Consider the following 221,155-nt stretch of genomic DNA (forward strand, 5'->3'; position numbering starts at 1 on the left):
GTTGACACAAAAACATATGGAGATATTTGGAGCTCTTTGTTCAGCTGGTCAGAAATAATGCGGGGAGGAATAGTACAAGCAGAAACAGCCACAGTGATGATGATGTTTGTTGAAGAATTGCAGACGACCAGCACACCTCCAACAGGTAAGGGACTTAATTTACTTTGCCGTGCCGTGTAATGGAAAGACATTCACAGCATGCCAGCTTGACTCCAATCATGACTCGGCATGACTACCCCCAAAACAATGGGAAAATGCCATAATGTTAGCAGAGGGGAGCAATGAACTTGCACGCTGTGCGTGGAGCAGATGACTATATAAAGAAATTGTCATGAGCCGATGTTGGCTCGGGCTTAAAGTGGAAAAAAATGTTGGAAATTGAGCATTCAGAGCAGTCCGAAGCCGGTGCTTTTTGCTCACAGGGATTACTTCTACATACGTTTAGTCATTATCTGACATTTTGGCCACATTTAATATGAACATCTGACATAGTAACATTATATATATGACTGAAAATAAGGAAACACATAATAGGTCCCTTTTAAAGATGAGCTCAATTGAGACTGAACTGTGGTTGGGATAAAAGACAAGAGGTTGTCAGAACAGCTACAAATGGATTCAAAATTAACCCTTGCAAAGGCAATACAAAAAGTGATACAAAGTGAGACTGTTGTCATGACCCCAGTTGTCATCTGGAAGTTTGTATTTGTCTCTAATCTGCATTTCTCATTGTTCTACAGGTGGTCATTAGTATAACCTGGAACACCTGAGGGCCCACAGTGTTTCCAGGTTATTTAAGTCCGGCTGCAGCAGGCAGCAGTTTCTTTCTCACGTTCTCTGCCATGCTGCTGTGCAGGGAGCTCTCTCTGCTCTCCCCTCCACTTACCAGTTTTGGTTTGGTTTGGTTTAGTTATGTTGCTTTAGTTTTGTTATGTTTTACTTTCTTGGACCTTACAACACTTAAACCCATGCACACCATACACCACTGACACTGCTGATATCCACACCCCATGCTTTAATTATATTTAGTTACTTCCTCAATTTGGCTTAATTCGGTTTAATAAAGCTTCTTTTGTCAAACGTTGCCATGGTGTGTCTCCTTTTTGTTGTGGCCACTTGAGCCAGGTCATAACAAATGAAGGCTTGTCCGTTAAGGTTATTTTGTTAAAAAGTTTGTTTTGTGCCTCAGGTAGCAGTTGGGCGCATGGTGTGATTGCGCAGCTGGTGAGGTGATTTGGTCCAGCTGTGTGCTGGCTTATGGGCTGCTTGTTTTGTGGCCAGGTCTGTTTTGGTTTTTGGTTTTGCTTTGGTTTTGCTCTGGTTTGTTGGTTTTTGGGAGATACACCAAAAACACAAAGATGCTTTCTCTCTGGAAGCATTGGTTTCTGACTTGGGTCGGATTGTTGTGCTGTTCAGAAGGTAAGTGTTACTGTCCTGATATGCTTTATACAGAGTTTTCCCTGTTAGGCTGTAGTGGCATTTCCCCTTTGGGTTACGTGCATTTTTTTTTTTTTTTTGTTCTTGTTTTTTGTGTTTCACTTGTGTGTTGTGGCGGCATGGTACATCCATGTAACTTTTTGTCAGATTGCCTGCTTGCAGGGCACTTTACAAGTCTGCTGGTTTTCAGTGTGTAAATACCTGCCATAAGCCACATGAAGACTAGGGGTGAGTTTTTAGTAAGTTTTGGTTAGGCAGTTATGGGGAAATTCTCTGTTGGGGGTTGTCATTTGCCAAAGTGTGTGTCTGGCAGTGAACACATTACTGTCTGTATCGGTAATTTGTAATTATGGTTTCCTTGTCAGGGTTTTTTGATGCGCCTACAGTGGCGTTTGTAAATGGCTGTAAAAAGGATTAGTCAGTGCAAATAGCTGACCATTAAGGCGTTGTTGTTGCACAGAAAAGTTGTAAAGATGCGAAAGAAAGAAGAGAGGTTTGTTGTCTGTGTTTGAACAAGGTGTGTTACAGAAGAGTGAGTTTTGTCCAGAGCAAGCACCCATGCCGGGCTTAATTTGTGTTAATTTGGTTTAATAAAGCTTTCGTTAAATGTTGCCATGGTGTGTCTCACTTTTGTTGTGGCCACTTGAGCCAGGTCATAACACTGTTAAGACACAACAGACAATACTGCACAGCAACGCAGTGGGAGAAGACCCTGAAACAAACATGGAAGCTATTAAGACTGACATGCAATAAAGGGGGAAAAGTTCTAGCACACAGGACAAAAGACAAATAAAGGCCAAAAGTCAGACACTCAAGGTGAAAAGGAGTGCAGCCAATGTGGAAAAGGATGCAAACATGCATGGAAAGACTGTCCAGCTAAAGACATTGAATGTCCAAAAGAGGATGTTTGGCTGTAGCCTGTGACAGTGGTCAAGCAATACATGCAGTCACACAAGACCTGTCAGACAGTGACGGTCAAGAGTATGTGTTCTTAGGCGAAGTGGATTCACAAACTACAAGGCCATGAATGGAAAAAGTTAATCTGAATGGGGAAGCCATTAATTTCAAGGTTGACACGGGAACAGATGTCACTTCTATACTAGAAAGTGTCTTCAAACCAGAGCGATGTAACTTGGGAAGACCACTTAAAAGACTGTTTGGACAAGGTTGTAAACTACTGAACATAAAACAGTGCTTCAGAGCAAAATGATGGCTAAAGGTCACTCTACAGATCAACATGTGTGTGCTGTGGCGGGACTGACACAACCACTATTGGGCCCACCAGCTATAGAGGCCAGGGGACTGGTACATGAAGTGATTGGTTGATGAAGTGATAGTGACACACACTGAGCCAACTTCAAGGCAACACATCCAGCAGTCTTCCAAAGGCTTGGTAAGCTGAAAGAGCCATACCACATAGAGCCGAAACAGGGGGCTACACCTTATGCCCTCTCAACACCTTAACAGGTTCCCCTACCTCTGAGAGAGAAAGTAGGTGAGAAACTGGATAGAATGGAAAACATGGGAGTCATATCAAAAGTGACTAAACCCATAGATATAAAACACTAGATGTGATGCATCATAATGACTTGCCATTCTGGGATGGAACCATATGGCAGCCATCTTACCTGGGTCCAGTTTTAAACTTGCTGTAATTGGAACCTATGGTGACGAGGCTTATGTTGTATTCATAATCCTTGTATTTTTCTACCAATACTGTTTTTGTTTTTTTAATTCAAAGTAATGAGCATAAGACAACTATGCCTGTCTAGAATAAACAAAAAAAAACAAAGATTCTAGTAGAATTTTGATTATTATAGCTCCAAAAGAACAAATCATGCTTTCAATCATAAAGATAATCTCATAATTGTGCATTTATATTGCAGACAATGATTTTATTTTTCGATTTTGCCTGAACTTAATATGTAAGAACTGTTTTTGGTATTCTGAATGGCTAATACCATATTAAGCAATATGTTTTATGTAGAAATCCTAAATAGATTCAGTATTATGGCCTATATTGGCAGGCAATTACAATCAGAAACACAAGACAGAAACATTCCCACTGTAGTATGTATCCATCCATCCATCCAATTTCTTTATAACTTATCCTCTAGAGGATCACGGGGGAGCTGGAGCCAGTCTAAGCTGACATTGGGCGAGAGGCAGGGTACACCCTGGACAGATTGCCAGTCAATCACAGGGCTAACATATATTATAGAGACAGACAGTCATTCACACTCATTCACACCTTCTGGCAATATAGAGTCACCAATTAACCTGACTGTAATATATTATCATATTATCATAAATTGTACATGAGGCAAGATACTGTATGTTGGTCTCTCTCGCAGTCTCTCTCTCTCTCTCACAGACACACACATTAACATTACTAATTTCCTAAAGTACATGGCAAAAAAAGCTTAAAATGTTTCAAATTCATAGATAAATTCAGGATTTTTTGTGCACAGAGCAATGGAGCGAGAGAAGCTTATTGTCTGCTGACCTTTTAAGGCAATAATTGATGAGGCAATAGGTGAGAATGGTGAGGGGAAGCAAATTAAAATATCATGTTTGGTGATCCTTCACAAACTGGCAGTATCAAAACTCCTGCTTTGCACTAACATGTGACTTTGCCACACCTGAGCTTTTGTTGAAGTCACAACCCTGATAAAGAACTCTTAGGGTTAGGGTTATGGTTATGAGTCTACCAGTGAATGTGCCCGTTGGACTGTGTCCTACTGGCCCTTAAACAGGATGGTCTAGTTGAGTTTGTTCCTCAGACTCAGACCATGCTCTCTGAGGTTGGACACGCTTACGATGTGGTGTTGCTGCAGTGTAAAGTATTTCTCTACAAGCACCTCCATTAGAGTGAGGACATGATTGTCACTGCTATGTTGGGTTTCCAGCAGGTGCTCTCCAAGGTCAAAGATGTCTTGGGAACCCAGCTCTTCCTTTACAGCAAGGAGGACCCTGGATGGATGGCACATTTTTCTCACAAAGTGAGTGTTCATCATCCACCTGATGGCCTTCTCCATTGCCATGATGACTGCCACACACCCAGAGGATGGGACCACCAGCCCTCCTTCGTTCTTCTGTATGAGGCAGTAAGACTCATCATACTGTGGGGCCTCCGTCGTTATTAAGGCCTCTCAACAGGTGTCATTTGACTGGAGAGGGCTCACCTTCCTCACAACCCAGCCAGCAATGTATGTTGCACAACTTTTGATGACAGCTGAAAACTCAGTGGGTAGGTCAGAGTGCTCAGTGTTCACAAAGCTGCTGTCTGACTGTCACGGTCATTGACAGCTGCTACACTGAATGGTTCCCCAGTCTCCAGTGGGATGGCATTACCAGTCCGACCTCAGTCAACCTCGCAGCGATCCAGGAGCTTTTTGAAAGTGTTCTGAAACTGGTTCGCTTTGAGGTTGTTGTTCCAGCCTCCTAGATGCAGTACAGATGTTTGTTTTTGTTTTGTTTTGCTTTGTCATTTTGTAAATAATATTTCATTATTTGAACATTATATTTTCGGGATGTTACTTCTGTACATTTTAGAAAACCTGCCCTACATATGGCATTGAAAAAAAGCTCAAGAGGGTCCTGGCAGAACTTGTATGTCAAGACATACTTCTGTTGTTGAAGGAGTTCAGGGATCAGGCATCAAGGGCATTGTGTCGATGTTCACAACAAAGACACAGATACACAAATCAGAGCAGGTTGGATTGGACATACTAACATCTACATAAAACTACTATAAAACTTCAATTAATGGGCAATGCTGATGGCAGCTGCATATAGTATAAATCTGAATCTTAAGAAATTGATTTATTCTTTATGAGCAGCTGCTAAAGTATAAATCATGGTTGAGATCAGTAATTTGTTAATGACAATAATTTAATTGCATCTTATAGCCTATTTATTATTAGTTACCCTGAGGATAAATGTAGTGGTTGACCTGCTGAGGTTTTCAGAGACAGCAGGTTGGCTCTTGTTAGCCATATTTCAGGCCAGATGGCGGCCTTTGTACCCTTTGCCTGGGGGTTGCGACTGTTCAGGATGTTGAATAAGGTGTCTATGACCTAGACACAGTCAAATTAGTTGAAATGTAATGACTTGTCACACAAGGCTTTCAAACCATATAGTGGATCATTTGTCATTACTCTTTGCTTACCCACCCCAAATAACAATATCAATTGAAAGGCTACAATACAACATGTTAGGCATCTCGTTATGTATTTGTTACATATAGTTACACAATAAGAAAAACATATGTTATTGCCAGATGGAAACTCTAAGACTATCATGTGGACTATCATGCAATTATGTTACTATGGACTGTGTATCACTGCATCACTTTGTGGTTGGTCTGTCTTCAAAAAGGTCCTTATGACCAAAACATCAACTTCACTTCAATAAATCAATGCAGAGGTAATATTGTGTGTGCAGGAATTGACATTTTTCTTTGGATTCAGATTGAAATTCTAACCTTCATGAATTCCACTGTTGCTTTGCTCTCAATAAACTTTGGATGATTACTTTCAGAGTGTGTCTAAGGCAATAGCAACACTGGAAGTCAATGTCCGGGCAGCCAAGTTTAACTTCATCTTTTGATTTCGAAATTGATGTGTTGCCGTGTCAACCTGTTTCCCATCTGGAAGCCAGAATCTTCCTGGACATTCTGCAGGTCCTCCAGAAACTGCCAGCATATGGTACCAATGGAGGACTTCAACTCCCCATATGCCTGAAGCAGGTTTCACATCAGCTTCAACATGTGAGGTGGATCAAAAATCTGGGGATCCAGCTGTCGGATGCAGGAAGTATGGTTTTGGGACTCCAGTGACTTGCACATTACACCCTTGCTGAGTGCACATTCCAACATTCAAGGCATGGCCATCTATGGTTATGTCCCACACATGGATGTTACAGTGTCACACATCGGGCCTGCACTTCTGCTGTGTGTGAGGTCGTAGGACACAGGAGACTTCCAGTACCCCTTCAAGCCAACCACCATCATGACCAGTGCTTCTGTGGCTTCTGTCTCATCATCACTATGGTTGCCTAAATGGACAATCCCTGTCATTTTCTTTAATGATAGATTATATACTATCTGCATTCGGATTCCCATGGCATAAGGCAAACATCCCTATATTTATCAGGCTCAGAGACGGCCTTCTCTTTCAACACTTGTAGCATCCTTTCATTGATGCCTAGGTAACCACAAACAGGTTTCATCCAACTAAAATGAGTTAAGAGAATCATATTTTGCAAATGTTGACTGAAGAAGTAGTGTTCATAGGCATGAAAGCTATTCAATCCCCATGATAACATTCCATCAATTAGTGTACCAAATTGTAAAGGAGTGAATTCTGTGTCTACTTTATCAATATTGTCACTGAAGGTAAAGGGAGTTCTACTGTGTCCTTCAAATGCATGTATCTCTTTGGACCATGAAGGTGTAAAGTGAGCAAATACTTCTTTTGCTCACTTGTTTGCTGCTCCTCTTGAAGAGGTGCACTGGAATGTCTACACACAAAGTTATATTTATTTTCTTGTCCATCTCATCATTTTATAACAACACAGTCTACTCAGCTGGATTTCCCTTATGAAAACCATGAATGACTTAGTAATCTTATCTTATAGTTTTTGTAATACTTGCCTATGCATGGAGCATGTCTTCCAACGGTGTGGTCAGTAAGTGTTGGGCCTTCATGGCTTGCTGAATTTGTCCTGAGATATTATGAAATGGGATTTAAGAGTGAAGACGAGCACTTCTCCTTTGCATTAACATGTTGTATGTTTACACTTGATTGGCATGGAATCAGCTGCTTAGCAGTCAAATGTTATGGTAATATTAATAACTTTGTTATAACATTATTAAACATTACCTTTGAGCTCTAAGTTGGTGTAGCTAGAACTAAAGCAAGCAGTTAGCCTGTTATAACTTATCTGTTTAGCTAACAGATCGATGCTGTTGAGAGCTAGCAATCAGCAATAACTTTGACTTAGAACTCAGCTGGTCCATTGGTAGCTAACGGTAAAGTTACCTAGTTCACTAACTTTTTGTAGTTTTAGTTGGCCCATATGTAAAAAATAAATCTCTCATCTACTCTGCAAAAGTTATCACAAAACTGGATGCTTGATCTGGATTTTGGCAAATCCCAATGACGCCAGAGTCACAACCCCTCGCTACCGTCTTCACTCCATTCGGGAGATACCTCTTCAACCGCCTACCCTTTGGCATGCAAAAGACTAACCTCTTAGCTGCAGGGTCTGCACTTCACACAACTGACAGACCATAAAGAGACTCTTAAGATTCGACTATGACATTGTCCATGTCTCAGGTAAAAATCTCTTCACTGCAGACACATTGTCAAGAGCTCCACTGAGTGACACTCCCTCCTCCGATGACCTACAATTAGGAAAGGATGTCCAGGTGTTTGTGGATGCTATTGTGTCTTCACTCCCTGCTACAGACACACGGTTGGAAGAAATAAAAAAGGGCACAAAAAACAGATGAAATATGCAACACAGTGGAACACTACTGTCTTATGGAATTGCCAGAGAAACATGGACATGGAGACTAGATGTTGCACCCTACTGGCAGGTCAGAGCGGAGCTGTATCCTGTAATGCAACATCCATGTAACCTCATGACCCTTCTTAGAGAATCGTTATACTTCAGGTACTCAGAGGGGAGATAATGAATAAACTCCATGAAGTTCATCAAGGGATCTCCAAATGCCATGCCAGAGCCCAGGAATCAGTATAGTGGCCAGGTATCTCTGCCTAGATCAGAGAAACAGTAGACCAATGTGAAATATGCCATAAACACCGAACATAGTACAAAGAGCCACTGATCCAGACCACAGTCCCAGACCACCTGTGGCAAAAGGGGATGGACTTGTTTGAGAGGTCAAAGAAGACATACCTGCTTATTGTGGACTATTTTTTGAGTTACTTTGAGGTAGCAGAGCTCAGGGTCACATCAGCTGAGGCTACCATTCAAGCTGTGAAAGAAGCTTTCGCTCATCATGGATATCCAGAGACTGCAGATATCCAGAGACTGCAGTATCTGACAAAGGGCCACAGTTCTCACTAGAGACATTCAGAACATTCACACCAGAGAGCTGCTTTACACACATCACATGGAGTCCTCGTTACCCACAAGCAAATGGCGAGGCTGAACATGCTGTTCAGACTGTCAAGAGACTACAGAAAAAAGCCACTGACCAATATCAGAGCACTACTGGCATACAGAGCTACACCATTAGAGCATGGGTTCTCACCAGCGCAGATGGGGAGAAGCCTGTGCACATCACTACCCCAGCCTTCAAGTAAGCTGGATCCTAAATGGCCGGAGTTGCAGGCTTTTCGCAGGAAGGATGAGGAAGGGAGGGGTAAGCAAGTTGCATGCTGCAACCTCCACCACCGTTCCAGAGTACTCCCAGAGCTCACCTCTGGACAGAAAGTGTGAATCACCACAGAGGAAACTCCAGGGACTGTATTAAGAACTGCCAACACGCCAAGGTCATACTTGGTAGAGACTGATAGGGGCATTCTGAAGAGAAACAGAATCCACCGTAGAGCCACAGGGAATAATCCTGAACAACCACCAGTCACTAGATCAGGGAGAGTTTCAAGGGCTCCTGAGAGACTTGATTTATAAGGAAAAGTGAATGTAATCTAATGTAGGAACAAAACAAAAGGACTTTATAAAGTGAGTAAACTGTGTTAAAGAAAAAAAGCCTATACAGAGTTGTATTAAAAAAAGGCTTGTTTTGAAAAGTCTGTTGCTGAGCTAAAAAGAGAAGGTGTAGAGGCTACCCATAATGCAATGTAAGTGACTTCCGGTTAACTCAATAAATTGTTTTCATTCACCAAATCCATGGCATCTCCTTCATTATGCAGAAATGAGTGAAAATGTAGTGCAATTATTTTCATACTCCCCTTTTCATAGTTGCAATATCTAATGCAAATCCTCACACAGGGTCTTTTCAAATTTGATGGTATGATAGTAATTCTAGCTGCTTGTTAAACATGACTGACACACTGATTTTTTAAATTTATCAGTAATTTGAGAGAATATATTAAAACTGTCTTGGTAGATTGATGCAGCATGAAAATTATTTTGTATATTTTGCATTTAAAAGAAACATTTTAAAATTCATATCTTGGTTTCCTGAAATGTCATCATCTGCTTTGATACAGAGGGCAGCTTGCATGCTGTTGTGCATAAACCAGCTCTAAATTCTAAGAATAGACCTTAAAACCCTCCTCTGCTAAATCGGAAGCCTCTATATTTAACTCATCTAAGTCTGGTTACCATGACAAATGACGGACATGCATCCCATATTGCATTACCAGGGCACTGTTATAGACTCCTATCTGGCCTGAAATTGGTTTGAAGATCAGATCAATAGATTGTAGACCTAGGAAGGTCATCAATATCATTACAATCAAACAATGATGATGCTATAAAGCTGTAGTGCATTAGTCATTCCTGGATGTTAGCTGTAGCTTCAGTGATAGGATTTATCCGCCTCATGACTGCTGACGCAATTTCTGTTCTTCTTATAGGCTACTGAAATTCAGTTCATTACACGGGAAGGGAATCACACCTACAGAACATGAAGCAAAAATATAAATTGCTTGAAAATGTTTAAGACATTCTTTGATGTCATATTTAGGTCAGCTTATTCACAGTCACTGCTAAAAGATCTGCCTCTGGTGACAAGACAGTCGCAGTCGACGTTGCAATCACAGTATGTGTATGTGTTAATGTGTGTGCCATATTATTTCTAGTGTTGGAAAGGCTATAAATATTCTGCTAATGTTCCTCCCCCCTTAATGAAGGTGTTTTGTATGCTGACATTTTTGTTCCTGATGTCTGCTTTGGACTTAAGAGGATTTCTGCAAGACAATCTAAATATGTAATGATCCTGAACATGTATTGTATATGTTGTAGTATATACTGCATACAAAATGCTGGTGATTAGAGTTAGACTAAAGCAGAGTACTGGCCAATATAGTAGCTGACATGAACACATTGTATATGCTTGTTTGATAGGTAACCAGAAATTGTAGTACAAAAATGCCAAAGATATGTTTGTCTTTTTGATCATTTACATACCAGAGCACACTAAAAACATAACTTTTTAACTGCAAAATGTTCCTCTCTCAATATCTTGGTCACAAGATTATTGTCATAAAATTTTGTTCATGGTAAAGAAATGAAAAATCAGGTGATATATAGCTATCAAATTTTTTAAACTCTCAAATATCAGCCCTGACAATCCAGTATACCTGTTACACTTATATGACTTATTACTTATTCTTAGAGCTGCAATGATTAGTCGGGAAATTAATCAGCAAATTTTTGTTTTAGATATTTTTTAAGCAAAAACAGAAAAAACTTGCTGGTTGCAGCTTCTCAGATTTGACACTTTGCTGTGTCATATGTGGTAGTAAATCGAATATCTTAAGATTTTGCACTGTTGATATGATGAAACAAGACATTTGAAGACGTCACCAAGGGCTCTAAGAAATGAGAACAGGCATTTTTCACAAAATTAGTTGCAGCCCTACTTATACTCATGTCAATTATAATTATTTTAACTGGACTGGTAAAAAATAACAATGATAACATCAATAATAAAAAAAAATCTGAGTGATAATTGTATTTTAAAAACTCATTTGTACTGATCGGTGCCTCCCGCTAGCAGGACATATACATTTTGGATTTGTGGGGACAAACAAATTGAGTAAAAATGAATTTAAAATAATTTGCTTCTTCTAGAAAAAGTGTAGTATTTTCCACATAAGCATACTTTTCTTTGAGTGTAATAGGTAGTGAGTGAACAAATAGATGACTTCTCTCAAGGCTGTGGAAATAGAAGACCATTAGGTGTCTGCATCTGTCTGTCAATCTGAAACTGTCCTTATGTGCTTTGACCCTTATTTGTGTCACCATCAGTTTGCTTCACAGCAGCATCTGCATCACATTTTGAAGTCAAAACTCAAGAATCCACCATAAAATAGCCTTGTATTACTTATTTATGCCAATATTTAACCAAAAGGATCATGGTTTGTAAAACAATTCCAGTTAATAGTAAGGGGTGGTCTCTGTGATGGTTGCACAGCTGTCATAATAAATTTTCCTTTGAGGAAGGACACACAATCAGTAAAAACACTGGCTGTGTTACCCCCAGGCATCAGATAATAAAAAACAGGCTTGATGTTTTACTGCAGTAACATCTGCATGAGTCTGTTGATGTGGAATGACTTGACATATGAAAACTGAAATCTCTCTGTAAACTTGTTGCTGGGGATACGAGAACTTGTTTTTTATATGTTACACATATTGCATATGGAACCACCTGCTGTCATGTGATGACTTCTCAGATAAGACCAAATGACATTTACTCCCTTGAATCTGTCTGGAAAAAATCTTAAACGTCCTTGAGTTTTATACAGGTCTCCAGTGTGATTGTGATAAGATTAGAAGTGCTCTGTCTTCCTCTGATTCAACTCAAGCCCAGGGAGATAAAGAGCAGCGATTCAGATCATCAGGCTGTCAGATAGGAGCCATAGTGGAGAACGAATCCAAGACAACTCCTGGTGTGCTGGAGGGATGATAAAAACATCACTGCAGGGGAGAGACAGTGGGTGGTTGTGGTGTGAGCGTGTGTCTGTGTGTTTGTGTGTGTGTGTGAGAAGGTAAGATGAATAACACAGAACATGTACTAGGATTACAGTAATCTGAGTATATTAAATTGGTCACTTTAATACGTTAGTGTTTGTACAAAAATGTAAAAAAAAAAAAAAAAAAAATTGGATCAAGGAGTCATATTTGACTGAGATATTATAATCGTGCTCTATCTTATGATTGTGCGTCATTGCACACAGTTTGCAATAATTTTAGATGTAGACGATGATAACTATGCTATTCAAATGAGTCTATAACTGGAGTACATTGTTCATTTAGCGTCATATTCCATGTATTTTGGAGACAAAGTAATTGAGAGAAATCAGATTATGTTAGATCAACACAAAGGATTATATTGCTGGGTCAAATCTCGAGCGGGTGCTCAGTAATCCGTAACAGATTACATTTTTAAAAGGAGCCTGTACCATGCGCGGGTGGATGTGTGGTGGAGATTGGAAACAGTTTGGAAATGAGAGCCATGTCAGTGTGGCTGCGGGAGAAGATGATAAAAATTGGTTCTGACTGTGCTCAGTTCTCACATCCACCTCCTGCAGAGCCTCTGCCTGTACTTGACCATTATGAGTGTACAGGTAGGACACAGCAAGAGCAGAGCAGAGTGAGCGATGGGGAAGCAAACAAGGTGTGAGAAAGAGAGAAATCAGTCAGGAGGAGAGAGGGAAAGGATAGACACAACAACAGACATAATAAATGCTTTCCTGTTTAGTTTTATATTAATCGAAGCTACATTCACATTGTCTGAGAATATTTTGGTAAATGTTAAACCGAAATATTCTCTCTTACAAGGCCAAACCACAGTCTCATCAGTGTTTGTATTTGTCTAGAGTGGTGCTGCAACTAATGATTACTTTCATGATCCAGTGATCTTTCAATTTTTTTTTCAATTAGTCAATTGATTGAAAGTTCCCAAAGCCCAAGGGGATGTCCTCACATTGCTTTTATTATTCAATCAACAGTCCAAAACTCAAATATACTCTATTTTCGATTGCAACTTGCATGATAAATGTTGATTAATCAAAATAACATCAGCACTACTCTTCATACAGTAAAGGGCTCACTAATGTAATCCTGGAAATCATTCTCTTTTATAGATTTGCTTTACCATCTACTTAAATCCATTTGGCCTAGTGTCATAAAACTGAATTTTTAATGACTTGTATTGCCTTATCATGGCAACTATGCACTCAACCACAGTGTGCTCTGAGTGGTTTGGGTACAATGTTTGATGCTGGGTATCTGATGCATACCATTACATCAAAGAGAAGGAAAAAATTTCACGGAAAGAGTTGCATAAGAATGACTGAAGTTGCATTCAGTATTTTTCAACTGAAGTGGTTGTCAGATTATTGAACAGAAACCTCCTCCCCCCACATGGCTTTCCAATGTCAGAAGTGGGGGAACCTGCATCCAACAATTTTCTAACCTTCTGACAAGCACGCCCACTTTGTGCAGCAATTGGCCAGTTGTGCAGGGGTAAGAAAGTATGCAGGCTTGAACTCAAGCTCTCTTTTTTTTTGTTTCATACAACTACTTCCATCACTTTTTGTATAAACAAACTAGTGCAACACCATGAAGCTGTATCACCTTTATCACCATTTGAACAATTAATGCAGCATTTACAAACATTTTTGCCTTCAGATGTGTTTGTTTTCAGCATACCCTGGCATTAAAGATGTCATTGTGCTACTGTCTGGTTTGAGGTCATCGTCTGCAAACTATAACACCAGCAGTGGTTCAGTAACAGGACTGCATTATGCAGTGTCACCAAAAAAACTCAGAAAAACTCATCTTTTCCTCTGTGACACATGGAAAAATGAGGCCACATCGCCTTCCAGTCTCAGTTTTATTGTGACTGCACATTGATGGCAGCAAATTAAGGGGAAGAAGCAATATGTGTACCCTCAGGCTAAAGTAAAGGCATCAGTGACCATGTAGGGAAAACGTATTTCATGTTGTTATTCTGCAGACAGAATTCTATCATTTTGTCAGTGACATTCACTTCAATGAGCGCACACAGTGCATAAGAGTTTCTTGCTACCTATGAAATATAGCAGGAGAAGGCAGAGTGGGCTGCATGTCTGAATGCATTTGTAAGTTTGTGCATGCATGTATGCATGTGTGTTTGCATGGTCTTCTCTCGTGATGCTAATGCAAGTTTGCAAAGATTGTGGGTGGGTTGTGACTTAATGTGGTTTTCACATTTCATTACAATCACATCACACTGCCCCTTCAAGGATAACACTTGCTCTATCTCTCTCACACACTCATGCACACACAAGCACACGCAGATGTAAATACATTAGCATCTGACTAATTCACCTAATGATTAGGTGAATTAGTCAATATTGTAAGTATCCAGTAAGCTAATATGTAATAAAAAATTTGATAATAGAAAATAAACTTCAGAAACAATACACATTACAGAATACTTGTAAATCACAGTAGTAAAAGAAATCTGTTATTCATCTCAATTTTTTGACATCTGGTAACAAACTGTCCCATTAAGTCTGAATTACTGTTTTGATTTTTGAAGTCTTAAATTTTTCAGTCTATGATGGCAAAGGAAATCTGGTATGTTAGCAGTGGTTTTTGGCAAGATAGAAATCTCTAATCTGTTTGTATTTTGAATAAAAGTGAACAAAGTGACTCACATTTTCCACGTCTCCTATTGGAGGTTAATGTCTAATGTGGTTCTCTTTTTGTTATTGTCCTGTTTTAGTGGCCACTTAGTTCAATGGTTGCCCAAGTTGGACTTTGTCATTGTTTGCTGTCCCCAATGTTGATAAGATGTCAACATTTCATACTTTTTTTTTTATTCCTGGCATTTTATAATTTTAGTTTCCCAGTCATAGTTTTTTATTGATTTCTCATTATTTTGTTAAAGTGTTTTATCTTGGCTAACTAATTCAGTGGATCTCTTCAGTTTTTCTTGTTGCTCAGGAACGCTTTGTAACGGTGGATTCCTCTTTCTCTCATTCTCTGTCTCTGTCTCTCTCTCTCTCTCTCTCTGTCTCTCTATGGCTAATGCTCATACAGCCAGCTAAATGCAACTGTCATTTCTCATTTGTGTGCTAAATAAAATATTAATGTTTGGACAGTTCCAACAGAGCTGAGTTGCTCCCACTCACATAAGTGAATACAGCATTAGTTATATACAATTAGTGCTTTGCTTAAAAGCAAAAAACTTCAGCAATAAAAGGATTCACATTCAGTGTTGGTGTTGAATTAGCCCCTACTGATGGATAAATCAATGCTTTTGTTTTGTACATTGCAATCAAAACACATCTGGCTGTTAGTCACCATCGTTGGTGTGTACTGATTGTGTAAATAGCTGTCAATCCCAAACACCAGCTCTTTCTCTTCTTCTCTTTCTCTGTGTGTCCATACCTATGCCTTAGTTGAGATCGTTCTGTAGTTAAAGTCATACAGTAGCTCTTCTCTTGAAATCTCACTAACACTATGATTTAATTCGTACTCAGTCATATGTGTGTTTTTGTGTGATAATGTGTGTGCATGTTTTGCCAAGAGCAGTGAGGGCTTAGTTGAGTTCACACTTCACAGAGCATCAAATGGATAAATCAATTTGAAGGCTTGCGGGAAACATAAATGTATGTTTTTGTGCGCGTGTGCATGTGTGTGTGTGGGGGGGGGTTATGCAAACAAAGCTGCACAAGCATATTCACATGCCCCAGTTGCTGTGTGGTATTTTGTGCATGTTGCTATGCACATACCACACTGCACACATAATTGATAAATTTATTTATTTTTTTATTTGATGGGGACAGATACAATGTAAATAGACAAACTGAAGACAGCAATGTAAGTATCATAGTGTTTATAGCAGATGCTAATTTTCATCTGTCCCTAGAAGGGCTTTTGTGAAAATAAGAGATTAAAACAGTGACAAATAAGATATTAAAACAGTGAGGTTAAAAAAGGTGAATTGAGTATATCAGGTTACAGTAAAACACACATTCGGTAGCAACATAGTTACAGAAAACTAGACATGAGTACAGGTTTGTTGCTGAATTAACCAGAATTTGGTAGCTCTGTTAAAAGTGGTGAAGTTTGCAGCAAATTTCAAGGGATCAAAAGCTGTCTGAGCAAAAGATGTTTTGCAGAATGACACTTTACAGTTGCCATTTGAAGCTGCTCTGGTGGATCTGTGACAGCTGTGTAGTCTCTTGATGTATTTGCAGAAAGGTCCGTTTAAGCATTTAAACACATGTTTCACATAATGAAAATCAATAAGGTTTGCAAAACTTAAAATCTTCTGTTTACTTAAAATGTGGCAATGATGCATGGCATAGCATGTGTGCACATGTGACTTTGTATGCACATGTAGAGTCATTTATGACACTTGTGATATTGCATATCAGAGCTGCAGCATCCAATACGTTACATCAAATGCAAGGTTGGATGAGCAAGAAGAGTCAACCTTGCTACCATAAAGGACACCTGTCACACGGACTCTCCTGCAGAGCTGTCATTACATTGAGTGTGCACACATGTGTGTCCTCCTCACTGCAGAACCTGACAGTCTGCTCCGCTATAATTTCATTTAATCTTTATCATCACCCTGTAGAACGCCAAGAATCTTGGCGAATGGTGAAACAGAACCATCCATCATGGTGAGTTAAATGCTGCTCAGGCAGCAGAGCTGCACAAGTGAAGGCGACATAAGACTTAAGATCAGCAAGCCTTTTGTTGTCTAAATCCACAAGTGGGTTGTGATTTTCAACACTGGCATTGCCAAAACCTGCTGTTGAAGCAACTATAGACCGTTGACAGTTCAAAAGAGAAGGAGGCTGGTGGAGAAAGCAGAGGGTCAGTACATGATTATCTACTTTATGGCTGCAGTTTACAGCGCACTTATGATGCTTATGATGGCAAGAATGTGCTTTTTTTCACTACTCCATGTACGGTTTATGAGTGATCATTTAACATCATCACTTTACCTAAAGAAGATGATGAAATTAAATCTATTTAAGCCACTAAAATAATTTACAATGCTGCAGAGATCATATTAGTGAGCACTTTAGGCACTTAATGCCTTGCGTGTATGTTGCATGAGATGACTCAGTGACATAAAATTGATTTTAAAGGATGTCAGATTATTTTAGCCACGCGAGCAGCGAGGCTGTAGGGATGGCAATGTCTGTCTGTCAGCCAGTCTGCTCAGACTGACCATGAAAAGTGGTAAAGATACACACTGTGACTGTAGGCTCATCTTGTTGATTGGTAACTAGTGATTAAATAAATTAAGAAACTGCTTGTCTTCATGATTTATTACAATCAGTGTTTGTGTAGTGCTCATAAACAGTGTGTCTTCTTGGCAGTATCCAAGCCACCAAAAGTCCAAATTCAAGGTGTATACAGTGGACCTGTCGTCTATCCCTTGTCCAATACCAGTCAGTGTAAGATGACGCCAGCGTTAACACCACAATCTTACTCCCTCAGACTGGCTCCTTCTCCTCCTCTGTAACATACAAAGTAATTACATCTCTTTCCACTACAGACCCCTCCCTTACACACACCACACCCTCCTCTCTAGGCTCCAAATGTCAGCCTCATCAGCTCAATTATCCACTGACTTTAACAGCATCCTTACATAACCCATTTAGCTCCTTGCTGTCTGAGAGCGCGGAGATGACAAACTTCCTCTGCCATCCTCACGCCCAAATGATTGTTTCCACCCTTTTCTCACCTGCAAGCAAGGGCCATTTAAACATACATTTTAGCCATGTGCGTATTTAGTGCCAAGTTATTCGAGTTGTGCGTCATAACATCTTCTCAAAGATACTGCAGAGTGTATATTTTTATGCCTGTTCACACTGTTGAGTATTTGTTTTTCTCCTTGTGTGTATGCATTGTCATTCCAAAGGTCATTGAATAAGTAAATCATTCCTGTGAATACATAATTGGCTTATTCAAGAATTTCCCCAAATAGATCCTTCAGCTTCCTGTCACTCAACCATTTTCATTCACTTCATTCATTCATATCCCCCCGCTCTCTTTATTTCCAGCTCTCCACTGAGCATTGCATTTTATTTATGGATCAGCATTTACGGAGAATAGCTTCACTTTGATGAGGCAAAGCTCCACTGGAGAAGACTTATGATCTATTTTTGTGCAGCAGCACATGGGACTCACGTGCCTGGTAATAAAACGCCCTTGATGTGTGCCCTTTGTCTCACAGAGGGAGAAAAAGCCGCACATGCATACATAATGGGGGGAAAACTATTTTGAGATGACTTTATTTTTTCTCTTTTGACTGTGCAATTTGTTTGCCTGCTGGTGGAAAATAGATGTGAATCACTCACCATGGCTGCTCTCCAACATCCATTCACTCTACTACACTATCCATTTTTCTGTCCTGATTTACTCTGTCACTGTCATTCAGTCATGCTGCGACTCCTCCTTTACTCCCTGTTTTTCTGCCGATTTATTTCTTTCAAATGTTGTCCTATCTTCTCACTACTCTACCCAGAAAAACAAACATACCTGTATCATCATATTGCCTGCAAGTTGTAGCTCTAGGTAATATTCTACATAATTTCCCATGCTTTCAGATACCCTACCTCCTGCCCTCGAGGGCACCCTGAGTAGCCTCTGTGATGTAATTGTGTATGAGAGTCGTGTCACCGGGGCTGAGCAGGAGATTATAGATGGAAAAGGAGTGGAGTGTTGACAGGAAAGCAAGGGGCAGGGAAAGGGTTCTCAACATTGCTCATAATGTTTTTAGAAGTTCACGTCATCCTCTTTCTGTCACCTTTCGAATCTGTCCGCATTATTAATGTTGTGAGGATTTGTGAAACCTGTACAAGCATAGTCCAGACTACTGCAGGACTGTAAAAAAAAAAGCCCCGCGATAAAGGGTTACAGAATTCCAAAAGGCAGCGTTTGATCCAGAGCCTGTTGCTGTGAAAATGACCCTCTTAAAACATAAAACGTCCCTTCACTGCAACCCTCCTGTGCCAAGATGTCCCCCATAAATTCAAGGGCTGTCAGCAGGTTTCAAAATTATCTTAGATTTCATTAGTGAGCTAGAGTACATAATGTACTAGTCCGTTGTTGGCTGTACATTTTTTACTTTTTTCCATTTACATAATTTCGTAAAAAGTAATTTCTTTACTGTGGAGCTTAAATGATTAATCAGTCCATATACAGACAGAAAAATGACAAGAGATTAAAACATAAAATCTAAAAAACATAAATAAAAACTATTTTGAATCTTTCCAGTCATTTTTCAAGTAAAAATGCCAAACTTTCCCTAATTCTAACATTTTATAGACTGATTAATTGAGAAGATCAGCAGATTAATCAATTGTCATATTGTTTTGATATAATTATATTGTGCTCAACAAGTGTACATTTTTCACTGAACTGTTCATGTGCCCCTTGGAATGATGCCCTAGAAAAGTACTGATGGGCCCATTTAACCTTTTCCCAGACCATCCTGAAACCTAGACCTAAAAGATACTGTTTGTAGCTGCCATTAAAACACACACCCACACACACACACACACACACAAGCTCTAAGCTCACATTAGTGGCATGTTTTTTGCTGCCTTCACGTAGCCTAGAGTCGGTGTGTACCTTTTTGCATTACTAAAGGCACATAATTAATAAAATATAGACTCAGTGACTGGAACAAAATGTGTTCAGTGAAGTACAATAGAGGAACAAAAGCCCTGCAAGAAATACTAGCTTTGTGAAACTTCTGTGTGTGGTAGATTAAAAAGTTCTATGACTAACTATTAAATCCCCCGTTTATGTAAATTCGAAGTGGACAAAACATTAAAAGCACCCTGAATATATTGCAATTGAAGCAATTATCACCACAGAATCATCAACACCTCAGACAGTCTCAAGAAAAAGTCACATCAGACGTTAAAAAAAAAGGCAGTATTTATGACTTGGCTAAATTTTGTAATACAGAAAACCATATGAGAAGGCAGAAAATGTGATTGATATGGGCTCCACATGTGTCTTCCTTCTCTTTTTACAGCCACAGCTTCCCCTAAACTGTTGCCTCTTGTCTGGTAGCTACTGTAGCATCTCCTTTAGCCTGAGCGTCTTCAGCTGTGACACTTCTCATGCTCTGTAGCGTCTTGCTAATGAAACCAGTTAGGTTAAGGAGCTTTAGCTAATCGCTGCATTTTTTAGGTTTTATTTCTCTCTCCGTCCTCCAGAAGCTCTCTCTCTCTCCTATTCCCTCGCTCAGTTTATTGCCCATTGCAGCTAAATCCACACAACCCTCTGTGCCATTGTAGATAACACAGCCTTGGCTCAGAGTCTCAGGGATCTGTCACTGTTGCATTATAGAATGCATAACGTGCAGGCATGACATGAGCCTTGACACCTACTGTAGGCCTATTAGACGTGGAGTGTGAGTTACACACAGTCATTTCACGCAAGGCAAATATTAAATGGTTTGTTAGCTGAATCTGGCTAAAGGGAGCTAATGGCTTTAGTTCATTGCTGTAGTCAGTTTTGTAGTGTTTGAAGCCTGAGTAGACTCATGTGTGTATCAACACTGTCCGCTCCCATCATCGCTATTTACTCTGCAGGGAGAAGTGTGCGTGTTTTAGCTTTTTGAGAATAGGGAATAGAAGCAGCAGCAAGCATCATGACTCAGGTTTCTGTATTTCAGCATTTTCAATGACTTGACACCCAGGGGAAATTTGCTTCCAGCATAATTTCATATTAATTATGTGCTGTTGTCGCAATCTGTTGTGGCTTTCATTTTTATTGTCATTCTGAAATGGTACATCAGAAATAATCAATCCCCCTGAATGAAAAGTATATTCTAAAAACTTTGATACTACACAAGCAGAAGTTGAGTGTAGATCTTGTTGTTTCCTCATGGATACCATTTATATTTCTCAGAATCCACTCTCCATAGTGAAGCGATGAGGCAAGGGATTATCACTGTGCAGGCTGCGAGATGCCGACCCAAGCTGTAGACTGAAGGTGCTGCCAGCTAGAAGCCTCTTTAACCTTTATCAGGCTGCAGATAGCATCTCAGATAACCTTAAAAGACAGGGGGAGGGAAGGAGCAGGAGTGAGTGGGAGGGATGAAAAGAGGACTTAGAGGGAGTAGTAGGAGGGAAAGAAAGTAGGAAGGAAGGAATTTGTCATACAATTCTTCCTGAGGAAAGTATGTATTAATCGGGGAAGTTAAGGTCAATGTATGGTATATACTGTGTAAGAGCCAAACAATGTCCTATACAGCCTGTCCTCTATGTTGAAATGTTATGTGTGTATCCCTTTCTAAATCCTCACACTACTATCTTTATTTTCTCTTACTCTTGCCCTTTCAGTCTGGCTGTCGATCTGTCTGTCTACCTACCTTTCTGTCTGTCTGTCTGTCTGTCTCTCGTCTCTCTCTCTCTCTCTCACTCCCTCGCCGCCTCATCTGTCTCTGTGCTGCACTGATAAGAAAGTGCCCGCCCTGTCTCGGAGGAGAAACCATGGAAACGCACCAGCCACGTGTTGACATCACAGCATGTTAAATATAACCGCCTCCCGTGCCACACAACTAGTTGTTCTGCCGTTGATCCTCGCCTGGCTATAAATACATGGTTTCCTTCCCATAATTGCAGCTCCGACAGGCTTGTTTGGATGGAGGGAGGAATAGGAAATGCCAGAGAGAAGAAAGAGTGTGCCTTCTTCTTTCTATCTGTGTCTCACCACTGTGTGTGTGCGTATGTGTGTGTGTGCGTGTTTGTGCCCTCATTTAACTCTTTCTCATTACAGCCCAATCAAGGAGATCAGTAGAGATTGTAAAACTCTCATAGTCTAATTTGCACACTCCAGCCTGACCTTATATAAAAACTGGATATTCCAACAGTACTTATATATTTTGGTGAGGTCATGAAAAGCATATATAAGCTGTTTATCATAAGTTACATGTGTTTGATGAGTGCCAACACAGTTTGATGTTTTGGCTCTGTGATCTATTTACTTGTAACATGACCATGTGGTTGTAATTTAGACGGTTAAGTGTAAGTACCATGCTCTACCTATCAAGACACATACATAGAGACTGTTATAATTTAAAGGAATAGTTTGACATTTGCCTATCAGATTTATTTGGAGTCAGTGTGGCGTGTTGCCTTTGAAGCTCTGGAAAAACATCCTGCTACCTTGGACCGAAGCAAATGCTAGCTTACTGGGAACACCGAGCGCTGCGCACTTGCTAACATTAGCTACTTTAGCTAACAGGGCAGGTATCACAATCAACGCCCACACAGCAGACATCAGAACCCACTAAAAGTCTTCAAATCTTTTTAACGGAAAAATAATTTCCAAAATGACCACCAGCACACTCATAAGAGTGCCTGAATTTAGCAATTGAGACTCAGTAATGACTCAGTAAAAAAATGCAGCCTCAAGCCATGGTAATTACCCAAAACTCTCTAATTAACGCAGTAAGACTGTTTCCGGTCTAAGCTAGCAAAAGAAAGAATAAGTGTATGTCCAACTATTCCTTTAAGGAATTATCAGGCGTATTGGTCAGAGAGGTTGAGAGCACCGTCTGTTCCATCTGTTGTGAAAGCAAACATTATTAGAGCAGTTGGAGATTATGTTTATTAAAGCCATGATTTATCTGGATGTTGTCGAAACTGATGACCGATTACAAAGCAACTATCCCTTTATCTATTCCACCAAATTGGATGAACATTCCCTCTTAACTGAAGTTGACAGTCTGTATTTGAAAGTGGTCGTTGTCACTTCACATCCACATGAATAAAAAGCACTGAACCAAGAAATTAAAATATCTGTCACTACTGTTTTAAATGGTCTTTGTACAGTAGTTTTGTGACTATATGGTTCAAATAACAGCCCGAGAGAGCCACACATGTCAAGTCATATATGTGTGATGTACCGCTTATATAACCCATATTGATCACAGTATGTGTACATGAAAAGCGAGCAGGGACAAGAAGTCCTTCAAGTGTTCAGAAAAATAGAAATTTGAATGTGTACATTTCCATGACAACTGAACAAACTTCACCTGCTGATTGTGTGATACAGTTGAAAGCTCCACAGTAGCTAAGAAAGGGACCTTGTGGTGAGATTGTTTTGTTGACGAACATATCCGAGGTCAAGAATGAATTTTCAGTCTCAACAGTTGAATACAGCTTACAACTGCAGTATTTGTCAATGTCAGAGATGATTTATGTAGCGCTATTGATCCAGGGTGGAGCTGTTACTGGACATCTCGTGCTTTAACATTATCTTCAAGGCAAAGCAGTTCATGTGCAAAAGCAGTACATTTTTAAGCAGAGCGCTGTAAGGGCTTTCTTAAATCATCTTTAAATCCATGCAGTTAGACAAAAAGACACTGACATACTAAAACTAGAGTGGAAATGAGAGTAATCTGTTTGTCTTGAGTCTGTCCGCCTGTCTTTATGTAACTGTCACCAGCGTGCATAGAAGATGTTGTGAGCAGAGAGCATTGCATGTTGTGACTCAGTCTCTTAGCAGCCACCTCATCTTCACAACCCCGCGGGTCCCCAGAGGCCGGTGCTGGGCCGACCAATCAGAGGGAGATGCCACAAAGACCAAAAGGCCGATGCTGGGCTGTCGCCAGCCGAGAAATGGTTTCAGTCTAGGAAATGGACATGTGTGTTAATCTGTGTGTGTGTGTGTGTGTGTGTGTGTGTGTGTGGACTGTATGTGAATTTAATAGTCTCTGAGTGTGAAGTGAGAGAATAGCTACCTCAGTAGGTTGTGTGTGTGTGTGTCTATGTACATGTGTCCTCATCTATCCCATTGTTTCCTAATACAGTTTAATCTCCCTTAAACCCACATGATTGGTTATTTCCCCTGCTATGACACACAATCACGTGCATGCACACACACATGTTTACAGATCAGTACAGTGTTTTGTGTGAGTCATAGTTATATTTTAGAAAGATTTAGTGATGCACTTGTGACCTCAGCTGTTCTCTAGGAATCGTTTTAAACGCTTAATTGCAGGAGATGATCTGTTTCATTACTATAACCAGCTGTAATGTCGGATGTCAGGATTGCTTATGACTCAACATGCCAAATGTACTTGATTGTCCATGGTCTGGATATTCACATCAAATACAAGAATATCTGAGCTACTTCTTAAGTTACTTTTAACACTTTTAACACTTTAAGTCCCCCTATCTATCATTTATCAGCAGTATATAAACATTTATTAAATAGTTTATGACACATCATAAAGTAGTTGTAAGCAGATATAAGAAAATTTTAATTGTTTATTAATGTACAGTATTTGTAAACAATTATAACTTCTCCTATGAAGACATTATAAATATATGATTACAACTTTGTTTTACTATATTGTCATTCATTATTTGTTTACATACCCGCATCTAGTTGTGGGTGCCCACAGGAGGAGTTATAGTTGTGGACAAATAATAATATATATATTATATGTTATAAAGCACTTAACTGTTAAATTATTGCTTATACATTCCAGTACATCAATCAACAATCTAATATTACAGTATCCGGTATATTACAATAAATATAATAGGATTTCCAAGTCAGTGTCATATGATACTATTGTTGAAGTGCTTGTGCTGTATACAGAACATCATCAGTGATGGGAAAAGTAAAGGCGGATGCATTAACAAACAAAAGTGTCATCATATCATGTTCACTATATAGAATTTCCCTTTGCAGGATGTTAATCAATTTTCATTATTTATTCATGGACACTTGTTTTTACATGATGATTGCTTCTCTCTTCAGTTAATGTGTTCTTGAGGGTTTTTTTTCTTTTGCCTAACAGCTTGGTACCAAAACACTTCAAAAGCAGCTCTAATAACTTTCTGCTGACTTTTCTTTTAAGTATGAAATGATTGAAAATAGGCCCCTTCATATCCAGGATAATTTCAATATCAAAGCAGAATGTGTTCTACTAATTATTATTATGACAACCAGTTACCCGATTCAGGTAACTGAGGTAGGGAGATAAAATGAATCAGTGTTTGTTCAAGTGCTGAATAAATGTAGTTCAAGACAAGAAAGTTTTTTTCTGTGCCATACATGCTGGCCTCATTCATAAGCAGATGATGAGTTAAAATGAGACTGACCATTATACTAATAACAGCAAGAATAACATGTTCTTTGCAAAAGTAATTGATACCCTAAATGAAAAATCTGACATGTCATTATCATTCATCACTTCCCAAACACCACAGTACCTCCCTTAATTTACTGAATTTAACCTTTTCATATAGAGCTTGTGGACATGACATCACACCATGCTGAAAGGTCACAATGCTGATTCCCGGAAACAGCGCTTTACTGAGTCCATGTGAGCAGGCAGTGACTAAGCTTCGTCTTTTTGTCCCATGTGCTTCTTTGTTTTCTTTCTTTTATTCACAGTGTCCTGTGAAAAGATGACTAATACACAGGTGGGATCTGGGTCACGGGTTGTGCTTAATAGAAAATTTTGCCTCCCAACTTACAATACAATAGACTGGCTGCCAAACTTACACTGTATTCTGCACATAATAAAACCATAAATAGGGCTATTGTGCTTCTGATGTTTGCCTGCTGACCTCTTTTATTATTTCCTAAACACTTCAGATCTTAATGTAGGTCAGAGGAGGGTGAAAGGATTGTGAGGGTCAAAGGTGAGGAGCAGGTTTATCTCCTGTGTAAGTTCCTAGAATTCCTGTCCCCCCCCCCCCCCCCTCTCCTTGAGCTAGCGGACTAAGAGCTCGAGCCAGAAGAAGTCAGGAGGTGCTTTATTTAGCAACCTTGACCTGCTTGAGTGATGGCGAAGGATTGGGGTGATGGGAGAGTGAGGAATTAGGCTAAGAGAGATACGGAGATGTTAACCCCTCAGTTGTAGGCACGCACACACCCCATTAGTTTTATTAAACACGAGCCATTAGGTTTGGCAATCACAACTCATAAAGCAAACACACACACACACATGCACACTGTGCCAGAGTCTAGCCAAGCAGACCCTTCTACAGACACATGGAGCATCCTGTGCACATCTCTTATCCTGCAGGCCTACACAATCATTCCTTATAACCCAGAGGATAATTGCATGGAGCAAGAACACCAGCAAGACATTAACCCACCCAGCTTTCACTGGAGCTATTGCAGGCTGTAAAATGGATGACGAAATTGTCTTTTGGGGAATGTCCTATACTGTCTAACCAGGCTAAGTTCTTATTCATTCCATTCCGATTATATACGAGTGGCACCCAGTTTAGCCTCCCCTGTGATCACATGAATAAATATAAGGCGTTCTTATGGGTGTGTGCATTCTGCTTATTAATTCTCCATGCTTTTCCTGTGATCCAGTGTGTAAATATTTATAGCGTCTCAGATTTGCATATGTATAGAGACTGTATTTGTCAAGTTTCTTTCCAGCAGCGCTGCACAGCTATCTATTTTTGTGCGCACAATACTGGCAAGGCAAAAGTGAGTGTGTCTGTATGGTTGTGTGTAGAAACAGATCTAGGGTGTTAAAGGACCTGTGACCTCTCCAGTTATTCACACCTCCGACCACTCACTCCCCCCCCCCCCCCCCCCCCCCCCAAGATCTCTGCTCTCTGTTCACAGCCATCTTCTTTGAAGTATTAACATGAGAACTCCTGCCACCTAAACCTTTGCCAGTTTTTTCAATGAGGAGTAATTTTGCACCCAGTTTGACCCAGTTTGAGCTTCCCTCCACCTCCTGCATGACTTCTAAAATGCAAGACAGTGGTTAGTAAGAGTTTTAGAGTACGGAAGAGGGCGGAGGTTTGAGCTTGTGCCGGATTTGTGAGATGAGGATGAAGAGGAGTATATTTAACCCAAATAACATATCTGAAGACAGTAGTGTTAATCAACATGGCTCTCTCTTTTAACCACTAGTGGCAGTACCATACTTTTGTGTTTGAACTGAAGAAGAACCAGACAAGTTTCTGGTCTATTTCTAATGGATCCTTCATATATTAAGAAGCTTGGATGTCAGGGCACAATGTCAGACGTCATCTGTCATTGATCTCCTTCTGATTTTAAAACACATTTAAACACAATTTTACTACGCATTAAGACTCTAGATTGTTTTTTATTAAATTTAGAAGCACCTATGCTAACAAAATAGTTTCTATCCAGTGAAAATACGACCGCAATGACCTGTCTTCTACTCTACATCTGCCTGCAGGTTGCTATATTTGTGTCCATGCAAGAATGTGTGTTTGTGTGTGCATGAAAGAAGGACGGAGATGACAAAGTATGTGACTGCTGCAGGGCCCAGACCAAGTCTATCAAAATGGGAGCTAATAAAAGCCTTTCAAGTGCTCTCTTTTTCTTCCACTCTCCTCTGACTCTTAGTACACACAGCTCAAAAACGAGCACACGAAATCCCACCACAAATAACCGCAGTCCTCCAGACTTCCAGAAATCCATAGAAATTCATCTTGTTTTTTGGTGACACGAAAGGAAAGTGGGGAGAAATATGGAAGCAGTCAACAGCACAGCCAACCAAGTATTATAATTGATAGTTTGACAGTTTTGTTGTTTGCCATACTGTCAGATGTATTTATCAACATCCTTCTAGTGAAGAATGGACCATGTCTGGATGTGTATCTGGCTAAAACCGTGTGAAGAAAGACTCTGGGTTTCAGCCCTGCACCCAAAAGGTGAAAGACTTATACAACTCAGACATGTGATTCCTTTCTTTTTACAACAGTGGCGGGGTCACCCACGCAAGCTCAAAATATCCATCGGCTGGAGGATGAAGGTATGGGAGGCTGGGGGTGGGAGTGTGTAAAGGGTGTGGGGGCAGCAGTGACACATTTGTACCCATGGGTTTCCCCTCAGCTCACCCTTCCAACCGACCTTTCATGTACTGCAAGTCCCTGCCCTCCTTCACCTTGTTCCCCCCTTCCTCTCACTTCCTCTTTTAGGTTTTTCCACCACAGGAGGAGTGGGGGGACTACAATGGATTCACCTCTTCTACAGCAGGTTTTCCCCAACTAATAAAGTAAGTGAAACCAGATTTTCCGGGTTGTGTTGCAGAAGTAGGACAAGCACATCTGAAATCACATGACATTTGTAAAAATCCAAATCTAGCCCTGCAACATAACTTTGCTAACATAACCCTATGTTGTGCACTTTATTTCAGATTCAATGTTACTTAGTTGTTTATTACTTCTATCTTTAGCAGATTTTAACAAACACCATTTCCCACAAGCTCAGTACCAGCCAAGCAGCAAGCTATTACAATGGACTTGGTCAATGTCACTTGTCCAAACTTGGCTGGAACAGAAACACATCTTCTTACCTCAAGGGATGACAAAGTCGGTTAGTCATTAGTTCCGCCACTGTGGTCCAGACTGAAATACTTCAACAGTATTTATATGGATTACCATGAAAATTGGTACAGATATTAATGAAAGCCAGAGAATAAATCTTCATCACTTTGGTTCCCCTGAGATTTCCTCAGTTGTTGTTTTTAACCGGTGGGTGGCAGCATTGCACTTCCTGTGCCTCGTTTGCCGGAAATTAAAAGAAGAACAAGAAGTTTGCAAAGACCTTGGCGTGTGAGCAAAGTCAAAACTCTTCAGCCCAAACAGAAATCAGACAGCATCTTTCATTTGTACTACATCCACGAGAAACTTCTTGTTGTTTCTCACTTTAATATGACGCTGTTGACGCACACATGAGTACGTACTTCTGCTTACACAGGGGACATCAGTTGAGTAAGCAGTCCTTCAATGTGGCCCATGACACGTACACACTGCTAAAAGAATTTGGTCATATGCGACCCAGACCACCTGCGAATGTGGTCTGAGCAATCGGATCTCAATGCGTCCTCAATGTATCTTGGGTGCATTTACACCTGTACTTAGCGCTGTCCACTTGTGATCAGATCACCCAAGCCGCATGTGAATGCCAGGTGTGAACAATGCCTTATAATACAGGGGTTGCTGCACTAGAAATACTTTGTGGGAGCCATAGGATTTGGAAAGCTAACCAATTAAACGTTTGAGAAAATAATCTTAACAAATGGTCCACTTAGTAGCTTTTTTAGAAATTTTGAAGCACACCTCATCCTCAATCATTAAAGTTAATTGTTGTTTGACATAAATGAAGGATTCAAGTTCTAATAACAAGTAGATTTTCATTTATCTTTAATAATAGTTAACCACAGGAACACATGTCAGATTTTCAGAAAGGCAGATGAACGAAACAATGACTTATAGAAGCTAGTGGAACAGCGGCTAGCCCAGAGGTAACATCGGGACTTCTGCTTTCTAAATTGATACAACAAAGTGATTGTGGGCTTCATATCCCCTCAGGGATATTTCACACATTTTCAACTGCCAAAAAAAAGAATAAGGAACCTGTTGTATATAGCGAGAGAAGGAGAGAATGGCCTCTATTACACAACTGAAAATGTCCAGCTGAAAACCCCTGCTGGCTTAATGACATAATGACTTTAGCGCAATCGCAAAGGGCATGTTTATATTTCCGAATGAGTGATAGTGGAGGGCAGAGACGGAAAGAGGGAAGGCATGCCCTCTCTCATTCTCTCCCTCTCTCTCTCACACTAGGGGGATTTTCCTTGTAGTGCAGCTGCCTTCCTAACTGAGTGGCACACTCTCCTCTTTTCCTGGGGACTGCTCCCCCCTTCCCTTCCTCAATTCCTCCACCCCTCCATATCCCCAAGGTCACATGATTCTCTTAAGATCCAACCTCTGACCCCTGACAACCTGTCATCTCAGGTTGCCTTGGAGACACATGTCATCAGGCCCAATGTGGCGTCTTGGCGGGTTATTTTTAACTGCCCGGCCACAGCCAGTGCCAGCCTAGTAAGTTGGAATGGGGGCTAGAGTCAAGCTCCTCGGGGAAGTTCTGGGGACATTTAGGGGGTTCCAGAGTGGGGCTTCCCAGCTGTAGTGATATCACGCCAAGGGTGTCCTAGAAGGAATGTGAATCATCCATCCACATGATCTGTTAACGTAACATTACGTCAGCCAATGTCGGATACATGCTGTAACCTGGAAAGTCCTTCAACAAGTAGTCCTTACTGGAGATGGGGGATTTATATTATATATTTATATACCGCCTGTGTGCACTTGGTTTAGCTTGTGGATGTGTTTCCATTTCCGTTGATAAAGCAGGTGTTAATGTTTGGGCTACAGTGTCAAAGGTTCTGTCAGCCGCAGGTCTACAGGGGTAAAAAATGAATTTGTGTTTCAGAGTCCATGTGTATATATTTGTCTGCTTGTGTGTGAGTGCCTGTTTGTGGAAGTTTATGTGTTGCTTTCATTTAGTTCTCTTCAGTTCTTTGTAACTGAAATAGTTTCCATGTGTTGTGAGTTTCCAGAACACACACTTTTTTGGCAACCCACGTGAAGACATTAGCCCAAATAATACTCTCTAGTGTGTTAGTGAATTCACTCGGATATTTATGATATGCTTGATCGTTAGTGTGAGAATGTGCCTGTCGACTGGAAATTTAGAGCCTTGTGTTTATCGCTTCCTATCTCTTGTGGTCAGATTGAAATAGGGAGTCAAACATCGCTATCTTGTCGGTGGTGTGTTTGTGTGGGTCTCGGCAGCTGTTGTGTACAAAGTCATGAAAATCTGTGAACACCTGCATTCATGGCCCTTATTTTACGTCATGTTTGTCTCACTACAAAATGTACAAGTAGTATTTGCAAACATTTTCTAACAGTTTGGTTTATCTAACTAAGATCCGAATAAGAACATTTCTCCAGTGCATCACGCTTCATTCACCAAACATTTTTATACATCTTGGTATCATCATCGCCGTGATGTAGGCAAAATTGTTTCTGGAGAAAGAGTTGTTTTAATGTGTTTTAATTCTGATCACTCTAATTGGTCAGATGGTCAGAAAGTGGGGTTTTCCATGCAACAAAGTACAGCAATTTACAAAACAGGAAAGCATTTGATGGTGACTCAATAAACATGTCTGTGATTCACAACTTCCTTACCTGTTTCTTAGCGCTGAAACAATTAGTAATTTAATCAGTTGGTTGATGAGCATAAAATTCAACAAAGAATTGATTAATAGTGATTTATCAAGCAAAAATGCCAAACATTCTGTGGCTTTGAAGATGTGAGGATTCGCTGCCTTCCTAAGATGTTTTTATAGTATTATATTATGTGTCGTCCTTGGCTCTGGGAATTTGTGGTTGGCATTTTCCTTTTTCCTTTTTTTGTAAGATGAATCAGATGTGAGATTAAATTTTTGGCACTTTTTTCAAAAGAAATGCAGCTGTCTACACAAGGCCATGTCATGGCTTGCATTTCAATCACACTGTAGGCACATAACCAACAAACCAAATGGTCTTTTTTAGGCTTCAAAGTCTTTTTTTTTTTTCATTTGAGCCTGTGTAGGCACTGTGTTAGATAAATTTCAGTTAGTACAAATGCTTGACAATAATATTTGCAATGTACGCTTCAGTCTATTGTGCAGTTTGCTCTTTAAATATCACAGTTGGCTTAAGAAGCCTGGGGGAGCCAGTTGTGAAATTGTAGCCCTATTAATGGAGTCAAGTGATGCCTGTGTTATATCACATCACTGAACTTCAAACAGCAGTCCGGGGTGTCACTGTGAAACCTCAGTCATATAAGGATGGGTTTTCAGAGCAGCTGGAAACTTCCACTGTCCATCTTTGGCCCCTGTGCCAAAGTGTCATGGTGTCGTGGAGTCACAGCCGGGACTGGCTCAGAGCTGAAAGGCCGACACATCAACACACTTTCACGCAGACACACACAATTACATCTTCATACTTTGTCTCTTTTAATTCTTGGCTCTCTGTGTGTCTTTTTATCTCCTGTTTTCTGAGTCTGACTCTAATACATGTCAGCACAGATCCGCAGGTCATGACCTCCCACTTACAACGACTCAGAACAAAAAGATGGAGAGTGAGCCAGAGGGAGAATGACAGTTTCATTCTGCTGATGCAGAGATTTTTGGAGCATTCCTTCTGTGCCCAGGGGATGTTAGTGTACTTTTTGTTTATGAAAGCATCAGCTGTTTATAAAAGGAGCTTGAAACAAAGATCCCTAAGCTGCAAATTACCATTTTTCTATCCTCAGGTTGGTTTCCAGAGTCTCTCTTGTGCCAAGGCTAGACTAAAGTGCTCTGATTTGCATGTAATCTCCCCCCTGTTACTCACCTAATGGTCTGTCCCATGCCTACTGATGATGGCTATGGTGATGTCAGAGCAAAGAGCTCAAAGCGGCTTTGGCGGGGTACAGAGTGGAGGGGGGGCTAAAGGTTAAAGAGGTGACATAGAAAACAATCCACAATAAGGGAGAAAATTAACACACTCATACCTACACACATACATCAACGCTTATGTTGACAGGCAAAAAAGCATGTAAACACTTGCATTTATCCGTCACACTCTGTAGTCACTTGCTCCACCACACAACCGACAGTACAGAGGGATTAAGACACACACAGCGGGATGTCAGCGGGAAATCGTCTCACTGCAAAAGTCATCATCAGATCAGCATGGCGGTGCTGTGAGATGTCAAAGGGAGGTCACGTGATTGTGTGTGGTGCAGACTGGTCAGGGACTAGCCATGATGTAATGGTCACACGCATGCCATGGCACAGCCTTATGCTGTACAATAACACCATAGACCCACAGGCAGACATTTATCCTTGTGCACCACAGCAGCTGCCCTCGCATTGGCTGAATAAACATTCGCGGGGGGATTTCAGAGATTTGGGTAAACAACTGAGGTACTCGGCTATTGGATGGAATGGAGTTTTACTCCCGTCATATTAACTATTTTCCTATTGGTCAAAAATTCATGTTTGGAGGGATTTAAAGAAGCTTTAGTTACTGGATGAAACGATTTGTGTGCTCTACTCCCCTGCAGTATTAGCAGAAGTCTTCTTCAGGGACATGTTGAATATTGACATTAAATTAAGTCTTTACTTTCATGGAAAGAGCTGAAATTTCCTGCTACAGATGTCAAAATAAGTGGTTTAGCTGAGAGGGCAGCACTTTGTAGCTCTACATTCCCTGATCACCAACACAAACAAGTTCTGAGAAAGGCATAAAATTATCTCTTTACAAGTTCAACAAGTTGACGTGGCAAGATGGCGCCAGTGTGTCTGTCAGCCTGCCAGCTTATACCTGTTCGACCAGTGTTCTGTTTGCTTGTGCTTGTTTCTCATGTTGTCTCTCATCCGCTGTGTAAATGCCTTTATACTGAGCTATGACTGTCAATTACTGCATATTAGAAGCTTGCTGGATGTTCAATATAGAGCGTGTCCGGTCTTTCATGCACAACACAGGGCGCTGAGATCTTCACTTTGCTCATGGGACCTGAGATACTCTTGCCTTCTGTCTATCATCCCTGACCATAACATGGTGGCGGATTGCTCTGCTTGAGCGAGACTGTGCATCCGAAGCAGAGGGGTGAATTTCCAAAACATTCGCTCACTGGAATATGCTCAACAGTCACGGCAACCGGTCATTCACTTTAAGGCGAAAATTGCCCTGGTTAACACTAGGTCTGTGTCTAATTAAATGGTCGTTTTAAAGGATTTTTTTCACCTCCCGTGATTTGGATTTTCTATTTAAACAGGGACATGGGCTGGTGATGGATAATCAACCATTTTTGGTGAACTATGGCAGTAAATAGTTTCTTCATTAGCACCCCTTGGTGTGTTGGTGGAGGGGGCGGAGTGGCTATGGTTTTCAACAATCGGTTTAAATTACAGACACTTTCTTTCGGGAGCTATTTACATTTGAATCACAGACTGTAAAAATAGAACCTGTGACTAACCCTTTACTCTTGTCTTGGTCTACAGGCCTCCCAAGCCAGATAAAGACTTTATAACAAAATTCTCTAACTTCCTCCGTCTCATATTGTTCCGTTGCACGACAGACTGTTGATCTTGGATGATTTTAATATTCACGTATGTTGTCCAGGTAAACCCATGGCAAACGATCTTATACATGTCCTGAATTCTTTTGGCCTCCTTCAGCATATAAGTAAGGCTACCAATGTACTAGGGCATATTCTTGACTTTATTATGTCTTATGGGTTTACTTTTGATAACAATATTGAGGATCACATGCCTATTGTATTCAATGCCACCTTATCTAGTCTTCTGTTTACTGCCAAAACCCCTGGTTACTATTTCCGTCACGTAAATTCCCTCACTGCAGATCAGTTTTTCTGAAGCCTATCAAAGAAAAACCACCACAATTTCTATTTCTTCTGCTGCTGAGCTTCTTTTGAGCCCATATAAATAATGTTTCCTATTCCAGTCCTCCTGTTGAGCTATCCTAGACTCTGTAGCCCCCCTCAAATGTAGACATCCCAAACTTAAATCTCATCAGTGGTTGGATGATTCAACCCATTTTCTTAGGCAGGCCTGTCAAAAAAGCTGAGCAGATTTGGAAAAAAGATCACCTCTCAGTTTCATTTGAAATATTTAAAAACTGTCTGGTTAGTTTCCAAACAGCAGACGAAAATGCAATGACTAAATATTTCTCTGAGATAATCAGTAAACACTCTCACAGACCTAAAATTCTTCCTCAATCCCTATATCACTCATGTTGTTGAAGCATACAAGGACATCTGTGAGAAGTTTTTGAACTTTTTTACTGAAAAAACATTAGATCACTGTTCTCTCCCTCTGACACTCCACTGCTTAGGAGGACCGACTACCTTTAATCAATTTCAACTGGTGTCTTTGTCTGGGTTGGGGAACGAAGTCATGCACATGAAATCCACTACCTCCCCACATGATATTGCACCCTCCCATATCATAAAGTATACTTTTGATATAATTGGCCCCAGCATTCAAGTTATTATTAATTCTTGTCTAGCCTCTGGCACTGTCCCCACATGTTTTAAACATGCAGTTGTCATAACCTTGCTGTTAAATGTTTAAATATCTACTGGCCCATCTCTAAATTTCCTTTTGTTTCAGAAATAATGGAGAAAATTGTCCTGTCACAACTGCAACCATTCCTGAATACCAATGAGATCCTTGATCCGTTTCAATCAGGGTTCAAAGCCCTCCACAGCACTGAAATAGCTCTGTTAAAGGTGAAAAATGATCTATTACACTCTGTTGACTCTGGGGAAAATGCAATCCTGGTTTTACTAAATCTTAGCTGCCTTCGAAACTTTGATCATGACATCCTTTTAACATGTCTCGAACAGTGAGCTATAGGTGAGTTTTCTGCCATATTCTGCCTGCTATTCTGCCTGTACATGCACCCTCTTGGAAACACTATTAGGAAATATAATATCTCCTGTCACTTCTATGCTGATGATTCACAACTGTGCCTCCCACTAAAATCTAGGGATTCCCTACAGCCTCTCCTGGACTGTTTCAAGGACATTAAAGACTGAATGGCAAATCATCTCCTTCAGCTTAACAGTAAGAAAACTGAAGTAATTCCTCTAAATCCAGAAGCCATCTCGCTATTAAGCTAAACCACTTCACCCCATATATGAAGTCACATACAAAAAACTTGGGTGTTATCTTTGATTCTGAGCTCTGTCTTGACAAACAAACCAGTTATATTGTTAAAAATAGTTACTGTCAGTTAAGAACCATTTCCAAACTCAAGCCAAGACTCTTTCCATGACATGGAAAAAGTAATTCATGCCTTCATTACATCACCTCTGGACTATTGCTATTCCCTATATTTAGGCCTTTCCCAGTCTTCATTAACTCGCCTACAGATGGTCCAAAATGCAGCTGCAAGGATGTTGACTGGAACTAACAAGTTCGAGCACATCACCCCAGTCCTAGCCTCCCTTCATTGGCTCCCTGTACATTTTAGAATTCAATTTAAGACCTTGCTGATTGTTTTCGAGGCTCTTAATGGTCAGGCCCCATCTTACATCACAGACCTTATTCACTGGCGTTCAGCTCCTAGGTCTCAACAAATTTCAACAACAAATCTCTCTTGTATGTCCCATGGTCACGACTAAAACTACAAGATGACAGAGTCTTTGCAGTTTCTGCTCCATGATTGTGGAACTAGTTGCCAGTTAGATATTAGATGTGCTCCCTCCATCTCTGTTTTTAAATCTAGGCTAAGGACACAGTTTTATTCACTGGCCTTTTTGGCCCACTAATCTTTTAATCTGTTGTCATGTCTGTAATTCTGTATTTGTCCTTTGTTGTTGTCATTGGTATGTTTCTCTTTATGTTTTTACTTTATATTTTAAAGTCTTTTCATACAGCACTTTGGTCAGTTTAAGTTGTGTTTAAATGCACTCTAGAAATAAACTTTACTCACTTACTTATTTACTTACTTACTTATTTACTAACAATGGGAATCAAGGAACTCAAAAGACCCTTGTGTGTCTGGTTATTATTAGTATATATTAAGTGGGCATGTAAGTATCCACAGAAATTGTTCACTGAGAAGCACTGGTATTGTTCTCATGTATATTCATATCCCCCGTGATTTCCAGCTTTGGAGCAGCGTCAATAGGCAAATGCCCTCTCTGCAATTGGCTGGAGTGGAGTTCGAGTTGTGTTCATTAGGGTAAACAAGCTGTGCTCCAGAGATAGCACAGGCCATTCACCCCACACTGGCACTGAGGTGATAGTAATACCAGCCTGCACGCACACACTGACACACAAGCATCAATTCAACTCCTCAGTTCCCTGTTTACTTCAGTGCATCGCCGCACCACCAGCGAGGTAACACGACTCAAAACAGAAACAAATGCCGTACAACCTCCCCGGACAGGATCACCAGAGCGCTATGGTTGCCCCTAGCTGTCATTCTCATTCACACTCAGTGGGTTTTTACCGATGTGTCCAACATTATGCCCTGTCTGTGCTTGTGGCCCGCTCCAAGTAATGACCTCATCTGACAGCACAGCTGCCAGTAGGCAGCAGACTGCTTATGAAACCAGGCCATTCTATCCCTAAAATTCAGGGGTTGTGCAACTGGAGCGGGAGCACAGTGTGCTTGTGTGTGAGCGTGAGTTTGTCTGTGGTAGAAATGGTGTGATTATGCAATAGGGTTGATATTATAGCTGCAAATAAAATTCAGAGGGATTTTGAGCCATGTTGTGCCGTTGAAGGACAGTTTGTCGTGCACGCGCAAATGGACACACATGTTCTTTTGCTTTCACACAGACACATGCACATGAAAGTCTCTGGCCACTTGTGAATAATAGATACAGAAGCAATGTGTCAAAGTCCTTGGAGTGGCCTGGAAACAGAAAGCGGATTATATGCGCACTAACCCTGACCTCAGCCAGACCGTGTTACCCACCCACACACGCACAGAGACACATGCTGTGTCTGTGTGCGTGCGTGTGAATATGCCTTTACTACCTGTCACAATCATAACCCATGCCACACTGGGCTACACCTGAAGACTATTCTTAGTTAATTTTTCCAGCCTGTTGCTCAAAGAGGAGGAGCTCGTGTTCATGTTTCTGCGGCTTCTCAGCTTTTCATACGAGAACAAACATGACCTACTTGTTGATAATTGGACTCTTGAACATCCTCTGCTTTCCACTCCCTTCAAACTTCTCCTCCTCCTTTAAAGAGGCCATGAATAATGAAGCGGGCTATGCGTCATCATTTGTACAGGTAACAATGTTAGCATGTCAAGCCAAGGCATCTGATCCTCTCTTCCAATGACATGATGGAATATGTTAGCCGGTGTTAGCTTTCACCAGGTAAGGCTGCAATATTGATGAAGAGGGTGAGGCGGTTTTTCCACTGCCCCAACTCCCAGCTCCTCCTCTCGCTGGCTCGTCCCGATCATTTGATACAACACTGCGCCGGGGCAGCGACTAGGCCGACGGGTAGATGGTCGGACTAGCTGGACGAAGGAGTGGAGAAGGGAAGGGAGGAGCAGAGTGCGGCGTGCTGCACATTTTCCATCTGTCATGAAAGTGGAGCAGCTCATTATCGCAGAGTGCTCTCTACTGAGCTGACCTGAAAAGACAAGGAGACAGAGTGTGTGTGTGTGTGTGTGTATGTGTGTAGGTGTAGGTTTGAGAGAACGTACATATAGTATTAATGTGTCCTAGTCGTACCTTTCTAGCGCAATATGTCACACTTGTACATTTTTGTGACTATCAGCCAGTAGGTTTGAGCACACTCGTTTATTTTTAGGATGAAGAGTCATCATTGCAGCATTTTCATCCCAGTGCATTCCTGCATCCATCATCCACCACAAAACTGAGGCATCAAACTGACACTTTTTTTCTTACAATTGAGTCATTGTTTTCTTCCATGTCCCAGCTGTCCTTCTCCACTTGGATAAATCATCACCCTCAAAAGCATATAAATAATGTAGTGGATGCAGCAGTAATAAAGTGGCAGGCAGGTGAGGGGTAGTGATGAGAGGGAGAGTGGGATAATGTTAATGAAACTGATGGTTAAAGATAAAATGAGGACGTGGATGTACCCTCATAAATTGATAATCTCTACTCAGATTGTAGGTGATCTTTAGGCCACTAGGTTTTATGTTTTCTGTTGCAATACTGGTACATCAGGTGAGGAATAAATGTGTGGGAGTAGTGCTTTTATTTGGGCTTCTTCTGGATATAATTATAATCCGAAATCCCAGTTGTCCTCATCTGTCTTGTCTCAGGAGGAAAAGATTTTTTTCCCTGCAGCGTGGTACCAGATTTGAGAAGAGGGACATAGGTCTTTTGTGTGGAAATCCACCTAGTGCACCTTATGATGAACATAAACAATTTCCAAAGGGAGAGGATATAAAAGAGCTTTCTCTGTATCCTTGATCCCTGTGGTTTAATGTCCCAGTTGAGAATTCAGCATGTCAATTTGTGACTGTGCTTGAGGGCACAATAGAAGCAGTGGCTCTGATATAGGAGGGCAGACAGACTAAAGAATACAGAGAGAGAGAGGATAGAGGCACAGCAGGGAGAGCAGGAGAGAGAGTAGCAAAATAAATCTGGAGGGACCTTGCAGATTGGTAATAAAGCCTCTGAGCCCAGATGTCCATCTGAATAAAATGCTATTTCCAGTTGTTGTTTTGGATTTTCTTTCCTTCCACAGCCACACTAACAGACAAGTAGAGCTTTGTCAGAAAAGATCTACACTCTGAGCATAACCAGAAAAAAAAACAATCCCCTGCTGAGCATTTGGGACTGAATCTGAAAAATTGTCCTTATTGGAGAAGCATCCAAGGTAGGCTCCAAGCATGACCAGAAAAAATTGCTGCTCAGCATTTGGGACTCAATCTGAAACACTAAATCCAAGGTCTGAGGCCAAAAACCTCAGCAAATAATTTGTAGCTCACTTTGAATCCTTCAGCGGGCTTTACCACTTGTGCCTCGACTGGAATTAACTTCCCTCCCTCGTTCATCCGTGATGATTGATTTCAAGGTCTGACTGCAAACCTGTCCAAACTGTAGTTGGCAAAAGAATCTGTTCTCAATGGCCATTTCATAATTTGTATTCCCTCAGTTTGACAGAAAGGGTACCATAGAGGGCGTAATTGATTACCTGCAGAGTCCTTGTTATGTCTACAGCCTTGGAGCTGCAGGGTGCTGGATGTTGTGTCACACTTCTAGCTATAGTGTATGGCTGCCTCGGTTAATCAGAAAACAGGTCATAACCTGTTTGATGTTTCAAGCTTGATCCTGAAATAGAAACAGTGGAGGACACAAAGTACAAGAGCTTCTTTGTGAAATAATTTATCTCACAGCAACAGCTTAAACATTAATCAGCTCATCAGCAGACATTCTGATGTTGTGCTGAGTATTAACGCTGTGTTGACCGTCATTGATTGATTTTCTGCATGCTCACGGTCTGCATGCAAGTTAGACAAATCTGTGCACTTGCAAACAGGAAGTGAACTACAACCCAGCGAGCGGCACATCCTGTTTCGGTTCCTCAACCCTGAGAGCTTTTGACAGGAGTCGTAAATGGACTATAAAAACAGCAACAGAATTTCCTGGCTTCTCCATCCATTTCCTAATCAATACAGCCTCTTTTTTTATTGCTTTACAATGACAAAGTAATTAATTCTTGGACTCTGGCCAAGAGAGATACAGGCCTCCACTATCTCTGATCCCTTTCACTCATCATGTATTCCACTTATTAAATTGTTTCCTTCCCTTGCAATAAACGGGAATTACCTTTCCAAATTACACCATCAACCCTTCATCAAGGGACATGGAAATTGTCAACTAAGCATGACACTGTTCCAACCTGCTTAGCCCATCTTGTGGTTATAACGACTCAAAGACCAAAGGTGGTGGAGCAGCGGCCTGGCTTAGGGCAAAGTATGTTCTCTTTTAGATAGGGCACAGGGTTCAGTTTTTGCTCACACTGTCATGTGGTTTTCCAGCAGTTACAATTAGACTATCTTATATGAAATACAATTGTATTACTGCTTGCTTTGTCTTCACGTTTGTTGTAGTGTGTAGAGGGAAAAGATATTTATTTAATGGCAAAAATCTATGCTGAAAAGGTGAGGACTAGACTAAAATGAGTCTAACTGAACGCGCCTGCACACTAAATTTACTGCAGATACTTGACCTTGTCCACTACCTCTCAAACCTCTGGTTATGGGTGAGGCATCAGTGCATCTATCTGGAGTTGGTTTATTGAAAAGACTCGCTATATGAGCCCCTTTGATCTTTGATGAATGTTGTGGGGGATGGGATGTGGATTCAGCCTAAGCCAAAGAGCTAAATAACCTTGTTGTGCTAATACAGTATGTCGATAAGCCTTTGAAAGCTCAAGCTCTAATCTTCATAACTTATGAAGCATTAAAAATCTACAATAAGCAAAGATTTCTCTGCTGTGGAAAGTTGATGCTGGTTAAGTTTTAATCTCGGAGTGTTTGAGTTGAGTTCGAGTCTGCAAAAGGTTAACGCCAATCAGTATGGAAATAATTCTACAGCAAATTGACCAGACAGCTACAGTATGTCCTCGGCTGACCTAGTTAACCATGTGCATAATATCCCTCTGCTCCAATTGCTGTTGACTCAGAGCAGAATGACGATGCCTCCTGTATGTGAGGAGAAGGAGAGGCTGAGTCTTAATATGTGACCAAACACTATGAACTCATTTAACTTTCCGAACCTCATTTTACTTTGCAGGAGATCTAAGTTTGGTCAAAGTGCCCTCTTTGACTGTATAATAAGAGACATCATTTTTTTGACCATCATCTTGGAATGTACCATTTTAAAGTTCTGAAATCAAGCAGCTGCATGGTGGTAAGAGGGCTCTGAGTTTGAACCCAGCAGCTAGCTGGGGCCCTCTGTGTGGAGTTTGCATTTTCTCCCCGTGCCACCACAAAAACATGCAGGTTAGGTTACTCTTAATTGCCTGTAGGTGTAAATGTGATACTATACTTTATGTTAGCCCTGTGATTGACTGGCAACCTGTCAAGGGTGTACCCTGCCTCTCACTTAATGTCAGCTGAGATTGGCTCCAGGTCCCCTGCAAACCTCTAGAGGATAAGAGGTAAAGAAAATGGGTGGATGGATGGATGAAATCAAGCATCAATAATCTGCGGAAAACATATCTAACATAGCTGCTGGTCATGCTAAATGAAAAGTTTAGGATCACTAAAGTCACTGGGATTCATCCTCTGGAAACTCACATTAAGATTTTAACCATGTATTGTAACAAGTGGCATTTTAGTTTGTCAGTTGCTGATGTGACTTTACTTATGTGATGCTGTAGAACAAATCTGAGCAAGCTTGATGCAGACTGTCCTTGAGCTCCCCCCTCCCCACAACCCCTCGACAACATTTGATGAACAAGACAACACATGAAAAATAATTGTTTGACATCACAAACAACGGAAGGCTAATACAAGAGGAGGCTGGGGAGGTGGAGGGAGTTAAATTGTAGCAGCGAGGGCAGAACTCTGTGCTGTTGTAGGCAGACTGAATGAGTGCCAAATGCTTATATAGACCGCCTATTGAGAGTAGGCCGTGGACATACATGATTGGAGGGTGTATGTAACATGTGACTGAACTGAGCAACTGCCAGGCTCCATCCCATCCAACAGTTCTCAAGATATTTCACTAAAAGCCAGAAAAGTCAAGCTCATACTGTATGGTGGCTTTTTGGGGTAAAGTCAGGCAATCACTAAAGTCAGCCGGCCTCATTCTTTAAGGACCATGAATCTGTGTACAAAATTTCATGGCAATCTAATAGTTGGTGAGATATTTCAGTCTGAACCAAAGCTGTGGACCGACTGATCGTCGGACATTGCCACACTGCTCGTGCAGCTAAAAGGTTTTAAAAAGCTGCTCTCAGTTAGGATGATTCAGATAGTCTGGAATAATTGGTACAACCGGTTTTGTCCCAGTGGAGTTAGTGTGCATGTGTGGCGGCTGGTGGGGTAGTCAGTGGGTGAACCTACATGTATGTGTCGATGCAGTGGTGTTTGTGTGGGAAGTGCTGTATTATTGTGTTGTGTAGGCAGATTGAACTTTGCTTCTTATTTGTTTTGACTGTATATGAACCCTTTTGCTCACTGGCCTCTCTGGCTGAAAATGAGCTCTTAGAACCCTACTGACTCTCCCAACTCGCTTTCTCTCACACAGACAAGAACACACTCTTGGTCCCTGGTCGAATCTCCACTTCCTTCCCTAATTGCCCCAAGGGCTTACTGGACCTTGGCATTCCACTCACTCAGCACTTAGAGTTTAGCTGCTCGCCTGTGTCAGGGCATGACAGGCTCGCCGCCCCGTATGTCCCGACAGTGATACAGCTTCGTGGCAACACGTTAACACTTGTGCCGCCCCTACAAGCACAGCATGATGAGCCATGGCACTGAGACAGGTAATGATGTAAGCTTCTCTGCAGTCACTCCGGCCACAGCTCGTTGTTGTGATATCATTTTCCCTCTCAGTATTTATGGATAGGTGGTGAGTATGTGTAAGGCAATGTTAGCAGCTAGACCCAGGGGAGGATTTATGCAGTAGGAGAGGAGAAGAGAAAAATAACTTCTTGTTTGTGCGTTTAAATTTACTTTGTCAGTTTTAAAATTCAAGAGAAAATGTATGTATAATAGAAGCAGCAATGTAGCTACAGTTCACTGGGTTTGTTATATCTGTACAAAATGTGCGACTGTGCTCAAGTACAGAGCTTTTTGTACTAGGCTTTTTGTTCCTTGTTGTATTGAAGTAATGGAGAGGAAACCTATTCACAGATTTTGCAGTTGACCCTGAAAATGCTTTCTAATACATGTGAGTGTGTGCAGTTGACAGCATAATGATAAATTCAATGTGTGTTTCTATACAGTATGTTCCCTGTATATACAAGAATGTATTCACATCTATTGTATGTGCAGTACAATCATTTTAGACCACAACCCCCAACACACTGTACATGTAAATGTGCAAGCAGCAGAAGTACACTGTAATCAGGAAGTCAAATCATCCAACCATCATTGAGTTTCACTTCAGTTTTAAAAACAATGTGTAGTTTTGGCTGGGCTGCGATCTGCTATATTTGTTTAAAAAAAAAAAAAAAGAAGGTATTTTGCAGTCACAAGCAGAAACACAACTCAAAGCAACTGCTCACTAAGTTACACTTTTAACGAAAGTGAGTGGGAGTTGATGCTTTGACTTAGGATTGGCAGTGTTTTATAGTAAAAAATGTCGACACTGTTTCAACATCCTAGTCGTTCCAGTGGAGCTGCTCAGTAGCCAACAGTAGACAGTGGTTGTACTTGGCAGCACTCAAGTGTGAATGTGTGGAAATGTGTGAAAGTGAAGTGCAGTGTAGCTGCAACAGAGCATGCATGTTTCTGCGACAGTCTCCCCCCAAAATCAATCCAACATTTCTTTCAGTGGCATCACCATGGTGTTTGTTTGAGTGGTCACCTGTGTTGACTCATGGTACTTAACCGGGACCTCTTCGTACATGATGCTGTTTAAGTAGCATGTATGCCAAACATGAGGCCTCTCTTCAGATAAGATTATGTGTATACAGGATGTAGCTCACAAGTGGGATCGGCTGGGAAAAGGAGCTCAGTTTACATCAGGAAATATGCAGAAACATATTTTAGATTATCAGTAATAAGATGTGATTTAGCATTAGAGTTTTGCTAGTTGCGTATCTTAACATCTGGTTGCTATTCCTGGTTATGGTAAATACAAGTAAAAAGTCACGACCCTTATCGGTTCACACAACCTTTGCCTGTTGTTTCAGACAAAGACAAAATTAGAGTTGGAGCACTTCCTTGTTGCTGAAATGCACAAGGTCAATAGGCCAGCTGATAAAGCACACATGTACATGGACACAAGCACACATGTACACTAGTAGGATAAATTAAGTGTTACAGTGTCAGGTCATAGAGAGTTAAGGGCGTGCGCTTTTTAGTCCTGTTGAATTGGACTCTGGTTCGTTTTCCCCCCTTGGTGCGAATTGTTTCGGCAGGTCTGAACACAGCAGTCGTACATTTAACGGACAAAATGATTAATAGAGAAAATAATCTGCAGATTAATCAATGATGAAAATAAGCTTTAAATTGCAGCCCTACAATGAATTCAGATCATGATTTATTGTAATTTGTGTGCAGACAGTAGCTTACATAAGACTGCAGTATTTAGAAGAGAAAGTTCTCACTCACAGGTGTTTTCATTTTGCAGTTCATGTCAAAATGTTTATACATTATGTGTTCAAGCTGATGGTTTTGGTCGATGATTCTATGACAACCTCAGAATAAAATCCAATGTATAAACAAGTATGTCAGTGTTTACTTGTGTCTGTGTGTGTCTGCAAATGTGTTCATGTGTGTGCGTGTTTGTTGCATGTACCGTTGTGCTAAAGAGATGACATCATGGTTTGATACTCATGATTCTCATGATGCCTCGAAAACCATTAGAAGCTATAGTAGAGATGTGGCAGCAGTGTAATCTCTGCTCTGTGTCTGTGTGTGAAAGAGAGAGGGGGCGGGGGGGATAGGAGTCTAATCCTGGTGTGTCTGATGGTGTAGGATTTATCTCTGTGTGTTTGTGTGTTTGTGTGTGTGTGTGTGTGTCTGCCTGTCTTGTATGTGTGCACTGGAGTGTTTCGTATCCAAGCGTGTGTATACAGTCATATGATCTATGTGTGTGTGTTCTATGTCCTAGCATGATTGAGTGCAATACTCACTGACAAATGTGCTCTGTCTCTGTCTCTTGCTTGCTAGCACACGCACACACACACACATACACACACACTCTCACACACACACACACACACACACACACAGGGATCAGACCAGCCAAATGCCTCTATCAAACCCCCTGCAGTCCACTATCATCCCATTCCCTGGCATGGCGCACAGCTTAGCCAACAAGTCCACTTGTGTGTGCGTGTTTGTGTCTGTTTCTTTCTGTACTCTGCATGTTTCTCACATGTTCCTCCCTGCCATCTTTCTCTAATTCATCACCCCTCTCTCTTTCTGTTTTTCCACTTTTCTCTCACCTCCCTGCAAATTCTATCCTTTTTTCTCTCCCCCAACCTCCTTTCTTTCTCCTCCAGTGTACGTGTTCTTTAACAACAGGGTACATGCAGTAGACAATGACCTTGGCAGCAAACTGAAGGCTTGTCAAGCTAAGAGCAAGAGAGACAGCATGATAGCTGACTTAAATTGATACAATCCTCTAGAAAATTGGCCTAATCTCGTAGAAAATGGATGTGGCCAGCAGGATGCTCTCTCTCAGCTGCATGGACATCACAGTGAGAGAGGAAAAAGAACGACAGAGAAAGCATGAAAGAAAAAAGGCGCATGTAATTGTGTGGTGTTATTTCTGTGATTCAGTGGGAATAAAATACATTACTTTCCATTTAAAGAGAGGAAAACATGCTTCTATACAAATCCCTACAGATTCAGAGAGGGAGATTGTGTTTTTCCTCGTCGGCAATATAGTAGATTTTGTGCTGTTATTTAGGGTGAGGATTCATACAGAGGTCAGAAGTTCAGATGTTGAAAAATGATGCATTAACCCACCAGAAGCAGGGATCATCTGACAAGCAGCATCATTCATCAGCTACATTATCAAATCTACATGTTACAGGGATGAGTGGGTGCGTGTGAGCGGGTTAATGTGGCAAAAAGACTACAGAATTTTTGTATATATCAAAGTCGAAGGCTTGCAACCTGCACAAATGTGCTATTTTTAGACAAACTACAGAAACTATTGTACAAATGCTCTGTGCAAATGCTATAACAAACAAAATCTAACAAACCAACATTACAGTGCGGTTTCCCTGTTAACTAGAGTTGCAAAAGACACAAACATCGTGCCTGACCTACAGTATGCCACGGTACATAACTCACACTAAAATATTATAAATCCCTGCGACTCTACAAGAATAAATCTTATGCATCTCTGAAAGGTCAACTTTCATTCATTTAGAGAAAAAAAGAGGCATTACACACAGTTCCCCCTTCACTTACACACACACAGAAACATCAGTACACCTTAGAATGAATAATGAATACAACCCTCAGTGTTGACGGAAAAAAACAAGCTTTGTCATTGTTTTATTTTGGAAAATTCCCGATAGCAAATGTGTTGCAGACGTAGGATACCTAAATGAAGAAAAGCTTTAGTTTTACACACATACTGAAAATCTGAGACTTTTTTTTCATGCTTTACTTTTTCCTAAAACAAAGAATTTAGCTGAATTTTAAGGCTTTTTCCTTTCTCAGAATGTGTTTTGGTACAAATAACTCACACAAAGGCTTGACATCTGGCCAGTGGTTTGCTATGATTTGGCAAAACCTGATGCAAGCTGTGTGGGTTAGCAAGACAGAGACAGAAAGAGGGACAGTGAAAGGAGGAACATCTAAAAAAAAAAAAAAAAAAAAAAATCTGAGATGAGATAAAAAGAGATGAGGGGAGATGGGGTGAATATGCAGAGCCTAACTGACAGGAGCAAGGGTAAACAAATTTGTATGCATGATAGAGAGACTGAGATAGGGAAGCAGATGGAGAGAGGGAAAGAAAGAAGCAAATTCAATGACATCACTGGAGTTGGTTTGTGTCAGCATGCATGTGTTGAAAGTAGAAGTGAGTGTACTGGAGCGTGTGCTGGGCAGAAGGGAGGGCTGAGAGCGAAGTGGTGACGTATTGTAATCTGGAATACTGAGAAGCCCAGCTGTGCAGAATCTGGGCATAGCGAGGGCTTATGTTACGTCACACAAAACGCACAAACACATTCACACAAATGCACACATAGCCTGTCATGAGTCCTGAAGGAACACAACTGTCACTATAGGGAGAAAGGTCAGGAAGGTTAACACACGTGTATGTAATATCTTTCCCCTGTTTTGATGTAGAACCGTGCATCCTCTTCACTACCAAATACCAGTAAATATTTAAGCTTGCCTCCACCCACCATCTCCTACCGGCCCTCCTCTTCTTATGTGCTGCCGTGCACCCTGGGAAGGAAGCAGTGATGCCAGATGGAGACGTGGTCAACCTCATGTTGGGAGCCACAGTGCAGGATGGGCGATTTGGACCCCACTTTCTGGCAGCAATTTGCCGAGGGCGAAAATAACTCTCTCTTGGACTGGAATTACAGTATGTTTTAATGCACCTCTACCCAAACGACTGAGTGCACAATCTCTGCGTAGAGCTGGAAAATAACTATTTCTAGCATCATGACCATATTTGGCAATGACCTCAGGAAAAGGAAATAACTCTACCCCTGTCACCCTCCCTTCTTCGCTAGTTATTTTTGACCTTCCCCTTACAGCTCCCTTAACCTCAAGCTCTTTTGTACTTCTTTTGATAAACATCAAATAGTTTTTTTTTAACTCTTAACAAAATGACTTTTATGGTCTGAAGAGTCTAAGCATCCCTGCTTCTGTGATGAGTCCTAAGATGCAGTCATGTAAATGCATCCCCAGTGGTTAACCCATTCGGCAAGTTGAGGCTATGAAAATGAATGTTTATTCACAACTTGGTTGAGGGCATGTTTACCCTTGGGGTCGCCATGGAATAAGGTCATCACGCCACACATTCAGCACATGGGTCTATTAATAGAACACATATATATCCTCCGTTGCATCATGTGTCAATCTGATTTATTCATCCCATCCCAATACACCTGGGGGTCATTTATAAGAGCTGACAAAAAGGTTGGGAAAGAGCTCGATCATTTGAAACCTTGTGATGGATGTCTCGGAGAATATTGAGGCCACCAACAGTCTCCCGCTCATTTTCTTTTCCTTTGCGTAAAATGACAGGAACATTGTTTTGTGACAGATCATTTACATGTATCAGGTAATAATAGCTGTTATGTTTTCTAGCCACAGTAGCAGTGGGGTATCATTTGTTTGGTCAATTTGTCAGTCTGTCTTGAGTGAAATATCTCAACAACTATTGGATGGATTGTCATGAAATTCGCTACACCCTTTCATGATCCCCAGAGAATGAATCCTAATCAGTTTGGTGATGACCTGACTTTTTGTCTAGCTCCACCAACAGGTCAAAATTTCCACATATCCAACACTTCCATTCATGACAAGATGTGTCTAAAACTAATGACCACATCTGACATTGTAAGGCTGAACTTGACAAACATTATCTAAATGATCCTAAAATGATAGCTCAAAAGATAAACCTTCCTTTGACTGTCATGCTAGCTTTATAATTTGTTTTCCCCCACTAATGGTGAGGATCGAAGAACAGCAAATGTGTTTTTTTTCCTTTTTATGTGGAAAATGTGCATTACCAACATATTATGCATGCTATATGGTTACATTGCTTGATAATGTGCATTTAATACCCTACTTTAGAAGTGGAATTATGGTCACAGTGGAGTTTGATGGTACAGCAGCATTGTTTATCCTGTTAGAGAAGCACTAAGTTTATAATTTGCAACATTAAGGTCTAATTGGCCTGTTGGCATAATTAAAGACTTTTATTTGTCTTTTTAAAATAAATGCTTTACAATTTCCTGGAATAGGCATGTATAATGAGCAGAGCTTGAAATCATTGGAGAAGTTGATCTCTATTTGTATCAACTTAAATGGAAAGTTTTAGGCTAGAACTGTATAAAATGTTTGTGTCAAGTTTATATGTGTGTGTTAACTGCTGACCACCCGTTTAAACAGTTTCAACCCACTTCAGAGGACCTAAGTGGGCACTGAGTGGTTGGCATAGTGCCGGCCTCATGTCATTGCTTCCCTGGCATTGCATCCTGCCTGTTTCCGCTGCCACCTCCTCCCCCGTGAGTGGGCATGCTGCTTGGAGAGGCCAGACAAGTTAGTTGGTGTTGTAGATAACGGCTGCTGTGCTGTCTTCACTTCACACCTGACTGACACTCCTTTGTATTGTGCTGTAGCAAGTAATTTCACAGACTGGATTACCTTAGGAAAGAATGTTTCTTCCGTGGTACAATGTACCTCTTTAGCTGATGTATTTATGCATACTGAGTTTCAGTGAGCGTAACTGCAGAATCAGCTGAAATCCCCAGGTCATAAACATTATGAGTAAACTATAGTAAGGAGTGCACATCCAGGGTTTCAATAGCTTTAAATATTCCTGACAACTGAAGGAGCATGTAAGGACAAAGTACTACAGAAAAAGAAAAACAGAACCGGAGCAACAGAAATAGAAACGCACTTCAAGTAGACAGAAAGGTGATATTATTGAATGTGGAGAAAGATTCTTAAAAAGTATAAATTTGATCTATCCACTGTACATACAGTTGAGCACAGAGACATTTCAAACAAATTTTAGTTCATTCATTTTATTCTAAGCACCTTTTCCACATTTCCTTCCCTTTTTACTTTTTTTCTCTCTCACATAGTATATTTTAGGTGGAATTATTCATGTTCCTATGTTTTGTTTTTGGCGGCTACAGACTGGGACAAGGACAACTGATATTGCACAGAAATAAATGAAGATTTTGTTGAGACATTTCACTTAAAACCAAAAATGACAACCTCATGGTGGCACTATAGGAGAGGTCAGGGGATCACCAAAGTCAGTACTTTCATTCTCTGGAGACTATGAATATCTGAATAGAATGACTTAGCAATCCATGCCAATACATTTCAGTCTGTACCAAAGTGGTGGGCTGACAGACAGACCAACTGACATTGCCATGCAGAGAGCCAAACTGCTAACTTGGCTAAAAAACATTTTTAAAAACTAAACTAATTATTGTACTGTTAACTCAGTCAGTGACAAAAATTGCCCGAAAGAGTGTTGATGGTGGGCTGGGTCTCCACTTTGACATTATCTACTCTGTTTCCTCAGTGAATTCATTGGTGTTTCATAGCCCAATGCAAAGCGCTAACCTGTCCCATGAGACCATTAAATAACACAGTACACTGTGTTCCTGAGCCTCTCTTGAAGAGTCAAGAGCTTCTGCCTCAAGATCCTTAAATTACCCTTTTTTGTACTATTTATGTGTTTGTAAGTGAACAGGAAGAGAGCAGGATGAATAACGGAGAGTGGACGAACCTGTCATTCTGTGGGAAAAGACTGCATTAGCAGTAGCAGATTATTATAGAGGGTCCTCAAACACTCAATCTCTCTCCAGGAAGACCACTTTGCCCCCAGGAACTAACTGTACTAAAAGGTTGTGTGAGCTTGTATGTGTACTGCCTTTGATGTGATCGCTTACCATCCATAACCAACCCCTCAAATGGGGTTGTTGACGTCAGTGTGTTTTGTGCTGCACCTCTCCTCGAGTCTTCTCTAAGCAATAAACATCTGAAGTTGGTAGTGTTTTCCAAAATGCAGTCTTCACAGTGCCATGTGTAACTCTTTCGTGTGCATTATCAGCACTTCCTGTCATTAGCAGGAAGTCTGGATGTGATTGAAATAGATGGACACTGGAGTGCAATTGACATAGACAGAGACAGTAAGGTCATTATTGCTTTGCCCAGAGGTGAGAGACCTCTCCTAGGTCTCTTAAGTGCTTCTCCTTCTACTTTACCATTATCTGAATTCTCTTGTCACCGCTGGCCATCTGGAAGACAGGTTCCATCAAAATGAGAGTAGTACTGAGATGTGTCAAAGTCACAGCAGGAGATGCCTGTCATGGTTAGAGAGTTCTGATAAGCCGGTGTCATAAAGAATCACATTCACTGTCCTTGTCAAGCATAAGGGGATCTGAGCAGTTTATCTTTAGTAAACATAATCTGCCAGGATTCCTTCATCCAAGACCACGAGGAAGGCGGACATTTAGTTTCAAAAAGTTTTCAGGCACAAGTGAAAACAATTCCTCTCACTCCCTCATCTTAGCAGCAGGACTGCGTCAACTAGCAGCAGCGTCTGCTGATGATGGAGGTTCATAACTTGAACACTGCCATACGGACACCGTGTTTGAACCCACAGTAGTCATGCTTGACTTTGTTTGCGCTCGCAGGCTAGCTGTGTGCTCACATACCATAATTAGCGTAATGAGTTATTTATAGCCAGCTGTGGAATTAGCTGCGGAATTGCCAGGCAGCCTCAGGGCTGATTAAGCCACTTGCCAATCAATTATTTATGGCTTCCTGGAGAAGAGCTTGTCCTCTTTTGTGTGCAGCACCATGGCAACACAACAGGAAGCAGAAAGCCTGTGGAGAGGAAGTAGACCCTGTGATAGAATCAGCTGTGCCATCCCTGTCTGCACCATCTCTCTCTCTCTCTCTCTCACTCACATTCACACACAGTGCTCTAATCTAAACCATGCTTTTATTAGGAGCCCTCTATGAACTCCCAAGACCCAATAAAAGGTGTTTATGTCCTGTATTTGAGAGAAAATAAATAAAACTGGATGGATGAAATTAGATTATTCCCAGTTGGTGAGATGGAGGAACTGCCTGAACATGGCAAAGTGAATGTGCTTTTCATCCAGTGTGATCAGGTAAACTATCTCGAGATGATAATAAACACAGTTAATGAGGTTCTCAGGGTCACAGGAACTACTGTTTCGCACTTCCTAATTGTTTTGGGAGTCGGATGTCCCAAGTGGTACTGTACTGCAGGTCTTTGTTAGGATACAACAGTGTGTCATGACAGGAGAGTTTTTTGTTTTATTGTGAATAAATTTATGGCTTCAACAGGATAAGATCTGTGGCAAAACTTTCGTGTGAAACTATTCCCTCCCATATAAAGGTTGCCACAGCCTTCATATGAGTAAGAGTGAATCACGAGCTTGTCAATGAGGCAGCCAAAAGCAGCTCAGTATTATTTTAGGTTAGAGTGCAGAACAGCCAGTAAAATCAGTCGGTTCTGAAATGACTAAGAGTACCCAGCAAGTCTTTGAAAAACCTGTAGTTACGATTAGTGGTATCCTCACTCTTCTCTCTGTGTGTCTCTTTTTGTATCTTGATCTACATGACTTCACTTCCTACCACACAAGCATATACTGAGTCCCACAGATGAAGGTGTATGCATCAACCAGTCAGTAAAATAACAGTACATAACAGCCCAATGACAGTGAGCGCAGCCCGTTCTTTTCACCTCATAAAGTAATCGGACGAAGTCTACCCTCTGCATGTCAGCGAGGGCAGAGCTGCACTTTGAGGAGAATTGTAATCAGTCTGTCTCACTCCTACACAGCTAGTTGGCTTCTGGCTGTGTGGGAGGCCCACAGGACATTGCCATGGGTTGTATCTTCACAGATCTGCCACCCAAATTGAATCTCAAATCTCAAATCCTCTGCAGTTTTTCGCAGTCACTTTTTTCTACCTAAATAGACCTTTTCCCTGCAGAAATTGCTGAGCTCAGAGTTTGCAAACTAAATTTTTAAGATGTTCTCCAGACAGGAAACAGCAAAAACTACACAAAAGCACAAAATCTGACACAGGAGACTTTTATTAGGAGAGTATTTCTTAACCTGCTGTACAAAGACAATAGAGCAATAGGGTGTGGGGGGTGGTATTAATTCCTTATTTTTGTATTAATTTGTATTAATTCTTCTATCTAACTCTTGGAAACAAAGCATATAAGTGTATTTGAACTATTCTTTTAAGTATAAAACACTGAATTAAGTTAACATCTATTTTACATAATATGGATTAAACAAAGATGACCTAAAGGTCTCACCTCTGCTGACATACAACAGAAATACACTTGAACTTTCAATGTGAAACACGTTGTCATCACAAACTCCCATGTGTATTTTTTATCACTTCCTCTTTCCTTTTCTCACTTTCTTTCTCACATTTTTCTTTGCTAAGCAGTATATTCATCGCCACAGTTGCTCTGGAAGGACATCTGTTTGCCCAGAGACTCATCAATCCCAGCATGCCTGGCTGTTGCCCAACCCTGGGTGTGTGTCTTTTTCCTACCTGCTGTCTACTTGTTTGCCGACCAATCATCGCTTTCTCATTTACAGCGCTTAGAGAGGATGTACACAGACACAGAGTTGACATAAAGTATATTGTTTTTTATCTCCAAACACTCACATTGCATCTCTGTTCAACAACACACCTCTTACAACACACAAATACACACAAATCTGAATGCAAGTCCAGAATAACATAAATGTACAATAATGAACAGTCAACATGAACAGTTCATTGTGTTAGCTTTAAAAGACCTCTGTGTCTATATATACATACTGTACATGCGCACGAAAGGGAAGAGCTTATCTCCAAGGACAAATGAATGAGTAATGTTCACCATCATAAGAAGCTAAAGTTACTACTGCTGTTTGCATCAAAAGGTTTGAAATTGTGGTTTGTGCACCAGCTTTGTGCAGTTACAGTGTTCATGATGAGCAAAGGCAATAGAAACGTCCTTCAGATCTCTATTTTTCTGTCTATAAGTTCTTCTTTTTTAGTTCTCATTTTATAGTACTTTTTTCTGGTTTGTGTTAAAGTCACTAATCGGTGTCAACTTTTTTCTATGGATTATTATTAATGTAGTCCTCTCGTGTGTACTCTTAAGAGCCAACTGGTGCTCAGGCACCTGTCCCATTGCTCCCCTTGTGCCTACATAACCAATATAGGCCCTGCACCTGTTAGTCTTGTCGATATCTGTCATGCTGCTTTGCAGACGCTCCGCCTTGTTCTTGTCAAACACAACCAGTTCTATGTTGACTTTGCAAGTCTTGTCTGCTCCAAACATAACATCCAAGCTCCTTCATCTGGTGTTGACGCTGTTAAACAGACCTGGAGTTGCAGAGGTGTTGGTGTTTGGTTGTAACACAGCGTGCAACCACAGACTGAGAATGTTCCAAATTCAATTTTCATTTGAACTCTACTCCCGGCCATCAGTCTCACTGGCTTTTCCGAGCTCTTCTTCCTATGATGATTAATCACATAGTGTGTCTCTCCTGTCCTGCCTCCCATTCACCGCCATCACCATTCATCTATCTTTATTTTACATCCTCAAACATTTAGATTTGTGCGCCTTGTTGTCTGTCCACATTGCCCTCTACACACACACACACACACACACACGCCAACACGCACTGTTTGGCCTTCGCCCCTTACATCATGTTTCCATTGCTCAATGAAAACTGATCTGTATCATGTGCAGCCGTTGGGTTTATTTGTCACGGAAAGACAAATTAACAAACTCTCCATCTTGTCTTTTTCTGTTTTTTTTCTCATGTTGCTTCAGTCTGTTTTACTTTTCTCCTTGCACATCGTCTCATCATTCACCAAAGGTGCATTTTGATTCAGCGTATTTGACAGATATTGATATTTTCTTACAGTTAAGTTACAGAATGGTTTCACATTTGAAGATTTGGAGCATGCAAAAAGCTCCCTGTTGTGTATACCCATATAAACACATACTCTCACACACAGCTGTGTGACAACACTGTGAATAAAGACATCAAACACAAGCCCTCCCCTCTCCTACACTCTTATTTCTATTCTGAATTCATGTTCATATTTGCATAATCTCATTTCTATGATTCAGCAGTCACAAAACCGCATTAACTTCTATTTAACTTGATTAACTTTGTTATGTTTTCGATGTTTAATATATTTGCAGGCATTTAATTTGTATCATATTTGCTTTTTTCCCTAGTTGAACATCGCTTCGCAGAGCTCTATAGGCCATTTCAAGCAATTAAGCCTCAGTTAAATACTGATCAATAACCACCCAAACAGCTGTAAAAGAAGCCTGCAAGCACACAAACACAACCACACACACACAAATTCCTCCTGCTTGTTCTATCCAATTAAATCCATCATAAAGATTCCAAGGCAAGTGTATAATAGGAACACAATACTGTATCTCAGCAGTCATTACCCAAGCCAAGTTGGCCTGGTTCTCATTACCTGGAGACCTTGTTGGAGCTACAAGCCCCCCCGACACACACACACACACACTCACACACTCACACACACACACGCAGTATACTTATGGCTGGCTTCTCACTAATTTGAGACCTGGTTAAAAATGTTTTTGAGTGGAAAATGTTCAGTGTCAGCACAGCGGCTTGTAAAATGTCCTCTGAATTCCTGTATCAGCAGCTGACAGGCATGCACAGAGGGAGGAAAGGGGGGGGTAGTTACAGAAATGTATTACACACTATCTGCACTGTGTATTTCGGCAGCCACAATGCGATTGCATTTGTGTGTGTGTGTGACTGTGCTGTGTGTTGTTTTTTTTTTTTTACCTCTCCAGCCCTGAGGCTCTGTTAATCTATTGGCTTCTGTTGATACAGATTTCTTTTCAGCCCTCCATTAGACGCACGCACACACACACACACACAAATATATACATTTACCCTCCCTACATTAGAGAGAAAATGTAAAGCTTTAAAAAAAAAGGTTGACTTATTGACCATCTGGGTTTAAGCATTGTTAAACATGAACAAAACTCTCTGTGCAGACACGTGCTCATACATACTGAGGCACACCGTCACACAAACTACTGTAGACAGATGCCACCGTTCACATGTACTGTATGTAAATGTGCAGCGGCCAAGAGAACACACAGTACACACAAACACATACACACATCTTGTAATGCATTTGAGGTGGAATGTGAGTGGCTCTGTTCATTGCCTTGGAAACGGCAGGCTGGCCGGTGGAGGTAGCAGCTCTGCAGAGTAATGATGTTATCACTGAATCGGGGTCAGTTCAGGACAGACCCCCACATACCTACTGTACAAACACACTCCAACGCACATTCATGTTGGACAGTAATCTGTGCTGTTCTTTGGATGGATTTAAGTCAGATAATGTACATTGTCCTAGAAAGTATGTGTGACACAATATCCTGAATTCCTCCTGCAGTATTTGCACTCAATAATCTTATAAAGGCACGATCATTGTGCTTTTTCGTGTCACCAGATCTTTATATACAGAGAGCATAGATATGTCAATCAAGCAACAATACTCTGTACAGTTTGTGCACTTTGTTTTTATTCATTGCCAGGGGAAATGTGCTTCAATTACAAAATACTGCCTTGCAAAATATGCATGTGTCCTACTCGATACCAAACATTTGGATCTCTATCAGTTTTTGAAATTAGAGAACGGAAACATCACCAGCTTTCAGTAAATCAAATAATTAGTTGTAAGTAGTATGGAGATAAGATATTTCACATTTTACATTAAAAAGTTAGTATGTGATTTGCATTCAAGCACAATGTACATCCTTAACTTATATATTAGTTTGCATTCAATTTTATATCAGATTGTCAATCATCCAGTCAAGTCAGTCAGTGGGCATATGAGCATATTGCACTGTAGAGAGTTGAGTCAGTGGGGTGAGTCGTATATTATATATGTGTGTATGTGTGAGCTTGTGTGTGTGCTGTAGTGGATGTGTGGGTAAGGGCGGGGGGTGGGCATCAGGCCATGTTCAACAATTTGACAGCCTTGGGGAAGAAGCTGTTTTTCAGTCTTGTGATGCGTGAATGTATTGTCCTGTATCACCTTCCAGAGGGGAGTAGTTTCTAGAGGTGATGGGCAGGGTGAGTTGGGTCACAGGTGATGTTGGATGCCCTGCCCCGACATGGCCTGGGGCCTGGTAGATGTTCTCGACTGCCGGCAGCTTTGTCCCAATGATGTTTTGGGCCGTCGTGATGACTCTCTGCAGAGTGCTTTGGTCCTTCCTGGTGCAGCTGGCGTAGCACACTGTGATGCAGTACTTCAGGATACTCTCCACTGTGTACTAGTAAAAGTTCGCCAGAAGGTTCTGCAGCAGTCTGGCTTTCCTCAGCTTTCTCAGGAAGTAGAGACACTGTTGTACCTTCCTGATAACGGTGGAGGTGTGTATAGTCCAGGAGAAGTCCTCAGTGATGTGCACCCCCAGGAATTTAAAACTGTCAATGACGTCAATGAACAATGCACTGCGAACACTGCTCCTTGTCATTGTCCACCACAATCTCTTTAGTCTTCTTATTGTTAAGAATGAGATTGTTGGTAGAACATCAGGCTGTCAGGTTTCGCACCTCGTCCCTCTACCTGACTCATCGTTGTTAGAGATCAGGCCCATGACTATTGTGTCATCTGTGAACATGATGATGGTGTTTATTGCGTGGACAGGTAGACAGTCATGGGTGAAGAGGGCATACAGGAGAGTGCTCAGCACACATCCCTGCGGAACACCAGTGTTCAGGGTGAGGGTGTACATGTGCATCAGGAAAGTAATGTCATAATAGAAAATAGAATAGAGAAATAATATTTTAAAAATAGATAATAATAAAATGCCATAATGGGCAAGTATATGAGCAGAGCATAACAATACAACTATACAATCTGAATTTCAGTGCATGTGGCGTTGAAAGCTGATGAACCAATGGAATACTATTGAATTGAAAGGAAACTTAAACCTGAATAAAACTGCAAAACCTCAAACCTTGAACCTAAAGAAAAAAAAATTAAGTGTTTAAGCAACTGTCCAAAAATGCAAAAAAATGCACTAGTTACAACTTCTGAAATGTGAAGATTTGTTGGCTTTCTTAGTCTTCAACAAGAGTAAACTGAGTATCTTTGAGTTTTGGACTACTGATTGGACAAATCAAGTAATCTGATTGGCCTCTGGGAAACTGAGATGAACATTTGTCATTATTCTCTGCCTTTTAATAGATCAAATTATTAATTAGATAATTAGAAAATAAGCATAACTGATAATGAAAATAATCATTAGTTGCCACCTCAGTTTGAGATTTGTCATTTTTTTCTGATTTACAAAAACTGACACACACACACACACACACACACAGATAGACATCATCCTACACATTCATTCCCTAACTAAAGTTGTTATTTTAAAAAAAGCATTTCTGCCACATCTCTGGATGGCTTTTCTCAGTCTGACAACCTGCGTCTGTTGAAGTGGAATGACTGTGTCTATTTTCTGTCACCTTCATTACTACCTGTGGTGCACGTCCACCTCCACACTGTCTGCCGTTTGTCTCTCCCTCACCCATCACCCATTACCCCCCACCACCCACCCATCCCCCACCTGCACCCCTGTCCTTGCCAGTTCTCATATCTCATTTCACCACAGGGGAGACTCACACATTGGTGCTTGTTGTGGTTGTGGTCAATTCACATTCGATTCACTCAATTCAGAATGTAAACTGAAACTGGTGTTTATTTGTTATTCACAGGGGCATTCATTTTTGATTATATTGCAACAAACTGATTCCCATTCCAGCCTTCATCCCTCCAATTTCACATTCCTCTCCAGCCTTTTCAGCATTCTTTCAGTCACAGTGGTTGAGTTACACTAAGCAAGCTCTGCTTCAACCAGCCACTTCTCTCACCCTCTTTATTTCTTGTTCTCTCCCTCCCCTGGTATTATGTAGTGGCCTTGCCCTCATTGTTGAACAATGTGTGGAAGACATCCTTGTGCATCCTTGTAGAAGGCAAGTGGATGTTTAATGTTCAGCCTCCATATCTTGTGCAGTGCTGACTTTTAGTCACGCTAGCGGCATGGCTCTTATGGATGGCAATGTCGCTCTGTTGAAATATCTGATCAACTATTTGATGGATTTCCATAAAATTTTGGACTGACATTCATGTTCCTCAGAGGACAAATCCTACTGACTTTGGTGATCCCCTGACTTTTTTAGCACCAACATGAGGTTCACATTTTTGGATTTTAGTGGGATGTACTGACAACTATTGGATAGTTTGCCATGGAATTTTGGACATTCATAGTTCCCAGAGGATGAAGCCTGATCATTTTTGTGATTTCCTGACTTTTTCTCAAGCGCCACCATGAGGTCTAACTTTGTGGTTTTGAGAAAATTGTTTTGATGTATCCAATACTGCAAAACTAATGACATTCTCCCTCAGTTGTAAACATAGTTGTGATTATTGCTGATAAGCAAATGTTAGCATACTAACATGCTAACCTAAGATTGCGAACATGGACATTATGTAGTAAATATCAGCATGCAAACATGGTTATTGTGAGCATGTTAGCATGCTGCCTATTAGCATTTACCTCTAAGCATTGCTGTGCCTAGGTACAGCCTCACAAAGCCGCCGGCATGGCAGTAGGCTCTTGTTTTAAATGATGTTAGTGTTCATATATGAGAACATACAGGCACTTTTTACTTTCATGACGACATGAATCAAGCATGTGTGACTACCAAAAGTTATAAGTAGGAGGGCCTTGATCAAGTTTCTTCCATCCAAGTTGCTAAATATTTAGTATCAAATTTCAAGTCCCGATCCAATATTTATATTTTTTGAATTTATCTTTTAGTTGGCCTACATTAAAATCATCAAACCCAGTCTATTTTAGGTAATGTAGTTTTTATAGTTTAGAGAGTTGATTTTTACTGTGGAACTTGTACAAACAAACACAAGTTTGTGCCTAAAGTATTGTGAGTCCACCAAGTTTTGCTCACATTAACTGTTCCTGCTAATTCCGCTTGTTGACAGTTATTAATATCTTGAACGTCCTCTCTGTGTGTGTGTGTGTGTGTGTGTGTGTGTGCATACTTGTGTGTTGGAATGATAATGCTAATGAGCCGCGGGCATCTCCTAGTTATTTATAAAGTGTTTTGTGCTCAAGGGTACGTACAATTTCCCCCCTATCCTGTTACGTTCATGTCCCAGTGAGGACACAGCAAACACTCCTGTTGCTTTCCAGGGTTGTTCTGTGTCTCTAAAAAGACTTGTATTTAGATATACTATATAAACATGTGTGCCTCAGTAACTGGCTGTTTCATCAGTTGTGTGTTTAATTACATGTGTACGTGTATTCCTGTTTGTGTGCACGTGGTTGCATGCGTGAACTAGACTGGCAGAGTTGTGGAGTTGTGAGTGATGCTACCTTTGATTTTATCACAGGGGTCACATCCTCTCTACAGGCGCGTTGCTTCCTGTTGTGTTGCCATGGCGATGCTGCATACAATAAAAGGACAAGCTACTCTCCTCCTTGAAGCCATGAGCTGTGTTTGTCTTACACGTCACCACATGGAAACAAACACACATCTCCACACACACTCTGTTCAGTTATAAATACTTATGTGCACCAAAACATTATTGCAACAGAAGAGACCATCCAGTTATGGGTTTATATGATCAGTTAAGCCATGCTGGCATGCCAGCCGTGTTAACTTAAGAAAATAGGTCACTATATTGAGATATTCACCAATCACATCACTGTGGATTACCAGATACAGCCACAGCCCATCAGGACATTAGATATTGAAAATTAACCAGAGGATTTGGTAACAATAAAAATGTTTCTCGTGATGTGTCTAATGTAACCAGATCAGAAACTGCAGTGCTTCAAGCCTCAGCATAAAATTGTATCAAACACCAAAGCACTGCTGGGGTTTTTTGGTCTTTTTGAAGATGGAAAACTTGTGACATTTGAGAGCTAGAATTCACAGGCAATCTGCTTCACTCATTTGTCGAAACTTTCAGTCTTGTGGTGAACGTGAAAGATTGCACAGACTACATAAAGCATTTCACACAGAATAATGAATTAATTGTAGTGCTGCAAATTGTTAGTCATCCCAGCAAGGGATACAAACAATCAATTCAAACCCCATATATTCTTCAAATATTTTTTTTACACTCAAAGATTTGCTCCAGTAGAGTTTATCAGTGTTTGGTAGCGCAAGGCTTTGGCTGTAAAAGATGATGCATAATGATACCAGACATTTATCATTAAGCAAACATGAACTCATCATTTCAAATCATTCTGTTGTCAACCTTGACTCATACTTTTGCATGCTTTAAGTATTTGTATTGTACTCTATTGCTGTTGTGTAAATCTATGTGAATGGGGGAGGGACTGGTTGTGCAGGGAGCAGTTAAGCTCAGCGATGTTAAGCTGCCTGTTACTACTGAAATGAAATGACCTATAGGGGTAAGCAGCAGTGTCTGTGTCCGCTGTCATTTTTTTCATGAATACATTTGAATAAAGATTTAGATTTAAACAAAATTGACCCATTCCAATTTATTCTCACCCTTGATGTCTCATCTACCTATCTGTCTACTGTCAATTCAGCCAGCGTTTCATCTATGGAGGAATCGACCCAAGGGTGCCGCCAGTGGGTGATCCTGCCTATGATGACTCATCAATCACTGTCAGTAGTTAAACATCTAATCAGAGGGATCTTGCCAATGTCACATCCACTCCGACAGATGGGAGAATTTTTCATTTTCCTGTTTAATCAGACTGAAGATGTCAAATACCTCCCCTTTCCAACTATTTCATCTCTTCAGGATCAAATAAGGACGCCACCTCCAGTGGAACAGTTAAATAATTTCATTAAAATTTTGTTATATTTTCAGTGACACATGACTTTGTCTTTAAATAAATAAGTTAATTTAGAACAACTGATGGATATTTTTAAACAAGTTGATGACTGATGAGTCACTTGCACACAAACTAAAGATCCACACTATCCACAGTCAGTAGAGGGTCTGGAAACAGTAGTAGTAGTAGTAGTAGTAATAAGAAAACACAGTAAAGTATGCAACAAATCAGATGCTCAAATGATAATTAAATTAGGTATCTGTCTTTACTGTTGAAATTTGTCTTTGGCTTCACACATCACATGGCAAAAATCTATTTAATATTGTATGTATTTTGTCTTAATTAAGGCAATTACTCAGATCTGTCATGTGAATAAATGGCGTCATGTAAAATTGTGGTTTGCAGTTTGACAATGTATCATACGATGATGCACACAGTGCCTGCTCCACCTCTTTTCATGCCTTGTCAGTGAGTTTTAGGGCTGTAGTCTGCTGGTCGACTGGTTGATTAGTTGGTCGATATGCTCTCATCCGACTAAATTCTCATTGGTCAAATAATCTCCGTGTTATTTTCATAAGGAGAAAAGTGCTTCATCAACAGCTTTCCAGGATTAATCCATTATTTCCTGCGACGAGAGGTACAGACTAACAAATTACCTGTGAAAACGAGGGTGTATTCAAAACACCCCCATTGTTTTCACAATCGATTAGTTGAAGATTATGTACGATTTAAGTCGACCAAGATTTTCTTTGGTTGACTACAGCCCTAGTGAGTTTAGGATCTTAAAGTGTGTCAAGTGACCAGCAAATATGAATATAACCTAATGTCTAACTGTAAAATTACCAGTTGGATTACATGTTTATTAATTGGTGATCTGAAAAGTAACATACATGTTACAGGATCACTAAAGACATAAAAAATGACAAATTCACTAAAAGTGATTAGTCAGCTAAAGAAGTCAAAGCAAGCAAAGACTAGACCATACTGTGCGTAGGTGTCCCAATACAAATTCAAATAAGCTTTCAGAATGGCAAAATGATGTCAATGCACGGTGTATCTGATGCATTTGTGTATCTGCGTGGCTAAACTCTTCAACAGTATTCTGCTGTGATTTTGTGATTCAGTTGAACAGCACTAATAAAGTGCCTCCAAAGAGAGAGAAGTATCCGTTGGGATGCAGCCACACAATGTGTCATTCCAAACTTGGGAAATGGATTTTACGGAAATCATTTTCCTGACAATACACTGAATGTGCAATCTGAGGGTGTCAAATGGAAGTGAGATATCATGGCCTTGCATTATCAGTGCCACGGCAGAAATTGAACTGCTTTTTTTTATTTATTTATTTTTGCAGGGAAGATGAAATCGTCGATAGTCACACAAATATACACACAAACATGGAGGTGGCTTTACATGCTGCTAGATTCCAAGTACAGTATTGCTGCTGGTGCTGTTTCATATTTGTATTATTTTTTGACCTTTCAGAGCATCCCGTGTGTACTGGAACCACACGGCCATTAAGCACTCATGCATGTTTGAAAAGCAGAAAGCAAGGAGCACTTATAAAGCGTGCAGGTTTATCAGGTGCTATAACAACTACCATCTGAAGACTGCTGTAAACTGTGGTTACATGGGATGATTTCCGTTTTGATTGCGATTATATAGAAAAGTAAAGCTGTGGGTGTTGAAAATCAGAGTCAATCATTTCTTGCTGTAGATATTCCTACTCTGGCTGCCAACTCACTGCCCCATATGTTTGTCAAGATTTCAACCTTTGAATCATACTGTGTTTGACTTGACTATGGTGCATTGAGGCCTAGGTTACATGCAGATACTTTCATATAGCTAAACAATACATTTAAGTAGGGAATCTTTTGGTTAGATGAGAGTGCCAGCAACATGCCTAAGATGTCACAGTCCTCCTCCACAGCTTCCTCTGCTGGACATCACAGGCTTTTTGTGAATGCTTGTCCCATTGTTACAATTTGCTTTTTATCCACTGAGCCGTGAATGTATCTACTTGTTCTCCCTGTCTCTCTCTCTCTCTCTCTCCCTCTCTCATTTTCTCTGATAGTGACACTCACTCTGTACCAACACCTATTTCTCTCAGACCGACTCATGATTCATATGCTCACATGGTATAATGCCGCCAGTACATGATCAATTTTCTGGCAGATTTGTGCCTACAAACCTACAGCCACAAAAGCTTTGCTATGTAATCACACAAAGTATGTTGGAAATCCTTTTTACTTTAACACCTAAAGGTTCATCAGCTCTTGGCCCACTCACCAGAGCAATGACATGGCCTCCGCTTGTGAGTTCCTGTAGAAATCAATCGGCAGCCACTTAGAAGTGAGGGGGCTCTAATTAAATAAATGGAGCGCATCATTGCCGGAGGTGGGGAAGGGAAGAAGCTGACAAGAGAACAGTGAAAGGGGGTAGAAGTGAGGAGGGCAGTGCAGTCTGTCATTTCGGAATCCCACCCTCAGAGTGGCCATGAGTCAGTCGCCCTCTGTGGCACCTGAACTCTTGCCTGCATGAAAATACACGCATGCACACACACTCTCTTACTCACAGTCCATCAGGTGTGTGACTAAGCATGCCATTGTCAGTGTGACTGAGGATGAGCCTCACTAGTTCACTGGTCCCCCCCCCCCCCCCCCCCCCCCCCTCCCCACCCTTCCTCCTACACACACACACTCACCCACACATACACACACACACAGCCATCCTTGTTTCCCATCTGTCACCCTCTACTCAGCAGACAGCAGTGTCGCCTGTCAAAAGTGCTGGTCATTGATTGCTACTGTAAGGTGGGATGGGCCCCGCAGTATTGAATTTCGAATGACTGCAGTAAACTATGGGGCTGGTGTGGGTAGTGGCAGCTGTTTGGGTACAGTGCTCCTTTTGTAGGGGCCAGCTGACTCAAAGATCTCATCATGGACAGTTCATACTTTCTTGCTGTCGGATAATGGGCAGATTCATGCCGCCCAATTCAGATTATGAACAGTAAAATGGCTAAATTGAATGCTGCTTTTTATATACAGACATTTTTTGCTTCACGGATTGAATGACAGAAGCTTTTACAGTATGTAACAATATGAGATTTAAAATAAAAGTTGTCTAATCTTTATTTAAATGTACAAATAGTAAATACATGAAAAAATATGAATGAATAAAGTGGCACTAGCCCTTACATTTTGAATTGAGTCCAATTAGAACAACAGAGAACATGGGGCCTCCCCTTTTTTCTGTTCCTTCGTAAATGTATCCCTAGCCAGCTTGTTTGTTAGTGCGCTAATATGGATTTATTTGAGTGCTCCCATGTTTGTTTTCAATGTAGCCGTGTCTGGATGAGCATCATGTTCTGTGTCTTCTGAGAAAGGCTTGTTGGCTGACAACAGGAGGAGGAGGAGAAGGAGGAGGAGGAGGAGGATGAGGAGGAGGAGGCGGAGGAGGAGGCTATGGCCGCAGCAAGTCTCCATGTCCCACCGCATCCTCAGGTTACTCACCAGCCTCATCCATTATTGCTTTCCCTCATCCATTATGGATGAGCAGGTACAATGCCACATAGCTCCGGAACCGACGCTCCCAATGCTCTCCCCTTCCATCACTAAAACCACCGCCACCGCGGCCGCCCTGCCAGAAACCTCCTCCACCCTGGAGTTTCTTTATCTTCTCTGTGGGCTGTGACCTACATAAATGAGGAGCAGGGACAACGTCTTGGGGAGATAGAGAAAATATGAGACGGTGAGAAAGAAAACTAGTGAGAAGAAAAGTAGTGAATCCTCCTGTTGAATCAGAAGCAGTGATTCAACAGGACGGTGATAAGTGATATAAAAGGAGGAGAGGTGTGATAATAAAGATAATGATGATGACAGAAAACTCCAAAAACAAAAAGTGACATTTGTTTTACCTCATTTGGTGTTCCATCACATAATCCTTTGCAGTGTACCATAGTTTATACCTTGAGCAAACAGTCTATCCATAATCATAGCAATTAGCATCTACTAAAACTGGCACTGTGTCTGCTTGCAGCACATTCAACATTAGATCCCAGATAACAACACTAATGATGACTTGCAGCCTCAAACCAGAGTCTTCACTAAGACTCATCGCTGTCCTTTTTTTTCCCTTTTATAGCAAGGAGTTCCTCGATGCTATTGCTCTGGGGAATGTATTTAGTCAGAGCTCCCCTGCATTTGACAGTCAAGAGGCACTTGTTTGACACTGGGAAGTAAACTGGAAAGAACCCATGTTACGTTCCAGTCTGGAGCACATCAACAGTCTTGGCTAATATTTGCCAACCAGACTTTGAAAACAGTTAGATCTGCTGTTATTAAAGGATAACAGGAAATCATATAATAAATTCAGCAAACTATTTTACACATAGTATGATGTTTTAGTTATACCATTAAAAGTAGATAATAATATTTGTGGTAATAAGTATTAGTTAAGTCATTAAACTCACTAGTGAGTCTCTCAGACAGACAACAACAGCTTTGTGAATGTTTTAGTGGATTTTTAGGTTGTTGAGTAATATAAGTGACAATAAATTGGTGAGCTCTTATTATTCAGTGGCATCCCATAACTTCTTGTTCACAGGTTTTATCTCTGTAACTGCAGTCAGTGCTCATTAACAGCCATGTCTCCTGCCAAGGTGTCCTTGAGCAAGATCCTGTAAGTCACTGAGGATAATCTTGTCATATAGATGCCTGAAATATTAATATTGTAATATATGTAATATATCCCCATCCCAGCTCTGGCTCCTTGTGACAACTCTGCCTAATCTTTCCTCTTTATTTTAGGGCAACGGCTCCAGCGTTAGCTCAGAGTTGCCATTACTTATTTGGACTCTGTTCTCACGGAGAGACTGACTCTTGGGCCTGGGTGTTTTTGTAACTGGGCTATTGGAGCTGAAAGTAGGGTAACCCTTAACTAGGCTATATGTACACTACTCCAACCAGGCCTCATGTAGTCTGGTCACTCTAATGAGGCTAAGGTTTGTTTCCAAAAAAGTGCATCTAACTCTCAACTTGTCTAACTTGGTGACATGTAGACAGTTAAGAAAATGGTTCTGAGAAAAACATTTGTATAAGAGTTGAAATGGAAGATTTCTCAAAATGTCAAACAAGCTCTATAAGCAGTGACAGAACTGGCTATGCATTTTGGTGACAGATGATAAAGCAGTGCAGAACAGACTCCACACCAACAGAAAGTGGTTTTCACAAACTTCATCTTCACAATTTTTGATTCTGACTGGTACAACGGGTTTTTGCCTGAAGAGGGAGATCATCAGAAAGAGGAGTTGATGGAAAATCATCTCCAGCCCTTCAAAATGTCTCACCTTTTATTAATGTAATTTTTCACCCATTTTTTTTTCTGCAACACTGAATGTGTGTGAGTGGGCCAGTCATCTGCCACAGCAGTATTACTCAGTTCAGCTCACAGGACACTTTCCCGAGCACAAGAAACAAAGGCCAGTCTGTTTCTATGGTTTCTCACATACTGGAGATCTGAGTGGAATTTTACATAGACAAGGCTAATGGATAGACTGCACCAGCCGACATTTAACAAATACCAAGGAGAGCAGTGATGATGGAGAGTGCAACTTCAGTGCTCCGTGACTGAATGTGAGCCATTCCACAGATAACATTTTTAGTTATTACTTGAGTCATTGTGTCGCTCATTAGTGAAATGAGGCGTAGTCATTACATCACAGGTGGCTCAGGTGGGGGGTTGGGGCCTTCCGAGAACACGCTGCGATGCCAGGCAGAACCGAAACACACACAGACATACACATGTATCCGTACACACACACAAACCCCTTGCCCTCCTGCAGGTCAAAACAGGAAGCTCGTCAAAAGAGCTTTGACAAACATGCCGTCCTTTCTCCATGCTCCCGATGCATCACACTAGGGTTGGGTGTTTTTCTAAAGACAGAGCATTGGAAAACTCCTGCCTTGCCCTTCACATGACACACTAACAGGGAGGAAAGTTTCCATTAACTGTTGGACAGCAGCTGAAGGTTGTGAGTTTAGAAAGGAAGGGGGGAGGGGGGGTGGGGGTGGGCTGGGGGACAAGAGAGAAGATTCATGGAGTTTGTAGTATTTTGGAGAAAATTAAACAAAGTGAATATGACAAATATCTAAAAGTAACCAAAGGTAAATATTTCTGGAAAGGCTGGATAAAAGAAAACCTTCACCTCAAATAGATCACCACTCAGTCTATCCAAAAGGTCATCTGTGGCTAAATAAATCCTAGAAAGATGGTAACCAACAAACAGCAAATGGACATTCGTAAAGGACTTTTCAAGCAACTGGTCGGCAGTCTGTGTGTTATGAGTCAGAGAAATTTAACCACAGCCTTGTTGAACCTTGTCAGTGTGTTCTGTAATTTAATTGCTGTGCACATTGTGTTCCTTTTAAACTTAGGTAGACCAAACTGACTTCCTAAATTGCGGTGAACCAGGTCAGCACTAGTATGTCCAATTCATAAAACAACTGATGCGTTTGAATGGGCAGAGATTTTTTCTATTAAAGAGGAGTAATCCTCACTCAAACCATGAATGCTGAAGCCAACAAATTTTACATGTTTCCATTTTTTTCATGCAACCGATGCTGCTTCACAGGCAGAGGTGATGGACACAAGTTGGTTGTAACCTTTTTCTGTTAGAGAACAGTTTAAAGCAATTTCTGTCAGCTTGGCAGTCACAGTTGTAGGTAATTTGCCAATTTAAGAGCAAACAACATTGTTTCTTTCTTTCTGTCTCACACTGACAGTACTTTCCTGTCTCTCTGGTCCCTCGATCTAGGAATGAAGAATCTTAAGTTATAACTGGGACTGGCTGTGTCCTGCCTTTCAGTGGCAGCAAAGTGACTGAGTTTTCCCTGGACAGACCCAGGGTAATTGGAACAGTGGATTGAGGGGCACACACACAGACACACACACACATACAGGTCATTACATTTACCACTAAGCATCTCCATAAGCCCAAGCAGGCATATCTGACATATCCATCTGCTATGGTAGGATCATGCTGGATCTGCCTCTCTCTCTCTCTATCTCTCTCTCTCTCTAAATCGGGGTAAGGGGTGTGCCAGTGGTAATGATGATGGGGACATGACATGTAATCACGGGGTTGGTCACAGCTTGGTAACTAAGCAGGGCTATGATTTTACCCACATTTACATCTCCTCTTGAGCAACATGTCATATTGGCCTGGTTTTGTGCAACAAAATGAAAAAGACAGTTGAAAGTCTTCAAATCCTTTAATCCTGTAAGGATGATTGGTTCTTTATGGATTGTGTCTGTTGTTGCCCACATATTCCCAATCCTCCCTATTTTGTCTGCCTCCCTGTCTTTGTGTTCAGCAGTCAAATCAAAAAGCATCATAATACTTTGTATTTGCATTATTTATGTACTCATAGTACTGTACATACTTAAAATATTGGGTATCCTTTGAAATTCCTCTAAACTAGTGCCAATGTGATGCCTTAATTGCAGTACCATTAATTTTTTGATACTTTACTTTGAGAACAATGATTTAAATTTGGAACTGTTTGTTAAAGAATGCCAGCTTTCAGTAGCCTGCTTGAAATTGTTGATACTCGCTGCTACAGAAAAGTTTTGAGATTTGATACTCAGCCATGATTAGGAGTGGATATTTATAACTGTAATTTGCTATGCAGAGCATATACAGTGTATTGTTTATTTTGTAGCTAACTATCAGTCGTGACTTGTTCTACTGAAGACACAGTTGGCTTGTTTCACTCTCTGTCACATTGCGAACTGCCTCTCTTTGAAACCTTTCACCTCCCTCTCCCTCAGATACACATATGTCCACTTGTTCTCTCCTCTATGGTAGGAAGGTCAAGGCCGTTACCTACTGGAGGGCAAGGTGTATGTTTGTGTGTGTGTATGTGCATCTCGAGTGTGTGCACACATATGCTCTAGGGGGTTTTTTTTGCACCAAGAAACATAGGTCCTGCCTCTCTTCCTCCTCGTGCCTTCTTTCCCTCCCAGGGGAAAAGCCCCCATGCGAAAGGGAAGAAATGGGGTGTAAAGGGCACGGAGTTCCCATTGGATCCACTCGTCTATGCCCCATCTGTGCCCAGTCTTTGCCACATTGCTTTGGACATTGCAAAAGCTCCTGAAAGCAAGCACTTTTACTGTGCCCCTTCTCTTGCTCTCTGCACATTCTGTGGGTTAAGCAAAAATCTGATGTGGCACTGTAATTAAGTTGCCATTAATTGTTTTGCCTGGTCCCCGGTGGCACTCCTCAGACTTTGGGGGAGTAGTGTAAGAGAACAGCAGATTTATAGGGCTGATGGGCTCCACGCCTAACTGAACAATTAAACACAGTGAAAACGATTCTTAATTACTGCCTGTTACCACTAATTTACCCAAAGTCACCTCTGCCAGAAGCTAACTAGCCCTCACTGTCTAGCTGCACTCAAGCAGACAAGCTTCCTCTCTTTGAAAATTTGTCCTTTCTATCAATACATCATGTGCTAACACCTTAAGCTGTTGCCTTTTATTATCATGCACTGTATACATCATTTCCTGTAAACTTGTTTTGGAGACTGAAATGCACACAGCTTGTGTTTAACTCTGTAATATTTTTGTCTTGTATGTTTTGTTTTCCACTTTCAGTCCCGTCGGATTCTAATCGCAGCGTTTTCCGTGAGCGTTGCACAGAGTCTAAATGTGGAATCTCAGGTGGTTTCTCTGCCTCGGTGGTAATTGAATCAAGACTATTTATATGCCCCACATTTTATGACATGTAAATGTTCACTGGCCTGAATGAAATACACTTTCCAGCTTCACTGCTGGCCAAGCCAAATGTAAATACAGAAGATATCGACGGAAAACAGACCATGGAAAACATGTCCTAGAGGGCAGTGGCACAACCCCCAACCCCGCCAACACCCTTCTATGGTACTTCTACGTCTTCGCACTCACACACAGGTTTAGATGGTTTATGAATACTATAACCATACACAGTCTCTCCCTCTCACACACCCACTTATTGGGCTGGGTGGGTCGCTGTCGCTGACAAAGTCTAGCTTCAATGGGCACTTGAGGTGAATTATTGTTTGTGAGTGGAAACTTGGCCAGATAATCTCAGTGCTGCTGGCTCAGGGCTGAGTAAGACCACTGTCTCCTTCCCTGTGCGTGTGCACACACACACACACACACTTTTGTTTTACCATCTCTATTTCCAGTTCACACTTATTTGCTGACTCTTTGCCTTTTTACAATAACTCCTTGTCTGTCTTCCTTTTCTACAACCCCTGTTTCTCCTCTCCCTGTTTTTCCCCACTACTCTTTTTCCCAACAACTCTGGCCTTTCTCCTGTAGGCCATTCACCTCTCTGCGGCTGCCCTCGCCAGTGCCTGCAGTAAATTCCAGGGGTAGCTGGAAACACAAACATGTGCAAGCCTAGGGCGAGCAGCTCAGTCATGATACACCCCTCCTTACCACCTCCACCACCTCTCTCTCTCTCTCTCTCTCTCTCTCTCAGCTTTCTCCTTCACACAAGGGGGTCTTTGTGTGACTGCTTCACAAGGTCTCTCTTCAGATCTTCTCTTGTGAGACACATACCTGCATCATAGGTGTAATTCATGTGTCTGTGTCTCCGGTTGTTTTGCCACTCAGCAGAGTGTGAATGTTAATCATATAATTGAGGACTCCTCCGGCAGACATAAATCGATGTTTGGACTCTTGTGGATTTCAGGAAAAATGTGATTACAGTAATTGTGGCAGACTAATGACGTGTTAGATAGGGAAGGTTTGTTATTACAATGTGTGAGAGCCATCCCTAATATAAACTTTGTCTGATTGATATAGCTACTGTCCAGCATGAATAATAGATCCAAACAGCTTAATGTTAATACAGTCTTGTCACACTAAGGCCAGCAAGATGACATATTCTCTAAACTGAAGAACAGAAGCAAATGCCATATTCGGGATTTGGTAACAAATGGACCTTTGATTAATTTGCAGTTGGAAAATTCTCACACATCATAAGCACAAACCTGATCAGCACTCTTTCTCTAAAGTATGCGACACAATTTTTCCTCTTCCTCTTCAAAGGAGGAAGCCCACCCCTCCCTCCATGTCTAACTCTTTGCCAATGTGCTGAGCCAGTGGAAAATCCGACGTCCGTTCAAGAAACAAAGTGGTGTAGAAAGATCGGTTGACCAAAGGAAGCAATATTCATACAGCATGTCCTCACTGATAGGGACCTGCTTGTGTAAGTCAACTAATGAGACATCTTCATGTTTGCATTTTCCACTTGCCTTAGCTAAAGAGGCACATGATCTCCAAGTACACCATAGGCATTTCCATCGCAGTCACATGTTTATTTCAAATTTGTTTAGGAAATAACTGATAATCTCTCTGTGGCTTGTGATTTGTTTTTTCCATCCCCTTGGGTTTTTCTGTTGTGCATTGTTTCTTGTGTAAATGGCTTAATCAGTTCACAGCAGCGTGCTATCTAAAAATGTGATAAGATGCAGAGTCTGCATCTAAGTTCCTCCTATGTTAGAATAGCAGACACATTCACACAGTGCCGGTTGCTAGACGCTCTTCGACTGAACCTGCAATTATTTGTCAAGCTATCTTGTCTCATGGTGTGTAGAGCTCTACCCCAGTAATTAAAGTCCTATGTTAGGATGAACACAGCATGAACACACAGCTTTCTTGTTTATTCTCAAAAGTGACAACACTTTGCTGAACTTTTTTACTCTCTTTTGTTCCTCTCTCTTTCAGCTTAAATTAATAAAATGGCTCTGATTTGAGTGTTTGTTTTTTTTAAATGCAAAAGTTACCCTGAAGAGAACATCCCCTTTTAGGAGAGTTTTGGCACGCCTCAGCACTAATGCTTACTCAGACAGCAAGAACAACACATTAGCATGCACAAGGGCTAATGACACTTGACATTTACTGTAGTTCACAAGATGCTCCAGAGCATATGGCAAATTTCCACTGAGAAACTGAGTCAACAGCAAGACAACAGCTGTGGGGAAAATGATTGGTCTCCCCAATTTAAAAACTCAACAAAACTACTGACATGGCGCTCTGAATGATCAAGTTTATGCAAAGATATAATATCATTTAGCTTCTTTTCATTAAGGAACAGGATTCACTGAAATAAATTCTTCTGAATTAGTTCATTTTTCTGAGATTACTGCTCCACACTCTGTTACTGATACATGTGGTTTTCACTGTCTCCCGTAACAAGTCAAAAGACCAGACAGCTCCCAGATTGCTGTGTGGATACAGCTAAAAGGCCCATCATGTGGGGGTTTACCATCTTGCAAACTTCTGCGGTACCAAAGTGTTTAAACGGATTGAAGCAGAGATTAAGTGGTTTCAACTGAGAAAACAATCAGTGATGACAGAAGGTGAAATTCAAATTTATTGTCTGTCATATTTAAATAAAGAATAGACAACATCAACTGACTAAGAGGAAAATGTCATGGAAAGTTGGTGGATCCTGCATGAAGAATTCTGTTCTTACTTGATATACACATACCGCCCATTTTGAGCATCAAAATCATTCTTCAGAAACCAGTGGGTGACGTCACGGTGGCTATGTCCATATTTTTTACAGTCTATGAGTTCAACATTTGGGAAATACGCTTAGTAGCTTTTCTGGTGGAGAGTTAGAAGATTGAGTATGAAACTGACAATTTGTCATTTTATGAGGGGTTATGTGACTATTTCTTGCCTTGGAGCAATTGCAAGGAAGTTACTGCTCCAAGCCAAGAAATATTTCGGTGCATAATCCCCTGTAAACAGCAAATTGTCACTATTACACTTCAGTTTTTGTACAAAGAATTAAACAAATGAGATAATACTGTATGTGTCAATTGGTGATTATGACAGAGCCAGGCTTGCTGTTTCCCTCTGTTCCCAGTCTTTAAGCTAAGATAGGCTAACAGGCTGCTGGCTATAGCTTAATATTTACCATACAGACATGAGAGTGGTATCAATCTTCTCATCTCACTCTGTTAGAAAAGGTTATTTCCCAAAATGTCAAACTACTCATTAATAGTATGACTACTGCGGTACATTTGTAAATCTGCAACTTTCCTGCTGTACGAGCCATCTAATCTACTGTCCTGCTTGGGTAAATAATATTGATCTAGGTTCTGTAAATCCATGACCTTGTAAATAGTTTCTGAGAGGACATTTTGAGTGTATATTAGCATTTCTACCTTCAGATTCAGATCCAGTGTGTCCCCTGGCTTCTGCAGTATTTGAACAAGTAAGAGATAAAGGGGGAGGAAGATACACAGACTTATGGACAGACAAAGATAAACAGAGTGAGACAGAAATGGGCGGCATCAGTGTCATGTTAGGGAGACATCTGCTCAGGGTTGGCCAAACACAAAGCACTGCAGGCTGCCAATCAGGAAACCACCAAAACCACTGACAGTCAACTGGAAAAATGGCACAAATAAAAATAGGTCTTGTCTCTACTTTGGCACTACAGGGTTTGAAAGCCTGCAGAGCAACACTTGTTTTCAAGTGCCAGCTCAGCTGAGGCCTATGTTAGTGTTGGATCCACAAGAAAAAACATCAGCGTCGAAGCATCACTGTGCAGGAGCTCCAGTTTTAAGCTTGAGAGGAGAAGATTGATTGACAGCTGTAAATGTGTGAAGGGTGGGGGGGGGGGGACATATGTGACACTCAGACCCAACTGACTGCATCATCTCAGCGATGGCTGCTTCATCTCAGCGATGGCTGCGATGCAAACATGCCCATGTTCCCTTTCAAAATATGGACTTTGCAAAGGACAGTTCAACCACAACTGAATGCTACATAATCCAGGGTTAAACATTGAATGTATTACACTGTCTGTGTAAATGTTTATAGTACAGTATGCACTAATCTTATGAGTCAAAGAAATACATAATTCGATCTATCTATGCATCTATCTATGCATTTGACAGATGATTCCTTTCTCTGCTTTTGACTGAACCAGCTCAGTCAAATCATACAGACAGAAGACACAATGATTGCACAAGTCAACTTATATAAATCAATTTTTTTCCCCTCATGCTTCTTCTCTTCCTCTTTCTTTCCAAATCTCTTGCTCCACTTGACGTAGCTCTGACTCAGAAATTCTGAAATGACATTTTGCAACTTTTAAATTCCACACAGGCATAAACATGTTGAACTTTCCCCCTGTTTACCAATCCAAAGTGGTAAATGCTTCTGTGCACTCAGGGCTGTTGTGTTAATGATAAATCCCATTATGTCAAGACAGCAAGTATATTACACTGAGGTTTGACCTCAACTGGGGTTGTTTTCTGTGTATCATCTACCATCACTTGTGTGTTTTTCAACCCATGCTCAATCACGTAGTTACATCTTAGCCTACTTGGTTTGTGCAGGGTAAAAATACATGATGATTTATTCACCTTGACTGGAAATGCATTAACTGCCATCATGCATATATGACACATTCTGTATCATGCACTTTATATTTATAAGTCAGCACCTTGTTCAGTTCTCAGGTCTGTTCAAACCACCAGCTGAGACATAATGTGCAAAATGTGACCATAGGGGTGCAGCATGATTCTGAAGCATATTCTGTGTTTTCTCTTTCCAGTATCAGTGTGTTGTTTCAAGTGTCTGTTGTATAAACATAAGTCCAAGAGAAGAAGGAAAGGAGGGAAGGACCACTGCTTACATTTGTAAAGGAATTTAATTGATTGGATGTCACTGACAGTTGGCCCTAGTAATAGAGACGCTGATTGTCCAGAGTCAGACTCCTTCTCATCGGGACTAAAGAATTGCAAAGAATACAGGCATTGAATCCGGAGAAGAGAAAAAAAAGCGCTACGTCATGGAAAGAATGACGTCAGGTTTGATTAGGCGCCGAGGGAAGAGCCTTGTGTAGCCTAGGTGGAGTTAAGACAGCCGAAACGATGCGGCAGTGAGGTTTCGTTAGGTACTTTTTGCATGCTGCATCATATGATGGGGGGCGGGGGGGGGGTGAATAATCCTGTTATTATAAAGCGACACGGGAGCAAAGAGGGAGTACGAGGGGATCATGACGTAACCGTTTCCATAGGCGACTGATATGCTGGCTAAGCCAATGAGAATCCACACCAGCGGTCCATACCCATCCTCCTTTTGACGTGCATCACATGTCCCCGGCGGTGTTGTGACAGAAAGGAACCGAGAGAAGCGAAATGGTTCATGTCCTCACACTTCCGCTTTCGGCCAAGTCTATCTAAAAGAAACTAGACCCTTTTATTTATTTATTTATTTATTCATTCATTTCGACTGGATGCGTCCCACTCAGTGTCGTGTATCTTTTCACAAAGAATTGAACACGACAAGTTTAAGAAAACTAGTTGTAGCGTTATGAGACATTTCATTGTACAACTAAAATAAATAGCAGGTGTTCTTGGTGTGCACCTGTACTACACAAAAGTAGTCTTTCATTAATGAGCAAAGAGTCCATCTGTGTTCATTAAAGAAATTAATAACTAGATGTTTTCGTTGCCAGTTCAGTGTTAATGCAGCACTTTAATCAGCTGTACGTATGAGTCATAAAGATTTCCAATCTAGTGGTCATGGATTTTCCGTGGTCTTGGATGGGAGGGGAATTATCTTGACCATTCGGCTGGAGACTGCTTGTGGTTGTGACAGCGCAGTGGGCGGGATTTTACCTCAGATCAGGGGAGAGAGTCTAGTCTTTGGTGAGACTGAGGGGGAGTTAAAGTGAGAAAGGGACCCAGTGTGCTCTTCGGAGAACGGAGTAAGTATTTTTGGTTGCATTTTCTGTGCCAGCGCGATAAAAACGCCCGAAGTTAAGGGCTGCTTTAAATTATTTTTTAGACGTTGCATTAAAAAGAAAACCTTGACCGGTGAAGTCTTCCTTTTTTTGTATGTGTGTGCAATGAACAACGAGGGCCAGCCACTGGTGGGTAGCTGCCTTGGGTAGTTAGCTTTATACCCAGCTAACATCGTTAGCTTACGTTATATCTGGGATAGATAACTGACATTGGGCGTCTCGTTTTCCAACCCAGGTAGCTAATCTACCGGGATGCTGCAAGATTTTCTCTGCATGTGGTTAAGTTCGTTTACTTTGACATCTCTATTTCCTGTGGTTAAGTTTTTTTGACTTGTCAATCTGTTAGAAGCAGCTTTTGTGTCTTTCACTTCTTTACAATCAGCAAGCATGAGCTAACGCCTTGGAGCTAGTTGGCTAACATTGTACGCTAGCCTGCAACGTTGTTTTTTTGTTTTTTTAAACGTTGGACCTCTCACGCTACAGTTCGTCTCGTGGGCAGCAGTTGAGGTTCGAGGCATTGAGGCTCATTAATTTACACGCTGCCTCTGAAATAACGTCGGTAACGTTACGAGAAAGTTAACAGTTACCGGTATTTCATTCTAACTTTCAAATCCTTGTCATTTTAACTGTTTAATGTTATTTAGACGCACTTATAAGCGGAGGGATAGTGCCGGTGTTACACCGTATTTGGTGACCCATCAGATTCTGTGACCTGCCTTGATATTCTTACTCCAACGTTAACCATCTCACTCCTCATGCCTGAACCTAACCAGCACTGCAGGTCATAGAATAAGGTAAGCTACCGGGCTAATATTGTAACCCGGCCTGGCACGGTGTTTCTCCGAGTGTAGGATAACTTTGGGATCTCGGAGCGGGCACCCGCTGTTACTGTCAGATTCAGGAGTTGACGCTATGTGTAATATAATGCGACTTTGGTTATCAGTAACAGCGTTTATCAACCAGCAACAGCGTTTATCAACCAGCAACGCCTCACCAGGCTGTCAAAATTGGATACCCATCGGGGCGATATCATTTTTACCCTTCTGTTTTCTCGTCGACTCGTGTTCTTCACCTCAACCCCAGTAACCCCAACCATTACCATGAGGGGAAACACTATTCTGCACCGTGCCTCCTTTTTTAAGTCAAGTTAACTTGCAAGCTTAAATGTCATCACTACAAGCTATTTAGATGATTTTATGATCTGCAGCTGAAAAATCCAAAGCGGTAAAGCTAAATCTTGAATGTGGCATATCGCTTTAAATGACCATGCCGGCTACCTTTTATAATGTTAATGTGCCTCGTATCTCTTGATTACACATGTTAACATTAGATTCATGACCTTGATGGATAATAATAGTAATATACTTTCGCACGCCTTAACTTCACCTGCAAGTTTCCAGGTCGATGTGGATTGCAGCCACCGAGCACCTTTTGGTGTCTAGTTGAAGGGATCACTCTTTATCCAATTAAAAAGCACCCAGCTTGCTGCAGTGCCGGTAGTGTCTTCCTGTGTAATTACCTGTAATCTTGCAGTGATTTGCACATTGTAGTGTTACTTTAACCAAACGCATTTTCACTTTGATTTTGGCTTTTGCTTAAAGCAAATGAGTTGATTCTCTGATGTAAGGTGTGACAGTCACTGTAGTAATGTATAGTTATCTGTAGATATTACATAATATAATGACAGCTAAGCAATTCCATGGCCAAGCATTATAGTCAAGAGGACCATATTGCAGGGTAAATGTCAGATGTGACAGTTGTTGGAATTAATTTTCAGTTTTGAATAGTAATGTGTGTCTGGATTTTCTAGATTTTACTAAATTGAAAAAGATACATTTGAGGTTTTGCAATAATGAATGATATTTAATTATATCTGTCAAGCTCAGCATCTAGATATTCAGAGTTTGTTTAATGATTCACTTAAACGATCAGTAACACAATCTGTTGCTGTGTCTGAGGCCTTTGAACTCAGACTGTTGCTGTCACTCAAGAATGACAAAAATATCCTTTCTTATTGCTTGCTATACCATTGCTTTTTCATATCGGCCTACTACTTACAGTAATGCCAGCCCTGACTTAGAAAGGATATGAGTCAGTAGACGTTACTTGTTTTGAAAATTGTTTTGGAAAATGGTTATATCTCAGAGACGAGATCATCTGACCTCCTTGGCTGTGTGGTTAAGTTGGATAGTATTTTCCCTGCTTACATTCGCAGACCAACAACCTCTCAGGTCTGCAACTAAAGGTCCTCCTGTCGGCGGTGCATATGAAGTTAATTAGCCATGCTGGAGATTATGTGATTTCTACTTCTATCTCTATCTTACATCACAGCTTGCTGTTAAAATAAGTTCTGTTTGCTTCTCATGGCATGGGATTTTTTAGTTGTCACAGAGATCAAGGTACTGTGAAGTAATGCAGTATACTGAGTACACTTTCTCCCAGGCAGTTATCGCCTGTCAAGTCTGCCCCTAACCCATCGTGGATGAGTCCCCTGTACAGCTGCTTCATATGTCCACTCAATTTATTGTCATGCTTTAGTTTTGAGTCAATTACAAGCACATTTAGGACTGTGACAGTATGGGTTTTTTCGTACCCCGGTGAAAAAGCAGCGTATTCCCACGGTTTGGCGGTTTACTGCCAATGTGGGGAAAAAAAAAACAAAAAAAAACTGATCACATATTATTAAAGAAATAATAATTAGTCTTTTTTTAATTGGACTTTACAGTCCAAAAATAATTTCTTTGTTAATATAAATACATAAGCCACCACCTCGGGTCACAATAAAGCAATCCTGTTTGACTGGAGAGTGGTTAGCCCGGCTAGCTGGATAGCGGAGTCAGAGATACTCTCGTCCAGCCACGTCTTGGCGAAGATGAAGGCACAACTGTTTGTCATTTCTCTCCAGGAGGTCAGCAGCAGTCTTAGGTAGTCTAGTTTATTGTGGTGGTTGGCAAGGAAGATTGACGGGAGAGCTGGTCATCTGGGGTTAGCCTTTAGCCTAGCTTGGATGCAAGCTTGCTTGCCGCGCTTCTGCTTTCTCGGGCACCACTTTCGGCGTCCCCATTCGACGCCGTTCGGCCATTCTCATGGGGCAGTGCCGAGGTCTTGCGGTCCAGTGTCCGGAGTAAGCCAACGCAATGCATATTCTCCAACGTATCTCTATCCGGTTTTATTTCGCATTTTAAAAAAAGAAATTGCGGTGATGACTGTAATGAGCTCAGTCCCGCAGAAGGCATCACATGACTGCCATATTGCGGTAATGTACAGTCTTAAAAAATTTACATAAATGTTGTTAATAACTACAATTTTCAACGCTCGTCCTTAGTTCAGTCTGTATTCAGTCGAAATGTCCAAAGCTTTATTATGGAGAGCTAGCCACTGTGGGTTATAATCTAAGGTGACATTGAGCCCCATGTAAACTGACATGGAAAGCTAAATATAGACTGGTTTTGAACTATCAAGTACAACGTATTTATGGTACTATTTACTTATGATGGGGGTTTTGCTTATCTTTCTTTCTCTGTGTGTATTGTAAGGCCAAGGTTATTCCAACCAGAGGTTTTCGGTTACATGGAGATTATTACTACGCATTCATTCAAATCTGGCCTCTCAGAGCAAAAGGGACAACTAACCACACATGTGTGACTAGTTAATTTGCTGGTGTTACCATTGTAGGTGCTGGGAGATCAATGGGGCAATCAATATGAAATATTGGCTCAGCTACTTGGATAAACTCTGATTCTGTCCACTAAAACAATTCAAGGCACATATCGGACAATATCATGAATTAGTCATCAAAACAGCTAGAAGTTCTAACTATTCTACAGTCAGTCTACCAGGCATCTATGATGGCTTTGAAATGCCACTGAAAATAGTGTAAATATATGTATTTTTAAGTAGGATAGACGATTTAGCTTTCTCATTAGATTTTGCTCAGTAGTTTAGCTTATTAGACTAAACTATTTAGATTATTAGACTTCATAGTATCATCATTGATTATATAAAACGTAACCAATACTGCTCAATTCCAAATGTGTTTAACTGTAAAGAATGTCTTGTCACAGATGGTGTACGGTGCTCCATCTTTTGCTGGTCTAATCTTTTACACAGATCCCTACTGTCATTTTAGCTATTTTCTGAAAAATCCAAAACCTTGCCAGTGGACAAACGCCAATGGCCCACTCATGGCTTTACATACTGGTATCAGGGTAACAAATAAGTGAGAAATTATTACCCATGCAGGTCTTCTTGAAAAAGTAACTGTCCAAAATTTTATCTTACAATTTTATTGTAATAATCATAATATTTAGCTGTCAGGTTTCTTGTCTCTTGAACATATTTCTCACCTTCTATAGACTAATCCACCAGCAGCTTTGTGTTTTGCTATCTGGTGATGCCTTCATTAGAGTGGTGGTATAGTTACACTGAATGCAGTTTCAGTAGCAAGGAAAGTGCGAATTGTTTGATAAAACCCCTCTGAGGGATGAAGGCAGCCAATGTGATTATTAATGTCATTTAGTCTTAAATACTAATTTGAGATTTGTTGTGATATAGGCTTTGGGAGATAAAATGATGTCAACCTTGCCAATTTTGGCAGGCTTCCACAGGATGGATGTGAAAGTGCTGTGCAGCAAACTAGTCTGAGTCAGTATTACCTTTCAGACTTAATTTACTTCCGCCTGCTTCGCTGTATTAGTCTATAATGACATTGTGTACATATGTTTGGCTAGTACAAATTGCATCCACACCATAGGTCTTGGTAAAATGAGTTTAATGCTGAACAGTCGTGCGTCTGAAATTGGAGTGGTTGGGACAGCAAGGTCAGACTGTGGTAGTAAATGGCAGGGCGGCAGGACCTCAGGCCACTGAGCTGCTATGTAGAATCACATATAACAAAGAACACAGAGAGCTTCTCATCTTCAAAGTGGCTTGATGAAAGATGCTTCATTTTGGAATATTTTCCATCCTATGGACATCAAGGACTCTGCAATGGCTAAATAAAACCATCCCTCCTTGTATATCTAAAGGACAATTATAGTATTTTCACAGTTACTACTTAGACCTGTCCTTATGTTGTTTAGACACTGTGGGGTTTTAATGGTACCGTTAGACTCTCATGAAAAAAATCCCTCTCATAGTTGAAAGATGACTATACAGTTATTTATATTGATAGTACAAAGGATTGGCACATTTAACTGTGTATTAATAACTGCCGTATTTGGTAGTTAAAATGTGTTGTTGTACATTCAGTCCAGTAAATAACAAATCTTTATTTTAATGATGTGAAAAAGTGTCAGTCAGATTTAATTATAACTTAGCAACAGGATAGTCTTTCAGGACTCAGCAATACGAGAAAATGAGAAGTAAACGATTGCACTGCATGACCTCTCGCTATTTACACAGACATCTGCTCACTGATTAGAAGATGTATTGATGTGAAGTAACACTGGAATAGTATAACCTTTGGGTTACTTATTACACGGTGTGTTGATGAGGTTTTTAAAACACAAAAGTAATTGATGCATTATGGATTCTCCCCTCGCTTTGACTTTGCTCATATAAAAAGTCCAACTGTTACATTAGCTGGATTTTGTTGATTTATATTGGAAAATTTCATATTCAGCAAAAAAGAATTGAATGAGACCTTGACTTGATTTTTGTTAATTTTTTTGACAGGCATTTACCATGCACATGTTTTGAAAATGCAATTATAAGCCCTCTTCTCCTTCAGGTGATTAGATGCCCCCAGATTGCACATCTTAGGGTATTTTTGGTCGATCAAAAGCTAGAAAGGTTATCTCCTCTGTGTTTACGTAAGGAGCCCAAAATCTGCCCCACTTTCTGCCTCTGCTCCACCAGTGTGCATGGATTTTCTGTGTTTCCCATTCTTTGTCTCTATATTTGAAAAACTAACATTTTGGGATGCTACTGTACTAATTTCTAATGAATACGTCATTGTACACAAAGGTACAACAACAAAAGTACAATATTTTATTTAGTAGCATGAAACAACTGCAGTGTTGCTTGTCAGAAAACGTAAAAAATTCATTTTAGTCTGCAGAATGTTTATTTTAAAAAATAATGCATCCAAACTAAATTAAATAAAGCAGTTTTTATCTTATCCATTAAAAAAGCAAACAGTTATGATATCCACAGTCACTACCTGTTTACTGTTGTACACAGTCTCATCCCTATTTGATTACCACACCTTAAATGCTGGTCAAAAAGATTATGGTTTATTTCTGTTATATGTCCCTCAATAAATGAAATAAGATGAATTGCAGACCAAAAGTGTGTGTTGACAGTGACACCTATGACTGTGTGTTCTTATGATTTGGCAGCCTGAAAGTGTTGGAGAGCCGTGTAAAGGTTCCAGTCTATGGGCTGAAGTAGCACTATCAGCTGCGAGCCATGCAGTACAAGGAGAGCTGGGTGTCTCTGCTTTGTACCCTCCACATGTACATGGCCTGACCCAGTTCAGCAACGGCTAGCAGTGGGGGGAGGGGGCAGTCTGGGGGAAGCTAAAAATACCACCCCTCGCATTAGGCAGCTCCATTGCAGAGGGATCCCTAGAATTGCTACCTTGCATCGAGTTGTTGGCACATAGAGATGTACAAACTGCCAGAGGGTTTCCTTAGTGTCAAGACAAAGACATGAGTATATCACTAAGATGCCCACCACTGTCCTCGCTACTTGTTTCCACTTGCCACAGCCTTCTGGGTGGAGGATTTAGTGCACATCTAATGTGTGATAGCAGCCTTAAATAGCTTCGAGTAAGGGAGAGACTTGTGACTTACAAGTCTCCGGTCCATGGGTGGAACCACCATAGACTCATGTTCCTGCTGAGCTACATATTAGCTGCTGTTGTGTGCAAAGGGTTAACCTTAGCCTCTGTCATTCAACCATACCATGCCAGCTGTTGGGTTGGAGATCCAATCACAATGATTTTCCACTGTTGTGACATGTGACCTGCTCCGCAACCCGAAACTGTCGCAGCATAGCAAATGTTGGCACTTCCTTTATCTTGGCGTTGTTGCTGCTCGTGGGGTTAGGGGGTGTGAATGTTAGAGAGGGCTCATAGAGTAAGACATGAAGTCAGGGAAATGGAGAAGGCAGAGAATTGCGTTCATTACTGCATATGTGTTCTGCTCATGTGATGCCTAAGGCAAAATAAATATTCCTGCCAGTTTAAGATGGGCCATTTAGAAGCCATTTACACATTTACAAAGCTAGATGTTATTGTAAGAATGAGTCCTGAAAATAACTCCTGACTCCTGAAATTCATATTTCCATTTACTGCCATTTGTCAAAAAACTGTTAGTGACATGCACAAGGAATGCAAAAACATAACTCTCCCAACTTATGCCACCAAAAAATGTAGTGAATTGGCAATAGGCGAATCTGTTGTCACTATTTGAGTAAATATTCTCTTTAATTGTTTTTGTTTATTTCTCTATAGTTTTATTTTAATTCTGTGGCAAATAGTTAACCTCTCAGACATCTATCAACCTCTATCAAACATCTCAAAAATCTGTATGTGTAATAAAATCCCATCCGTTTGATTTAAAAGCTCTGAAAGGTTAAGAATTATTGCAATTTATATTAAATTGATATAAATCATAAACATGATGTTGTTGGTTTTGGTGTATTATTTTCCTGATAGTCCGTTGCTATTGAATTCTTCCACCAGAGGAAAGTCACAACTTGCCAGTTAGTGCAAAACACTTTCTTACTTTGCTCAGTCCTAAAGTAAGTCAGAAATTATAACACCCTATGACTCCCTGTTCAAAGATATCAGAGATTTGTCAGTCCCTGGTTTTTCCCGAGATGATGCACAACAGAACAGACTAGGATTCTGATTCAACTGCAGTTAAACATCTTGTTCATCTAGACCAAAGGGCAAGTTCACCAATATGTCAAAATGTATTTGTTACTTGGATGCACTGCGAGAGGTGTAACTTGCCTAGCAGTTCATGGGGTCTAACTTAGCCTACAAAGAGATGAACCTCAAACAGATTTTTATTAAAAGTTGGCTTGGCATTTCTACTCAAGAAAATGCTGAAATCAGGACAGCATTGTGCTTAATAATTGGTGACAGGATGTTAATAGACAAGGCAGTATTGCACATGTGATGAAAACTCGATCGAATGATGAAATGCATTGAAGATATCTCGGTAAACCTGCAGTTAGTACAAGAGGTGCAAGAGTATTTCCTCGTCAAAATAGGGATTTCTGCAATCTCTCCCACCTCAGTAATACACCCGGCCCTGCAATTATGCTGTGTAATAAATAATAAATTCTGTCCCGTTTTCCATGGCAGATGGCTCCAAAAAGAATCTCAACATGTGACAGAATAGTTTCCAAGAATCTCAATGGAATAAGCTGCAAGCATTCATTTGTGCAGTGAGCAATAATAAAGGCTACATTTTCTATCATTCTGCATCTGTGTCCCAGTTTAAAGTTCTGACATATTTTGGGTTTGGGATGTTAGTTTAGAGTTGCATGTTTGAAGTCTTGCTTGCTGTAAAGGAAGATGAATAGTGTTCTCTCAGCCATGTTGATCTTTATGTTATCTCCAGAAATGCATAAAGTGAGCAAAATTTGCTCCAGCTGGAACAACGTCCCTGTCTGTCTGCATTGGTGTATTTTTATAGATCTGATAGCCAGGTTGTGTTTTTTTCCTATAGTGCAGTGTGGATTATAGTGTGACATGGCTTTACAACTGAAAGCACAATATATGTTTACTGTTTAACAAAACTATTTCAGACTTGAAATCAAGCCCATCTCGTTGAATCTTTCCCATTTATCCTGTTCTGTCCCCTGTGACTCCAAGAAATTAATCAGATCAAGTCCTCCTTAAAACATGTTGGCACATGCTGTGCTTCAAGCCCCTGTAATTGTATTGTGTTGTTGTATGCTTGTTGTCTTGTGCCTCTGTTTCTATCTGAGACAAATTCCTATCAACTTGGTCGACATGAATGAATCAGCCTCATTGTGTTAGACTGATTAAAGCTGAATGGACAGCAGCCTCTCATTAGAATGGACTCTCCCATGTAGAGCACCATGGAGCTCCCTGATGCCACAGATAGTCTTAATTAGATTTAACAGAAGGCTTTTCCTGAGGTAATCAGTCAGTTGGTCCCAGCTCACTACGTTACCCCACCAGTGCAACTGCTGAGAAGCTGTTGGCTTTTTTTTCTAATCCTCATTCTGATTATTTAAGTGACAGACCTACGTTGTTTGACATGACAGGATACTGTGATACGGTTATAAATTGAGATTTCTAGATGAAAGGATTTGACTGTAAAGCTGTACGTAAGCACCTGGTCCCAGGGTCCGACATAACCGATGGCCAGGGGCCAGTAAAAGTTTACGCAAGGCAAGTTGATTGGCCAGTTGACTGACCAATCAGAGTTATGGCAGACAAATAAATTGGGGTCACAGGCCAGGCGGCTAATGAATAATTTGGAATCACAAGATAGGACCGGATTTACGTCACTGTGTGGTGCAGCATCGCTGCCAAATGATGAACGCCACTGCTGAAATTTCACATTGTACATAATAGTTAGGGCTGTAGTCAACCAAAGAAAATCTTTTCTCGACTAAAATCGTGCATAATCTTCAACTAATCGATTAGTTGCGCACACGGGGGGGAGGGGGGGCTAATCCATTGTTGCTAACTCTAGAGCTAACCCCCTTCACTTTTCCAGCATTTGGGGAAACAACAGACGTGACTTTTTAGCATTTATTAACTGACACACTGTAGTCTGTACTGTACATTTACTGCCAGACTGACAACTTACAACTAGTCTTTTCCTCTGCCCCACTCGCATCCACCGTCACTTATCTGCCCCTTGCTCTTTCCCATTTGCTACGCAAACATACTCCTTAACAGAGCCACGCTACCAGTGGTTTCCCAGGCAATGACAGAGGTTGACTCACATACTGGAACAGCGCTGCTCAGAGACTCCCAAATGCTATCGATTTCCGAATTAATGGATATTCATTCAGATATCAAATATTCAAAAATATATTTTTTGGCCCGGCAGAGGTTCTCATTGTGTCATTATGGAGAAACACAGATTCAGTAAACGTTCAGTACGTTCAGTAAACGTTCAGTAAATGTTCAGCGCAGTTAGACCCAGCAGTCTCCATCAGGTTGGGGAGTTCAAAGTTGTGAAAACAACGGGGGTGTTTTGAATACACCCCTGTTTTCACAAGTAATTTGTTAGTCTGTCCCTCCCACCGCAGGAAATAATGGATTACTCCTGGAAAACTATTGATGTAGCACTTTTCTCTTTATGAAAATAACACGGAGATTATTCGACCAATGACAATTTAGTCGGACGATAGCATATCGACCAACTAATCGACCAGTCAACCAGCAGACTACAGCCCTAATAATAGTCACAACAAACTCTCCACTTTCTCCAGTTCAAGCAGCTGACTGAAGCTAGTGGGGAGAGAATGAGATGTTTGCGTCCCCGTCTCTCTCCTCTGCTCTCTGTATGGCGTTTAATTAGTCTCAAAATATAATATAATCAAATCAGAAAAGAAAAAGAAATGGCAGGAAGAATGGGATAGAGGAAATAAGGGCAGACACTACTACAACATTCACAGAAAAGTAGGAGAAATGAGAGGAAGCAATAGAAATAGAAATAGGAGGAGGACATTATATCAAGGATGAGGTTTGAACACACCGGTCTGAACAATGCGTTAAACATAATGAATAAGCATGCTACGGGTAGATGTGAACATTGTGGACTACAGGAAATGGTGGAGCATGTATTTTTATAGGCTACTGTCCTAGATATCAACGAGAGACAGACACTTAAAGATACACTCCATAAGGAATCACTAGGTATTAGAGAAATGTTATAGAGGAGTTCAGGTGATTTGGGATACAGGGCTATTTCCAGATTTTTAGAAAACAGAGAGAAACAGAATTAATAGCAGAATTGAATGTAATAGTATAATAACCGCTCTGATCCGCCTTCCAATACAGAAAGTGGCAGAAATTTACCTAAAACCTGTCTGCAAACAGCCGTTTAACAACTAAAGACATCAGCCACTGTCTATTCAGTCCCTGCCTTTTAAAGTCTCAAAAGTCAACTTGATGAGCGAGCGAGTGTTGTGCAGTTGGGAGCGTGTAGGGAGCATCGAGCTTGCACTTGTCAGCCCGTTGCTTGTGGGACGTCTGTGTATGCGGAGCCAAAAGGCTCCCTTGTGAGGATACTTTTCGGCTTGTGGATACTGTTCTGTGCACTCGTATCATATGCATGCGCCTGGTTTTTATGTGCGTGGGTTTTGAGACTAATTAAACGCCATATCTCTGTCAGTCCCTGCATGCACGAGGGCGGGGCTGAGGTCCACACACACACACACACACACACACACACACACACACACACACACACACACACACACACACAGAGTGGACAGCAGAGCTTTGGGTTACATTTTACTCAAGTCGACTCTGACTGCTCGCTGCCGAAAGTGCAACAAAATCCGGCAGTAAGGGAGACAGTACGAGCAATTTATCAAACAACTGTTGAACAAGTAGAACATAAATATGATGTGTTTGACATCCAGCAGTCAACTCCCCTTTCATCCACAGCCGCTATATTTTACTGCTATAGGGAGCTTGTTATGCTAATAGCAAACTATTATGAATGAGCTCAAAACAGACATTCATTATATGTAATGATTGAGTCTATTTAGCTAAGTATCTTAAAATTAGATGGATTCTTGTTGACTTTAGGCTGACACCAGCCTGCCCCTCCTCTCTACCAGCAGTACCAGCAGCAGTGAGTCTCTGACCAGCAGCAACACAGGGAGAAAGACAAAATATGGAGAAACATCCATTTACTGATCCAATATGTGCTTAATTTTATATTTTATATCAACATTAAATATCCATAACTAAAGGAAAACAACCAAATCTAAAGGGAACTTCACTGTTGTACATATTATGTATACGATGAGTAAATCACCAAACTTGGAAAAAAGAGTTATTTTCATTTTTTGGCTGCCAAGCCAGTGAAAATATACAAGGGGCCTGTAAAACTCAGATCTACTGGCCAAGTGGGCCAATGGGGAGAAAATGCTGTTTGTGATCATGTGCTGTGTAAAGTAATTGTAATGTTTTACATCATTAAACTTCCCATAGGACTGATGGTAATCTGTGGGTGTGAAGAGGGGAAAGAGGCATTATTGATACATTTTATAATATAGGCTATAATTTTTAACAGCATATAAACAGTAATTCTACAAAATCATGATGTGAGTAATGATAAAATGGGCTACATGATAAAAGAGGGAAAAAATGACAAATTAAACTAGGGCTGCAATAATTATTTTCATTATCCATTAATCTGTTGATCTATGTTCCTAAATTAATCTCTTAGTTGTTAAGTACATAAAATGTCAGAAAATGGTTAAAAAAAAAAAAAAAAAAAAAAAAAAAAAGTTGATGACTGTTGTTGTGTTTTATCCACAACCCAAAGATATTCAGTTTACTGACATAGAAGAATAAAGAAAACAGAAAATATTCACATTTGAGAAGCAGGAATCAGAGAATTTGGCCTTTTAGTTTCTTAAAAAATGACTAAAAATAATGAATTATTATTATTATTATTATTATTATTATTATTATTATTATTATTATTATTAAAATAGTTGGTGGTTAATTAAATAGTTGGCAACTAATCCATTAACTGACTAATTGTTGCAGCTTGAAATCAAATATTTTATAATATTAATAGTTAAAGAATTTAATTAATTTTCTACAGAAGCTGATTTTTAAAGTTGCACCCACTATTAAGTAACTTAACATTAACAGTAAAATTGTCTCTGACTACCTCGACATTCTGCAGCCACATAAGATAGAAACAAAAATTTTGTGAAACTTTTAAATGAGAGTAAAGTTTTTAAGTGAGAGTACACCTATTTTCCTTGAGACGTTTATCTGGTGTTTAACTTGCCAACTACGCATGATTAATGCACATTTTCTGTCCAATCAAAATTATCCTCATAGACCAAAGTATAAAATAACATATTTATAGTTATTATCAGTTTGTCTTGTGGTTTATTTCTGCTTATTTCTGTTTATTTCTTACTACAATATTAATACCATTTTGGTTGCTTCATTTCTACTGTGTATAAATCTTATGCCAATTATTGTTCTTATTTTGTCATACATCAAAATTAAAACTAAACCAAACACAGTGAGTTATCTTAAATCAAATAAAGTCAAAAAACAGGGAGATGCTGCTGGAAGCTGTTTACTGTGAAACAGCTCCAAGAAGATTTACTGTATGTTTGTATTTACTTACAGTAGATAAACTTTGCAGAGGGAAAAGGACTATCTTTACTTTCACATACTCTGACCAGGAAGCAGAGAGCACATTACTACACAAGAGTTTTGTCCAGATAACAAAATAATAATTATTTCATTACAGTTCAAGTACAGCCAATGAAAATTTTGTCGACAGATAGCTGTAGGCAGTTTCGCTAATTACTTTGCTACTTGTCTCGGCAACTGAGTGGTTTTGTCCAGACATTTCCTTCTTTCCTCTCCTGCAGCAGTGAAATGTCTCAACAGAAATGTCTCTGTTAGTGTGGTTGTATGATAACAGAAATGGAGAGAGAGAGAGAGAAACGGTGACATCAACATATTTCAAAAATGTCCAATTGCAGACTGTTACACAAGGCTCCACCTGACGGAAAGAAAAATACAAGAGCATTGATACTAATTAATAAGTATTTCAAGATGTCAGAGTGTGCTGCAGGCATCATAGTTAACATTCACAGTATTAGGTCAAGCATACTAAAGGAAACCACATGTCGGTAATGCAATGAATTTGAAAAAAAAAAAGTATTTATCTATATTAGCATCCAGACTGAAACTGAGGAACTGAAAATTTGGTTCTTATCGTTCCTTGCTTGTTGAGACAAAGATGTATTGAAGACATAAGACAGAGACAGAGAAATGTCTCTGGTGTTTGTCAAAAAAACTCTGTTCAACTTTTCTTACAAAATATGATACATCATCCAGCCCCAGTGTGAACACTAGCATAGTGTGTCACAGCATGTGAAATAAAGCCATAGATAGATTATATATAGAACAGTTTGCCCAAAAATCTGTCATATTTTTGTCCGTGTGATATCAATAAATGCATGGCAAACCCTGTTGTACATGAAATAATACTTGCTGGTGTCACTATTGACGTTTTTTTGTGTGTGTGTGTTTGCTCTTCTCTTTCAGAACTGCATGCATGGTGATCTCCGGCTCTGGGTGATCCTCAGTCACCATGAAAGAGTAGGAACTCAGCTCTCCAAGGGAAATGGCTTGTTTTGTAATATCCTTGCCCTGCTACCTGCCGTATGACTCCAGCTGCCTCTGAAGGGCCTGTCAGCTGTTTATGGGAACTACTACAGTGTTCGCACTTTTGAGGATTTAAGCTTTTCCAGGGCATCACTTTTTTTTTTTTTTTAACCCCACTGTTAAGTCGAAGCAGCAACGCTTTGCGTTAGAGTGGGGAGGCGTCGAGACAATGGCGAACAACTCGTACAGTGGGGTGAAGAACTCCATGGTGGAGGCCAACCACGATGGAGACTTTGGCTGCACGCTCAAAGAACTGCGCTCCTTAATGGAACTGAGGGGCACGGAGGCGATAAACAAAATTGGGGAAACTTACGGGGATATTCAAGGACTCTGCAACCGGTTAAAAACAGCACCTATAGATGGTACAGTAACACTTCCACTACACTCAACATGATGACTGTTGTTTAATTGGATCAAATACAGGATGTTTTCCCAACAGTGCTAGTAGCAAATACTGTTGGAATGCTAATGTGGTACACACATAGTTTAAGAGGCGTGTCATTAGCAATGCCATCCACATTGTGGATACCTTGACATCACTTCCTTGGAAAACTCATATGCCAGACAGGTGGCCAGGCAGGCTGGCTCTGACCTGGGCCAGTCCTGCTCTATTTCAAGGCCTGTGGATATGTCCCTCACACCCTCCCTCTCTCCCATTTCACCTCTGTGTCTCTTGTGTGTGCGCGTCTGTGTGTGTGTCTGTGTGCGAGCTTCAGACAGACCAGCTGTCTGCCTGGGCACAGCACCAGGCTGCAGGCAGGTCAGTGTCCCACATGTGGCGGACAAAACAGGAGGGTTTAAGGCTGGGAAGTAATGACTTGAACATGTTAGGGAAGGAGTGAGTTCATCTTTTGAATAGCTCTTCTCTGTTCCTCTTTAGTCACCAAAAATCTTCACCATATATGAGAAAACCATGCCAAGAGTTTTGGAAAAATTACATGTTAGGTTACAGTAGAGCACTATGGGACAGTGACAGCACCTCTTTTTTTTTTTTTTTCCTTTTTCTACCACTCTTGCACTCTGTCTCAGTTTGTCTCTCTATAGACAGTCTGCCTAATCGCCAGTATGACCTTGACTGAACTCTTATGGGAGGGGATTTTCAGTTTGATCCCAGATTAAAACAGCACCGCATATTCACTGTAGCAGCAACAGTCCTCTGTATGCCGTGTCCCAAAGCAAGGAAAAAATTCCCTGGGCTTCGTCTAACCAAAAGGAATGCTGTAAATGCCAGGCTATATGACAGAACAAATCATCTCTTAATCTAGCAGGAATCATTACCTTACTATTTAACTCTTGACTTTTAATTTATTGAAATGACACAAGTTTACAAGATACACCATGCTGTTGTTTTCTGCTTTCCATGTCTATTATACAGCCCGATAAAACCATTGTCTCAACTTTGAGGAGAAATTGCTGAATAGGAATTTGGCTGTTGAGAGAACGTGAGTTGTCCAAACATGCATGTGGCTGTGTCAAGTTGGTGAACCTAAGAGTCCTGTCATATTTGTAGTGTGAGTGACAGTCGTTGTTTCATAAGTGCAAGTGTACTTGTCCTCCCCTGCTCATTCTACCAAGATTATGCTACAAAAAAAGAATGTGGCTGGTTGGGGCCCATTAGATTTTCGATACTTTTTGCTATCAAGCACCAGTGTATGAGTGGGTAAGGTAATATTCAACCTCTCTTGTAGCTGTGTTGTCAGCAGACTGTATGATTTAAAACTGAGAGAATATTATATTGTTTTTAGTTTTCTACTGAAAATAGATATTTAGAAAAGTTTACTCTCCACCCTGCAAATTCAAGGCAGCTTTTATTCAATATTTAGAAATGTTTGTTTTTACTTCTGCAGCCCACGGCACTGATGAGCTTGAATAGGTTCACATTTTGTTTCCCCTCGCAGCAGGTGCTGTTCCACTTGGTACACAGCCACTAAGTTTTGATACTTGCAGTTTCAATCAGCTCATTCGTCATGGGCTTGGGAAATTAAGCCATCATTTAAGATTACAGGAGCTTGACAATTGAAAAGGGATTTCTAATTAGTTGGATGGTCATTTCTCGAACCTCTTAAGCCAATCCTTTGCTAATCCTCCACATTTCCAAGCTTTTTTTTTTTTTTTTTTTTCTTCACCCAAATAAGTTTGACTGAACTTTCCTGTTGCAGCTTTGGATAAGTTTACCAATCTACTTTAACCTGTTTTCAGAATGTAAGACTTTAAAGCATGACCTGTTTGGAGTAGGCTAAATGTAATTAAGCATTGCACTGCCACAGCTATTTATGCTACCACATAAATCTGGGTAACACCAAAGATCTCCCAAATTCAGCTAGATTTCAATTCACTGGGCTGTGATTTGATTTAATGTGGGCAAGTAACATATCAATACATTGAGTTTGAAAAGAATGAACTATGCTTACTGTATAATGTGCTTTCTAAATGCAGTGCTGCATTGTAGTGAAATAACGGTAAAGCATGAAGGGCATTTGTCACCGATTTTTAAAAAAAAAAAAAAAAAAAAAAAAAATCAGCAAAACTAGGATTTTCTCTTTTTTTCCAAGTTAGTCATTTAAACATACGTCCTTCAAGATATGCTGTGCCTCTCAAAAAGGCCCTGTTTCAATAGTGGTGAAGATCCCCTTGTGTGGTGGAAAGAGACAGCTCACTAATACCTGTAGCTTTGGCAGTTGGCCTGGTGTTATTTGTATGAGCTCAATTCCTTTGTGCATGCCGACTGTTTTTTTTTTTTTCTTTTTGGAGCCTTCTCTGTGTTAGTAAGTAACCACGATGATAAAAGTACTAGTTTCGCCTCAGTTCTGCTCTTCTCTATCTCTCTCCTTTTTTTTCTAGTAGCATAGTCCCTTATGTAAATTTCAATAACATTTAAAGGGGAACTGTTTTTACACATCAAAACCGTCATGGGGTAATACTACTCTCCGCTTGTGAAAACAGTTGTATAATGTGCTCTGTGGCAAGCCTCGGAAAATAATGCCAGTGATGTCACCAGGGTTACTTTGGCTTGGTCTCGGAGATTACACATTTCTAACTGGAAGCCTGCATGACATACTCGGGCATGGAGTTTGAAAGACATGGGTATTGATTTGGCTTGTAGGGTATAATGAAAAGGGAAGTGTAGGAGGCATGTTTTTTGCAAAATGACTCATACATTGGACATTTACAACTGAGTTAATGGGTGTTCTCACTGTATCAATTCTGCCGGCATTATGATCGCAAAAAATTAGTTTGGCAGAGCTGGTGTACTTACTGTATGGGCTCTTCTTATTTTTCATGGTCTTGCTTGAGGAGTTAGGATGTCTGAGCCTCTGCCACATCAGTTGTGACCATTATTTATTTATTTATTTATTCATTTTATCCGCCTCTTGTGAGTCCCCCATCTGTGTGTAAGAGCAATACTAAACCACTGGAGTACTGTTTTAACAAAATTCCCACCCTTTTACCACATTTTCTCAGCATTGAATATCACAGCTCAGGGTCATAGTATTGTAATCCTAAGTGTACCCAGATGTCTGCATTAAGCTGGAAGTTGCTGACATCTTGGCACTCACAGCTGTTTTTGCTCTAATGCAGTACAAAGTTTGGTCAAGCGGAGCGGCCATAGACGCCCGGAAGGGACTCTTGTGAAGTTGAAGGGGGAAAAAAAACAGAGGTGTCGAACGTCTGTCATTTTTAGCTGTAATATTGGACAAAATGAAATTACACTACAGTATAAATATTTTCAGAACGCCCTACTAGCACAGCAGAATTTATTTTCTCCCAATCAGACCCTCCTGTTTCCTCTAAATAATGAGTCTCATCCAATGGGCAAGGCCACTTCACATCAATATTATTGACAGTGTTCCCTTATTTTTCCCTTTCGCAGTTATTCCCTGTTGATTGCTATTTTAATGTAGTCAAATATTTGGGTTCCAGCCTATTGATCCAATTGACTGTGAGCTGAGAGGCTTCCACATTTGGACTGTAATTCATAAAAGCTGACAGGCTCCCAGTATCTGTCATACCAGACACCACACCCCCTCATTCAACGGGAAGGTTCAGACTGTTAAATGATAGTTTACTCTTTATAATTTAGGGGGCTGGCGTAGCTTGTCTTCATGTCTGAATTCAAATGATGTGCTTTGATAGGCTTTGCCAGTAAGTGGATATAGCATATAGCCAGCCCTTCTTCCCTGTACTGTGGAACTGTGGAGGTATGGTGATCCACTCGTATTAATTCCTTGCTTGAAACCTTTGAAAGTACAATTGGTTTCTTGTGTATCCTTGTAGTAAGTTATCTAAGGTGGGAAATGGTGGCCTAGATTGTGGCTTTTCATATTGTTTTTAGTGGTTTTAGAACATTCATCTGTGAAGTAAACAAGAGTTAAAATCTGATTTATGTTATTTATGCCACTTTGAGCAGTGATAAATCACAGACTCAGATCACAGTACATCTGAGTACAGATAGTACAGTACAGACATTTAGTGTTTGTGCAGACACATGGCCTTAATGTAATTTGCAGTCTAGCCTGCTTCTCCTGCACAACAATGATGATAATAATAACAATAATAATAATAAACTTAATTTGGGCTTTATATGGTTAAAACATTTAAGTACTATGATTAAGCAGTAAAATCAGAAAAAATAAAACAGAATAAAATTCCCCTAGTATAAGATTAAAAATAAAAATAAAAATAAAACAATAGGCAGAAGGATAGGAAGAATAACCATCTGAGTTTGCTCTCGGGGTTGTAGGGAAATAATTATTCTGCAATGTAGCTGGGTGCTAAGCCATGAAGTGCTTAAAAGGTAAGCAGTAAAATCTTAAAACCAATTCTAAAATTGATTTGTTACCAGTGGGTGATATGATCTTGTCTTCTAGTATTTGTTAAAGGCCGTGCAGCTGCGTTTTGTACCAGCTTTGTACAGCGAATTACCGTAATCACACCAAGATGATATGAAAGCATGTATGACCTTCTCAAGATCAGGTCGAGAGAGAAATGACTTTTTTGAGATGCTCCTCAGTTGAAAACATGAGTGAAGGACTTTTGCTGCTTTTCAAATGTGAGGTCACTGTCAAATATTACACTCAGGCTTCTTGCTGCAGGTTTGGCATTTGTAGACAGAGAGCCAAGGTGTTCATTTAGCTGGAGAACATTTTGGGATATCCAGCACTTTATTTCTGACAGACAAGATGATAAATGATGAAAGTTGCCTTCTTTGCTGGTCTTAAATGGGACATAAATTTGTGTGTCATCTGCATAACAATAGTATTGAATATATATCCCAGAGGCAGCATATATACATAGAACAGGAGGGGGCCAAGCATAGAGCCTTGGGGAACACCACATGTCAGAGGGGCCACCGAGGAAGAGACATCACTGGTCATAACCGAGAAAGTTCTGTTTGATAAGTAAGATTTGAACCTGATGCCAACATAAGCTTGCCAGGTGTAGCGTTATCTTATTCAATGTTTTTCCCAATATTCCTGAGTAGGGTGGTGATACTAGTTTCACAAAAGTGTACTACCAAAACACATTTTTTGTATTCTGTGCATGACAACATTAATTTTTGTAAGAGGAACGATCATGCTATATTAATGAGGGGTGCAGCACAATTGTAAAGCCAACGCCAAGTAAAGCCCTCCTCATTACACCCAATATGCCCTGATCACTTGCAAATGGAAAAGAAGCATGAGGCAGTCAAGCCTCAAAATGATAATGATAACCATGTTATGGAAGTCTAAAAACAACTCAACGTAATTTTAGTAAAATTGCAAGAAAAATAAAAGATTCAGCTCCTAGAAGTAACCAGAAACTATTTTTTTTTTTTGCATTTTGGAAGACTTCTTTCCCTTTTGTTCTTCCACTTGTTACAGGAAAATACTTTTCCTTGTATCAGTTGCTACCCAGTGGGTACCGTCATGTAAACCTGAGTAATCCAATCTTCACATGATAAATGTAATGCAATGAGTCATAGCATTACTTTTATCATGTATCATGACTTGAGCAGAGTTGATGGAAATCCCTTAATCCAGTTATCCTAATTACACTCAGATGAGCATAATATCATATTAATAAACTCAGACTTGCGGATATGTATAAACACTTTTGTCATATTTAAGTGTGTCACAAAGGTCACAGAGGACATCCAAAATACTGAATGACGTAACCAACAATGTCTCAGATTCAACTTAGTTGTTAAGCAGATTTGTCTGCATAAAGAAGGTTCTTATGAGAAATGACAAGAACTATGTAAATGTTCTGAGCGACACCTATTTGTATATCATCTACATATGTTGACTGAAAATCTTTTCACGCACTGGTGGCATTCAGAGAGGAACTGAGGACTGCGTAATAGTGTTGCACTAGTGACAGTAACTGTTGTCTTACTTGCAGTTCTCATGCCTACATCAGTTGAAGGTCGAATGATCCAAAAACCCTCATTTCTCAATTAAGCTTGTAGACCGTACTTTAACTGGTATATTATGCACGAAATGTACATTTTCTCTTTGAAGTTTTTTGTCCATTGACGGGGTTGTCTCATGCCTCTCTGCGACAATTATGTGAAGGCAGTAAAGAAAAAAAAACAAAAAACATCCCTATTTCATTTGATTGTGACAGACCCAGAGTGAAGGCTTACCTTGACCCCTCACTGGTGGCTAAAATGACAGTACTCACAGGGGTCAGCTGGGGACAAGCATCCAAATTAAATGGTTAATGATTAGCTGCTTGACTTGAGACACACTCTGGGTGCTCAAATGATGTGAGGGGCCAAGGCCAAACTATTTGCTGTTTGTGTATCCAATGGAAGGACGACATGTTGATCGTTCCCTGTCACTTGTATTTATTGCACTAATGCAAAGGGAAAATGTGGTGTAAAACTGAACGGAGTATTAGCTGTCAGCATGTTTTCATTAGAGGCATAGAGAATCAAAGCAGACGGTGACAGCCAGGGAGCAGCAACAGGCAGCTATGCAGGATAAACCCCGTAGCCTTTTAATGGAGCTGCGCTGATGAGTCATTGTCATTCTTCTCACCTCCCTCTTAGAAAAGTATGTGTTGTTGCAAGGTTGTAATGTCAATTAACCATGTAACTAGTGACATAGGATTATTTTCTTCTTTTTTCTCTGCTTCATTAGAGTGAGCAATAGGTAGAAACGGGAAAGGGAGTGTTTTAATTAAACTGATTCTAAAGCCATGATAGTACATGCCTGGCATGTGCCAGTCTGCCTGAAAAAATGACTTCTCATTTTAATATGTCGAAGCAATTCACTCAGGAGTAAAGTGTAGTACTTTTGTCATTGATGCAATTTAATTATGGGCATGTATAATGTTCATTGGTGAGAATCAGCAGGGAAGCAGTAGTTTGGGTTGACTGTGAATGCACTGTTCATCTTATTTAATTATAGTTTCTGAAATTATTTAGCGCTCAAATGATTAGTAGATTGTTTGATTAGTTAGAAAATTAATCAACTTTGATAACTTTTGTAGCTGTTGGTTACCCTCTTTATTATATTTTAAATGCTAATCGAATTACATGGAAAATAATAGAGAGATTATATTAAAAAATACAGTAATAAGAAATTACAGCCCTAAAATTGTCTTATTTTATTATATGATCTTGCTGATTACAGTGATGTATAGATTGTTTTGGAATCAGTTCAATTGAAAAATGGTTACCAGTTCTTCAAAGACAGAAATCATGACATTCAAAAAGCAGAAACTTGGAAACAATGAGGTGAATTGCCATGTGCTCGTGGGAATAGAGGGTTCCCTTGATAGTGACTTTTAAAACTGACTTTAGTATCAGTTTCAGATTTGGTAGGCATGTGATCACTTTAACACTCATATAACAACCCACCTAAAAATCCTTTTACTTCTGGGTAAGTCCCAGTGCACTATATCGTAGTCAAAGGAAGAAACCGTAATAAGGACAGTAAAGCAGGGTGTAGATATTTATTCATCCCATGAGTTTTGTTTTATGAATAGACAAATTATATAAATGATTTGATTGTCAACAGGCAGCCTTAGCTTTCTCACTTAGTCTTTAAGTAGCAAAATCAGTTTCCTTTGCCTGGAAAAAGCAAAAAAAAAAAGGCAAAATTTAACTGCAGCCTCCACCATCAGTTTCTGTACGTACCAGATGAAGAAACGTCCCCTTCACAGAAGAACAATGTACCTTACTCCCTTACACTGTTGTCAAAGCACAGACTAATTATCCAAATGTGGTGTCATGATTTGCATTGTACCTGTACTTTGTCTGTGTGTGTGTGTGTGTGTGTGTGTGTGTGTGTGTGTGTCTGTGTGTCTATGTGTCTGTGTGTCTGTGTGTCTGTGTGTCTGTCCTTCCCTCTTTCTGTCCATACATTGACCCCACTGATCCTTTTCCCTATTAAGACGATCCTATTCCCAGTGCAGCTTCCCTTCAGCCGTCAGTAGCTCCGCTCTTTATTAGTCTCAGTCCCTTGCACCCTCACCCCGACCCCCACCCACTCCCATCTGCCTGTCAGTAACAGTTTCACACAGTCACTCTTCCCTGGCCCCCAATCCTGCTCCACCTCCTCTCTGCCTCACACACACACACACACACACACACACACAGCTCCATCCAGTCTGCACAGCCACCTACACACAGTCAGTCGGCATGAATAGGACTGAAAAACTGTCATGCATCATCAAATGTGCGAAGGCCCTTTTGAATATATGACTGTGCCTTGAATGTGGAGGCATTTGAATGGGTGGCTGCAGAATGCTCTCTGTACACACGGATGAATGGGTCTCAAGCCACCCAGACATGTAATGTGTCAAAGAGATGACTCTATAACAGTACAGCAGCATACATAGGAACCTGTGAGTCTAAGGTTGATTCAACCTCTCCAGTCAGCCGGACATTGTATTTAAAAGGCAATTTATGGGATTAGATTTGACCTCTGTCCGCACATTCTCTCGCATGCCCGAAAGAGGTGTAAATGTTTGACATGCCCACAGAATGTGTGTCATTGTTGCCCAGCATTGTCGCCTCCACAGTGTCCTGTCAGAAATGCTGATTCCTTTTGGAGATAATGTTTTTAGAGGCCCAGTGACGAGAGTGCGGCTCAGAGGTTTTTTTTTTTAAATTTTGAGTCAAGCTCTTTTCCTGTAAACTAAATATCTACAGTACCACATCCATCTGTTGTCAAATTATGTGGCACATAATTAAGACTTTGCAATATTTAAATAAAAGTGAAAAGATGTTGTTTGTAGTGTAACATTTCATGCCAAGATAGATTTTAAAATGAAAATTCCTATGAATGAAATTCTTCTGTCTCTCTCTCCTTCTCTCCGCAGGTCTAAGCGGGCAGCCTGCAGACATCGAGAAGCGGAAAACAGTGTTTGGGCAAAATTTAATACCACCCAAAAAGCCCAAAACTTTCTTACAGTTAGTGTGGGAGGCGCTACAGGATGTCACACTGATTATCCTAGAAGTGGCAGCCATAGTTTCACTAGGCCTTTCTTTTTATAAACCTCCAGATGCCGAAAGAGACCGTAAGCAGTCCTTCTTTCTCCTTTTTTAATGATTTATGTTATTTAGGTTATTATTATTATTATTTTTATGTTATTATTTAAGGATATTAGCATACTATGTGAGGTGTTAACATGTTTCTTATGCTTGAATAGTTTGGACTTAATTAATATATTCTATGTTAAACAAATGTTTTTCAGTTTTTTTTTTTCATGCATCATTTATTTAGTCAGTTCATAATGGTAAAATGAAATGAATTTCCCTCTCTTCTTAATGATTTGCATTGCTGTGCTGGGATGATGAGGTGATGATGTGGTTGTTGTTACTAATTTGCCCCTGTCCATCCGCAGACTGTGGAAAGGCTGCTGGCGGTGCGGAGGATGAAAATGAGGCGGAAGCAGGTTGGATCGAGGGTGCCGCTATTCTTTTGTCGGTTATCTGCGTGGTATTGGTGACAGCATTCAATGACTGGAGTAAAGAGAAGCAGTTTAGGGGCCTCCAGAGCCGTATTGAGCAGGAACAGAAATTTACTGTTGTCCGTGGAGGACAAGTTATCCAAATTCCTGTGGCTGAGATCGTGGTTGGAGACATTGCACAAATAAAATATGGTAAGAGGATATTTTCAGTTCTTAGGATGAATATAATCTCAGTCACGACTCATTCAGAAATGATAACACAATTCTAATTTTGTCAACTTTTGTTCCTCCAAATTGAAGGTTTTTTCTGTGTGTTTTAGGTGACCTTTTGCCTGCTGATGGAATCCTCATCCAAGGTAATGATCTGAAGATAGATGAGAGCTCACTCACGGGGGAGTCGGACCATGTCAAGAAAACACAAGAAAAAGATCCAATGCTGTTATCAGGTAACATGAAGCCTTAAATTTAAGTTTTTAATAGTCCTCTCATTGCTGGTTGTTACCAAAAAGACAATATAGGTTGTGTTTTTTGAAAAATGATTTGATTGACCGCATAACTTTGACTGTTAGTGTTTAGAAATGATCTATAAAACTAATTAATCTGTGTTAATTTAAATTATACAACGCACATAATCTTCAAAGTCTCTCTTTGTGTGAGTTCAGTGTTTATTCAAATTAAATAACATATATAGCATTACATATGGCCTTTGTGCAATTTCATCAAGATGACTTTTTATTTGGTCATGTGCACGAGGAGGTCAACTGACCTAATCTTGATCTTAATCAAGACTTAATCAGTTCACAATGCCATGAGTCATCCAGTGAGTGAGAAACATCCCAAATGCTCCCTAACACAAACATACTTTTAATCAGTAAGGCAGACTCCAAACAATTATGGATGTGCTTATGATATGACATCATCAGCTTGTCACACAGGTGCTTTATTGTTGCCGGAAAGTCACTGTTTCAGTGCTTGAACCGTAATGCCGGGACCGTCCCGGTTTAGTGACTTCACAAGATAACAGACAGCTTGTAGACCAACATGTCATCCTGCATTCATAAGCTTCAGAACTATGTTAAGTGTTTCATTTACATCAACAATCTTTATAAAATATGAAACAAGGGTTTTACTTAAAAAGCTATAAGCAGTTGAAACCAGTGATTGATTTTTTTTTTTTAAGAATTTATCAGCAATCAATATATTACATCACTCCTTTCCTGATGATAACTTGGCTATGCTTTTAAAGAAGACTCTCTCATTTCTACGGCTTTCAAGACTAACTAGAAATATTTAACTTGCATAGTTTTATTTCTACTGTGTAGAAAGTCCGTTCCGTGTGCACAAACCAAGCTGATTTCTCTGCTCAGTTCCTTTGAAGAAATAGTCAGTTCTGCAGAAACACCTTTTTATCTGGCTCTCTGCCGGCACACCTCCGAGAGAGAGAGGAGTGTACTGTACTGTACTGTGTGTGTCTGTGTGTGTGTACGTACACACTGCTCCACCACTGCTTTTTGATTTCCCTTAGCTCAGGCTGAATCCCTTCTGCCATCGCTCTCACGAATGAAAGGAAAACATCTTCTAATTAACGGAGACATGAGAGAACCTCTAAATGCTTCTCTCTCTTACTCTTTTATCTTGTCTTTTCTTGTGTTATTGGCTTTTTCTGCGTTATTTTCTTGTGTCCTGAGAGGAATAGAGAGCCAGAGATATTAAACTCTGGTGAAAACCCTGTTGTAGCCTCCCTCTCAGATTTCCATTAATTCACTGAGATTGTCAATTGGCTTTTGATTAAAGGCTGTTGATTAAAGGTTTGTAGGATATTTGCATCAGTGACTGTGTTTCTTTGTCTTTCTACTTGCTAGCGCGGCATTCTTTTGTATTTATCGCCTGCATTTGAAAACCTGCATTTATTTTCTCCATCTTGTGTGTAGCTGAACATCCCACTTGAAAGTCTGGCTAAACCACCCTCTCAGTAAGCAAAGGAATCTAGCTCAACATTCAGACTGAACCAAAATAAAAAGCAAGTCAGAGCAACAAATAAGTGAAATGTTAATTTGGTCAAGCTAAAAGCTAACACAAACGTATAAACAGAGACATGGTGTAAGTAATGTCGGAAACAAAGTGAAACATGGCACATTAGTCAGATATTGTACTTACACTTTCCTCACTTACTGACTGTGTTATTTTCCTCGTGTGACCAAAGGCACCCATGTGATGGAGGGCTCAGGGAAAATGGTGGTCACTGCTGTCGGTGTCAATTCTCAAACTGGAATTATCTTCACTTTACTTGGGGGTGGCGAGGATGAAGACGATGACGAAGAGAAAAAGGAAAAGGAGGAGAAGAAGAAACAGAGAAAAAGTTGGTATCCCCTGGCTTTTTTTTTACCATGCTATTTCTATTTGTTTTGATGTGTCTACACCAAAGGTGGACATTTCCATCAACTACCACCAATTTTGCATGTTGTTGATACATCCTCTCCCACTGAGACCTTTTTCTTTATGTTGGAAGCAAAAAAGGGATCGAGCCTGTGTAGAAAAGTGTAGTTTGCAATAGAGTTTGACTACTTGTACGTCTTGAAGTACAGCAGCAAATTCTAAGTTCAGGGTTTCTTTAAATTCTCTTTCTTTATATTTCAAAGGACAGTCCTGTGTTAAATGAACATTTATCATATTGCTGCACTGCTTTATTGCCCTTCTTTGCCTTTCAATCCTGCTAATTTTGTGCTTTTTTTCTGCCTTTATTAACTCAAAGAGAATGTATATAATTTGAGAATATTATACATAAAGAGGGGTATGTAGTACTACAGATACAGGCACTCAAATTATTTCCTTACAGCTGCTAACTCCGTGGTATCTTTTTCCACAGACAAAAAGCAGGATGGATCAGTGGAAAATCGTAAGAAAGGTAAGTTGCTAGCACACACACACGCACGCACACACACACAAACACACACAAGCATGTATCATTGCCTTACAGCTTGGCGCCTGCCTTTATGTATTAGCCTTTGGTTTTATCAGTGTCCCTCCCCATTTAGCAGCACTGGGAGTAGGTTAAAGCCTCAATCTGTTAATAATTGGCTACAGTGGTTTAATGCAAGTAATGAGGAGTTGCATATTTTGGCATGACCCCGTGTCAGTGTATACTTAGTACTGGCTGTTCTTGCATACCCATTGTACAGTCTGGCCCTCCCTTCTGTCTCTCTCCTCCTTTCTCGTCCTTCCCTGGCACATTGCGCTTTGAGCAGCAGGTGCTACTGAATCCAGTTATAGCGATTAGTGATGAGGAGATTAAAGCCATGCAACAATTCTGGGGCCAGAACATCTGCTTTCCCACCCATCTCTCTCTCTCCGACTCTCCCTCAGGCCCCCACTATTTGATTTCTATTGATGTCCCAATCTGAACTATTCAGAGTCATACTGTAAGACTTGCAGTGGTGTAATTTCAGGCTGACAACAATGATAATGAGGCTGTTTAGTGGTATCTTAGCCAGCTAGCCAGCCTTGCAGTCCTGCTGGGACACTATGATCAGCAGTGCTTGGGTCTGTAACCACCACCCTGGCGCTAGTCCCTGGTGCACAGATTCCCTCTGCCTGCCAGGAATCAACAGTAATCCTTTAGACTGAGATTACACAGGCCATGTAAGTGCAGAACAAGCCACAGTCCACAGCAGCTGCAGTAGCCCAGTGTTAATGCCCCTCCTCTCCCTGCTACACGCATCCACACACAATACCATGTTACAATCCATACCATAGTAATAAAGCTTTTGCATTGACCCGACGGACAAGGGTTGCTTATGCTTATAAAAGCAAGTCTGCAGAAATGACACAAGACACACACTCAGTAATGATATCAACACAAGTTAAGAGAGATGGGAAAGATGTGTCAATTGTCCTGCAGCAGCAACAACAGCAGCAGCAGCAGCAGCCTCAGTGGTCGTCAGAGCTAATGATTTTATCGTGGTGAGTGACACGACAGAGACCAGCCCCTGCTGGCCTGCCGGCTGCCTTTCCTCCCTCTTTTGCCATTAGAGGCTTTACGTCTCCAAGGTTACCTGGTTAGATGTGGGTTTGGGATTCCCGTCAATTCTGCAAGCAAGGGAGGGAGGTCCTGAGGGATGTTGAGGAACAGATGACGGAGATTTATGGGAATTCAACTGGCAACTGCTGTGGCTGCTGTCCAAAGATGATGTGATTCCACAGATCCCAGTGCTACCAGCTGGCTAACCTGTTCTTTAAATCTCTAGGTGGGAGTATGGTAATTACACCTCCAAATCTGTCATCTAATTACTGTGCAGTCAGATCACTGCAAACATAATTACAGTGACATTTCCCAAGTTCCATGGATTAAAAGGGGAGCAAAAAAAAAATCATGTTAAAATTTTTGAGTGATGACATCTCATGTCCTCTCGGAAGTCACTTTTCATAAATCAGTTATGTTCAAATGTAGTGCTTCACTCTCTTATGTTGACAGATTCCCATAATCCAGAATTTTTCTCACAGGGCTCTGAAGCAACTTGCAGTGACTTCTTATGTCAGATAATTAAATAACTGGAAATAAAATCTAGTTCAAAATTGTTGATCCTCTCGTTCTAGTTATCAAAACCTACATGGGAAATCTGGAAAAAACTTATTTTCTGAATATTTAAGATGAAATTGCTCCAGTAAAATACAGATTATTGTTATTACTGGAGTTAATTCATTCACTGGTGTGGCAGCAAAAGGTTGAGAAGACGGTTTCATTTCAGGTCTTGCAAATATAAGCAAATAGGCTGATCTAAATGTTATGTGGTGCCAGACTATAGAATAAGAGCTTCTTTGTTCTTTGGCATATGCTGATTTGTTACGACTGCTAAACTGGTTTGATCAGAAAGTGTGATTTCTGGAATCAGCTTGAATATGAATATAATGTTGTTTTTTTATAAATATCAAATTGTGTACATTATATTTGTGTACACCACCTGATACCAGTAAAATGTAAGTACTGTAAATGGCAGGTCACTGCATTCAACAACTTTTTCTTGCTCTTTGCTGTAGCTAAAGCACAGGACGGTGCTGCAATGGAAATGCAGCCCCTGAACAGTGATGAGGGAGCTGATGCAGAGGAGAAGAAGAAGGCCAACCTGCCAAAGAAAGAGAAGTCTGTTCTCCAGGGCAAACTTACCAAACTAGCTGTACAGATTGGCAAAGCAGGTGAGTCAAACAAAAACATTTGATTCTGGCACAGCTGAATGCTACAGATTGTACTACATACTAACTTTATGGGTCTATACTCTTTTATCCCTTCATTCACTATCTCCTATATCTCCAATTTCCTGTAAAGTTTTCTTCTCAGAATTAATCCCATTAGAAATAACATATTGGTAAATAATATCTACAGGGTTTTTTTCTCCAGTCTGACAAATCACATTTATGATTGATTACCAACCTCTTTCTTCCAAATCTCTCATTCCCTCCAGGATTGGTTATGTCGGCCATCACCGTTATCATCCTCGTGGTGCTGTTTGTAGTAGACACCTTCTGGATCCAGAATTTACCCTGGATCAAGGACTGCACACCCATTTACATTCAATTCTTTGTGAAATTCTTCATCATTGGCGTCACTGTACTGGTGGTGGCAGTTCCTGAAGGCCTCCCGCTTGCTGTGACAATCTCCCTGGCATACTCTGTTAAGGTAAAGTCTCCTAGCCAAGTGACCTGTGCCCAGTGCTGACCAGCTTACATTTCAGCCTATTAAAACTAGCAGGCCAGGCTGTTAAGACAAGGAGACTTGGCTAACTGATACCCTAAAGCCAAGCTATGATCCCCTTTGCTGGAGTTGTTAGCCAACAGAAGGCTTTATCCAATCAAAACGCTATTAATTTCAATCTTAGTGTAGCCTTTGTACATATTTCTTTGTTCTAATTTCTGTTTTGTACAAGCTGGAGTTATGTTAAACTCAGAAAATTTATGGTTGCACAGTTTGTAATTTCTCCTTGAATTTACAGAGTTTAGTTTCCTTTTATCAATTTATATCTTGTTTATCTTTGTACAGAAAATGATGAAAGACAACAACCTGGTGCGTCACTTGGACGCTTGTGAGACCATGGGCAACGCTACTGCCATCTGCTCTGACAAGACTGGAACACTGACCATGAACCGCATGACTGTGGTGCAGGCATACATTGCTGAAAAACACTTCCGGAAGGTCCCTGAACCGGAGAATATCCCCTCCTCCATTTTAGACATCTTGATTCTTGGCATAGCAGTCAACTGCGCCTACACTACTAAGATCATGGTAGGTCTGAGAAAAGCACTATGGCTCTAAAATACATTTTCTATCACTTGGAATATTGTTTTTGCCATGAATTTGTCTTCACGCCTCTTCCTTTAGCCTCCAGAGAAAGAAGGGGGCCTGCCTCGCCAGGTGGGTAACAAGACCGAATGTGCCTTGCTGGGCTTTACTGCTGACCTGAAGCGTGACTACCAAGCTATTCGCAACGAGATCCCCGAAGAGAAACTTTACAAGGTCTACACCTTCAACTCAGTCCGCAAGTCTATGAGCACTGTGTTGAAGTTGGCTGATGGCAGCTATCGTATGTTCAGCAAAGGGGCCTCAGAAATTCTCCTAAAAAAGTAAGAAACCTGTTTTTAATCTTTAATGTTCATTCTGTATTTTGTTTTATATGTTGGACTTTATCTTTATATGTGTGTCTCTCTTGGAATTTTATACTATTCTGACTAAATAGACGACAAATTATTCTAATCAATGAAAGGTTATTCTTTTGGGGTTTTTTTTACTTGTTACAGCTGGCCAGACTTTGCAGTAAATGATATGTGTAATGTCTTAAGCAGCTAAGAAGTTCAAGTGCGTCCCACCCAAGCCCCTTACTTTGCGACTTAAAAACAGGCACTGAGAAAATGAGCTGGTAACAACTCTGTAAGCCTCTTAACCAAGCAGGCTTCTTTTTAACCCACAGAGGGCTTAGTGTGACTTCTTACTACTGCAGCTCACCATTCAAATGCTTTGTCTTTGCCTCTGCCCCCTTACCCTGTTATGTCATCTAAATTATTTTTTTACCATTTACTTTTACGTCCCTAACTCCTTCTTCACACATATTTCTCAACTACCTTATTTCCTTTCTTCCTCCTTTGCTCCTGTACTTCTTGTTTTTTTCCCCCCTTTTCTACCCTTATTCATATATCTTCTCTTTCCCCCCTCAGGTGCTATAAAATCCTGACAGCAAACGGTGAGTCGAAGGTGTTTCGGCCACGGGATCGAGATGACATGGTCAAGAAAGTGATCGAGCCCATGGCCTCGGAAGGCCTGAGGACCATCTGCCTTGCATACAGGGATTTCGCTGCCTCTGAGGGTGAGCCTGACTGGGACAACGAAAATGATATCCTCAGTGGACTGACCTGCCTCTGTGTGGTGGGCATTGAAGACCCCGTTAGACCCGAGGTTAGTGGTTGATGCACGTCAGCGTGAGGTTAATTAATACTGTGTCAGCAGTTTTTGAACAAGAAGACTGACAGACTGACACCGCTACGATGCATCGTAACTGCCAACCAGTATCGGATATTTTGTCATGTTTGAAAGAGAACTTTGCTTGCTAGAAGTACTAATGACGCTTTCACATTACAGGGATAGTATCACAAATATAGCTTAGAACAAGAACTTTGATATACCTAGTGATATGCAAAACTAAAATGCATTTCCTCATTCATTGTTTCCACTTTTTATTTCAGGTCCCAGATGCTATCAGGAAATGCCAACGTGCTGGCATCACAGTGCGGATGGTGACTGGGGACAACATCAATACAGCTCGAGCCATTGCCACCAAGTGTGGCATCCTACAGCCTGGAGACGACTTCATTTGCCTGGAGGGGAAAGAGTTCAACAGAAGGATACGCAATGAAAAAGGAGAGGTGGGCCACAGCAAAATACTGTACCTCAGATACTGTTGAAAACTTACTTTTGGGGATTCTATTAGTTATTTGTTTCATGTTTCTAGATTGAACAAGAACGCATTGACAAGATCTGGCCCAAACTACGAGTACTGGCTCGCTCTTCCCCCACAGACAAACACACTTTAGTCAAAGGTAATTCTTTCTTTCTGTACTTTTTTTCCCAGTGTGGGTTAAACAAATAAAAAATGTTTTGTTGTCACTAGTTTGTTGTTTTAGGCTTCAGAGGTTTCATTTTACAAACCTGTTTTACTTTTCTAGGTATTATTGACAGCACAGTGATAGAACAGAGACAAGTAGTAGCAGTGACAGGAGATGGTACAAATGATGGTCCTGCATTGAAGAAAGCTGATGTTGGCTTTGCCATGGTGAGTTTTCAGTGTTTACTATCTTTAATTAGACTCGGATTCTAATAAATAAATCTAATAAAATATAACACAGGTCATTTAATACTTGCAACAGCCTGATCCCATCAATAATCCATTGAAATGTGGTTGTCAGCTTGGAAGAAGCCCAAACATTATTTGCTAACTGGGCCACAACAGTTAATTTTGAGCAGTAGCGGTCATGAGAATGTTAAATATATTGTGATCAGGCGTAGACAGATCCTTGATCATCTCTTCATCTCCAGGGTATTGCCGGCACAGACGTGGCCAAGGAGGCATCTGACATCATTCTGACTGACGACAACTTTTCCAGCATAGTCAAAGCCGTCATGTGGGGACGCAACGTCTACGACAGCATCTCCAAGTTCCTTCAATTTCAACTAACTGTCAATGTGGTGGCTGTCATCGTAGCATTTACGGGAGCCTGCATCACACAGGTTTGGCACCAACTGAGCTTGTTTCACTTGGTTAAAAAAAAGGCAGTGGTCTCTAGTGTGAGGGTGGTAAACTTGTTAAACTGTGAAATGGGTTATTCAGTAATTCACACTTTGCCTTAACAGCACTGGAATAGTTACAGCTGGCAATGTCAGACTGAAATAGCTCAGATCAGTGAAGTTTCCAGTTCACCATAGCCTCACCATGGAGATCCAGCTGTAAAATCTGCAGGGAAACACAGAGCCTAATATAATTTTGTAAATATGCAAACATCTGTCCTACACCCTCAAATTTGCTCATCTAGAGTATTTTTGTTTAAGTGGCCGATTCATTGAATTTCCTCGTGCATAAGATATTATAAGCAATTGTGAATTTCCTTAATGATTTCTGTCTTTTGTAGTCAACATGTGGTGTGTTTTCTAGCCTAATACACAACTTTAAGAGCTATCTTTTCTATCAGATTCATATTAAACACTTAATTTATTTTCCAGCCGTAATTATCTGTGCAATTTCCACATAAATCTCGTCTTCATTTTGCTGATAGCACTTATAGAAACTGTACAGACACTGAAATAGCTGTCATTTCACTTGAAGGATTTTATCCCATCAGCCTTTAGACCTCACGTCAAAACACACAGTCGTCAGTGCTCATACTGCCTCTGCGTAAAAACTTGGACTCGAATAATTTGTTTTCCACATTCTTGTCATTTGAAATACCAGAAGATGGTCTGAATTTGTGTTATTTGAGATATTATGTGAGACAGTGATGAATCATCTAGATGGTTTATTATTTTCTATTTGTCACTCTGGTCCCCGCCTCCTCCTCCTCAACCTAATTTGCTGCCTCTCTCGCTCTCTCTCTCTCTCTCTCTCTCTTTGCCTCCAGGACTCTCCACTGAAAGCTGTGCAGATGTTATGGGTCAACCTGATCATGGACACTTTTGCTTCACTAGCCCTGGCCACAGAGCCCCCCACAGAAGCCCTGCTGCTAAGGAAGCCATATGGCCGCAACAAGCCTCTCATTTCTCGCACAATGATGAAGAACATCCTGGGCCAGGGAGTGTACCAGTTAATCATCATCTTCACGCTGCTCTTTGCCGGTAAGAAGCTAAGTGTAGTTCTCTATATATTTTTGTGTGCATCTACCGGATAAATCCCTCAGTTTATTGTAACAACTTCTCTCTCTGACTGCTCTGTAGGGGAGAAATTGTTTGACATTGACAGCGGAAGGAATACACCCCTCCACGCCCCGCCTTCTGAACACTACACCATTGTCTTCAATACTTTTGTACTGATGCAGCTTTTCAACGAGATCAATGCCCGCAAGATCCATGGTGAAAGGAATGTCTTTGAAGGCATCTTCAACAACCTTATCTTCTGTAGTATTGTCTTTGGTACCTTCATTATCCAGGTAAAGTAGACTTGAGTCCTCTGTGGCTAACTTGTTAGGATTTTTTCCCTCTCAAATGCAAAATTTCTCCTCCTGCACCTGTAAAAAAAAAAACCCAGTACTATAACTGTGATAATGAGGCATCTTTTCAAGGTAGTTAATGCAGTCTTTCTCAGTGGAAACTTGTGTGAAATTCCAACCCAAAAAATCATACAGTGCTCTGGATTTGGAACAGTTTTATGCACTCCACAGAACAGAGTATCATATTTCCCTCACCAAATATAAGCTTGGCCAGAGTATGAATGTGCTTGGTGACTAATACATTAAAAAAAATGCCCCATGAGACTTAAATTTGCTCTCTCTAATTAATTCCACCTCTCTCTTCCTGCTCCTCCAGATCGTCATAGTGCAGTTTGGCGGGAAGCCGTTCAGCTGCGTCGCTCTGACCATCGACCAGTGGCTGTGGTGCACTTTCTTAGGTTTTGGCTCTCTACTATGGGGACAGGTATGATGTGACAATACAGCTGAGCTTCACCTTTTTGTTGGCCTGTTGCAAAAATATGGCATGACACTGCCCCCCTGTGTTAGAACTGGCTCAGTGGGTATGTAATGGTAGTGAGGCAGAGTAACAGTATGTTGTAATGCAGGGAGGGGATGGACACAGATTTAAATAAATCATGTTGTGTAGTTACACTGAACATTACAAAAAAATTTGATTAAGCTTAAATGTTTAAGTAGCCAGCTGAATTAGTTGGCCACAGTGTCGAAGAACTTTTACAATCTTATTTTTCCTGTGAACACATTTTTATCAGTGCTGAATTATATTATTAGATTTTGTTTGTTAGGTTAAAATTAATTACCTCATTGTAATTACTGACTGTGAGAGATGAAGGGGTGCAGACTCTCCACCATGAACGTTTGATATAATTCTTTCCATCTAGTTTGCTCAGGATGTCCAGACTCATCCTACAGAGCAGTGCACATAATAAGTCATATGTACTCTCATTAATTAAAAAAAGATTTATTCTTCACAAGGCACAAATAAACATGGCAGCACTGAAAGGTCTGTGTGCCTGATAGAAATAAAGATTTTCAAGTAATCCTGGATTAGAGTTGCTTCAATAATTAAATGAAGGAAGTGTAAGAATCCTGCTTTTCTTCCTTCTTGTGATCTAAATCTGTCACTTCCCTGTGGAACGGGCTTGAAGATTTGGAGCAAACCAGACAACTTCAAACCGACTCACTCACACGTACCATCGGCAGCTCGTTTTACAGGATCGCTGGCTGTGATGTGCCCAGAAATGTGGCAAATGAAATGTCACCTGAAGGGATATCAATATACCGTAAGTCAGTGTTGTTCATATACATCCTGATGTCTTCTAGGTAATCTCTTCGATACCCACCAGCCGCTTAAAATTCTTGAAAACGGCGGGCCATGGCACTCAGAAAGAGGAGATCCCAGATGAGGAGCTGGAGGAGCTGGAGGACATGGATGAGATTGACCACGCCGAGCGGGAGCTCCGTCGCGGCCAGATCCTCTGGTTCCGAGGCCTCAATCGCATCCAGACTCAGGTAAAAATCTACGAACCTTCCCGCGTAACAACCGACACCACACCCAACACCAAGGGAATCAAAAGCCATAAACCCTTTAACTCTCTATTGCTCTTCCAGCTTAAAATCTATGTTTTGTTCTCTCTCTTGGCATTCTTATAGAATGGCTTGTGCCCTAAAACACAAAGGCCCTTTCTCTAATTGTTCTGTTCCGCTTCTGAGCTAAAGCAGGTTCCTATGCCTATTTCTGACTTGATCTGAACCTGTCTGCTAAAACACGAGTAGTTTGAAGGTACTGATGAGAAGCAAATGAACTGGATTGGATGGAGAGCACGTAGAACAGCTGAATGTTCAAAGAATATTGGCATGGCTCTAGCTGGAAGTATGGAGGGATTGTGCAGAGAAAAGAGTGAAAGTGAGGTCAGATTTTGGCGTCAGAGCTCCCTCCGATCAGTGCCTTGAAACCCAACTATCCCCTTTTTCCTCTCTCTTTTTTAACTATAATGCCTAAAATCCTATTTCCAAGTGACATTTTTTCTATGGTTACTGGTGCCTTTTCTTTATTTTTTCTCTCTTTTCTCTCTCCTCTGGCTGTGTTGTGTTTTATTTCCTCTGGGCTTTCTCCTGTCACGCTGTCTGATTCTTTGCAGATGGATGTAGTGAGTGCGTTCCAGAGTGGAACTTCCTTTCAGGGGGCTCTAAGGCGGCAGGCCTCCAACTCCAGCCAACAACAGCACGATGTAACCAATGTTTCTAGCCCTACACATGTAGCCTTTTCTACTACTACCACTACTGCCACTGCCGCCAACACCGCTTCTGCCACTGTGGGGTGTGAGTGCGTGTTCTCCTCTAGTGCATGAGACTTTTTATTTCTTCTGTTCTTCTAACATCTTCCTCCTCCACTCTCTTCTCACCTAACGTTGACACTTTTACTCTCTCATGCTTCTCCTAATGTTCTCCCTGTTTTCTTCAAAAAAAAAAAAAAAAAAAAAAAAAAAAAGAAAGAAAATACCACATCTTCCATATTGCTTCGATAACACTGCTGTGTATATATATATATATATGTACCCTGTAACCAGGTCGCTTCTAGCGTCAAGGTGTTTTCTCTGTGTCATCATGTTTTTCTGTTCTGCTTCTGCTTTGGTCTCACACATGGAAAGGTTTTACTGTTATCTTGGGGGGGATGATGTGCATTTACTATTTGACAGAAAAAGTTATATTCTGGATTGACAGTCACCAGGTTTGTCTGCAGCTGCCTCAGTCTGCTCTGTGCCCCCTGTAGCACTCATGGGTCTGTGTCGCAGCTCTCTAGTCCCTAGTCGGGTAAATGTTTTGAGTATATGCCCATGATCACGGTCTAAAACGATAGAGACAAACCTTGACATGGACCTCTATGAGAAAATCTATCAAAGTGTCAGTGGATGTCCTGTCAGTCGGTGCTGAAATAACGACCTTTTCTTCTTCAGCTGTGGCTGTTCGTGACCTCTGGGAGTTTGCCGGTGAATTACTGCGGAGAAGAGGGTGTGTTAAGAGAGAGGAAAGGGCTCCAGTGACACCCTATATCAGATAATGAGCTGCATTTCCATAGGAGAGTTTGTTTGTGTGTTTGGATGCAAGATTATGCAGTTTTGGAAGATAACTGTGGAGATCCCACCATCAAATGAACTGTAACAGCTCGAGGACGAGGGCCTTTCCTCTTGACCGTGCCCTTAAAAGGAGCGTGTGCCTGTTGACAATGACTCCTTTTCTCTTTCAGATCTTCCCAGACAGACCATCTGACCAGCAGTGGAGTTTTAAATGTCTAACAGATGTCACGAAAAAGAGCTTAATGGAATAAATTACTGTACTCCTGAATGTAAACATGTGGGACTTTCCCAGAGTGATGCAGAATGACACATTCACAGCAGATCCAGTGTTTTTTTTGTTTTTTTTTCTTGGTTTATAATACAACTTTTGAGGTTTTTTTTAAAAAAAATGATGCAATGCTACAGTATTATACAGGTCTGCCGTAGGTGGGGCACCTTGAAACATCTCGGATCCGAAGTTAACAGGCTTCCCTACTTAACTCTGAACTTTTCCTTTCAGGTGCTCTTGTGGAAAAAAAAAAAAAAAAAAAAGCAGGAACAACTTTTTCTTGACTCTGTCTCTCTCTCTCCATGTGAATACTTGTTTGTTGGCAGAATGTGTCCACCTACAGTTGGCAAAATGACCCGAAAAGAACGAATACCACTGACTCCCCACATATTCTTCTTTAGATTCTGTGAAATGTGTCATGGGCTATACTCAAAGGTTTACTACCATTGAACACAAGGTAGCGCCGCGCTCTGCATGGGTTCAAAGTCTCTGGTCTCGTTTGTGAGTTTTTTCTCTTTGTGCTGTTGTTTGGATACGTTATACCAGCTTGTAGACATGCTTGGCTGCCGCAGCTTCTTTGTTTTTACTCCACAAACATATGCTATAACTGACCACCCCGTTCCCCTCTATCTGTCTCTTTCTTTTTTCTTTTTCTCGCTTTTCTGTCTTTCTCTCTCTTCTTCTGTCTTACTGTCTGTGCTTTTTCCTCTGTCTCTTTCTTATTCTCTCTCTGTCTGTCTCTTCACTCTTTCCTAAGCATGTCCAACAACAGTAAACTCTTGTGTCAAGCCTCTGTCCCCTTTTTTTCTCTTTGGATGTGTTCTTGTCTAAAGAACAGCATTCCTCTTGTCTCTTGGTTCCCTTTTTTTTGCATTTTGATTAATCAGACACAGAACATTACCAAGTGTTTTTCGTGAAATACTACCACTATACTCACAAACACACACACACACACACACACACACACACACACTGTATTGGGTTTGACACTGGTTTGTGCCCTCAATTTACCACTTTAAATACTAGTTTTTCTACAATCAGAGAGTGTTTGGTCAGTGGAAAGGTTTGTCTACTGGTTTCATTCTCTCAGAAACACTTTGAATTATAGGGTTTTAAACCACACTGCAATCTGCACAGGCTTACAGTCCAGTCTGTCACCACAACAACCAGAATCTTATCTCTATCTCATATATCTTATTTGTGCGTTAGCCCAATGGATAGACTTTAAATGCAGGCTATGTTTTGATTTTTTTTTTATTATTATTATTCTGTACTGTAGAACAAATATACTCACTCTACAATACAGACTTGGAGAAAAAAAAGAAACGACACACAGAAACAGAAGAATAATTCCTGCTCCCATGTATATACATTTAAAAACTGGCTTAGTATGAACGTTTGCGGAGGTTTACGTACTGCTGATGTAATGCACCCAGTGTAGATGAGCGGTAAGGATGACTTCAACAAGCAACAGAGTTCAATGGCATTACAAGTTATAATTTACTACCAGATATAACCGCATATCTGCACGTGTTTCGAGAGTTTTCCCCCCTCACTGATTAAAATTTTTGTTTTGAAGCCCCTAAAACTCACCAATTATTGACCCAATAAAACCTGCGCCCTCCGGTTTTTTTTATCTGAGGTGTTCTCCAAGTGTTAAAATACAAAACCGCAGATATCATTTCCATACGTGACTAAACATGTGCCTTTCCCGTTCCCTGTCCCTTCTCCCTCCCTCCAGATCCGGGTGGTGAATGCATTCCGCAGCTCCATCTCCCTCTATGAGGGGCTGGAGAAACCCGAGTCGCGAACATCGATCCACAACTTCATGACCCACCCAGAATTTCGGATAGAGGACTCTGAGCCCCATATCCCCCTCATAGACGACACCGACGCAGAGGACGACGCTCCCACCAAGCGCAATTCCGCCAGCCCCCGCAACGCCACGCCCACGCCGCCCTCGCCCGCCACGGCCGCCCCGACCACGCCGGTCTCTCCCTCACCAAACCAGAACAATAATGCTGTGGAGAGCAGTAACCACCTCCTCCCAGAGGGCACCAAATCAGGAACCCCATCAGCCCCGGGGAGCCCCCTACACAGCCTGGAGACCTCCCTTTGATCTGACCCCCCCCCCCCTCACCCCGCCCTCCACGCCCACCCCTCCACGCCGCACGTTACCACCAGTTTTCTACCCGCCACCAAGGAGCTCAACTCAGATAAAAGAAGGAACACTTGGAGAGGAAGGGCTTAGAGGGAGAGCGGAGTCTTCTGTGAGCTTAGCTTGGGCTGGACTAAAAGAACAGCAAACATTCAGAGGAATGTACGGCTTGGTGTGGATGCTTTGGTCTTCTTTATTTTTGGTTCTTATTAATACCCCGCTGCAACACAAGGACTCTGTCTCCACCCCCTCCCCCCCTACCCCCCTTGGTAACTTTTGTTTTTCTCGGTAAACAAGGGGTGATTATAAACTCAGATTGAAAGTGACCTGTTTTTATTATTCTATTATTATTATTATTTTAATTGAGAAGGGGAGGTCCTCCTCCTGGCTTGAAGATCGTCTGTAAGAATTATGAAAGAACCTTTTAGCTTCTCTTTTATCTGAATGGTGTTGTATATTTATCTCTTTGGCCCTTGCTCATTCAAATCTTTATTTCTGCTCCATTGGCTGTTAATATTTTGAGTTATTTATGTTTTTGGAAAAAGCAGGTCTGTTTACAAAGTTTGTAGATACTTTTTTTCTGTTTGTAGGCAAAAGAGCTTCCTGATGTATGATGCAGAAAACTGGGACAGAATAAAAAATGAATGAGAGGATTATTTCAGATACTGCTGTATTTTCAGGAAAAAAAGGGTGTTTTTATATTGAAACTTAACTATTTTTGCCTGCAAGTTTTATTTGTTATATATTTGTAGATAAATATAGAAACTTCTAGCCAAACCGATAAACACTAAGGCTTGTATAGAAAAGAGGTCCACTGCGCGAGGTGTTTTTCACAGGAGAGGGGGACGGGAAAGACAATTCGGGCCTCTGTCCACTAACATTGCTATAAATATTTACTTCTTCCATTTCTTGATAGTTTTCATGTGCACAAAACCTTCTGGACTTCTGGATTCTCTTTTCATTCATTATGTTGTGTTCAAGGATTTCCACATGTTGAAAGGTTCACTCATTAAAGGGAGTTTAGAGTATATCTGGGCCCGTATTTAGCAAGCATCTCAGAATCACTCCTAGAATCGCGCTGAACGTTTTGACAAGGGGAAAAAAAAAAAAGTCTTACCTCAGAGTCGGACATGGGGTGCTTTTGAAGTCACCTTCAACAGGAAGTACAAGTTTTAGATTTGTGGCTTTACGACACTTGGGATCTGTTTTAATGAAAAAGTCTTCTTGTGGTTGTTATTAGTTAGAGCACATTCGGAAGAGGGTGATAGAGATCATTTGATGCAGGAATAAGAAACTAGCTTCACTTGTGGGTGTATGACAAGCTAATTTATGCATGTTGAGGCTAAAAATTTGTTTTTGCCAAAACTCATAAAAGCACTAAAAATGACTTGCACACAAATTACAATTCACCTGCTCTTTTTTTCTCTTTTTTTTTTTTTTTACTACCACTTGAGTTCAAATAAGCGCTGTATTGTGAGCTATTCAGCCAGTGCGCCTATTTATTTTTTAATCAGAAGTTCATATAATAGACTAAACATGAATGTGCCTTGGCTACAGTAATAATTTAGACGATGCTTTCTCCCGTCATTTGCCACCTCCTGGGAACTCCTTACAGATAAAACACTGTTACTCCTACAGCTAAAAGTAGGAAAAATTATGCCTCATTCTTAAAATTCACAGCCACTTAGGACTAATTTCCTCCCTATGGATGCTTGATAAATATGGACCCTGGTCATCCTTTTTTTTAAAAAAAAAAAAATTGGTGCATTTTGTTTCTATTTTTGTTTTTCTCAGCAAAACATCAGCCCCTGCTTATGTACAATATCGACATTTGTTTACTCAGGCATAGAAAAAGTATTTAATTTAAAGGGAGTCTATAAAGAAAGAACCTTTTAACTTCAAACTTTGTGTATTTAGGTAGAGTAAAACATTGTCTTGGTCAAAAGCAAGTGAATTATTTTCATATTTTCATTCAGTCTTTAAGATCATGCTTTAGAAAAACTTCATTTCACTCCTCCGAGTTCTGGTTTGTTGACATTTTAAGAATCAAAAAACCGTGGAGAAAAAAAAAAAAAGGCTTATTTTTTCTTCGACCCTGTCCATAAGTCTCCTTTCACCATGAATAAATGTTGCTGCAGTTGATTTGTTTGTAAAATATTTTTGACACCTGATGTACTGGAAACGCTAAAGAATTGGACATGTGCATTTTTCAAGAATAAAGACTAGGCATACACTGGTATCTATCTGCACAGGGTACTTTATTTCATAGCGTTCCTTGGGGAAAATAATTTTGATACAAATCACAAAAAAAAAAATTTACCTTTGTATTTTTATGACAATAACTGATGATACCTTTCATCATACTAAACCAATTTTGGATGATTTGACACCAATCACGTTATATGGGGAGGGTTTTGGCCACTAAAATGTGTGTTGTTCTGGAATATTCATCTCAGGGTGCAAATGGTGTGAAAGAGAACAGGCCTCTTTTTAGTTTGTGTATTACCACACTTAATTAAATGTTTGGATCGGTGCTTGTCAATCACACAGGATGACCCGGGCAGCAGGCTGCAGATTCTTCCTGCAGCTTTCTGGCCGTCTTCACCTGAAGGGCCGTGGACAGGGGGGAAAAGGAGTGGAAATGTTAAATCACAACGTTCTCTGAGGAAATAAGTTTGTTTTCCAAGTTTTACAGATGACAAAATAGCAGCTAGGATTGCATACAAACTGAGAAATTGAAAAGACAAGCAGAATCCATATGAGGAGTTTGTTCTGTAGCTTCTTCCTGTAATGGGAACGAATGTTTTTCCATCTGTTTTATGGATTATTATTTTTTTATCTTTTAACATTTGGAAATAAAAGTTCTTCATGTCTGTTTATCTTGAGCATTTTAAATGGATATCGTGATTGGATTTACATTTGAAACTTGTCGAGTAATGTGTATGGTTTTTAAAAATAAAAAATGTATTTAGCCTAACTGCAGGGCCATGTTCTTTATTTATCATGCAGTACTTATGCGATGTAGTCACTGAATGCATTCAGATGTGAACACTGCAGAGTGCAAATCATACATCTTGGTCCTGCTGGGTGCAGGTGATTTTTTTTTTTTTTTTCACAAGAAAGCAGCTTTTCTGCATGACAGTGCAATTGCCAAATGCAATGCAACCATTAGATTACACCCAATAAACAGAGTAGCCAAAGCAAGTACTTTTAATTACATTATAAATACTTGCACAATACCCTGCAGTCTATTTTTCTGTTTCGTAAAGTAGTTTTAAAAATGTCTTGTTGGGAAACAATGACTTTGTGGGCGATTGGCCAATACCAATAATGTATCATGACAAGGTGAATTTGTTGTCTATCAGGCTGAGACAGATGACAGTTCAAAATCCATGCAGGTTGGCAGTGAGTATTGCACAATGGACGCTTTGTTGGGAGCCTTTGGCACAGTTGTCTCTCATCCACAAGGTCATGTCTTTCTGCTTTTGCGCAGTGGTGAAGCAGGTGTAACTTTGGGACATCATGTTTACAATATCCAGCAATAGGACAACAATTTTAATGCTTCTTTTGCAACGTATGTCTTTGAATAGACATATGTTGCAACATATCTTGTGTTAACAAAGGTTGTTTACATCTTGTTGCTTTTTGGCACAAACATGAATTTTAACAACTGCAATAATTCACTTGTTGCCAAGAACCTGAGCTGCGTCCTACTGTGAGTGATGTAATCAGGGCAGGGCTGCAACTAATTGTTATCATTTTCATTACCAATTTATGGATTCTTGGGTCTATCTATCAGAAAATTGTGAAAAATACTAATCACATTGTGAATTCAATTTTGCCTAATACAATATGGGACTGACTGGTAGACTGGAGCCAGTGAGTTTTCTTCCATTTATTTTTTTAAAAATGTTTAATCAATCACTAAACTTGTGGCCAAATCATTTTCTGTCGATCAACTAATTGATTAATTGAATAATAATCTCAGTTTTTCTGTATACCTCATAAAAGATAACATGCCATTGCACATCCAGACCAGCAGGGGGCGAAAGACTTCTCTGCGGGACTCCTCTTTGAGCCCTTTAAACCTGGAAATTTATCGAAGATTGTCTATAAATAAGATGAGTCACTCGGTCTTTGCGTCCTGACGGATGACAATAACCACAACCAACAACACTGTCAACATTTTGTCAGTCAATTTTAATAAAGTGGACCTCAGCTTTAACACTTAATTTCGTACGATCAAATTCGATACTCGTTTGCGGGACGCGGGAGCGGGACAGAGTGAGACGTCTTCACTTTTCGTCTCCTCTCTGCGAACCGTTGTTTCTTTCCGCCCCGCAGGAATTTATCCTGCAGTAATGGAGCCGAAACACAGGGCGAAGGTCTGCAAGTGACAGGTCGTGACATTTCTGTGAGTACCAGTCTGCTACTGTGTCAGCTTAATAAAATAAACATAACCTAGAATGAGCACAGAGGAGGTTTGGAGTTGTGTTTGGCTCCCGTGAGTTGGTCGTTTTCTGTTGAAACCGACCGTGTTAGCTAACTTGCTGTAACGTTAAATCTTTCAATTGAGTGACAGTAATCTTAACCGTCTACGGCGGCTTTTTATTAGGTGTTTATTGTCAGAAAACACCTCACAGTTGCACAATTAATTATCGTGGTCTATAAAATTAAATTACAGTCTACTGTGTAGGTGTGGAGGCAGAGAGAGACGCTTCCACCTCACCTGTAGGGAGTGAAATTAACTTAAAACATTTTCTAATATTATTCCTCCTGGAGGTCCCTGCACACTGTTGCATGACTCCGGATCTCACAGAGGCGGGAATGCGACTCCCCCACCGCTGAGCTCAAGATGAAAGAGTGGTGGATTCATGTGGGCTTGATCTGCATCCCGCTGGTAGCCGTCTACCTGCACATCCCGCCCCCTCAGCTGTCCCCTGCCCTGCAGAAGTGGCACAACGCCGGGGAAGTCTTCCACTTCAGAGGCAGGAAAATCTTCTACAGAGGTAACAGTGTCTCCCAGCCGCAATAATAGTGTTACAGTGCCTCCATTGTGTTGTTATGGCATGTACTTGTGAACAGGAATGTGAATGTGTTATCAATTTATCTATAAATATCTTTCAATTTAGGAATAATTGTTTATTTATGCTTTATTATAAGATAGTGACACATGTCCATCACCAGAGGCTGAGGTAACGTCCTCAAATTGCTTGTTTTGTCTGATTACCCAAAGATATTCAGTTTAGAATAAACTGTCTTATCACAAGGTCCATTTAGTAGCTGTTCTGGAGCTCTCAGTCATATCACGTGATCTTCATCAGCCATTGAAATTAGCCCAGTTGTCACGATATTGTTGATGCACTTTAAGAACTTCTCATCAGTTTTGGCTAAAAAATAAATACACATAATGAAGATCGTATGATATGATCGACAGCTCAGGAACCACTTCTAAATGGACCCTGTGTGTGATGCTTTTCTCTTCTGCTGCACAAAGGGTCAAAAATTATATTTGAAGGCTTATATTTGAAGGAAGACATTCAGTTTACAGTCATAAAAAAATAGAGAAAAGCAGCAAATTGTCACTTTTGAACAGCTGAAACTAGTGAATGTTTCACATTTTTACTTGATAAATGACTCAAGGGAATTTATTTATTATTAAAAGTGTTATTGTTTAGGCACTAATTGTGACAGTCATACATAGTAATAATAATTATTTTTCCATCACTATGATATCCTTATACACCTTTTATCATAAATTCCCGCATTACTAATACAGGTACAACAATCCTAAATGTGTCTCTCAAAAGCTGCATCAATCTTTTTTTTAATTTTTCTTATTACTTTACCATATGACTACTTGTATGTGAAAAATTTTACTCATAGTGACGAACTCAGAAAATTAATCGCCCGACTCTGTAGTTTCCCTCGTCTCTATAGAGCTTCATCATATCTTTCTGCTCATTGTTTTGTTTTTCCAGAAAGCAAATTGGTTCAACCTAACTGCTCTCCTAAGTGTCACTTGCAGCCACAGCAGGCAGCTGTTTTCAGTTAAAAACCATTGTACATGACCTTCCCAGCATCCAATGGTAGACAGTGTTAATGAAAAGCTGGTGAACAGAGAGGAGCATTTAACAACTAAAGAGCCAGATTTTTCCCTCAGGAGTTGGTGGAGACCAAAAAAAAACCCCCATCCATTAACTTCCATTAAAAGCTAATGTGGCAAATAGACAAAAGTAATAGAGGCAATTGTTAGCTAACAGCTTGCGTTGTATTTACAGCCTGTTCCAGATGCCCCAAAGTGGCCAAAATCATTCATTGCAGGATGCCTGATCATCATTTACTGTGTGTGTTGCCCTTCTCTCCTCAAACCAGACTCCTATGGTGCTTTGGGAAGCTCAGATGTCATCATTTTGCTCCACGGCTTCCCCACCTCAAGCTACGACTGGAACAAGGTAATCACTGCACACGCTCAGTCGCTCAACAATACACCAAAACACAGTTGAGAAATGTAGTCTTTTTGTTTCTGCCGGAGATAAACTGTGTGTTTTTGTTCTCACAGATCTGGGAGCCACTCACTCAGCGCTTCCATCGAGTCATTGCACTGGACTTCCTGGGTTTTGGCTTCAGTGACAAGCCAGTGAGTAACAAATGTGTCAGTTTAAATGTTGAATTATGTTGTTTTTACAGACTAATATATATAATAGTTTTATTTTCCGCGTGATGCTCTGCTTCCACACTTTTTCTGCACGTACCCATAATCCCATTTTCTCCCATGTCTGAACACCCTAGCGACCCCACAGGTACTCCATCTTCGAGCAGGCCAGCGTGGTGGAGGCCCTGGTGGCTCACTTGGGTCTGAGCAACCAGCGAGTCAATCTGGTCTCTCATGACTACGGAGATACCGTGGCACTGGAGCTGCTCTACAGGTGTGTGTGCAGCAGTGTATTTATGCAAATTGTCCAAAAAAAGAGTTGATTAGTGATAAACCGCTAACCATCACTATGTGTGTGTGTGTTGTTTTTTGTTCTCTGTTCTGCTGCCAAACCAGGAGTGACCAGAATCGCACAGGTCACCTGACCTTCAACAGCCTGTGTCTTTCTAATGGAGGTACAGTTTTTGACAAAGATCTTTATTCTTACTCCTTTCCTGAATCAGGGTTTTCATTAAAATGTTGGGTTTTTTTGCACATCAGACTGAAACATTTTCAGTCAAAAGGAATATTGGGTTCCTGTTTTATCAACTTAAGTTCTCTTGTTACTTACATAAAGCAAAGCAGCTTACTATGCTGTTTCTTGTGCCATGAAGTGTCAGTAAAGCATTCAAATATAGCTAAAACAAGTCGATTCATTGACAGAAAATGTATCAACAACACTTTTGATTAATCATTTAAGTTATGTAATGAGAAAAAATGGCAGATAAATAGTTCCAGCTTCTAAAATGTTTTGGGTTTTGTTTTATCAGTGTAAATCGAATACCTTTGTGTTTTTTATGACAAAATATGCCATTTGAAGATGTAACCTTAGTTGCAGACCTACACTGACATATTTGACTCGAGTCTGATTTCACTTGAAGGCTTCACAAAGTGCTGACACTTAAATTTCCAACAGGATTATTCCCAGAAACACACTACCCACGGCTGCTGCAGACAGTGAGTCACCTTTGTTTTTAATGCAACCCACCCTACATCTGATGAGATTGAACTGGAAGTTGGTTTTAGATGTTCAGCTTCATACAGTATGTTCTCTCTGATATGTTTTTGTTTTGTCTCCAAAAGCTTCTCAAGGACTCCGGTTTTCTGGCTCTAGTTCTGACACGTCTCACCAACTATATGATCTTCCAGAAGGGGTAAAGAGTTTTGTTCCAAAGTTAGAGATCCAAATGTATGTATGTAAGTATATAAAGTTATACACTTTGTTGTTTTCTGTAGGATCGGGGAAGTTTTCGGTCCGTACACGCAGCCCTCAGACGCTGAGTTCTGGGACATGTGGACGGGTTTACGCTTCAACGACGGCAACCTCGTCATGGACAGGTGTGTGTTTGTGTGCTCACTATGTGTTCAAGTAGTCTTAATTATCTTTGCCGCTCTTCCTTTTTCCATTTACGTCCGATTCTGTCCTCTCCCTCTCTTTCAGTATTCTGCAGTACATCAACCAGAGATTTCAACACAGAGAGCGATGGGTGGGCGCGCTCACTTCCACCTTCATCCCACGTGAGTGCATCAGACGTTGTGATGTGCGTGTAAAGAAATCAAGAGTGTGAGAGCGCTCTCGTTGAGGCCGCACGCTTCCTTAAGGTGTATTAACCCAGCAGCCTCGGCCAGAGAGCCGCTGATGCTAAGCTGCTTATAGTCTGTGAGGAGCAGCCTCGTAGTCCATCTGTGATCCGGAGCTCAGGATGGGGGGGAGTGGGGGTAGGGATGTGTGTGTGTGTGTGTGTGTGTGTGTGTCTGTGTGTGTGTGTGTGTGTGTGTGTGTGCTACTGACACATACTTCATCTGAAATACAGCAGAAAGGTATTAGCCAGAATTGCGCTGAGCCAGTTTATTCTGAATCAGTAAGTAAAGGGACTGATTAAAGGGTCAGGCTGTTTTTAAAAAAATGCAGTTTATAATCCTATAAATTATTCTTTTCATTCATTTATCTTCTAATTTTGAAATGAGTCGTCCAAACATAAGAATTCCCTTGTGTATCACTCCTCCACCCCTCAGTGTTCTTCCCCTCCACCTTTCCTCTCTGACTCCTTTCATCCCTCCTTATCTTTCAGTGCACATGATCTACGGACCCCTGGACCCAGTTAACCCCCATCCCCAGTTCATCCGTCGTTACCAGTGAGTGCCCCGCCCTCCGATTCTTAAACCCTGTTCAGATTATCTCTAATACAGGTCTTCCTTCAGCTCACTCAGCGAATGTGAACGAGGACAAATCGCAACAAAAGGGGGAAAAGGGTCGTTTTACTGATCATCTGAACCCCTTTTTTCTGCTCTACATGTGATTTGAGCTCAACAATACTAACTAACTCATTGTTTGCCTATGAAATTGTGAACCAGGGCTACACTGAGTTGTGAAAATAGGACGAAGTGAAGCAAAAATTTGCTCAAAAGTTGTTGTTTTTTCACCAAAAAAAAAAAAAACAACCTTGTTTCACACTCCTCTCAGTTTTGACACAAACACCTTTTTCACTTCTCAACTGCTGGCCCCAGTGTTTTCATTTCTCATGGACACTTTATCTACTGTGCACTTTGTTTTGGAATCTCGTTCACTTTGAGGATTTTTGTGATACGGTCTTGCACACAGACGTGGGAATCTCATTTGGGTTTTTTTTTTTCATCTTCAGGGTCTCAGCTCAGTCTGTTCACCATGTTTACTCAGTCTCACACACAGTTGGGAATTTCATTCATCTTTTTATCTGCTGTGGTTCCTCAGTCTCACATACAGAGTTGGGAATCTCATTGATTTGTTCATTTTCAGAGTCCCTCCTCAGGGACTGTCTTGAGCCAGCAACCGCATGCATGAAAGGCACAGATCTTTCCATTTCACCACCATCTTTCACACTAGTCTCCGCTCCTCTTTGTTCTCATGAATGCAAACAGCAAAAGTGGTTACAGGTTGGATTTGAACCAGGAACCTTCAGAAGACTGTGCCAGCAACATTCCCTCTACACCACAAAGGAAACACTACTGTGAGGACAACTCATCGTTGTCTCATAGATCTTGTGGTGAAAAACATGCAGTTCGGATTAGTTTTCTACTTATTGATGAATATAAATGCTATCGCCTCACCATCTTCACTCAAAAATAGTTTTCTCTAATTTTCTTACCACCACAATAAAATGTTGGTACCATTTCAAGTCATGTAACATCATCTTTAAAGTATTATTTGAGAATTTTTTTTGGAACCTTTTTAGTAGAGAGATGACAGAAAATTAGGGAGGAGAGAAAGAAAAGAAAGCTGTGCAACAAAGGTCCAAAGTTGGATTTGAACCAAGAACTCTGTGTTTCATGGTCAGGGTCTTAAACCCCTCAGCCACCAGCATGATCAACAAGATCAACATATCATTCCTAATCTTTGTCACTTCCCTGATATGACTTTTGGTCCAAACACTCCACAAAGCTTTTGTTCCTTTTGTCCGTAATAATCTTGTTTATCTCTCACTCCTGCAGGCAGCTAGTCCAGAGGTCAACGTTCACCATTTTGGACGAACACATCAGTCACTATCCTCAGCTGGAAGATCCCACTGGCTTCCTCAATGCATATTTCAACTTTATTCACTCTTTCTGAAGGGGTACAACGTACCAAATGTCCATGTTTCAGAGTGAACTTAGAGCCTATAAAAGTTGTCTGAAATATATTTGTGTTGCAAAAGAACCAAAGTTAAAAATATGCACATATGGAGCAATGATTTTCCCTGATGATTGTGACCAGAAGCTAATTTACCAGCAACACTCATGACATGTAAATCACTGCAGTGGAAGATATAAAATGTGAGCTAGAAACCACATTATTAATTGTACTTAATGCAACTGACTAATCTGATGGTGACAGTGTTAATTTAGGAATCCTAAAAAGGAAGCATGATACTGTAATTTTGGTTGTGTGATCATTGAACATATCTGTGGGACACTGTTTTGATTCCCTCAATTTTTTTTTTCTTGGTTTCTTGGAGTCCTGCTCAAAAAGGAATCTGTAATCAGCTGCATTCTGAATGAATTTTGATATGATTTTCTACATTTCTCTTGATGTCAATTGAAAACATTAAATGTCAACTTTTCTTCAAATAAAACTAGTTTTGTAAAAAAAAAAAAAAAAAAGCTTCTTAAATTGAATGCAACAAATGAAACCTGGTGCACAGTCAGAATTTATTATAGATTAGACAAATGTAAGATTTCCTTACAGCAAAGAAACATGAAGACCAGCAGACAATATAAAGAAACGCTTTTTAGTTTATATTCTAGAAGTAATAAAACATTTATGTTGGTTTTCAGATTGGATGGTGTCAGCATAACAATCACAATATAGCATCATAATGTTAGGGCTGTGAACGTGAAGATCTCGGTGATGACTCCCTTTTGTCATGTAGAGATGAAGTCTTGTGATTGCGTTGGCACGTAGCTGCACTAGCAGCCCTTTAACCCACGGAGGCCAGGATGACATCAACCACCGTCTCTTCACTACTGCGAACCGTCACCTGCATTGTGACGCCGTCAGCCAGTGCCAGGCGGGCACGAACCAGCACATCGTGACCTCCCCGAAACACACCTGAGAGGAAATGCAGAGGGCCAATCAGATCACACCAGAGCCGTTGTTTTAAAGACCATAAGTTGTGGAGGTTTAGTTGTTATATTAACATGTTTTATGGAAAAGGTACTGAGATTGAGATAATCATCCTTATCACAGTATGACAACTTAAATTAGATCCACCTCCATGTTTTAGAAAATACATAACTCTAAAATATGAAATTAATCTATGGCATTTGGTGATCACTTGTGTCCAAAAAACATAACACCAGAGACAACTTTTTGTTCTGTACAGGCTGAATTTAAACTGAAAAACAATCCTGACATCCAACACCCACCAGCGAGGAAGAGGACATGCGAGTTCTTGTTTTCAGGAACTTTGTCTGAGCGCTCACATGGCTGCATTCCCAGGAAGCTGATGATGTTACCCACCGCCTCTGTAAGAGAAAGCCACAGATGAGTCATTTAACACTTTCTGTCAGTTACATGACATGCCTTAACATATTCTGTAAATCTAAAAGTAGTTATTTGCATGAACTGGTAACTGCTGAAAATACAACTCATAAAGTAGCAGTGGAAGAAATAAACCTTAATCTTTGAATTTTTGGAGAAAGTGTATAAGAATTTGACTTCTGCGTACCGTCTAAAGTCCGTACAGACGCCAGAGCAAAAGTCTCCTCCTTCTCGAATTCGTCTCCCACTTCCTCCCAGGCTGCTCCGAAGTTTGGCTTCAAAACCTTCTGGATGTGGTCTGCGACTGTCACCTCCAGATCCTCCAGCTACAGAAGAGCAGGACAGAAGAGGACAAGAAAGAGTCGGATGCAAAGAAGAGGAAACAAAAGAATTAGATAGTTAAAACACTGATGGAAATACACTGGACTCATTCTTCTTCTTCTTCTTCTGATTTGGACCTGCTGTGATTACGTACCACATATTCATCGTCATAACCGTCATCGTCAGGCTCTCCTGTGTTGGGGTCACAGTCTCTGACCAGGTATTTCATAGTGCAGCTGAATGTGCAAGACACTGTTGACAGATGAGACAACATTTTCTTATATCTTCTTATGTATACAGTGTATGGGAGTTAACTCTCTCACTCTACTCATTCAGGACAATATTCTGTTCAAAACATTATTTTTAGATGATCCTGCTTTAACTGTAACCGCCCCAGTAATGTTCCAGTTTTCCTACCAGCGGTGGGGTCGTCATCAGGCAGGCGGACCAGAGTGTAGCATGAACCGGGCTGACTGTAGGGGAGGCTGGGGGCGGGAATGTAGTGTATCACCTCGTAGGACTCTGACGGCTCCATCTGCACTACGACCTGGAACAGAGAATCACAAAATTACACATCAGATCAATTTCTCTGTTTTAGTTCAGCTACTGTCATGTCAAAAACTTGTCTTAAGTCATGAAGCGCGGGTTCCTTTGACCACTTTACCCACTCCTGAAGAATTTTTAAAATAACAAAAAATGACAATGAAACCATGCTAATCTCCTCTCAGCTGGTACCTTCTGCAGGAGCTGGTCGTTCAGAGTGTTTGTGCAGTCGAACTGGAAGACCATATGTCTGGCGAAGGTGTGTTTAATGCATCGCACCACGTATTCCGTCTCAGCCTCTGTCAGCTGCACCGGCTCAGAAGACTTGAAGAGCGGGCCAAGCCCCTGGAACTCTGGGATGGAGGCCAGTTGTTCTGTCCGATGATAAAAAGCAGAGACAAATTGAAACGAAGAGCAGGGGAAGATAAGACTGACATCATATTAATTATATCTAAGCAGGTCTGTGTATGAAGGTGAATATCTGTCTTCTTGCAGTCTTCAGTCATCTTGTGTTTACAGTCTTACCTTGATAAATGTCCTGGCGTGATGGGGCCAACTTTTCTGGCAGCTTGCTGGTAGCAACAGGAGCAATTTCTGGGAAGAGACAAACAACATCAATTATCCCCTGAACTGAACATGAACGCTGCCTTTGCTGCTTGAACTATCTGATTAGTGACCATGTCCTGTGTACCTGTTTTCTGTTCTGTGATGGGGGTGGTAGCGAGAGGGACGGTCTTCATGTCGAAAGGTTTCTCTGTGGGCTCCAAGGTGTACTGGTGGAGGGATTTCTCCAGGCCGGGGATGGAAACAGACAAACCTGAGAGCCACGTAAAGAAGAAGGGAAGTTAAAGCACACCTGCTACTAGCTGCCTGGCTTGGGAATTTTTTGGCAAACCAACAACCATGACTTTAAAACACAGAGCAGAAGAGTGTGTGTGTCTTACCGTTGAAGATGTAGGCAGCATTAAGTGCCTTCTGTTTCTGCTGTAGCACGTTCATGTAGAAAGTAGCTCTGTCACGCACCTCGTCATCACTGTCCATCATACACCTGTGAGTGTACATACACGTCATAGGCATTAGAGCGGCAACGACTGGAGTTGATTAATCGATCAACAGAAAATGAATTGATAACTATTTTAGTCATTTTTCAGACAGAAACTCCAAAAGCTTCTCTGGTTCTCACTGTAAACTGACTATCATTGTCTTTAGGACTGTTGGTTGGACTAAACAAGACATTTTGATACATCTCTTTGAGCTGTGGGAGATTATAAACAGGCTTTTTTCACTATTTTCCAACAACTCTTAGACATAACGATGAATTGATTAATCTAGAAAATAATCAGCAAATGAATCAATGAAAATAATCATTAGTTTCAGCCCTAAAAGGCACACTGCATCGCTCATTCACTCAAACACAAATGTATAGTATAGTGCATATTTTAGCCATGTAGACTCCAGTTGTATCACCTATCAACATCAAAAAAGGCTAATTATTAATATGTTGAAATTAATTAATTTGGGGCAACAACAACTTCTAAAAGTGACAGCATATCGATGGAGAAAATGCAAAAGTAATTCACCGATTAAATATTTCTGTCTCAGAGTAGAGTTCAGGGTTATGCAGTCACATTAACTAATGAAAGTCAATGAGTACCTCTGCATGAGAACCAGGACACTTGGCAGCAGATCATCATTCTGAGCTCCAAATTTAGCTAAAGCACTGACTGCAGCTGTGGGTGGAAGACGAAAGAAAAACAAATGTTTCAGCTGCTAATAAAATGAATATTCACTAATTAACAGGATGGGGTGAAAGTTACCATATATTACACTGCTAAAGTAAACTAAAGTAAAGTAAACTAATGACAAAGATAGTTGGAAACTATAAGAAATGATGATTACCTGCGCGAACCGCCTCACTCTCCAGCACCACTCGGTTGAAGATGAAGCGGATGTACTTGGAGGGCTGGGGCGTGCGTGGGCCCTCTTTGCCCAGTAGGTGCAGGATCTTTGTGGCTAGCACGGTGTGCTCGCAGTCCTCGATGAACTCGCACAGGTGAGCCAGGCCCGTCTCTTTGCTCTCTGGGTTCTCCTCAATGATGCTGATGATGCAATCCACGATGGCCCGCTTGTACTCGAACCCGCCCTGCAGGGAAGATGAGAGCCAATGAGTAATCTGAACTGAAAAACAACTGAAAAATGTACTGTAGGTAATAATTGAGCAACAAAGGACCAAGAGACTAAGCCCTGCTCATTGCACATGGTCAGTAATATGATGAACACTAATACTAACAAACCATCTAATAAGCTAAACATAATTTTTGTTGCACTATGAACATCAATTCATAGAATTAATGTATACTTGTAGTAAAGTATGTTTATGAACAATATAATCTGTTGTACTGTGAAGCAGTCAAGCTCACAAAGTGGCAACTGTAGTGACAACATTCACATTTGTGGTATGTTTTCTGCAGGTGAACGTCATTTACGACTAACAGGTGTGACACTGATAAAGAAACTCCCTGTAAAGGCCAAAGTGTGAAGGATCGTCTGATCAGCTTACATCGTCTCGGAGCATGTTAGACAAGAAGTTCATCATGACGCTGTGTTTCCTGGGATACTTCTGACACAGAGCGCTGATGGCCTGCACCACCACCACCTGGAAAAAACAAGTATCAGGGACAGATTTAGGACGACATTATATAGAACAAAAATAACAGGATTTTAAAAAGCCTTGAATCTCATTAGAAATTAATCTTTTGTGGCCACAGAGACTGAAATCCCAGAGAAAACTAAAAATACCGCTTCACGTACGGTTGTATGCCTCCACCAACCAGTCAAGTTTACAAGTCAGTTTACATCCATGTCTGTCCAGACTCATAATACTTGTAGTGAAGACTTTGAAGGAATTTAATAAAAAGGTATTAAGTTGATTTTCCTTGGATGTGTTCATATGCTCAGCCAATAAAGCTGATTCTGATAGAACACAAAGTTGTAGCCATGACAGTAGACAATAACCTGAGGGGCCAGATGGTTTGTTACACAGAACCATCTGTGTAGACGCTTTTTTGAAAGACACTTTCAAACAACACTTGGCAGTGATTGGATGGACCATCTGTCTACCACCATGTCATCACTTTCTCACCTTGCGAGGCAGCTGGATTCACGAGATCATGCATTATGACATTATGATGTCACAGTGAGGTTGACCTTTTGGATATAAAATGTCATCATTTTATCCTATTAAGACATTTGTGTGAAACTTCATCATAGTTAGCATATGAATTCTTGAGTTATGGCCCAAAACTTGATTTGTGAGGTCACAGTGACCTTGACCTTTGACCACCAAATTCTAATCAGTTCAACCTTGAGTCCAAGTGGACATTTGTGCCACATTTGAAGAAATTCTCTCAAGGCGTTCCTAGGATGCTTTCACGAGAAAGTAATGGATGGACAGATAGATGGACAACTCAAAAACATAATGTCTGGCCAAGCATAAAAACACCTTACAAGTACTGTTCTTACATGACATTCATGCAATAGCCAATTAAGGCTTCTGTGTGTGACGGCTTAAGTAGGACCTCATTATAGCATCCTTTCACTCCATATGTATGTGTATGGATTTAGTTGTGTTTTGTAATCAAATAAAGGTTCGAACAAAACTTGAACCAAAACAAACAATGTCTGACCTTGAACTCATCTGAGATCTCAGAGACAAACGAGGAGATCTGCTTCATGAGTCGGTCCACACTGCTCTCACTGCCGGTCTTGAGCAGAGTGGTGATGGCCAGTGTGGCGATGCTGCGGTTGGAGTCGGTGATCAGGTTCTCCAGGTCCAGGTTACACGCAGTCACAGCTGATGGATGCTTCATGGCCACCTGGTGGAGAAATGGTAATATGAAAGTAGTTCATTAAGTATCATAACCCGTTATTACCATACAGTTAAGAATAAATTGTGTGTTGTCAAAACAGATTCAATAAATTGTGAATAGAGTATGTATGAAGCTGAGAAATCATAAAAAGCTTATTTCTAAAAAAGTTCAGCAATTTAATTTCTACATACATACAAGTGATTTGTGTATATACATAGTTCAACTAGCGATGTAGAGGAGGGAAGGTGAGTGCAGCTGTACCTTGTTGAGGGTCCTGACTGCTGCGTATCTTAATGCTGCTTTGGGAGAACTACAGAACAGCTGCAGCACTGCAGGAAGACAAAAACATTCACAATAAGGCTCATTAGCAGGTAAAAGTATGAGGATAGCTCAATTTACAAATCAAATGTGTCAGAGCTTTCTTCTTATTGATGCCAAGATTTATACAAAAAACAAAACATTTATGCTCCAAGTTGGCAAACAGACAGACAGCAGAGGTGTGAAGTAAAATACTGACCAGACACAGCGGGGGCCAGCTCCCTGGCAGTACAGTTGGGCATGTGCACAATGGCGGAGGCGGCCTCATACACCACCATCTCATTCTTGTTTCTCAGGCAGCTCTCGATGAAGTCAAACAAGGGGCTGTCGTGACTGTAAAAATGCATGACGACATGACATCAACCCAACAGTCTGTGCCATGTATTCATATCTCAATCAGAGATATTATGAATGACAACAGATAACTTATAAGTCATCAGCTCTACAGTGCAAGTACCCAGAAGTCCCTCTGTGTCTACTTACCCTCCCTCTGTCTCGTCCAGCAGTTTGCTGGCAATCCGGATGAGCATGCAGTATGCAAAGGGAGACTTGAGACCAGACTTGGTGAACTTGTTGAGCATCTTGGTCACAGCCAGACGGTCATTCTTCCTGAGGTGATACAGCAGGCCCAGGGCATGGTACTGGAGGACAAGACACAAGAAAACAACAGATTTGAAATTAGACATGATTAACATGTTTTTCATCACCAGATTAGTTTAACCTGAAACACACTGATATAGTAATAATTTCAATGATTTTTGTTGTATGTACCATTTATTTTATGTATGAACCATAAAATAAATTAACACAAATTCTCAGCTCTTAATGTGCATCTGTTGTACTACCTACCTGGACCATAATATTGTCACTGGAAGCAGCCTCCTGGGCTTCATTCACCCAGCGCTTCACCACATCGTAGCTCATCTTCACCATGTGCTGAACACATATAAACACAAAGGGACTTCATTACAAACTAGCAATGAGACATCACTTTAAAACCATGTCATCTTGATTACACACACACAAAAAAAGTAATTTACAAGTGTCAGGGAAACAACAATCTTTTGCTATTAGTATTCTATCTAGATTTAACAATGACACTGTGCCATGTCTTACCAGTGAGGAGACCAGGGCTGAACTGGACACACTGGGCACCTTATCAACAATAGCCTGCTTCATGTATCTCTCAATGGCCTGCAGCATGGTGGTCTGTGGAGAAGGCAGGAAAAATGAACAAAAAGTGCTTCAATTCTTAATTAGAAAACATGAACTTGGTAAAATTAAAGCATATACAAGAGGTGGTTATCTGTGTGAGATAGCAAGGTGAAGGAAGTGATGGGATGAGAGGAAAAGGATGCAAAGGAAATAGAGCAGCACTCACATCTGTAATCCTGCAGAGGGCTCTGATAGCAGGTCCTCTGTAAACATCTTCCTTCCCAGTCATGTCTTTGGTCAGGCTATATAATAAAACACAGGGCATATATAAGAAACTTTGTCACCTCTTCAGACAAAACGCATGTGACATAAATTATGAAAAAACATTATTAAAGTATGTAAAGTCTTATATCAAGTACTGTTTCCTCTGCACATATTACAACAAATAAATCCCTGTATATGTCATGGTACAAACCTGCTGGTGACAATGATGACATCCTCAGAGATGTTAGCCATCTCTTTGATGGTCAGGTAGCACATCCTTCTCAGGGTTTGCTGAGAGAAAAACAAACAAAGTTTTCTCTTACTGCAATCATATTTTAATACTATAAAGTAGAATTTATTTAGTGCTGCTTACGCTAAATCAAAAGCAAATGAGAAAAATATCAAGCACTGACTCAACCAAGTAAAGGATAAATTAATATTATCTTACATCATTGGACTGAAAGAGCCTGGTCATCGCAAAGAAGGCTTCGGTGGCCTCTGTGGTCCCAAAATGCTCCCCCTGTATGAATAAAGCCACAAGTGAGAGTGAGTCACAAATTCAACACATATTAAGAAAAAGCTACTCTGCGCTTTTGTCAAGCAACCTTTTACCTGGTTGAGGAGGTAGATAATCTTGGTGAGAATGTGGAGACATCTTCTTGGATTGATGGGAGTCTCGTTGAAGATGCGTGCCTATAAACACAAAAACTGACACTTAAATTCATTTCAGTGATTATGGTGCTGTTTTTTCTTCACATATCCCTTGTCTCATATATGTGCAGTTTAAAGAAAAACCTAGTGCAGACTTACCTCCTGCAAAACGGCACTCTTCTCCAGATGTTGGAAAGGGTTTGACCCACTTCCTAAATGTCAAAACAGAAGGGTCAGACGTCTTTGCATACAAACACTTTGTCTCATTCTCACTTTGCAAAATTATATTTAAAGCCAACAGACGCCAAGGACGCAGAGATGGCATGACGGTGACATTATGCAACATTCATTCAATGAATAAGAAACTAAAACACATATTTAAACTTACAGAATTTTCTCCTTTGCATTAACGCATGACTGCAGCAAGATTAATCAATCTATATTTTGGGCTCATGGTCAAAGAGGACACGTCTATTAACGAGCAAAACTAACAACAGATATCACAACACCCAGCTCGCAATGCTAGCATGGGTCCGCTCCACTAACGGTAAATTTAGCAGACTCGTACTGGCTTTTTAGGTCATCATGTTAATCAATTATAAACTAACTAAATAATCATATTTTGGCTTGCAAACCACGGTTAACAATCAGGTTCATTTACTGACAGTTTAGCGTTTACTTTAGCCGGTCAGCTAACAGGCTAGCTCCGCGTTAGCTCCCAAAGCGAGACGCAATTTACAGTTTTCAAACGCCGTCATTGTTTAAATTAATCACTCTCCAATCTTACCAGACTCCTCGTCCTTCTTATCAAACTTTTTAATCATTATGTCGGAATGAAGCTGACGGAAGAGGGCAAAAGATGCTCTCAGCCTCGATCATCAGAGAAGCTACTTCCACGTAGCCAAAATGAAAACTCTCTTCCTGTTGGAACGTCCACGTCGACGGAACATACGTCAATCCCATTACACGTCATATCCGGCAGGGGGCGCTGCTGACAAGTCAGATTTTTATTATAATATAATATAATATAATAGATCTTATTTATTTTGGAGTTTTTTTGTTTTGTTTTGTCATGTTTTGTTTTTTAAATATATGATTCTATTCATTTCTATGCATTTTATGTTGTTCTATGTCCTTTGTGGTTTTATTAAACTGACTGTTTTGTGTGATGACGTTCCTGTATTTGTGTTTTATTTGTGTATGTTGTGTATTTCAATAAAGTTTTTTGGGGTGTCCATTCGCAATTTCAATGAATTGATAAGCATGCTATATTTATAATCGAGGATTTAGATATAAGAACATAAGTTTTTCTGCCAAATACTAGTAGCCTATGAGTCTGGGAAGTTAACAGGGAGATTAAACAGTCCTAAAAGTAGCTCAACATCGGAGCATTTGGTCAAATCTTCAGATTGACTCAAGTTCAAAAGCATGAATGTATGAGGACGCTCATTCATTTACATTTATACACACAACTGAGTGACCAGTAGGCTGCACTTCTATATCTCTGATTTACAACCTGGATGTAGTTACTCCAAATAGCCACAAGATGCCGACATTTCTCTTTGTCTTGAGTCTTGTCTGAGGCAGGTGAACTACATGACCCCAGCTTTAAAACTCAAAAGCTGCTTTGCTTTGATTTGTAGGAATAGGCACATTTATAAGCCGCTGAAAATATTAAGATAAAGTATAATATGACATAACATTTGGCTGGTAACATCCCAAACTCTCAGCATTATATACAAACTAAACTCAAACTGATGTAAGTTCATAAACTAGTGAGATCCTTAAAGAAAAAAAACTTTTCTGAAAATATATTTGGTATTCTTTCATGGATAGGTAGTAAAGCTTGGCGGATATGTGGCTATATCTATGTCTGAGAGTTTAAAAAAATAATCTTATCTGAAGTATATACATCGACAGATATTTGTCTTTTAAAAACCATAAATACATAACTTCAACATTTTTTGATGAGGATCCCTTAAACTCAAATACCGCTGAATTGTGACTGAGATATGTAACTGTGAAATTTTCCATTTAACAAAAAGGAAGTTATCAGTGCTCTCTGGTGGACAAACTTTGTAATAGTCACATTGTCTTGAAGTTCCCTCAAATATATATATAATATTGGTATTTCTGGTTTCTTGTTACTTTATTGACCAGTGTATGTGACATGCAGAAATCAGCTCATAATATCGGTCATGTCAGTGCCCTGCTATTAGCTTTAATGAATGAGTGATAGACTAATAATTTATGAATCTCATTGTGTCACATATTGTATATAAAGAGGCAAATGTAGGTAGTTGCATCTGTTGTATTTGAGGAAAAATAATCCTTTATTTTGAGTATAAAAATAACAGACATCTGATGAACACATACATTCCCATGCATTTGCATTTTACTGTATTTCATGTTCTTGCAGATTTTTTTTGTACAGTATTTCAATGTCAGTGTTCAGTGTGATGTTTTTGCCACTGTCAGTGTTTCACACTAGAATCTGGACTCATTATAGGCTCTCGTGATACTTCTGAACAGCAAAAACCTCTTAGAATAAATAAATAGTGAAGCAGCAAACATAAATAAACATGTTCATAAAATAAAAACCCTAATGTCAAATATCATTATGATTATGATGATTATTATGCAATAGAATTACAAAACATTTCATTGGACTTTATAATCAACAAGTTCTTCTTGTTTTGTCCCATATTTGTAATTTGATGACACTGATTACAATTGACCACATTAAACATTCATTTTACTTCAATGAAAGCAGTGCCTGCTTTACTGTAAACCATGTCCATTTGATTCTTAAAATAACATTTAAAAAAAATCTATTAATCATAAAATCCTCTTTTCAGATTTGAAAGGAACCTGCCAATGGGTGAGCTATAATTTGACCTGTTTCCAATCCAAAGTAGCTCTCATGTTTTCCTGACTGAAATTACCAATCACTTTGATAGAAGTAAAATAACTTTGCCCTTATTGCTCTCGACCATATTCTGTCTTTATCAAAGATAATGAACCAAAGAGAAGCTACTGTATTAGACGTGTGTTATTCTTGCAACAAAGGCTTAGCTTTCATTTAAGTTGTTACATGAATTAAACTTCAAAATTTGAAAATAAATGGACAGTTTGAAGTGTCATCATTAGTTCACATCGCTATGAGAAATTGAGTTAATTAGAGGTTCCAAAGCGTTTTGATTTGAAACAAATAAAGATGACAAGACTTTTCACATGAGAGCAACTAAGTCATCGCAATATTAAAATGCCTTTTCTTAAACCTGTAATGTAAGTGAGTATTTTAAAGAAAATTCCCTTGAGAGACAAATCAATACCGTTACTTTAAAATGAATACAGAGCACTTCATTATACTTTAAAGAACGAGGCCAACACTGGTCATGGCTGTCTGTTAAATTAAAGTTGTCCGTGTTCACTTTCTCCGTCCAATCTGAGCCAGGAGGCGCGCGTTCTCAGCCGCTTTGGCGCGCAGGTTTTTGGCTTTGGCCACATCAAAGAGCACGTTCATGATATTGGTCGGGACGTCCAGGGACAGGGTCAGCCTGCTCCTGCGGTCCCCTTTGCTGCTGTTGCGGAGCATCTGACCTCTGAGCTTCGTCCGGCTCATGAAGCGGTAGTTTGCGGGACTTGAAGTCCTTTTTTCCCGACTGGACTCGGCGGAAGAAGAGGAGGATGAGGATGAGGAGGAGACATACTCCGCGGACTGCAGGAGGGATCCCCAGCCGTCCACGGGGGTGTAACCCGGTTCGTCCTCGTCGCTCCGAACCCCGACTTCCAGCTGGTTGTTGCAGAGGAGGTCAGGGCGGGTCTGGTAGAGGCGGAGGCACAGGCTGGAGGTCGGTGTGCACAGGACCGAGAGCAGCAGCAGGGTCTTCAGGGACGACAGCATGCTGTGTCCTCTGGGACCAACAGAGGAAAATGTTCATGCCATTTATTTTTTTTTATTTATTTTACTGTCCTCAACTGTATTACTCTTTAAACAAACGAAGAAACGTGGTGATAATGAATAAAGTGCATTGAGGAAGAAGAAGATGTCACTGAAGAAAATTAAACGTGCTAAAAATTTCTCCTCCACCATATACTCATTCTCTTCTTATGCAAAATGGATTATAAGTATGTATTTTAAGATCGGTATTTTGAGAGCAGAGTAATTTCAGTTTCTCTTAACTCTTAAGCAAGTTGTTTAATCGAAAGTTGGCAACGCTTAAAAGGCAATTGAGTCACAAAAATGTAAGCAATAATTTCGTAAAACTTACCACTTGTATCTTATTATAAAGAATACAGTTAAAGCGGGCAACCAACGCGTATCCCTGCCGAGAAAAAAACAAGCAGAAATCCTCAGAAGTGAATTTTTGATAAGAAATCCTGATAAAGTGTGTGTGTATGTGTGTGTGTGCGGAGGTCAGCAGTGCGCACGGGTCTGACCAGCGGAGTGTTTTGCTCGTCCATTCCCACTGCATTCATTTAGTAGGAGCCGTCAAACTGCATCCCTACGCCAGCAACAACGTCATCCCGTTGATATTTTGTTTGCCATGTGCTATCTCATTGGTTGTGATGCAGTGATGTAGTGGTAAATTAAAAAAAAAAAAAAAGAAAGAAAAAAAAGTTGGTAAATGTGACCTCCTGTCGGTGAACATGAAGCATCACGACAACTGATAGAAAGGAAATAGGACGTTGTCTAATATTTCTATGATGGTTACGCTTCACATCATGATTTCTTACAGTTGTACAATTTTAATTAAAACCCAACTAACTAGTTAAAGTCTTCTAGATATGCAGGCTGCCTGTTCAGCACCACGGACAGCTCCAAGCCATTCACTCACTATGCTCCATCGTTCAGGCAGCACTTTGTTCAACTTAAGACTAGTAAAATATAAAAAAGAGGAATTGTACACTTCTTTTCTTTTTCTACCAAGTGTCCTAGAGATGTCGCACAGAAGACTCACTGAATTTAATTTCCCTAAATGAGAGACAAACTGTTTAATTATATTATGTGGTATATGGACTTATAAAAGGTCGCCTCTTACACTTCTTCACACTTGTGTGCAAACATATAATTGTTGGTAGCATTTTCTAATAAGGCACCCTTTATTAAGGGCTTACAATTTGTAACTAATGCTTTAAATTATGGTCTATAAATCTTTGACTAATGCTTTATAGTTCAAATGTAGGACATTTACAACTTCTTGATTAATTGGATTTGGCTGCTGTTTATACTTCCTGACAAGACATTGCTTTGTCCTTTGAGCAAGTTTCTTGCTTTCTAATAGAGTCTAAACCAAAACTGATTTATAAATGTGGACACCAGGACGAGTAGCTGTTGCCTAATGTAAGGGCTAATGGGGATCCTACTAAACTAAACTAAACTAAACTAAACTAAACTAAACTAAACTAAACTAAACTAAACTAAACTAAACTAAACTAAACGATTAGTAAATTATTTGTTAACCATTAATAAAGTAATCAGTTACAGCTTATAAACCTATTATAAATGGTGGCTACTTAAAAAGTGGTATTTATTGTTTTAATGAAAACTGATAACTTTTTGTAGCTAAGTGAAGTGCAGGTCTCTTATGTCTTTTTGGCATTTAATGTCATAATACTCCTGATATATCTCACTCATGCATGGCATTCAAAACGTATATGATACACCTGAAACTGTATGTAAAACAAAGAATATGCAAAGTTCAGTGAGTTTTTCCCTTTCAAATTTTTCCATTGACATCATTTTCACATATTTTGATGTGGCGATGATGATTTGTTTTCTTTGAATTTAAGGGAATGGACTCACATGAGTGAATGATACCACACAGACTGTGTTTCTGAGAATTGTTTACTCACTGTGCATGATTTGCACGCTGCATATGTGGCTATTTGATTTCGAAAGAAGAATGATATCTGAGATCTGGAGAACATTGAGTTTTAATTAAAACTTTATACATACAACACACACCATGGAAACCACCTGCAGGGATGTACGTTACCATGTCGAAATGAAGAAGGAACATGCACGGAGAGGATCAAAGGGTGTTGGGTCAAGCTCTAATGAGCAACTTCATTGTAGGATTAATATGACTGTAAGCCTTCACAGCTGGAGTAGTCACAGCCTATGACACACTGTGCAATGAGATGTCCTCCCACTGCGGCCTCTGCTCTGCAATTGATCTCTGAAATGGAATTACTTACTCCTCTTCAACTTCAATGGAAAACCATATTTTCATTTAACATACTAGCCTGGATTATGTTGCTGTTAGTCGCTTAAAATAGGATGTCAAGAACCCTCTGCATTAAGGCGTTTTGCTCAGTTTACATCAAGGTCAAGGTGGCTAAGTCAAGGTTATGGTAAAGTGTATTGATCACACATCACATTTTTTATTCTGGTATTGAGTCTTAAAATATTTAGTAATTTAGAAAGAATAAAACCAGAGACACTTTCACCTCTTTCTGGTGCAAATGTACTTGTTTAAAGGTCTTCTTGAATGTTCACTGTCTTACATACTGGTGGAGCCATCTGTTGCATTTTAAGACATTACCACTTAACTTAAAGGCCCTAAAAACATCCTCTCTCAATCAGGCTTCTTACTATGAGCATTTACATGAAGCTATAAAGTTGGTTATTTCACAACATAGTTCTGTATTTGTGTGTTTGTCCTTGCCTCTAGATGATATCATGTATTTTCATGTACCAATCAGGGTTTTTTCCACATTTGAATGAAGTTATGAAAACAGTTGTGGAGTTTTTTGCTTATGTTGCCAGCACTGTCAGTCAAATCCGATTGAACCACTCCCACACAGTCCTGAGGAAACAAATTAGCCAAAATTTTGAGTGTTAAACACCTGATAAATATCATCTTATAGATATAATAAATAATTTTTAGATATTTTTTTAAAATTTTGATGTGGAAATAAGTGAAATTATCTAATGCATAAGTTGACCTATTTTGAATTAAAAATATACATCTACAAATGATTTGAAAGCTCAAAACTAAACTGTTGTTAAGTTCATTATTTTTTGCAGTGTGGGACCTGTCATAGTTCATGAGTAGTTGTAGTTAGCAGGGGGTTGTGGTGTAACTGTATCTTGCAGACCTATGAAGCATCTCAGCATGTGGGAGCACATGATAGTGCAGAATCGTGACTAATGTGAAGGAGCTGTTGGAGGCTTTCTCCAAAAGCTTCATCAATCACTTTGATGTGAATGATAATTCTACTTTAAATATGGATTACTCTCAGTAAACCACCCTCTGAGGAGCTGACTTCAATTTAGCAGACCAGGTGGTGCTGAATGTTGCACTTGCATAGCAGCAGATACTAAATTTTAACACTATAAACGGAGTAAGCACAACAAGTAAATAAAAAAACGAATACAATGGGATTCTCTTCAAAACATCAACCAGTGACAACTTGAGAATCTGAGCTGTGTCGTGTATTTTCACATGTCACACTGCCAGAAGAGAAAAAAACCTTCAACGCGTGCTGCCCCCACACCAACACCCACGCAGGAATCCCCTGCTACTGCTGCGTCGGTCTGATGGAGAGTCCTGCGTGATCTCCCTTACTGGGCCCCTGTTGGCCCCTCATCTGGCTCCCAGCCTGACCCATAACACCCCCTGCCAAATGAACATATGTAGTGTTGGAGGTGGCAGCAGGCAATCAGCTACCAGATTCTTATTTTTCGTACCACACAGGATGCGGAGCGATTGACAAAACATAAGAAAGGTGACGTGATGTAAAGCGTGAGAGCAGAGGAGTGAAGAGCAAGGCACGACAACGACATCACAAAAGTTAAGACGGATTTAATTTTTCAGTAGTGTTGATATTCATCACTTTGGACGTTCAAAAACTCACTCTAATGTCAGTTATATTTTCAGAAATACACCTGTTTTTAACATTCACATTTTAATTTCCGACTTATTGTTCATACAACAAATTTGAAAAAAGCCAGAAATATATAAATAAGAACAATATACAGTAAAACATCACATTTTACACAATCATGTACACACATTTGCATCTTGTTTTGGGGTTGCTGGCTTCATCTCCGGGGTTCAGTGCCTGTGAAAATCCAATGAAGTGTTTAATCGCTATGATAAAGGTCAACAAGAATGTTGTATAGTCTTAATGACCATATTTGCATCTACAGTTTCCTCCCTTTCATACTGTACTGCTCAACCAAAACCTCTTTGAAGCATGATTTCTTACTGATCGGATTAGCTGTTACAATGTGTATTATGTAGGTGATATGATTGGCACCCCTACCTGTTTTCTCCATCACACACCAACTCTGGCACTCTTGTCTTGAGGAGAATCGGTTTTGGTTGCCGCCACAGCCCCCGTACACAAACGGCCTGCACTCCCCTGAGTGAGAGTGAAAGTACCAGAGCAGTACATATTCTGAACAGGCACCTTCTGACATGGGCTCCAGGCAGCGGTCTGCAGCATGTGGGTGAAAAAACAGTTAAAATATAAAAGTTAATTATATAGGACATCCTAATGGTTTTGTTTCAGACACTGACCATGTAATTGCAGTGTCCCCGGTTTGAGTCGAGCTGGGGGCATTTGCTGTTTGTCATCCCCTCTCTCTTCCCTCTCTACTGTGCCCTCTTTAATATAGACAGAAAACGTCCGTATAAAAATAATTAAAAAAAAAAAAAGGTTATAGCTACATTACAAATTGAGATGCTGTAGATTTTCCCTATTTCTTCTTTTTACCAAATTCAAGGTGTTGGACATACTGCAAAAATATTCTGAAAACATTGTCAGCATGTCCAAGGAGTGTGTTCACTGATATCAACTTAAGAATACTTAGAAGACAATATATTTATCTATAAGTGGGGTCATAAAGACTCCAGGAGATAATAAGTCTAAGAAGATTTCACAAAGGAAATGATAAAGACCTGCTGTACCTGCAGGTCGAAGAATTTGTGTAAAAGCAATACTTTCTTCTTTGCTGTCTTATTGTGAGTTAGATGTGAAGAAAACGGCTAACCCAGCTCACTCTAAAGTGCCTTTCAACAACTCCAAATTTGTCTTATTCACTCGTTGTATGTGTGTATTTAACATGTATAAAAATAGAAAACTAGACATGGTTTATGCATCATGTAGTTTCTGCATTAGAGCTTTTCTTGACCAACAGTAGCCAGACCAAAAAGATGTTAGTTAACAATTTCAAGCAACTCATTACTCATAGGCTATATGAAAATATTAGGGGAAACAGACACACACACAAAATTAACAAGAGTGATATACGGGGTGAGTAAACAAGGGAAGGAAGAGGGGAGGAAAAAAGATAAGAGGGAAATCTGTCGTTTTGGCCACTCACCAGCAGTGTCTGTTCCAAAAACCCTTCTTTTTTTCCTCTGGCCCCACTTCATAGTCCCTTCCTCAAGAGAGTCTGAAGACCAGAAAGAAGAAACAGTCACCTTTACTAGACCAACACTTGACATTTTGACTATTCAGTCAATAGCCATATACTGTCATACTGAAGTTTTCATTCAAAGACTTTTTGAGATCTTACACAAACTCTCTGTAAATCTGCAACGCAAATTACAAAATTCATAGCATGCTGACGTTGAAGCCAGGGGTGGAAGCAAAAACAAAAAAAAATCTTAAAAAAATAATTGACAGAGCTGGAATGAAAGGTGTACAGGTACACGTCAGTGAGCACTTTTTTCTGTATCTTTCTTCTAGGAAGACACTCTGTTGATTTCTTTTCATCTGATTTGATCAAGCAACATGCCTCATTTTCAGAAAATGGAAAACAAACACTCTGTTCCGTCAGAGACACTTACGTCAAGGAATTGACCATTTACAGCCATTTATACAAGTATAGTAGAGTAGCACACAGCAGAAAAAGGTTCTGCTCTTTGAGGGAGCTCTCAAGCAATCTGAGCAACAACAAAGCTTTTGCCTTAACAAACATATACATGACCACTACAACTTAGCTAAATTGCAGAGTAAAGAAGTGTCAGGTTATAATGGCCTCGCTGTACACCTGCACGAACATGACTGGGCGTCACTAGTCAAGCTGACAGGCACACAGCTGGAAAATGAGCTAGTGGCTGTGAGGCATGAATGAATCGGCTAATAGAAGCATGACGTCAGTACTCTGCCTGAACAAACACTATGCTTCATTCATTTGATTAAATTACATATGAAACTCACACTTTACTGGGCAAGAATTTCCGCCTCCTTTAATGTGCTATTTCACAAAGCGCTTTCCCATTCCTCATAAAACATTTTGAGTATTTCACACTTTAGCACTGATTCAAAGTATATCAGAGTTTCATTGTTTAGGGCTCAGTGTGGACAATGGGATTGACTTTGTCTGTTCTAAAGAGCAAGCAGATGAAAGAGCTGATAATAATCCTTGAAAACAGCAAGTGTGTATTTATATGAATGACACTGAGACTTGGAGGTAAAATTCAGAGCAGAAGCTGGTAGATTTGGAAATCTTTATTTTATAAATGGCCTTGTCTATTTAGAGTCATTCTTCTTATTGAGTGCGCCATACTGTGTTTGTGCATATTTATTATATTGTACACAAAACAAGCTAAATGTCACTGTTTCACATCTAATGCTTGTAATTTGTGAATAAACATGCTGACATTGACAATGGGCAATGACAGGCTCACTCTTTGATGATTTTCCTGGTTTTAATTCCTGAAGCAAGAATTACAATAAATTGGGATGCAGAAAAATATTCTTACCCGCGGGCTATATGCACTAATGAGCTTCATGAAATATTGCGTGATCTCTTGCTACATGTTGACCCTTTGTTTAACTCTTTTTGTGTTTTGTCTTCATGCTGATGTAACAGCCACAGTCTGAGAGCTGCAACTCTTAGAGTTTTGCTGTGTAATTGTCCCCCTCAGATCCCTCTGCTCAATATGTATCGACTGCACATAGCAAACTGACTTGAATTTCTCTACAGTGTTGACCTTAAAGTGTGTAAAACCATATATAGTTGTAGTCAGTGACGCAACCTTTAGGTTTACCTTGCAACACTTACATTTCTTTTTGTTGTTGTTGTTGTTGTTGTTTTTTTTATCATGGCTCCGGAAAATTTAAATTCATGATCTCTGGAGCCCATTTCACAAAAACAATTTCACATTACAAGCAGATTGCAAATGGTGGCAAACACACAAATCATTGTCACTTGCAAATTACACAATTACAGCGGTCTACAGTCCTCTCATATGCTCATGCATGAGCACAGGTGTGGTTTTATTTGATTAGTTTAACATGTCAAACTTTGGTGAAACATGCCGCTGGCTGTCAGGTGTCCATCTGGGATGCAGGTAAACTGTTGACTGTAACTGTGTTTGAGGTGTCCCAGTTTGTGAACTGGGACACCTCAAACACAGTTACACTGAATGGTCTGACACACATCATCCTAAATTATATTAATCATAAAAATAATAATGTTATAACTCATGAATATCAAAGTGCAGTGTATAAAGCTACAGGTAACCACAGCAACATGTTTCAGGCTAAGTTACCAGTGTTAAATCTAATCAAACCAAGAATTAAATTGACTATGAAAGAATACAAAAGTGACCAAGATGTAAACATGACAACGCACTATGAGGTGTCCCAAAATAAGAAAAACTGCCTTCATCACAGCTGTTCCACATAAGTTTGAAAAAAAAAAAAAAATTTGTTGCCAGGACAACTGAGTCATTTTGAAAATCATATTTTAGGCTCGGCTGTGTGTTTGGCCAGAGGCGTGGACCCTGATGATAGTTCCTTGTGTCACGTGTATAAGTTATATAAGACTATTATTATTACCAGTGCGGTTTGGTAGGATCCCTTTTTCTCCCAGGATCACCGGGGCAGGACTGGTCATTTCTCCATATTCTTCCTCTTCCACTTCTTCACCTTCTTCTTCCACCTCTTCCTCGTTGAGGTCATGAGAAAGGGATGTTACTACATCTTCTGGCTTATTTTTATTGTCAGTCACCGTGGTTGTTCCATCAGGATCCACAGACTTCACCATGAACTTGTATTCCAACCCTGTAATGATCCAAACATATTCACATCCACATTCACTGATTGTAGAAGCACCACATAATAATATTGCTTTATTTAAATTTTATACTATACTTTCATTGTATCAACATACTTTTGAAATAAAGGATTCAGTGACAGACGTTTGTGTCTGACACAAGTAAATAACAATTTTAAGTGTTTTCAACATGGACTTTAGTTTCTTAGTTTGTGCCATCATGACCAAGACTTCATTGTAGAGCTCTTCCAGCAGCAGTGAGACCCCAAAAGTGATTAAAAACACATCTTTTCACCAAATATATTGTGGTATAAGATATGTGGCTGAAATCATATATATTCTTCACAAATATAAATATATTTTCAATCAATCTCCCCTACAAAAGGTAAATAAAAGTGTCTGAAAAGCAACAGTGTGTCACCACAAACAGTAAACAGCAGGGACTCTCAGCATTATCAAATATTTACTGTTTACTTACTGCATAAAAGGTGAGAAATACCTGTTGGAGTTCATTTAGGGATGATTTAAAATCATGCAACAAATTATATGATACAAATGATTTTGGATATCGGCTTTCAAACAAGCTTATTACCTAAGAAAACTCGACACTGAAGTAAATTATGAGTAAGTTCTCGTAATGGCAGAAAGGTAAACGATAAGCAGAACCATCCTGTAAGTGTTTTGTAAGTGTGGTGGATTCTTGGTGAGGCGTCCTACTTAATGGCAGTCTCGTGTTTGTGAATGGCTCTACTGTTGCTGGCACCATGGTGTGTGTTCCTCTGAGAGAACATAACAGATGGCACAACACACACGGGTGCCATGCTGCTGCCACAGGAGCTCTACAACAAACACTCTATCTCACTCACACTCACACACACACATACACACACACTTACAGAATATGAAGGTCTATCTGGAGGCACACGTTTATTCACTCTTGGATAAATGTACATACACACATAGAGGGTTCAAAATGTCCAAGTAACATGACACCAACCAAACACACACATACGCATAACCTTTCTCTCTCTCTTTCACACTTACCACACTTTTCTACAACCTCCTGGGTGACCAGCTCCTTCACTTCGTCAGCCTTGACACAGAGAAGGACAATAATCAAAGTCATTTCATTAACTTCCCAATTTTGCAAACTCTGTATGTATATGTGTGTGTGTTAAACACATACTGAGAGTCCAGGCTCTCCCTTGTCCCCCTTTGCTCCTCCAATCCCCAATGCACCCTGCAGGAAAAACACAAATTTATACCACCAACAACTTTACAGTTTTTGTTTACTCTCACCGATCTAATAGTGCCATTTCCAGTCAGTAGCTGTTTTCAGCAAAAAAGTAACAAGCTGGTGAACATAGTAAAGCATTTGCAGATATTTCCCTCAAGAGTTGTCAGAGACTAAAATAGAGCTAAAAGTAGAGTGAATATTGGACTTACATTAACCAGGTGACCAAAAACATGACTCCAAATGAATGATAATGTTGCTCCATGTTTGCTGGATTTGTAAATAGGCAACTATTTACTACCACATGCACCATATCAACTTTATAAGGTTATAATATGTCATTGTTGTGTTAACAGCTTATGTCCACTGTTCCCAGGTGGCAAAAAAGTCTGTTAATGCAGCTTGAAACAACATTTTTGTAGGCAACATATTCCACGAGTCCCAGCCAGTTCATGTTCATGCTGTAGTCGAATGCTCATAAAATAATTGTTATCTTATGTAATGAAAAAAGTGCTTTTTTAATCTTACATAAGAACAGAAAACCCAATACAACATTCTTTAACTTTTCAGAAAAACGCTAAATAAAAACCATCTATGGTAAGATCCACTGAGTTACAGAAGCGAATGGAGCAGAGGCTCTCTAGGAGAGCTGATGGGACATCTGCTTTCTATACTATTAGTGTGTTTAAAGAAGTGAATGGGTGTGTGTTCCTAATTGACTCTCACACTTTCTCCTCTTTGTCCAGGGGTCCCGGGTGCTCCCCTCTGACACGGCTTCAATCTGCCTCTTCTGCCCCTCTCCCCCTGTTTGACATTAAAAAAAAAGTGCACACAAAGAAAACACATTACAAGTTTCTTTTAATCTTCCACACAGAACTTTTATGCTAACAAGAAAAGAACGCATTGCAGCACAACTCATCCCTGCTCATCCATCTTTCCTCTAAACAGTACGAACGACAGACTCCTCCCAATTAGGTCCGTCCTCGGAATATCCTCATTAGAGGTTTCCAGCCACTCTCTGTCAACACTGAGAGTCTAGTAATTGTAGCTGAAAGGCGCTAATTGAGTAAGATATTACTTGAAAGCTGCAGACAGAAATAGACCTCTGTCTCTGTGTGTGTGTGTGTGTGTGTGTGTGTGTGTGTGTGTGTGTGTGTGTGTGTGTGTGTGTGTGTGTGTGTGTGTGTTAATTAAGGGCATGTCTCTGCTGTATTCACTGCTGCAGTATACAGAGCGCATGCTGCCATTCTGTCTGAGCTAGACGCAGACGTGGTGATGACTGTAATCAAGCTCAGCTCATTCTTCTGTCCGCTGTGTTGTCACACTTTCAGTCTTTTCTCTTGTAAGTTGGACTTTTTGTACTGTATGTTTTTTTTTAAAGTGACATAGTTGAATTAGTTTATAGCTATTTATGCCCCATCAGTGATTAATAATGACCTCAGTGTGTTGCAAGACCTCACTACAGACTCATTTGTCCTGTAAGTATCTCAAAAGCAGATCAAGACTCTGATACCACATATAATTTATATGTAACTTACCCTCAGGAGAAATACTGTATATATAACTTTATAGTTGCTTCTGATTCAGCTCCATGGCTTTTCTGTGCTGTAGGACTGCTGTCACTATACTATGACTGCACAATTCCGTTTCGGTAGTGGTAATTAGGCTTGTGATTGGGTGAATATACTTCATTAAAAACACAGACACAGTTATTCCTCTATACACTTCAACTACACTACTGGTTTGCGTCATCCAGTCAGACTGGTCAGGGTTGTTAATACCTTTTTTAGGCCCATCATTTCATGGTCACAACTCATGAAAACAAATTGGAATGTTTATATTTTATTCCTACCTGTTATCTTGAGATAAAGGTTTAATCATGTTCTCAAGATATCAAACACTGTTTTCATCAATTAAATCATGACTTAAATATGCCATTATATATTATAAATATGCCCTTGTTTTTAACTTTGACTTCTTCTCGGAGAGTTAGATGAGAAGATCGATATTGTTCTCTTCTGTGAGAGTGGTATTAATCTTCTCATCTAACTCTTGGCAAGAAAGTGTAGTTCCCAAAATGTCCAACTATTTCTTTAAGAGTCTATCTTTGTCATCTCAGCCTGACAGATCTGACAATGTCAGGAGAAATCACCGATCAACAGTTTTACTGTAATGAGGATCCGACAGGCAGACATGACATTGCCTACCAATTAGAGGGACAACATTCAAATACGTCCTTGTCAGAAGAGAACAGCTAGACAACTATTAATTTTTCATCTTGCGAAAATTGAGCAGTGAAGTTGTGATTATGAGAACAGGTTGATATTTTTGATACAATGAGATAATTAAGCTGTAATATTTATAACGAGCCAAGGTTTTTGTTCCATTGTTCTTTCCATTTATCTGCATTATAATGTATTATCACTGCAGAATGAAGATAAAAAGTCAGCAACATATATCCCCAATAGGGAGCAGGTATATTGTACCTTTGGTCCTGTGTCCCCACGGGGTCCTGGGGCTCCTGGTGCTCCCTCATCCCCATCCCTTCCTGGATTCCCTTCTGACCCCTTAAACCCTGGGAAACCTGGGAAACCTGCTGTACCCTGCATGGAGCAAGAACAACATTAGGAGTAAATTAAACACACTATGGTTCTTTTCTTTGCAGGAGTAAATACAAATACATTTTCCTGGTGTTTTAACACAACCTAAACATAAAAAAGATTATAGAAAAAGACAAAACAGTGAATTTTAATTTAAGTTTTTACTGGAAATTAAACAAAATACAACTGTGATTAATAATAATCACTGACCTTATCCCCTTTCTCTCCTGGCTCACCATCAACACCATTAATACCTCCTTCTCCTTTGTCACCCTAAAGTGGACACATAATGGGAAAATGCAAATGAAAATAAATATGTCACATTTGTTTATGTTTGATAAAGAGACAAAGAGAAATGTTTGTGAACATGTATGTGGATGTACCTTGCGCCCTGTGATTCCATTCAGTCCAGGTATGCCAGGGGTGCCAGAAATCCCCGTATCTCCCTGTTTTGCAAAGACACGATGTTGATATGTCACATAAACAGAACGATCAGGATTTATGACAGGACTTCTTGATAACGTACAACTCTGCTTTGGTTTGATCAGATAACCTGATTCAGGCCTAACCTTTTCTCCATCCAGGCCTGGACTCCCAATACGTCCTGGTAAACCTCTAAATCCCTGTGAAAGCATATAACAATATAATTATTTAAGGATTTACAGATATTAAAACAAGCACAACGGTTGAGTCTGCTCAAGTAACCTTCTCTCCCTTTTCCCCTTTTTCTCCTGGTAAGCCTGGTTCTCCTGAGTCACCCTGTACAAACAAAAACAAAACTAAGTAATATGATGGTGAACGAGCTAATGATCAGTTATATTTAGCTTTCCACTGTACCTGATTGCCCTTCTGGCCGTCCAGTCCTATGTCTCCTTTGTCCCCTTTGGCTCCATCTACTCCATGAGCCCCATTGCGGCCCTTAAAATCACATCATACATATTATTTCATTTCCTGATTGTAATACTTAATTTTGGCTCCTGTATGATTGTTTGTTTGTTTGTTTTTGTGGTTTTACCTTTACTCCATTGAGTCCTGGCTCCCCTGGATCTCCCTGTAGGAAAAGAAAATAAATTCACCCACAGTACTCCAAAAAAAAGTATTGAATGATCAAAGTAATGCTGCAGTGTCAAGAAATTACAATTAACTCTTACTAACCTTCTGGCCTACTGGTCCTCGTGCTCCAAACCGTCCCAACGCACCCTTAGTGCCTGCATCACCCTTAACGCCCTTTCAAAAATAATTTAAAATACTCTCAGTAATAATACCATTTATTGTGGTTTAGGTGACAAATTCAGTGCCACTGATGATCATCTAAGCACCAAACAAGCTGTTAATTGCGTATCAGAGATTTTAACATGACTGCTGTAACATCACTGTTGAGATGCCCTTAAACGTGGCACTGAACCATTATCTTTTCCAAGGAAACTTCACTGCAAAAAGATGCTGAAGCGTTAAGATGTATTACCTTGAATCCAGGGGGACCATCTTCACCCTTTTCTCCTTTATCTCCATCAAAACCTGGTGGGCCTCGTTCACCCTGAAACAAACCAAAATGGTAAAATAAATACTTCACAATATGTTACTTGCATAGCAATTGTTGGAGGAATAGAATGACAACAACTTGTGTAAGATCTCACCGCGTCCCCTTTGAAACCCTTAACCCCACGGGGTCCTTGCATTTGAAGCACACTTCCCTGTAGAAAGGAATTAAACTGTGAATTCAAGGTGCAAATCAGTGTAATTCGTAACAAATAACAAAGCAATTAATATGGATTTATGTTTACTTGTTGTGTGTTTGTGTTTGGGCTTGTATGATATTCAATACTGTATGTGAAGCCATTTGTTCTGCACGATTTATCTGTAATGTATAATTGCTACAGCTAAATAAATCAATTGTGATTCACCAACAGACCAACATGAAAATCATCATACCCGTTCTCCTCTAACTCCAGGTAACCCGCGGTCACCCTGGAAAGAAAGATCCTTTTTAAAATAACTCTCCAAACATGATTCAATCATTTCCAGGTGTCAACAAAAACTACACAGATTACTTCATATCTCCTGCTGCAGTGCTGTTCACAGAATTTTATCAAATCCTTTCACGTTATAACCAAATCCAGTCCAGTATAATCTACCTTTGATAAAATGTCATGAAAGATTGGTTTACACAACCCGGCCAAGGTTTAGTGGTATTTGAGAGGAATGATAAATAAATCATACAAGGACACTTGAGTAGAGAGCAGACAAATAAATATGAAGGCAATCTGACTGACAACTGACATCACTCCTATCAACGCAACCTGAACCCACTGACACTTCACAATAAATGGGAAATTGCTATCTTAGAAATGAAAGCACTCTGTAGGAATATCTAGACGTTCAAATGTCAACGTTGGCCTCTCAAACACCACACCTCACTGTTGATGAAAACGACCACTACAGTGAGTCAATATTAAAGATTAAGTACATGCAGGCAGGCAGAAAAGGTCAAGAAGTTCATTGATGCTCAGGATTGGAAGCACCTTCATGCTTGTGGTGCATAGCGTAGTTGAGATTTTACAGAAACTGCTGTGTAAATAGAAAAAAAACATCACATTTTGGTGATGAAGGAGGTCAGAGAATAGCAAGAATGGTTGTATGTGGCCTGGTTCATCACATCAGATTTCCATTACAACACACAGGCACTTAGATCTGAAGCTGACACAGACAAAATGAGTCCAAACATCTATCATCTTTCATCTCTGCTGTCAACTGTTCAAGCTGGTTTTACTGGTGTAACAGTCTGGGAAACACTTTCTTGACATACAGTATAGTTCCCTTGATAAAAATGGCGCATCGTTTAACGAAACATTGCTGTTGACCAGATGGATCCTTTCAGAGCTACAATTGTCTCTCGTGCAAAAGCAAAATTTCAGCAGAAAAAACATGGAACATTTTTATTTACTTCAACACCCTTGTGAGGTTCACACATGTCAGTTTAATAGAGTACGTTTGGGTGATGTGTAACAGGTGGTTTGCAAGCATCAATTAGGCCCCCCGCTCACTTTGACATGAAGTGTGGAGGATTTACTTAAATGAAGACAACCTTTTTGTACTTTATTGTGTTTCACTCCTTTGTACTGCTACCTTTTGTTTAACCTCTTAATTTATACTTCGACACCTGCTGAGACGACTTGTCTGTAACAAGGTATAAAGTACTGTAGGTATCAAGGCCAGTGAGAGATCCTCTCCGCTCTCTCCATCTTAACATTTAGAGCAACCTTTTGTACAAGTTTTTTGTCTTGTTCTTCAAAATAATTTTTGCATCCTGAAGAAGAGAGTTTTTGAGGAATTTCCTAAACAAATGACTTCCAAAGTCTTGTTTGCTGCAATCAGGGAATTCAAATTTGCATGTTTTGATTTGAGGCAGAATATTTGCAAAATTACACAAAAATTACAATGTCACTTATGATATTTTCAAGTGAAGGAATCATATGAAAATGATAATTAAAATAAAATGAAACTGCATTATCAGCAAAGATTTTATACGGCGTCAGTGTCAGTTATGGGATAACACCTCACCTTTTCACCTTTGCTGCCACGCAAACCTTTTGGACCCTAGAATATGAGGGAAGGTAGAAGAAAAAGATTTTATCTTAAAGTGTACATAAGTGGAACTTAAATGCTCTCAAGTGATATTCCATAATGACATACTTACTATATTTCCTGGAGCTCCTTTAACACCTGGAGTCCCTGTATCACCCTGAAATAAAATACATATTCAGCATAATACACTAACATCACTAAACATACTGGTTACATTAAGTTTTAATGGGTAGTGTGAGTAAAACTAGCTATAGATTTGTTTTGCTTTAAAAATGCAAAACATCAGAGCTGGAAAAAATGCTGAGAGAAAAACAAAACCAGATGGAGAGATATTGTAATTGTCCCAGTAGATATTTCCCGATTCTGATGTCATTGTAATGAATGTTGTGTGAAGCTGAACTCACCCTTCTGCCAGGAAAACCAGATAACCCCCTGCCACCAGGCTCTCCAGGAATACTGTCACCCTGATGATGAGAATAAGGGAGTCATAATTAACATTTTATACATTTCACTTTGTAGAAGTAACAAACACAATTGTAAAATGATGATGATATAAACACAGTATGTGGCTCCTACAAACATCAACATCAATACTTATAATTTGATCTAGGACTCTTGTACCGAGCAAAACACCATTAGTTCTAAGTGAGATATCATGATGTGGCTTACTCTTGATCTTAGAAAAACAAATTCTCAATACAAAGGTGGAGCTTGCTAGGTGTTTCTCTCGCCATCCTTGAACAGAAACTCGGGTTATAATAATATAATCTTCCCCTATCACAACTTTGTGACAGAAATTCTATAAATGTGATAACAACAAAATAACCTCCTTGACATCTGAGCAACTCCAGCAACTCCATCCACTGAGAAACAATATGTGGATGAAAGCTTAGGGGACAAAAAAAATTAAGTGAGATTTGAGAATCTCTTTTTGGTAAAATCATGTAAAATTTTGTACCTTTTCACCTTTTACTCCAGACACACCAGGAGGACCCTTTATTGGAGAGATGCGGTGGTTGCAAAAGAAAATATGGTTAACTTTCATTCCGGTTGGCAATCAATCAGGTATGAAAATGTAAAAATAAAATAAATTTAAAAAAAGTTAAAGAGGTGTATTGCTTACATGAGGTCCTGGTGCTCCTCGAAGTCCAGGAGCTCCTGGTGATCCATTTCTACCCCGTTTACCCCTCTCTCCCTGCATCAACACACAAAAAAACTTACCTTACACCACTTTTCATGTAGTGAAGTAATATAGTTTCTTTCAAACCAAATGGTACAACCTTCTCTACACCTGTTTCTCCACCTTATTCTACTTCCATTCACACTTAAACAGCATCTATTTACATACTTCCACTGTCTTGTTCTGTCCCTGATCAAAGAGAGTTTGATGGCAACTTGTAAGATGATATATGATGATGTACCTCTCTACCTGGATTTCCTGGGTCACCATGGAGACCCCTAAGGCCTGGGATGCCCTGGATGCCAGGGTTACCACGGATACCCTGGATGCCCTGAGCACCTGGAGGTCCTGGCTCACCTGGTTCTCCCTGAGGTAACACATGGATTAAAAAAATAAAAGACAGAGAAAGATAAGGGAAAAATGAAAAGTTTGGCAGAAACACTGTTAAAGGTCACTTGTTTCATGTAATGTAATTATTCAGCTCCTCTATTGCATTTGAATAATTGCTTTCAAATTAAGTCCTTCATGTCAATTCAATTCAAATCAATTTATATGCTCATACACAATTTCAAATGAGCAAGTGAATCACTGAGCCAATTAAATTCCCCACATTAAAACTGTGATGAGAAACAAAGTCAATCAAAGTGACGTCATTTTTTACAGTGAATTTTACCTTCTGTCCTGGAGGACCAGCCTGGCCTTCTGGACCCCTGTGGCCGATGCCAGGCTCTCCCTGAACACACAAAACAATGTTTCACTGTCATGCCTTTAAATTACAATCTAAATTCCCAAGTTTTTCTGTCACAAACTAAAAGATTGTGGCAATCATGATTACAAATGAACCTTGTATATACCTTTTGCCCTTTTTCACCAATTTCACCCTGAAAAGTGGATAAAAAAGAGCACATATCAATTATAAAGCTCAGCATATCCTTTTTCGTGGGCCAAAATAAACCAACACAGAGGAATTTGAAATAAAAAAAAGTATAAGCAGACTTGTCAGCATGTTTAACAAGGGGAATTATTAATGTCTGCTTTAATCTACTGTCTCACAGTCAAACAGAAATAGAGCATGGGACATCAAAGGCCTGAGCTCGACTGGCTTTACTGACAGGCGAGACGGGAGAGAAGTTCTCCCTGAGCTCTGATGTCATTTACTGACGCAATGTGGGTAGGCGGGGAGAGCAACGATGATATTTTTATGAACCGGTGGCACATTTCATGTGACAACTGTCATTCTTGCTCTATGATCTTGGGATGATAATTACAATGCTTTTACTCAGGATATGCTTGAGAAAGACATTAGCAAATCTTGACAATAAGAAGATATGTTTCTGTTAAAAGGGTTGGTTCACCCAAATGACAAAACATATTTTCTCACTCATCTTTAGTGGTTTCTAGCCAAAGAGATAGTTGTGGGTTTATGCACACAGGTTTCAGGCTCTGAGATTCCTGCCTCCACCCCAGTACAATGGAGGAGAATGGCATTTTGTTTGTGGGGTTCAGCATTGAAAAATTACATTAAAAAAATTGAACAGCAAGTTTTCATTGGGACTAATTCTTTCATATAAAGTAACTAACTATTCACAGTAAGGTGGATCATTCAGTGTCTTGCTAACACCAATTCAGGCAAGACAAGATTGAACTTTTAGCTCCACTCGTGTCATGGCTTCAAGGGATGGCAGTGTCAGCCTGTCGATCAGTTGGCCACCACTTTGGTCCAGACTGAAATATCTCAACAACTATTGGAAGCAGTCAAATTTGGTACAGGGTGAATTGTAATAACTTTGGTGATCTGCTGACTTTTCTAGCGCCATTATCAGGTCAAAATCACGTTAGCATGGTAACAGGCTAAAATAACATGGCAAACATGGTAAACATTATAGTAAATTTTATGTTTTATTGCACATTATATGATGATTTAAGGGCTACACTATTTAGTAAAACATCCTCTATTTCTGATGACATTTTTCTAGATGAATGATTTTAAGAAACTTGAGCTGTGTTTCGGGGGCGAGCCTGGTATAGAGGATAAAGTTTTTTTGCAATGTTATATAAGATGTGTTCTTGTTTATGTTTGACAAATGTTTCACCACTGCAACTGTATTTTGGTGTCTTGTAAATCCATGTGGGCTGGGTATTAACTAACTAATTAACTACATCTGCTCAACATCATTATTTTTTCATTGTCACTCAGCCTCTCAGAGCTGCTAGCATGGACGTAGACTCTTTCTCTCGGCAAATGTGATTTTTCAAAGCTGTGAGCAATGAATTCCATTCACCATTATTTGGAATCACATTGTCAGAAATCTGACAGATATCTCAAAACCAAAACCAAAACTATCTGCAAGGTTAGATCCCACCAGGCATGGTAAGAGAGATTTTTTTTTTCCATTTGAGTTGCAAAATTTGAATGATACTTTTCATTTAAATCTTGTCATTGTAGAGAAAAGAAACCAAAATCTTTTCCCTTCATAACCTTTTTCATTGGCTCTACAATGATAACTATGCTTATAAGAGCTTTATCAGGTTTAAAACAGCTTTATTCACCTTTCGTCCTGGTTTTCCATTCTCACCCGGTTGTCCCTATTGCACAAGAAATATGTAGTAAGTTAATAACTTTATAAAATTAAACTGGACATGTAATCTATCTAATTTTTAACTGATAACAGGCAAAAAACATGTTGATGAGTGTTTCGTTACAATGAGTGGGTTAATATCATACAGTTTACTATCTGCTCTTACCTTTAGGTAATAATACTCTGGAGGATATGGGTATGGCTGCCCAGTTTCTTCATCATAATCCCCCTCCCGCCGCCTCTCCATCTCTGCCCTCCTCCTCTCCCATTCTTCCCTCTCTCTCTCCAAGTCTCTCTCCCCCTCCTGCTCTGTCCTCTCCCTCTCCAGTTCTCTCTCCATCTCCATTTTCTCTCTCTCCAGCTCCAATCGCTTCCTCTCCAGTTCCTCCTCCTCCCCTTCCCTCTCTCGATCTACATCCTCCCCTGTCTCCCAGTCGTAGTCTCCGCTCCTCTCCTCCTCGTCATAATCTGGATCAGGGCCTGATTCTTTAAATCCATCCTGTTCTACAGCTTTCTCTTTCTCCCTTTCCCACTCATCTACTTCTTCAGTTGTACCCTGTTCCACTTCTCCACCCTGTGTTTCTGTATCAATCTCTCTTTCTGTATCACTGTATCGCTGTCTCCCCCTCCGTTGTTGCCTCCCACTCTTGGTATGTGTTTGAAGGTCAGGATTTTCTTGCTTTTTCTTCTAAAAAACAAGTTTCATGACACAAACCACATAAGCCAACCCATCTTTCTTCAAAAATATACTTATAATTATTATCTACATCATTGATTACAGACTTACATTCAAGCTGTTGTAACCTTGAGCTCCAGAGGACACATACTGAAATTACAATGAAGAGGTAAATCTCAAATGCAGTTCACAGTGAGCATGAAATTGCATATTTTATTTGAGTGCAATTTGAGCCACATGTATGAAGTCTTAATTTTTAAAGACTGGAAACATCTAGTGTAAAAATATTACTTTTTGTGCCTCCATGAACCGATTTCTTCCACCTGGGGCACCTGGCATGAACACCTAAAATATAAAAATTATTACTACTGCCATTTTTATAATTATCATTAATCTATCTTCTACAAAACCAGGTGAAACTTACCATAGAATAGGGCCAGGGGGCGCTCTTCTTGACCCTGATTTGGGATCGAGGGACCTGTCAAGTCCCCAAAACTGTCAATCAGGGCATTTCTATCTCTTATGCTTTCTATTAAACAGTTGTGATACTGTGTGTGAATTGATGTGTATTATACTAAAAATGTAAGAAATAAAGACACAGACTTGCTTAGAAAGTCATTTTAACATTTTTTTTTACTGAAGGATACATGCACAGAGAGGTTAAACACAGACAAAACAATGTAATAACTGAGAAAATGTTCACCAGTGAAAAGTTTTTGATCTGGCTACAAAATTGTTTATAGTATTTCAATATTGAGAATAATATCACAGGCATTCAAAAATACTTGGTGAGGTAAAACATCACATTTGTCTGCTTTTCAATAAATAAAAAGTTCAGTACAACTTGACACAAGGTAATATGCATTAAAAATTGTGGCACATCTTTGAGCAAGGTTTGCATTTTATCTAATGTGATGTTTATTACACAGAAATATTTGTCTTAATAAATAAATTAGGAGTCATAGACAAGGGAAGTAAAGTAAAGGCTACACTTGAGTTTACATTTCACAAACTGAAGAATGACTATAACTTGGACATGAGGTCACAATTCTCAAGTCTGTGGTGCCTGATTTTATATAGAGCTCTACTCATAAAAAAAGCCCCAATACAAGAAATGAATTTTGGCACAGCTTTGGCTTTGGGTGAGTGACATCGTCGCTGTGTGAAAAGAAGTCCCCCCTCATGAAACGTTGGTCAGGTTCAGGGCTCCTCACCAGCAATACAGTTCACAGTTTATTCACACTCTTCATGTAGAGTGTTTTCTTATGAAAGCTTACAACTCTATAGTCACAGTCTCTCTGGAATTAAGAGATGTCCTGTTTAAAAAAACGAGAGAGAGAAAGTATTAAAAGTAACTCTCTGGAATCTATTCTTAGTCAGTAAATCATTCGTGAAGAGTCGAACTCTGCTACTTATTCTGCTCATTCCCATTCAGTCAAGCTTTAGAGAAATCATGCTCAAAGCATGCTGCTCAAAAATGCTGCTCTATCTCATGCTTTGGTAATGTTTGTGGATTATAAAAACTGTGATGGTATATTTCCATTCCCATAATAACAACATGTGCACCCTTTTTCACTGGTGAAATTTTCACAGGAAGTAGAAAGAAGAAAAGGTCTTGAAATATGATGCCAAGTGCTTATTTTATATCACTTAAATCATGGCTTATTTACAGAAATCTTAAGATTATGACATGTAGAAATCTGTGAGGAAGTGAAGTCTATCCTTCATTTTATTCAAGCACTTGTCCATCACTTTCAGACCTTTTGTGTTAAGTGTAAATAAAAGAGCTTTTCATTCCAAGGCATGCAAGGATCTTAAGAAACATTCAAGTGAGATTTAAGCCCGTATCTTACCTTGTCTGCTTCTTCTGTGGTGGTGGGAGGTATAGGCAGTGACACTTCATCCTGTTCATGACAATAAAGAATAGATAACAACGTGACATTGAAAAAAAAAACACACTAAAAGTTCACTGCTGCAGCTCCCTCCACCTCCCCAACCTCTTCTTTATGTGCTACATGTTTGGTATTGTTAATAGAAATGAGCCAACAAGGCAGTGAAGAAGAAAACTGCTATATAGCAAATATGGATAGGCGTATAAACATTGCACATGTAAAACATCCAAAAAGTTGGTTATGCAAATATTTTTTATGAGGAAGGAACTTTATGGATAGAAAAAGACTTTTCTTATAAATGACTGATCACCACAATAATGGCAGACACACCAAAAAATTTTATATTTGTGTTTCATTTCAATATGACTAATACATCACACAGTTTGTGTAGTTTTACCTGTGCATTTATGTCTCGGTCTGAGAGGGACGTCAGAGGATGACTGGAGATGCCTGCCAACGCTTCTAACTGGACGGGACTGTGTGATGTTGATTGTTCCTCCTACACAGATTAAACATCATAAATATGTCATTATTCTTGCAGAGGAAAAACAGGTACAGCTGAGCAGCACATAACTGAGCTCAGCTGTCTCTGCTCCTTTTCTATCAGAGCAATAGTGAATGAGTTTTTTGTTATTAATGCCCACCTTGTTTTCCAGTGGATGGAGGAATTCATCTGTTTGGTCTTGAAGCTGTGTATGATAAAAACATTAAATATATTTTACATTAAAAATGAATCATAACACTTTTACCCAACCTGGCTGAAACAGATGAGAGAATGCTCTTTGAAGTAAATTCACCTCCTGAGAGTTACCCGGGGAAAGTTCTGCCTATTTTTAAAAAGAACAAATTAAAGGAAAAACCTGTATAAATGTGGACAAACATAATGAATGCAGATGCCTTCACACAGGTGCACAGCATGGTAGAATTAAACAATTAACATCCAATCCTGCTCTGTGGCATGTATAAAAATGCTGAGCAGGCCCAGTTGGTTCGGATTTTGTATCAACATGTCAAGAGGAAAAGATGTGTGACTTTGAAAGAGGGTTCATTGTTGGGGCACGGATGGCAGGAGCTTCGGTCACAAAGACTGCTCAACTGGTTACTGTTTCAATAGGAATGATGATGTCTGCATTTAGATATATGGGAAAGACATGAGTAAATAGGGTCAGATTTCATGACCGTCATGCCCGTGCATTGGTGTGATATGTAAGGAAAAACAGAAGAGCAACTCTTCCTCAGGTGACTGAGAATGTCAACACAGGACATGATCAGATTTTGTCAGCAAGAACAATCTGTTTACAATTACATAAAAAGGGATATTATAGTAGGGTTGGAGTGCATAAAGCCCTCATTACAAAGATGAATGCACATTTGAGAATTCATTGGTGAAAAAACCATAGGCACTGATCTACAGAGATGTGGAAAAAGCGATATGGTCAGATGAGTCATCCTTCACCATATTCTCAACAAGTGGGTGAGTACATGTGTGCCATACACCAAGAGGCGTGAATGTTTGACCCCTACAGTGAGGGGATCTGGCGGCTCTGTTATACTGTGGGGGTATTTTGCTGGCATGGTTTGGGTCCACTTGTCCCCTTACCGGGAAGGGTCACTACAAATCAATACAAAGTTGTTCTGAGTGATCACCCTTATCCTATGATGAAACATTTCTATCCTGATGGGAGTTGTCTCTTCCAGGATGACAACGCCCCAGTTCACAGGGCACGTGGGGTCACTGAATGGTTCGATGAGCATGAAAATGATGTGAATCATATGCTATGGCCTTCACAGTCACCAGATCTCAACCCATTTGAGCACCTATGGGAGATTTTGGAGCGACGTGAGCGCCCTCCAACACCATCATCATCACATTCTGTGCTGCCACACCTTCTCATTGCCTTGAATGAGAAAGTGTGTCCAAACTTTGTGCTGGCTCTATATATATAAATATAATAATTTCATCCTAACTTTTTAACACTCAAACCCACAGACTCTCCAGTGTGTGATGAGCAGATGCAGTGGGCTGTAATGACAAACTAATTTATTCTTAATAATTAATTCAGGTAGTGGGTGTGTCATTAATCAACTTTTTCCGGTGTTTAGTGTGGGCAGAGATATATTTCTGTCCCCAGAGATGCTGCTATTAAAAAAAAAAAAAAAGGAGAAAAAACAAGCGATTTGATTATGATTTTGACAGCGCCGTTAACAAGAAGGCAGTCACTGCGACAACGCTCCAGATCTGTAACAATCCCACATCATCAATCATCACTTTAAATCGAAGTTTCCCACAGTGCATGAATTAGTCATTCACTGCAGCTGCCTACCTCATACTCATAACTGTATTCTTCGCCATTATAAAACTCATCTTCCTCCTCTTCCTCTTGCTCGCCCTCTTCACTTGTCTTCAGATAAAGGAAAAGAGGATAATAATTACAGGAAGATACTGTTATAGATCATAATTTATCATTTGTTGCAATAACTGGAAGACATTACTGTACAAGGCCACCCATTAATCAAAATTATCAGAACTGTTATCAATATAAAGAGAAGCATATGGATGACTAATGCATGCTTTATACTAGCCACACCATATATACAGTTACTGCTTAATTATGATTGTTATACTTAAAATGTGTTAATTTATTATAATTATTTGTTATTATATTTTAGTAAAAAAAAATGTTATTTCTACACAAATAAGGTTATGTTAATGTCAAGCCAGTGTTAGAGTCTGTGTTTAAATTCTGCAGTGTGAGACAGCTGTGTTAGTTGGTTTGTTTTTGTTTAGTTTGGGCAAAGATGAGTTTGAGTTTCCAGGTTTCGTTTGACCCCTTCAAGGACATTTACCAGGCGGTGTCTCTGCCTCTTATGTCGTCCTTTATTTCCTTTGCCCTGGTTAAGAAGTTCACAGTCAGAGAGAAAAAAAGATAAAGGTTTCTCATGCTTCAGAAGTTGTTGAAGATCAAGTACAAAACAACCAGTTGACAGGTTTAGGCAGATGTTTAAGAGGGGAATAAGTAGTTAATAATTATAAAAGATTAAGATGTTTAGGAGCCCTCAGTGTTAAAAGTTACCAAAATGGTTTAGAACTATTTATACTTGTACGCCCACAATGATGGTTTTGCATGTTTCAGCCCATTCATTACAAATTTATTGTTGACCATTTTTTGAGGTATTCCTTAAGTGGATTAGCTTGATTCCCTGCAGGTAGTAGCTGGTTTCATGGTTGGTTTCATAGCAGTATTATATCGATTTTATGATTAAATCATTGGTTAAAATATTGAACTGGTGCAATGTAATTACAATGTAATTTCTATATGTATGGAACAAATATTTCGATTACAGTAAAAAAGAGGAAATGAGTTATGAAAATCTGCTCATAGAGACTTGAGATGTATTTTCACAGAGAGCACTTTCTTGCCCTGAATTGTGTTCTCAAAACTCTGCTTAGCGTATTTTTGGATGCTTCACAAATCTAAGAGTTGAGCGTTTTTATTGCAAGAAACATTGAAATTTACATCATTCTTACAACAATTTTAATGTTTACTGTTTGGCTTTTGGATTTAATTTTCTGATAATATAGCTCATGTGTGCTCCAACTCCTGGATGTCTGAATGTCCTTAAAAACACCTACAAAAAAGCACCTGTCCCCATCTGCATTACCATGCAACAATACCATGATTTTTTATTTCTTTTAAATAAATTATGGTGAAAAAATTGTTACTGTAATCTATGTCAAGTGAGTTTCAAATCTCTGTAAGTTGATTTTCATACTGTACTGGTATAATCTTAAATCAGCGAATGCATGGAGGATAGGAAATTGGTCTAAATGTGCCTTGGAGAGTTGGTATTCATTTAATACATACAGGGCTAAAACATGCAACACCAGTATGGTCCTATAATAATACACATTTAAATGATCAATGGCAACATAATTATACCTGTTAAAAAGTATCCCATATTAATGTTATATGTTGAATGTAACAGATGAAACAATACTCATGCTGGTCTATGATCCCTCAAGAGTACACCCAGTCATTAATAAGATGTCTACAGAAGCTTTACCTTCCCACGTTCCCTGTTCTTTCTCTTTTGTCCTGAATTTTTCCTCAGAGAGTCTTCCTGAGTGAGGAAAACAGTCTCCACCACAGTTTCTGGTAACCCTGAAACCGTCTGACATACACATTTAAATGTTTTTATTGATAGTAAGATTTTTTAAAATAAACAGAACATGAATGCTAAACAGAACAAAGTCTTTCCAACTTCTGACTCACCTCAGTGTTTTCAATTCCAATAACTCAATTTAGTGTAATAGATTAGATTGTAATCCTCAAGGGCTCCTGCAGCCCTTTTGCAACAGATAATGTTATTTTTTTTAAGTTTAAGTTGTGTTTTAATGATGATTCATTTACAATTTTTCTATGTTTAGTAAAGGGTCAGAAGAAAAATGACAGAGATAAAGAAAAAAATATTATTAAGGTACTAAACTGCATTTGAACCCAGGATTTTATGGGAAATTGTTATCAGCAATATGAATATGTGACACAAGTTTGAATGAAATGTTTAACTCTCTGTGTAAATGAAGAAATTCAGAAGATAAAATATTAGCATGTTTAAAGTGCTCAGCATGTTTTCAATCATTTAATAGAATTATAGATTTAAAGATGGCATATTTTATTGTACAATAGCCTTACCTCCTGGGTTGAAGTATAGTTTAAAGTAGAGTTGACTACAGTCAGGTTAATTTTGAGTGAAGATATTTCGCTGTTGTCCTCGTCTACAATCTCCTTCCCTTCAGATTCCTTTAACTTGGCCTCAATCCTGTCAGACTCCTGCTCTCCTTTCAGTGTGGTGACACTCCTTAATGTGGGACGCTCTGCAGTTTCATTCAAAGGGTCCTGCATATGAAAAGACAGAAGCAGTGTATGTGACAAAATGTGTATGTGATACTACTGGTCCAACAGTAGTATCTATTTGATGTAAACTTATTTAAGGTTCAAATTTAAGTGTAAGGTGACACAAAGAATTTTTAGTCCAGTCAGCCAACTTATATAGAATAGATTATTATATCAATGTAGGATATGTACAGCATTGATCAGAGTCAGAATCAGCTTTATTGGCCAAGTATGTTCACGCATACAAGGAATGTGACTCTGGTTTCTGGTGGCTCTCAATGTACTGACACACAACAATGTTCAGCAAGATACACATGGACATAACAGCCAAAACAAGGACAAAAAAGACAAACAAAGATAATTAAACTAAACATATCACTATTATGTACAAGTAAGTAGGTGAAAAATGGATACATGCAAATAAAAACAACCAATGGACAACATACAGTGTCCATATACAGGTAGAACTGTTTTTGCAAACAGGATACAGTGTACAGGTATATAAGAGTGCAAGGTGTGCTGAAATAAATACTGAACTGATAAAAAAATGTGGTAAGTTTCTTTGTATACATACAGTAGGTGGTTATGTACAGTATATACAGCCTGCTCAAATATAAAATTTAACAGCATTGGATGATATGTATATATGTTATTGCACATTTTGCATTTTAAACTAATATAATTATTTATAAGTTGTAGCTACAGTGGATGTTCTGTTAGTGTCAGTACAGTATCTTCAATCAACAAAGCATACAGCAGATCGCTTAAGTAGTATCATGAACCAAAATATAATTATTAATTTAATTTTTAAGTTTCTTTGTCTTAGAAACACGTATAATTATAGCAGATTTTTTAGAGATTTTATGACTCAGGAGACTTTTATCAGCTTGGTCACTTACAACTTTTAAAGACTCTGGAGGCTGTCCGTCTAACTCAGCGTCCTTAATGGTGTCCAACTCTGACAGGGGCTGGTTGGAAAGGTCAAACTTCAATGGACTCTGTTCAGATGACACAATCAGCTGGTATAAGCAGTATGTTGTAATGTAAAACATTTGTAGATTTATTAACCTGTGTTCCTACATTGTTGTGATTTTAAGTAAACAGCGTCAAAAACCTTCTGAAGATCTTGTCCTACCTTTTATACATTAAAATCTATCTGTCACAGGTACATTAAACCACTCATACAGTGTTTGAACTGACCATTTACTATTAATAACATCCCACACACACTTTTTTCTCATGTTTACATACTGTGTACTTAGTGATGATGTTGGATGTGTGAGTTTCTGTGTTTTCCTTTGTTTTCTTGGAGGTGCCGATCACATGAAGCACCTCCTCTATTCCCTCCTGTAGCAGCCTGTCAATCAAAGCCTTCAGCAAAGGCAGCTGAGAAAAGAAAGAAGTTTTTATTTAAGTCAAACTGAAATACTCGCACAAATTCTGTCAACCTCGAAATTGGTACAATGTCATGCTCAGAGCTCACCCTGATGCCGTAGGCTTCAAACATCACTTCAATGTCCTAAATAAAAGGGAATGCACATTGCTCAAAAACTTAATAATACAAAATGAGAGCATGTATCCCAGAGGAGCAACCACTACATTCTGTATTCACCTTCATCTCAATAGATTTTCCAGGAGCTCCAGCTTCACCCTAAAGACACATGAAAGCAAATGCAGTGAAAATGATGTCATTTCCATTTCCATATACATGTGTTTTTGAGGGATTACTCTGATCAGCACTACCTTCTCTCCTTGTAGGCCTCTTTCTCCTTTATCACCCTGCAAAAATAAAAATAAAAAACAAATGAGCTACACAGCCAATATTTCTTTTTTTTTTTTGTAACTCAGTTTAGTATAAACCTCATCACCATCTTACCTTCATTCCCGGTGCACCCTAAACACACAGAAACAAAGGAGCAAGACATTGGAACATGCATCTACAATGCATGACATGGCATCAAGTTTGCCATATCTATTTGCAGATAATGGCACAACTCATTGCAACCCACAATAAAAGCACTATAGTCATAGCTGAATGATGACTCAGATGTCATGCAGGCAAAATATGAATTACACCATGCAACAGCTGAAATGATGTGTCATTATTCATGAGCTATAAATGTGTAGAAACACGTCATGTGTTACATTGAACTCACAGTAGCTCCTGGAGGACCCATTGGGATTGGGAATGCTTGTCGGATTTCGTCAATATTTGCGTTCTGTAAACAGATTCACAGAAAAATCAGTAAAGTTTAAACTGCCAGGCAAGTCTAGGTGGACCTGTTTAATGGTTCTCTGAATCACCACAAAACAGAATTGAGCCAAAGTGATAATGATTATAGGTATACCCCTGCATGCACTCATTACTCTATTAAAAAAAACAACCCAAATCTCTCCTTCCCTGTTAACAAATCACTGAAAATGCAAGCGATTATTTTTACCTCTGAAGTGACAAGCACTTGCCTACCAGGCAATCCCGGAGGTCCTGGTTCCCCCTTACTACCATCTTTACCCTGTGAAGAAACAAAAACACCTCAGTGTTGCAACCTTTCTCACTTTTTTTCCTCTTTTTAATCGCAAAAGCACTTACATTTGCACCTGCATCTCCCTTATCCCCCTGGAATGAGAGAAAAGTTAATGTGTGTATTCAAAACACAGCTTCATAGATGTTTTAGTTGGTTACAATAAATTTGAAAGACCTTTTTGCCGTCATCTCCTTTTTGCCCTCTTTCTCCCTGTGATAGTAAAATACATTTTAAATTTCAACAATTTACATGAAAAGAGTAACACATTTTGAGGATTTGAAGAATTTTAATAGCAAAAAATCTCAAAATAACTTTAGCATCAATATAACAGTAATACAGTTGGTATCACACATGTAAATGTTTCTCACATCTTTTCCTGAAAGTCCCCTCTTCCCATCGATGCCAGGTCTCCCCTGAAGAGAAGAGGACATAACACAACCTCAATCTCTGGAGATATTCTTCAGATTGATCATTATGATGGAAAAACAGAATTACACACTTGAAACAACAATATAGTTTGTTATATTGGCTTGAATGTAGACTCCAGTATTGACTGTCACCATTAGAAACATATAAAGGAGGATTAGTGAATGTTTGTTGACTAACTCACTGGAGTTCCCGGTAAGCCAGGCATTCCTGCGATCCCAACCCGGCCTTGATCTCCTTTTTCTCCCTTCTGTTCACATGCAAACATACATATGATGCACAAATACATATGGACATGCATACATACATAAACAAACTTTTTATTTATCTAACTCTTGACTATATTTTAAATGGATTCTAGTACTGATGACCCTGTGGTCACAACTAGCTTGTCCTGTTTGTTTGTTTGTTTGTTTGTTTTAACAATTGATAGTTTTTAACCCAAAATCTCTGTTTCAAATTTATCATGTCAAACATTGATATGACATAAAAAAAGCTCATAGCGCCACATTCATATGAACTGGTCTTTAAGTCTGTTTTCTGTTTGTTGCATTTCTGAGAGAAACCAGAGTCTTGCGAAATTCATGGTGCCACGTATCTTACTGACATGTTAAAATTAGCCACCAGCAGTGAACAAATTAAGTTTATTTGTTTGTCATTTGGCACCCTCCCAGGAGCTAAATATTCTGTGCATTGATTGGAATCACCAGAGTTCCCAAACACAGTCAATCCTAAAGGCACACAGTCTTTCTACTTGCACAGTAAAATACATTCATCTTTTCAACTCTCAACATAAATGAATTACATTTTTTTTTGTCCAAAGACATCATTCATAGTTGAAGCACTGCAGTTTATTCATCTTGTTTAAGTTTAAAGTTACATTTTTCAAGTTTAAGTGTCATGTCAACTATTAAAAAAAAAACACTTAAATTAAATTCACATAATTCTTCAGGACCAGAACATAAACGTCAGACAAAAAATAGAAGCATCACACCAAAAACATAAAACATCTGAAGTGTGTGGGTGCTTGAAAACGTGAGTAAAATGAAAGATGTGAGTAAAAATGCATAAAGATTCAAAGAACGTGACATCATCATTGCTTTTCCTTTCATAAATGCATTTGTGTAGGAGAGATAATGATCTGTAATTTTTATGACAACATAAGAAGCTTTTATGTTCTGTCAACCTGTTCATCTGTCTTTTGATTCAGCTCAGTTGTAGACTGTATCACAAACTCAAACAACTGCTAACTGCCACAATCTTATAGCACACAATGAGGCTCCTCTTTTTCTAATATTTGAGCAAATAATTTTACTTAATGTGCTGTTAACCATGTACACATACAGTATGACTACATACAGTGTTTTCTTATTTTAAAAAAAGCATGTTGCACTTACCAAACCAAGCTCTCCCTTTCGTCCTTCTTCACCCTGCAGGCATTGTGAAAAATCTAATGAGTAAGCTCTGAAATTTGAGCTCAAAGCAGTTCACATACGTAGATTTGAATGATGTGTGCTAAACTGTGTATACAAGTTTGTATTACCTTTATTCCTGGTTTCCCTGGTAAACCAACAAGTCCATCTCTTCCAGAACCACCCTGCAAATCAACACATACATTTTTAAACAAATGTACTGATACAAGTAGTACCGCAATACATGCAATTTGAATGATGTACATACCAGAGATGGCCCTGGTAGTCCTGGTTTACCCTCTGGACCCTGTGAAGAGACACAAATATTTAAATAGTAGGATGATTCAGAACAGCAAAGACATTAGAAAAATACCAAATATAACTAAGAAAGAAAGCCAATAACATGAAAAAGCTACTGTAGAAGAACTAGCGCTAGCAGAATTACAACAATTTGGCATTGCATCTGTACATGCCAGTATCCTTCCTTTATCACCTCAGATTCATTTATTCTGTTACACTTTGTTTGATTGCAGTATTGATGGTATTCATGATCAGCTTGTGTTGAATAAAAACTCTCTACGATTTCTGTTGTCTTACATTTTTACAGTATATCTGTTGAGCTTGTTTGAGGAGAAGATGCAGTATATGGAGCTTGTAACACACCAATTTCATATCACAGTTCTGTGTGAGCGTAAAGGGTAAGAAACAATAATAGTAAATTTAAAAATGCGGGTGCACAGTGTCCTTGAAACAGAGTAAGTTTACACATGTTCAACACTAACATTAAAATGGACATGGCTCGTCCATGACATATACTGTCTGTGGAACAAGAAGAGATACTCACTCTTGGTCCAGGCAGACCTGTTTCTCCTCTCAAACCAGGCTGACCTGGTTCTCCTGGTTCGCCCTGAAAGAGGGAAGAGGAGAGCAGAGGAGAAAAGAGGAAAGGAGAGGAGAGGAGACAAGAGGACACAAAAGGAGATGAGACGTGAGGATATGAGACGAGATGAGAGGATACGAGAGGAGACCAGAGGAGAGTAGAAATTTCAATTCCCTCATGAGAAAAAAGATGAATAAAATAAAGCATGCTATTCCTTAAATTACCTTAATAACTCTGGTCAGTATGTTGTTGTCTGCAACAATCTGGTAGAACAACATAAAAAAGCACAAACATTAATTTGCTAGATGACAAACAATTTCAGTTGATTGAGAAGAGACACTGATTTTCCAGTGTCTTATGGGAGAGTGGTGTTTTTTTCTTTCGTTCTTTATGAGCTTTGTTGCAACAAATGCCCTGTTAAACATGGCTGAACTGATGGAAAGCTGTCAAAAATTATAATAAAGGTTTGTTTACTTGTTCTCCCGGAGGTCCTGGTTTTCCCTTTGTGACAACAGCGGCAGGATCAAAACAAGAGCACAAGAAAACACAGTTAAAATCTAACATGTCACACTGCTAAACACGCTCCATATTCGCAATACAAAGGAAAATAGTAGGTGCAATGAAGCGTGACCACACAAAAACCCAAACTTAATTACTGAATATATCAAAAGGGGAATCATGAAGTCACAGGAGGATGAAATGTTGTGAAGATGTGACATGGTGACTGACACAGAAGAATGAGCCCAAGACGATCAACCAAGAGAAACAATAAACATGCTCAATCAGTGAGAGGGATGATGAATACAAACATACTTGCTCTCCTTTTTCACCTTTCTTTCCATCAGTTCCCTTCAAAAAAAAATCACAGGTTATCTTGAAGCATTGGAATTTATGACATATTATTTCAGTGGTTTATGGTGACATTCACTCTACGAAATAAACTTATTTCCTACAAATACAACTGACAGTAAAGTTGTGAAAAAACAAAATAAAATAGATATTTTATGTTGATTTCTTTCAGGGAGTAGTCATCTTCTGTTAATGCATAAAGAACTTACAGGCAAGCCAAGATTCCCAATTTCTCCTTTCTCTCCAGGGTCCCCTGGTCGTCCTGGTAAACCCAGTGGACCCTGACCAAAATTAAGAAAGGAATTAACAAAGGGCATAAAATGAAACTGTACAGTATCCTTGTATTGGTCCTTGCAAACTGCAAAATATATGTGTATATTTGTCTTTTTTTGAGTAGTTGGGTCAGTGAGCCTGTGCAAACTGTAGCGATTTAAACCGGTGTCTTTATTTCAGGAAATTAATCATCTGGCCCGAGCAATGTGCAGATTTCATTTTTTTTCCTGCCATATTATTCAGTTATTAAACTCTTACATGCCAAGGTGCCCTCTAAAATATGCTGATGAAGCGCTGCTGATTGTTTCTAGGATACGGATGGTGACTAGAAGGCTAATTAGTCTTTTGGTCAGATTGTTGCAATCAGGGCCCCAAACACTTACTAAACGTAAAAAGTTAAATGAATATAACTTTTTCTTTTTTTATCATATTGCTGTATTAGTTATGGAAAACACCAAAGAAATACCCTAATTCCTCTGTCACCAGGTTCTCCAGGTGGTCCTTGTTCACCCTGTGAAAGAAAAAAATGTATTTATCAATTAAATTTCATATGTAATTCTGAATGTAAAGTATAGGTCTTTGTTAAACCAGCTAACCTCCTGACCTCCACCAATAAAACAAACAAAAGCATAAAAACAAATAACCTCACTGTACCTTTATCCCTTGGTCTCCTTTAGTTCCAGGTGCACCCTACACACAAGGTCAACAATAATTGTCACCAGTACTGCAATGTAAATATTCAGCCATCTGTGCAATCATATACAGTTTATATATAGAAAAAAGAACAGAATTTGTTAATTTATTATTCACACAAACTGTGAATGAAACGACACATCAAACAATGACTTGTCCAGACATTTATCATGTTCTACTCATGTCTTATGTTTTAATTCATACTCTAAGCCTTGTGAACTGCTGTGTTATACAAACAACTTGTATCATTGCTGTAACAACTACTCAGGATTTACTTACATCTTTACCTCTTAATCCTGGTTCTCCAGCATTGCCGGGTAAACCAAGACTCCCTTTGTCACCTTTATAGCCATCCTGCCCCTGGACAAAAAAATTGATTAACAACGTCAGTAAAAGTTTGAATCTTTTGAAAAAGTAAGTTTTAGGAGCCTCATACATGAGCAGATATGGAATGAAAGTCCAATATTCACTCTTGTTTTAGGTCTGGCTTGGTCTCCAGATACTCCTGAGTAAAATATATCTGGATCTTTAGCTACAAAATGCTCGACTATGTTCACCAGCTAGGTGCTCACTTTGTCTATCTGCAGTTTGGTGTGGGGCAGGTAGTGTGTAGTGTGTTTTTACAGCTTAAAATAGCTGCCTGCTGCTTCTACAGCACAAACCACGTTGATGAGAGCAGTGACAGACAACCAAAACAGTAAAGTTGCGGGCCAATATGACACAATTTTATTTATTATGCTAAAATGTTCCATGGTGTTGAGGAGAACTGCAGAGTCAGGAGATAATTCTCTGTGGGTTTGTCACTTGCAGCCTCTTTCACATTACATAGTGTCATGAGATCAATTGTTGATGTAAAAATTTAGGTTTCTGCAGCTTTCAGTAAAATAATCTGTTTTCACTTACTTTTGGTCCTGGTTTTCCAGACAAACCAACATTTCCCTGTAAATAATAATAATAAAACAAATATAATAACAATCAACAGCTATTTGTTGGGTCAGTATTACAGAATCACAGAATGACAACAAGGGTTGAATTAATTCATTATTCAGGGGACTCACCCTCTCGCCATTTTCTCCCTTTGGTCCTCGCTGGCCCGGAATCCCAAAACCAGGACTGCCCTGCACACATCAAAAACAAATCATAGCCGTATCATTACAAAGCTTTTTCTAGAGTAACAGCAATTTGCTCAATTCATACATCAGTGAATAATAAATGACAACATGTAGAAATTGAAAAAATGCAAGCATGGTGTACAGTATTGCTCACTATTAACCTTTTCTCCTTTGTCTCCTTGTTCACCCTTTATTCCTTGCGGACCCGTAGGACCAACTGGACCAACGTCTCCCTGAAGGGAAGGAAATATGCACGCACACGCACACATACATACACAGCACATCAATCAGTGATTCTGGTCACTGGGCTACATTATCACAACAGTTTCAAAACAAAACTCTCTTCACTTTAAATGGTACCCTGTGGACTGAGATTAAAGAGCACCCATTCAATGAAGCATTCAGTCCCACTGCAAAAGCTAATGAGAAAAAATCTTAATTGTGTTTGATAAGCAGACCCAAAGGACTGAGTCTGAGCGTGCAAGAATACCCGCAACAATTAATTAACAATGTTTCGACAGAATAAAATATTAACGGAATCACTTCCCTTTAGCTGATTTACTAATTTTATGCTGTTGAAGATAAATCCAGGCAATTGACTTTGACATACAAGTGAGTTTGTGACAAAATGTAACAATGGCTAATTGGGAAAACCTAACCAGGAAATGAGTTGCACTTTACTCCCACTGAGCAACTTCTAAAACTCTGCGCCTGTAGTCAAAGTAAGACCACTGCAGACAGGAATTTATATTCTTATTATCTTGGAGTCAAAGCCCCACTGGAGGCAACAGTAATATTACTGGTTGAGCCAATAGACCCAAAAAACAGATACAAAACATGCAAAGCTCATAGTCGGCTGAAACCAATGTCACTGTACATATATTGAAATGTGTTTTGACCAGTAAATATATATTTATATATACATGAATTATCAATCCAATTGTTCAGGTTGTACAGAGCCCTGCAGGTATTGGGGGCAAAGTTTTGTGCACACAAAGTAATTGATTGTACTTTGTGTGTCAACTGCTGTTTCCAAGGTCAAGAATAAACTCTGAAACTTCATTCTTAACATGTAAATAAGTGTGTGTAATAGGCACTGAGATGTTTAGCAGGTAGGTACAAGCTGGAAGTCGGAACAATTTAGTTTTTTTTTTCATGCAAGATTTCTGTATTTTTGGTTTTGTCTGTGCTCTTCTCACTTGTTTGAAGTGGGCTGAAGGTTCAGCTGGAAATGTCATGTCATGTCATGTCATATTTAATTATTAAATATCACAGAGAAATCACAGAAAAATCTGAAAATAGGGTTTGACCTTTGAATCTTTCTCTGTTTCCCACTTTTGCAGCTGAAAAAGGTATAAAACAAAAACTACAATCTGCAAGACTGTGAATGTGCTACACAGCTCAGTGCGTACATAAATATTAATGTGGATCACAGTGCTCCTACACAGTGGTGAACGCTGCAATGGAAAAAACTTTTTCCTGTATAAATAAAAGTTACAAAAAGCTGTCTTTGGGTACTTACCCTGGCACCCTTTTTTCCAGTTGGGCCAATAATCTGTTGTAATGGGAAAAGGAAGACTGAGTTCTGAGTATTCAAAGAATCTGTTTACACAGTTTAAAATGAGTGAATCAGTTTTCTTACACCCTTGGCAGGATCTCCAGGGGCTCCTCTCGGACCCTCATCTCCCTTTAACCCCACTGGTCCCATCACTCCCTGGAATAATAAAGGTAAATGTAAAATATTTTAATTTCTGTATTGCTATTTATGCTATAACTGATAGTGATTATCTATTATTCCTGAATTCTGAGCCTCTCTGCCAGCAGCAGTTACATCATTTACTGCACTGTCCTGTACAACAGATAAATCAAAACATATATCTACACTGTTTCTAGTTTTCAATTTACCTTCACTTATCATAAACTATAAAATACCCTAAAACATTAGCCATCATTCTGTTCAGTTAACCAAAACTTTATTAGCTGCTTATCTTGAAAGCTAAACTTTGAAAGCTAAATTCTTTTTGAATTGACGAATGAAAACCATATTACAAAAGACAGGAAGATGATCCTCATGACAGCATTTTTTGTGATAATCTCTTCCAAAGGATTGTGCTGCCTCAAATTAAAAATCAGTGATGTGGGAGAAAATGAGCCATTTGTAAAAGATACCCACTGAGGTATGTCAACTTGGCTCATAATCAAGTGATATCACAACCATCTCTAACAGAATCTAATCGTGAGAGCCTAGAACAAAATGGCTTCCTTATTTGTTCGTTTATCAATCTAAAAGTCTGTTAGGAGACATTAGAAAGTAGTTATCTAATAGTGTATTGCTGGCTTTTCCAGCCCAATTCACTGTGGATCTCCAGTAAATATACTGCTTCTGCCTAAGGCTTTCTTTGTAATCAAAAAGAAATTATGAAGTAGATTTAAATGCGCTCAAGTGAGTCAATGGAGGCTTGATTGGCTTCAAAATGTGGCTAAAAAGTCTGTCTATGTATTGTCAATTTAGGTCATTTTCTATCAAATGCAATTCTCACTCACTGTGGATCCTTGTGGTCCTATAGGTCCCATCTCTCCTTGTTTTCCCTCAAAAAATTTAAAAAATGCATTTGTTAATTTGGCACTGAAAACTGCACAAATACACATGCACTCACATACACAAAATCTTATTCAGGTATTATCACAGTGTTATTCCAATATCTACTAGCTTGACTTTCGGCTGCATTAAAATCATTATTTCACTTTATCACATTAATTATTAAGTGAGTATTTTCAGCCTAATGAAGAGCGAGTGGAGATGTGTGTGTAGGATGAACTCACCTTGTCCCCTTGTTCCCCTTTGAATCCCTTCTTTCCCTGCAGGTAAAAATAAATCACCAGCTCTGAATCCTTTCATCACTGATTCTTAAACATTATTCACCCCTAGTTAGATAGGTTTGGTTCCATCTCGTTACACTAAACTGGAATTAATTTATATGTGTTTGAGGGTAAAATATGCAGGAACTCATTGCTAGCTATTGAACTAGAGATAATGATGAAGTGCACACCCGAGGTCCGATGACTCCTTGGATGCCCTGTTCTCCACGCTCACCCTTCAAAGATAAATTGCATAAAAATATAAATCAATAAAAAGCTTTCTGACTGAAACAAAATCATGTCACATTCAGTAAACAGACTACTTAATGTCCAAATTTATTTTTAATGTTGGGTACCTTTGGGCCAACTGGTCCCGTTAAGCCCATATTTCCCTGCAAATGGAAAGTTCAGACAATGAAACAAAAACGTTATTTCATGTTAATGCATTCAGAACAATCATATTACACTTTAAAATCTGTCCAATAACACAATTAGCTTGTTATTGTCATTATAATGGACAGCTTAGTCGACAGAAACCACTGTGCGATGCTGTGAACACTGACATTGAATAGACAACTACCTTGTGAACGCTGTAACTGCAGTCCAGGCAGTTTATTGTACATTTCTTATTACAGTTGTGCCATTGTTTGATTGTGATATCAAAGTTCAGTGCTCAATTAGCTCAAATTTAGCCTCTCATTGATCGTCAGTGGAATTCTTTCCGAAATGTCTCTTGAAAAGGACTTTTGATCACATCCCAGCCTTAAGTCTTGTTTTACTGGGAGCAAGTATTGGTTTATATATTAACTTTGTATTCTAAATGAAGTAAAATTATAAGATTATCATAATAATTAATATAATATGCTATCAGTGGATGATTTCTATTGTATGTTCATTGAGATGTACCTTCTCTCCCAACTCTCCACGAGGCCCTTGAATACCTTGTATGCCAATTCCTTCTTCACCCTGCAAAAGTGTTTATTTATCACACCTGTCAGTCAGCCTCATTCTCACATATATTCAGTGGACTGTTGTGATTTCTTGATGAATAATGGACACTTTTACCTTGTTTCCTTTCTGACCTGGTAATCCTGGCACCCCATCAATGCCGATGGGACCAGGCAAACCTGCAATGCCCTAGTGTGTATTTGTGTGTGTATTTCAGAGTTTGTGCATGAGAAACACAGAGAAAAACACTTAATGCAAATTATTTCTTCAGATGGCAACTCTAAACAAGTTTTCTGTTAAGCAATTTCTTTTGCCACTTCTAGTAATTTTATCAACTATGCACTTACATCTCTTCCAGACTCTCCTTTGTCTCCTTTCAAGCCCTGCTTCCCACGTAAACCCTTTCAAAAATATTAAAAGTATTATGAAAATGAAGCAATGTAATGTAATGTAATATAAGCTTTACATACAAGACAAAATTTATTACACAATATTTATGCTTAGTATAATTATAAGACATGTTAGGTCCACTAACATGCTAGTCAATACAATTTCTTAAAACAACTGTCTAAAGACTAATGAAGGGATACAAAACAACCTTCTTACTTACTTTTTCTCCTGGCTCACCAGGATCTCCCTTAAAAGTACAAACAGCAAAAACAACTTGTTGGTCTATGTTTTTCACTATCAAACATGTTTAAACATTTTGTGACACTTCATACTAAATACTGTAGGTTAGTTTGACACGATCTGATGTAATACATTGCATAATGATATGGGGCTAAAGTCAAGAAATGACTGCATTACTTTAAACATCACACATTACATACATGGTGAGATGTCACTTTGCTATTAAGTTGTTCACAGGTTGTACAGTATGCTGCTTTTTGGGTTATTATGGATTTTTAAATCAGATCCATGTTACCTTGACAGATATTCCTGCTGATCCTGGTGGACCTGGCTGGCCAGGCAGGCCTGGAGCTCCATTGACCCCTGGTACACCAGCAGGTCCCTGGGGACCCTGCAACATTCAGTAAATAAATATATTTGATTTGCCCAAAACTGTTTCCAGAAAAAAGTCCTAAACTTTGTCAAGGACTCACTGAAGACCCCGGTTCTCCTTTTCGTCCGGGGACAAAATTTGCATCTGTGCCTGCTATAACATATCCAGGCTCTCCCTGTGTAGAAACATAAAAAGGCATTACAGTGGATGTACAACACAGTATTCCTATCCTGTATTGTTGTAGCACTTCGGTCCTTTCCATGAAAGCAGATAAATCCACACAGAAAAGCAGAGTCACTAACTGGTCCAGACATCAATTAGTTTAAATTAAATCCACAGTTTAGACTTACTCTCTCTCCTCTCTGGCCCTTTGGACCAGTGAGTCCAGGGAGACCCTGCCATTAAGGGACAAAAACAGTTTTTATTAGATTAATTTATATAAAAAACATTAACAATAACAACAATTCAAAAGTTTTTGCCAACATGATGCTCTAAAAAGATTTTCTTTTATAAATGTATTAGTCATATTTTATCTTACCATATCACCTGAAACACCTGGAGGGCCCTGAAAGAAACAACAAATATTATTTTCAGAATCAGACCTAAACGAAATAAACTTAAACCATGTCAGTGTGAGGTCTTGTTTTTTCTGAATTTAGTTACCCGCTGGCCAGCAGAACCTGGGGGTCCAGTTCTCCCCGGTCGTCCAGGCAACCCAGGAACACCATCTGTTCCCGAAGGCCCCTGTTAAATTAAATCATTATGGTCTGTGCTGGAAAATAAAATAATAGGCATACACAAGCAAAGCCACAGTCACTCACTCACACAATCAATGTGAGGTTATGAGACTGGATACAATAAAAATGAAAAAGTAATTACGGCAATAATTTGATACACTGGAGCTATGAGGGCAGAAATTTTGAGTTTACCGTAACTGATTCAAGCGATTCATAACAATGAGCAGGCCTCTTATTGTCATTAATCTGTGCATAAACAGCCAACAATGCACATCTGCTCCCTGAATCATATATACTAAAAAAACAGATGCACGACGTTTCCACATCCAGCATAATGTGTATATCCCCAAACATCTCTTAACCTGTAAATCTGTCAATACCAAACATAGTATAGAGATTTATTTTAACGTAGATGCTGCAGTTCTTTTATATTTTTGCTAGTATGATTTTGTGTCGTCCATGTCGATAGTTGGGTTGCATGTCAACTTAAAGCAAATAACATGTAAAACAGATATAGACAAACTGACAGCATACAGGCGAGCTATTATTGACCACAAATTATTATCAATGACAATGGCGATGATGACAATGAAGGCAGTAGTAATGTGTAATGTATAATGAGTTTGTGTTTGTATACTGCTTCTTACCCTCTCTCCCTTCTCTCCTTTGGAAGAAGTGAAAGGATCAAACTGTCCAGGGCTTTGCCTAAATCTCTACATAGACAACAAATACCACTTGTTATATTGAAAAGTTGAATTAATAATAAAGTTAACGAACGTAAATGAATAGCCATGAGATCACGTTAATGTAGAAACAAGAGGTGGGGGATGTATGGAAATATCCATAGAACCAAAATAAGTGTCAGCTTTTTGAGTAACAGGTACCATATTGTTAAAAAAAAAAAAAGAAAACTTGATAAAACATACCAGACCTCCAAGACCAAAACCATCTCCCTGAAAGAAAGAGTGAGATTATTCAAACATATATAACACTGTTTTTACATACATTTCTAAATCGGTTTAATCTTTAACATGTCTCAATTAACTGACCTTTTCTCCTTTCTGACCCTGGAAAAACAAACAATTAATATGATTAATAGTTGATGGTTAACAAAGAGAAGAACTCATTAATCAAACCAACTATAATGTGAGAAGTTCAGATAAATGTCAGCATCTATCAGTGACGTTTAAACTGGTAAAAATCATTCAAATTGCTTTTCAATTCACATCTGACAATAAAAAGCAATAACAATATTCATGAGTACTTTTAATGAACAGTATATAATATGCACCCTCATACACATGACTGATGATATGCTACTGACAGAGACGAAGGCAACAATGATGACGACAGTGACAGGGAGAGGAGGAGGAGGAGGAGGAGGAGGAGGATAATTATGTTTGTGTGAAGTACCAACCTTCACACACTGGGATGAGCAGGGACCCTGAGGCTTAAGCAGCTCCTCTGGGTCTTCAGTCGGGGTGTCCAGCTGAGCAACCTGAAAATAAAAATGAGGAAGATGGAATGCATTACCGACTGGTCAAAGACATCTTGGACGACAGACTTAATGTGGACTGCAGTGCCAGAAATATCTGTGTAATGCACCTGCTTTCATCTGAGCTGCAGTCACACCCTCCACCGCTCTGTCATTATTAAGTCAAGACGGCTAAAGTGTTTCCTCCTGTCTTTGTGTATTGATTAAAAAAAGCTATTGCCTTTACATTTATGTAACATGTGGTCACTTTGCAAGCCTAACCAGCTCCACAGGTGGTTTGGACGACCTCTCCTATATGTGTTCTGGATGCATTTACTCTACCTGAGCAGCTTTAATGAGTCTGAGAGCTATCCTGTAACAGTGCAATCACCTAAAACATTATTATGCCAGTTGTAAAGGCCATCTTAAATTGCATGTGTGGACAGAAGATGTTGTTTTTTTCAAGTTTCTTAAACTATAAAAATATCTCAAAAGTTTCTATTCTTACCTCATCATGTAGCTTGAATTCTGAGAGGAGTTCCTCACTACAGATACTATTGATAAATTCTCTCTCTATGGAGGGAAATTCATCAAAGGTCGGTGAGTAGAAGATATTCTTGTAGCTGGTGGGAGCTGCTATCTTATTCAGCTCCTCGATGTCTGCATTAGCAACTCCAACTGCCAGGACACTGACACCTGATTCAAACCAGACAATCTAGAGTCAACCTCCAGGTATTTGGAGTAATTAAAGAAGAAATATAACATATTGCTCAGATTTATACACAAATAAACAACAATAAATTTGACTGACCCAGAGCACGAGCAATTCTGGAGGGTGGCAGCACATTATCCTGCGCCCTGCCATCTGTAATCAGAACCAGAACATGGGCCACATCTTGCCTCATCCCCAGAGACTCCTGAAACAGTTCCTGGAGAACGTAGCTGATGCCTTTTCCTGAGGGTACAAAAAAGCATTAAGAACAAATAGTTTAACTTTTGGGAGAGTTTTATTCTGCTAAATGCTTTTAGACTAAAAGTACTATTGTATTTATGTATATATAAAATGATGACTGAAAAGTCTTGTGAAGTGTTGGCTTCAAACTTCAAACAATTTCAACTCGTCCCTTCTTCTGTAGTCTATTCTTGTAATTGCTGATATCAGTAAATTTCTATGACATTTATTGAAAAAAATTGTACTATTTGTGCTATTTGTACGTTTTTTTTCACATTTCACATGAAACTAGCTACATCAACAGTCAGTATTAATACATCTATAAGGCAGCATGACCATAAACTAGGATTTATCTGTTATCTTATCAAAGGTGGCAAAGAGAGGGAAAACAGTGTGCACATTTGTGTCAGTGTGAGTGTCACCAACCTGTTTTGGTGTTGCCCCCTCCATAGCGTAGCCCTCTGAGAGCCCTGAGCATGGAGTTTCTGTCTTTGTAGTCACTCAGGCGGAATTCAATTCGAGGCTCATCACTGTAATGAACTACGGCAATCTGAGAGAAGATTGATGGAAACAAATGCGTCATGTTATTATCTTAACTTTTCTGATGGAAATAATTGCATGAGTGCAATGAAACTTTAAGCCATAATTATATAACAAATTTCATTCAAATTCGTCCTTCTCAGACTGTGCATGATGGGAAATGTACATTTTAGTTTTTGCATGTTTATGGGATGTTGTCTCTTCCTTGGCTGCCACACTTTACTCAGCCAACTACAAGCCATGTGGCATTGTGCCTTATTTGTCCTTTCTGCCAATGTTGGAGTCCAATTCTGCCCACTTGGTGAAAGAATTGCACATTATTTTCCTGCTAATGGTCCTGGCCTTCACAAGAGACTCAGTGCAGCAGTTTTGCTACCTTGCAGGCAGCTATTATTTAATTGTCCTACCATCCTAATCAAACTAACAGCCAAAAAGATATCCACCTCAAGCCATAACATCAACACAATATCAAACTGGATAATACAAAGAAAGTTTTTGCTGTGAGACTAACCTGTGTGTCCTGAGGACCAATGTAAGGGAAGTAGGTGGCCACCCGGAATATAAAGTCCTTCATCTTGATAAAGTTGTTTGCGCCAATGCTCGAGGACTCATCCACTAAGAACACTATGTCTGCTTTGGTCTTACCACACACTGACAAAACACAAAAAATATAAACCTTAAACACACAAATGCAACATTCAATGTGAAAAATAAAACAATGCTCTGCAAGATCATGTAAAAAAATACACCCAGACTTTATTTTCTGATTTAAAACACACATTGTAGATCATAAAACCTCAATTATGAGCCAGCAGGTCATCTCTGTATGATACCTGGTCTTGGTTGAGCTGTTGTCTCTGTGTCAAATGTGGTTAATCGGAGGGAGGTGACTGCTCCTGCTTTAGCTTTAGTGACACTTGGCTGACCTGGAGGCTTCTTAGCGGTTATGGTTTTGATCGGGGGCACAGCAATGGGGTGCCGGGTGGTCCTGGTGGCTGCGTGAACGATGGTAGCATTGGTGACAGAGACAGTCTGTGAAGCAGTCGTGATATGAGGGGAATGGGGGGCCACTGTGGCTGGCACAGACTGGACTGTTACCACTGGAGGATCCTGTCCCACTGAGAAGCACAGAGCCATTACATCACTTATAAAAAAATTAAATCAAACACAAAATGTCACTGGAGGGAAACTGTGTGATTGCTGAGGCAACTAATGGGGTGCAGGAAAGAAAAAAGAGAACACTAATGTGTAAATGCACACTGAATCACACAGAGAAGAAAACTGCTGCTGCTTTGCTCCCTGTGGGTTTAAACTTTGAAGCGTGTTGCACTTTTGGCCACAGCCCACTCAGTGATGTCATAGTAGTATTTTGACCTGCTGTGACAATAATCATTGGAGTTTGGATTGCTGCTCTGAAGCAGTGGTTCCCTAACTTTTTGACTCACCCCTTAAAATTAAACTCTGTCCAGAAGTCCTGAAGAAGTAACATTTCCAGTAATTCACAAGGAAAAAGCAAACATTAGAGAAAAGTCTGAAAAAATAATCATCACTTTATGTAGCAAAAATATGTTTTTTATGCTTTTTTTATGCACAGATTTATCTTGCGACCCCTTGTGGGGGTCTGCTTTAAAGTTTAAACCCACAAAAATAGGTTCAGTGGCACTGTGTGATTCAGTGTGGATTCACCCTATACTAAGAATAAAGTAGAGGATTCAACACAATACAATCAATAATATTTTGTATTATATTGTTAAATATATATTAATAGTATTAGACTCAGATATGTTTATTAAGAGAATATGAGTGTAAAGATATAGGTATAATAGTGTACATACAGTATATTCTGTACAATCAATAGGCATATTGATATTCATGTTTCAAATTGTCTTACATATTCTCTGGTACACGGTGCTTATAGGTCCCTCCACTTCTCCATACAAAGGCTTGATGGTGAAAATATATGTTCTTCCATAGAGAAGATCATTGATCTTATAGGAGGTGAAACCAGGGCCCAGAGTCTCTGTTTTAGTCTCCAACACTGGAAACAGACACAAAGAAGTTACAGAGGAATTATTTCAAATGATTTAGAACGATAAATTAATAAAATGAGGATGTTATGTCAATGAACGTGTCCAAGTGGACACAGTCTATCCAACAAAGCACTATAACTCACTTATATCAGACTTTGACTACAATTACAACCATTACCTGCCAAAGACAACGTGAGCTTGTAAAAACTCTGCGTGTTTAATAAAACATGAATATTAGTTGTGTGAATGTTCTCCTTAATCTTTTCCCTTTCAACAAAAGGGTGCTTATGCTGAGACTCAATACACATTGCAATAACGTGTCATGCTAAACGCATCCACCTCTACCCTGAAACAAATGATTATCATACTTAAAATGTATTAAAAATAAATATATTTTATGACTAATGCAACCTTTTAACATAACAGTGTTATGATAGGGCTCAATATGCAATGCAATAATATTTGCACAGAACAGGAATTAAACTCTAAAGGCTAGTTTGTCAACTGAAAATTGCATGAATGTTACCATGATGCTGAATTAAGGGTGAAACTTTGTGGTGGTTCACCACTGACCTGAGATGTGCCTCCAGGAAAGACGGTATCCAGAGACACCTGTCACTCGAGTCCAGTTCAGAACAGTGCTGCTGTCTGTAGTGTTCAGAGCAGCAAAGCCATTCACTTTGGGAAGATCCACTGAAACAGAAAATAAGAAAGATGAAGAATGAAAAAAGAATCAGGCTTAATTTATGTTTATAGAGAAACATGGAGACTAGAGATGCACCGATCCAATTTTTCTTGCTCAATACCGATTCAGATACCTCAACTCACAATTCAGTACCAGCGCTGTCTGTTTTTTCCAAATGAGATTGGGATTATATTTATATAAGGTAACATGAGGCCTGGTATTGTTATGATTCTGAAAACTGAATCTGCAGCTTGTTGTGCCTTAATAAATGTGAGAAATATTGAATTTGATGACAATGACAAAGAACATCGATTGGTTGATATACTTGACTGGCTTAATAGGGTCAGTATTGGCCTGATCTAGTGGATCAGATAATGGACACAAACATGAAAAAAATACCAGTCTGAAAATATAAAAAGATATCAAAAGATATAATTGGAGAAAAATGTTCATACAACACTAAAACTAAACTGTGAAGTTTTCTTTGGCATGCCTTCCCCTGAGTTGCAGAATCTCTGGATCTGTCTGTTCTAGGAAATTTTAGCAGAGTATCAGGGTCTCTGAGATTGGTGTTCATGTCCATTACATGAGTAAATACTAGTTAACAGGTTGCTGAACTTTGACGAGTGACATATTTTAAGTGGCGAACTTGCATCACTTGAAAAAAAGGGTGATCTCTATGATTTGAAACACTATGGACACATTTACACTATTAATTTGTGCCACATATAATGCATAAACTCCTCACTGAAGCCTCTGGTTGAGAACACGTTTCATACTGTTCCTCACTGTTAAGGGTAGGCAGGACTCACAGGTGCGTGCAGTGACCAGGGCAGGGCTTCCTTCTCTGTTGCCCACCATGGAGGACACCTGGACCTTGTAAGCTGAGCTCTCACGCAGATTCTTAATGGTGAAGGTGGTGGAAGCTGCAGGTACCACGTGGGACTTCTCATCACCCCCTAGAACAGGGAAGAATAAAACACAGCATGCAGAGATAATGAGAGTGAGAAACAATAGTGTTGTGTGCTCATTTGTGGTTAAACCTATAATGAGCCACAAGAGCCCAAACAGTGATTTTTAAATCTGACTTTTAAAGAGCAAAGATGAATTACCCATTATGCAAATAGAAAAAACAATTGTTGTAATTGAAAAATTATGCTAATATCCAATAAATGTTTAATAATTGTAGTCAACAAAATTAAATATTAGTCTATTGCTCAGAAATGTGTTTGCTGAAGTGAAGATAAATAAAGTCACTGCTTAGCAACACTTGAATTAACAGTTATATGGTTGCATTTGTCCATTTATGAAGTATACTCCCACAGCTGTGAATGAAACTGCACTGAGGGCAGAGAAAATATATTTAACAATAAGCAGTTGGTGACTGTTTATGTGATCTCACCCAGGAAGGGGATCCAGGAGATTTTGTACCCAGATGCCCCTGGTGTTTTCCTCCAGGACAGGGTGAAGGAGTTGACTCCAATGTCCACAACCTTCACCTCACTCACTGCCTGGATTGGGTCAGAGTCTGAGACAGTAGCTGAGAAATAACACCATACAACCAAGTCAGATGACACATTTTGAATTCTGGTTTAATTCCTCATCATGAAATAGAGTCAATTCAAATTAGAATGCATAAAAACTGAAAAATAATGTGGGGCAAATGAGCTGCATGAACTCGAGCGGCTTTATTCAAACAACCTATTATTTGGCAGTGTAATAAACTTGGCACTTGGAGCTTTGTGTAGCTTTGACAGTGACACTGATAAAATGATAGCAACCCTGCTGACTTGAACTCAGTGACACATAATGCAAGTGACAACGGCAAGAGCTGTGGTTAAAATGGGAAGACCAAAGTACATGACATGTCAGTCAAACAAAGACACCATGAGGGTGCCATGGCACGGGATTAGGAACTCCGCTGTCCCAACCCATTTAATTACAATGGGCGCACAGCTGCACAGAGCTATTTAGATCTAAAGATGAATCATGATCAGTTAAAATAAGAGAAAGAAAATTGAGACCTCAATTCCATTCAGTACCTGTGAGCTGAGATAAAGAGATTTCTGGTCCCTCTGAGTTTCCGTATACTGCACAGATGGTGATTCTGTAGGTTGACTGTGGGTTCAGGCCTCCGATACGATGGAAGAGAACACTGCGGTCCAGGTAACGGGACTGGGGGCTGCTATCATCTGCAAGCATGCAGGTACACACAATAAGATACAATATACAGCTAGCTAACTAGCTTTTTTGTCTAACCTGTACACAAACATAATATTATTTCTATAAAGCTATGCAATGATTCTCTTTTAATTAGGGATTTAAGAAAAAATATTCCCCAAATAGATCTCAATCCATAACTAAAGGAGGGCTAAATCAGAAGAATACAAAGTTAAATAGATCACCTGTGTTCCAGGAGAGTTTGTACTCAGTTGCTCCAACGATGGGACTCCACTCCACATCTATGGAAGTACTGGTGTAGGATGTCACCTTGAAGTTGGACACATAGCCCAACGGAGCTGAGATAGAGGAAGAGGGAATATCAACAGGCTGTATGTGTTCTTGTAAATATATTGTTAATGTTATTTACACTTTAGTATGAAACAGAGAGAAAGATTTACAGCAAATGACAAGAAAGTTATAAACTGGATCTAAACACAAATTGTACAATACATGTAAGTATGCAACTACATGAGTACTGTGGTTGACTGACTATTTCCTTCACTGTAATAATACTCTACCTAGTCTCTGTAATGTTTTACTCTCCACTCATTTGGTTATTAACACCTTGGCCAGAGAGCTGCTCAACGAGCAACTAGCTTTTATGGAAGTTGCCTTTGTGGCAGTAATTAAATTGTTCTTCAATATGTTTTCCCATTTTATCATATTGGCATTTTCAATAGGGACACACAATGTTATACTATTTAAGTTTTGTGCCACAGAAGCGAAAAAAATATGCCAAGTAAAAATGAAATCCCTTTGTTGTGAAGTCTTCGACTTGCAGCGCTGCTGACTCAAGCTCGTTGACACATAGTACAAGTGACAAGGACAGGGATGGTGGTTAAAATGGGAAGACCAAAGCACAGGACTTGTCAATCAAACACAGACACCACAAAGGTGTGAAATACTACAACCTCACCAAGTGCATCATTATATTTGACTTGGCATCATACAATGACAATACAGAAAGATAAACAGCATATTTCAGCAGACTATTCCACAATCTGCAATTTGTGGAAAGTCCACTGTGTTCACTCCTAAACCACTGTGTTATTGATGGGTAAAAGACATACTGAACACTGGTACTCACAAGTTCGGAAGGTAGCAGAGATACCAGGCCCAACCACTGATCCAAACAGCACATAGAGAGTCAGGACGTACTCAGTATCATGGGCTACATTCTTCATCTGGTACTCTGTGGTGCTGCCATTCAAAGCCAACTGCCTGGGACGGTCTCGACCAACAAACTCTGAAAATAACATTAACATTAACAGTACAGTCACAGTTTTTTTCTTTCAATTCCTCACTGTCAACTGCTATAACTGTCAACTTTGGCTCAGCATCAGAGGCTGCTCTTCAGCAAAAAAAAAAACATCAGTCTTGTTTTATTCTAATATTTGTATTTCATCAAAGTGACTCCCCGTGCCACCTGACACATCTTCCTGGCAGACTGGCAGTGTGGACGTGTCCAAAGTATAAGCAGTGGTATTTCAATGCTCTTGCCAGAGTGAGTATGTCACTGGGAGAAAAAGAGCTAGACAACAGAACCAGAAAAAAACATGCAGGCATACACATGCATACAAAAGCAAATGTTCTTTCTTCTTCTTTCTTCCTACATTTGCTATGGAAGGATATCGTGGGCCTGTATGCTGTATCTTACAACTATATAGAAATGCAATATAGCATGAGTGTGCATGAATTAAAAGTATAATTAAATTAAAAGATGTATCACTAGAGGAATTGGAGAACATGAGTTATGAAAGGTTGAGAAAGTGAAATCACCTGGCGTGGGTCCCCAGGCCAGTCTGTATCCTGTGGCCCCTGGGACACTGTTCCATGAGATGACAGCAGTGTTGGTGCTCACAGCAGATACCTTCAGAGTCTGTACTGCGCTGCTTTCCACTGACACACAGAAGGAGAGAGAGGAAGACAGAGACGGCGGCGAATTATCTTCAAATCTAGTTTTACCTATGTCTTTAATGCTATAATAACTGTATTTTTGTACTTTCTTGCAAGCACTCTAGTTACATGTCTTGACTTTGGTTGTCGTGATAGGCCCCTCGATGTCTCCAAAGATGGGGTTGATGGTGACGGTGTACTCAGAGCCTGGGTGGAGGCCCTGGATCATGTAGAAATTAAAGTTGTCCCCGAGGTTTATGTTTTCTATGTGGCCATCTTAAAGAAAAAGAGGAGGAAATAAATGGTTGAATGTCATAAAATGATGTCTGGTTTGGCAGAAATTAAAAGCAGCCTTTTGTCTGATGGTACCAAGATTAAACCTTAGAGCTCTATTTAACAAATCAAGGCAGTGTAAGTTGGTTTCCTCTTCGCTACATTCCCTAGGTCACAAACAATCAACCATAGTACCTGAAGATGCCCATGTCAGACGGTATCCTGTAGCACCCTTAACTGATGACCACCTTGCCTGGACAGTGTCTGTGGTGGCGTTCTGGACCGGGAACTGCTGAACTGGTACCAGCTTTACTGTTAAACACACACATATCCACACAAACACACACATATCCACAAATTTACACACAAAAATTCAATATTTCATTTTTATTTAGTGATTCACAAAATGATGGAAAGTAATGTTATTTAGCCTGATTTTTTAAAGAAAAAATTGTTATTTAAAGTAATTGAATGAAGCATAAGAAACATAATAATCTAAATACAGCCTCTAAATATATTTCCATAGAATACCACAAAAAATAGACAAATGAGAGGCCACCTCTACATGATAGTATGGAAGCCTATGGGGACTATATTAAAATGATAATGTAAACTTGAAAATGAAAATGTAATTCCAAATTGGATTATTGCATTTTCACTCAAATAACAAATACATATTTGGAAAATTATAATGCTGTTGTGGAATTACATTTTCATTTTCAAGTTTTACATTACCATTTTAATATAGTCCCCTATAGGCTTCCATATATTAGACCTGATGATGACTGGTATTTTTTCTAGAACAACATCACCCTCCTGTGGATATATCATAGTACTACACTTTGGCATTTACCCCCGCCCCCCTTCCACCCTCCTGTTATATCTTGTTTCATACTCTATTCCATGTTACAGTGTTAAATATAGTAAACATGAGAACTTGAGTTTAAGGAATCATCTTCAGTCTTTGAATTTCTTCTAATTTGTCTATGTAAATGAAGAGACATTATGTTTTAACTGAAGCCAATACACTTACATGTCTTGCCCGTTATTGAAACCGGCTCGCTTGGTCCCTGGGGGTAAACAGCATAAATACTGATGGTGTACTTCTTATCCTCCTCCAGGCTGTCAATCACATGAGAAGAAGTGTCTCCAGGAAGCAGCTGCTCATAAGTAAATCCTGGTCGGTTGGCTGCAGAACATTCATAAATCCAACATAATCAATACACGACAAAGTTTTCCTTTCAAACAATTTATCCCTGTGATGCAGGCTGCCTTAAATATCAAGCACATGAAAACCAACTCCAGACTGGTTATGGCTTTCATTCAACAAAATCATACTGTGCACATCTATTTTGAGGAAACACATTAGAACATGTTTAACTGATTGAAAATTGTAGTTTTAAATCATTGCAATCATTTTTATACTGGTTAGAAATGAACTGTGGCTTTAGCTCAGCTGTCAAGTGGTATGTCAGCTTACATCTTGGGATGAAGATCTTGAATCCATTGAGCTTCCCTAGAGGAGGGGTCCAGCCCAGACGCAGAGAGAACAGACCCTCCTCAATAACACGGAAGTTTGACACCTGGGGCAGAGGGGCTAAAAGACAGAGATTTGTTGCTCAGGGGAGGGCGGTACAGTGAAATCAAACATAGATGCATGCATCTGTATACATGAGATGCAATGTCAATTTACATAAGCAAATGGAAGGCATGTGTGTATTTTATAGAATTATTTATATATCATTTTACATAGGTGCATGTGCAGTGATGTGTGGCACCCACTTGTCTTGACGGTGATTGTCGCAGAGTCTCCTATGAGGCTTGGGTAGATGGCATAGACAGTGAGGGAATAGTCTGTTTTAGGACTCAGCTCTGTCACCACTGCTGTGCTCACATCTGCCTTCAGATCAATCTGTTATATACACAGATGATATCAACAACAAAAAAGAGGGGCAGATCGTGTGGGTTTGTGTGAGACAGACTGAGCGAGAGAGAAAGATAATTGATCAAGATAGTGATGATGTCAAAGCAGAAAGCAGAACTGAAGTGTGCTTGAGTAAATATAAAAATGTAAGTCTCTACCTCAGTGATTCACCAGAATCTTTATTGTTTGTTTATACTCCTGATCCAAACCCTCTTCTCCATTATATTTAAATTAAGTGGCATGTTGTGCCTTCTAACATAACGCAGAACCTAAATAATTCCTTTTAACCTAATTCTCTGTGTCTGTCAAGGGTACGAATAAGATTGCTGTTTTATTAAAAAAAACAAATATACACAAGCACAAACACAGAAGCACGTAGATTGTTTGAGAAATTGGCATCAATATTGTCGCAGTCTTTGGAGAGTTACACAGACGGAATCACAAACTCAGGCCTTGTGATCTGCAGTATTGAGTCTAAGTTCTTGGCAGAGATGACAGAACTGGAAGCTTATGTACTTAGGATCACCAAGGTCACAAGTAGTCCTGAGAATGATCCTGACATCCCTGAAAAACTGAAGGATGCAGTGGACATTTTGGAGGAGGTAATCTTCATTACAATGGATGGAAGCATGTCCCTGCTACAGAGGGATTCATAGATGCTGTTCTGTCAGCCCTTGAAGTTCCACATCAATAATAATTCCCACTCATTACCCCTCAGCCCACTGCGCAACATTTCCCATCATGCTTGAAAATTTGGAAATCATTTCAGAAATAATTTGAGAACTGGCACTTATTGTTACAAAAACACAGCAATAACAAATCCTCTCCCTGTATAAGTCTTTGGCTGACAAATTGCACAACTTAAAAGCATTGCTGACTGATTAAAAAAAAACTTGAATGAGGAGCATCTGGTAATTGAATTTTGTGGTTAAGACACATGCCACATAAACACAACATCTGTGGTTCGACCTTTGTTGCATGTCACCCCCCATCTTTCCCTCCCTTAATTTCCTCATATCTCTACTGTCCCTATAATAAAGGTATAAAATGCCCCAGCATTTATATATTGACGGGTGACAAATTAAAGGAAACAAAAAACTACAAAAAAAAGGTGGCTCTGTTAGCTGTGGGGGACATTTTGCTGGCATGGTTTGGGTCCATTTGTCCCCTTAGAGGGAAGGGTCACTGCAAATCAATACAAAGTTGTTCTGAGTGATCACCTTTATCCTATGATGAAACATTTCTATCCTGATGGGAGTGGTCTCTTCCAGGATGACAATTCCCCAATTCACAGGACACGTGGGGTTACTGAATGGTTAGTATGAAAATGATGTGAATCATATGCTACAGCCTTCGCAGTCACCAGATCTCAACCCAATTGAACACCTACGGGAGCTTTTGGAACGACGGCGCTCTTAGACAACACTCTCACCACCATCTTCAAAACACCAAATGAGGGAATATCTTTTGAAAAGAATGGTGTTCCAATGTCAATCAATGTCAAGGCACACTGAGGCATGCGGTGGCCCAACACCTTACTAAGACACTTTATTTTGGTCACCCATCTGTGTATTTCGGAAATAAGTATTCAACACGTCAACATTTTTTTCAGGAAACATATTTCCAGTGCAGCTATTCACATGCAATTAAGACCAGATATTGGTATTACCTCAATAAGGCAATAAAGCTAAAAAAATCATAACATTCCAATCAATAAAAAAGTTATGTGCATTAAATCAGAATGACACAGGAAAAAAGTATTGAACACGCTATCTGAAATACTTGGTGGAGAAGCCTTTGTTTGCAATGACAGCTTCAAGACGCTTCCTGTTCAAAGAAACTAATCTCTCATAATGACCAGGGGGGATTTTGACCCATCCTTCTAAGGAGCCAGTCTTCAAATGTTGAAGATTCTGGGGGGCTGCTGGTGATTCTTTGTCTTCAGTTCCTTCCATAAATGTTCTATAGGGTTCAAGTCCAGTGATTGACTGGCACATTCCAACACCTTTATTTTCTTTCTCTGGAACCAGTTGACAATCTCCTTTGCAGTATGTTTCAGGATTGTTGTCCTGTTGGAAGGTCCATCTGCGTCTCATCATCATTGTCCTGGTGGATGGCAACAGAACAAGAATATCCCGATACATGGCTCCATTAATTTTCCCTTCAACAATTTGGACCATGAGAAGAGAAACAGCCCCATACCATAATGCTGAATCATTTCTACTCCAAACATGGCATGTAGTGTTATTGCCAAACATTTCAATTTGTGTCACATCTGACCACACCACATTCTTCTCCAAATGTCATGTGGCAAACTTCAAACAAGCTTCAACATATCTTTTCTTCAGTAATGAAGTCTTACGAGGTGATCGTGTATGGAGACCGTGGTGATGGAGACCATTGCCTATTGTTTTCTCTGTGACAATTGTACCTGCTTCCTCCAGGTCTTTGTGTAGCTCTTTTGAATGATCCTTGAATATTGGGCTAATCTTCTGACAAACTTTCTTACTGCCCAGTCAGAAATCTTGCGAAGAGCTACTGAGCATGGCCGGTTGATGGTGGAGTGATACTGCTTCCACTTGCAGATAATGGCCCAAGTAGTGCTTATGGGAATATTCAGGAGTTGAGAAATCAGTTGGTAACCTGTGCCATTCCTATGTTGCTCAACACTCTTGTTGCAAAGGTTTTGGGAGAGCTCTTTGCCTCTACCTGACAGCTTGGTAGCAAATGATGCGTTCACAGATGGCTAACCCTTTTAGAGTGGAAATACTAATAGCCACATGCACTAAGCCAGCTGATTCTAATTAACACAGGTAAGACAACTTATTAGTGGATTCACCTGATTCAGTGCTTTTTCTTACTGCATGTTCAATACTTTTTTCCTGTGCCATTCCAATTTAATGCACAGTACTTTTTTTAATACCAATGTCTGGTCTTAATTTCATATGAATAGCTGCACTGGAAATATGTTTGATGAAAAAAAAGTTGATATGTTGATTTTCCCCACTGTATATATAAAAGAGAGCAGTTTCAGGGGACATCTGATCTTTTCAGAGCTTGAACTGAGCAATATGTTTTTATTTCGAAAGATCTGACAGATTGCTTTTAGTCTATATTCTGTAGTTACTGGTGATGTGATGAAATGATTAGTATCAGTTACACTAATAAACCATCTGATTACCTGCAATCTGATTATACCAACAATGCTCTTACAGTCCAACTCTGCATCAGCACAACTACCATCATGCACATGGATGCATTCCTCACCTGTCTCTGCTGTAGGGGTCTCTGCTGTCCTTTGGAGCTGAGAGGGGTGACCAGGAGTCGATATCCAGTGACATCACCTGTGGCCTGGCTCCATGTCAGTCTGAGGGAACTGTGGGCCAACTCACTGACCTGCAGGTCTTTGGGACCCACTACACGCTTTTCAACTAGATGTGGTAGTGGAAAGTACAGAAAGAGAGATGAGAAAGAAAGAAAAATGATATGAAAGAAAAAGAAGGGAGATGCAGATGAGTAGAGGATCAAGAACTCAGGAGAGGAGAGAAACTCAAAGTAATACAAGTTGGTCTCAATGTATAATTTGAAAGATAAATCCATTTTATTGAGAAAGCTGCAGGGCAGGTTGAAATAAGAGAAAAACACTCATTCTTTTTTATGATACTTTTCGTGCTTTAGGGTAAAATACAATTCATCAATATAAAAATGCAAACAGCAGTCAGCAAGAGGGAAGCATCTGAGAGAAATCTGAGTTTGTTATGAAAGACTTTACTTTTATATGTGTATTCACTCACCAGGCTGGAAAGTTTTCACAGGACGTGGTGGTTCAGAGGCAGTAAAACAAAGCCTGCGAGACACTTTGGGGAGGATGGTTTCCAGGAGAGTGAAGTCAGCGCCCATCAGTAGATGCTCCTCATATGGCTCTGACACAATCCTCCTCAGCTCTGATTCGTCAGCTCCCCTAACACCTGGCCACAGGATAGAAAAACAGTGGAACAAAGCAGATACAGAAACAGGACTCTGCATGTTTAGTCCACTACTACTTGCAGTGTCATTCCAATGGTTATCATAATTTCTATGGATTTTCTCTACAGATATTCTCACAGACACCACTAGGGGGAGCTGTGGCATTTTGAGTGATTTATTTAAAATATATACACAGGCTTAATCAAATGATTTCTGGCGCATATCTCAAGTTATGGCATTACATTTGTCGGGCTGCAGTCTGAGGTACTGGTTACCAAAATGTGGTGGATTTAACTAAATAAAAAACATTTTAAGAGGCACAGATGACCGTGTTGCAAGTCCTTAGAGAGATAATTCACAGTTACAGTTTATTGGATTCCACACCTGGACAAGATGGATGTGCATGTGTTTTCATACTGGTACTTTGTATGTACAGAACATGCATGTAGATGCACATCGCCTTACATATGTGTTATCCATGCTACACAGACTCTACAGGCTTATTGCTTTCACACTAGTACACAAGATGCATGTGGAGCTTTTCTGCAGAAGTGATGAATGAGAGGAGCAGGCCTTGGTGTCAGAGGTGCAGATGGGGGACACTGAATCGCCTAATGAAAAATGGCTGCGATTAGTACACCATCGGCTAATGAGCAGTAATTATTGCTCCGCTCCCAGCGAGGGGAGTAAGTTGTGTGTGCTTATGCATGTGTGTAGAAGAAAAAGAGAGAGAAGGGAAGGTAATGTATGTGTGTTGTGTAAGTAAACTTGTGGGTATACAGCAGTGTGTATTCATGGGCAGGGAGAAAGGTGTAGGCTAAACTAGTTCTGCTGATGCAACACACAGTATCAGAAAGTACACTTTTGCATGACAGTATAGGAGCTGAATTAAGCACTTACTTATTTTAACATACATATTTAGTAGATGTTGTTTTGCTTGCACCTACATACACTTCATATACACTTGTTTGAATGCACTCAGACACATTGAAACAAGAATCTCACACATACTCACAAATGCCTGCACTGAATCAAATGAATTCAAATGTACAGGACATGAATTTCTAACTGCAAACACTGCAGATAAGCCGGCAGAGCTCGGATAAAATCTGAGAGGCCGCTGCAGTGGGGATGTTGAAGGAATTCACAATACCGTGCTCCCCACTCACCTACTGCAAAGAGAGAAATCCCATTGTCAGCTACAGCTCTGGCTGCGGCATCAACCTGGTCGTCTGAACGTCCGTTTGTGATCAAAACAGCAATCTGTAATGAGTAATTAATGAGTAACAGATTCATGAGACAGACAATCACATATGTAAAGATCTTTAATGTAATATAACAATATCTCATTCACACACTTAGATTAGATACATTTATTAGATTTAATTTAGATTTATTAGATAAATACAGCATCCGCATTTATTATAAAAGATCAAAGTCAATCGGTAATCATATTAAGACCATGCTGCTACAATTACATGACAAATTGCGGCAATAATTCACATAAAACATAAATCTAATAGTTTGGATAATAATTCATGTGAGTATATGGTTTTAGTGTTCTGAATCAACGTTTGACTTGTATTGTGCGTGTTGATTTTTACCAAATGTATACTTGTACTAGAAGTTCAAATGTACCCTCCAGAAAACATGTTTTACCGGGTAGAAAGAGTATCTTTTGCAAACAGTATTATGCTCATAAAAGCCCCCATGGACTTTTGACATGGTTTAGCTCATAATTGAACGCATAATTAAATAAATCAAACCCAAAGACAAAGTGGAATTCAAGGATGCTGGCTTGCAACTGAGACTGATAATTTGCCCATTAAGGAAAATTTACTCAGTTCATTCAAAGTTCATCTCTCAGTCAATGAAGAGAGGGTTGGAAAGCATCAATATGAGAATGTAGCTTCTTTTTGCATGTGCTCTGACAGTACAAATTCAATATATCAGCCTAATCCTCAATTCTCTGCCTTCCTGCATCAAGTGTGCTGGTGCAAGATGATTCGCACGCACTCTCAGAGATAGAGAGCTGATTGGAATGCTAACCAGCTGTGTTATACTGAGTCTACACCACAGCATAACACTGTCAGGGAAATGTAGCTGATAGAAAGGGAGAGTACTTGGAGGGAAAGTGCATTTCAATATTTGACAAGGCACTTCTGCAACAAGTTTAGTTAGGTTGCTGACTATTTCATGTGAGATTGGGTCAAAGGCTAAGACCAATACATATTTAATTCATAATGTTTTAGGACCTGGTCAGAAAGCAGCTCAATCTCCTTCACTGAGAATCCATGGAAGACCATCAATTGTACTTTTTGCGGTGTATCTGGCATTGCTGTTTAGTTGAACCTTATCGACAGCTATGATCATGTTGAATCAAAATTGCCTCTACCTTTTCCCTCTCTTCTTCTCCAAGCAAAATACAAAACAAAGTATGTTGCCAGTTGTAACTTTCTATCAGACATATTCTCAATTTGTTTTTCAAGCATTGTAACAGGACCATCTAACCAGATTCCCAGAGGTGTGAAAAAGGTAGACCAGCTTGTTTTGTTTGTATTTTCTGCAATGTTCTTTGGAGTACAAATACAGACTCCTTACCAAGTTATTTCATTCCACACAGGGGAAGAACATATGTTTTTAGTCTTTGCAGTTGTAATCCAAAATAATTTCCCTGTTGCTTTTGTATCCACACTTTGACATACATTTAGTAAGATTGAAGCCTTACTGTTTAAGATGTGCATGGAAGAAGTTTAAGGATCTTTAGATGACTTTGTTTGCTTTTGTTTGATATTACCTACAGGAATTGTGGGATTGTTTCAAGGATACTGTGTTGCTTTTTCTCTACTTTGCTACCTTATCTATGCTAGACACTTGCTGGATGCCAAACAATCACAATATTGCAGATACAAGCAGAAACCCTGGCGTTGTCTTAACATCTCACTTTTAAAAGCATTGTACCTTTGGGGCATGGTCTCGACTGATGACAGGGCTGAAAACGGGATCGACCAGAAACTGAAGGGCATCGCCGATCCTCTTGGATCCACCTTCATAGCGAAGGTCTCTGATGGCTCTGAGCACCTCCTCCAGAGAGCTGTAGTCTGTCAAAGCAATCCGCATCCTGCAAGGAAAGATTTACTGGGAAAACTGGTCCATGTGGAAAGGATGGAACAACTAATACAAACATTGTTATCAGTGTGTTTAAGTCTGCTTGCTGGGACGACCCAAAACTGGCAAAAGAGGCATACCTTTTTTCCCCTTGGATTTTCAACTTGAGAAAGCTCTCTAGAGATATTGTATCATAGATTGGCAACAGAGGAAGCTGCATCAAGAAGCAACTTGCATCTCTGAGGAATTCTAGTGGTTGTGTGCAAAAAAGTGGTATAAAATGGGAACTCTAAGACTAAAACAATGGATGGAGTAACTCTATATCTTCTCTGAGGAATAAGGAGACCTTTCCCACAAAATGGGACAAATGAATGACCTTCACAGCAAATAATGATGGATGACTGGATGACACTAGGGACAATGTGGACATAACAGTAGACCAAGAAATGCACATCCCACATGGATCCTATGCTTTCTTTGTTTATTTTTCGCCTTTTTGTTTGTAAAATACATAAAAATTATTACAAATAAAATGTGGCAAAAGACAATGCTTTTTATTTTACAAAAAAAAAGAAGTCAACAAACTATTTTCTTTGAATTTTTGGATATTATGTAATGAAAAGTGCACTTCTTTATCAATAAATTTCATCTGCAGTAAAGCTAAATGAGTCTGGCTTAATGGTAATTAGTCACATAGATGTGTTCTGTGTGTCACCCTTTGATATCTTTATATCCATGTTTGTCTTTGAGTTTTACCTCGGGATATCCCCAAAGACAGTGACTCCAAAGCGGACCCCCTCATCTCCAACCACACTGTCCTGGAAGGAAGAGATGATGGCTGAGATGAAGTCTTTGACACTGGAGAAGCTGGTCTGGCCCACACTCCATGACTCATCCACCAGAAACACTATGTCTGCCTGCACCACCGTCCTGCATGCTGAGGGAAGAACAATGGTTGAATTAGTGTGTGCACAAGTGTTTTCTGCCGCCTTAACCTTTAATATTCAAATGGATTCGAACAAAATCCAATGCAAATCTTTTTTAAAGGTTAAAGGGTACAACTAAAGCAATGTTTTATTCCAACACTGGCCACCAGATAGCAGTCTTGTCCCATCATGTTGAGGGTTTTTTCTTTTACTTGCCTCTGTCATGCAGCCAGAGCACCACACAAATCCCCATGAATTTTTAATGAGACACAAGTGAGCCGAAGAGACTATCAATATTCTGAGCACTCCAGCAATAAAACTTTAGTACAGCAATGAGGAACGCTTAGAATAATAAGGTAAACACACCCAAAATCAGGGTCAGTCCCCTCGCTCACGCAAGCAAACGCATTTAACATACAGTAAGGATCTGCTGCGTTTGGAAGGATTTGGATGCTTCAGATGCACACACTAACACACATACCCATACAGTACTAACAAACACATACACACACACACAGATGTGCTGCGTCTGCAAACGTCCTCTGAGTCAATATTCTGGCATTATATATGCAATAAACTACAGTGACGACAGCATTGATTAGGCTTGTGAATAAGAGATAGGCACCACTGATTGTTCTATAAGTGATAAGTCAGCTTCTCTGCTGTCCTCTATTTCATTACCAAGCTTTCTCTCCTCTATTATCTCGCCCTTCTTCCTTTGGCTGCAATCCCAGGACTCACTGGGGGTGACATATGTCTCCAGCCCATGGCGACCTAACATTATGTTCTCCCTCACACACTATACATCTCTGGCTATACACCAAGGAAACAAACTATCATTGGGAATACCATTTTCGATCCCTCTCCTGTGCAGAGCTGCTATCTTTACCTATAGAAGCTATAGTGTCATAGTGGATCCATTGCAGATGCAAAAAAACACAGTTAAAACCACTGATGCAAATTCACAGGATACAACAATGTTCATCCAGGCTCATATAGGCAGCCATGCACCCTAGCATACACATGTGGCTGTTCCATTTATTGAGATACATTTTCTACTCAACAGATTTCTCTAAAAACCACATAAAACATAGTGGAGACTTTGAGCAAGGAAGCAGCTGGAGACTGTTCTCTGTCAGACAGACACAGACTGAGGTGGAAAACAAGATCAATTATCCAGAAGTTTGTCCGTATGAGCTAGCAGGTGAGAACCACATGCCTAGGATAAGGAGATAACACATGCTGAGGGATTAGAATGGTTTTCTTGAAGGTTATCTATGCTGATATTTCAAAGGTTGTATACAGCTCTGTGTTGGACCACCATTGATTTCTACATTAGATGTAGCTCAGTGGCTCTAGCATATGCTGCAGAAAATCCTGCCAGGAAAGAAATAGTCTAAGAAATAATGATGCACTACTGCAATCAGTCCAAATAAGATCAAGAAAAAATATTTAAGCCATCGGAGAGCACAAGACTATGAAACACAAAGGGCCATCGGGTTCAGATTTCATCAGACAAATGAATGTTAAAGTTCCTGTGAGCAGCAAAGAAGCAAGATGCAAAGATGGGATGGCAGTAATTTGCAGATAAGCGCAAGTAATAATAGGACAGAAATAGCAAATGATAGAAAGAACAAATACTGACAGAGTTTCTCACAGTCAATATGATAAATGCACAATCATTGTTCCAGCGTACCTTCCCCTTTGAGACAGTCACTAGATGTAAACAAGCAAGTCAGTCTGGTAGATTTTAGATCTGAGTCTACCATTCTACTCATAATGTTGTGCTTCTTATTTGAATTTCATTTGGTTCATTATGTAGAGGAAAACAAAGGCCTAGGGGCAACCATACAGTCTACTACTTAGCTGGCTGACACCAGGTTGACACCTGGGTCAACCACAGGGAACTGGTTGTTTCTGAACCCTTGATTATGCAAATGTTTGGTCCTACTGTCTATCTCGTCACATGGACTTTTTTGTTAGAGTAAGGAATTATGCCTTAATACAGTCATAGAAGTTACTCAAATAATATCAAAATCATAGAAGAACATATTACTTTGAGTCATTTAGAAAGATCTTTTTTTTAAAATCTAGACCAGTAAATCTTGCATTATTATTCCCCAAAATAGATAAAATAGCATGTTGTTTGTACCACTTAACAGGGTCTGGTTCTTCTGATTTCAGTTGTGTATAATATTTGATAGTTGTGGGTGTCTCTTGCATACACACATTAATCAAATACAGCAATGTAGATAATTGCATATAAGCTAAACAAACACTGGGTGAGTTTGTAAACTTCTTGCAACAAATTTCATCTCTCTTTCCTCTTTTGAGCACTACTTTAGAACTCACTTAGAATTATCACACGAGTCTGTAGTTCCCCCTCAGCTAAACAGAGCATTTTTTGTGACTTGCTGGGATATATGACCTTACCAGCACCAAATGGCAGAATAACAAAGTTAACAACTAGCAACTGTGGAGCATTTAGCAGCTAAAGAGCCAGATATTTTCCTTCTGTTAGTAGAAACCAAATCATAGATGAAATGAGTGAAATGAGAGTGAATATTGGACTTAGCTAGGTTATAATTGGGGGGACAGAAACACACCTCCCAATGAATGCTAACGTTAATGCTACATTAAACATCATTGTCTGCTGTTTGCCATGTCATTATAATGATATAAAGAATTGTGTTTATAGCTTAATTCCACTGTCCCTAAGCAAAAAAACAACAAACAAACAAACAACTGACATGATTAGTGCTTTAAAGTTGAAACATATGCCTTTGGTATCAGCTTAACGTTAGCAATCATTTGGAGTGGTGTTTATAGCCACCTGGGCTAAACACTGAACTAACATTACAGTAAAGGAAGCTAAGAAGCTCCATAGAGCTGGGTGATAATTCTCTCGATTCATGTTAATATAAGATATTGATTAATTGAGCTTTAAGCTGACAGCTGGCTTATTGATTCAAAATTGACCAGGTACCCCTTCCTGTGTAATATTCAACACTAGTCATATGATGGCAGGGACAGTCATATGTGAATTAACACTGTCAAGAATTTAAAAAAATAACTGTTGCAGAGGAGCTGTAGCTTCAAATATGGCCTTGGGCTATTTTTGTCCTTCCATAATTCTGCCCAACGACTTTACCAATTACTCTCTGCCAACCACATTCCATTTGGAGAAAATCTTACTTTTGATTGGCTGATTGACCTTTTGGTGACATCCAATAGCATCTGAGGCTAAGGTTCTGTATCTAGTGGATGGGTTTGACAGGCTGGCAGACAGAGTGCTGTTGCTGTACATGAGGCAAGCAGATGTTTAAATTCCCTGAATAGAAACAGTCTGGAGAGAAAGTGGAGCTGAGTTAGTGTCTGCCCATGTACCAATCCAGGTGTGGAGATTTTAATGATGAAGCACTTGCACAGACTGTGTTCATTGAGCTACTGCCCTTTCTTTGGCCTGAGCATCTGACACTTCTAATTCTTAAATATGACAATAAGATGTGTTTTTGAATTGAATTAAGAAAGTGGTAGTATCACAAAAGCAGTATTTGGAACTTATTTCAGTGAGTGAATGGTTGAAAAGTAGAAAATGACACGAGAAAAAGGTTTTTGGACCAATGAATGACTGGGAAAGTAAAAGAAAAAGCTTGGTGTTGTTATATGAGTAGTTGAAAAATAATACAGAGTAGGAACATTTGAAGCAAATTAATAAATTGTGTGTGTGAGTGTGTCCTTTGGGTGTAGGAATATCATCTATTACCTTCAGCTTGTGCTGTGACACTTTGATGGGAGAGAGAAAGGGACAGTAGAAAGATCCAAACAGAAGAGCGGCCCATTTCGATCACCTGCTCCTCCTCCCAGTTCTTCTCTTCACAAATCCCCTTTCTAAATTGCGCTCCACAATCATCAATTCCAACTCTTCTTTCCTCTTATCTGAAAGTATACAGATGAACAGAGAGTGGGAAAAAAAAGTCATTAAAGGCACTCAAAGATAAAACATAATCAGGCAATTTTAATTTGTAAAGGACTTGTGATTCTAATGCAAAGTCAAGCTTTTGCGAATTGCCAAGAGTTTTTTCCTTCCAGTGACACAGTGTTTAATAAATGTATGTGCAAATGTATCTATCAAGGTCCCTTATAGACTTGCAGACAGGTAGCAAGACCTTGACAGTTCATTTTACATGCCATTTAGCTTAGCAACTATAAATATTAGGACATACCACATTACACATGAAAAATATGCAGCTTGGATGCCATTGCACTGTTTATTAGCTATTGCAATTAATGGTGAATTCAGTGTTTTGGTTAGAATAAAGCTGTAATAGCTCCCATCATCGTATGTTTACAGTTGCAAACAGGTGCGCTCCCTGTAAACAGTTTTACAACAGATTTCAATGAGGCCAAGGGTATAAAAGCATCACAGAGCTTTTAAACTGTTTACTATGAAGCCAGCTATCAAAACCGGTTATTGGGAAGTCTAGACAAAGGTGGATATTAAAAGTTATTACCCCAACAATCCATCCATCCAGTCTTACATAGCAGAGATACTCCCAGATTCAAGCCACAGGTTGACCTGGATGCATGCCACCATTGAGTTCACATCAATGAATAAAAAAAGTTGACACTCCCTTAGTTTTTTTTCTCTTATCTTTGTTGTTAAAGATTTTTGTTCCACCAAAGATTGTGCAACTCACAACTGGAGCCAAGTAGTGTGTGCAATCTTATAACCCCAATCTTATTTCCATACAAACAAAAGCACAGCAAGTCCATCCTCTAAATATTTACTGGCATTTGCACTGTGTGATATATTATTAATACAAAATGATAAGTCAACAATGAATAAACATAACAGATGAGTATGTAAGTAAATTTGGAATTTTTACGGGAAAAAAACATAAAGTTTCAGTTTATTTAACCAAGTTACTGCTTGCAGCGTAAGACCAAATGGCTGCTGATAAAAACATATCATTTATATAAAATAGATCATTTTTGGTTACAGGACATTCTCTCAAATCATAATTCCACCCTAACTAACTGCTAGGCTTGCTTTCCCTCAAACACACAGTAATACTGTATATGTGAAAAGGTCTGACTGTGAAAACAAGCTCAAGGAAGTAAGATAAAGTGCTTCATCATATTTTACTGAGAGATAAAAACCCTCCATGAAATTACTTGAAAATGACAGTTTGTAAGGGCTGCCTCGCTTTAATTCAGGCAACATTTAAGTTTAACTTTGTTTTAGTTGGTAACATGCATTCTGGACTGAAAACAAGTCAAAATATGATTTATCAATCTGTTGATTATTATTGCTGATATGATATGAAAATCAAAACCGCAAAAAGCGGAAAAAAGGTTGAAAAGAAGAGATGTGCAGCGCCATTCAGTAAATCCAAGTAGACTGACAGGTTCAAGGAAGCTCTTGCATAATTCCACATGTGCAAAAGAAAATTTGGACTAGTCAGATAAACCTCTGGACCATATGCACCTGTCCTAGACAGAGGATTACCCAAACCCCCTGAGGACCGGCAATGCCCTGGAGCTCACGCTGCAGAGGTGGTTATTTACAGAGCAAAGGCCAAGACAGCATGGCTAATCGCTTCCGATGTGAGTGTGCATACTACCTTGCACTTGGTCAAAAAAAAAATGTAGCACCACAGCAAATCTGCAATAACAGGCACCGAGTGTGACTAATTACAGTTTCCACTCGCCCTCTGTTATACTTTGTGTGTGTGTTTTGGTGCTTTATGATTGACCAGGACACGGTGACACCATGGCAAATTTGTCTTAAAAAGGCACCATTTGAATCAAATTCTTATCTCAACTTGCACGCGGGCATATCATTCATACACTTACAAAGACAGATGAACACACAAATACCTGACTTTGTTTTTTTACGTGTGGTTTCGTTTATTTTTCTAAGCTAAGAGATTCACAGTGTAGTTTTGCTTTCTCTTTACCAATATTTCAGAAATCAATAATATCAAAGTTCAGCTGTAGATGTGTGAGAGACGGGTTAATGGAGATGGCGTTTGGCAGTGTTTCTGAGAAATGACAGCAGGACAGGTACATTTAGACAGAAAGCACAGCCAGTCTTCACAGCAATCTAGATGGAGGGAGAGTATAAGCTGTCCGTGAGAGTAAGTGGAGGAACAGTAACGCTCTAGGATACAGAAAATCCTATTCTTTTTCTTCCTCGACAGACAGAGGAAATTTCAGGTTAGCATGACAGAGATTAGCCCCAAGGCTACAGCTTTTGACTTGACATAATACACTAAGTGGAGGCAATTCTGTCCCATTGAAACGGTGAAGCTGCTTTACTGGCACATTATCTCCCACTGAGACATGTACCTTGGAGAGTATGGAAGTGTGCTGCAATGATAATATCTTGTAGTATCTTTACTGCATTTGTGCTGCTTTACTGCACACTTACTGCAACTCAAGGACCCTGTGGCTAAAATGCAATGAGTGTTAAAACCTTCCCTTGTATGTGTAGTGAGTACCACAGAAATGTATCAGCAGAAAGTGCTACAATAACATTCAGTTAAGTGAGCATAATCATTGCCTAAGTAGAGTAAATCCAACACTTAAATCAGCACATGATACCCTGGCAAATGAATCATGCAGCAGTAACGGATTATCCCATTTGAAATGAATGAACCTCCATCAGAGAGCGGCACGTTCAATGCATTAACAGTGATCTAGGGAAATGGTTCGTGCTGTTATGTTTTACATTAGCTTGCTATCCTCCACACGTCTCCGCATAAGTGTGCATGTGTGCTTAAGTGTCTGCGCATGTGTGCGCTGTATGGGCATGTGCTTTTGCAAATTCATAAGCATAACATCAAAGACAGATCTGCCTTCACTCAACTACGATACATGACATGAAAACATAACAGATTTCTGTTGGCTTTAATGCTTCACATTCAATCTGTCAAGTTATCCATCAGTACACCTATACTGTACAACCATTCCAATGATGCCCTCATGGGGCCATATTTCAACTAGAAATGAATGTAATAATAACAGAAAAATAAATCAGATCAATGGGAAGTAATTTGAATTTCTGAAAATTCCTCGCAGCGATTTGACCACCTGGTCTAACAAAGTCAGAATGGCTGAAGGCTGAGTCGTTTACAACCCCTCCAGATGAAAGTGAGAGCTGGCAGGGCTTGAACTCTAATGTAACGCAGCCAAAAAACTGCATTCTCCCCCCTCACATACCAGTGCAGATCTAAGATCTGTCTCTGCATGTGTCTTCTACCGGAGTGCAGATAGGAAACTCAAACGCAACTGTTTTGATGAATGACAGCCGGTGCAGAGGTACACACTTACTATCTTGTATCCATCCTACAGCGGGCTTTCAAACAGGTTTGCATGGGAGCGCAGCAAACCAGCAGGCAAGCAGAATCTGAGTTTTACGATGGTTTCAATATGATGAAACAGTTTTTCTTTTCATGTCATCAAAAGCTAAAAGTGAAAGAAGTTTTCTGAACCATGAATGCAATTCTAATGTTCAGCAATGTGCAAAAGAAAGTAAAAGAACCTTGATTTTAGCTTGACATAGATGTGAGTCATCCAAACAATTTTTAAAAGGTTTGATGAAGTTAAAACATGATCCACCACTTCAGTCACTGCAGCAATCATAACTCATTCCAATAATACCTTTAGACATTCTGCTATTATAAATCTGAGTCAGACAACATGCATTCAGTGATCCTACATCAAAAACAGTTGCATGTCATGCCCATCTCCCTCCCCTCTGTTTCCTGTCTGCTTCTCCACTGTCAGCTGTTGAATAAAGGCAAAAATGCCCAAAAACATATCCTTAAAAAAAAACTGTTGCATAAGACTGCATCCATCAGTCACAGCACGCTGGGATCACAAGAACCTTGTCCACCCTCGCCAAGGAGAAAGTAAGTATTGTGTCTGAGGCCTTTAGTTTATCACCCTAGAGGATTAAATAATGTTACCAAATGAAGTTTACTGTCTCTGGCCCCCATACTCCCTCTCCTTTTCCCTATCTCCTTTTTTTTTACACACACTCGCTCACACATCGAAGACCCTGCAAGTCTAACTGCGTGTCAGCTATTTCTACATAATGGCATTTTCCACCTCACCACTTCACAGGATGGATTATCCCTGTAGGTGGGAAACTGGTAACAGTGAAAAGGCACACACACACGCCGCTCAGAACTATGATAGCAGATATCTTTGGTGCAACATAATTCAGATTTACAGCTAAAACACACACTAACAAATACACAGCTCACAAGCTGCACTGTCTTAATATCACTTTGCATTTGCAGTCAGACAACACAGACAAGTCTATGCATGGGGGGGGACATACTTTCATCTCCTGTCAACGCTCTTACAAAGACACAACACAACCTGGTATCCTCTTATTATTCATAAATGCACTCAAGCTGACATGATTGTAAAATGTGTGACATCTTGGTTTTATGCTCTCATTGAGTTTTGAATTGTAAAATCTTTGCATTAACTCCTGCAGAGAAGCAGAGTGTTCAAAGAAGAATGCAGGCACTGAATGGACAGTGTATCTAATTGTAAGTGCATGTTCTTTGACTCAGCTGGACAGCACGTTTGCAGCAATTACTAAAACTTAAAAAAGCAATTGAGACAAACAGAAAGGAGGCGACCAGAGAATGCTGATATCAGACAGATTATGCTGTTTAAGGGGGAACTGTGCTGTAAAGAGCAACAGTGAACAGTGAAGGCACAGTACAAAAAGTGTTGGCCTTAGTCCAGACACTTAGGCTGTAGAAAGGGTATCCGGGCAGTTAAGAATCCAAAACTACTCTGTAAAGCACCATATTAAAGTGCAGTAAAACTAATGGGTTTTGACTATGGCCCTAAAATGGGCCCACACATTCTAACTTACCACTCCAGATAAGTGAATCATCATTATCTTCCCAATCCAGGTGATTTCTTGAGGGCAAAAATAGCCCCTAAAACACACAAAAAAGTTTTATCCAAGTCAGGCGAGAAAAAAAAGTCTGGAATTGATATTGTATTCCTGCAAAGGTGGTTATCAGAGATAATCGACTGAATGCTACATGAGAATTAATCTGTGTATGTTTGTCTGTATCTGAGTGAAAGAGGAGGTAGGTGTGTTTGAATGTGTGTGAGAGTGAATGAATGACAGAGACTTTCTTTCCTGGGCTTGGCTAAAGCACAGTAAAAGTTTGGGGAGAAGGGTGGGGGTGAAGCTGCTGCAACCTGTTGGCTCCCGAGAGAGACAGAGAGACAAAGAGCGAGAGAGAGAGACAGATAGAGAGAGAGAAGTGGGGGTTACTGAAGAGCTTTGACCCTTCCAGGATTGCACTGTTACTGTGCTACAGTGCACATGCACGTGCGTGTGCATTTGTGTAGTGCATGGAGGCATAGACACAGACTGTCAAGTTTTCACCTCAGGGTGACAGAATAAGCAGTGTAGTAAAATGATGCAAGCTACTTGGAGGCAAAGTCTGTCAACACCCACAATCATAATGTAAGTTGGATCATCTGTAAGATCCACAAAAAACTGTGTTGGCTACACACTCGAAGACAGGAGTCAGCATGGACGACCTCTGCAACGAGTAGTGAATATAATATTAAGATCTGACAACTTACTCATTCAGTGCTGTTCATGTGTCTTTAACTGCTTGTTTCATTTCTGCTGTTTCATGTCATTGACATATTTTTGGATGTGAAAAAACTACCTATGCTGTTATTTCAACTACATCCGTACCCTGTCTGTACATGATATTGTATTCACTCTAACAATAGGTTATATAACATCAAATAAGTGAAATACCTGATGATAAAAAATAACAAACACAGCCAAGGTCAATTTGTTGAAGCTTGCGCTCTTATATTACTCACATACCTCTGTATTCAAGGTGTGTATACTTAAACATAAACCCAACCCAATGAGGTTGTAGAGCAAACACCTCTCAAAACAAAAAGAGGATAAATCAGTCATGTTTTACAAGCTCTTCTCAGTTAGAGTGTGTGTGTGTGTGTGTGTGTGTTCTGTCTATGTTTGGTGGCACTGGGTCACCTTTAATGGTGGACCCCAGGAATGTGGTAACCAGTTTAATAGGGTTTAGCCAGCTGTCAGTCTTGACATGCTATAACTCAACAGACACACACGCTTTTCAGCTAGGACAACAGCGGGATCTGGCTGAGATGCAGATTTTGATGACGGTGTTGAGAAAGGACAGGGTACAACATTATATGTTTACAATTACACAATTGTAATATAAAATACCTCACACACACAAAATTACAGTGGCAGCCACTGTCATCACCATTAACTCCCAAACAAACCATTTTGGGGTTGATGTTACAAGGTGGCAAAATTGCAGCAAACCTATACTTGATGACTCATCTGATGTGCGTCTGTACACAGACCAAGAAAGCATGAATCCACTACATTTGCATATGAGCCTTTCAGCAGAAGTACATCTAACAAATTGTAAAAAGCTTGGTCATTCAGTTTTACCTCAAATGCACTTCCAACAAATAGAAATGTCACTTTTGAGACATTTTCATCTCTCACTTGCAGACATAGTAGGCTGATTGAACATCTTCAGAGCTATGAGAAACTCTGTCTAAATAATTCACAGATTACATGATATGGAAAAAAGTGAAACTATTTCAATCTCTACTAAGGATGGAGAAGGAAATACAGCAGCTCCACAGGATGCTACTTTTCAATGAGTCCTCTGCAGCCTTTGTGAATCAAATCTGGGGGGCTGACTTCTGCTTTCATCGACATGTATTGTGCCAGCAAAGTGGCATTTTTAACAGGCTGGAAAAGTTTACTTATCTGTCCAATTTCATATGATGGTTACTCACCATGAAAAGATGCATGGTTGTTCATTTAGACTACACAAGCATGTGCGACAGTGTAAATGAATGTTAGATGTCAATGTGAAAGTCCTACCTTCTTGCATCTATTCTGCACTAATACTTTTCCAATCAAGGCTTCTTAAGGATACAGCAGCACTGCCACACCAATCGAGTAAAATGAGAGTCTTCTACAGAGAATCATGTGTGTGAGGGGATGGTATTCTGTTGTAGAGTCAAAGGTGCTACACTCTGCTTTGACCTCAGGGCTGTCTGTGCTAAGTGCTGCCCTGCCGCTGACCCTCTGCACATGTTAAGGAAGTTCAGGGGGGCACATCAATCAGGACCACTTTCACTAGACAGTCAAAGGTGATTGTGTCATATACCTCTCTTCACATCAGTGTTGTCCCCTGGTACTGTAAAATGGGCCTCAATGTAAAGGGAAGCCTTTATTAGGCTACTACTATAATGTCACTACTGACTTCAGGTCAGACTTTGAGAGGAACATAACTTAGAAGTACCTTACACTGTAAACCTACTACTACATTCACCACTTTACAGTCTTGATAGCTTCTCAAGCTCAGTTACATCATGGATGAATGAGCCAAACTATCTTTCAGTAGCAGGTGTGATTAGAAATAAAAGGTGTTGTGGACCTGTTGGGGGTATTCAGATGGGGAATATTAACCAGCCTTGTCTCAGCTAATTGCACTCCTTCTCCAAGTGGGCCTAAATCCCCCCCAGCCATGAGAGGTGCCAGCACGAAAGTGAGCTTTGATTAAATTCACGCTGTAGGCTAACCACAAAACAATCATGTGCATTGGGAGTCAAGAGAAAGAATAAAAGGAAGAAGAAGAAAGAAAAAAAGAGGCAGGGAAAACTAGCAAAAGCGCAGTAAATTAGCAAAGCCATCGGGAGTTCAGAAGGGAGGGTGTATGAGTTGGGTGGGTTATAATAGGTACATGTGTGGACTGGGAGTAAATACAGAGGGCAAAAGAATAAACCAAATGTGTACACACAGGTACGTGGTTGTCATTCATTACAGTAGGAATCCCATGGGCTGGCCAACTCTACTGACAGCGCAATAAAAATATCAATCACAGGAAATTACATCCCCCTGGTTATACAATAGCGTCTTTTAAAAATGATTTAAAATTCTTCTCTCCATCTTTTCTCCTCCAAAAATGCAGATGGCAAGTAGGTAAAAATAAATACTATGCAGACATCTTCTTTCTGACAGTTCCCTCTTCTTAAAAGCCATATCAATTCCATAACTACTGTGTTACTGCCAAGGCCATGATGATGTATGAAATGGAGGTACAAGTGAATATAATTACCTATTAATATTCAGTTTGGAGGAGCCTTGGTCATTCACCATTCATGCCTCGTGGCAGCTTTTCAAGGAGCTACTTCTTCTAATTTGATGAAATACAGATTTAATGCATTTCTGAAATCTTCATTTCTCCGCCTCCTTTTTTTTTTTTTTTTTTTTTTTTTTTGCTCCACTGGTTCCATTACAAAGGTTATGAGAATCAAACATTACTTCAGCCGCTGGTTGTAAGGCACTCCGTTAATTGTGCGATTTCTCACATGGCACTTTAATTATGTAAAGCTGAGGCTTTCAGTTAAAATTCAGAATTGATTATTTCATATACAGTGTTCCGTATAATTGGTGGGTATATTACAGTAATATCATTAGATTGGGCTCAAAATGGATATGGTGGAGTGTTTTTTTCTTTTTCCTAAAATATATCAGCAACTCTGAGCTGAACTTTGACCACCTACACTTTGGAACATTTTACGATTAAACTTTCAGAATCGGGACATTTCACCTGCTGCTGCAGCATGAAATCAGCCTCGGAGGCTTGTTTTAATTTGCTCCCCTGCCCGCTTTTGTGTGCTGTTAATGTAACTATTTGATAGACTGACAGCATGAGATGGGTGTCAGACAAATTTGATGCTTGTATCAGTTTCTGTTCAATGCTGTCAGCGTTGGCACATTTGTTGGAGCTTCACACCAGGAAGATGGGCAGTATCTCTCTCTGGCCGGAGGCTAATGCAATTCTGACTCACATCCATAAACCATACAAGGTGGGCAGAGTGCCCACTGTTGCCAACTACAAAAGGTCTTCTCTGTGCCAAGCCTTTTAGCAGTGCAAACATACGTACACACACGAACACACTGAGCAGAGATGCACACAGTCAGAATAAGCCACAGTGTGCACAAGACCAAAACATACAAAAGCTCATACAGACAGACACATCCACACCCTCTCGCTCGCCTCTTGCAGACAATTTTTGTCATGATAAATTCATTTCATAAACCATGCGACTTCCCGTCTCCAACTGAGATACGAGCTGTCATGGCAACAGAAGAAAACAGCGGTTGCAGCATTAGGGCTGGTTTGTTGGGACAAGCTACACCAGAGCAGAGAATTGAGATGCAGCAGAAGTCTGGGCTGAAAGAATTAGTCATGAGTGTGTGTCCAATTAGCCTACCACTCTGAAGCCGACAGAGGATATCAAAATAATGAACAAAACCAGTTCTCTTCACTGTGCTTAAGAAGACACGGTGTCACAGTAAATCCAATATTCAACACAAAGAGAAAACTAAAGCTACACATGTAGAAATGTGAGTCAATAACCTTGCAAAAAACAACTACTCTCTGGTGTGGTTCTGGATTTTGGCCTAAAACTGAGTCCTACCAATAACATCAGTGTATGATTATGAACATTAGATTGTACAGATTGTCTGATATATGTGATTTAGCCATGGTATATAATGATGATTATATAGATTACACTGAAATGTAAGGAGGTAATTATGTTAATTATATAACAACATAAAATTATGAAGGCTGATTTAAAAAGCCATCCAGTCTATTAAAATGCTGTGACTGTAGATTACGTAGCTATGTAAAGTATACAGCAGATCTAAGAGATTATGTCTGTTGATAACAGAGGACAACCCTTTTGCATCTCAGGAGTAATGAGTGTGTGTCTGACCTGGAGAGATGGTTTACATGCATGTGGGATTTTTAGGAACTAGACAAGCCCTTGAAGGTCAAAAGGCAGCAGCTGTCCACATTTGACTTTTGAACCTTTCAGGTACCACAGAGATAGAGGGAGACAGGGAATGAGGAATTATGTCTGTCAAAGAAGGAGACAAGGCACTGAGCAACTTTTTGAATTTGTCAGGGATAGATATAATGTCTCTGCCTGGGTGACTGTGTGTTTGTCACAGAAAGAACGAAAAAAAAACAACTGATGGAAATGCTGTAACTTCAGTATCATAGCTCAGTGCAGAGGTGGAACCTTCAAGGATTGAGCTCCATGAAGTCATGCCCAGCTTCCAAACATCCCTCTCTGCATCATACTCCAACACACACAGGATTTGAGTGAACTTGTTGAAACAACGTCTAGAGAGAATTTTTTAAACTGTGCATATATGATGAAGCTTTGCTCAAGGGGAAAACAAGAACCCTCTGTAGCTGGGCTGTGTGTGTATGTGTGTGTGTGTGCACCTTCATTTATTTTATCTAGTGTTTAGTTATTTTGCATGATTTATTAGCCATGGTGCCTGCCTGCCTGCCTGCATGGTGCACTCCATCCTACAGACTCATACAGACTCCTCTCACTTGGCAGTCCAAATGTTTGGCTGCAAAGCACAAACAGCAGAGAGGTTAAGCTACTGACTTGTAAACCCAGGTGTTCCTGTAAAATGATACTGCTTAGTAAAGCATGAGAATTTTGACTAAACTCTGCTAATTAAACTTCTCGGAGAGTAGAAGGGAAAATTGACAGAATAAACAGCGCGTTAAGGTGAATGCTTAAAAATGAGTAACCTCTGTACAACCCATTTGGCAGAAAGTGACAGAAAACGTTTTCCCTGGGTGTTAAATACTCAGTATTTGAATAAAGCATTTATGTTTATGTTAGTAAATATAGATAAGCACAAACATGTAGAAAATGCTGCGGTATATTTAACCGGCTGGTTCACTAGCGTGTCACCCAGCTAATCCAAAAGGTTGATTCTTCATCCTGATCCCTTGTAAAAACACACAATATTTATTGAAAAACAAAGGGAGTTCAGTTAATAAGGTTATTATGTTATAAAGGAGTTCACTGCAAGAATTATGACTGTGCTTTTTTTTCTGCACAGTTGAACATAATCCAGCTTTAGTGAGTAGAGCAGAACTGGATTTAACTGAGCTCAGCGAGCAGGACTGTGAAGGACACTACAGAGTTTATTCAGGTATGCAATATAGTGACATTAGAGCTGGTACAAAAGTACAATTTTACAAGGAAAATCACCAACTGTATGACTTTGAGAATGTGTTTACTTTGAAGAACAACACCATTGTGCAGTATGAGTTTGTAGTTATATTAAAAAACAACAAAAATGATAGTTATTCTGATGTCAGCCTTAAAGGAGGGGGCTGGCAATAATCTGTTTTCTATTATTGTCAACAAATCTTCTTAAAAGACAAAAAAAACAACATTAGTCCGTCTGTCAATACTTTCTGTCTGTGGCAATCAGCCTCCAGCCTATTCGTTCCTACTTAAGACATAAATCTTTAAAAACTGGTCATTAATACTTTCAAAATTAACCAGGATATGAGCTCATACCTGAGGAATTTGTGTATACTGTATAAATACACTTATAAAAAAAAATACCTCCATCAGTCAGGCAGTGAACTCACTAGAATGTGTCTTGTGTTGTATAATATTTCATGTTGGCCACGGCTGAGAGATGACACACACACACCCACAAGCAGAGACAAGTCTGCTGTATGTCTGCTGAGAGCAGGTCACTGGAGCTCTGCGGCAGTACTCAATGGAATGGAAAATGGCCGGGGGGGCGGACTGCTGCTATGAAAGCTGCTGCTTCGTGTGCATTATACATAAGTAAGTGTTTGCATAAAAATACAGGAAAGTACTTTTTTTTTGCATATAAACATGACAGCCAACAGAGATGTGGAGGGGTAAATGCGGTTCAAACAACGTAGAAAAAAGATCTTAGCATAATTCCTAGCATTATCCACGACCTGGTGTGTGTTTTCATTAACTGCAGGTAAGGTTGCCATTTACTGACCTTCACAATGTTCAGATTTGATGGAAACAAAAACAAAATTAAGGTAAACACAAACACATGCACACACGCCCTTCCTCATCCACCGACATGGTCTTTTTCTACATCAAACTCTTGTCACTGAGGTCCACAAACCATTTCTTGCCAGGAGTAAATGGATCACAAATGCATATGGTCGGGTGAAGGATTTCAAAGCGGGGACACCTGGGGGGTTTCACAACCGTCCCATAACCTTTGTCCTCATAATCTACCTCTGCCTCTCCTCCCTCTGCTGAAATCTTCTCTTTTGACTCTCTCTTCCATCATGTGCCCTTTGAAATGTCCCACTTTGGTCTAATTTAATATGCATGGCACAGTTGGGGGTACGAGGACAGTAATTTGTTGGATAGACTGAGGCATTCGGTGGATCACTCGATTTCATGGGAAGTAGACTGTGGGTGTACAAGGCAATGACTTTTGAGAAATGAGAGGATGGGAAGAAGAAGCAGTAAAAGGAGAAGATACAGTGAGAGATACATATAGAGGCTGGCATTGGCGATTTTAGACTCTTTAGGGGTGCTCAAGCACACCTTCATTTCATCACAGTACCCCTAAAAAAATTATTATTATTATTATCAATTTTTAAAAAATCATTTTCAGCCCTCTAACATTAGATTTTGCAAACTTGTCTGAGGGCTTAAATGCTTGTTAATTGAAAATCAGCACCGTTCAACATTTCCTATCCATCCCTAGTTTCAAATTAAGCACACGAGATGTAGCTAGGTAGTAAATTTAGGATTTCATGGCACAGAAAAACACAAGTAAGTTGAAATGTTAGCAAATAAAAATTTGCTGAATATTCTGACAGAGAATGTTGAGTCAGATTGGTTGTTATTTCTGTGCATTTATTTGGCAATGTATCAACATAATTTTAATGGAAGACTTAGAGGTGAAGAAGTTAACAGACACTGACGTTTCAGAGCCATGATGTTACCTGTAATGAACCAGAGCAAGCCATAATGTTAGATCATCTCCGAGCTAGCTTGCTTGTAAATTTGCTAATTTCAGATTTTAAACATGGCAGTGTGTGAATGTCATTTGTGTGGGTACTGTTAAAGTTAGTTAAGATTGTTTGTGTAAGTCATAGAGTTAAAGCACAGTCGATTTTAGACTTAGAAAGTCTCAGGTTATAGTTCCACGATGTGAACAGTGTCAAAGAACGTTAGCTGACGTTGTTTGTTAGCTAGCTAGTTTGCTTGCACACTTGCCCGCTAACAAGGTAACTGATGCACTTTATTATTTAAGTTAAAATAGTCACAGTGTTTTTTATTCTGATAAAGTTGGGCCTTATGGTATATTTACAGTAAGTTGTGAGCAGTGAATTGACACATTGGAACAGAAAATGTGACTCATTCTCTTACTGCAGCCATTGAATTTTTCAAAGTTGTTTTTGGTCTCAGATTGTTATTTCTAACCAGTTTGCTTCTTGCCCAGGTGCGCAGATTGGAGGGACAGCCTGATTTGACAATAATTTCATTACATGATGCTTCTTTCATTGCTTGAAGATATGGTGGACTGTCCCCATGGAGTTCAGAGACTGAAGCAATGTTTTGTACATTTTGCCTCATATCTGCTTTACTATAACTTGATTTTTTAATTACTTTTCTAGTCATTACGACTGAGTCTTCGCCTGAGGTTTCATTAACTGACTGATGGTCCTCTCTAGAACAGGTGTATTATATTGAAATCTGTTAATTCTGAACCATTATTATTATTATTATATACTACAATAGACCACCCAACTAATTAGGTTGCTTCGAAATGTAACATTTTGTACCTAACTGAATTGGGGTTTGCCAAAGTGAGTTTGTTGAATACTTTTGTGGTACTAGTAATTTATTAAAAGTATTATTGTTAAAAAGTAAAATATCATATATAGAAATATATTAATGTATCAATTGTTATCCAGTGAAATGAGTGATTTAGCAGGGGGGGTTTGCCAGGAACTGTATGCATGTCACATTCTCGTTAGGAGCTGAGCTCCACTAAAGGTCTGATCCTAGAATTGCCCCTGGAGGCTGGAGTGACACAGAAATGGAAAAGGCTTGCAGAAAACAGCTGAAAAGTAATGATTTCTGAATGACAGCATGAAATACAAAGATCCTAGAGAAAGGGAGCATTGAAGGGGGAGAATGAAAGAACGACCCAGAAAGCAAGGTTATTGCTAACACATGGAACAGTCTGGCCTTTCAGGCTATTACTGTATGGTTCAGCACTTCTCGCAGGAGAGAAAAGCATGGGAGACAGATAAATGAAGTGATGGAGACAACATGTATAGGAGGTGAAGAAACAGACTGATGAGAATAACATCTGCAGAAAGAGAGAAACACATGGAGAAGGAGGAAAGAAAAGGTGAGACAGATGGAGAGAGGAGTGGGAAAGAGAAAGAGAATGACAGAAACGGTGGTTGGAGGGGAGGGAGATAAAAGGTATAAACCTGTTATCACCCTTTGGAGAGCCATCGTCAAAGCAAAGGTCAAAAGTATAATCAAAGGTCAAAAGCCCTAAAAATCAAAGAAAAGATCAAATAAGTATAGACATTCACACATCCACACTTTCTCTTGCTTTCTCACACACACATGCACAGGCTGTGAGATCCCACTCAACTGTAATAGAAACCCACAAACTCCTTTTTCCTTCCCCTGCTCAGCCCAGCTGTAGCCCTGCTCCCCCGAGGCGACCATTCCCTGGCTCTGAGGTGAGGTCAGCCCACCCTGGAGGGGGCAGTATTGTTCCAGTAAGGGGATTTGTCTGGGCATGTCTACCTACTGAGCTCTCCCTCCAGCTGACCCACAGCCTGAGGGGACCAGCCAGATGAGGCATGAGAGTGAGGAAGATGGACATGTGTATGTGTGTTTGTGTGTGTTTTTCTTTCTCTGTTCATTTTAGTTTTCTTTCTGTTGACTTTTTGGACATTACTGCTGTGCTGGCTTGTCACCTCTAACGCCTAGTGTCTCTAACAATAGCTGAAAGTTTTAGGTACAAAATCCTGTTATGTAATTTTGCTCAACTGCAGTGCTTTAGTTTGTGTTCTTACATAAGAATCACTCTGATAACTTTGTTATACCGCAACTCTCAGAGAGTGTCTTTGATGTAGGAAAAGTAAATCACTGAGTACAATTATTATCACCAATGTTTTGTGAATCCAACTGCTGGTGTCAATGATATGACATGGTGTCAGAATTATAGAAGAATTAGATGAAAGGTTTATTAATGAATGAGTAGGTGAAAGAACAGAATTCTTATACCAATATAAGCTACACATACAGTACAAATTTCTTAATATAGTTTGTCAAAATATACTTTACATGAGTATCACCTATGTGGGCAAATAAACTTTGGAATATCGATCTATTAATATAAATGAAAAGTGTTTGTGTTGATAAATGAGATGGATGGATGAAATGATGGAGAAAGGAGGGTTTCAGGAAAGAAAGGGGTAATTATACTGCTTATCAGAATCAGCAGTATAAAGTATTATTGGTAAAGTCCTTACTGTTTCATGAATGTGAAAATGTTCTATTATTCTCCACCAAAGAAGCCAAGATGAAGATGACAACTGTTTCTGTGTGTCACTTGGCTTTTAAAAATAAATAAATAAATAAATAAATAAAAGATGAAAATCATAAGAACAAAGTAAATGCATGCACTCGCGTGTGTTTCTGTGCACATAATTGTTTACAGTTTGCTGTCATTGAGTAGTGAGACATTCACAAGGCAACATTAAATCAGGAAAAGAAATAAAAGAAGGTGAGTAACATCTCAGAAATACAATGTACTGTACCTGTTTTAGGAGCTAGAAAGACTCATGATCACTACCAGCCATACCTGGTTGCACTATAACAGTGTAAAGGGTCATATTGTTTTAGATTTTCAATACCAGTGCCAATACAATATGGATTTTCATTAGATTACCAACAATACTCTTTTCAATACCTTACTTTGAGCAATAAACATGTTTTTCTACAAATCCCCCCTTTTTATTTAACAAAATCAACCAAAGCTCTCAATGTTAAAAGTCTAAACACAAGCAGCCTTAAAAGAACTTTGCCCAAACAAAACAGTCTAATTAATCACAACCTATCTGATCAAAGAAGAAGTAAACAAGATTACAAATCTGACCAGACGTTCGATGGCAGCTTTCAATATTTGTTACGGAAACATTTTCGACTGTAGCAAAATATATTTAGGTTCAATGCCCACACTGAAAGTCTCTAAAGCTTACTAATTAATACATTATATCTCGTTTGTTGAATCTGTACAAAAACCCAAATATAAAAGGAAAAACCTGGTCTTACAGGGTGTTATGTGAGGTACTCTCTACCTTCAGACAGAGCTAGGCTAGCTGTGTCCTCATGTTCTTTATGCTAAGCTGAGGCTGTAATTTCATATTTACCGTACAGTATCAATCCTCTCATGAAACTCTCAGCAAGAATAAGTATATTTCCCAAAATGTTGAATTATTCCTTTAAAGCTACTATAGGATGTGATGAGTATATTATTGGAAAAGTATCTCAAAGGTTAATGAAGATGCCATTTAAACAAATAATTATATATGAGTCATTTAAGACTGTTTACTGTACAGGAGGCACATAAAAACCACAATATATATTTTAGTTTGCTACTCAGCTAAATGATGAGTACATGAACGAGGGCCAAGTTTGCTCTGTGAGACATCCTGCCTCCTCTGTAAATCTGTATATTGTGAAAAGGTAAGTTCTTTAGTATGCGCTGTGTATTGATTATTGCAATTACACATGATTACGGTTATATTATCCGCACTGACTGTCTTTAATTACACTAGAGAGCAAGAGGAAGAGTGGAGGAGGAGCGAGAGAGAGACAGTGGAAGTGAGAGAGCGAGAGAGAGACACTATACAGATAGATAGATGAAGCGAGACACTGCACCAAACTAATTAAAACAGAAACTTTTTGTTTCAGCAAGTTGACAGGGAATGAATCTGGCAGGGAATTAATCTGTCCGCAGGGAACACAGTGAGGAGTTATACACAGACACACACACACACACACACACACTCATAAGGAGGTGCAGTGCAGAGTGCCGTTGCCATAGTTACCGAGCATGGCGCCACCTCATGCTGCAGAGTTAATGCAGACGTGCGTGTGTGTTTGTGTGTGTGTGTTTGTGTGTCTTATTTAAGCTTTCATTATATCACCGCCCTGACCTATTCCAACATCCTGTCCACAAGCACACAGAGAGAAAAGTTGCAGAGATAAACCCAGAGTGTTCCTGCTGAAACAGCAGAGTCTTGGCCATCGGCTACATCCTCCAATCTGAAGCTCTTACCCTTGAGGTGAAGCATCATTTATGCTTATGTGGTGGGTGATGACATACTGAAAGGACATACGTATTGGCAA

The 221,155-nt window shown here is 39.7% G+C and overlaps 5 protein-coding genes and 1 long non-coding RNA gene across 10 annotated transcripts; 3 read left to right on the forward strand and 3 right to left on the reverse strand.

Annotated features, from left to right (window-relative positions):
* Positions 1 to 76,445: 76,445 nt before the first annotated feature.
* Positions 76,446 to 118,837, forward strand: atp2b1a (ATPase plasma membrane Ca2+ transporting 1a). 3 transcript variants are annotated; one of them, XM_044342715.1, is made up of 22 exons: positions 76,446 to 76,552; positions 90,855 to 91,336; positions 100,290 to 100,487; positions 100,815 to 101,072; positions 101,201 to 101,326; positions 103,084 to 103,239; positions 103,747 to 103,785; positions 105,915 to 106,070; positions 106,337 to 106,551; positions 106,912 to 107,154; positions 107,251 to 107,492; positions 108,081 to 108,318; positions 108,606 to 108,785; positions 108,872 to 108,959; positions 109,086 to 109,192; positions 109,456 to 109,647; positions 110,532 to 110,745; positions 110,845 to 111,056; positions 111,433 to 111,540; positions 112,419 to 112,607; positions 113,237 to 113,326; positions 116,182 to 118,837. In XM_044342715.1, the coding sequence occupies exons 2-22, from the start codon at positions 91,144 to 91,146 to the stop codon at positions 116,557 to 116,559; spliced, it is 3,822 nt and encodes a 1,273-aa protein (XP_044198650.1). In that variant the 5' UTR covers positions 76,446 to 76,552; positions 90,855 to 91,143; the 3' UTR covers positions 116,560 to 118,837. The 3 variants fall into 3 exon arrangements, with proteins under 3 accessions (XP_044198650.1, XP_044198652.1, XP_044198651.1); XM_044342716.1 differs by lacking the exon at positions 76,446 to 76,552 and adding an exon at positions 77,364 to 77,382; XM_044342717.1 differs by lacking the exon at positions 113,237 to 113,326.
* Positions 118,838 to 120,898: 2,061 nt separating this feature from the next.
* mest lies at positions 120,899 to 127,259 on the forward strand. Its single transcript, XM_044343996.1, has 12 exons — positions 120,899 to 121,012; positions 121,381 to 121,607; positions 122,974 to 123,053; positions 123,161 to 123,238; positions 123,391 to 123,527; positions 123,650 to 123,708; positions 124,209 to 124,249; positions 124,376 to 124,446; positions 124,529 to 124,630; positions 124,734 to 124,810; positions 125,365 to 125,428; positions 126,761 to 127,259. Exons 2-12 carry the CDS (start codon positions 121,454 to 121,456, stop codon positions 126,876 to 126,878), a joined length of 981 nt encoding a protein of 326 aa, XP_044199931.1. The 5' UTR covers positions 120,899 to 121,012; positions 121,381 to 121,453; the 3' UTR covers positions 126,879 to 127,259.
* Positions 127,260 to 127,437: 178 nt separating this feature from the next.
* Positions 127,438 to 136,344, reverse strand: copg2 (COPI coat complex subunit gamma 2). The gene is made up of 24 exons (XM_044343736.1): positions 136,197 to 136,344; positions 135,569 to 135,621; positions 135,371 to 135,451; positions 135,207 to 135,278; positions 134,970 to 135,049; positions 134,721 to 134,796; positions 134,456 to 134,548; positions 134,189 to 134,275; positions 133,823 to 133,980; positions 133,539 to 133,672; positions 133,283 to 133,350; positions 132,839 to 133,027; positions 131,713 to 131,808; positions 131,052 to 131,295; positions 130,807 to 130,882; positions 130,097 to 130,200; positions 129,844 to 129,969; positions 129,678 to 129,746; positions 129,345 to 129,526; positions 129,027 to 129,156; positions 128,764 to 128,861; positions 128,476 to 128,614; positions 128,174 to 128,272; positions 127,438 to 127,856 (listed from the first exon to the last, which is right to left on the reverse strand). Exons 1-24 carry the CDS (start codon positions 136,231 to 136,233, stop codon positions 127,726 to 127,728), a joined length of 2,622 nt encoding a protein of 873 aa, XP_044199671.1. The 5' UTR covers positions 136,234 to 136,344; the 3' UTR covers positions 127,438 to 127,725.
* Positions 136,345 to 137,780: 1,436 nt separating this feature from the next.
* Positions 137,781 to 139,813, reverse strand: ucn3l (urocortin 3, like). Its single transcript, XM_044343735.1, has 2 exons — positions 139,684 to 139,813; positions 137,781 to 139,326 (listed from the first exon to the last, which is right to left on the reverse strand). Exon 2 carries the CDS (start codon positions 139,314 to 139,316, stop codon positions 138,840 to 138,842), a length of 477 nt encoding a protein of 158 aa, XP_044199670.1. The 5' UTR covers positions 139,317 to 139,326; positions 139,684 to 139,813; the 3' UTR covers positions 137,781 to 138,839.
* A 3,394-nt stretch (positions 139,814 to 143,207) lies between these two features.
* col7a1l (collagen type VII alpha 1-like) lies at positions 143,208 to 209,070 on the reverse strand. Of its 3 annotated transcripts, XM_044343232.1 has the most exons (109): positions 208,695 to 209,069; positions 203,556 to 203,728; positions 199,620 to 199,800; positions 198,717 to 198,876; positions 196,925 to 197,018; positions 195,584 to 195,757; positions 195,057 to 195,220; positions 191,648 to 191,777; positions 191,346 to 191,462; positions 190,899 to 191,054; positions 190,061 to 190,177; positions 189,722 to 189,868; positions 189,476 to 189,595; positions 188,784 to 188,942; positions 187,879 to 187,992; positions 187,516 to 187,665; positions 186,876 to 187,013; positions 186,286 to 186,432; positions 185,362 to 185,481; positions 184,650 to 184,796; positions 183,592 to 183,876; positions 183,270 to 183,409; positions 182,645 to 182,768; positions 182,078 to 182,221; positions 181,775 to 181,962; positions 181,210 to 181,290; positions 180,842 to 180,859; positions 180,719 to 180,745; positions 180,440 to 180,505; positions 179,719 to 179,799; positions 179,594 to 179,620; positions 179,406 to 179,450; positions 179,156 to 179,230; positions 178,978 to 179,073; positions 178,663 to 178,689; positions 178,400 to 178,453; positions 178,170 to 178,241; positions 178,011 to 178,070; positions 177,461 to 177,496; positions 177,296 to 177,340; positions 177,069 to 177,104; positions 176,790 to 176,834; positions 175,888 to 175,959; positions 175,768 to 175,800; positions 174,407 to 174,478; positions 174,192 to 174,251; positions 174,037 to 174,072; positions 173,413 to 173,493; positions 173,095 to 173,130; positions 172,907 to 172,951; positions 172,377 to 172,448; positions 172,132 to 172,167; positions 171,793 to 171,819; positions 171,543 to 171,581; positions 171,283 to 171,345; positions 170,707 to 170,745; positions 170,570 to 170,623; positions 170,424 to 170,456; positions 169,211 to 169,276; positions 168,969 to 169,013; positions 168,775 to 168,810; positions 168,666 to 168,692; positions 168,517 to 168,588; positions 168,232 to 168,294; positions 167,952 to 167,969; positions 167,819 to 167,854; positions 167,688 to 167,726; positions 167,559 to 167,594; positions 167,327 to 167,461; positions 166,975 to 167,073; positions 165,875 to 166,078; positions 165,246 to 165,353; positions 164,028 to 164,072; positions 163,505 to 163,582; positions 161,825 to 161,869; positions 161,578 to 161,679; positions 161,142 to 161,192; positions 159,713 to 159,766; positions 159,580 to 159,633; positions 159,400 to 159,438; positions 158,779 to 159,300; positions 158,584 to 158,619; positions 156,888 to 156,914; positions 156,707 to 156,766; positions 156,275 to 156,400; positions 155,977 to 156,048; positions 155,812 to 155,847; positions 155,258 to 155,317; positions 154,966 to 155,010; positions 154,830 to 154,865; positions 153,201 to 153,236; positions 152,906 to 152,962; positions 152,734 to 152,805; positions 152,424 to 152,495; positions 152,284 to 152,319; positions 152,106 to 152,186; positions 151,974 to 152,027; positions 151,838 to 151,891; positions 151,652 to 151,714; positions 151,479 to 151,541; positions 151,155 to 151,271; positions 149,395 to 149,472; positions 148,621 to 148,674; positions 148,479 to 148,527; positions 147,218 to 147,442; positions 144,750 to 144,821; positions 143,944 to 144,030; positions 143,687 to 143,860; positions 143,208 to 143,482 (listed from the first exon to the last, which is right to left on the reverse strand). In XM_044343232.1, exons 2-109 carry the CDS (start codon positions 203,629 to 203,631, stop codon positions 143,463 to 143,465), a joined length of 9,117 nt encoding a protein of 3,038 aa, XP_044199167.1. In that variant the 5' UTR covers positions 203,632 to 203,728; positions 208,695 to 209,069; the 3' UTR covers positions 143,208 to 143,462. The 3 variants fall into 3 exon arrangements, with proteins under 3 accessions (XP_044199167.1, XP_044199168.1, XP_044199169.1); XM_044343233.1 differs by lacking the exon at positions 167,952 to 167,969 and having other exon boundaries at positions 208,695 to 209,070; XM_044343234.1 differs by lacking the exon at positions 143,944 to 144,030 and having other exon boundaries at positions 208,695 to 209,067.
* Positions 200,904 to 207,608, forward strand: LOC122975060. Its single transcript, XR_006400554.1, has 3 exons — positions 200,904 to 200,916; positions 203,442 to 203,445; positions 207,527 to 207,608. It is a non-coding gene; the product is annotated as an uncharacterized LOC122975060 (long non-coding RNA).
* Positions 209,071 to 221,155: the final 12,085 nt, after the last annotated feature.

This window comes from Thunnus albacares, chromosome 23 (genome assembly GCF_914725855.1).
Source record: "Thunnus albacares chromosome 23, fThuAlb1.1, whole genome shotgun sequence".
Lineage (NCBI taxonomy): Eukaryota > Metazoa > Chordata > Actinopteri > Scombriformes > Scombridae > Thunnus > Thunnus albacares.

Coding starts and splice junctions, on each gene's coding strand:
- atp2b1a (XM_044342715.1), top strand. CDS start 91,144: ATGGCGAACAACTCGTACAGTGGGGTGAAGAACTCCATGGTGGAGGCC. Junction 101,327..103,083: donor AGATCCAATGCTGTTATCAG/GTAACATGAAGC, acceptor GTGTGACCAAAG/GCACCCATGTGATGGAGGGC. Junction 113,327..116,181: donor CCAGCCAACAACAGCACGAT/GTAACCAATGTT, acceptor CCCTCCCTCCAG/ATCCGGGTGGTGAATGCATT.
- mest (XM_044343996.1), top strand. CDS start 121,454: ATGAAAGAGTGGTGGATTCATGTGGGCTTGATCTGCATCCCGCTGGTA. Junction 123,239..123,390: donor TTGGCTTCAGTGACAAGCCA/GTGAGTAACAAA, acceptor TGAACACCCTAG/CGACCCCACAGGTACTCCAT. Junction 124,631..124,733: donor GGCAACCTCGTCATGGACAG/GTGTGTGTTTGT, acceptor CCTCTCTTTCAG/TATTCTGCAGTACATCAACC.
- copg2 (XM_044343736.1), bottom strand. CDS start 136,233: ATGATTAAAAAGTTTGATAAGAAGGACGAGGAGTCTG. Junction 134,276..134,455: donor CAGCCCTGGTCTCCTCACTG/GTAAGACATGGC, acceptor ATATGTGTTCAG/CACATGGTGAAGATGAGCTA. Junction 131,809..132,838: donor AGATCTCAGATGAGTTCAAG/GTCAGACATTGT, acceptor TGTTTTTTCCAG/GTGGTGGTGGTGCAGGCCAT.
- ucn3l (XM_044343735.1), bottom strand. CDS start 139,316: ATGCTGTCGTCCCTGAAGACCCTGCTGCTGCTCTCGGTCCTGTGCACA.
- col7a1l (XM_044343232.1), bottom strand. CDS start 203,631: ATGGGCCGCTCTTCTGTTTGGATCTTTCTACTGTCCCTTTCTCTCTCC. Junction 191,055..191,345: donor CAAGATCTTCATCCCAAGAT/GTAAGCTGACAT, acceptor AATGTTCTGCAG/CCAACCGACCAGGATTTACT. Junction 175,960..176,789: donor TAGGACCACAAGGATCCACA/GTGAGTGAGAAT, acceptor TTATTATTCCAG/GGAGTGATGGGACCAGTGGG.